Consider the following 288,358-nt stretch of genomic DNA (forward strand, 5'->3'; position numbering starts at 1 on the left):
CGTATGGGTTTTCTCCAGAAATTACACCATGCCATTGGTGATGGCACTCCTCCAATGTCCCCAGCCACCCCAAACTCTTGCTGGTTGCCAGACATGGAAAAGTGAAATATAAATAATTTGAGAAATAGACCAATATATTAAAAATAACGTGAGTCCCTTTATATTTCATCAGCAGCCCAACAAATGATATGCTCCAAAAACTTGCCCAATGAAATAAAATCTTTTATATTTAGAGACTAAGCTAAACAAAGCTTTTGGGAAGACTCCAGTTTAATCAATTATAAACCCAGTCAACCTATGCTTAAATTATGTTAAAGCCTCGTCATTAGCCAACATTTTATTTGGAACTGTTGTCAACATTAATTTCTTTTCACTTTCTCAAATAACTTCCTTTCCCCATCCTTCTATTTTCTTTGGCTTATTATTTAACCCCTCCAAAGAGACAGTTCAAAATCTGATGAAATCCTTAAAAATGATTAAAAATAAAATAAGCTCTCCTGTTTTCCTCCTCAAATTAAATATGCTGCATTTCTTTTCCCATTAATGCTAATTACTGAACAATTCCTGTTTGAACAGGGGCTTTGTTCCTCCTTTCCCTTTTACCCATCTACTTAGTATTTGTATCATTACAATCTGATGCCATGGAAATTACTCTAACATTACAGGCAGAGAATAATGAATCTATTGCTTGAAATGGTGAAGAGAGGAGATAGATTGTAAAAAGGAAAGGTCTCGTTTGAATAATGATACTCCTATGCTGAAAAAAGGGAAAGAGCATGATGATGATATTGAAATTACAGGAAACATGAATATAATTCTATAGATAAATATTAGGCTAAAATGTCCTTTTCAGGCAAGGAGACTTTTAAAAAAAATGTGCGCTTTCAAATGGAAGAGGAAGAGAAAAACAGGCTAAAAAATATTCTTAGTGTCTCAGATACTACAGGGATTGCTGTTTTAGTAAGCTACTTATCTGAAAATGAAATGGTGAGTCACATGGAGTTTAAGTAGAACTACCTATTTTCTGGAATAAGACTAATTAACACAAGTGCACACAAACTTTAAAAATGGGACTTCTTTCCTGTCCCCCAATGATGTCTTCCTTCTTAAACAAATCTGCCCAGACATGATCTGCTTCACATCCCACTTTCCTTGAGTTATGAAGGAAGACAAAAGCCCTATGAATCAAACAGAACACAATGCTGGGTAGGTGGAATTCGATTTATCTTTAGGTTCAAAATGGCCTTTGGCAGTTCAAAGGCCATTTTGAACCTAATGGTTGAGCTGAAAGTGTTTTCCTTTGGAATGAAGTCATGAAAGTGGGGTCCATGGCTTTAAGCCATGGATCAGTTTGTCTCAGCCCACATAATTCAAATATAGCAGAAGGCTTGATTGGTTTGGCTGAGGTGGCTCAGCCAATCAATGGTTGGCAGCAGGAGATATATCTAGCTGCCTCTTTCCTTCAGCAGGCATTTGCTATGATTATCAAGTGGAGCCTTGTTGTGAGCCTAAATGGCTTGTTGCAGCCTGGTTGTGAGTAGGGAAGGCTGGTTGAGGTAACACTGGTCCATTACCCCCCCCCCCCACACACACACATTTAAAACAAAAAAGGAGGGAGAGGGAGGATGGGAAGAGTATGGAGCAGGGGGGTCACTGGGGTAGTTGGGGAGGGGGGGTAGTTGTGAATTTCCTGCATTGTGCAGGGGGTTGGACTAAATGGCCCTAAAGGACCTTTCCAACCCTATGATTCTATGAAGACCGGATGGAGGTAGAAGCTAGCAGAAGGGGGAATCTTGGGTGCAAGGCAAGTGTACTGGCCTTTATTATTTAAAAACGGGGGGATTGGTCGTTTCCTTACCAGGATTGTCTGTTACTGCTCAAAGTTTCCTCAGCACTGGTGGATCAGCCACTTACAGTAGATGGCTTCCTCTGTGTCTGTTTTCATGCTGGCATAATTGTAGGGGTTCTTGAAACTTGCTGCACGGGTGGCTCACAGCAGCATGTCAGTAGCAGCTCCTGTAATTGCAATAGCTGAGGTTGACCTCAGCTGCCAATTTGAAGCTGCCTTGTTGCCACTTGAGTCTGCAGTTTTTCCCACCTTTGGGGAAACACCCAGCTGTTCGCCTCAGCGCTTGGCCTCTTTTCCTCCTCCTCCTGCTTTTTATTAATATATAGAAGTTTTTTATTTAAAAGAAAAGGTAGGATATGACAATAGGAAGTGCATAACAAAGCTTATACAAGCAATAATTGAAATTAATTTGAAACTTATACTAACTTATACAAATAGTACATTTAAAATTAATTTATAACTTAACATTTAAAATTGAGTTAAACTTATAAAAATATAATATAAAGAATTTCAGAAAGATGTAATTTTAGAAATTTTAATATTTTAGAACTGTAAATATGTTTTGATACTTGTAAAGGCCTATGCCCACATACAATAAACTGTCCGTAATAAAAAGAATTTTAATAACAACTTAGTTGTGTAGCAAATCTCCTTCCCTCTTCTTGGTTACTTATACAAAATTTAATATGAACTACTTTACTAATCATTCCCTGTGTTTCATCCTTTTATTTATATACTAAGTTACCTTAATTAATGTTAGTACTGGCATAAGTAATGAAAGAAATCCCTCCATTTCCCCCAAAATTCAGCTATTGGTCTATTATGTACATAAGTAGCTAATTTGGCCATTGAAACACATTCATGAACCTTATCTATCCACTCTGACACTTCAGGAGAGGTATCTGCTTTCCATCTTGCTACATATGGCACACTAGCTGCTGTCGCCATGTAACGAAAGCAGTCTCCCAGCTCTTTTCTAAGACTATTTGGTAAGATGTTTAATGACATGTTTTTTGGATTCAACTCAATTCTTTGTTTGAAAATCTTCTGCATCTCTTCATGTATCTTTATCCAGTATTTTCATGCTTTCTTACAAGTCGACCACATATGGTAAAATGTTGCATCCATGCATTAACATTTCCAACACTGTCCATTATGGCCCTTATTGATTCTCACAATATCTATGGGAGTGATATACCATCTAAAAACATTTTATACCAATTATCTGTTAGTAATTGACAGGTTGGAAATGTTACATCCTTAGTTCATAGATCTTCCCATTGGTTCATTGAAATAGTTTCTCCAAAATTTTCCATCCATTTTATCATACAGGTTTAACTTGTTCCATTTCTGTGCGGTTTTGCAGTAATAGTTTGAAATTTTCCCTAAGAGATGTTTCAGATCTCCAGATATTAATAGTTCAAATTCTGTTTTTTTTTCTTGATCTACAGCCTTGTTTAAGAAATTGTTCTTTTAGCCTTGATACTGTTTGGTGATACATCAGCCATGGAATATTTCTACCTTGATCTGGAATTTCTTGTCAGGTTTTTATATTTCCTTTCTTGTCAATCATTGACTCATAGCTTAACTGATCAATTTTGCTTCTGGTGGTGACTGTGTCATAGTAAGCATTTACTCCCCATCAGTGGGCTCAGTCTGTTTCTACATTGAAACCATGTTTTAAGTAGTCCATCTCTTAGTATGTGAGTCCCGTCCTGTTTTTGGATAGATTTCAGTAATTTCTTAAACCATAGATAATTGTGAATACCTTTTAAAGCTTTCTCTGTCTCCAGTTGGAAGCGTCTGCTACTTGCATTTATAATCCAGTCTGTTATCTAAACTAATGCCGTCACTTGGTGATATAACTTGAAATTCGGTATAGCCAGTCGTTATTTTTTGTCATCCTGTAATACTTTAAATCTTACCCTTGATTTCTTCCTTTTCCATATGAAATCATTTGTTGCTTTCTGGCATTTATTTATAGTCTTTTGGTCTATATGGATTGGAATAATTTGAAATAGAAAATTCAATTTTAGTAATGTATCCATTTTCACAGCAGATATTCTTTCTATCCATGAAATGTTCAATTTATCCCATCTCGGCAAATCTTCTGTAATTTTTGCCTAGACTTTTTGATAATTATCCTTATAAAGATTCTCATTTTGTGCTGATACATATATCCTTAGGTATTTTATCAGCTTTGTAGTAATGGAACACTGCGTTATTTTTCCTATCCCTTTTTGTTCCTCTGCTGTTGTCAAAAATCTTTTGTTTTCTTTTTATTCAGCTTATATCCAGAGAACACATTGTCAAATGCTTTTTCAGCATCTAAAAACATAAATGCAGTTTTTTACCTTCTTGAATATTCAACTGCATTTAGGAAATAGCTGATATCACATACCCTCTTCAGGACAAGTCCTGTTTGGTCTTCATGAATAATTTCTAAAATGCATCTCCTTAGTCTTTCAGCCAATATTGTCGTAAATATCTTCTAGTCTACATTCAGTAGGGAGATGGGTCTATATGATTGTAGTATTAATGAGTCATTTCCATTTTTATATATCAAAGTTATGTTTGCTTCTTGCCACGTCTGTGGTAAAATCCTCCTCCTGCTTTTTAGTGCAGAGAACAGGCTGCTTTTGGGCAGCCTTGAGAGCGTGCAGCTGCTGCCTCTTGGAGCACGGGATTATTGAAGCTGAGGAGGCTTGGACTACACCCACCACTTTGCTCATGTCGTTAAATACATAAACACTAAACAAACAAACAAACAAAAGAAGGGCACTAGAAAGAGGGCCAGTATCACATTCAGTGACAAGGGATGGTAGTGAGGGTTTAATTTGGTGAAGGTTAGAGTGCTGTCTTGCTCTTCTACTGCAGACCAATACAGTTACCGACCTGGAACTAGGATCTGTGAGATCTGAGTCCTATCACTTCCTTCAAATAGCCTTTAGTGGCACTCTTACCTTGGGCTTGATTCTGAGGCTACAGGATGCTGGGTTTAGGCAGATTTAAGTCAGGCAATGTCAAGAACAATATCAGTGTTACCTTACTAATAATAATAATTACCAATTTATGCTAATAAAACTTGACTTGTCAACAGTATTCTTTTGCAGCTATGGACCCAAAACAAGCAGGCCAGAAGTGGGTGGGGGAGCTTGCTAAGCACAAACTGCAAAAGAGGTCTCCAATGCAGCTGTTATCTGGTGAAGGATTGCAGTACTGTGGAGCTGGTGGCACGGACTGAGCTACTGAAAAAGATGTCTCTGCAGCCAAAGGTGTCAGTGGGAGGTATCCAGATGTGCCCCCTTCAAAAAATTCTTAAGAAGGCTGCTCAATTTCCCTCTTCTTCTGTCACTGACAGGTGGGCAGATTTACAGGTGGCTTTGCTTGGTGATACCACAGATGTGGATATAGTCAAGGGTTTGGAGTTGCAGGAGACGGGGTTTCAGTCCAGGGGAGCAGGAGTCATCTGGGTCTAGTTCACACCAAAGAAAGAAGTTGTGTGAAGGCACACATAAGGCATCAGTGGGTGAAGGAATAGGAGCAGACATCCTTGAGAATTTGTTGAGCTGCCTAATCCCAGGCCCATTTCAGCTGATGCTCCCTGGTCTGTTAACAGGCTTGCTTGCTAAGGTGGGGCAGAAGCAGGTTCCATCTAAGCACTTGCCTTATGCAGAGCGTGCTTTGCCTTTGGGTGATCATCTCCTGCCAGCTATGAAGTTGGCAAGGAGAATATGTGGATTTCTTTCCCCTTCTATTTAGGGACCCTGAGGTAACAGAGGATAGTAAAGATGGGGTTAGGGAGCATGAGCACATTTAAAAGCAGCTGGCAGATAGGACGTGAGGTACCTGGTTATCGGGTTGGACCATTTATTTGGGGGTGGTGATGCAAGTGCAATTGGAAAAGGGCCCTACACTAGCAAAATATCAGGACATATTCCACTGGGTCTATGTGGAATATGCCAGGGTCCACATGGCTGTAGTATAATGAGAACTTTTGAATGATGGCAGCACTAGATCTGGAGCTGACAGGGGATAAAGAAAACCAGCAGCACTGGTCTCAATGAATAGGTCCAGTCAGTCTTAGTCTGGCTGTTAGTTAGACAGCAGCCATCTGATTTCAAAAGCTCCAGTTGAAGGACCTGTAGTAGAGGGAGGCAGGTTTGTACAGCAGCCAAAGTTGCCATGTTGGGATTTCAATTCTTCTACAGGTACCAGGCAGCAGTGCTCTTTTTGTCACATGCAACTAGTGTGGAGGAAACCACAGTGGGCATGTACATCCAAAGGATCATGGAGACAGGGGAGACGGGAAGACAAAAGAGAATAGCATAGTCGATGGTTGTGGGTTTTCCGGGCTGTATTGCCGTGGTCTTGACATTGTAGTTCCTGACGTTTCGCCAGCAGCTGTGGCTGGCATCTTCAGAGGTGTAGCACCAAAAGACAGAGATCTCTCAGTGTCACAGTGTGGAAAAGGTGTGGGCAGGTCATTTATATCTACTCAGGAGGGGTGGGGTTGAGCTGAGTCATCCTGTAAGAGTTTCCCAGGGTGTGGAATGCTAATGGCGGGAGGCTTCACTGTATCCTGAGGAGGTTCTTTTGCATATGGATTGGTGCTTGATGTGCTAATCTTCTCTGCAGGGCTATTGTCGGGTGTAGAGTGTTTTGTTAGCCTGGTGTTTTTCAGAACTGGAAACCATGCTCTGTTCATTCTTAAGGTTTCTTCTTTCCTGTTGAAGTTTTGCTTATGCTTGTGAATTTCAATCAAAAACAAAGTGGAGAGAGTAACGGCGTCAAACTGCAAAACAACCAATGTAGCCATCACTTACTAACTAATATATCACTAAAAGATACTCGACACGTTTATATGCAAAATTACAAAATTTACTCATACATCAGATGAATTCTAAATGCTCAGTAAGACAGATTCTGTTTGGACAAACATGTTGGAACATATATCACACCCTCACTTCAATTGGAAAGGAAGCAAAAGGGGGGGGGGGAAACATACAAGCCAATCCCCTAATGTTTGCAGAAACAAAAATACTTATAATAGGGCTGAGAAAGCCTCTACACAATTTCATACAGATGTCAATATACACAATGCACATATATGTTGCTCAAGTCAACAGTCAACAACAAATCAACTGCTAAATTTGAATCGATATTTTCAAATTGTAACTGAACGGGTCAGCTAGCAAGAGGTCCCGTTTCCGGTTTCCCCTTCTTCAGAGCAGTTACAACTGTAAAGAATGTACAATAAATACAAATTAATATAAATTAATTAAACGTCCGATACTGTGCCCTGTTTGTGTTAGGCTATGTTCAGCCACTGCTGATTTTTCAGGTTGTCCAAGTCTGCAGTGTCTTTCATGTTCTTTTATTCTTGTCTGGATGCTATGCTTTGTGGTCCCGATGTACACTTGTCCACAGCTGCAGGGTATACGGTATACTCCTGCAGAGGTGAGGTGGTCTCTACTCTGAAGATGCCAGCCACAGCTGCTGGCGAAACGTCAGGAACTACAATGCCAAGACCACGGCAATACAGCCCAGAAAACCCACAACAACCATCGTTCTCCGGCCGTGAAAGCCTTCGACAATACATCAATAGCATAGTCCTCAAACTTTCTGGGCAAGTCCACTCTGGCTCCAAACTTGGCTGGCAATTTTGCCTTCCTTGTTTATCCTAGCCTGCACAGCCTTCCTGTACTGAGAGATGTCCAGCTTCATTCCTTTTCCCTGATGGGCCACAAGGCACCTCCCAGGTTCAAGAGATGACACTCAGCACCCAGGGTGCTCCTTCACAGTGCACCCAGCCTCATGGTGTGTGATGGCCTCTTCTGGACACCCATCTACCCCATCATCATCATGATGACTCCCATGCTTCAGAGAGCTGTCCTTCTCCTTCCCTTTTCCTTTGTGGAGTGGAGAGTTTTCTTCCATTCATAAGGTAGAAGGCCAAGACTTGTTCAGAAGGGGTTCTTTGGTGGATGAGCAGAAGAAGCTCCACTGCAATTTTGGTGATATTTGGTTGAAAAACAACGACTCCATCCCCCCCCCCCCTCAAAGGCTCCCATAGGAAATAATGGGAAAACTCTTGATCTCCTTCCTTACTTTGTTCAGCAGTCCACAACAGGGAAACAAGCATGGCAAGCAAGTTTTCAGCAGAAAGGCAAAAGATTTTTTTTGTCAATCAGTCACTGTAAGAGCAGGAAAATTAAATAAATGCAAATAGCCAGGGTTTTTTTTATGCCAATGCCAGTCTGGAGTTCTCTTGCTAGGCTGTTACCATTTTAGAAATCAACAGAAAGAGAGGTGCAGTTGTGCAAAGAGAGGTACAGTTGGAAGTCTGCTTGAAACTTAACGAGTATTTAGATTAGATGGAGGACTATATTCTGTGCATACTTGGTGCCATTGTCTTTATAAATGGCTGCCCCAGACCCTTGAAAATAGTGGTCCAGTAGAAAAACTGCACAGATTTGACTCCCAGAAACAAGCAATCATGATATAAAATTCAAAGTTCAAATCAGAAATGGTCATGAAAGTTTTCCCAATGCACACTCCTAACTAGGAATACTGATTTTTACAGCCTTCCCAATACCTGAATCCAAAAGATACTGATTTTTTAAGTGCACAACCCTAGTCTAATTTATGGCATCATCACTAATTCTAAGACATGTCACTTTTTCTTCATGTTATAAACCCCAGTGATCAAAGACTAGACTAACCCCAACTTTGGGCCACTCCATACATTGGACTTATGGCTTCGGAGGTTTTCTTCTGTTCTTACAAATTCAGGAAAGTTTTGGCAGGGATGGTCTCTGGCCAATGCAATGTGTGAAGCACATAAAACTTATGGAATTATTGACAGCACAAGAATCTGTTTTGGTATTAAACCCCATTTCATCAATGAGGGCTGGGATATAGGAAAATGATCGAAGTTTACTCGACACAGAAGTCAAGGGACTAATAAGCTATTGATACTGTTCCGAATTATGTGACAGTCATGTGCTTATTACCATCAGAGCTGTAGCCAGGGCAGAGAGTAAAAGGCTCAAGGTTACTCAGTGAGCATTACCACAGAGTGGGGATTTCAGCCTGAGTCTCTTGGATCCTATTCTGACACTCTCACCACTCCACCATGTTGGCTCTCTTTAAGCTGGTCACACACTCTCGATCTAACCTATTTTACAGGAATGTGAGGATAAAATGGGATCATCCACATGTAAGAAATGCAGAATATTCCTTGCTGAAATAGGCTTGCCAGCCCCCCACCCCCACCCAGGGCAGGGATGCCCTGCCTTCACCTGCTACTCCTCAGCCCTGCTCACTTGGCCAGTGTGGGAAGGCATCAAGAGAGGGGAGAGCTCACATGTTCCTGTGCTCCCCTGTCACACAGTACAATAACATCATTGTGCATGCAACGGAGAAGCTGCGGGTTGCTCCTAGGCCCAATTCATTAAAATTTACCCATTTAGAGGTAATTTCTAATAAATTGTGCTTCAGCACCACCTGCAGCTCCCCCCCCTTGTGCTGGAAAATTGTCATTAGCCAGCATGACAGAGGATCATGGGAGATGAGTACCCCATTGTGCATCAGCCCCCTACATTGGCCCCTGTGGACCAGGCAATCCCTGCTGAAAGGATTGAATACAATTTTGATGTGACAGAAATTAATTACTATTTGAAGAGGAGCAACAAATACAAGCCAAAGATGTAGGAAATCTTGTTGGGAAAAGCGAGCATATGGGATGCTAATACTAACAAGGCCATAGGATTTTATTAGCTGGGGTAGGACTTTAATCTGGATTTCCTCAGACCAAGTTTCTGTTTATTGGCTACCACCATGAACAGCTCAGGGTTAAGCTATTTTTTTTTAAGTATTTCTTTCATTGTGAAAATATCATCCAGCAATTACTGTCACAGCGACATTTGCTGTTCTAAAGTGATTGCATTTCCTTTTTACATTGTTTCTTCTTTCAGATTAAAAACCTTTGGGGAGAGGCTAGGAAATTTTATGGCTGAGGTACGCGAGAAGCAAATTAAAATTCCATAAATATATTTTCTTGTGAAAATTTACACATCCTGTATTCCTCGGGTATCTAATTAGAAGCTGGGAAGAAAATAGCCCCAGAAAGGCTATGCATTTTGTTCAAATAATTTTTTAAAATTGAGCTAAATAATGGTCATTTTATACAGCACACAATGTAATTGTTCTTCTTGTATTGGGGAATAGTTATAAATTTAGTATCCCGGTTGGCCTGGTTGCCATGCAGAGCTCCAAACAATTGAGTAGAGTTCCTGGCCATGTAAATCCACGGTTTACTGACAGCTAGACTGTTATTGTGGCTACTAACTAACCTTCTGCTTGCATTAAAAAAATGAAAATCCCTATGAAAGAATGGGCATTTATCTAAGTGCTGACATTGAAACATTGTAGAAAAACTCTTAGAATAATTTGTATTATGAGTAGAAAATATAATTATTGTAATCAGCCTTGAGTCTGAGGCAATGTTGTTTAAAAATGGAGGAGAAAGCAAGGGGGGGGGGTCCAGACCTGAACAAACGAAAATGAACCTTGATAATAGAACAACCTTGAATTTCACTTCATTTGTCACACTAATGGATGTCAAGATGACCTCAATCAAACATTTTGTTTTCTAGTTTCTAGCAATTGAAAGGCTTCCCTTTAACTCTGAAAAAAGTTATTTAAATCATTTCTTTATAAAATGATCCTAGCAATTATATTACTGTGGAAGGTCAATTCTATTATTGAATAATATTAGATGAAAGACCGGGGCTGGTAGGAAAAGGAGGGAAATTATCATTGTTTCCATATACTTGGTCACAATTTTAAACCAAGATGTGCCCTCCACAACTGATGCAAAGTGCTTGTGTTGTGTACTTGGAGCATGTACACTAGTATAAAAAAGTAAGAAATGGATCATTTGAGTCATCTGAGTCAGGCTCCAATGGACTCCAAAATGTGGTGGTCCCAGATATGGGACAGCAAAATAGAAAAGAAGGTACCACACTTTCTCTTATTTTTACCAGTTATTGTAGGCTTGAGTAGAATTGTCTGTTTGGGATGTATCTCAAAGGAGATATATTGTTTTCTACCAAAAGATGATCCAGTAAAAGACATGGGTCGCTTCCACATGTTCCTTTGGGGGGGGGCTTTCTCTGTCCTGAAGCCGAGTCTTCCCAACCCACTTTCATAACTCACCTTCCATACGCAGCATCCTCATGCGTTTCTTGTGTGTGTTCGTAGCGGAAGGGAAAAAAGTCCGAAAACAGAAAGCACGTTCTTTCTGCACCTTGTCACAAATGACATTGGTGCAGTCCCGCCCAACTTCCTTCTTTTCTTTTTTGAGTGCATGTTTGATTGTGCTATATTGTCCTGTCTTTCAGTTTCTGTAGAAACTGGGCATGCATAGTACTCCATTCTCTGCTGTTGATTTTCCAACGTTTTAAATGCACAAGTGTTTAATAAATATGCGAACAGTAGAGTAGTGCAATCACACAATTTCACATCCTCCTACTATATAAAAGGCAAACCATGTTCCCTAGCACTCACTCCTTATCCCCACGGAGGTGCAGTATGCAGGGATAAGAAGCAAGTGAGGGGCAAAACAATAGCTCAGCACAGGCTGCAGGAAGGCTCAGTGCAGCAGTGAGGCTCTCCCAACATCCCACAGCAGCAGGGGTGGTGCTCCTCGCCATCTCCATGGGATCTTGGGTGGGCTGGGCACAAGCCAAGCAGTGGCTGAGGGATCGGAGGAGGAGGGAGCCCCTGCTCTCTTCCCCATCTCCCTCTTGACTGATGCCGCGGGGAGAGCTTTGGGGGTGAGGGGAAGCACTGCTAGGAGATGTTATATTTTCCAAAACAACAGGCTTTAATGCTAGTTTGAAATAAAATCAGAAATGGCATTCTGTTCCTAGTGTTGTTCCTAAACTGATAATCTGATTGCTGAGTGATCCAGTCTAGCAAGCACTGCATCGTAATAGTGCAAGGACCGTTTAATTTTTTTTTTTTAAAGGGTGGGAGGCCTTATACGATCATGCATGCGAGCCAGACGCTTGTGTGGGAGGGGTAATGGCAAGAGGAGGGGTTGGAGATTTGTGGGAGGGCACTTCAAAAGCACAAAAAAGCCTCCAGATGCATTGATACCTTAGATAATCACACAAAAAAGGCATCAAAAATAAAAACGGAACAAAACAAGTTTCACAAAAAGCGCTCAAAACCTGGGATCATGACAACCTGCTCACACATGGGAGACAATGACATATGTAATAAGTGAGATAACCCGCCAAAGTTCTGTTAGCAGGCCATCTCATTAAGGACATGTGGAAACGACCATGATCTGACCTATCCTTCTTAACAGATTTAAAAATGTTTTGCAACTTTGAGAGTCAATATAAGTAAGGATGTGCACTAAAAAAAAATATTCGATATTTTTCAGATTTGGGTATTGGGGAGGCCATAAATGTATTCCAGATATTCAGGTCTAAAAATACCGGTTTAGTATTTGGATTTGGGCTTTTTCAGGAATCTGAAATTATTAAGCTCCGTTATTCCCTATGGGGAAATTTTTCCAGAGTACTAGAGGGTGTCATGTCTTCATCCCTGCATCCATGTCATTGTTTTAAGTGTTGAATAATTGCTAATACTGTGCCTTGATTTCAGGTTGCAAATGCCCTATCATCACTTTTGTTTCTCTCCCTCTACCAGCCTGAGAACACAGCTGTGTTATCTTTCTTTGAAGTTCACTGAAATGACCTTACACTGTCTGAAATGTTGCCGTTTCTTTTTATGCCTTTTTGTCCTGTCTAGCTAAACTCCAGAAGAAGTTCCCAGACTCCTTCCCGCGCGATTCTGTGGTCTAGGTGGGAGGGGGGAAATGTTTGAGTACTTAGAACTGTATTTTTCCTCAAGTCTCTATTCCTATCAAGGAAGTGTGTACTACTTGGATGCTTTCTTGCCTCTGAGTAAACCTATGGACATATATATGGAAAGAACTGAATTTCTGATTAAAATCATTTAGCCAAGAGCTTGGACTTCTTGTTACAATGGTTACTGGGAACTGTCTGTCATATCCTGTCATCCATAGCCTGACAGAGAGACTGTTTTCCAAGCAAACTATACCAAAATTACAGTGGAACTACTGCTGCCTGTCCATTAAAGACCACTCATGTTTCAAGCTCAAGTGGTCCAATTCCACAAGGCCCTGAACATGGTGATCCTAAGGGAGGGGGGGTCCAGTGTTTTCTCTAGGGCAAAGATAGAAGCTAAGATCCTTAGGCAAACACACAAGAGCAATCACACTGGCCAAAAGCCTCCCAATGCAAAAAGAAACAGCAAAGCCCAACAGGTCCAACATCAAACCAGAATCTGTGCCAAACCAGAGACCCCTGCAAAGATCAACTAAAGCCAGGGACGTTGTTGTAAGCCTAACAAAAAGCACCAGTGTCACTCTCAGGGCCAAGCTACAAGTGACAAATGACACTTGAACGGCAAGTGGATTGAGTGGAGGGCAAGTGAACAGGGAGAAATACACTTGCCGTTCAAGTGTCATTCGTCACTTGTAGCTTGGCCCTCTGAAGCCAGGCAGAACCCAGGACCAATGTGAAAAGCCCTACAGAACCAACATCAAACCAGAGAATTTCAGTACCCAACCTGGTAAGCCAATACCAAGACAGACAGACAGACCTGGAAGAGCTGCCTCCCTTCCCTCTCCCTGCCTGGGAAACCTATTCAGGAATAAAAATATTGGTATATCTGAGACTCCTGGATTTATATTTTTGGACCAGATATACCAAATTGCACACCCCTAAATATAGGGTAGCGCCTCAGAGACAGCAGAGGCAGGCAATGGCAACCTCTGTTAGTCTCTTGCCTTGAAAACCCCATTAGGGGTCACTGTAAGTCAGCTGTGACTTGATGGCACTCTCCACCACCACCACCACCTCAGAGACAGAGCTGTCAACCAGGAAGTCTCCAGGTTCAAATCTTGCTCATGTCAGAATTCATTATGTGGCCTTAGGCAAACCACTATTATCTCCACTTCAGACCCCCATTTACTGGATGATCAGACTGACTGACCCACCATATAGTACTGTAAGTTAGGTTTCCTGAAATAAAGTTTGTGAAATATTCAGAAGGTATAACACCTTGGGAACCTACGTTCTGCTAAGGCAGGAGTTGTGCTCCGGAGAATAAAATCTTGACACTCTTTCTTCTGGAGCAGGAAGAGATCCAACTCTATACATCTACTAGATACCTCTGAAATTTAGTATTTAAGGTTTGTAACTTTGTCTCTGTAAGCTTAACCTGTCAGGAATACTTAGGTTATTACTCTTTTCCAACATGTATTTTCTATTTTCGTGGTTTTCCTATCTTATTTTTGTGTGGGAAGGCTGTCACTGCAGCACTTCGCAGGTGTTTATGTTTTTAGTGCTCCTGTTCAACATACTGGGAGAAAGTACTATGTGTAATCACCATTTTGGCTGAAAATGGCAATACATGTATTTTGCAGCACCTTCTTATGTGTAAACCAATTCCCACAAAAATATGGGTTTCAGAGCATGCATACTGCAAAATATGTGTTACTTTTTCAGATAAAATACCAGTCACGCATAACTAAGATGACCATGTGTAGTGTGATCTCTTGGTGCATGGGAAAAGAGCACCAGAAATGTAATGCCTGAAAGGGGCTCCTCACAAAACAGCGCCTCCTGTTGGACAAAAAAAGTAGTTTGAAAACAATAACCCTTAATATGGAAATTAGTAAATACTATTTAGCAAAAGGTTACAGTGAGTTATGATAGGAGCAGTTAAGATAAACTAAAAACATGTAAACAGAAAAAACTGACTTGTCTTTCTGTTCTAGGATTAATGAATCTTCTCCTTAGTTACCTCAGGCAAACATAAAACCCTAAACCAGTGAATCATAATAAGGGGGAGGAGGTTGCAATCATTTTAAAGTTGTTTGTTTTTTTAAGAAAAAAAACCTGTAGAGTACCACATAAATCAACTCCCTTTTCTGCCTTTTCTTTTCCCCTCCCAAACATTAACTGAAAGGATTGGAAACATTTGTGGTGGTGGGGTTTTTTTTTAATTATCCGCATGTAGGCACTCCTTCCGGGGAGGGTTTCCACCCTTAATTGTCTACTTGGTGCAGGTTGTAAGATTGAAACTTGCTCGGCTGCATCAGCTAGTTCATCCGCTAGGGATTTTGAATCCATTAAAGACGCTGGGTTTTTATTAGAGTATATAGAATGCAGAAGTAAGGAGTCTAGCTCGTAATCAACCAGTGGTAATTCTGATGTTTCAGCTAACTCGTTCTTACTTTGACAAGTTTTTTCCAAACTGATTGGGACAGTCAAACGAGAAGCGTGTTTCTTGTTAGAATTTGCTGCCAGGGTTGGTAGCACCACTAGACTCTCTGGAGACTTTTTTTTAATTATAAGTGCTTTTTCTTTCTGTTTTTTGCCAAATCATGCAGAAGATGCTGGCAGCTGCAAAGATTCAATTATACACAATGCAAAAAATATTTTTTTAAAAATAATGGCACTTGAAAAAAAATTGCCTCTCCAGAAATTGCGTGGAACAATAAATCCGTTAATTAGCTAATTAATATTCAATTGGGGTCAGTGGGCTTAATAGAACATTTTTCTGAGACCCAAGAAATTTTCCAATCACAATGTTAAGTCTGCCCATTTCCATTATCATCTTAGAGCAGGCGGCCCTTATCTCACTGCCAGATGTCTTAGAACAATACAGGACCATTATCATCTCATTGCAGTGGGTGAGAATACTACATTTGGATGTTGCAGGCTGTGAAGTAAAAATGCTTGAGCATTTAGCGTAATTGATATATGGTTTCTGCTATATTGTTTAGGGTTGTTTGTTTGCTCTACTGGTATTTAAAGCAGCGGAGCATCACAAGATTGATTTTCATTGGTTGCTATTGTTTCTTCCTCACAAAGTCAGGGAAAACCTGTCGGTGCTAGATTCTGACCAGTCAAATCAATCCAATGCTCATGACAACTCAGGTGTACTTGACAGTAAAGAATTTGGAGGGGTTTTACGTACCTGTGCTGAGATGTTGGGGCAATAAACTTTCTAGAATTCATTTGGCAGGAGATTAACAATATTTCATTAACCGTGGCCACACTTTGAGATGGAATATTAGACATGGTGGACTTGTTCTAAAAAGTTCTGAATTTTGTAATCTCAAGAGAAATGTGCCTTACTTTGAAGCTCATTATCACAAAGCAAGTGTATGCAAAACACTGGCCTTACAATGAATTTATAATTTGTAATTTATAACAATGAGTTGTAGTCCAGAGCAGGCCATCATCATCTGCTGCTGCTGCTGCTGCAATGTCTGTGCAAGAAGTTCTTACATTCCTGGTTCTTCAGTGTCTTACAGTGCAATCCAAACCAGAATTATACCCTTCTAAGTCAATGGGCTTAGACGGGTGTAGCTGTGCTTGTGGCAGCGCTGTAAGTCACAAGCAAGACTACTGAGGATAAATCAGCATGGCTCCTGCAAAAGGAAGTGCTGCCTCACCAAACTTTTGGGGTTCTTTGATCGGGTATGTAGATAATGGTGACCTGGTAGACATTATATACTTGATCTTTCAAAAGGCTTTTGACAAGGTAGCTCACCAAAGACTTCTGAGTAAGTTTAGGAGTAATTAAATAAGAAGGCGGATCCTCTTATGGATTAAAAATTGATTAGACAACAGGAAGCAAAGAGTAGGAATAAATAGACAGTTTTTGCAATGAAGGGAAGTAAGCAGTGGGGTCCCACTATGGATAGCTCGATGAAAACATCAACCCAGTGTGCCACAGCAGTGAAAAAGGTAAACTCTTTTCAGGGGGTCATTAGGAAACAGACTAAAAATAAAACAGCCAATATTATAATGCCCCTGCATAGATCTATAGTGCATCCTCATTTGGGAATCCCATTCCTCAGTTGGAGCAGGGAATCTCCCACTCACACCTTTCACCGCCCCCCCCCCCACACCATTTACCTGGTCAGCAAGAGGGAAAGCTAGGGAATGGGCTTCCCAGGTGCGCTCCCAAGGCTGGTGTGACAACTTCTGCATGGGCTTCACAACAGGCTGATCCAGGCCCCAAATGGGGCAAATCAGACCCGTTTGGTGCCCAAATCAGCTTGCTGTGAAGTGCGCGTGCTCCTCGCCTTGTGGGATGACATCACTTCCTGGAAGTGACATCATCATACCAGCCCCAGGAGCACGTACATGTGAGGGGCATGCCGAGAGAGAGAAGAAGGTAAGTTCCAGGTCCTCCCCACCCCACCAGGAGGGTAAGGGGATCTGGCAACCCTAGCCTAATTTGAAATACTGTGTGTAGTTCTGGTCACTATATCTCAAAAAGGACATTACAGAGCTGGAAAAAGTACAGATAAAGATTATCACATGGGTGGAGTACCTTTCCTATAAGGAAAAGCTGAAGAGACTGGGACTTTTCAGTTTAGAAAAAAGATGACTAAGAAGGAATATAATAGAGGTTTATAAAATTATGTATAGGGTAGAGAGAGTGGACAGAGAGAACTTTTTTCTCTCCTCCAAATACTGGAATGTGAGGGCATACAATGAAGCTGATGGGCAGTAGATTCAGAATGGACAGAAGGAAATACTTCTTTACCCAATGAGTGATTAAAATGTGGAATTCTCTGCCACAAGTTGTAGTGATGGCCACAGTCATAGAGGGCTTTAAAAGGGGATTCAACACAGTCATGGAGGTTATGTCTATCAGTGACTATTGAACATAGTGACTAAAAGGATCCTCCATATCTAGATGCAATAAACCTCTGAATACCAGTACCGAGAGGCAACATCAGGGAAGGCCTCCTTAGCCTCTATGCTCTGTTGTTGTCATTCCAGTGCAACTGGTTGGCCATTGCATGAGACAGGATGTTAGACCAGATGGACCACTGGGCCGATTCCACACGGCTTACCTGAAGCAGGGACGTTGCGCTACATTGCGGATCATGCCGGGAAAAACGCAAAATATCGTGTTTTCTCTCACGAGTTTTGCGCGACGTCACACAAAACTCGCACAAGAAAATGCGATATTTCGCGTTTTTCCCGGCATGATCCGCAATGTAGCGCAACGTCCCAGCTTCAGGTAAACCGTGTGGAATCGGCCCTGGTCTAATCCAGCAGGGTTCTTTTTATGTTCTTACCATAAAAATGATACACTATTACATGGAGTTTCATGTATCTTTTCACTTTCTGTATCCTCCTGTCTATGCATGTCCTTTAATTATTCTGTTTTCCTTCACAGACTACCAGGAACTTGTGCATAGTCAATGGTCACACATACAAAGATTGAGGGTGTTTTTAAAAAGTCAGCACAATGTGAACGTGCTGTGCTGGTCTACTAGATCTTTATGAGCTATTTGAACAAGAGTGTTCATTATTAATGACAGCAGTATCAAGTGATGATGTGAAATTTGTAGCCTCTATGGAAAAAAGGCCATGAGTTGTCAGAATAGATTTCCCAGGCCTGATCTAGCAGCCAGTGGGAGACTGGAGGGGGTGGGGCATAGGGGGTGGCCATCAGTGATTGCATGACATCACTTCCAAGAACCTCCAGAATTAATTTCATGCCTCTCTAGGAGTCACAACTCTCTGGAAAAACCAGAGAGTTTTTGATAATTCCTAGAGAGGACTGATCACTTTTAGGGACTCAGAAGTGATGTCAGTCCTCTCTAGTAATTGCCAAATACTGTGTTGTTTTACCAGAGAGTTTTTGGCAATTCTTAGAGGTGTGATATCATGTCTGGGATTTCTTGAAAATGACATCCACCATTGCTGATGGAGATTTTAAAAAATTCTTCCTCCTGCTGGCCACTGGAGTCCAAGGCCTGTTGTGGATGGGAGATTTCCTGCCCCCATCAGGCAGCTTTCAACTCGAGGGTAGAGGCCATTCCTGAAGTGGTACAACAAGAAACTGCTGATCAAAAAGATGGTCCCTAAGGCATATAGGTCCCAGGTCATGAAGTGTTTTAAAGCTCCTTGAATTAAGCACATAAAGAAATTGGTAAGCAGTGGAACTGTCTCAAGACTGGTATGATGTTTAACTTGGTCTGTTTCATTAAAAATATGAGACATCACATTCTGTACTAAGTAAAGTTTCTGAATTTTCTTCAAGAGCAACTCCACAAAAACTCAGCTTCTCTTGCAATGTATCTTGATGACTTGCTCATTTGTTTTATGAAAGATTTTAGTATTCTATCATGGAGTCCACAATGGACACTTCTATTTATATTGCCTGAATAGCTGGGTGCTATTGATATGGCTGCAATCCTCAACCTGTTTGTTCTGTGAGCACTTTCATTGGCTTTATAAGATTTGAAACAAAATAAATGGTTATGGATTACAGCCTTTATTCATGTTTTTACACAGATGAGGATCCTGCTTCCATGCAGTTCATTGGTATAGAATAAATTATTTCTGAGTTTCCCCATGGCATGATCTTTGTGTGCAGTATGTTCAAAATAAAGAGGCTTCCTTTCTTTTCTCTCTCCAATTGGCTCTTGAACATGAACCAGCGACTTACACACTGCACGCCACTACCTTTCATGGAAGGCCCATCTACAGACTACTGAAAGCAATAATCAGTGAACCAAAGTGTGCTTCACAGCTAGTCAGAAAAGTGGGGAAAGAGAAAAAGCCTCCACTGAGCCCTGTGTCAAACCTTTCCCATGCAAGCCTTGGATCATGATTTATTGTTCATGTTTTGTTTTTATTGTTTCAGAATTTATTTTGCCATTCTCTGCAAAATCATTGTATTTTAAATTCTAAAAAGAAAAGAAGACTACTGCCTAGTCCAACCCTTAATCTTAAAAGTGGACCCATTCATCTTCACAACCCAAGAATCTGCTGCAAGCAAATCATGACCATTGCTTGTGTGAAGCACAGTGAATACATCTCAAGCAAGCAAACTAAGCAGGAATAATAATAATAACAACAACATTCAATTTATATGCCACCCTTCAGGACAACTTAACACCCACTCAGAGCGGTTTACAAAGTCTGTTATTATTATCCCCACAACAAACACCCTGTGATGTGGGTGGGGCTGAGAGAGCTCCTAGAAGCTGTGACTGACCCAAGGTCACCCAGCTGGCTTCAAGTGGAGGAATAGGGAATCAAACCCGGTTCTCCAGATTAGAGTCCCACACCCTTAACCACTACACCAAACTGGCTCGACACCAAACAAGCTAAAAGAGACTCTCTTTTCCTTGTCCTTCAGTCATTAACCAATGTGATATGAGCAACCTTGGACCTCTGTGTAATCTTCATACATGATATCATACATAAATGCCCCATGCCTGTTTACATACCTATAGAAGGAAAATGTTCCATGTGAAGTAGCTTTAAGATTTCAGAAAGAAAGATCTAGTTATAGGAGATGTGGAATTACTGATTCTGTAGTGGGCCTTGTTGTTTTCCTGCCTGAAAATCAAACCGGGAAGTTGAAAAAAAATAAATAAAAATCCAAAAACTATTATTACAACTTTTGGAGTTCACTGGAGTGTATACAGTTGTTTATAGCATTCCACAAAATTTTATAAAATAGTTGTGATCAGAATTAGATTTTTTTGTTTAGTTGGTAGTAAATCCTCCCGGTTAGTTTAGGAAGGCCATTTAGGTCCAAGCAGTTTGACATAGTCTCCTTAAATCACTGTCATAGCCCCCTGACATGTAATATACTCTTTTGATGATTAGATTGTAAATGAAAAATATAGTCAGCATTAATACAACCAAAAATGAACAGGAACTAACCTTCCTGCCTGCCTACATAACTCCTTTACAAGGCATAATTTTATCTCAGTGTTACAAATGACATGCCAAAAAAATGTTTTTAAAGCACAGAATGATTAGCAATTTCAGGTGCCTACCTTTGATGCTTTACAGCCGTTTTCTCAATAGCGGACTTTCTTTTTATTGGTGTTCTGCATAGTTTAACTTTCAAGTCAAACTCCTAGAAATAGAGGGTTTTGTGCAAAGATTTAATTTTGGAGAGCTTCTGCACTGAGATAATTTATATAGATTAGAATATTCTAGATTTTAGTGGTAGCATATTAACTTTAACATATGGGTTTCATTGTCTCTTGCTTTGATAGCTTTTTAAAAGGATTAAATAAATACAGAGATGAAAACTGTACGAATAATGATTAGGCATGACAACTAAATCCAACCTCCATATTCCAAGGCAGAGTACATTTATCAAACACTGTTAAGCAACAGGAAATAACTGTCTCATCTTCTTGGGCTTGTGAGTATTCTGTTGGCATCTGACTGTTGGTCATTGCTGATGAATGAAAGAATCCTGAACTAGATGGACTCTTCGCCTGATCCAATGTGAGCTGTTTTTATGACTGTCTCTCAGTGAGCAAAAACATGGCTTATCCTAAAGATGTTTTTCCGCTTCTAAAATAAATAATTATCAACATATAGACACAAGGGAAAATATCAAAGAGCCTAAAAAGGGATTGAGAGCAGGACTAACAATTTTGCAGAAACTGAGATCCCGCTGTTTCTATTTATTTACTTTATTCTTTGTTGCCAAAAAGCAGGATGTGTGTGTCTTTAGTAGGACTCAATTTTTTTAAAAGTCAGTCTCTCCCTTGCCAGTTACCAGGCTGTTGTATTTAATTCAGGCAGAGCCTCTGTGCAATTGTTCAGATTAGATGCCAATTGCTACCTCTCTGCTGTAAAGCTCAAGCACCCAAAACCTTAACAAGAAAATGAAAGCTCCCATTTTCACATTTCCATAAATGAAAAGATGTTTAAGTATTGGAAGACACTGAAAGAAATTCTGCAGTTTGAAGATACTTCAACTTAACTGCTAATTGCAGGGGACTAGTGGGCGTAATTTTGGCACTGTATTAGCTCTGCTACTCCATGAATAATTTGCATACAAAATGCTTTATTTTGGCAATCTATTAAAGAGCTATACAGTATTTGTGGCTTATCACATTCACGCAGGAAGCAGGATCCTTGGCCATCTCGTTAAATTCTGTTGATGCATAACAATTTAAAGCATGGCACAAGCTGGTATGACATTTAAAAGATGCCTTCACTTAATTATATTACACAAATATTGGGTTGTTTATCCTTGGGAATAAAGTCTTTTTGAAGTCAAAGCTGGCATGTGTATAAAGGAGTAAATTTTAACTGATCCCTCAAGTGGGCCTCCTAGCTGCAAATTGGGGTGCTTGCATTTTTAAATGATTTGTGATAAGAAGCATTACATTTTTTGAATACAGTCACTAGAGTTTGGGTGTTTATTTTTTCCCTCCCTCTTCTTTTTCTATGAAGGAGAATGTGTTGCTTAACAATAAATCATGTCATGAAAATACAAAGTGTGGAATGTGGAGCAGTGGGGGAGAGATTGAAATTTTACAAACAATGCCTTCATAACAATTACTAGCTGCAAAAGCAAATAATTAAAATGACTTTAAAAAACTTTACTGGAAAAGTAAAATAGTTGTTGAAAGTTAATTCTAGAGTATTTGGGTAGACAGAAAAAGTACAAACAAAAACCTTTCCAAAGTAATGTTGTGCAGTGAAGTAATGAGCCTATAATAGTGAAAATATATGGCACAAGTTGGCCCTCTAAACAATATGCTTGTAGCTGTCACGGACTGCACCTGTTCAGAATCCAATTGTTCTTGGAGATTTGGGGGGATCCTGGGGTGGCTGTGGTTTGGGGAGGAAGGGAGCTTGGCAGGGTATAATGCCATACAGTCCACACTCCAAAACAGTCATTTTCTCGAGGGGATTGATCTCTTGACATCTGGAGAGCAGTTGTAATTAGAGATGGGCACGAACCAAAATACGACCCAAAAAAGACCCACGAAACAGCCTGGTTTGGGGTTCCCGAACCAGGGTTCATGGAAGCTCCTTTTCCGGAACTTCCACGAACTTTATACTGGTTCATTGGGTCTTATTTACAGGAGCAGTTTATATGGCCATTTCCCCAGGGAAATGGCCATTTAAACTGCCCCTTTAAGGGACTTGCAAGGGCAGGTCCCTTTAAACTGCCCAAACCCCAGCCCCCCTACCTCTACCCCCTCACCCCCTGCCCCAGTCTCACACTTACCTTGAGGACTCCTGTGGCCCACGGCATCCTCCCCCTCCTCCTGTGAAGGACGGCAAGGCTGTGTGCAGCCATTTGAGTGGCAGCAAGGCCGTTTTTGGCCTCCTCCAACCCTGCACAGGCCCACAGAGGGACAGAGGCCAAAACCGGCCTTGCCACCCCTCAAATGACGGTGCTGCACTCCTTGCGGGAGGAGAGGGAGGACCCCACGCCACAGGGGAAGGTAAGTGTGGGGCTGGGGCAGGGGTGGGGGGTGGGGGAGTGGGGATGGGGGTGAATATCAAATTCACCTGGGAGGCCAGTAGAATGAGTATTAATTTTTTGGACATTGTGGTATATAGGCAGTGTGACAACCCTTTAGCAGTAAGACCTTTCCGTAAGAACACAGACTGGAACTCATATTTATCCTTCAGTTCCCATCATCCTCAACATTTACGTAACGATATTCCATATGGCCAATTATTGAGGGTCAAACGTAACTCGTCTGACCCACTAGAATGGGAGAAAGAAGCGGACAGCCTTCCGCCACAGGGGGTATCCAGATAACATATTAGAATATGCATACCAACATGCTAGGGACACTCAGAGACAGGATCTTTTTGTCTCCAATAGAAAGGACAGATGAGACAGGTTAATCTAGTCGATGGAATTTACCCCCAAATCCCAGAAAATTAAAAACGCCATCATTAAACACTGGCATTTCTTTAGAGACATTAAGGGGTGTGAGATGTTACCAATGGTTGGCTGGAGGCGAACAAAAAATCTGAGGGACCTTTTAGTTCATTCAGACTTCAGGATGAGGATAGAAGATCAGCACTTACCCAGGGGTCATTTCAAATGCGGGCATTGCCATGTATGTTCTCAGGCAATCACGAGACAGAATATTTTGATCCCAGGGACGAATATAACTGTGCGACTACACCACTTCACTACCTGTCAAACTGAGGGAGCAGTCTATTTAATTGTTTGTCCATGTAATTTACTATACTTGGGCAGTACCACTAGAGCCATAAAGACCCGGGTGATGGAACATATTTCACGTATTAAGAATCGAGTGCTTGATGCTCCACTAGTGGAACACTTCATAAGCAAAGGTCATGGGGAGGATGACTTCCGCTTCATGGTTTTGTTTTCGGGACAAGGCATACCAGAACGCAATCGGAGGAGAGTTCTGTTGCAGAAGGAGTCATTGTGGATCCATAAATTGCATTCTCTTAAGCCCAATGGTCTAAATCTTGAAATGAATTTAGTTTGTTACATTTAGGCAGTTGGTCAGGCTTTGATCTGTATGTTTAAATAATCATTAGGGGCACTTAACATGCCTCGTTAAATTAGTCTCCGGCAGTGAGGGGAGTGTCCCAGCTGCCGCTCAAGACTCCTTGATTGTTTGATTCATTTGACTGTGTCTGTCAGATCTGTGGCTAAATAATAGTTGTATCCAGACTACCTTCTGCAATCAGACAAGAGTCCGTTGTTTTCAAAAGATTTACTGAAAAATGCAACCATTATAGTCCACTGGCCCAGATGCAATATCTGGGCTGGTACACGTGTATTGTTACGAATGAAAGGCAAAGAATACAGTACAAAGTATTAAGACTCAGTAGGCCCAGCCTCCCCCCATAGTTCTCAAAACAATCCCTTTGAAGCTGAGAAAGTGAAAGTTTCCCAGGACTGGAAAAGCTGTAGTCAAAACATTCCTCTTTTGAAAGATAGCTGCTAGGGAACATCTTGGCACCTGTGAAGAAAGCACTCAGAACACTAAAAGAATTAAAATGGAGTCTCTTTGGTTACAACACATAGAGAAGCATTCTGAACCTGACAGTGTCAACTCTTCCTTGTAAAATTTCACTGTGGGATATTGTAAGTATACAATGTATAATTTCAATGTGTCTTTTGTATCACTATATGATGCCAAATTTATGCATGTTTGTATTTCATATATTATGTTTATTGCCAGTAGTGTAACCGCCCTGGAGGAGGTCTATTGACGAAACAACAGGTTGCACTGCTGGCCCTGTTTGTCGGGCTGATTCTTTGAACACTACTTTGATGTTCTGAAGACAATTTCTTTATTCGGCTGAGTAAACTGGAGCCTTTCACCCTTTAAACTATCAGCTGGCAGTCGGCGGGGCGGGGGGATCCCCCCTGCTGCCTTCCAGCTGATAGTTTAAAGGGACCTGCTGCTTGCAAAGCAGGAAAGGGCCCTTTAAACTGGTAAATGCCCTTTCCCTGCCACTGCTAAGCAGCTGGAAAGGGGCATTTAAACCCCACAAACCATGAACTGGGTTGTAACTGGCCCCAGTTCTGTGGCAGTTTGTGGGTTTTGGTCCGTTAAAATCCACGAACCACAAATCTCATGGTTCAGTTTTTTTGGGGTCCGTGCCCATGTATAGTTGTAATTCTGGGAGATCACCAGGCCCCATCTGGAGGTTGGAAACCCTGGTTGTTCAATGAAAGAGCACGGTACATGGATTTGCCACTTTTATAGCCAAAGAAGAACCTCTTTTTGGAAATCCTCAAATACACTTGACAGCCTACATGCTCATTCACATACTGTATTGTATTTGTTCACTGAATGTTTTAGCTCTTGATCATATTGACTTGCACTGTGTAATCCACCTGGAGTCTCAGTGAGAAAGGTGTATAAATACACACACACACACATTTTTACAAACATACATACATAACCCATTCTCATCCCTCTAGTATTGTCCTGGGTCTGTATTTCTACACATGGAAGTTAGGCCATTTAGTTCTACATGGGCCCATGTTAGCTAGGAGAAAGTTGCTGTTATCTATTAACCTAATATAAATAAAATAAAAAATAAGCAAACTGGAGCATGCATAGTACAGTGGAATCCTGTAAAAGCCAATATGCACAACTAAATTGGTATGGCGTGTTGGTGGCAGATGGATACAGAACTCTGCATATAGATGAACATCTGTCTACATTTAACATTTTTTAAAGGACATATTTTTGGAGACCATGTCAATTTGGAGCGCAAAAGAGACTCTGAGAGTCAGGCGAGTTAGCAACAGGCTTGTCATATTTATTAAAAATCTGATTATTATCCAGATTCCAGGCATTCCATCTGGTTCATCTGGCCCAAATGCTGCTGTAAATGAAATTGGTAGGGTAAAATAGTTAGTTCATAATATTTTTTATAATTTTCAAAGTGTTCAAATTTCAAGAATTCGAAGCACTTTTTACAATAATCTGTATATTAATACTATGGGGTAGGCCAGTAATAATATGACCCAGCTCACAGAAGCAAGCTAGAAAGCTGAACTATCATTAAAGCTGTAATCTCTGGTACAGCCTAAGGAGTTTTACAATCAACATGACCCAGCACAAATCAGTTTCTCTGAGGAATGTTCCCAACAGTTCTTCAAGACTCTTCCAAAAAGTTCCACTTGAGTCAGAGGTTTTTGCAATATTGCTTGTGCTATTGCAGGAAGGGGCCTTAAGGATTCCAGGAACAGAACTGTAACTTTAAAAAGTAAGCTTCATGTCATAATCTAAGTGCCTTCTGAAGTTAATGGGAAATTTTAGCACTCTTCGATAATATAGACAATATCCTCATGGGAGAGTCAAGGCGAATAGAGGTATAGTAATTGTTAGTTAAATATATGACAGACTTAAATTTTATTTTCTAAAGGAGATCTTTTTATAACAAATCAGATAGATTTGCAATTTATACCAGCATTTACCAAATATTGTAGAAAACATAACTATTGCATTTCCAATTCATAAAAATTATATACTGATGAAAACTAATCTCTGCACATAGACCACAGATGCAATATTTACCAGTAACAGTAAAGGCGTAGCATACATGTTTTGCCATTCTCAGATTTACATTATGCTTATGTGATTTTAACAGGCTGTTAATTTGTGCATCTTGATGTTGCTAATTTTTCATAACTTTCATCAATCATTTGCAATTTGAATTTACACAAATAAACTCATTGTGTTATTCAAAGCTTTTCGGAGATTTTATAGTAACTGAACATTTTCTGTTCTGTTACTTGGGTCCCACTGCAATGTTGTACATTTTCAGGATTGCGCTTGGATTTATTCTAGTATAAATACATACATAAAAATGTTACATCTAAATAATGTTACACATCTAAATGTGTCAACCATGCAACTTGTTTAAAGATGATATCATAAACTGGAGAAAACAGGATCTGAGAGGTCTACACATAGGTTTTTACAGGAGTAGACAGTGTGCCATCTATGGTACATATCCAGACTCCTACAGTTCATATCAGTTCCAGAGGCACAGTCCAAAGAAATTCTGAACAATCTAGCAAAAGATAACTTTCAATAGGAGAAAAGGTGTGTAGACACACACTATCTGTGTGACACAGAGAGATGGAATATCAGTGCAGAATGAATGTTCACCATGTAACTTGTTGGGAACAAATTACAGTGGCTTGGATCCAAAGCAGGTTCCCACAGACAGAAAACGGGAACAAGAAGCTTATGCAATTGGGACTCGTCTGCATGGTAAAGTGGATATTGGGATCCAGATGGTTAAGCTTCTTGGATGCGTAAGCTTCTTGGATGTGGTCACTTACTGGAGTGCACAGAATGAGATTGCTGTGAGGCCATTTAAAAAACCTACGGATAGGAATTCCTATCTAGCATATCAATCATTTAACCCTAGACACATAGTAAATAATATCCCATATGGCCAATTCCTACGTCTCAAAAGGAATTCCACCAGGGAAGAGGATTTTGCCAGGAGGTGTCAGGATATGAGGACATCCTTTTGGGCAAGGGGCTACCCCCACAAGATAGTAGACCAGGCAGAGAAAAGAACTAGATTAACTTCAAGGGGAAAATTATTTGAGTCTAAACCATCACGTGTGGAGGATAACATTACTTGGGCATTGGAATTTACACCCCTAGCCAAAGAAATAAAAGATATTGTTTACCAACACTGGCAACTGGTGTTGGATATTAGTGGTTGTAATAGGGTGCCCAGAGTAGGCTTCCATCATACAAGAAGTGTCAAAGACATGGTGGTACGTTCGGATCTTGGCACAGAGGAACGTGGCAATGACTTACCGCAAGGGCATTTCCCATGCAGACATTGCAGGATTTGTCCATTAGCTTTAACAGGAAATAACATTCAAGTGGATCAATCTCCGTTGAAAGTGATGCTGAAGCATTTTTCAACTTGTCAAACTAAATCAGTAGTATGTGTTATAGTCTGTACATGTAACAAACTGTATGTGGGAAGCACATGTGCCCGGTCCGTACCCGAATTCTAGAGCACATGTCACACATTAAAAACCGTGTGCCTGATGCCCCACTGGTGGAGCACTTTGCATTACACCATAGAGTTGAAGACCAATTTAGATTCTCTGTTCTCTACATTTCTACACACGGAGGTCAGTTTAACACTCAAAGGGATTTGCTAAGGCATGAGACAGAATGGATTCATCGTTTAGGCTCATTGAAACCTGGGGGTTTGAATCTTGAGAACAATTTGTCTTGTTTTCTGTAATGTAACATGTTTTGTAGAATTGACAGCTGTGGCTGTTGGTCTTAGGAGCTATGTACCATTAATTATTTCAGTTTGGAGTTGCGCGTTAGTACATATTGGGATTGAGGGAGGTTCCCCTAAGACCGTCCCGTAGAGCGTTGAATGCTTGCACATGAATAATTTTGGTCCTATTATGGGTGAATGATTGTAAAGTTAAAAAGATTGAGTTTACAACAGCAAACCTTTATTTGTAAGAATGTCTGTAAGTTACAGTTGGTATAACTATTTTGTCTGTAGAACTTTTTGACTGTATTGGTGGTTATAAGAGCGGCCCCTGAGGAAGTGGTTCTAACGTGAAACAAGCTGAACAATCAAGCCGGCAGCTTGTAGGGCCAGGGGCCCCCTGGTTGGGCTTTCCTTCCTTCCTTGAAATCCACCTGTATAAGGAGACAAAGAAGAATAGAACGTCATCAGTCAATTTCATTTGGCTACTACGCCATACTTACCTGCAGTTTGCTGTTTGGGATTCTCCTCGACGTGTGTCGGGTTTTCATGTTCATCTCAAACTGTATGTGGCCAAATCTCGAGCTCTTAAAGCAAGAATACACGCCAATTGAAGAACTCAGGAAGCTTCAAGGGACTACCTTAAAGGGATGTTGTTGGATGTTACTTATGCTTGAATTCTGTAGTGTAATTCTTGTGAATTATTGTGTAAAGTACACTTTGGCACTGAGCACTTTATAAATTATTGTAATAACACAAGCAATTTCTATTACTTTTGGGTGTAAACTGTGTGTTATTTATAGCTGTAAGTGCTGTTGTTGGGATAGCTGATTTTTTGCACTTTGCATTTGCCTTCGGTTAGTTGTGGTCTTTCAAAACTTGGCAGAAGTCTGATCACAAAAGCACTTGGTGGTGCTCCTGCTGGGCAGAAACCCTGGTGGGCTTCCCTCAGCAGAGACTTGAAAACTACATTGAAGGGTAAGATAGGAGCCCCTGAGGCAGCAGAGATGAGGGGCAGTGCTTGCCAGATGATGAGGGAGCAGCCAGGACATAGACAGGCGTTTCCATCATCTGGAAAGTATTGCCTCTCCCTTTTGCTGTCACCAGGACTCCTGTCTCCTCCCCACTAATGCCATTATCATGGCTCCTCTGGATGAAGCCTGCCTGGGTCTCCACCCCACAGGGGCACTGTTAGGTTGGCTTTTAGGATCAGGCCCCCATGGCACTTTTGAAAGAAGGCAAACTCAGCCTCAAAATGGCCGCAGTAGCAACACCACCACCACCACCACCACAACAACACACATTCAATTAACATACCACCCTTCATCATACTTCAATGAACTGGTGCGATTCCTTCAGGTCTTGGCCCCCTCAGCTACCGGGTTGAAAAATCTCTTGGTGGGTTTAGTTATAATCGTTGTCTGTTTGATTGCACTATGCTGTTGCCTGCAATGTGATATTTCTTTATCGTATTGGTGCCATGTACCTTCTAAACCTGTCCAACAAATGACTCTACAACCTTGCCAACATGCCATCTCTCCTGAAGTCAATATGCTCCAGCAGTACTACACCCTTGCAAAGACAGTCCCTTAAGGTGTAGCACTGAGGTTGAGGTTTCACTGCTGAAAAAGGGGAAATTGTCCTAAGAAATTTAACTTGGCAGATTGACTGCCTCCATTAGCTGACTGCTGCTATCTTGTATATCTTAACTTTATATTGTGCTGCTGTGCTGTCCATTGATTTTAAATTGTTTTTAAGATGTAAGTTTTATTATGAATGTTTTTATCTGATGTAATCTGCCCTGGGCTTGCTCATGCAGGGAGGACGGAATAGAAGTTGAAAGTAAATAAATAAAATAAGGCCCTGATATAAGTCTAATGTGGAGCCTTTAAGTTCAAAAGTAGGTCATGTACACCTGGCCCTGGCAACAATAAGGTAGCTGTCAATCTTCTCATATAAGAGGATATACTGGGTTTAAGGGTAAAATAGCAACATTGAAGTAACTGTTCCTTCTCTCATATTTGAAGATAGTTATGTTGTAACTTTTCTATTGGTTCTCTGTTCCCGCTCTTTTTGTTGCAAAAGGACATAAAAAGTTGCAATGGGAGTTGCTCTTGGCTTCTGTGGTAGGAGACTCTCAGAGCCCGTGCACATTAAATAAAGCCTTCTGGTTTCAAGGAACAGAGTGGCTGTTTCCAGTTTCAGTTCACCAGGGGTAACCCAGTTTGCTCCAAAGAATAGGTTCTCAGAACAAATATCATAAACACCCGTTCCTCATATAAGTCCAAGGCACTACTTGCCCAGAGTAGATGCCAGTCAGGTGGGAGCCTGGAAAATTACCAGACTGTTAGTTAGAGCAGCTGATTGACTGATGCCACTCCATGCCCTGGAGAGAGATGTACAATTTAGGACAATGTCTCCCCAGAAACTCTTATCCCATTCACTCCTGATCTCATTTCCCTGCACCTACTTACCCTAATAAAAGCTATTCTACAAACCTGGTAGCTTTTCACATCTGGTACTCAAAGGGTCATCAAGTACTTTTTCACCTATAATCTACCTCAAAGAGGAACCATCAAACTTCTCCCATTGTCCAACCTTCAGTCAACCCATTAAGCTATTGTTTTGGAGGCAAAGATGTCAGTTTGTCCCAGGCAGCATTTTGCCCTATACTAGACTCCCTAGCCACCATTGAGTGTGTGTGTTCTGGATCCATCCACATGCTCCCAAATTCATTTGGGCTTCTTCTCTTCTTCTCCTCATGAAACATTGGTCATTTTGTGGCTGTCTTCGTGGACCCCAACCTTCCAAACTGGTAACTATCGCCTTCCCCAAAGGTGCTTTGTCCATTCCCCACCACCACCTTGTTACTCAAACAGGTGGTCTCCTTTTGAGTTGGGGGAATTAGCATACAAGAAGCAGCAGCAAGAGGGGATAACTAGGAAGATTCTTCCACTAATGTATACAGGGATCATTCTTCTAGAGAACACTTTAATAAACAGGAGGATGTTCGACAGAAAGGATTTTTATTAAGGAAGCAACAAAACAATAATTTCATAAAATACACTACACACACAGAGCTAACTAGGAAAAAGGAGGTAAATGGAGAGAAGTACAGGACTGGTTAATATTTACCAATCTCAAAGAGGAGGATGTCCATAGAGAAGAGCAGCCTTTAGCAACCAGTGCTTCACAGCAAAAAGAGGGTTGACATGCAGTCTGAGTGTGCATGGGTGGATCCAGAACACACACATGGAACTATGGCAGAGGGGAGCCCAATTATACTGTGGAACATACCTTCAGGCAGAATGGCATCTGCTGCCCAAAAACTGTCTCCGGAGGTGAGACAATAGAACTGGGAAAGGTTTGATTAAACCTTCCTGTGTGTTGTTACCAGAACTGCTCTTTATTATAATGGGGAATTAGCTGTAGCAGTCTGTAACTTAAAATTAAGCGCGGATCATAACCTATGTATACGGAGGTCCCGATCCCAGACACTCTAGTGAAAAAGAGGCAGACTACAAATAAGTTCCAAACACGTGTATTTAGTGTGGCGTAAGCCTAAACTTGCACAAGCATACAAGAGAACATACAAGATCTAAGAAATACAGAGTAGGAAATACAGAGACGTTCGCATTAGCTGGTTCCCAACGATGATAGGGGGAATACTCACTTATCCTGGAGCGAAGCAGAGACACAGCAGCGAGGGTGGCCCAATGCCAGCACTGGGACCACAGACGGACAGCAAGGAAGTCTGGATAGGAATGGCCTAAGCACCGAGTGGTCTGGGAGACCAGCTTAAATACCCCAAAACGTACCCTGGGGCTGGTGCTGTACTTGGTGGTTCTCACAGAATAAAACAAAGGGTCTAATGGGCTACTGGATGGCTTAGATGGGCCACTTTAGTAATCAGATTGAGATAAGTGACACCTCAGGAAGAGGGGACAAAAGAGGGAGGGGGAAATCCGAGTGGGCTGAAAGGATGTTCCAGCGGACAGGGCTTGTCCTGATGTCATCAGCTCTGGAATGCGGAGGTTTCTTTGAGATGCATTCTCTAAGTGCTTGGGATGGTCGGCACTTAGTTCTTCTCCGGGGCGGCTCCTAAGATATGCAGAGCGGGGCGAGGTACTCTCGCTGCGGACATGGTGTGCCCGCTTCGCCGAAATGGCTTCCCAAAGCAGTCTTTTCCTCTAGGTCTTCTGGGTGCCTGAGAACATGGATGCCGGCTGGGCATAGCTGGGGCTGGATAGCAGGCTGCCCGGTAGTGAGGGCAAGCTCGGCGACCGGCCCGCGGGAGGCTCCAGGCGGGAACTGACCAGGGAGCGCCTAGCCAGGCTCGCTGGAGGTTTCCCCGGCAGGCGCCCGGCTGCTAGCAGCGGCTTGGGCCCATATGAGGCAGGCTTCCATGGAGGCAGGGGGAACAATACTTTAAAACACAGTCCAAGGCAAGGAACAGGCACGGTCCATGGCAGATGGCAGTGCAGGCACGGGGCACACTTGTAACACAGTCCAAACACACACTGGGAAGTCCAGATATAGGTCAGGGCAGGGCTTGCCCAGGAAGAGAGTCCTTTGTGCAGTTAACCAAACATGGAGTCAGTAAACTACACAGTCTATAACAGCAGCAAGGCAATTGACACGCAGGCAGGAAACTGACACGTGTATCAGGACACACACACGTGCAAAGCAGTCTTTGTGTAGCAGCAGTGAAACAGTAACGCAGGAAACTTTAACACAGTTCATGGCAGGCCTTAAAGCAGGGGAGGGGGCCTGCTTGGCAACAGTGTTACTAAAAAAGGTGCTTGATGACCTGCAATGGCTGACAGGTGGGGCTTATAAGATCCCTGAATAGCCAAGATTGGGAGAGTATATATGGGATGATTGGCAGGGTGTGGAGGTGATTAATTCAGGAACTCCTGGAAGACCCTATTGTCTTAAGATCTTTGCACATCTCCAGAGGTGTGGGGCTGAAAGCTAGTCTTGCCTCAAGACTTACATGTCAATAATTTTCCAGCTCCCAGCTGGGGTTTGGCAGACATTTCCTGCCTTGCCAGGCAGCATTTCTGTGTTTCAAACATGAGTAGAGGGACTTACGATATAGCCATATTCACAAGCTTCCCTATTAACATGAGGGCAGGTTTGACAGCTAACACCCTGATTTTCTTAGTTACCCTTGTATGTGTGCTGTGTGTGATTTCTGTATGTTTGCCCTTTATTTCTCTTTAATAAAAAAAATTCTAGTTGAACATCTGTCTAGCTTATTTGAATGTTCTCTAAGGGAATAATCCCCATAAACATAGGTGGAGAATCCCAGTTACCTCCTCTCACTTGTCTCCTTAAAGCTAATTCCCCAAACTAATTCAGAGACTGCCTATTTGGTAACATCTGGGACATGTAGAACCTGTTAAGCACAACCCACTTAAAGTCACAGTTCTACCTGGTGAAGAACCTAGTATAATTTATAGTGTGACATGTATGTCTGAATAACAGTTTGACCTCTATTGCAGCAAAGTGGGCTTGGACCTGAATAACAACAGCATGATTTGCAGGATGACACCAATGCCTTTGAAGAGTAGTACAAAAGTAAGCACAAGCTTTAAAAGCTGTGAATCTGACCTTCATGGCAGTCATGTCAAAGTCTTAAGAAGAGCCTCATCCTTAATTTCTGCCCTGGTATATTTTCTTTTAGTCTGCTGATGCTACAGGTCACTTTGTAGTTAGTCAAACATGTAATCACGGTCTACATTAGCAGGATTCTGCCTTTAAAAGCTGCTTATATGATCCATTCACCACATGTATATGTGAAAACTAACCTGTGTGCACGATGAGTGTTTAATATAGGGACAGAAGTCAGGGAACCAGTGTGAACATACTGTTGTCAGCTTGCTCATTCAAATAGCTAGGCCACGTGAACTAGCAAGATCAACCCTTGGGAAGGTTTATCACATAACAGTAGTTCAACAGCCTTATAGCAGGCATACCTCTTTAAATCAGGCATTTCTGTTTTGAGTATTATCTTCCCATTGTCATGATAAGGTGTACTTATTACATTGTTGCCTTGGAAAAGTAGTCAAAAATATTTTTTCTAACACTGTATTTCGTAATATTGAATTTTTTTCCTGCAGTGTGTGATTAGGTTGAAAAGTCAGTACACAGAACCACTCTATGTCATCCCATGGCCATATACTTGTGGTGTGTAAGAGTCAATGGACATTTCAGACTGGTGAAAACTGATGGAGTGAGTGTAAATAATGCAGCGGAATTATGCTGTGCTGATTAGAGAGGCAAAAAAGTTTTATTTGAGGAAGTTACATACTTGATAGTAAAGAGGAGAGAGATCCTTGCTATCTGACTACATCTTGCAGAGAGAGAGAAGAAGTGTGGCAGGAGAGAGAAGCAGCAGGATATTGCCCTGTTTAGCCCAACAGGAGACAAGACAAGGAAATGACCCCCAGGAAACAAAGAGAGGTGCTGCTCTCACTGTCCTAACTAAGTGATCCTTGTTGCCCCCTGCATGGTAGGCTCTTCTTCCTTCTTGCTGCTGCTGTACACCAGACATTGCTATTTCCAACAAAAACAACACCTTTACTCCATATCTTGATTATCTTGCATACCTGTAAGCTCCTCACGAGGAAGGGAGAAGAGGACTCAAGAGCACGGCTGGATCGAGGCGGGGCAGGGGGGGTAGTCTGCCCCTGGCGCCACCAGGGAGGGGGCGCCAGGAACAGCTGCCAGCTGCCGGAGCATGCAGGCTGCAGCATGGGCAGCCTCGCAGCCCCAGCACTGCCTTTCGCCTGCCCCGCAGGACAGGGGGTGGCCGGCTTGCCGCACACCCCGTCCTGTAAGGCAGGCAAAGGGTAGCGCAGCCACCCACGCCATTCGCCTGCCCTGCAGGAGAGGGGGCAGCCGGCCGCCCCATCCTGCGGGGCAGGCGCATGGCATGGGCAGCCTTGCAGCCCCCCACGCTGCCTTTTGCCTGCCCTGCAGGACAGGGGGTGCGTGGCAAGCCAGCCACCCCCTGTCCTGCGGGGCAGGTGAAAGGCAGCGCAGGGGGCTGCAAGGCCGCCTACGCCATTCGCCTGTGGAGAAGCGAATGGCACAGGTGGCTTCCCAGCCCCACATGCTGCCTCCGGCGCCCCGCATGATGACGTCACCAAAATGATCCGGCCCTGCTCAAGAGTCCACTCAGTAATAACACATAAGCACATTGTTTCAAGTCAAGACTCTGTCTCTTTCAACTGTTGCTTTCTCTCAGCTATGTTCGCTCAGTTGACCTGCTCTTTTTAGGAGTTGCATTGATTCCTGACCATTGTTCGTCCTGCTTCGGAGCTCTTCCAAGTCTTGCCCTTGCCTTTCTACTCATGCCTCACATCTATAGCTGAACAACTCCTGCTCCATTTGTATGTACATAAAGTGGTATCAAATTGCAGCCAACTTATGATGACCCCTGCTGAGGTTTTCAAAGCAAGAAACTAAAAGAGGTGGTTTGCCATTGCCTTCCACTACATAGTGACCCTGGGCTTCCTTCGTGGTCTCTCATCCAAGAACTAACCACTGCTGACCCTACTGAGCTTCTGAGATCTGACAAAATCAGGCTAGCCTGGGCCATCCAGATGAGAGCATAATTGTATGCCTTCAAGTCCCCAGGGCATTGGGATTTTCAAAGTACGAGATGAGCAGAGGTGGTCTGCCATTGCCTTCCTCTTCATAGCAACCCGAGTCTTCCTTGGAGGATTTCCCATCCAAGTACTAACCACGGCTGACCCTGCTTAGCTTCCCAGCTCTGAGAGCCTGGGCTAAGCTGGGCTATTCAGGCTGTTCCATTTACTACCATTCAAACTTTATTCAGCATCCCAAGTGCTGTCCTCTTAAATGGAACACAAAGACATATTGGTCTTACAGAGAAAAGCTTTGTAGGCCAATATTCTAGAAATATCTTTGGAATTCAGTGATCACCTCATATTTAGAACATATTATTATGAGTTTCTGTACTTTTTTGCATATCTTCAAGTGTATATTTGTGACTTTAAAACGTAACATGAATAGCCATGTTAGTCCAACTAGGAACTGACATGTTAATATATTTATGATTGGGAAAATAAGCTGAGCACAGATGGAACTATCCTTACAGGCTATCCTTATTGGTATAGGAAATGCTATTCCCCACTATCCCTTTCTGTTTTGCCCCCACCCGAGTTTCCTCAGAATGCTTTGTTTACTGTAAAAGGTACATTTCTGGCTAACAAAAATCCAGCAGAGTGACTTTTCAAGTCAATGGATAGATAAGATCATGGTTTACTTTTCACAGGCACTTTGATGGAATGGGACGAGGAGCATGTGAACTCTTCCAACAGCCTTCTACCTCTCAAAGCAGTGCACAACCACTGTTGGTGTCCATGGGCCACCAAAGAAAAGGCAATAAATCTAAGAAACAGATCAGCAGAACAGGCTAGCAGCTCTGAATCTTTTGACTGGTCATTCATTTTTGCTACTGAGTGCACACATGTGAGTAACATCGTAGGAAAACTTTACAACATATTAATCAGAGATCAAGCTCAACTTGAAAATTAGAAATCTAAGTTTGTACAGTTCATTAAATAAAACTGAATATTTCAAACAATCAGCATATTGCAGTCTACTTAGAAACAGATTTAGCATATTGCTGTTTCTGGTGCAATGCCACATTCATTACTAATTTTCAGTACATTTGGCTGACTTTCTTCAAGTTTCACATGCAGTGCCAGAAGTGTTAGTCCATTCTTCCACAAGGGACTGAACATTGATTCCCATTTAATTGCAACAGTAAACAATCCCATTGCAGTTTAAGGCATGAAAGTACAGTCAGGATGGCAGATGGGACAAAAGAGATTTGTTACCCAACTGGAAGACACTAGTTAAAAGTAATACTGCTGCTTATTATGTGATACAAATGGGATTTATGGAGAAAGTACTAAAGAATGTCTCCAGCTTCCATTTGGATGAATTAACATATCCCATGCACCCATAAGAAAGCAGGCACACTTCAAAGTTGTAATGAACACTATCATTATTGCTTTTGACAATCATTGAAGTATCATTATCTGATCATCCATCTCTCTAAAAAAATTAAGACTAACATATTTCAGTGTTTCACCGGTAAATGATTATAGAACAGAAATCTGGAAGTGAAAGACTCTTGGCTGATTCTCTAGATGGATGCTGCCACCTTCTGGGAGCTAATAATCTGTGTCTTCCAGATATTCAGAAATGGCCATTTCCATGAGTGTCCAAATTAATAACAGGACTTCTGAAATGATGACAATGTCACAGAGTCAGGGATAATAGATTTGTGAAGGGATAAAAATAACAAAGAGAACTTGTTAGACCAACTTCTGCTTATGAAGGAGTAGAAAATCTTTGCAAATTATGCAGAAACCTTTATTTGTCGGGGGGGGGGGAGAGAGACTTTTGTTTGAAGAAAATGTTTAGAGCCCATTTCTAGGTTCAGAAAAGCTGGTATAGTGTAAGAGGAATCATGCAGTCCTAAACAGAACCCCTTTGGCTTACTCTAGGAATTAGGATTTAAATCATAAACTAGAACTAGGGGAGCACAGAGGCAGCAGCAATGCTGGTATCACTGCACCACTACTTTGAATCCCTGCACAGTACAGCTGAGGGACTTCCTGGGCTTGAGGAAAGTGTCGCCCACAGCTCTTTGCATGGCTTCCGTCCATCTTTGGGGGCAGCCTTGATACCTCAGTGCCACTATAAGTCACTAGCAGCACAACCCTCTATCCCCTCAAGGAGTATACGTGCTACAGGTTTTAAATGAATGGTACAGCATAAATTAATACTTATTTGGCTGCACTGGAGTAGAAAGTAGGTTCTTAGAAAGGAGGCATTTTATTAAGCTCCCTTGTGATAACATCTTTAGGAAATGTCACTATGGATATGAAGAGTACATTCATCTGAAATAACAGCAGAAATATTAGTAACAGTAAATAGTAAAAACAAGTTACGTTAGCTGTCCCAAAGTGAGAAAACAGATTTATATTAGGTTACAGTCTGGAATCCCTTCTTAAAGGCAGCAACAAGGTGTAAGTAAGATGTCTTCCTCAATTCTTAGGATTTATTTATCAATACTAATGGAAGGTAGCAGGATATTATTCACCAAGTAATCCATGAAAATAACATTCTGAGAATGGCAAGAAGAATATGAAAGAATGATTAAAAATATGGTCCATATTGGCAAGCAAAATGGATTCTACGAATGAAAAGATTAAGAGGCCACAGTATCAAAATAACTTATCTTTGGTTAATAGTATTCTTGAAATGGAGATTATTAGTAAAAAAAGCATACTGTTCTTAATTTCTATTACAGGGATCCATGAGAGCCATAGCATATTTTTCATGGTACAAGAATGGTTTTCTTGGACTGGATATTTGAGTTATATCTTCTGTTTCCAATTGATCCTGTTTTTACTTTATGAACATCCTTTGGCCATTTCCAGATGGCTTACCTGAAGCCGCTCCATGCCGCAATGTTGTGGATTGTGCCTGGGAAAATGTGAAATATCATGTTTTCTCGCGCGAGAAAACGCGATATTTTGCGTTTCCCCCGGCACGGTCCACAACATTGCGGCATGGAACGGCTTCAGGTAAGCCATCTGGAAACGGCCTTTGTTTCTTCATGACCCATGTTTTACTTTACAAAACAGAGAGGATAAAATGTCACTACTTCATATGCTTGTGAGAGTAAAATGTTATGGTGGTAATCACTGCAGCCATATAACTAAATACCTTAGATAAATTTCATCTCTTTACTTAGGCGTACTTTCAGTTAAACATAATGAAATGCTTCTAGTTTGTTCCCCATACCACACAGCATAACTCACTTGGGAGGATGGCTTATTTTTTTCTGTTCCACTTCCTCATTAGGGCTATCCAGTTTCTAGCTGTAACTCTTGAAAAAAGATAAATTCCAGTTTTGTTAATATTAGAACAGCTGCTTGCTGACCCTTCATTAGGTGGATTCTGGCTCATAGTCCAGGATGGTGGTTAATATTCATTTAAGGGTACTAATGGCAGGAGACAGTTCTTGATAGCTGGGAATCTCTGCTAACTATTTGTAGAAAGACCCAGCAGAGCATGGAGAAGGTAACACCCCTCCTGCTGAGGGAAGGTATAGAGAGATAGTTTTAAAAAATAAGTAATTTCTTATTGGAAAGGAAAGACAGAAAGAAGTGAAGGTTTCTGGTTGGAGTTATATGCTACCAAGAGGTGAAGCTTATGTGTTTTCTCGGGCTCATTAGACTACTATTAAAGCACTTCTTTGCTTCTGGTAGATTCTAATCTTTATATATAAAGTGTCCTGATTGATTCATCAACGCCCAGCCCAAACTCCTAGAAATGTAAAATTTGGGGAGAATGTTCCTTTTGTGATGTAGAGGCTCACTGAGAAGGGATTTTAAGAAATACACCCCCTAAGGGGGTAAAAGGGGGTAAAATGTGTTTTCACATAGGGATACAGCTTCCCTGTGTGGGTGGCAGGCTTCTCCTCCCCCTGCCAACTCAGCCACTCTCCCCTGAGGTCATTTGCACATGTGGCCTGATTGGTCATCACCCCAACATTCTGCAATGGCACCAGACCAGGGCTTTTTTTCTGGGAAAAGATGTGGTGGAACTCAGGACCACACAATGACATCACTTTGGGTCAGCTAGAACAAGGGGGGGGTTAAAATTTAAATCACCCTCAGCTAAAATGGTCACATGGCCAGTGGCCCCGCCCTCTGCCTGAAGATCAGGGGGCAGGGCCACCGGCCATGTGACCATTTTCAAGAGGTGCTGGAACTCCGTTCCACCGCATTCCTGCTGAAAAAAAGCCCTGCACCAGACTATGAGTGAAAGTCTCCACAGGAACATCAAGGAAGGAAAAGGCTGGGACTGGCAGTGAAGAGGACCAGGCAGAGTTGTTCCGGTCAGGCAGGGCCAGCATGCAAGCTCCAAACCCAGGGAAGGGACTGCAGACTCAGTTAAAAGAACAACACTCTTTAGCCGTGTGTAAAAGAGAATAAGGGCTTATCCTGATCTCCAGGCTACCACTAGCTGGTTGCTGACCCAAGGAATTCCATTCCCATTGACCCAAGACAACTCACAGTTGAGCCAAAGAGAGGGATGCTTCCTGTGTATTCATAGCAAAAGTTTATTTAAAGATGCGGTAAAAAGCAGTCATCTTTCCTTGTCCTCATGGGAGATGTTCGGTACAGACAAAGGGAGGAAAGGAGGTTGTAAAATCACACTTGACCAGGAAGATGAGCAATAAAAGGTTCAAATATTCCTCTCTCTGTTGGTGGGAGTGTAGACTACAATTCCTATGATTCATAGCTTTAAAAAGGCAGCACACATTTCTGATAGAGCTAATAAAAGCTTCTAAGCTGTGGCTAACAGCACACTCCCCACCTGGGATCCTGTGGATTCCACCCCCAACATTCAAGGCTAGTGGAGTATTAAGCATATACTACACACTACTTTGTTTATAACTAAGCATATAAGGCATGCTACACTATGTATGTAACTAAGTATATAAGGCACGCTCCACTATGGGAGCATAAATAAGCAAAACAGTGGCATGCAAAGCTTGCCCTTCAGTCTTCAAGGTCTGCCTTTCGTACCAGTGACTGGTCTGGTGAAAATCTTTGGGCCGTCGTGTCTGGCTACACGGATGTCAACTTTGCGGACAAACCCATGCACACTGGGCAGAAGTCGGTCTATGAGTCCCATGGGCCACAAGTTTCTGGGAGCGTCCTTGTCTTTCAGGAGGACAACATCACCTTCTCATAGGTTGGGCTCAGACGTCTCCCACTTGCATCGGCATTGTAGAGTTGGGAGGTACTCTTACTTCCATCTTTTCCAGAAGGTGTTAGCAAGGAGTTGAACTTGCCTCCATTGCTGCTTGAACGTATCCTTAGAGACAAAGTCTCCTTGAGGTGCAGGCCATGCACCTGTCTTCTGCATCAGCAAGCTGGCTGGTGTTAAGATGGTTGGATTCTCAGGCACAGGGATTATGGCAGCTGATGATAAGAGTGGGCAAAGGGTGGAACACCATGTGATGGGTGCTCCTGCCCCCTGAGGTGCTGTTGAGTCCGAGTGTCACAGTCAATAATGAGCCACCTTTTCAACTACAATCATTCACATGGTTTTTTAAATTTTTGTTTCACTTTATTGAAAACATACTTAGCTTAGTTTCATCATCACATTATTCATTTCCCATTAGTTTCAATGGGAAGTGTTCAATTGGGAACCCTCCCTTGCTTTTTTTTGTTACTATCTACCAAATTTCAGACAGAGAGGAGAAAGGGTCCAGTTGTATAGGCAACTACAATATTCTACTGTTGGTAGAAGTATTGAGCATCCCAAGAAAGTTAGTGAAAACAGAATGGCATGTAACCTTAGGCCAGCCATGGTGAACCTATGGCACGCGTGCCACAGCTGGCACACAGAGCCCTCTCTGTGGCCATGCGAGCCAAGTTGCCGATCGCTAGGTCCAGGGCTCATTTGGAGTGGGAACGCCTGGAATGGCGTTCCGGTAGCTTTGAGCAGAGATCACTTGGGTTTTGGCCCTGCCCACATGATTCCTTTTCCTCAAGGCTGCCTCCCTGCTGCCCGTCTCTTTAGCAGCAGGAAGCGGAGGCAGCAGCAAGGCTGCTGGGGCTAGCTTTCTAAAGAAGAGTAAGCTGCTTTGATTTAACTTGCTTTACTTTCAGTCGTGGCTGTTGAGTGAGTGAGAGAGAGAAAGAGAGAGAGTGCTTGCAAGCAGGGCTGCTGGTCTAAAGAAGGGCAAACTGCTTTGATTTAACTTGCTTTACTTTCAGTCGTGGCTCTTGAGTGAGTGAGAGAGTGCTTGCAAGCAGGGCTGCTAGTCTAAAGAAGGGCAAACTGCTTTGATTTAACTTGCTTTACTTTCATTAGTGGCTCCTGAGTGAGTGAGTGAGTGAGTGAGTGAGTGAGTGAGTGAGTGAGTTAGTGAGAGAGAGAGAGAGAGAGAGAGAGAGAGAGAGAGAGAGAGAGAGAGAGAGATGTTAATTAGTTGAGACAACTGTATGAGTTGTTTTTTCTTAACTAAAACCTCAGTATTCAGGTTTAATTGCAGTGCTGTCACTTTGAAATAAATAAGATGGTTTTGTGTTGCAGTTTGGGCACTCAGGCTCAAAAAGGTTCGCCATCACTGCCTTAGGCACTCAAGGCAGCATTACTGAGAAAACAGAGAAGGTACATGACAGCCCCAAGAGAAGCAGGCAAAGTTACACGAAGCAGGCCATTGGTCTCTCAGAGCACTGCAGAAAGCTGAAGGAAGGGGAAACCAAGGCAGGATTACAGATAATAGAAACACTGGCAGCAAGGCAGAGGTACCCTTTACTTTGATATCTCTGCTTTTTTTTTAAAGTACTGAAAAGTGTCACATATATGTTGTTTTAAATTCCCATTAACAAAATAAAATAAAAGTGGATGAAGAGGGCATTGGGGAACATCAGGAAAATTAGCACTGAAAGTTCCAAGCAAGGCTGCCAAAAAGACATAGGGAAACATTTTGCTTTCACCTTCTACAAGATATTAGCAGGGCAAGGATGGGATTTGTTCTCTGTAGTTCATTTAATTCTAAATACTGATAATCTCATTTATATATTTTATTTTGCAAATTACAAGATATACAAAATTTTAAAATAGCAGATGGAGTGACAGCCTCAAGAAAGCAAGGCAAAGGGTTCTTGGGTACTCCAAGACAGGCAATATAGACTGAAAAGTGTCAACGGATGTCTTGCTTGCACTCACAAAAAGACTGGTAGCCAGGTGCACTGAAGAAAGGGCATCAGAAATATAAGACCGTTAACAGTCTAGGCAGAACTAGGCCTTGGAAGCCTCAAGACACTTAAGGCCAGTTTATAAGGGTGCAGAAGTTTGCATTTAGCAAGCTCTGAAGCAGGCAGAGTTAAAGAGGGAACAGGCATTTACCACCCAAAGGTGTCATTTACTGCCTCTGTGACAGTCCCAGCAATGAGATTCTATGAATCTATGGGTAACCACTCTTTTCCAAACAAAATGCTCTGCTTTTGCCAAAGAAGAATATTACAATGGATGGAGGTTACTCCATTTACATCCCATCTTTCTCCAAGGAGCTCAGGGTGGCATGAATGGTTTAGACTCTCTCATTTTTTCCTTACAAGAACCCTGTGAGATGCTTTCAGTTAAGAAAGAATGACTGACCCAGTAAGCTTTGTGGCTAGGTAAAGATTGGATGACAGGCAGATAGATATGCACAGCAACAGTAGCTTACATTTGGTATTACAGATAGAAGCAGACAGATATCTTGCTTGCAGTCCTTGGGCAGGCAAACACACACACACACACACACACAGAGCCAGATAGGGTAAAGATCCATTTTCTTGTAACATGTTATTCTTAAACTATTGTTATTCTTCTGTTTTATAAATACAGTATATTCAATTCCAATGAAAAAGTTTTAAAAAGCAAGCTCATATGGCCCCAGTAGACGGGCAGCAGCAGTAACAGAATGCTGCCCCTTGAGTACTGAAAACAGATTAATTAAGCAGCAGTAACAAAAAGGGCAGAATTGGAACATTGGCTCTGGAGATTGTAAGAGTTCCCCTCCTCCCTTTCCTTACCTCTGTGTAGCCTGAAGGTCAAACTAAACATGCAGGTTTTCAAAGAGCTGGGTTCCCCAGATCCAGCTTAGGTTCCCCACAACCACACAGCAGCTGTGAGGAATGGGGAATAAGGGAGAGCCCAAATGGCCTTGGAGTGCTACGGCAGGGGAAGGAAGAGTTCCTCCCTCCCTCCTCAAGCTGTTTCCCCACATCAAAATAGCAGGGGGGAAGATTTTCTCCCATGTTTTTACTGCTTCACATGCACAGAATATCCACGTGAGGGGAGCTTGAGGGGAGAGGCAGAAGACCTTCCCCCCCCCTGCAGTGGTGTTCTGAGACCATTTTGGCTTTTGTTTATTTTTTAACAGCCATTCCCCAGAGCTGCTGTGTGGTGCGCGAACCAGAGTTGGGTCTGGGGAACCTGGAACCAACTCTTTAAAAATCCTCACATCTAGCTTGACCCTAAGAGGCAGAAGGGTATCTGCATGTGAGATAGGTTGCCCCAACTCAGCCCTTCCCTTGCTGCTGTACGGGATATTTGGCCACCGCTCAAACTGTGCCCCTTATTTCTCTACCTACAACTTGAATCAGAGGTAGGGTCTGAAAAGCCTAGTAAACATACATAAGATTGCACTGATTTCTACCAATTCCCCCCACCTCTGTAGATCCTAATTAGGCTGCTTCTGAGGGTCTACCAACGCACAGGAAAAACATTTCAGAGGGCTCAGTAGGCTGCAACAGAAGGGGTCGTGCTACTGTCCCCTCTTAAAAGAAGGATCTTTAATTTTTCTTGATGGTGTGGTTGGATAAAGGCTATTATCTTGTAATCCTTACAACAAACCTGTATAGTATTTATTTATTTATTTATTTAATCACATTTCTAGACTCCCATCCCCATCAGACGGGCTCAGGGCGGTTTAACAGCAGCTTAAAACAATAAAAACATTATAAAAACATTAAAACATCATATCAAACAATTAAAATTGGCGGGTATAAAATATTAAAATACAGCATTGTCCTGCATGGGTGGTGGAAGGTCTTCAGTGGTATGGCCGGCGAGAGGACAGCCTAGTCCCCACCAAATGCCTGGTGGAACATCTCCGTCTTGCAGGCCCGGCGGAAAGATAACAAATCCTGCCGGGCCCTAGTTTCCTCAGATAGAGAGTTCCACCAGGTCAGAGCCAGAACTGAGAAGGCCCTGGCTCTGGTAGCCGCCAGGCAGACCTCCCTGGGGCCAGGGACCATCAGTAAGTTTTTAGTAGCTGATCGAAGCGACCTCCGGGGAACATATGGGGAGAGGCAGTCCCGAAGGTATATCAGTATACTGTAGTATATCAGTATTATGATCCCCAGAGTGTAAACAGTGGTCTGAGACCGAGAAGCTGAAGCTTACCTAATCTAAGTCTGCCTGTGAGGTCAAAACAGTGATTAGAGTAGATTTGGAGACATTCTGATTTTATTTCTATTTGCCTTTCCAGACGTGCACTAAACTTTTCTATTGTTGACTTGCTGGACATGAAAAATGCGCCAGCACTCAGTATCAATACCATCACAAACAAATCTTGTGCATACTGCCTCCCATACCTCCACCACCCTAGCCAGCTAACTGGGCCAAATAAGATGCGATGGCAGCCACAGGTCCTACCCATGGTAATCAATGCCATTTAAAAAGAAGAATTTAGTTATTTAAAAATGCTGCATGGCTTGTAGAAAAGTGGATCAGACAATCTTGTCCCTAAGGCATGTGTGTGGAGCGGCAAGATTGTCCCCAAGGCATGTGTGTGTGTGGGGTAAGATTGTCTGGTCCCACCATGCCAAGATTGCCTGGTCCAGTCATGCAGGGGGGACAAGACTGCCTGGTCCCCCAATCAGGATTGGGCCTTTGTAATATTTTTAAATGGCTAAATTCTTCTTTAAAATGGCATCAGCAGCCATGGGTCAAACCCGTGGCACCCATAACATCTAGTTTGACCCTCTCTGTAGTCCAATCAGGAATTTCTCATCTATGTGTGGAATGAGAAGCCGGGGGCACTGGTGAAACTTTTGACCATAGTTTGAGATCTTTAAAAAGGAAAAGATCTTTATTCACTAAAATGCTGTCTCAATTCACCAGTGCACAAGGTATTGGAAAACTGTATCAAAACGCTGTAGTATTATAGAACTGGGAAAAAAAGAATATGAGAGACTAAATAAGTTGTCCTTTCCTGGAATGGACGCAAGCCCACTGAAACTCTAAAAAATAAAGGCTGGTCAAGACAGAATTCATTCAATTTGCTCCTTTGTTCCTAGACCCTGGCTTGCACACTTCTGACAGTGTCTGGATCTCTCAACCCTTCCTGTCCCAGCTGGGAGGATTAAACTCTAACCCATCATGAAAGGGATCCTGCATCTTCTTATCACAACAGAGATAAGTACAGCAAGTTAGTTCCAAAGAATCCCAGCATCAGCAGAATAATCTTTAGGATGATTAGCTACTTCATCAATTCACCTTGTCCATTGCCCATTATGGAGAACTTCTGTTTGCTGACCACACTGGTTAGACAACAGTCCCTGAATGCCCTTAACCAGGTCAAGACTACCTACCTCTACCTATCTACCTCTCCATCATGCCAACTCTTTTTCCTGGACCATTATCCTTGCCTTAGGTGTTACTCCGCATCTCTTGCTCACTTTTAAGGCAATGGAACTGAGTGCCTGCCAGAAAAAGAAATACCGTGGGAATAATAATACATGGTGAAAATCATTTTGTACGCCCGATGCAAACAAGACAGCTTGATGGAAAACTCAATTGGTGCGGGGAGTGAGACACCCGTAACATTTGGGAATGAGAAAAACACTTTGGAGAGGGGGATAAAAGCACTTTTGAGTATCTGGGAGAAGAAAACACTATTTAGCATTTTGGTGGAGTATTAAAAAACCCTTGGGGGAAACCACAGTAAAGTTCTTTTTTTAAAAGGCCTGCAAGTCCTAAGGAAAATCTGGAGCACAGACCCAAAGGATGAGAACATGTATGTCCATGAGAGGATAAGGAGGATATTTCTTTGCTAGAAAAATATTTGAATCATTTGATATATGGACACTAGAGAACTGTAGAAAAAGATCTCTGAAACATTCCTAGCAAGAGAATAGTAACAGGTTTCCAGGCCAAAAATCCAGCTCCCAGGCCTATAATCTCTGTTATGGAGGAGAGGCTAACAACAGCTGTGTAAAGCCTGCTGCTTGTTGAATGAGCTTTAATTCCATCTCTGTTTGACTGTAGTAAATTTTACAAGATCTGGAGACCCCCAGAGATATAGAGAAATAAGTTTCTATGAATATATCTTCTATAGCTTAGTTTAATTTTCCTCTCATGTTAACAGGCTTCCAGCAGTCCCGTTCCTAGACCTAAGGCCTCAGTGAACACATCCTCCTCCAAGCCTGGTGACAAAGGCCCTCCCCAAGTAAAGCCAAGAGAGAGATGGAGCAAGGACAGGAATTTGGCAGTTGTTATCCCGCTGAAGCTGATGTCAGTCAACATGGTTCAATTAGTGTTACCACTACCAACTGCCGCCCATCACCATGGCTCACCTGGCCAGCTGGGGAGGGGGAGAGGAAAGTTTGGGAAGCCTGGCTGGCATGCACAGCAGAATGGTGTGTGCGTACTCCTCAGGGCTTCCAATAACATCACTTTTAGTTCAAACAGGAAGCAACGGGTGCTCAGAGGGTATGATTCTTTAGGAATCAGCCCCAAACATAGCAAAAACTCTATATTTTGAGCCAATACCTATAATCCAGTCTTTGTAATGGAATCACATAAAAATGTCTGTTCTCGTTTGTCTAAGCAACAATGCCACATGGTATACATGTATGACAATCAGAAAAAATTGGTTAGACACCACCATAGCTTGGAACAGATTTTCTAGATGCCATCTTTCAAAATGGTTGCCACCAAACTTTAACTATGCCTATTTCAATTCCTGGAACACTTAGAGATGTCATTCTGGTGGCTAAATATGATTTTGGGGTCAAGGAATTCAATTATATGTTCATTAAATTCATAGGGATGTTGGATTTTACACTACAAAGGTTTCATGTTATTTGCTAAATAAAAATTGTAGTAAATACTGAACATATGTGTGAAAGATTTATTATTACAATGAAATAGTAAAGTACACAACATGAAGAATTTTTATTCCAAAAAAGCATATGTTTCGTATATATGAACCCTCCTCATAACCTTTTTACACATAAATTATTAGGGTGGAATGAATACAAGTGTGCCAATAGTTCCTACTTTTTCTTTTCAACTGCAATCCTTTACATTGATCTCCTCATTTACAATACTCTGGACAAGACACATACTTTAAATGACATTCGCTTCTACTAGTTATGCAAGTTGTGCATGCACACTGTACAAGTAGTTTAGAAGATATCAGCTTAAGACATAGTTTAAGCTTGAACTTGATGCTTTATACCATGCAAAGTCTGCTGGTTATAGAGCTTCAGAAGTAAAGCATCCAAAGGAAAGAGTTAAGCATTCCTGAAGACTAAAAAATCATCTTCTCAAACGTCCATTTCTTATTGAGAAAGGGAAGGCAGAAGGTCTGATACGTGTTGGTGTGTGTGCAGTAAATATCAAAGGTACTTCAAAATATCCTGCATACTTTGATTTTGGAAAACATACTGTTGGATTGCTCTCCATCTTATGAAGCTGAAAGAACATGGTGTGTAAGGCTACTTAACATGTAGAACTGAACAGCTTGGGAAGAAAATGAAAAAAGTTGCAGATGTCATTACAAAGGTGAAATTACTAAATTATCAACAATGTAGAGGGAAACAACCATGTGTATTCCAAACTAACTCTACACTAAGTTACCAAAAAAAAAAAAAGCTATCACTGTAGCTGAAAAATGTGTCCGTATAACTAAAGAAAGGGGAGAAAGTATTTCACCTACTGAAATTTGGTTTAATAATATTAAAGAAAATGCATTTTTCACATAGTTATTTGATTCATTAAATATTCAGATAACCGTCCCCCTCCTCCTTTCATGCTGTTGTAAAGATAACTGAGATATAACATTTCTGTTCATTCTGATTTTGATAACTTACTTTTAGATGCCTCTAAAATTAAGTTGGGCTGTACTTGAAGATACCATGTGTGTTACAGTCAGCATTACTGGGATCCTTTTAATCAACTGAACCTGTGTCTTAAAAGAAAATCAATAGCATAATAAACTTTAAGAATATCCCCATCTCATAATTAATATGAATGCTTTCCCTGTCATAGATAAAACCATAGTTTATCAAGCTCTATAGGCAGTTGGCAGATGTTAGGAAAGCTGTGTTCTCTGATTTCTGGTGTCCTAAATGCATCCTCCAGCAGAAAGAAAAACATAACTATCAAAAAGTCAATTGTCATTCTATGTCTTTAGAAAAAAATCCCATTAAAGATAAAGCCAATTTTAATTAGATTAAGTATCCAATTACTGTAATTACATTTTTTAAAGAAATCACATCATGAGGATGACCCTTTTAAAAAGGGTTATGTGAATAATTAGTGTATTCATATTAACCAAAATGTATTGGATAATATTTATACCCAGAAGGCAAAGTACATTACGCACATTTCACCTTTGGGGAAACCTTGTAAATGTTTTGGCAGTAGTATGAATATTTATAGGCAGGAATGTGCTTTAGCAAGATTATGTGAGAAAGCATTTATATGATCACAATTTTTACCCAAGGGTAAAGTATACATAAAATGTAGTGCAGAGATTATGGATATGCAAAATACAATTTAAGCAGGGGTGTTTTATATCTGTTTGTTTAATTAATTGGAGCAGACTATTTTCCTTATTTTATATCAAAATAACCCCAAGCATGCAATAACCCCAAGCATGCCTTTTTACTCAGTGCTCATAACCTCCCCCTAAAAAAGTAGCTAAGGGTCACAGAAGACACAGAGCCCCCCCCCCCCCCCCCAGGTATGGACCAGGCATTCATCAGTTCTGGCAAGGCTGCACAGCCTACAGGCCTGTCACCGGAACTCAACATAATATTGCAGGGCTATTGCCTGAATGGTTATCATGAGCCACTGTGGGTTGCTGTCTGCAAGGCTATCACTGGCTAAGCCTGAAAGTAATTTCAGCTTTTGGTGGAAATGTCACATTGATCTGTAGAAATGAATGAAATGAATGAACTGCGTATCTCCTGGCTCCTATTAAGACAGAAGACAAAAGCAACCCACTTGAGGTAACTCTTACCATTTGAAAGCAATTTTGAAACTTAAATAGATACATTTTTGTTCAGGAAAATATGGCTTAAGTGATTCCCAGTTACTTAAGCAAAAGGCAGGAAGAGTCCATAACAGCTATCATTAGGAATAAGAAAGGCCAAATAAGTGGAGTTTCTCTATGGAAAAGTAATCCTTTCTGTCCATTCTTCTCATATGAGTATCATCATAAAGAACCATCGTTAATTACTCTTGTGTTTCATAATTTTACACAAGTTTCCTTTAATTCAGATCTAACACAGGCATTCTTGTAAACGTACTGTTCTTTCTTCTGGGCAATACAAAGAACAGAAATTAAGATTGCTAGTGGTCCTCTTTCTAACCAGCTTACAGGGCTTGTAAATTACCCAAACCAATTCTTTTTTCATGATCTTTCTCTTAGCCTCCTTTTCCTTTTATGCAAAAAAAAGTGAAAACCAGAAAGCATGGAAGGAAGTGCACCCTGCCACTTTGTCACAGGGCTACTTCCAGCACCCTCTCCAACTGATGGAGAGGCTGGCCTTTCTCTTCTTTATCTTTTGTGGCCAAATGAAAATGCATGAAGGAAATGCATCTTGTGAGACCAAGCTGCATGCCCTCTTGCCTCTCTCTGCAAGTGTGGCAAAAGGGCAAGAGTGTCCCTGGGCCAGCTAGATTGCGAAATAGCAGTTGCCTCTGCTGACACTGCCCATCATAGAAAGGAGTGTGTGTGTGATAAATTTCTATCTGAGTTTAAGATGACCTCCCCTTTTAAAATCCTCCTAAGGTTTTTTTTAAAAATCTTGTATTTGAGTAAATATGGTATCTTTGATTTCATGAAGTACATCTACAGCTGAAACTGGTAAGAAAATTCCGTAAGAATCAGAATTCAGTCATGTTTGAGATAATGAAACAGTTCTATTCTGAAGGAGGACACAGGAAATCGTTTCTGAAGTTCTGCTTATGGTTTTTCTCCTGGGTCAGGATTACATACAAAAGCTTTAGATTCCAGTAATGGTCATGAGTGTTTCCACTTATTTCCTCTTTTTGTCATGTACAAGTTGCAATTGGACTCGGGTGCCTAATGAGGCTACCCTTGAACAATTAGAAGCAATGATGCTTTCAGGCAGGGGAATCATCAGAAAATGGGTACTGCAAGGCAAATGGAGGTTCCACACTGTGGGCACAGGTATAGCCTTCAGCAATGTATATCAACATATTTACTCAAAAGGAAGATAACCCTGAATGTAAGATCTTCCTCACCCTTGGTATACACAGAAAATATTACTAGATATAACTGTAACTTGTATGTGAATGCAAGATGTTTCCCTTTTTTATGGTGTACCTGGGGAAGCAAACAAACCCAGCCTTTCATTTGGGTAAATACAGTAGTTGGAGAGCAAATTCAGGGAACACTTCTAAGTGTTCAAACCATCACAGATTGTTACAACTACATGAATGTTCCTGTTTTCATCTCTGAAACACTGGTAGCTTGGGACAGGGTAAAAGCCGGAACGAGACGGAACAGGCCGGAACGGGCACTAAAGAAATGCCAGTGCCACAAAAAAGAGGGGGATGTGTTAGAGACACTCCAGAACAATATTTTAGAAATGAAAACTCTGGACTGCCCCGCTTTTATTAACCCGTTCCATACCAAAAAGTTCCCGGAACAGCACAAAACAGCCCGGAATGGGCACTAAAGAAAGGCCAGTGCTACAAAAAACAGTGGGAAGTGTTAGACACACTCCAGAACAATATTTTAGAAATGAAAACTCTGGACTGCCCCGCTTTTATTAACCCGTTCCATGCCAAAAAGCTCCCGGAACAACACAAAACAGCCCGGAACGGGCACTAAAGAAATGCCAGTGCCACAAAAAACAGTGGTATGTGTTAGAGACACTCCAGAACAATATTTTAGAAATGAAAACTCTGGACTGGCCCACTTTTATTAACCCTTTCTATGCCAATATGCTCATGGAACAGCACAAAACAGACTGCAGTTTTCTGCAGACTCGGGACTGAAAGCACACCCAGACCGTGTTTTTCGCTTCCCTCCGCCCCAACAATTATCTGTTGGTAGCCTGGGACTTAGCCTCAGGCGAAGAGGAGTTACCTGGCTGGATGCTCCAAGTAACAATCAAAAAAATGTCCAATTTTTTCAGTTATTTATTTGTTTATTTATTTGAAAAAAAATTAAGAGATTTCCGATTAATATATATAATAAACCAAAAAAAGGAATCCACTTTAAGGATTGCTTCCCATAGACCAATTCAGTTAGAGGGTCAAAATGAAGGTGAGTGCAAAAATGATGCGAAGGGTGTGTGTGTTTGTACAGTGAACAGTGGATTAATGTGAACAAAATCAGTGATGCAAAAATTCGTGACAGCTTGGTTGGAAAGCTGCATGAAGTATTGGTATTTGAAGAGGGTTTTGACTAAAGTGTCAGCAGGTGCTTGGAGAGACGGTTCAAGCATACAGGAGGGGACAGCAGAGCTGATTTGAAGAGAAGGAGACTGGGTAAGGTTGCAACCTCCAGATAGAGCTTGGAGTTCTCCTGGAATTACAGCTGATCTCCAGATAAGAGAGATCAACTCCCCTGGAATAGCTGCTTTGGAGGGAGGACTCTATGACATTATATGCCACCGAGGTTCCTTTCCTTCCTAAACCACACCATCCTCTGATATTACCCCTAAATCTGCTGGCACAAGCAGGAGTCAGCAACTGTAAGACTGGGGAGGCTGAGGATGGTGAAGCAGAAAATATCATACTCTAGAATGTAACAGATAAAGGGCTTCTAAGCAAGATCAGGTTTGCCATTATGGCCTCTAGGAGAAAATTTCCTATAGGATGGTGGTCTGGGGTACCACTTGTCTGCACACAACACACACACACGTCAGTGCCCAGGCAGCCAGGAGGGCCAATAAGGCTGGCTAGGCAAGAATCAGCCAGTGGTCTAGTGGTGCAGAAAAGCCTGGTGCTGCAGCTGCTGCCTATCCTCCTCACTTGGCTTGCCTTTGCCTCAGTTGCCCCATCAGTGATCCCTCTTGATCAGAGACACCGGCCACAGATGACCAATGATGAGGCAAGTGAGGCAAAGACGAGCCGAGGGAGACAGGAAGCAATAGTCCTTGGCTTCACTGTGGTGCTGCCTCCTGCTGCTGGCTTGTACTTGGATATTAGCCCATTATCTGTTGGATCTCCTCCAGATGAGGCAGTGTTGATGGAAGAGGGATGGGACCAATGGTGAAGAACCATTTTCCATGGCTTCTTTGGCAACCCTGTCCACCCCCGTTGCCACTGATCCATTTCAGTCTGATTGTTGCCCTCATCATGGCGGGCGGGGGGGGCCCCCCGGCCCGCCGGAGGCAGGGCGGGGGGCGTCGGGGGGAGCGGCGCAGCCGCGACCCCCGGGGGCCTGGCTGTCTTTGTCTTTGTCTTCGTCTTCGTCTTCGTCTTCGTCTTTGTGGTTGCCAACCCTCCTGGAGCTGGAAGGAGATCTCCAGGTACGGCAATCATAATATGGAGGGTCCTCAGTGGGGTGTAATTTGTAACTCTCGGAGTTCTCTAGGTGGGTTGGCATCAATTGTCAGGTAGTACCTATGTGGGGTATAATTCCACATAGGCCAGCCTAAGAAGCCTCCATGTTTCAGAGAATGTTAAAACCTGTCATTTGGAGATCAGTTGTAATTTGTGGGGATCTCCAGGAGGGTTGGCAACCACAGTGTCATCAAGCCAGGCGGCCTTAGCATGGACCTGCCTGCTGCCAGACCTGCCACTGTCTCCCAAAGAACCCCAGGAGCAGCGAAGGCTGAGGGTAAGGGCAGAGGCATGGACCAAGCACAGGAGCGCATGCCTGGCAGCCCACGGCCTTCCCCCTGCTGAGGAAATGTCAGGAGAGCCAGTACAGGATCTGATCTACTCCTCCTGAGTAGCAGAGATGAGCCAGCTTGGAGAAAGAAGCTTAATGAACCCAGCCTCACCTGTAGGAGAAACTCCCTTTATAAGGCCGCAGCTAGCATGGGATTAGGTAGTCACAATTGTGGTATTCTGAACTTGGCTGTTGGTGAGCTCTTCGGTTCTGGCTGCCTGAGCCTTGGTGGGTCACAGTCTTTGATTTTGGAATCTGTTACTTGACCATGGAGTTTGACCTGAGAATCTTTGTTGTTGGCCCTGTTGTCGTCAGAACTTGCCTCCAACCTAGTGAGTTGCTCTCCATTATACTCTTAGATTATGTTGCTGCTGTTTCTGTGGGTTTGTCATGAAAATATGGTTTAGAGCAAGTTATACTAAGTGATACATGTGTATTTTAATGAACTTTGTTTTAGAATTTCATTAGGCTGTCTTGGTTTGGGGCATAAATTGAGCCAAATGTGTAAGTTTGGTTTTCTATAGTGCCTTTAATAAATATGAATCTGCCTTTCGGATCTCTTAGCGTATCTTTACGTTGGAAGGGTAAATATTTTTACTTTACCTTTTCAACATGAATTTTAAATTTCAGGCATGGGAGAGACGGAGCTCTTTCAAAGTGCTATCATTCTCTTCAACACCGACACCACACCCTCCGCTTTTCTCCATTTCTCAGCTTCTTCTGGTGGTAGCTAGGATAATTCACCCCATGAAGTAGGTTCAGGTATTTCTGCTGTTCTTAGTGCAGAGGTAGTCAAGTCAAGTTTATTATTACAGTCTGCGACCAGTACATGTAAAACCATTTGCAAATCAGTTTAAAAGCAGTTGAGACTGGATACCGGGGAAGAACGATGAATAAATATAAGAGTAAAAAAATAAGATCATCATAAATTAGTTGTTTAAGCTGCCTTATGTGATTTGCATTGCTTGTAGACCTGGGCACAGAATCTTGCTACTTGACATGGTGTCTGGTGATTCCGATCAGACAAAAGATAATCAAGTTTGATTTTATTTGAACTCCCAGGGAATCTTTCTACTAATGGACTGATGGTTTCCGCTCTAATTTTACTATGACTTGGGCAGTTGAAGAAGATGTGCTCCATTGAGTCAATTTCTCTTAGGGGATAGGAGCAAAGCCTAAGAGAGTAATGGACAGCTTTAAACTTTCCTTCCAGAACGGCAGAGGGTAGAGTTGAACTTCTAGCTAAAGCAAATGCCCTTCTGGAGTTACTGGATTCAAGAAAGTAAAAATAGGCTGCAGGAGCGGCAATATATTTAGTAGTATCTGAAGAAATAAAACCTGGTGCTCTAAGAAAATGTTTGTCTTTCAATGTCTGTCACTCTCTGCTTAATGAGTGATTTTGCTCGGTCTAACCCCATGACTAGCAAACTTTGAGGGGAAAGACCCAATTTTCCCAGGGATTTCAGAGTCGCCTTTTGCCAATTAGATTGTCTTGGAATAACAGAGGGAGCAGACCTTGCGGGTTTAGACGTCCTGACAGCCATTTGAAAATTGAAAGGATGGTGATTCTGGCCTCTACCCTTAACATTCCTGTTTCCAGTCTAACCCATGAGTTAGGCATGCATTTGGGCACTTGTAATAGAGCTCTAAGGAATTTGGAGTGCACTCTCTCAAGTTGAGAGAAAGAGGAGGATGGCAGCCTCAAGAATGATCCGTATACTAATTGGGCCAATGGTTTGGCTTTAAACAAACTGAGTGCAGCCGGTACATACTGCCCCCCTTGTGATCGATAGAATTTCAGTATACCGTGTGCTGTTTTTTCTCCCACATCAGCAATGAAGCTGCTATGTGTTGTTTTAGTACCTGAGGCTTGCAAAACTACACCCAAATATTTGAAGCTTGTAAGTTGTTCTAACTGATGCCCCTGAAGCTCCCATCGTCTGATCTTTGGATTTTTACCGAAAGCCAGGATCTTAGTTTTTTGGTAATTAGTTAGAAGGTGTTCAGTATCACAGGATTGGGAGAATTTTTTTAGGGCTCGTTTCAGCACTATGGGGGTCCTAGAAAGTAATACAGCATCATCTGCATAGAGCAGTACGTGAATGTGCCTATTTGCTAATTTGGGAGGATGCAATCCAGGGTCATTCAAAAGGTTTACCAAATTGTTGATGTAGAAGATAAACAGAAAGGGGGCTAGAAGGCACACCTGCCTGTAAGTTTGAATGGGGTCAGTCGAATGCCCAATTCGGCTGCACCTTACTCAGGGCAGTTTGCTTGTGCATAGCCCCCAAAACGGACAGCAGTCGCCTATCAATAGAGGAGGCCTGCAGTTTCCTCCAAAGTCTATTTCTAGAGACTGTGTCAAAAGCTGCTTTTAAATCAACAAATGCCAGGTAAAGTGATGCTTGGTCTCCTGTAGCGTATTTCTCTACAAGGTGTTGCATTACTAGGCAGTGATCTATTGTTGACCTGCCAGCTCTAAACCCAGCTTGCTCATCAGCAATTATATCCCCCTGTTCTAGCCAGTCTAAAAATTTCTTCAGCAGATGTTTTGTAGACAACTTGCTTACAATGCTTAGTAAGCTGATTGGTCTATAATTGGATGGATCCTCCTTCTTTCCCTTCTTATGGAAGGGGACTACTATAGCCATTCCCCAATCATTGGGGATGTAGCCGGTTTCATCAATATAAGTAAATAGGGAGGCTAGGAAAGTTTCCCACCAGTCCTTATTTGTTTTTAGTAATTCTGGAGATATTCCATCAAGCCCAGGGGCTTTTGCATTCTTTAACTGGCTAATATAAGCTTTTACCTCTTCGGCATGAACTGGGGGGCATTTGGCCAGATTTTCTGTTGTTAGGGCAGGAGGGGGTTGAATAGGATCATCATACATTTTTTGGAAAAAAGAAGTTCATTTATCTGGGGGGATAGCGGAAGCCAAGGGGGAGGCGGCTGTGGAGGCGCGGTTTGACACTAGTTTCCAGAACACCACTGAGTTTTTGCTCGTAGCTGCTTCAGTTATATTGGCCCACAGTTTTCTGGTATGTTCTTTCTTACAGCGGGCAACCAGTGATTTATACTTCTTTTTTAAAAATGAAAGAGAACGATATGCATCTTGTCTGGTCTTTTCATCAGCTCTCAGTGCTAGCTTATAGGCATAGATTAAAGCATTTTTAGCACAAATACAGCTTTGATCAAACCAAGGTTTAGATGACAAATTGGTCTTGACCAGTTTTCCCTCTCGAGCACCTACCAAAAGTGGCCTTAAGGATTGGACGAGGTCATCATAACTCTTTAAAGGATTTTCAGATTTTGAGGAAACCTTAAAAGCTTGGCTATATAGTTGTAGGTTCTAGTGCAGAGGTATTTTTCCCTGCACTTGTTCCTCTGCAGCAAGTATGCTCTGCGCATTGCTACAGCAGAATTTCCCTACTTTCCTCCCTTTTATTGCAGCCATGAAGCTGACTTTCTGCCCATTTCTTTCCAGACACAGCAGAATGGCTGTGAAGATTTTAGTGTTTTCCACTCTGCCTCTTCTCTTGGTGTTGCTGGGATACAGTTTGCTCTAAGAAGTGGGGGTTTTTCTTAGCTCTGGAGGCAGTTTCCCACCTTTTCCCTTTTGTTTTCCTTCTCACGTCTTGCTTGGCTTCCTCAAGTTGCTGAAAAGTTGATTTTTCTAGCATTGGAAGCTATTTCCCCACCTTTTTCCTAGCTGGCACACCAGAGTGTCTTCTACTCCCACCCCCTTCTCATGTTTGCTGTGAGACAATGAGAGAGAGAATTGTGTTGTACTTGAAAAGGAGATACTTTTGTCTGCAGTTACTTAATTTGTTTGCTTTCTTCTTTTCAGCTGGCTCTCTGGAGAGCTAAAAAGGAGTAGTTTCACTAAGGATTGTTCCTCTCAAGTTGACTGAGACTTCTGAGATAACTTTGAGTAATTGAGAGGGCGGTAGCAGAACAGCTGCAGGTATACCTGGGTGATGCCTCTATCCTGGATCCATTCCAGTCCAGCTTCAGGCCTGGCCATGGTACAGAGACGGCTCTGGTTGCCCTCACAGATGATCTGCGGCGACACCTGGACCGGAGTGGGTCGGCACTGCTGATACTTTTAGATCTTACAGCAGCATTTGACATGGTCAATCATAATCTTCTGACCCATTGCCTTGCCGATGTGGGGATTCGTGGAACAGCCCTGCAATGGCTGAACTCCTTCCTTCACAATCTAGGACAGAGGGTGGCACTCAGGGAACAGATGTCTGCTTACCATTCTTTGGTATGTGGCATCCCTCAGGGGGCGATTCTTTCCCCGATGCTATTTAACATCTATATGTGCCCCCTTGCCCCGTTAGCCCGCAGCTTTGGGCTAGGTTGTCACTGGTATGCGGATGACACTCAGCCCTATCTGCTGATGGATGGTGTTATGACCTTTACTTTCTTTAGGGTAGATTTTTCTTTTAATCTATCCCTTAACCCTCTGGGTAGTCTGCTGCCTCCCGGAATATTTTATTCCAAGATATTTTATTTAAATTTTCCCTTTGGTAACGTTCCTAAGCGTCAGGCTCCTTCGTGGTTCTATGTGGCCCTGAAGATAGGAATGGGATATAGCAATGACAGCTACACTGGGATATAGCAAAACAAAAATAAGCTTTTATTTATTCGAGAAGCGTATCGGTTTCATAAACGTAGTTCTCGGTTCTTAAAGTTACTTCATGTACTCTCATTCACACAGCTGGCCTCTCTTTCCCTGACTGAGTGTCCTTTCACAAACATGCTCAGTTCAGGTTCCACACAGGTTATATTTCTCTCATAAACACTTCAACATATTCAGGCAGCACACAGCTAGCCTGCTTTCTTCTGACTAAAAATTTTCTCTCTACTCTCAGTCTCAAACTGCATTCACTCCACCCACCCTCTCAGTCCTCAACCAATCATATTGTCAGAAACTGGACTTCCTGTTTGGGATCCATGGAGGTCTAACGCAGCTCCACTTGCGGAGCTGACCGGACTGCCGTTTTAACCGGCCGGCGTGGTGAAAATAGCCCGCGGCCGACTGCTCTCAGGCGGGGAGCAGGCAAAGAACGCTCAAGACCCTAGGGTGAGCTAGATCTCGGACGAGGGGGGGCTCTACACAGCGAGTCTCCCCCCGATCCTTGAGGTCCCACCTTGCGACGGGTCGGCTATAATCTCTGCGGCAGTTTTGGGGCCAATTCGGCTGGCATAAGACCTACATACCCAAGCATCGATTGGGGGAAGAAGCTGAGAGGAGAACTTAAAATCGAAACAGCGATTACAACCCGAGAAAAGTGAAGAGAAGGTAAAGATCATTATCTTCTGAGACGGGACAGATTGATAAAAACAGAGAGGAAAAAAAGTAGATTTTTAAACTGCAACAGACTAGTGAAAAGGAGGGGAAGACTCGGCAGGAATCGAATTTAAAAAGAGACTAAGTTTAAAGAAGTTATTAAAGAAATGGGACTATTGTTTTGAATACCTGTGGCTTTGGAGCTGTGAGAAAAAGACACCATCGCGAGATCTGCTGTGGGAAGACGGGAGACAGGAAGTGCGTAATAACAATAGAGTGGCTGGAGAGAAGCGGCCCTTGCTGGAGGGCAGGAAGTAGGGAATCGCCATTTTTGAAAGGGGAAGGGTCGCGGCTTCAGCGGAAGAGGAAGTAGGCCATCTTGGATTACAAAATCATAGAGAAACCATAGAGAAAAGACGCCCGACATTTTGGACTCTTTAAAACTTAATTTCTATAAGAAGACCGGGACATTTAAAATAGAAAAACGTTAAATTTTACGCCACGGAGTTAAGGAAGAGAGCGGATTCGTGGGAGCGAGCTAAAGCAAGCCCCACGATGTCAAAAAAAGAGTGGCAATCGGCAATAGAAAACCTGGATAAAAACCTGGACAAAAAACTTTTAGATATGATTAAAGAACTTAAGGACACGAAATTGGAGCTGATAAAAGAGGTTAAAGAGGTTACACAGACAGTAAAATCGGAGCTGTCAGAAGTGAAAAAAGGTATGGAAACAATACGAAGTGAATTACAAGGAACGCAGCAGAGAGTTAAAACAGTAGAAGACGCGATGGAGAATTTAGCAGACACGCAACAAACAGAGATGAGATTGGTGAAGGGGAGAATGTCAGTTGCAGAAACTAAACATATGGAGAAGCAGCTACGTTTTCGTGGCTTGCCAGAAGTGGAAGGAAAGTCAGCGCAAGAACAGATGACTGAGGTGTTGGCTGAGTACCTGGGGAAGGAGGAGGAGGAAGTTGTGGCTATCCTAGATGTGGCATACCGTGTGAATTCGAGAATAGCAACCCAGAGGAAACTACCAAGAGATGTGATTGTGCAGTTTACAACACGAAATATGAAAGAGAGGATTGTGACAAAACAGTTTCAAGATCCATTGGAGATTGATGGCAAGACGATTATTATAATGAAGGAACTGCCCAGATCAGTGTTACTGGACCGGAAAAAATATAAAGTGCTAATTCAGATTTTGAAGGACATGAAAATCAGGTACAGATGGGAGTTACCGGAAGGAGTGTCCTTTGAGTTTGGAGGGGCCAAAAAACGCATCAGATCTGAGCGAGAGATGGAGCGATTTATTAAGGACAATGAAAAAGACTTACCAACAAGATCATGAGTATGGAGTGTAAAGTATTATCTTGGAATGTAAATGGACTAAACTCACCGAATAAGAGGAAAAATACTTTTCACTGGCTACTAAAACAAAAATGTGACATTGTTTGTTTGCAAGAGACCCATATCAGAAAGCAGGATGTAAAATATTTAAAATCTGGAAAATTGGGCAAAGAATATGTAGCGGCCTCCAACAAGAAAAAAAGAGGAGTGGTGTTGTACATAAAAGAGGAGCTACAGCCAAAATTTGTTATGAGAGATGTGGAAGCTAGATTTGTAGCAGTGGAATGTATTTGGAATTTAAAGAGAGTGTTGGTAGTCGGACTTTATGCACCTAACGGTGCAAAAGAAAGCTTCTTTGAGGATTTAAGGAAGCATTTAGACGATCTTGCATACGACCAGATAATTCTTGCTGGAGACTTCAATGGAGTGACAGACTTGGAACTAGACAAAAAGACTACAACGGCACAAAAGAAAAGAGGACTATTACCAAAGCTTTTTTTTGAGTTGATTCAACAAGAGACTCTTGAAGATGTATGGAGGAGAGAATATCCTAAAAGCAGACAGTTTACTTTTTATTCTGCAAGGCATTCTACATTATCAAGAATTGATATGATCTGGGCCTCAAAAGACTTAGCATTATGGACTAAGGAGGTAGAAATAATGCCTATGGTAGGCTCAGATCACAACCCAATTATGTGGAAATTTGGAAAAAAGAGAAAAAGGAAAGCATGGAGAATAAATGAGGACTTGTTACAGGAAAGAGAGAATATGGAAATACTGAGAAGAGAGACAAAGTTTTTTATACAATACAACGTGAATAAAGAAGTACCAACCAATAAAGTTTGGGATGCTTACAAGGCGGTTGTAAGGGGCATACTAATGGACTTAAATGGTAGAGCAAGAAAGAAGAAAGAGGAGAAAAGACAAGAGATTGAGGAGAAAATAAAAGCCAAAGAAACACAGCTAAAAAAGAGACCAGGGAAAAAGAAGGTATACCAGGAAATTAAAATACTTCAAGAACAGCTAACAGCAATGAGCAATAAAGAATTGGAGTGGAATCTCAAAAGACTGAATCAAAAAGCGTTTGAGGGTGCTAATAAACCTGGGAAGTACCTGGCATGGCAATTGAAGAAGAAAAGGGAAAAGAAGATAATAAATAAAATTTGCGAAGATAACAAAACGTATTTGGAGCAGGCTACCATTAGTAGAGCCTTTTATAAATTTTACGCTAAGCTGTATAATAAAAAAGAAGTAAACAAAGAATCAATAGCGTCATATTTGGAGAAAACCAAACTTCCAGAAATCTCGGAAGCTTGGAGAAATAAGTTGAATAGTGAAGTAACTGACGAGGAAATAAGTAAGGCAATACAATCTGCAAATCTAGGAAAGGCGCCAGGGCCAGATGGACTTACGGCTAAATTCTATAAGACAATGGCTAATGAACTGGCACCATTCCTAAAAGAGGTGATGAATGGGGTTTTAAGGGATCAAAGGATTCCAGAAACTTGGAGTGAAGCGAATATATCATTGATCCCAAAAGAGGGCCAAGACCTGACTAATGTGAAAAATTATAGACCTATATCGCTACTCAACAATGACTACAAAATTTTTGCGAAGATATTGGCGGAGAGATTGAAGGGGTGGCTCTCGGAAGTCATAGAGGAGGAACAAGCAGGCTTTTTGCCAGACAGACAAATAAGAGACAACTTAAGGACAGTGATCAATGCTATTGAATATTATGACAAGCGTTGTGACAAAGAGGTTGGTTTCTTCTTTGTTGACGCTGAAAAAGCGTTTGACAATTTAAACTGGGACTTTATGTTTGCCACTATGGAAAAGCTACAATTGGGAGAAAGATTCATCAGAGCAATTAAGGAAATTTATAGAGACCAGACTGCAGCAATTGTGGTGAATGATGAATTGACCAAGAAATTGACGATAAGTAAAGGAACAAGACAAGGTTGCCCGTTATCTCCATTGTTGTTCATTTTAGTATTGGAGATTCTGATGATACAAATACGTCAAGATGATGAAATTCGTGGAATAAAAATAAAGGACTATTCATACAAGGTCAGAGCATTTGCGGATGACATAATGTTAATTGTAGAGGACCCATTGGAGAACATGCCAAGAGTGATAGATAAGATCAAGGAGTTTGGAGACTTGGCAGGTTTCTTCATTAACAAAAAGAAGTCAAAGATATTATGCAAAAATATGACTAAGCAGAAACAACAATTGTTAATGGAAACAACGGATTGTGAAGTAACAAGTAAAGTGAAATATTTGGGAGTCGAATTAACTGCAAAGAACATAGATCTATTCAAAAACAATTATGAAAAACTATGGACTCAGATAGAGAGAGACTTGATTAAATGGAATAGATTGAATTTGTCATGGTTGGGTAGGATTGCAGCAGTTAAGATGAATGTGTTACCAAGAGTAATGTTTTTGCTACAGACAATACCAATCATCAGAGACTCCAAACAATTTGAAAAATGGCAGAGGAAAATATCAGATTTTGTTTGGGCAGGCAAGAAGCCTCGAGTGAAAGTGAAAGTTTTACAAGATGCAAAGGAAAGAGGCGGAATGCAACTGCCCAATCTGAGACTTTATCATGATGCAATCTGCCTAGTTTGGTTGAAAGAATGGATGACATTAAAGAACAAGAAACTATTAGCCCTAGAGGGATATAAAAAAATATTTGGATGGCACGCATATTTATGGCATGACAAAGTAAAGGTCAACTCGATGTTCCTGCATCACTTTGTTCGGAGAAGTCTATACATAATCTGGAAGAAGTACAGAATTTATCTACAAGAAGGAACCCCTTTGTGGGTGGTTCCATATGAGGTGATAGACCCGAGAGCTGTTGATAATGAACAACAATGTTTAACGTATAAAGAAATAACTAAAACTGAAGCATCCAAACTTAGAATAAAGACACAAGAGGAACTATCACCTAACTACGATTGGTTCCAGTATAGACAGATCAGAGACTTATATAATTCGGACTCTGTAAAGGGAGGTATACGAATAGAGAATTCGGAACTAGAGCAGACCCTTCTTAAAGAAGATAAGAAAAGAATATCCAAGGTATACCAAGTATTGTTGAAGTGGTATACCGAGGATGAGATAGTTAAAACACAAATGGTGAAATGGGCTATAAACTTTAATAAAGAAATAACAATGGAGGCATGGGAATACTTGTGGAAAACTACAATGAAGACAACGACATGTATTAATATCAAAGAGAACATTCATAAAATGATCTATCGTTGGTACATGACACCAAAGAAGATTGCGCTAGGGAATTTGAATACTTCTAATAAATGCTGGAAATGTAAGAAGCATGAGGGCTCCCTCTATCATATGTGGTGGTCGTGTGAGGTAGCCAGGCAGTACTGGGGGGAAATAATAAGAGAAATGAGTGAAATTTTACAATTTCAAATTAATAAGAACCCAGAACTCCTGCTACTGAACTTGGGAATGGAGGGAATTCCAGCCCAACACAGGACGTTGATATTTTATATGACAGCAGCAGCTAGACTTTTGTATGCGCAAAAATGGAAAGTACAAGAAGTGCCAACTATTGAAGATTGGACTTACAAATTGCTGTATATGGCTGAAATGGACAAGATGACAAGAAAATTGAGAGATCTGGACTCAGGGCAGTTCAACACAGACTGGGAGAAGCTGAAACAATACCTGGAGAAGAAATGGGAGGTGGGAGGAAAACTGTGGCAGTTTGAGAACTACTGAAGTATTGAAGTAGAGGGGGGAGACTTTACCGGGGGGAGAAGAGATAAATGTGAATTAATAAGCAGTCAGATTAATAGATTGACATATATATAGATATATATAGGTTAACAAACAGAACATAGAGAAAATAATTAATTATAAGGACTAAATATAAGGAGCGATTAACTAACAATATTTTCTTTTTTTTCTGACAAGATTTGTACCAAACTGAATGTCTGAAGATATAGATGGGTCAAATTGATTGACTACGTGAGGAGAGATATATAGAACTATTATAAAAAGTTAGAATGAGTAATATATATAGAGAATAAGTCAAATTGTTTGACATAAACGAATGTATGATCTATATGGTTTATGATATATAGAAATACCTGAAATTGAAAAATTGAGATAAATTGTTTATCTAAGATAGAAACAAAGGCTTACAGTTTGGGCATATAATGTTAAAAATAGTTAAGGATGTACTGCTTAGAATAATGGAGAATATATATTTGTTTTAGATAGAGGAAGCTAATAAAATTAAGGGAAAGGGGACAAAGGGTTGGAAAGCTGTTGGAAGTCAACAAAAAGGGGGGGGGAAAGGGAGGGGGTTAGAGATGAAAAAATTGGGGAAAATTGAATGTAAATGTGGAAATAATGGATTCTAACCCAATAAAAAATTTTCAAAAAAAAAAAAAAATATTGTCAGAAACTGTTTTAACCTAAGTAACGCCATATTTAATCGTGTAGTGTTTAGACTTCTTTCCCTCCAGGCAACACCTGCAAGGAGCCGATTCCATGAGAAAGGATCCTGTCTTATCTGCTGTTTCGACCTTGGCCAGCTCAGCGCACCTCTGAGAAGTTTTGCTGTATGAACTCGGGGGGGAGGCTGGGCTCCGGGAGTGTGAAATGTAACAACCTTTGCTCTATGATTCATTCCTAGCAACGCTTTGCTCGGCCAGGATCTCTAATCCTGGAATATGCACATCTGGGTTTGAATGCTGTCTTTCACAATAAACCTTTTGAAATCAAAAGACCTTGTCTTCTTGCAGAAGGGAGTGAAACAGACTATCAAGTCTGGAATGCCATAGCCTGACACATATCACTCACTCATCCATCTCCTTCACCCCCCACTCTTCACCTATCTCATCAAGCATTTAAAGATACATGCACACATTTACTTGGAATCATTACAGATGGCCAGTCCGATCTTGCTTTGGATTCCTTGGTCAAGGGTTTTGAGGCTGTGACGGTATGGTTACATCAGAGTCGCCTGAAATTGAATCCCCTGAAGACAGAGGTTCTGTGTCTGGATCATGGGGCAATCGAGCTGGGAACCGGCTCCCAGCTGTTATTGGGGTACAATTGAAACCTTCCCTGATGGTGAGGAGTCTGGGTGTGACCTTGGATGCTACACTTTCAATGGAGGCCCAGGTCATGACTGTTGCCAGGTCTGCCTTTTTTCATCTTCGACAGGGCAGGCAACTGGCGCCCTATCCTTCACCACAGGACCTGGCCACAGTAATCCATGCAACGGTCACCTCCAGGCTAGACTACTGCAACTCACTCTATCCTGGACTGCCCTTGGGTCTGACCCAGAAGTTACAGCTGATCCAGAATGCAGCGGCACGCATCCTTACCGGAACGCCCATCCAAGCGCACATTCATCATGTGCTGTGCCAGCTGCACTGGCTTCCAGTGGAGTTCCAGATCTGGTTCAAGGTGTTAACCTTGGTATTTAAAGCCCTTCATGGACTGGGACCTCCATACCTGCGGGACCGCCTCTTCCATTACATCCCCTGCAGGGTGTTGTGCTCTGCAGACAAGCAACTCCTGGTGGTCCCTGGCCCAAAGGACATCCATCTGGCCTCAACCAGGGCGAGGGCTTTTTCTGCCCTGGCCCTGGCCTGGTGGAATGCTCTCCCGCTGGAGATCTGGGCGCTGTGGGACCTGTTACAGTTTTGCAGGGCTTGTAAAATGGAGATGTTCTGCTGGGCCTTTGGTTGAGTGCCAGCGAGTGTCCTTCTTCTTCCATCTAAGACCACCATTTCTTCCGGAGCTGCCCTCAGCCATCTGCCATGCCTGTATACGGACTCCCAATATTTGTTTAAATAGCCTGCTCCTGGACTATTTTAATTATTTAAAAAAAATATGACTGATTTTATGTTTCTGTGATTTTAATGTATTTTTTAATGTTGTTAGCCACCCTTAGCCCATCTGTGAGGAGGGCAGGGTATTCATCAAATAAATAAATAAATAAATAAAAAAGTTACGGTGAGCTTTTGAGCTGCTTGATGTCTGTGGACAGGACCATTTAGGGGGTGCTCAATAGGTTTTCTCAGTTGCATTTTTTTCAAGAAAGTAATCTGTTTAAAACTATGCCCCTCTTGAGGTCTGTGCCCAAGGCGGCTGCCTAGTTGGTCTAATGTTAGCATTGGCCCTGTCTATAGTTATGGCAAACAGAAATGGGGAAAGGGGACAGCCTTGTCTAGTTCCCCTTGCTATATGGATATCTATTGAATGTACATTGTTAGTCCTAACTGTAGCTTTTGGAGAAAGATAAAGAGCATTAATGGCGGCTGTTGTGGGTTTTCCGGGCTGTATTGCCGTGGTCTTGGCATTGTAGTTCCTGACGTTTCGCCAGCAGCTGTGGCTGGCATCTTCAGAGGTGTAGCACCAAAAGACAGAGATCTCTCAGTGTCACAGTGTGGAAAAGATGTAGGTCATTTGTATCTACTCAGGAGGGGTGGGGTTGAGCTGAGTCATCCTATAAGAGTTTCCCAGGGTGTGGAATGCTAATGGCGGGAGGCTTCACTGTATCCTGAGGAGGTTCTTTTGCATATGGATTGGTACTTTTGATATGCAAAAGAACCTCCGGAACTACAATGCCAAGACCACGGCAATACAGCCCGGAAAACCCACAACAGCCATCGTTCTCCGGCCGTGAAAGCCTTCGACAATACAGCATTAATGGCATTTTAGAATTGGTCGCCAAAACCCATTTTTTGAAGTAAAAGTTTTAGATATGGTATTGCCACTTAATCAAATGCCTTCTCTATATCAAAGGCCAGAAGTAATGCAGGGGTTTTGTATGCTTCACAGAAATTAATTATAGTTAAAGTGTTACGTGTATTGTCTGGTCAAGGTGAATGTCAGGAACGTCAGGAACTACAATGCCAAGACCATGGCAATACAGCCCGGAAAACCCACAACAGCCATCGTTCTCCAGCCGTGAAAGCCTTCGACAATACAAGGTGAATGTAGTTGGTTATTTAAATTTAGACAATGTTTTGGCAAATATGCTTGTAAAGATCTTTTGGTCTTGATTCAGTAAGGGTATTGGTTGAGAAGATTTAGTATTTGTAGTATGGTTGTCCTTTTTTGGAGTAACTACTATTTCAGCCTCTGACCAAGATAGAGGGATGCTACCACCTAACATAACAGAGTTGCATGTGGCAGTTAGTGGAGTCGAAAGTAGGTGAATGTATTTTTTTGTAAAAAATTGGCAGGGAATCCATCCCTGTCTGAAGCTTTGTTATTTTTTTCAAGGATTTGATAGTGACTGTAACATCTTCTGTTGTGACTGGTTGGTCCAGATATTGTTTATGTTCTTGTGAGGTTTTTTTCCAAATTTCCTGTGATGATAAATAATTTAAAATATGATTAGTGTCAGGATTGTCTGATGTACAAATGGTTTGGTAGTATTCAGCAAATACATCGGCTAATTTTACAGAATTAGTTTGAGTTTTTCCTGGGTGCCTTTAATAGCTTGTATAGAATGTGAGGAGGTTTTTTCCTCTAATTTTCATGCAAGCAAGTTTATAGATTGGGTGGCCTTTTTTGTGTTCATCTTCTAGTTTTCTTATTCTAGATATCATTTCATTTCTAATGTTTTCTTTTTGCTCTTCATGACAGGAGGCAACGGAGATTAATTTCCCTCTAAGTACCACTTCCATAGCATCCTACACGTGGATTTGAGGAATGCCACATAGTTTGTTTCTATTGTTTAATTTCTAAAGAGACTTCAGAAGAAATTTATTTGTTAAATAAAAGTGATTTATTTAGTTTCCAATTTGTTTGATGCCATTTATTCTCAGTGTACATTCTGTCCAAGCATAGTCTGTCCACAACTTGCCACCAATCCTTGATGTAAGAGTTTGACTAATTAATTTAGGAGATAAGAATAAGTCATTTAAATACGTAATTTAGAAGATAAGAATATGTAATCAATCCCTGTGTACATATTGTGGATAGAAGAGAAGTATGTATAGTCTGTTACCAGTGGGTTTTGAAGATGTCACTAGATCAATAGATAAAGCCTAAGAGCCATTAATTGATCTTAGCAGCTTAGTAACTGTATTGTTAATTTTAATTGCTTTGACACGATAGGCATTAAAATTTAAAAGGTCATTCAGAGAGGAGTGATACAAATGTTTACTGCTGACACATTGATTTACCCATGCTGAACGAAAGCAGAATTGAAAGCCAAGAGAATCAAGTGTACTCTGCATGAAGACAGCTCGTCAGGTTGTTTTGATCTACAAGCAGCTCTCCACACTGAAAGCAGTGAAAGCAGCTTTCTCAGCAATCATGCTTTGTGGTATTATCCAATACAATTTTTAAAGTTTGTATATGTACACTCACACATTATGCAATGCATTTATATTTTGTATCACTTTCATATTTATCAAAATACTTAATTTCACAGGTCAAGGGATGGTGTCATGGAAATATAAATAATAATAATGACTGTGCTTATATACCGCTCTTCTACACATATTAGTGCCTCACTCAGAGCAGTGAACAAGTTAGTGTTATTCTTATCCCCACAATGGAGCTGGGTCTGAGAGGAGTGGCTGACCCAAGGCCACCTACTGAGCTCATGTCAGTAGTGGGATTCAAACCAGTAGACTGCTGATTATGGTTTAGAACACATACTTCGTGAAACATATGCATTCTAAATAACGCTGTATGAACATCACTGTAGTTCTTTTTCTAGTATGGTGTATAACTGGTGCTTTATCTTTGACAGCCAATTAAAAATAGTGAACAGTAACAGATACATGTTCTGTAATTGTTAGCAGAGACCAAGGATGATCTGGTCATGTAACTTTTCTTGTCATTTTTACTATCCATATCTCTTATCTTGCAGCTGGGCATAGTGGTACTTTTAGCTAGGTAGAATGTCACATGATTGGAAACAGTAAAAAAGAATTAAATTATGATTGGTTTGATATTTATCTTTGTTATCATATGAAAAGATCTTAGATTTCTGCATAAGATAATATATAAAAATGGTAATCCAAATAGCAGATCAGGGTTTTGGCCAAAAGAAATCTCATGAAGATCTAGGCAGGAAACTTACCCTTGTAATGTGTGCTACGGTAACTTGAATGCATTTCATCGTTAATCTGACTGAGTTAGATTTCATTAAGAAATATTAGGAAACTTAATTCTTGTTGTGTTCATCTGTTCTATTTTTCTGTTTTATTTAAATAACATTTATATTTTGATACCTCACGTAATGAAAACGACTAGCGTTTGTTAATGAAAGAAGCCATTAAACTCTTAGGAGGAGTCTGTCTCCTGGTTGGGAGAGTGCAACAAAAACATACATCCTGTTTATTTTGTACTGAAAAGCAGTTTCTCTAAAACAGAGAAACGTGTTTTCAGTTCTCACTTGAAGGTTTCAAGCTGCTCAGGATTTAAGATAAAACCTTCAACCCATCTCTACTGAGTATTTAATACTTTTTAGTTAATGTTTAAAAGTTATGTTTAATATTTATGCCTAATATGATTATAGAAGCAATACTGTTTGAATTATCTATAAACTTCTTTGAGTTGGATTGTTAGTAAAATTACAATTTTATGAAATTTTTACCATTTTATAACATTACTACTTTGTACCAAAAAAGTTTTGCATGTAGAAGAGGTTGCCAAAAATCCCCATGCCCATGCCCATGCCCATGCCCATGCCCATGCCCATGCCCATGCCCATGCCCATGCCCATGCCCATGCCCATGCCCATGACGAAGACGAAGACGAAGACGAAGACGAAGACGAAGACGAAGACGAAGACGAAGACGAAGACGAAGACGAAGACGAAGACGAAGACGAAGACGAAGACGAAGACAACGACAACGACAGCCGGGCCCCCCGGGGGTCGCGGCTGCGCCGCTCCCCCCCGACGCCCCCCGCCCCGCCTCCGGCGGGCCGGGCCCCCCCCGGGGGTCGCGGCTGCGCCGCTCCCCCCCGACGCCCCCCGCCCCGCCTCCGGCGGGCTGGGCCCCCCGGGGGTCGCGGCTGCGCCGCTCCCCCCCGACGCCCCCCGCCCCGCCTCCGGCGGGCCGGGCCCCCCCCCCCGGGGGTCGCGGCTGCGCCGCTCCCCCCCGACGCCCCCCGCCCCGCCTCCGGCGGGCCGGGGGGCCCCCCCGGGGGTCGCGGCTGCGCCGCTCCCCCCCGACGCCCCCCGCCCCGCCTCCGGCACTAAGAAGTACAGGAAAACAAACAAGGATGCAGTTTCCAAATAAGAGGATCAGTGTAGGGCATTCATCAGGGCAACAAATGATCTTAGGGCCAAGCTACAAGTGACGAATGACACTTGAACAGCAAGTGGATTGAGTGGAGCGCAAGTGAACAGGGAGAGATTCACTTGCCGTTCAAGTGCCATTCATCACTTGTAGCTTCGCCCTCAGTCTGCCATGATGAGGGCAACAATCAGACTGAAATGGATCATCTTTATGACGTGGCAATGGGGGTGGACAGGGTTGCCAAAGAAGCCATGGAAAATGGTTCTTCACCATTGGTCCCATCCCTCTTCCATCAACACTGCCTCATCTGGAGGAGATCCAACAGATAATGGGCTAATATGCAAGTACAAGCCAGCAGCAGGAGGCAGCACCACAGTGAAGCCAAGGACTATTGCTGCCTGTCTCCCTCGGCTCGTCTTTGCCTCACTTGCCTCATCATTGGTCGTCTGTGTCTCTGATCAAGAGGGATCACTGATGGGGCAACTGAGGCAAAGGCAAGCCAAGTGAGGAGGATAGGCAGCAGCTGCAGCACCAGGCTTTTCTGCACCACTAGACCACTGGCTGATTCTTGCCTAGCCAGCCTTATTGGCCCTCCTGGCTGCCTGGGCACTGACGTGTGTGTGTGTTGTGTGCAGACAAGTGGTACCCCAGACCACCATCCCATAGGAAATTTTCTCCTAGAGGCCATAATGGCAAACCTGATCTTGCTTAGAAGCCCTTTATCTGTTACATTCTAGAGTATGATATTTGCTGCTTCACCATCCTCAGCCTCCCCAGTCTTACAGTTGCTGACTCCTGCTTGTGCCAGCAGATTTAGGGGTAATATCAGAGGATTGTGTGGTTTAGGGAGGAAGGGAACCCTTAAAGTGGATTCCTTTTTTTGGTTTATTATATATATTAATAGGACATCTCTTAATTTTTTTTTCAAATAAATAAACAAATAAATAACTGAAAAAATAGGACATATTTTTTTATTGTTACTTGGAGCATCCAGCCAGGTAACTCCTCTTCGCCTGAGGCTAAGTCCCAGGCTACCAACAGATAATTGTTGGGGTGGAGGGAAGCGAAAAACATGGTCTTGGTGTGCTTTCAGTCCCGAGTCTGCAGAAAACTGCAGTCTGTTTTGTGCTGTTCCATGAGCATATTGGCATAAAAAGGGTTAATTGAAGGGTGCCAGTCCAGAGTTTTCATTTCTAAAATATTGTTCTGGAGTGTCTCTAACACATCCCAGTGTTTTTTGTAGCACTGGCGTTTCTTTAGTGCCCGTTCCGGGCTGTTTTGTGCTGTTCCGGGAACTTTTTGGCATGGAATGGGTTAATAAAAGCGGGGCAGTCCAGAGTTTTCATTTCTAAAATATTGTTCTGGAGTGTCTCTAACACACACCCCTCTTTTTTGTGGCACTGGCATTTCTTTAGTGCCCGTTCCAGGCTGTTTTGTGCTGTTCCGGAAGCTTTTTGGCATGGAACGGGTTAATTGAAGGGTGCCAGTCCAGAGTTTTCATTTCTAAAATATTGTTCTGGAGTGTCTCTAACACATCCCACTGTTTTTGTGGCACTGGCATTTCTTTAGTGCCCGTTCCGGCCTGTTCCGTCTCGTTCCGGCTTTTACCCTGTCCCTGGTAGCTCAGTTAGGTAACCTAAGTTTATCCTCTCACCTTGCTGCTTCTCCATATACATCAGCAGTGAGGGTCAAAATGGTACCCAAGAGAAGCAAGAAGCATCTTCAGTTGCTGCATCTACAGGGTATAACTCGCCTGTTTCAAATGAGAGTCATGTGTAGTGGTTAGTGTTGGACTAGCATCAGGAGACACAGCTTCAAATCTCGGCTCTGCCATGGATGCTTGCTGGGTGACTGGATCAGTCACACACTCTCAACCTAATCTACCTCACAGGCTGCTGTGAGAATAAAATGAACGAGGGGAGAATGTTGTAACCCACTCTGGGTCCCCGCTGGGGAGAAAGGCAAAATATAAATGAAGTAAATTAATAATAAATCAATAAAAAGTTTACAGCCTTCGTAGTCTTCTTGCAATGCAAAGAAGCTACATAGGAGGACATGACAGAGGCAAAATGAATTGAGCCGTCCCTACAGCGACGGCAATGCCCGCTTTTACTTTTAGCCCTCCCCCGCACCCGTCCTCCTTCCTCTGCCTCCACTTGAACGCAGCTAGGCGCTTCTCAGACCTCCCATCCCTCTTCCCTCTCAGTTTCGTATTTCGTATTGTGCCTTCCTCTACAGCAAAGAGCATGCGCCCAACCATCGTGCATGCTCAGTGGTAACTCTCTCCTGAACTGTAGCGTAAACTGTAAAAAAACTGTTTGAGAAATAAGAGGATGTGACGTTTCGTCTAGAATGGTTGATTTCCGACTGAGCGGTGGTGGACTAGCCGCTGAACATGGCGTACGCAACGTTTTGGAAGGTGGCAGCCGCCTCCTGCCTCATCCTGTGTGTTTCGCTGCTGCTGCCCAAGCTGTTCCTCTCGCGGGGTTGGTTTCGGCAACAAGAGTTTGGCACCACCGCCCTTCCGCCCACCACGACGGAGGGTAAGAGGCTGCTTGTCACTCAGTGGGCCACCAAGCGGCGCCCCCCTCCGTCCCTTCCACCAGTTATATTTTCAGTGTGCGGCGGAAACTGGAGGGCGAGAAGGTGGTTGTTGGCGGTTGAACATGAGCTTTAGAGAGATCAGCTGTCTGCCCCTGCTCCTTCCAGAGGCGTTTAGCGGGTATCAGGAGGGCCTGTGACAGCTCCTGCTATATAAGGAGTCTGCTAGTCTACCGGTTCTTAAGAAGCTGCGAGATGCAGTGGCGTAGCGTGGTCTACAGCCTCCCCCCCCCCCCCCGGCCGCAGGAGGTGGCTTTCCTCCCCCGCTGCGCGATCAAAGCATGCACGTGCGCTCCAGCCCCCCCCCCCAATGATGTCAGTTCAGTGATATCATTGCATGCGCACCCCCTCCACCTTGGTCTTCCCACTTGCCTCCCCACCACCTTCCATGCCGGGGCACCTGGCAGCGCCAGCAAAGTGGTGGGAAGGCGAGTGGCGAGGTGGCCCACCTTCGTTCTTGCCTCCCCACTTCCCTGCCTGTTGGGACGCCCGGCAGCGCTGGCAAAGGGGCGGGAAGGCAAGCAGCAAGGCGGCCCACCTTCCCTCTAGCCTCCCTGCTTCTCCGCCTTTCAGGGTGCCCGGTAGCGCCAGCAAAGGGGTGGGAAAGTGAGCAGTGAGGCGGCCCACCTTCTCTCTTGCCTCTCCCTTCCCCGCCTGTCGGGGCACCTGGAAGTGCTGGCAAGGCAAGGGGAGAGGCAGCCTGCTTCCCCGCTCGCCTCCACACCGCTTTCTGCGCTGCCAGGGCACCCAGCAGCACCAGCAAAGGGGCGGGAAGGCGAGCAGCAAGGCAGTCCACTTCCCTGCTCACCTCCCCAATGCCTTCCACGCCACCAGTGCCCGGCAGCACAAACAACAGAACGGGAAGGTGAGCAGCAAGGCGGCCCACCTCCCTGCTTGCTTCCCCTCCTGTCAGGGCACCTGACAGCTCTGGCAAGGCAAGTGGCAAGGCAGCACGCTTCCCTGCTTGCCTCCCCACCACCTTCCATGCCGCCGGGGTGCCCGGCAGTGCTGGCGAAAGGGCGGGAAGGCGAGCAGCAAGGTGGACCACCTCCCCACTTGCCTCCCCACTTTCTTGCCTGTTGGGACACCCGGCAGCACCGGCGAAGGGGCAGGAAAGCGAGCAGTGAGGCAGCCCGCTTCCCTGCTCACCTCCCTAACAGCTTCCACGCCGCCGGGGCGCCTGGCAGCGCCAGGAAAAGGGCAGGAAGGCGAGCGGCAAGGTGGCCCGCCTCCCCTCTTGCCTCCCCGATTCCCCGCCTGTCGGGGCACTTGGCAGCGCTGGCAAGGCAAACCGCAAGGCAGCCCGCTTCCCTGCTCACCTCCCCACTACTTTTCGTGCCGCGGGGGGGGGGGGGGGAGCTGGCAGTGCTGGTGAAAGGGTGGGAAGGTGAGCGGAGAGGCGGCCCACCTCCCCGCTTACCTCCCCACTTTCTCGCCTCTTGGGACACCCGGCAGTGCCGGTGAAGGGGCGGGAAGGCGAGCAGCAAGGCAGCCCGCTTCCCTGCTCACCTCCCTAATGGCTTCCACACCACTGGGGTTCCCAGCAGCGCCAGCAAAGGGGCAGGAAGGCGAGCAGCGAGGCGGCCCACCTCCCTGCTTGCACTTGGCAGCGCTGGGAAGGGAGAGGCAGCCTGCTTCTCTGCTCGCCTCCCCACTGCCTTTTGCGCAGCCAGGTGGAAAGGCGAGCGGAGAGGCGTCCCACCTCCCCACTTACCTCCCTGCTTTCTCGCCTGACAGGACACCCGTTAGCGATGGCAAAGGGGCAGGAAGGCGAGCGGCGAGGCAGCCCGCTTCGTCTCCCCACCCCCTTCCTCGCCAGTCGGGACACCTGGCAGTGCGACCAAAGGGGCGGGCAGGCGGCAGCCACAAAGGGGCGCTCCTGGGGGCGCCATGCCCCCCCCCACACGCTACACCTATGGCGAGATGCTGTTTATTTATGGTGCTTATGTACACGTGGTACCCTACATTTTATACGAATTTATAGTTGCATACGTTTTTGGAAACAAAATTTCTAGTTTTTCTCTTGTGTGTGTTTGTGTTTGTTGTACCACAACTAACCGTTCTGATTTTGAAGTATTACAGAACTGCACAGGGTGTTGGGTGTTGACTGGGCTGACATGCATGGTTGATCAGCTAGGTTTTAAGAAATCTGGGTCATTATTGCTTCTGGTTTTTAAAAGGTGCTTTAACTTTTGAAAGGTTTTTCCGTTCTTCTTGGAGATGGGCTTGGTTAGGATTAAGGCACTTCAGTGAATATTAAAAATCATCTTACGACTTTTCAGAGTGCTGAATTAGTCTCTGCAGTCTTCTGTGTGTCTTTGCTACAAATGTTACGCTCAAGTAGCCTGCATACGTGAGCATGGGAATGGAAGTGTAAGCCTGTACAGTTACTGCTGTCTAAACCTACTAGAGTAACTAATAGAATTACATTGTTAGTATCTTATAGTTATGTTCGCTATAATTGATATTTTGTCACCACCAACAAGATCTTACTAGTTTGAGATAAAATTGTACTTTTTTGTAAATGTCTTATGATTAATGTACTTCTTGCTCTAATTCCGGGAATGCCATTTAGTAGTAATCTAACAAATTAACATGACAATCTTGTTTTATTTATGCTTCAGTGTCTAAATTACACAATTTTACTTTTTAGCAACACTTTTGTATGTCAGTTGCATTAAACATCTTTAACATACCATCAGAAAAGCAACAAAATAATACCATAGTATTGCAACCATCACAGTTACATTTGTTTTATATTATATTAATTTTTAATTTTATTATGTTTGGTAAGTTCTTGAACATTGAACATCACAGTTCCATCACAGTTGTCATGTTCAATTTTATATGCTCTTTAAAACTCCCGTGTTAATAATTGTTTTGCTTATCCTTCATTGCTTTGGATATTTTATATGAAATAAACAATAATTTAAATTAAATAACTTTTACTGTTACTGCTTCATGTGTGTTCTTGGTTTTTTTTAAAAAATGGGCAGTCAGTTGATATTTGCATCAACCGTCACAACCGTAAGCTTAGTTTTAGTCTTTCCACTAATGGATGACTGTAATTGTACATGACAATGAATAATTTCTTGTGTATAGCCAGCACCATCCCTGTAGTTGATATACATTTAATTTCAGTATTTGTACAATTTTTTGCCTTCTGTATTTCACCCTGATTCTGCAAACATAGCCATATATTTAGGATACAAAGTGCTTACATTACTTGCTTCATTCATCCTCACCACATCTTTACTACTCTTTTCATCTTTTAACCAATGTAACTTCAGTTGCATTAATATAAACAGTGAGTGGTAGAGCAGCATTTTGGATTTAATATGGGAAATACCTCTGCTTCAAGTGTATTTGCATATTCCCTGAATCTTCAGATTACTGCAAGAACTGTGCCTTTCCCCAGTAAACTGCAGCAAGGGTTTGTACTAAGCAGAGGTATACAGTTGGCGCATTGCCTGTCTGGATCTTTTGCTGCTACTGACTTTAGTGGCAAAATCTAATTCAGTCTTAATCTGAACACCTCAATATCTAGCTGTCAAAATTTCTAATCAGTTGTCCATCTTTTACACACAGTGGCACCTGTTTATAGAAGTCAGTGGTCTTAGAAGAGTAACTTTCAGATGTCACTCTTAGAAGAAGAGATGCAATAACCTGGCCACACCCTTTATCATTTGCCATGAATTTTGAATACCTTCATTTTCTTTTTCAGGACAGTTTGGAGAGGGGGGCTTTGTTACAATAACTTCCACCACAGGGAATGTGTTCTCTATGTTTTAAAAGATCAAAAATGAGTCACAGAAGAGTTGAATAAATAAGTTTGCTTTAAAAATTCAGCCTATTTATTGGATTTGAGTCCAGTGGCACCTTAATACCTTGAAAATCTTGTTGGTCTCTAAGGCGTCAATGGACTCAAATCCTGCTGTTCTACTGCAACCCAACATGGCTACTTGCCTGAAACTGCCTATTTATTGTATTTTGTTTCATTTCTCTTGAACCGAACATCTGTCTAAGAGTTCATCCACCACTATTCTTTTAATCCCCACTGGAAGTGATGTGGTACATTTGTTGCCTCAGCAACCACTTGGTACAATGTTTTTCTTACTATATTATTGAAAATCTCTAGTAAAAAGTCTGTATCTTGTGTAGTGCATTTTAATAATTCAATAACATAGACCTCACATGGTTTTAGAGAATGATGTAGATAAGGAAAGATTGAGAACTGTTTTGGGATCAAGACTTGCTTCTGTGTTTTTGAAGACACAAATATACATCAGTCTGCAGGAAGGTTAGGAGAGAAATCCTATTTTATAAATTGACTACATGATTACCAGATTCATTTATTTTTAATCACAGATCAAGCCCATATGTGTACCAGCTATGCTATGTAAATAGCACCTCCCCCAAATGGTCCTTAACCTTCAAATACCTGTCCTGCCTAACGTGAGTGCTATGCTTCTCTTACACTCCTGCAGGATAACACCAGTTTTCATGCACTTAGCTCAACTCTGCTGAGTCAGCCACAGTGCTGAAGGTTCTTTTTAGAATTCTAATGAGAACAAGATCTCTCTCTCTCTCACACACACACACACAGAGAAAGATTTATGAATCAAACTGGTTTATTGAGCTCAATAGCAAACTATCTAACAGCAAGTAATCAAGTAAAAGCATACAAAATATATTACACCATGCTTGGGAAACAGTGGCCACTTCATTGGTAGAGAGCACATCTAGACTCCTCTCAGATGGTGAGGGTGAAGCTAGCACTCACAGCTATGCCTAGCTTTGCTCCTGTTGCAGTTGGAGAGCCTCAAAATGAGCCTGATTTCTCGGAATGACATTTTTCTCTCTGGGTGCCTCTTTCCCTGGATTCCTCGGAGCTTCCATTGGCTAGATGGTCCCCTTTTAAAGAAAAATGTTTCTTATTAATTTCAACTATTATTTCCATACACATTCTTGTTACGTGCACTGTCACATGTACACATGAAACAAAGGCTTAAGCAAAATTTTAGCAATCCCTGAACACTTCTGTCTCATCGTCTCCCAGATTATATTTGCATGTTGCTTCAAGCAGCATTTCTTTTCTAAACAGGTCTGTAAGCTATTCCTGACCCCCATTTTCTAATCCATCCAAGAGACCTTCATTGACACTTAACACTTTGGTCAGTTTAATCATACATATCTTTAATTTCTCTTTTTTTCACTTTCAGATACTCAGTCTTTCAGCAACTGACTCTTGTCTAGTTCTTAACTGCAACTTAGCAAATCCCCTTTATAACACTGGAAATCTTTTTATAACACTGGAAATCTTTTTTCTCAGCTGCAGTGTTTGAGCTTTTAATTTGTTAGCTAAGTTCTGACTTGGGCTAGGGTCCATGAGCTTTTAAAAATTTCAGTGTTCCCATTACAACTGTATCTACAGGAATGTATACAAGGACCTAGCATATTTGGCCATCAGATTAAGAATGTCTGAAATGTTGATCCTGCATTGGACATTGACTCCTAAAGTCTTCAACAATATATCATTTAGACCCAGGGCTCATTTGGAAGGGGAACGCACCGGAATGGCGTTCCAGAACATCTGAAAAGAGGTCACGTGAGTTTTCACCCCGCCCACATGATTCCTTCCCCACTGCCCGTGTCTTTAGCAGCAGGCAGAGGCAGCAGCAGCTGCAGCACCACCCCCACCCCATCACCATCTCCTGGATTCCCTGGTTGGAACCCGGGGTGGGTGCAGCTGTGCGGGGGGGGGCAGCCACGTGGCCCATCCTCCAGGCCTTCAAGCGGTGGGCTCTGCAGAGGAGGGTAAGCTGCTTTGAGTTCATTCTGCTTCATTCATTTTTTTTATATTTATCCAAATTTAATATAAGAAATGATAAAACCATACTGTACAAACAAGAAAGGGATTAAAACTAAGCCATAAAAGACATTATCAAAACCACTCTTGGCAAATTGTTAAAAACCCAAGAATTACAATAAATGAGCATTTTAACTTTGTCGCGTGGGGGGAATTACTTCTTTGGCATTTAAAACATCTAAAATTGGTTTCCAGATCTCATCGTATTCAAATAAAGGGACTGCCATATGCAAGTTCCCAAAAAACGGATTATGCATAATCCTACCCATCAGATATTGCTCCCAAATTTTCTGATACCATTTTTTTAGCAATGGGCCTTTGAGGGATTTCCAATTCCCAGCAATGACCAGACAAGCAGAGGCAACTAATATTGAGACAAGAGTTCTGGTATTCTTACCTAACACAGAGTTGGGCCAAAAATCCAATAGAAGAAATTCTGGGGAGTATGGCAATGAAAGACCCATCATGTTGAATATCTCTTTGTGAACCACTCTCCAAAATTCCTGAACATAGTGGCATTCCCACCACATATGTAGGGTCGTGCCTTCCTGCTTGCAAGATCTCCAACACAGAGGGCTCAACAACCTGTTCATCTGATTCAATTTATGTGGTGTTAAATACCAACTGGACAGTAGCTTGTAAAATTGGAGTTTAATATTCCAGCAACTAGATTTGTTGGAAGGGGAATTCCATATATGTTTCCAATCGGATTCTGAGATAACCCGTTTTAAAGAATCAGACCATTTTTTTTGGTATGGCAGAGGGTCTTTATGTGACACCCTTAATAATAATTTGTAAAGGGTTGAAATCCTACCTTGTTTACCATCTTCCCCGTTCGAAATAATTTCCTCAAAAGGAGTTAGGGGCCGAAGCAAATCCTTGGACCTGATCAGCTTGGTGAACAGGTGTTTCAGCTGAAGATATCTAAACCAAGATATCCCAATTCTGAACCTTTCTTCTACTATTCTGCTTCATTCATGACTCTTGAATGAGAGAGAGAGGGGGACAGAGGGAGTGCAAGCCGGGCTGCTGGGGCTGGTTCTCCAAAGGAGGGTAAGCTGCTTTGAATTCATTCTGCTTTATTTTCATTCATAACTCATGAGTGAGTGAGTGAGTGAGTGCAAGCCATTTGTGACTTGTGAGTGAAAGTGAATGAGTGACCGAGTGCAAGTGGGGGTGCTGGGGCTGGCTTTCCAGAGGAGGGTAAGCTGCTTTGAGTTCATTCTGCTTTATTTTCAGGAAATACTTGGAGATTTTTGGGGAAAGGGGCCTGAGGGGTGGGTGTGGCCTTCTGACACACTTCCAGCAATGGCAGGGGGTGTGGCATATGCTAATGAGATATGCTAATGAGTTCCTGCAGTTCTTTTTCTACGAAATAACCCCTGTTTAGGCCCATCAGAATATCAGTCCATTTCTGACATCCACAGAGATGCCTCTGGGTTCCTTTTGCACCAAAAGATATGCAATCACACACTGTAGTTTTATCCTGCTTTTCTGTTAAGCTATTTGTTCCGTGATACACATCATCTTGAACAGCCTTTTCTTCTTCAATAAACTACATTTTTTAACTTCTTAGAAATCCTTGGATACTGTCACAAACCAGTTTCTTCTATAAAGTTCTCTTGATATGACTAAATTCTGACAGAACAGAATGTACTTCTGTGCAGTAATTCAAATTGTCCACTTTACGATGTATATTATCACCCCCTAGGTAGGTTTATTATTGTTTGTTATTATTATTTATTAAATTTATAATCTGTACTTCCTGCAAGCGTCTCAGAGTGTATGACAACATATATAAATACAATCAAGTAAAATCACAGTTAAAAACATAACATTCAGCAGCATCTAACTCAAGATGTGTCAGTGGAAGACCAGGTAAGGATATCAACCCCCCTCAATAGGAGACCAGCAAGGGGCCCGCCCTTGTCCCAACCTCAGCCATATGCCTGGCGGAACATCTCTATCTTAAGGAGGCAAATCTCGCTAAACCCTAGTATCAATAGGCAGAGAGTTTCACCAGATTGGTGCCAGAAGTGAAAAGGCCCTGGTCCTGGTCGAGGCCAGGTGGGCATCCTTGGGGCCAGGGACCACCAGCAGCTGTTTCTTGGCCAAGCGGAGTGCCCTTCAGGGAACATATGAGGAGAGACGGTTCCACAGATATGCTGGTCCCAATCTGCTAAGGGCATTATAGGTTAACACCAACACCTTGAACCTGATATAGAACTCCACTGGGAGCCAGTGCAGCTGGCACAGAACTGGTGTTATATGAGCCCTATGTGGTGTTTCCATAAGGACACACACAGCCACATTCTGGACCAGTTGTAATGTCAGGACCAGGACCAAGGAAAGCCCTGCATAGAGCGAGTTACAGTGGTCTAATCTGGAGGTGACTGTTGCCTGCATCACTGTCATTAGGTCATGGGTTGAAAGGTAAGGGGCTAGCTGCCTGGCCTGGCACAGATAGAAAAAGGCAGACCTAGCAGCCACTTAGACCTGGGCCTTCATCAACGAGGCATCCTGGATCACCCCCAGATTTCTAACAATCAGAATGGGAACAAGTGGCACCCCGTTGAAGGTTGGGAGCCAGATTTCCAAACAACAACCCACAACCCACAACCCAAGTGCAGGACCTGTATCTTCATGGGATTCAATTTCAATCAACTCTGTTTCAGCCTCTGAGTCACGGCCTCAAAAGTGGTAGCCAAGGCATCAGGAGTGGAACCAGGTCATTTGCCCATCAACAGATACAACAGGGTGTCGTCTACATGCTGATGACACCCTAGTCTGAAACCATACCAGCTGGGCGAGGAGATGCATATAGATGATGAATAACACTGGGAAGATTATTGCTCCCTGCAGGACACAGCATACTGTGCTGGAATGCAGGTGGGGAGTCTGCCTCAAGCTTCTCTAAGTGTCCGGAGTATAACCAAGCCGACCAGGGAGCAAGCAGGGAGCATAGTCCAGGGAGCTGAATTCAAAGGGCAGAGCCAAGACAGCAGTCAGAGCAGAGCTGGGTCGCAGTAGAACCGGGCAGGTCTGTGCGCAGGTGCGTCTGCAATGAGGGTAAGGGCATCCCGGCTTAAGCGCAATCACCTCCAGGGCAGTGCTGCATCCTGTTAAGCCTCAAGGTTTGAGTGCCTGAAGCCTTGCACTTCGTCTCCTTTCCTGTGCAGCAAGACGCTGCCGCACCCTACGCTGCCTTTCAGGCCCAGGGGAGCTTGGTGGGGATATTGCCCTGGTCTCAACTGCTGTTGCAGGTAGGGGAAGAGCCTCTGTCTCTGAGTCTGCCCTGGATTCCTCAGCCTACTCTGGCAAGGGTTCCTGCTGTTCGCCTCCCTGCTGGTCTTCCAAGCGGCTGACTCTGGAGGGGCTTGGCATACTCTCTCCCCTGTCATCCTCCCTGAGGTCTTCATCCTCTGAGGACTCAGAGCCCACGACGCATACCAATGGGTGGCGGGTTGACAATTTCTCCCCCAGTGCCACCCTCTGTCCCCAACTGTGGAGAAAAGAGACAAGCCACTGCAAAGCAAACTCTCAAAGCCTCACGTTGGTGAGGCGGTGAGTCAACAGATCATAGTAAACTTTATTGAACACTGCTGTAAGATCTAGTAGCACAAGCAACGCCAACCCACTGCGATCCAGGTGCCTACGAACCTTGTCTGTGAAGACAACCAGTGTCATCTCCATCCCATAGCTGGACTGTAATGGGCCCAGGACAGAGGCATCTTTCAGGAAAACCTGTAGCTGCTCTGCCACCACCCACTCATTCACCTTACCCAGTTTGAAACTGGGTGGTAACTGGCTGGGTCGGTGGAGTTCAAAAATGGTTTCTTCAGGAGAGGCCTCACCATGGCTTCCTTCAATGCTCCAGGAAAAACTGGAGCTCAAGGACAGATTGCCAATGGCATTCAAAGGGACCCGTAGCCCATCTGTGCTGGCCTTCACCAGTCATGATGGGCAGGGGTCCAGAGGACACGTGGTAGGCCTCACCCTCTGCAGGATCCTGTCAACCTCATCCCAGGAGAGTGGACTGAAATGATTCAATGCCAGCCCAGAAGATGGCCAGGGGGGCTCCAGTTAATGCACTGTATCAGCCATGGCCAGCAGATTACGGTGAAGAGACAAGATATTACCTGCAAAATAGCTCCCAAAAGTCTCACAGATAATACTCGAATTTGTAATTTGGCTATCTCCCTTGGAGAGGGAGACCAAGGACTGAACCACTCTAAACAGTTTTGCTGGGAGTGAGCTTGCGGATGCAATGAAAGCAAAGAAGAAATCCTTCTTCACCACCTTCACTGCAACCTCGTAGGCTTTTATAAACGTCCTATAAGATGTTCTTGCCTTTTCATTCCAACAACACTGCCACATTTGCTCAAGCAGTTTCAACTTCTACTTCATCCATTGTAGTTCCTCCGTATACCAAGAAGCTCGCCTGGTGCGGAGGCGGAGAGGGTGATGGGGGGTGATATCCTCGATGGCTTCAGAGAGACGGATATGCCAGTCCTCCCCCAGCTCATCCAACAAACCACCAGGGGGCATTGGATCCCACAGAGCATTCTGGAATCTAATTGGATCCATCAGTCTCTGTGAGAGAGCATAAATAAGTACATCCCACATGCATGTACTGAGAAGATTGGCCATTTCTTTCCAGAATGGAATGATGGCAAGTTTATTCAAGTAGTTTTATAGAAAATGTCACCAAGATGTGAGAGAGAAATTGTTACAAGTCTTGTAGTTATTTTTAATTATGAAAAGATGATAATACTACAGAATATTTTCCATTGGAAATTAAACATGTTGATTGTATCTATTCACTCTATGGAGACACCTGTGTGGTGGTGGAATGTGCTCTCTAGTCATAGCTGACTTATGGTGACTCCTGGCACAGTTTTCATGGCAAGAGACTTAACAGAGGTGATTTGCCATTGCCTGCTTCCGGAAGACACCTGTAAAAAATGAGAAATCATGAGAACATTACCAGAAAAAATCATAGTTCTTGTAAAGATGATCAGGAAAACTCTTGGGAGTGGTTGAGAAAGTTGCCATATTGACTTGGCTGCTGTGTCTCTGTGTTGACATTTCTGTAAAAGCAGGTGGTTACAGTAATCTACAATTTGTAGTTGAGAGCCAAATAAGTGATACATTCACACAAGGCAGAACTCTGCCCAGTCAGGTTCATTAGTTGTGTTTGGGAAAGGTGTTCCCTCTGCCAAGGAAGCAAATTGTTTAATTTTTTTTTAAAAAGAATGGTCTTTGGAAACTGCAGAGTTCCAGAACATCAAATGAAACTCCTGCTATTTTTATGGTTCTTCCTCCATTGATGCTGATGTCATTGATACTTATGGCATACAACAAATTTCCAACTGTTAAGCTTTTGTGTAATTATTATAATCAACAAGTAAAAAACATAATTATGTGAACATCTTACTAAGATTTATTTTCACAGACTAGAAACAAATCTTAAGCTAGAGATACCTGTTTCCGAATAGATCATTTAACTTTGATTTTTAGGAAAGACAAGCCGGCTTTCACCAACAATGCAACATCAAGTGTCTCCAGAAATCAGGCCACCAGCTACCAGTTTTCCAAGGTCTCATCTAGCGGAAGCAGTTGCCAAGGCCAAGGGAGGTGGAGGAGGCATTGGTGGCGGAGGAGGTGGTAGTAGTGGCAGTGGAAGAGGTCTTGTGGGACAAGTCATACCAATATATGGATTTGGAATCCTTTTATACATTCTGTACATTCTTTTTAAGGTAAGAGTATACACTTTAGCATTACAATAATAGCTGCATCAAGATGATCTCTCGAAAATGTTTTAAATCTTGAAATAGCTTTATAGAAGTCATTATGATAAAGGTTGTTTTTATTTCCATCTTACTGAAAATGGGACAGAATTGAACGATTTGGCAACAGATTAGTGTTTTTCTTCTTTTTTCTATAGCAGCAACAGTAGTTGTAGGTCATGGAACCAAGCATGACCTGCAATTACTAAACATACAAATGGAAGGCTGAGAGTTTGTGGCAAATTCTGATACTATGAGGTCAGACTTTGAATAGCAAGAAAATCATTTTTGTTGCCACACAAAAGAAAGCCACTGAGCAGATATTGATAAGAGAGATTTCAAGAGCTGTACTCATCTTAAAGCGAGTATTCTGTTCCCAAAGGTAGGGAGTATACCATGAACAAAATACTAGTTTCTATGTAGTGTCACTTGTCCACGGCAAATCTTGACAGCTGTTTGTTACTTGAACACAACTGGTAAAGTTTTTCAAGCTTCTCATTTTTCACATTATTTAGCTTTTCTCTCTTCAACCTCTTGATGCCTTTTTGAGACCCCTTTACCACGATTGCCACAATTGTAATCATTTTCAATTAATAGCTTTCTTCTAAGGGGAAAATCACAACAGCTGAACGGAAGTGTCCCCCTTCGGCACCTGGCACTGTGAACAGGAAAATCAGTAAGTATGATTTCCAAGCTTGTTTAAACTGAGCCCAGAAATTAGTTTTCTTTTGGGGAATAAATCCTGAATCTTAATAGATGAGGCTGTGTGAGCACGATGGTGGAGGTGGGGGTGTTGTTGATTATGATCATGGTAGATTATAATAATAAAATCAAGCAGCAAAGGTATATACCAGCCAAAAGAACTATAGTCATTACAGTATTACCTAAACAGAAATTCAGTCATCAGATGGTAAAGTACATGGAGGGAAAGTGAAAGGTGTGGATATAGTTTGCCCTTGATGTCACTGAATGGCCTTAATTTCATTAAGATGTGGTTCTGAATGTTTTACGTGCACAGTAGAATCATGTGAATCTTCACAGAATCGGGTCTCAGATGGCAAAGTACTGAGGGCAAGAGTTGCCTTTTTCAAAATATTTGCATCTTGCCTTCCAAAATAATTCACGTTACCAGTTCAAGCGTGTGAAAGAGATCATTGTTAGTTCAACCTACTGGAATCCTAACTGCATAGTTGTGTGTAGGCGATTCTTTAATTTCTGCATCTGTTTTAACTAGATAATGCCCTGGAAAATAGCAGGTTGCTAAACTTGGAGAAACTTGGAGAGACAAAAAGACAATATGGTGTATTAGATAATGTGTTGGACTAGAATCTTGGCAACTCTGGAACAAATGTTCACTCTTCCATAAAGCTTACTAGGTGACCACTCTCTTTCATCTTAACCTATCCCACTGGGTTATTGTAAGCAAAATATAGGAGGATCTGAATGTATGCCATGCTGAAGAGTACAATAATTTTTTTTTAATGATATAGACGCAGTAGCATGCTGGATTAAACCAGTGGTTCATCTAGTTCAGCATACTGTTTCATAAAGCAAACAACCAGTTGCTATGGAGATCCAAACAAACAGAGCACAGAGGTTAAGGCCTCCCCCTGATGCTGCCTCCTAGCACTGATATCCAGAGGTTTGCTGTCCCTGTTTATGGAGGTTCCATTTAGGCACCATAGCTATTAGCCATTTATAGACTCCTCCATGAATCTATAACTTCCTTTTAAAGCCAAATAGATTGCAAGTTTGCACTATTCCTTGTCCTTCTATATCCAGCCAATTTGTGTTTCATCATGGGTAGTTAATGAAATGCATTAACCCTTGAGCCCTTTGTTAGTTGTTATTCACAGCATTATTCACAGGAGTCCGTTTGGTGTAGTAGCTAAGGGCAGTAGGACTCTAATCTGGAGAACCAGGTTTGATTCCCCACTCCTCCACTTGAAGCCAGCTGGGTGACCTTGGGTCAGTCACAGCTCTTCTGGAGCTCTTTCAGCCCCACCCACCTCACAGGTTGATTGTCATGTGGATAATAATAACAAATTTGGTAAGTGCTCTGAGTGGACATTAAGTTCTTCTGAAGGGCAGTATATAAATCAAATGTTATTTTTGAATGCTATTAATCATATGCATGGTGGTTGACTGAGTTCAGTAGGGATTTCTCCCAAGTAGGTACGAATAAGACTGCGTACTTAATACTCTTGGCTACAAAGATTCGTAACTTGACTTTTGTACTGAAGATGGTGGAGATTGTTAGGCTGGGTTATGTGCTACATTGCAGCCACTATTGTCTTAGGCATTCACAATCAGCAAGTCATTCTGCCAGTGGCTCCATTTGAGTATTTGCGTGCATTCTGAAGACTTTCCCTGGCCTTAGGGAAGTCTTTTTTTCTTTCTTTCATTCAGTGTGGAAAAAAGAAAATGTTATTCCCATTAGTTCTGTTGTGTTTGCTACCAAAGGGCTCATATAACCACTTCTTGTAGTTCCACTTCCATTAGTGTGCATTCAGTTACTGCTGTTGTTTTTGGAGCTACTACTGATGCCCTTTGGGACTGTATTTGTGTTGCAGCTGATTATGAGCTAGCCCAACTCCAAGATAAGCTGAGACAGACTGAAGAAGCTATGGAAAAATTAATTAATAGAGTGGGACCCAACTGTGAAAGGTATGTATTTACATCAGAAGTTGAATGGGTTTTAATTGATAAAAACAAGCAAAAAGAATTTTTCAAAGAAAAAGTATGTGTTTATAGTCATCAAAGTGTAAATCCCTTGAAGATGTCAAACAGTAACTGTTTCTTTTATAGCTAGTAGCTACTTTTTCATCACTGCCTCTGCTCTTTTATTTTAATGTTTTCTAGATTTATGTTTAAATGAAAACATTAAATTTCTATTAAAGGGAGTCTATAGACATGCTTTTTAATAGGTGTTTATGCTAGTTTGTAGGTCTACATGAGGCAGAAATCAGAAAAAAAGACTATGATATGTAACAGAGTAATACGTCTTTGAAGCTATATAAAATATTGTTATAAAAATCCAACAGAAAACCTCATATTTATATTTCATGGTACTCATTTTGTCCCCACCAAGTGGGTGCATGGAACAGAGACTCTGCTTTAAGTGGTGCATCGAGGACATTGTTCTACAAATATTTTAAATAAAAGTAAAATATTTTTAAAGTACATATATCCCAGCTTATGAAAGTACAAATAACTGAGAAATTGTTCTGCATGCCACGTAATTAAGCTACTGGTATGTACTTTGTTTGTCTGATTCATCCTTTCTAGCCCAAATATTAGAAATATCTGTAAACACTATGGTTGTTGTGGGTTTTCCGGGCTGGTGTATTGTCGAAAGCCTTCGACAATACATCTGTAAACACTATCTATAAACACTCTTAAGAATTTCAGGTGCTCTTTTCCCTATACTATGATGAACTCAATTTATTTGCTCACCTTCAAGTAAAATTTTATTAACATTTCACCTTTCACTTATATTCAAATCTAAACTATAGGTCATAAGGCTGTTCTTTTCCCATCATGATCTATTTATATGAATGATTTGCATCACTGTCTTGTAAAACAATTTGAGCATGTTTACAACTCCCATTGAAACCACTTACTTCAAAGTAAGAGGATTTAGGATTTCTCTTTTAGCTAAACCTGTACAAGACACTAAGGCCTTAACTAGGCAAGACACTAGTTCTGTTATTGGCTCTTCCTAGCCTTTTTAAAGGCAAACATTGTTTGTTTGTTTGTTTGTTTGTTAATTATATTTATATACCTGCCTTTCTCCCAGTCATCCTTGGACCCAATGTATGATGTAAACACTACTTATAACTCAGTCCAGTACAAAATAAACAATGCAATAAATCTTACATAAAGTGCAAATGCAAGATGCATATACAATTCTTACAAAGTGCAACCATACAATGAAAAGTTCCTTCCACAATATTGCAATTCCAAAATATATATGAGGAACACTTAAGAGAAGAGAGTAGGAAGTGTCCTTCTACTACCCTACTGGGGTGGGGCACAGTCCTCAGAGCCTCTGCAGGATGGTTTTTAATCCTCTGTTTTTCTCAATAAGAATTGACGAGGCAACACTGTAGAGGAGGGCCACCAACATTGGTGTAGACAGGGTCCAAAAGCTGCTGAGAACCACTCAACAGGCACTAGCAATCCTGTTTTGCAGGGCTTTATCAAGAGTGTTCAAATTCAGCCAATTTGCCCTAAAATATACAATCCTTGTATGTATTATGATTAGACATGGGCACGATCCAAAAAAAAATACCGATCAAGCTGTTCGTGGATCCACACTGGTGACGAGTTCAGATCACCGATTCACTCCGATCAAGTCCCGTTTCCGATCTGGGATCTGGGATCGGAGGGCCCCCCCACACACACACTTAGAGCAGATGGGGGGGAAAGTTTTTAACCCAGCGACGAGCCGCCTCCCCTCAGTGAGGGGATGTTTTCTCACACACACACATGCACACACTTAGAGTGGGGGGGGGAGTTTTTAACCCTGCGACGAGCTACCTCCCCTCAGGGAGGGGACGTTTTCTCTCACACACATGCACGCACTTAGAGCAGAGGGAGGGAAAGTTTTTAACCCGGCGTTTTCTCACACACGCACACACACGCACTTAGAGCAGAGGGGGGAAAGTTTTTAACCCAGCAACGAGCCGCCTCCCCTCAGTGAGGGGACGTTTTCTCACACACACACATGCACGCACTTAGAGCGGGGGGGGGGAGTTTTTAACCCTGCGACGAGCCGCCTCCCCTCAGGGAGGGGACGTTTTCTCTCACACACATGCATGCACTTAGAGCAGAGGGGGGGAAGTTTTTAACCCGGCGTTTTCTCACACATACACATGCATGCACTTAGAGCAGAGGGGGAAAAGTTTTTAACCCGGCGTTTTCTCACACACACACACATGCACGCACTTAGAGCAGAGGGGGGAAAAGTCCCTGCCTCCAAATAGAGAGAGAGAGAGACACCCCGTCAACAAGTTTCAGTCAGCTTTTTAAAAAAAGCAGGGATAGAATCCTCCATCCCACCCAATTTTAAAAGCAAGCAGCCAGTCTTCCAAAAGCATATTTTAAACAGGAAGAAAGTAAAACTGGGATCCACATGGATCCTCGTGGATCCTACGGTTTTTTAAATAGGAAAAACACAAATGAAACATCAAATCACATACCAACTTCTTGCAAAAAGCAGGCACTGGGCTGAGAAGCCAGGAGGAGGAGAGAGATATCTCTTTTCAGTTAACTCTTTCAGCACTGAACAAACTCAGGAGAGGAGTGCAAAACAGCTTGATAGCTGCTTTCAAAGCAAGGGGTTTTTGAAAGAGTTAACACTGAGAAGAGCTTTTCCTCACTAGGGGAAATATTATCAAGTTTCAAACAGAGCTCAGGCATTCCCCTGCCTCCGTTGCCAGGGGAACAGATTGTTGGCACCTAAATGTCTAGCTTCCCGGTCCTATCACGATCTCCCCGGAGTCCCGACTGCTGAATCGTTTGCCGTGGAAGACAACGATCCACCAGGTCATGATTGGGAGATAGCCATTATCGTGGAGTATTTTTTATTGTAATTCAGATCGTGCCCATCTCTAATTATGATTATCATACTGCCAATTAATACTGATATTAAATACTCACATGTCTGGTGTTCCAGTGTATTCCTTTCTCCACAATCAACATCTACAACATCGGTAGTGAGGGAGGACACTCCCTTATCTTTTATAATAAACCCTGCCGATTACCTCATTTAACCGCATGCATTTTAAAGGTACATTGCTGGGGATGAACATCCTTCAAAGAAAACAAGAGAGATCTAATGATTGATTTAAGCCTCTGGGACAATATTGTGGAAGGAACTTTTCATTGTATGGTTGCACTTTGTAAGAATTGTATATACATCTTGGATTTGCACTTTATATAAGATTTATTGCATTGTTTATGTTGTACTGGATTGAGTTGTAAGTAGTGTTTACACCATACATTGAAATTGCTTATTTGCACAGTGCATTTTAAATACCTGAATTCTTACCACAGGAGTTTTGTGTTCTTATCATCCTGGTTGGTACTCAACGGCATCCCTCCTTTTAGTAATCCTTGGACCCAAGGCAGATAACAGTATCAAAACAATATTTTTGATAGAACTAAAATAAACATTAAAACACTATTTAAAATACATTAAAAACCTAACTAAAAATAGTCTATGTCCCATGGGCGGGCAATTCCCTCTCTGTAGGTTCAAGCTGCCCCGAAAGTCTCTTACAGCCTTTCTGGAAAGCCAGGAAGGTAGGAGATCCCCTGACCCAGGAGGCTGTTCTAGAGGCTTGGGACAGCCATTGAAGAAATCCAAGCCTGGACTATGGCTGAAGGTGCTTGAGACAGTGGAGTACTGGTAACAGACTGTGCTGGAAAGAATGTGGTCCTTCAGGTATGTGGGTCTCAGGTCAGGAAAGGATTTAGAAGTGACCACCAACACCTTGAATTAGACAGAAACTAATCAGCAGCCAGTGTAGGGAACTCAGAACAGGAGTGACACATCCCATCAGCTAGCCCATGATCACAAATAGGCTGCCACATTTCATACTAACTACAATTTCCACATCTACTTCAAGGGCAGCATCATTTGGAGGATCCCACAGTAATCTAGCTTTATGGTTACCAAAGCATGGATCAGCATTGTCAGACCAGACATTTGAAAACAGGGAGCCTAGAGTAGCTAGAAAAAGGCTCCCCCCTGCACTGTCATGGATATCTGTTTCTCCAACAGGAGACCAGGTTCCAGCAAGACTCTAAAGCTTTTATAAATCTTTCAGTGAAAGTTGGACGCTACCAATGGGAGGAAGACAATCCTATTTTAAGCAGTGGCCCTTCCAGCCAGCATCACCTCTGTCTTGCCTGTATTCAATTTCAGCTTGTTCTCCTCAGTCACTTGACTGCTGCATTCTGACATAGGGCTAGGACAGAGACAGCAGCAGTCATCAGCTCATTCAGAGTAATATATAGTCACAGAGAAACTGATGGGGAACAGAGGAAAGCTCCTGCTGTATCTTCCTGCTGCTGCTGGTTTCCCACCTTTTCTTACTGATGAGACTAGGGCAGTGGTGCCTCCTCCTCTGCCTCTTGATGGCCACCGCAACTGCATTTGCCTGCCTTCTCTTGTGTGCGGCAGGTGTAGGGAGAGGGAATGAAGGAGAAGGCAGCAGCAGCAAGTGGAGTCTCTTCCTCCCATTCTCTACCACTTGTCCACCTTCTGTCCCTGGTGATGGCTGGGAAAGGGAGGAGGATCTTCTGGTTGTCTTGTTGCATACTGGATTTCTTTTGTGGCTCGCTCTAGCTTTCACTGCCACCCATCTTCTTTATCCTCCCCTCCCCACAGATCATTTAAACTCGTCCTGCAGCTTCCTTCTGCCCCGCCAATGCTGACTTTCTTCCCCTTGGTCTCCCACCACCAAATCACCTGCTGTGCTTCCTCCTTCCCTTTTCTTCCCAATTGCCTCTCCCATTACTGCCTTGCCTACTTTCTCGCAGTGGTGCCAATGCCTCCTCAACTTAGTCAGCACTGGCACCTCTGCCACCTTCCTTACTACCTCCTCTCTTCACTACCACTGTTACAGTCACCGCTTCCTTTGCTTGTGGTGGCAATGGTTGTTCCATCTCCTGTATGACTGACCCAAGGTCACCTAGCCAGCTTCTGTAGCAGAGTGGGGATTTGGACCTGGGTTCTAGTTAGACACTTTTACTACTGCACCAAACTGGCTCTCAGCTTTCCCTCCTTCCCTTCCTCTGGCAGCCTTTTTCTGAGAAAAGTCTGGCCATGTTGCAAAAATAGTGTGATAGCAAGTTGCTCAGGTGAGTTGTGTGGTGGCTACTGCTGGGCCTAGCTAATTTGTGCAAGATGAGTAGGGGCTGCTGCTGGGCCCAGGCAAGTTGTGTAGCATCAAGTCGTAGCCACTGCTGCACCTGGGTGAGCCTCACAACCTGCATAGTAGCATGTTGCTCACTGGTTGCTGTTGGCCCTGATGAGTCCTTGCTCCAGGGCAGGACAGAGTAGAGCAGGGATGGAATGGGAAGCCAAAAGAGACCTGGAAAGGGCTGACCTCCCACCTTTTATTAACAGAAACCAAGGTTGTAATGCTGACATTGTTGCCTAGTTCCCACCATAATGGTCACTGAGATCTCAAAAGGCTTCTATTTCTTAAAGGTACAAGTGCTCCTTCTATTATTTTGGGGTGGTTTTTTTTTAAGATTTCAGTTTGTTTGTTTTTTGCAAAACTAAAGTTTTCAGGAAGAAATTCAGATCTCTGCAAACCTGAAGAAATATCAAAAGAATTAAAGAAAAAGAATTTAAATAGAGCAGTGAAATTTTGCACGTGGGTTCCACACAGCTGTCCCTGGGTTCCATTGAAGTATGAATGGGGATGTTTGACTGTCTTTGTGTGCTGGTGTGTATCTCTATCTCCTGCAATGCCTTCTCTTGCTGGCTAAGCCCTCCCACACATGTATCTGGGCCAGCAGGAGAATGGAGTGTGTGTGTGGAAATGGCATTGCGTGTTGCATTGGTGTCATGTCTAGGCAAAAATAAATAAACTTTCCAGAGCATCGATGGTTGTTGTGGGTTTTCCGGGCTGTATTGCCGTGGTCTTGGCATTGTAGTTCCTGACGTTTCGCCAGCAGCTGTGGCTGGCATCTTCAGAGGTGTAGCACCAAAAGACAGAGATCTCTCAGTGTCACAATGTGAAAAAGATGTTGGCAGGTCATTTATATCTACTCAGGAGGGATGGGGTTGAGCTGAGTCATCCTGTAAGAGTTTCCCAGGGTGTGGAATGCTAATGGCGGGAGGCTTCACTGTATCCTGAGGAGGTTCTTTTGCATATGGATTGGTGCTTGATGTGCTAATCTTCTCTGCAGGGCTATTGTCGGGTATAGAGTGTTTTGTTAGCCTGGTGTTTTTCAGAACTGGAAACCATGCTCTGTTCATTCTTAAGGTTTCTTCTTTCCTGTTGAAGTTTTGCTTATGCTTGTGAATTTCAGTGGCTTCCCTGTGCAGTCTGACAAAGTAGTTGGAAGTGTTGTCCAGTATTTTGGTGTCCTGGAATAAGATACTGTGCCCTGTTTGAGTTAGGCTATGTTCAGCCACTGCTGATTTTTCAGGTTGTCCAAGTCTGCAGCGTCTTTCATGTTCTTTTATTCTTGTCTGGATGCTACGCTTTGGGGTCCCGATGTAAACTTGTCCACAGCTGCAGGGTATACGGTATACTCCTGCAGAGGTGAAGGGGTCTCTACTGTCTTTTGCTGATCGTAGCATCTGTTGTATTTTTCGGGTGGGTCTGAATACTGCTTGAAGGTTATGCTTTTTCATAAGCTTTCCCATCTGATCAGTAATTACTTTGATATATGGCAAAAACACTTTTCCTGTAGGAGACGGTTTTTCCTTGGTTGTTTGGTTCATCCTGGGTTTGATTGCTCTTCTGATTTCATTTCTGGAGTAGCCATTTTCCTGAAGTGCGTGGTTTAGATGATTAATTTCCTCATTGAGAAAGTGCGGCTCACATATCCGTCTTGCACGATCCACTAATGTTTTCATTATGCCTCTTTTCTGTCGGGGGTGGTGATTGGAGTTTTTGTGTAAGTACCAATCAGTGTGAGTTGGTTTCCTGTAGACCTTGTGACCTAACTGAAAGTTTGCTTTGCGGATGACCAAGGTATTCAGAAATGGGAGTTTTCCCTCGATTTCTTTCTCCATTGTGAATTGTATGTTCTGGTGGATGTTGTTGAGATGATTCAAAAACCTCATCAACCTCATTTGTGGGGTGCTGATTCTAGAGCTGTTTTTTCAAAATGTTCCATGTAGAACATTTTGAAATGTTCTACATCGGGAAAACCTCGTCTTACATCAAAGATTCAGCAGATTTCATCAACAAAATCAGTTCTCTGAAACTCAGTCCACAAGACATACTTGTCAGTTTTGATGTTGTATCCCTGTTTACCAAGGTTCCAGTAAAAGACACTATTGCACTTATTAATCAGATTTTCCCAGAGGATGTAACAGCCTTATTCCATCATTGTCTGACAACCAGTTACTTCCAATGGGATAACGAATTCTATGAACAGGTAGATGGGGTGGCCATGGGGAGCCCTCTCAGCCCAGTTATAGCAAACTTCTACATGGAACATTTTGAAAAAACAGCTCTAGAATCAGCACCCCACAAACCTAGTGTATGGTTCTGGTTCAGATGGGAAAGCTTATGAAAAAGCATAACCTTCAAGCAGTATTCAGACCCACCCGAAAAATACAACAGATGCTACGATCAGCAAAAGACAGTAGAGACCCCCTCACCTCTGCAGGAGTATACCGTATACCCTGCAGCTGTGGACAAGTTTACATCGGGACCACAAAGCGTAGCATCCAGACAAGAATAAAAGAACATGAAAGACGCTGCAGACTTGGACAACCTGAAAAATCAGCAGTGGCTGAACATAGCCTAACTCAAACAGGGCACAGTATCTTATTCCAGGACACCAAAATACTGGACAACACTTCCAACTACTTTGTCAGACTGCACAGGGAAGCCATTGAAATTCACAAGCATAAGCAAAACTTCAACAGGAAAGAAGAAACCTTAAGAATGAACAGAGCATGGTTTCCAGTTCTGAAAAACACCAGGCTAACAAAACACTCTATACCCGACAATAGCCCTGCAGAGAAGATTAGCACATCAAGCACCAATCCATATGCAAAAGAACCTCCTCAGGATACAGTGAAGCCTCCCGCCATTAGCATTCCACACCCTGGGAAACTCTTACAGGATGACTCAGCTCAACCCCACCCCTCCTGAGTAGATATAAATGACCTGCCAACATCTTTTCCACACTGTGACACTGAGAGATCTCTGTCTTTTGGTGCTACACCTCTGAAGATGCCAGCCACAGCTGCTGGCGAAATGTCAGGAACTACAATGCCAAGACCACGGCAATACAGCCCGGAAAACCCACAACAACCATTGCTCTCTGGCCGTGAAAGCCTTCGACAATACATTTTCCAGAGCATCAGCTGGAAAAAAATGGGTGTTAATGAAAGGGGATGCTACCAACCCCAATCGGGGGTGCCAATTTGCTCTCAGAATATAAATATAGTTGGATGATATTTTAGAAACACAAATTTAGGCATATAATACTATGAGCTAGGTCAGGCTTTTTTAATCCCTCAGAATAGCTCTGTTGGAAAAGTATCGAGGGGTTACTGAATCTGACAGTAAGTGCCTCAATATTCCATAAAATACAGCATCTGCCATAATAAACTAAAATAGCCTTTTCTTTTTTTAGTAACGGAGAATGCCAAAAAGAACATTTTTTGCACCTTATTTATTTTCTGCATAGAATTGTGTTGAGAGGTGCTGAGCCTCACAAACATCCTGGCCATTCCACCTCCCATGCCATATAGCAGCTAGTATTAAGATGAATGCTACCTAGTTGAAATAGCCTTTTTGCAGCTCCCTTGTTTTGCCAAGGAGCAAATAGTTCTTTTGAAGACAATAAACACACAAGTATGGAAGGAAAGCAGATTTATTAAATTTTTCCAGTAAGGTTCAGGAAAGAAATGAATCAATGCAAAAACAACAGAAAAAAAATACACAACACAGCGTATGCTTACGCCCCTATACTGCTATCAGGGACCCCTGGAGACAACAACAGGTAGACCCCTGGTTCTGGCTGGTTGCGCAGCACTGCTCTGCAGTTCAGCCTAAGCTGAGGTTCAACGGAGGAGGGGGTTTCTAAGACTTATATGGATACTAAGTTACATAGTTACACCTGGTACTTGTTTACTCCTGTCTTCAACGAGAGAGAGAATATATGAAAGGCCAACTGATAAGCAGTACATCTGGCAAGCATCCATGATGAAGAGTGTTACTATACTCCCTAAAACCCTCATACCAGGTGCTAATGTAAACACCTCACTCCTAAATGCAATAGCATGACACTATGTTTAGACAAAACGACATTAGAGTGAAAAACAAGATCTTTAAAAGAAAGACACTTTACAACGGCAGAAAGGAATATTCAGCCCCGGTCTGCAACTGGGCACAAGATGGAAGGACTGTGGCACACCACTCACTCCTCAAGATCACAATCTTCTACCAAAGGTGCCACTGCATCCCTATACACTTTTGCAAGCATAAATGACTTTAGTTTTTGGTGGATAATTTCATCTACTTCAGAACTTCCTATTCCTACAAAGCTGAGTAACTTGACTATTTTAAGAATGTCTACACAGTTTAGAGGGGGAAGAGTTTGAACCTCAGTTGCATACCTCAGCTGTTGGGACAGAGTTCAGGAGGGCAACCATTGTAAACAAGAAGTTGGATTTCTTTTTACAAAAACTCCATGAGATCAGAACCAGAGAGGCTTTCTTTGTTTCACATCTGTCTGCTGGCGTCTTTTAATGTGAAAGAAAATTACATAAGTGGTTCTATTGCTTTCTTTCTGTGATATTTAATCAGCATGGGACAAAGTGATGATAAAAATTATGAGTCACTTGATCCTTTTCAATAGATGAAAATACGTAAAAGGTCACTCATCCCATTTATTTTCCAGCCACTAATGCCTTTGGGTCTATTTTATAATAAAAACGATGTGTAATTATTATCACAAAGTGTTAAGAGTTTCTTTTACTGTGTGCAATAAAATTAATCACTAAAGGAAGGATTCAGTTGAAGATTTGGCACATTATTTCAAATCAGTTTATGCAATTCAGCCACTTGTCACCGTTGGCTTCCTACTTGTCTCTCCCTTTCTCTGCCCTCACATAAACTGGACTTTGTCAGTGAACCATTGCTTTAGAAGTTAGATTTCTTCTTGAACGCTGGAATCAACATAGTTTAGCCAAAGGGAATGCTTAAGGATTTGGTTAATTTATTACTTCATATATAATCCACTTTTATTACAATGACTCAAAATGAGAGACTGCTGATCTTTTATCTTATATTTACATATCCTATATTTTATGTTTATTATAAGGATTCTGCTTGTATCTGTTATCTATCTCCTATTTTTTTAGTATTATCTAAGTGTAAAAGCTAAAGTTAAATAAATTCCTAGTTTTACATTTCTATTTCACTGAACTTTACAAGTTCTGTTTCACTAAACTTCCTGTACGTATTTCAATGATTGTTGCATCAAGATTATAACTGAAAGATTCAGGTATATTATACCAAAGCATTGCACATGCTGCTCCTTCAGCACTGATGCCACACTAGAAACATCATGAGATGGAGTCTCTAATGACTTATTAGATTTGTACATAATTAACAACATTTATATAAAATTATAGAGCTTGAGGCCATTGCTCACTATCAATTCCAGTTGCCAAGAATGATTGAGCAGTCTTCTTGCATATGAACTTATCTGACCACTACACTCATCATCAGAAGCCCTGACTTTGGTGCCCTGCTATCTGAGACTAGACATGTGGCAGCCCAAGAGAGGACCCTTTTGGTCATGGCACCAAAACTGTGGAATTCCCTCCTCAGGGCGATTTGTCTGTCCACCATCAGTGTTTTCTGCCAGCCGGTGAAGATTTTCTCATTTTATCTGGCATTCCCTCCTTCCTGTGTATGAGTGTTTAAGTGTTGTTTTTAATTGTGTTTATACTATGTATTTCAAATGCTTGTTTTCATGTTTTTGAACACTTTGGGAACCCTAGGCTGGGTGGAAATACGGCAAAAAATAAATAAAAATGTATTTATTTAACTTATGGCATTGTTCATGGAAATGTCCTTGATATTGACTGTACTAATCTCACACTGTGTAATCCTTCTTGAGTCTCAGTGAGAAAGGCAGACTATACATGAAATAAATAAATAAATAAATAAATAAATAAATAAATAAATAAATGAAAGCCATTGCCCTTGTGCCTCATTGAACTAGCCAGCTAAATTCTTGGATGGAGATATCCTTAGAGGGAGAGATGTCTCTCCACCCAGATCCACTAGTTTTTGCACACCAGTGGCGTTGGATTTGGACTCATATATTCATTTGACTCTTCCATGCAAGCTGGCAGTGAGGAACTTTCATCCCAAGTTATGCTTTATAATGTGTTTTAGAGTTGTCTTGATTATCTTCTCATTATTCTTACAAAGTTCATTGAATCATCCAAGAAACTTTATGACCCAGGAAGAATTTAAAACTGATCACCAGCATGTGATGCTTTAACTGCCCCAGACTTTCTGTGTTTAAAAGCTGGTTTAAATCCTGAAATTCAGACCAACGTTCAGGGAAATTAACTTTTATATTCTCTTTGGGCAAGAATCTGAAATGGGTAAGCTGGAACAGTTTATCTGTCCTATCAAAGCAGCTTTTAAAAATCTGGCCAAAAATCTAGCACCCAAACAGTTCCTATAAATTAGCTTATGCATCACTTTCGCCTCCCATTGTTTTTTTACTTACCCAGTCATTTAACCTACCTGATTCAGGTCGCAAGGGAAAAAACCACTTGTTCTTCAAATGTGGAGTGACGTGTTTATAATGTAGAGCTTCACACTATTATTATTATTATTTATTATTATTTATTACATTTATAACTCGCCCTTCCCGCAAGTGGGCTCAGGGCGAGGTACAACAGATTATAAAAATATAATACAAATATTAAAACCATAAAACAACAATTCTAAAACAGTGGTTTCTTGGGAGGCATAGGTACTGTAGTGCAAGAAGGGCCCTTTTCACACTGCTTACCTGCTCCCAGGATGTTGTGAAATATCGCGCAAAAACCGCAGAAGATAGCATCTTCTCGCGAGAGTCTTGTGCGATGTCGTGCAAAACTTGTGAGAAGACACTATCTTCCGCAGGTTTTGCCCGATATTTCACAACGTCCTGGGAGCAGGTAAGCAGTGTGAAAAGGGCCAAGGTGTATGAAGTTATTATCATTGCTGCACATCAAGAGTTCTGCTTCCCTTGTGTTTCCTTCCTTTGAGTATAGTGCTTGCAATGGTTCAACATAGCCCATGCCTTGTTTTCTTTTGATCTGTCCCCCTCCCCACCCTCACTCAGGAAGATGGCCACAGTATGTACTGGAGAGTCCCAGCACACTCAAAGGTTTGTATGGTTGTGTGTAGCTTCACAAGTACATTCTTCTTTCTTCTAAAATGCATTCACTCACAAACATCAGCAGGTTTGACTTGTGCTCTTTGATGCCTGTTCCATAGCAGTGCCCAAAATGCCACTACTGACCAAGAGAAAAGACTGCTTCAGCAACTCCGGGAAATTACAAAGGTCATGAAAGAAGGCAAACTCATAGATGGTATCTCCCCAGAGAAAGAAGCTGAAGAGGCAGCATACATGCAGGACTGGGAAGGTAAGGGAGACTCAGTTGTCTGAAAAAATAATTTTTTTAGGGGATGATTTTTTAGAGGAGCTTGTCACAAGAAAGCCTGAGGAACTGCAATCATATAGTTGTCTCAGGATCTTCTATTGTAGATTGCTGCAGCATGTTTTATGATTTGTTGGGTTGCTTTTCAAAACTGTGAGGAGGGCACAAGAATATCATCTGAGCTGTAGATTAGATTAAGGGTAGGTTCTCTTGCGTACATGTGTTTGTGGGACAATCATTTCCGTTTGTACACTGCTCAAGGGTCTGTCTTGAGACCAAACTGCATTGGCCCCTTGATCCATGCTCTACAATTCATCCCACCAAAGCAGTGGCGTGGCTATTCCCTTAGCAAGCCTGCTGCTTATACATTGCCCCATTCAAGTAGGAGTGTTACCCAAATAGTTGGTCTTTTCATTAGTTGAGGGAATTAGCTTAAAGGGGATAAGTGAAAGGGGGTAACTGGGATTCTCCACCTATGTTTACAGGGATTATTCCCTTAAGAGAACTCTCAAAATGAACCAGCAGATGTTCAGCCATATTTCTCTTATTAAAGAGAAATAAAAGGGCAAACATACAGAAAACCACACACAGCACACATATGAGGCTAACTAAGAGAAAACTGGAAGGAAAGGAGGACAAAGCAATAGTTATGAGTCTCAAAGATAGGGTCTGCAGCAGCAGCAAAATGACCAGCATTTCAGGGAGAGAAGGCCAAAATGGATTTGGAGGTGCATAGATGGATCTGGAACACATACACAGCAGGTGGCTAGGAAGTCCAGATATAGGGCAAAATTATCCCTGGAGCAAACTGATGTTTTTGCCTCCAAAACAATAACTTTTTTTTTTAATTTTATTGGTGAGCATAATTTCAAACAATATTTCAATTAAACCTTATCTAATTAAATCTAACCTAACCCCCACCCTTTCCCCCCCTCCTTCTTGACTTCCAACAGCTTTCCAACCCTCTACCCCCTTTATTACTTAACATATCCTATATTAATCAATCAAGCATCCCTACATAACAATCCTTACTCTAAGCCCTAATTACTCCATAATCTATACATACTATATTAGTTTTACTGATATTTCTTCGCAAGATTAATAACATACTTATCAAATTAATTTTACTAATACTTCTTCCCATAATTAATAGCATGCTTCTCATATCTTATACTTAACCATAATTCAAACTTAATGATAGTTAAGTTAACATTCTAACTTAATAACATTTATTACTCTTAATAATTTCCTCTTCCCTTACTATACGTATGCTATATTACTTTTTCTAATATATCAATCCCACTTCTAAGTATCAGTTATAAATTCTACCCCTCCTGATATAGTGATCCTTTGTGCTTTTTACATTTCCAGCACTTGTCTGACATATTAGCATTCCCCAGCGCAATTTTTTTTTTGGTGTTAAGTACCATCTGTATATCATCTTATACACATTTTCTTTAATATTCATGCAAGTTGTAATCTTAATTGTATTCTTCCACAAGTGCTCCCAGGACTCCATCATTATTTCTTTATGAAAGTTTGTTGCCCACTTCACCATCTGTACTTTCACTGTTTCATCCTCAGTGTACCATTTTAGAAGTATCTTATAGATCTTTGAAATTTGTTTCTTGCCTTCTTGTAGCATTACTTCTTCCAATTCTGAGTTTTCCATTCTTATTCCTCCTCTTGAACAGTCCGATTTGTAAAGATCTCTGATCTGTCTGTATTGAAACCAATTATAACAAGGAGACAATTCTTCTTCTGATTTTATTTTTAACGTTAACTGTTGTATTTGTGTTATCACCTTGGAAGTTAAACATTGCTGTTCATTATCGACAGCTCTCGGGTCTATTACTTCATACGGGACCACCCAAGAGGGGATTTGATCTTCCAGGTACATCTTATATTTCTTCCAGATTGTGAAGAGGCTTTTAATACAGTGATGCAGAAACAGAGAGTCCGCTTTTATTTTATCATACCATAGGTATGCATACCATCCAAATATTTTCTTATAGCCTTCCAGTGCCAGAAGTTTGCGATTTTTCAACGTTATCCAATCCTTTATCCATGTCAAACAAATTGCTTCTTAATACAAGCTTAGGTTGGGCAGTTGCAAGCCACCTCTTTCTTTCGCATCCTGTAACACTTTCATTTTAACACGTGGTTTCTTGCCTGCCCACACAAAATTCGAAATTTTTCTTTGCCATTTTTCAAATTGTTTAGAGTCTCGGATAATTGGAATCATTTGTAACAGAAACATCACATGAGGTAACACATTCATTTTTATTTTTAGCAATTCTGCCCAACTTGTTCCATTTTATCAAGTCTCTCTCTATTTGTATCCACAGCTTCTCATAATTGTTCTTAAATAAGTCTATATTTTTTGCAGTTAATTCAATTCCCAAATATTTTACTTTGTTTGTTACCTCGCAGTCCGTTAATTCCATCAATTCTTGTTGTTTCTGTTTAGTCATATTTTTACATAGTATCTTCAACTTCTTTTTGTTTACGAAAAAACCGGCCAAGTCTCCAAATTCCTTTATCTTCTTTATTACCTTTGGCATATTGTCGATTGGATCCTCTACAATCAACATTATATCATCTGCAAATGCTCTGACCTTGTAGGTAAACTCTCTTATCTTTATACCTCGAATTGTATCGTCCTCTCGTAGCCTCCAAAACAGTAACTTAATGGGTTTTCTGGAGGTGAATAATGAGTTGGGTCTCCCTGAGGTATATAGGTGTAAATAGTGCTTGATGACACTCAAAGTACCAGATGGGAAAAACTACCAGGTTTGCTGAATAGTATTAGGGGAGATGAGTCAAGAGTTTCCCGGGAGCCTCATTGTCCTAAGTTTTCCATCTCTTCAGGGCCTGGAGGGGGTCTTTTGCCAGCCAGCCACTCTATCCCTCCCTTTAAAATATTTTTACAGGCTCTTACTTGGCTGGCATCCATTTTGTTTTATTTCAGGCCTGAGGGAGTTTATGATTTTATATCTATAAACTGCACCTCAGCAGAAGATGGGGTCTGACTGCTAACAATTTTACATCTCTGATTGGCAGCATGATTCAACTCCATTGCAAGGTTTTTGATCCTGAGTTAAAGGATATCTTAGTCAGCTTTGTTAATATATATTTACAAGTGGGGAACCCACAAGGACTTGCAGAGGGGAGAATCTCATTTTCCCCTGTATCCCCACTATTTCCTCTTTACTTTCCCTGACAGCCCCCGTAGCCTTTCCTCTTTTCCTGATTCCTTTTCTTCCTGACACCCACTAGCCAATCTAATTTTATCTCTCCCCTGTCTTTAGCTTCTCTCCTTCTGGCAGCCTCAGCCCAGGAAAACTATGACTCATTTGCATGTTGCTAGCCACTGGGCCAAGCCCAGTTGCACAAAAAGGGTAACCCTCAAGGACTTTTTGGGGAGGCACCTCATTCCCCTCTATATCTACTTTCCCATGCTATTTCCGCTTTCCTGGTAACCCTCATATCCTGTTTTCCTTGCCTCCTTCTTTCATTAACCAAACTACTTTTAATTGCCTCTCCCATCTTCAGCTGCATTTATTATTTCATTTATACCCCACCTTTCTCCCCAGTGGGGATCTACAGCAGCTTATGTAATTCTCCTCTCCTCTATATTATCCTCACAAGAGCCCTGTGAGATAAGTTAGACTGTTAGCATGATAAGTTAGACTGGCATGACTGACCCAAGGTCACCCAGTGAAGTTGCATGGCAGAGTGGGGATTTGAACCTGGGTTTTCCAGATCCTAGTCCTAAACTATAACTACAGCACACTGGTTTCCATGGATGGGCTGGTGTGAGTAATCCAAGTTGCTTGGTAGGACAAAGCCAGTGGATGCTGGTAGCCCTGTCTCCAATGTATCCTTCCTCAAAGGCCCAAACAGCCCCAGAGAGGGCCCACCCCCTGCCCTTTACTGACAGAAGATAAGGCTTGAATGATAGCTATACTGTTGTGGCTGCCTAGCAACCACCACTGAGGGCATTTGTTTCTTAAAGCTACAGGTGCTCTTCTATTATTTTGGGAAAGAATTAACCCCCACCCCATTTTTTTAGATATCTGATTTTTTGCAAACTCGGGTATTTTCGAGGTTTGTAGAAAGATCTATCTCATCTGTTCATAGCTTCAGTCTCTAGATTTAAGTATCCACAAATTTGGCCAATGTTGATAATTAGAAACATTGGTTTATTTACTTAATCTATATCCCACCTTTACCCCTATCAGTGCTGATAAACTGTTTATTTCTGCACCATTCCCATGTGGATTTAAAGGAATAAGAATGTATTTTAAAGTTACATTATAACTCAGGGCAAAAGGTCCAGCTATGATACAAGAAAATATTGATGAAATTTTACTGACAAGGTATCTTCTAACTGTATTCTGAAATACATTTTCTTTCAAGTAAGTAGCACTAAAATAAATGGCACAAGTCTTTGAGTTCAGGATTCAGATATTCTATTATTCTAAGTTGCAAATTAATAGCAATTTTTATTAATAAGATGTTTGAGTTCTTGTTCCATCTAAGACACATTTTATGTCCCAAGGTTATCCAGAAGAGACCTATCCTGTCTATGATAATTCTGATTGCTTAAAGCACAGACGGGACACTGTGCTTTTGGAGTACCCTGACCCAAGACAACCTTCTGCTGAAGAGCTAGCTGAGAGAATGGAGTTTGTGGATGATGAAGATTGTGCATGTAGTGAAACGCTTTTGTCTGCTCTTGCCACAGTGAATGATAAGCTTGTGTCAAGACAAGAGGAGAACCACCAAACCACATTCACTGATCACTGTCAGGCAGGACAGAACTTTGAAAAATGCCACTGTTGTCACTATGAAGAGGATGACCCTGCTGTTATAGCAGAGAATGCAACATTCTCCTTTGAAAGCTGCAGTGAAACAGAAGAGCTGGCCCAAGAAGAGCTGCTAGTGGATTCTGACCTTGAAAACACAGCACCCAAAGACCAAAATGATGCAACTCCTGACAAAATTGGCATGCTGAGAAAGCGAACCACAAGGGGACTTGAGGTGTTGGGAAAGTAAGGATTGTGCAGTCACATCACTTCTGCAGACGTTCATCATTGCTTGCAGAAAAAAGCTTATCTTCTGCATTGTGTTCCAGCAGCCACCAGGGCTTTGCAACTCCTGCTTACTTGCAATTGGTGATACTCTTTGCATGCTAGCTAGCACAGGGTTAATAGTACCGCTGCCTTGCTTGCTGTAGCCTCTCCAGGAATTAACACTGTAATTACCCAACTGCTTCCAGACATCCTTCCTTTTAGCTTGCCATGTTCTGGGCTGAAGCATAACTTCACTGCATCCTTCATTGTTCTATAAAGTCAAAACAGTAAGAATTTTCCCACTAAAGTTCTAGCTGTTTGGCAAATATGTTAATATTCAAAGAGCAGAATGGCTAGGCAGGATGAAGTGGCCCGGATGTCACCCACCAAGTTTCATGGCAATGTATGAATCTGAAACTGGATCTCCCAGTCCCAGTCCAACACTCTTCCCCTTACACCACGCTGACTCTTGAAAGCTTCTTTGAGAAAAAAAATACTATTCCAACATTCACTTTCATGCAACAGTCTTTTTTTGCGTATAGACAAAATATTTCCCTATAAATTAGATGAGCGACTATCTCCTTTTCTACTGAAATTCACAAATTCATCAGGATACCTCATTCTGTAGATTATTAATGCACAGTTAGGGGGAATTAGCCTATCCATTTCACCTGGTTCATGGTCCAGAATCTGGATTATGATTCACAGCTTGTACCACACAATTTTATAACTTTACAACAAATACTTTCAAAATTCACTTTGGCATGTGAATGCTCAGGTGTCAGACATTCCCCCCCCGTCAACAATTAATTGAATATGGCAGAGAACAAAGGAGCTGACAACAACCAGTAGTTGCTATTTGACACATTGGTTAGAAGCATCTGCAGGAAACCACATCAAGAAGCTGATTCTGCAGCACACAGCACAACCCCAGGGGAAGCCCCAGGGAGGGAACTTCAAGGGTAATGTGACAAGGAAAGGTGCAAGATAAAACAGCTATCATTAAAAGTATTATAACTGTAAAGTATAACTAATTTTATATTATTAGTCTTCTCTGACACTCAAACCACATGCTACAGTTAAGTACAGTTTTTCTCAAATTCTTTTTTTTCTTTTTATTAACCGTAGACGTAGGCTGTACTCTCTGGAGTGGAAGATGGCCTGTGTGTGTGATTGTGTTTCTTGATGCTTTTCCCACCCACAGCTTTTCAGTTGGGTACAAATTGGGTTCCAATTGTACAAACGGGAACAACTTGAACAGGATAAGTTGCCCCAACAGCATTCTGCAGCATTCCTCACACCCTCAAAAGCTGCTGCTGAAGGTTGGGGGCCCTCCAAAACAGGGAGGGAAGTGTGACCGGGCTGCAGTGGAAAGGGGGGGAATTACCAGAAAGGGGGGAATTACCAGAATTACCCTTTCACACATACACACTTGCATGGGTCATTGCTCCTTTCTTTTTCTTCTTAATTACTGTTTCACGACCAAAAGTTATAAACAGCCAAATTGCTCCTTTCATGAAGGTATTTTTACAAGAGAGAGGATGGACAATTTCTGCTGCCTTTGTTGCTGAGGCTCCTCATACCGTATGAAGGGGTTTTATTTATCAGTTACAATTGTTGTAATTAATTTGCTGTCTTTTTCCTGCTATAAAAATTCTGCTTGAAAAGAGACACATCAGCAATGATAAAGACTAATTTCTCCTTTGTTAGTCCTTTACTATGTAACATAGTAACCATATAATGCTTTAATACATCGTACAGATGTAAGTGTCCCCTTCTTTTTCCAGTGGATAGCAGGGGAAGGTCTGGAGGCAGTTCTTAAGCTGATTTTTCAGGTTAATTCAAAATGTGGGAGTACTTCAGAGTGGTGACTGATTGCAACAATTCTCATGTTTCCAGCCAGAAATGGAGGGAGAAATGTTTCCTCTAAAACATTACTGTTTTTATTCTAACTGGTAAGAATACGTTACATTTGAAATGTGGTGCTGGAGGAGAGTTTAATGGATATGGACTACCAAAAAGACAAGTTGGTTCTAGATCAAATCAAGCCTGACTGCTCCCTAAGCCGAAATGACAAAAATGAGGCTATTGTACTTTGATCACATCATGAGAAGACAAGACTCTGGAAAAGGCAATAATGCTAGGGAAACTTGAAAGTAGTAAGAAAAGAGGAAGACTCAACATGAGATGGCTTGAATGAATAAAGGAAGTCACATCCTCCAGTCTGAGAGACCTGAGCAAGGCTGTCAGTGATAGGATGTTTGAAGATCATTAATTCATTGTCTCGCCATAAATCAGAAGCAACTTAATAGCATATAACACACACAACAAGAAAGGAAATAGTAGCACTGTATGTGTATTAAAGTAATCTCTGTAGCTTCTGCTACCATGATGGAACCCAACTTGTGGAAACTAAAACCTTCATGCTAGGTCTGATTGATCTACAGGAACTTTTCTATTTATCAGTTTCTATTCCAGGAATGTGTGTGTTGGGTTACTTTCAATCTTCAGGCTTTCAGCAAAACCTGCCTTTGTGAAATGTTCACTGGTTCAGCACCATTTTATGGCCCATATTGGAATTTGCCATATCCTACTTTGAAATTTAATTACAAAGGTAAAGGATAATAGTAGAGGAAATATTGTATTTTCTCTGAATATTTATTGCTACCATATTTATTTTATGTGAGTAAAACCTTTGTACATGTGTTTTATTTGTACTTGTGTTTGTTGTTTGTGACATAATAGAAGGCTGGAATGAACTACAGTTTGTTTTTAGGACTGATGTGCAACATGGGTAGAAAATTAGCATAAGAATTTTTTAGCAGAATTAAGGTATAATGATAAACATTCCTATGTTGAATTTCTGCCTGTCATACTACTGTCACAAATTCAGGAACCTTGCCAGAAAGAAGCAATATTGAAGTGTAGAATGTGTTTTCTTCCACAAATATGGATTGGATCACAGTGCTTTTTATGGATACAAGTGAGAGGAGGGCCCCTTTTAAGCTTTGGAAGGACTGCAGCAATGGGGAAAATTGGACAAAATCAGCTGGTAGTATCCAACCTTAAAGCTGGTAGTATCCAACCCTAAAGCCTTTTGTTGCTGCTCCTTTTCCACAATGGGCTACAATCAACTGTATATTTCCTATAAAAATCTGGCAGAGCCTATACCTATGAAAACCAAGTAAATTCTGTATAACAAAGATCCCACTTCTTGCAATTGTCCCTTTTGAGTTTTATTACTTTCCTGTTTTGCTTTGTAGCATAATCATGAACACTTTTGCCTCTCTATGTATTATTTTTTTTCTTTTCATGATTGTAATCTTATAATTGTGATAATAAAGAATTAACACATTTTTTTTTTGCAACGAGAGAAGCAATATCTGAAGTCTCTGCCCCCAAAGGAGCAAGAACTGATTAAGAATCCTTTCAGGAATACCTGATGGGTATTCAGGAATTAAATAAATAGGCTAAGAAGTGAAAGCTGCTTTGAAACAACAGCATAGGGAAAGAAGAAAATATAAAGGAGCAGTAGCACCAGGAAAGCCATAGTAGTACTTTGTACGTTCACATATAGACTACTGGTGCTGTGTTTGCACTTCCAAGTGGAACTAAATCATTGCCGATCAGATTGAGAAAACAGCAACAGAACATATGCTGGGAGCAATGAGTTGATGACAATGCCACTGTGACTTTGTGTAGAAAATATCTGTTCTAGAATACACAGCTAGTATGGAAGCAATCATTGTTAGAAAAGTGCATTATTTTAGGGTGCATGGTAAATAAGAAAGCAAGGAAGAACGGAAAATTTACAATTATTTGAAACAAATTCAAGTTTAATTGTTTTTCTACACAGATTTTCTGTATTGACACATACTGTAATCTCTACAACAGACACAATGTAATTATGTGAAAATACCAAATTAGTTATTACACATACTGATAAATAAATACATTTGCTTTAGAATACCAAAGAGTTTTTTTAAAAAATTGACTTCATAAAAGCACATTTTCCCAGATTTATCTAAAACTCCATATAGTTTGAAACAAACAAAAGAACGCCTGGCTGCTCAAACAGGACAAGACAGTCTTGTGCAAATTGACATAACACATTCTAAGCATTATGCAAAAATATGACTGCTTAAAAATTTGTTCAGTCCTAATTATTTCTAGACTACTTCTCCCACCCCTTTAACCCAAACTTAGTTTACAATAAATTGAGAGAAATCATTACAGGAACATTGTCAAATTCTACTTGAATTGTCATTGGTTTGTTTGTTTGTTTTTACGAAAGGCACAGTGATTAATTAGAAAATGTTAGCCATGGGAGAAAGGGCTGCTAGCAAACTTCATTTAACTAGCACCTGCTTTTTTCTGTTATCTGCAGTTTAATGTAAGCTGGACTTAAAAACAAAGTACATTTTTGCTGAGACAGTAAAATATTGCAGATGTTCTGTGTTTCAGTCTACAAGTAAGTGTATTTTGTATAGTTCAGAGACTGCTTGGTGAGCAATATGATGTATTCCTTAGGATAACTGACCACAATAATGCTACCATGCCAGTCTGGCTCCTAAATTATATTTTGAAGGGGGAAAAGTCCCTGGACCAATGCAAGATAGGACTTTTAAGTATATATCCTGCTGTTGTTTGTTTAACTCATACAATCGATTTTTCTCCTCAGTATCTTCAATAGTTGTATTCAGTAATCAGGAATATAAAGCACTGATTCCAAAACTTCCAGTGGTTTTTTATCACAAACTCACTGGCAATCAATGTCCTGAGCATTGAGAGAATAGGAGTTTAGCCATTAAATATTTTTAGAAAACAATGGACATTTTAAATTGTCAATGATATGAGGAAAGGAATATTGGCTTTATCAACTGTTTGGTTACTTTCAAAGTAGAAGTCTCTTTTTTACCTCTTACCTTTGGGGTTTACTCTGCACTGGGTAGATGTTAGGGGTTATGCTAGGAGGAAGAATATTAGTAGAGGTTGGAGACAAGGATCCAAGCATTTTGCCTGCTCTTAGTTGCCAGCCCAAAAGTGTTTTCATAATTAGCTCTGCTGAGCCTCTTTAAAATCAGAGCAAGGTGAGGCTCTGAAGTGGGAGGGGTGGTGGTTCTTGACAGACATAACCAATATGCTCACTAAGGGCAAATTAGCATGCACATTTGTGGTATCTGGTGGCAGATAAAAAAATGAAACCTTACATGCTGTAGTTCTCCCATAATTCCTATCTTTCATGCCACCCATGCTGGAGGTACTTTTTCTTGGGATAACTTCCAAAATGTGTCCCCTGACTAAATGAGCTGCTAACAGCCACAGGAGTAGAAAACAACATGGCTGCAATCCTATGCAGAGCTGAGTGTTCTTAAGACCATTTCATTGGGTCAGACTGAAAGAGTAGGCAAACATTTTCATCTGCTCATCCACAAAAACATGAATATTAGCAGTATATCAACTGGTTCCACTTGCTGATTGAAAGCACTGGATGAAAATGAGGAGACCCCAAAGGGAAGAGGCTGGACCAGAGCAACACCTGAACGAGAGCTGAGTGCAATGGCCTGTCCTCTCATTTGGGCACGTGGCTTCTCCTTAACAGGCCAAAGACCAGTGTGCCAACTTTGCAAGGGAGACAGAGCATGAGACTACCAGGGGGTTACAAGCCTGTTGGGCTTCAACAGGCATGGCTAAAGCATGATCCTTTAAAAAGTAAAGGCTAATGAGCAGAAAAGGTAGCAAAAAGGGAGGATAGTGGAGGGAAAGGCGAAAGTGTGAGAGCACAGAGAAGATAATGGAGACTGCCCTGAACGAAGGCTAGCTGGAGCACAGCTGCCAGAGGATTAAAGAGGCAGAGAGGTCATATAAGAAGAATCCAAGGGAACTGAAAAGGTGGAAAAAAGAAAAGTCCAGGAGGAATCTGCCCAGGCCACAAAAGCTTCTTAACCTGCCATAGGTCTCAACCCTGAAAAGCTGGATTATGCAATACTATTCTGTTGTTAATGGCAAAGACGATCCTTGGAAGCTTAATTTTATAGTGCCTGGTATGTATCCTCTAGGGAAGAGAAGGATGGAGGCAGGTTTCTCTTGTCCGCCAGAGCAAGTGCATACACAAACAGGAGATTAGGTGATAAAACTATTCTTCTGCTTCAGATTGGGAATGGAGGGACAGGGACAGAGATCTCTAAAATCACCTCCCCTATAGAGATGACCAAATAACGGCTTCAAGATTAGACCGCAACACTGCGTGGGTACCTCTTATCAGAGGCAGGTAGGGGCTGATATTTCACAGCCTTACCTGGCTTGAAGCCACTGACAACAAGTCCAGACAGAAGTCGGCTGGGGAGTTCTGTAAAGAGACTCCTATTCGGATGCCATGTTGGACCAGAAAACATTTAAACATGCAATCCTTCCTTCCAAAACAGCAGCTTCACAAGATACACTTACAGTTTTGTCATGTCTTCTTTTGCAGTTTGTGGATATGCTTCATAAGCTTTTAAAATAATCAGAATCCATCAGTGTTACATTTTTAAATCTAGAGAAATATGTAAAGGCCTATAAAAATGGCTCTGGCTCCAACAATTTAAACATCTGTGTTAAATTTATTTTATACCTTCAGAGTTGGAAATCATCATCACCATCCTAGATATGTTGATTTTAGCCTTTAGGCTTGTCAGTGAACCAAAACTCAAGTGGTGTTAGAAGTTGTACTACTGAACTTGGTACATTGTCACTGGTGCTTTAAAAATATTCTCTTTTAGAGAATCTCCCCAAGAAATATTAAACATTGTGTGAATTTAAAGAAACTTGGTATTCAAAGCAGTGGAAAAGAGCAAGAGTAGCACCTATAAAACTGAGAAATTTAGTAGCAGATACCTGAGATACCTGGTATCTGAAGAAGTGAGTTGTGACTCTCAAAAGCTCATACCCTACCACTAATTTTGTTAGTCTTATAAGTGCTACTGGACTCTTGCTCTTTTCCACTGCTACAGTCTAACACAGCTACCCATATTGGTATTCAAAATTAGGGATGAATCATTTGTTTGTCAAATGCTTGGCTTTTGGTTTTGTTTGCTTTTAATTTTTATGCAATTCAAGATTTTACTCTTGGCAGAAGTTGTAGTTGTTGCATAACTATTAATAATACAACAATGAATAAAATGTCCATGACTAAGGCACATTAATCAGCTGGCCAAACTGTACAGTGGCATTTGTTTTGTAGAATACATTTATTATAATGGCATAGGATCTGTGAAAGTGTAAAAAGTATATATTTGTTTTCTGCCAGTTCAGAATTTTTTGAAGGTGTTAAGGATTATTTTAGAGCAGACTATGTCAATTTGTCTGCTGTAAACCTTTGCATATGTGACTTAGAATCCCTGTGTTGCAAGAGATTTTTAGAGGCCTTCTAGAACACACTCTATTCAGGTGGGATTCTGGCCAGGCTTTTTAGGTCACACTGTCACTCTGACAGTAATGATAGAATATACCCAATGCTTGTACAGGAGGTTGGTATTGGGAAATCAGCTTGCCACCATTACTGCTTCTTACTGAGTTATCTGTGATTAGGTGTCAAGAAACCTCAGAATATCCTGGAATACAGTTTGAAAGCTACTAAGATCCCTAGTAGAAAGAACACTTCCCACACTGAAGCTGCTTTTTAAGGAGAAAAGATGATGAGTTACATGCATTTGCATGTAGAATCTATTTTGGCCCAAAGATTTATTATACATTGCATAGACTACAAATTGTACCAGAAAAGTTACAGACCTATGCCATATGCATATATGCAGTGGCGGCACTTACAAAATATTGCTTCTGATCATTATGCAGAAAACAAACAAAAGGTGGTTGTTGTGGATTTTCCGGGCTGTATCACCGTGGTCTCAGCATTGTCGTTCCTGACATTTCGCCAGCAGCTGTGACTGGCATCTTCAGAGATCTCTGTCTTTCGGTGCTACACCTCTGAAGATGCCAGTCACAGCTGCTGACGAAACATCAGGAACTACAATGCCGAGACCACGGTGATACAGCCCGGAAAATCCACAACCATCGTTCTCCGGCCATCAAAGCCTTCAACAATATATTAAACAAACAAAAATTGAGCAGGGGGAGATCAAATGAAACAGAATCTAGAAGTAGAGAGGGAAATCTAAAAGTAGTGCTTGATGAAAAAAACAATTATTCCAGCACAGCAAAAACCATAGAACATTGTCATATATTCAGGGCTCATTTTGAGGGGGAACGCACCGGAACACAGTTCCGGCAGTTCCCCAAAGAGGTCACATGTCAGGTCCCCCCCCACCTGACACTCAGCCATTTTGGGCTCATTTCAGCCAGGATTGGGTCCAAAACAGCCAGGATAGGTGATGTCAGGGGTGTGTGGCACATGCTATGCTAATGAATTATGCTGATGAGTTCCTCCAGCTCTTTTTCTACTAAATGGCCCCTGCATATATTGATGTTTATTATCACCCAGTCCTTCAGCTATATACAGTTGATGACTTCAGAGTGGCACTATCTGCACCTAAGTTCAGGTTATTACAAAAACTTCTGTTTGACAAAAATGAGAGGATCGAGAATCTAGCAATCTGGTCATAATTGCTGAATCTGAACAAGCTTGCAAACTTTTCATAAGTTAAATTGGTGTGCATTTTGCTAACTATTTGGAAGTGTTGTGTGCATGAGTGTGATTTTGTGACCTTGTGGTTAGTATTTACTTCCTCTTTATTATTTGAGATGGAATGTTTTGAATACACTTCCCAAACTTACTCTATAAAACCGGAAGTATCTGTCCATACATTGATCTATCTATTCTTCCATACTGAAAGAAGGCATTGCAAGCATAATTTAAAAAAATGTTTAGTGTTCTCAGACACAGGAAGGATGAAGTAATATGAGAACCAAGCTGCTCAGAGTAGGATTTTAGCACAGGAAGCTAGCCACACCATCATGGAATGAAGAAATTAATTGAACAATGCAATGGGCAATAGAAATCTAGTACATCTAGCTGATACTAGAAATGTGCAGTCAGATGGAAACTGCTCAAAACCTGAACTGAGTACATTACGTTGTAGCACTAAACTGAATCTTAATTCAAATTCTTAATGGTAACTGGAGAAAATTGTTGATATTCAGCTTTCTGATAATTTGCTGACATTGTTTCAGTTTGACAAAGCAGTGGAGTGAATCAGAATGACTTAGATTCAAGAAGCCTCTCTATTTGAGGAACCTTCCTGACAAGGCAGTAAGACTTCTTACAGTGAAAGGGAGTCTTTTAATCCTACCCATAGTACTGACAGGCACACAGACCAACCAACAAAGTGTATGGTTTGTGCGGGATTGTGCTGATAGTTTCTATGCATAGTGTTTCCATCAGTCATGTTTGGACTGCTTTCTAGATCTCATATAAACCTCAAAGCAGCTCCACTATTTCCTTGTCCATGTCTGTTTTATTGCTCTGCACTTTTGAGTGCAAGAAAAGTATTTCTACTTTCAAACACCCACTGCGTTTTTCAGTTGAGGGGAGGGGGAGGACCTCAGCTGATGGGAGGGGGATGCCCCTCTTCCTCAGCTGAAAAAAGCAGTGGGCCATGCCAGAAAAGTGTTGCTGCTTTCAAATGCTGGCAGTTTTCAGCTGATGGGGGATCCCCCTCACATCAGCTGAAAAGCAGCCAGCATTTGAAAGGGGGAAACTGGAAGTGCACACCTCTATTCTGCAGACCTTCTGCTGCTCCCGAAGTGACATTTTCATGAACCAAACGAATCAGTTTGCAAACCAGGGCAAGTTTGTGCTTTACGCTTCATGAAACGCGACAAACCACAAACTGCACGGTTCGGATTTTTCCTAGTTTGTGCTCATCTCTACTTGCTATACAAGTAAATAGGGACATTTCTATCAATTTAGAAGATCATTTGAGTAAGCGGGCACAATCATTGAGAAGTATAATTTGAACCAGATCTCTGGTGGGTAGGTATGTATAAAATAACAGTTGATTCTCAACAGAGTGATAGCTAAGAATGAAGGAAGAGATAATGAAGAAAAAGAAAAGACAGAGGGAGAGATTGGAGGATGTGTAAAGTTTAGAAAATTCCTTTTGAGGCATAATTCTAGAGGAATTGCTGTTATTCTGTTGCAGCAACTATATGTAGAAATCTTTGATTCTTAAAAATTAGAATTTTTTTCCTCATAGACTTTTATAGACAAATGTCCATGATGCCTGGCATACTTGTTTAAGGTGTCACAAAGCTTCTGTTTATTCTTTCTGAGTTGTGCCTAAGGATGGTTAAACAATTTTGGAAAGAATAATATCAATGATTCTTGTGTGAAATGAGTAGACAGGATTTAGAGAGAAGTGAAAAATACCAAGAATATTGGAAAGGGGGGATGTTAAAAGTGTAAACTAATAAAGACAATCTGAAATACCAGGAAAGAAAGGGAATATACCAGAATATAACCGAGGAGGATTAAATGCATTTGCAATTAAAAAACAGAAACATGCTCCCAATTTCTTTATATGTTCCATATGAGCAATGGCATCTGTTATCCTTTGCTTACAAGATGGTTCTTTGAGATTGCAATGCTATGCATTCTTACCAAGGAATAAGTCTCACTGAACAAACTGGGTATAAACTTCCAAATAAGATCACATAGGATTGGCCTGAAGGATACTTCATGCACAAGAAGTCTCTCAAATATGTTTTTACTTTGTCAAACTGAAGCTGTTTTTATGGTTTTACTTTGTCAAACTAAAGTTATTGTTCTACCATGCTCCCAGCTTGACGTTCACCTCTCTACTCTGGAGGTGGTTGAAACAAGACTTAATCCAGTGGTCCCAAGGTTGAATCTGTGCAAGAAAACCAGACTACAATAAGGATTCTAGAAAAAAAATAAGCATGAAGTTACAGCATAAACTTTATTAATGACAACTCTTGGAACAATATAGGAGGGACAGAAATGGAATATAATTTCTAATGTGATCTACTAAGCCTGGTTTAATTTATTTGCTTTTCATTTCCATTTTTATTCTGCAGGAAGGACACAGCTATGTATACCCTAATCTTTCATTTCTTTGACATTTACACAACAGTCACCATGACATTTCTGCTGCTGGAATAATGCCTCCTCTAAGAAGAAAGCTGTGCAAAGATAAGAGATTGTCATGAACAGAAAAAGTATAGAAGCTTTTATAAGCTCACATCTACTCTTTTCATTCCAGTTCATCTGCATAGCTCAAAGAACTTTGCTTTTAGACCTTTGAAGAGTTTGGATAGGGTAAGAAGAGAAGGCCAAGTATTGGGCAGGATATTTCTACCTCCGCCGACCCATGTTTCCTAGTAAAGTGATCTCATTGTTCCTGGAGGCAGTAATACTTTCATTTCTCATTGTTCTGTGCTGAGCATACCTGGTTCAAGAAACAGAAGCAATGCAGGAAAAGAAGCAATTCTGGCAGTGAAATGGACAAAAATTGATCTAGCATCTTCTCAGACCCCTGATGTTTATGCTAAACAAGAAATACTAGGATTGCTGAATAGAGCTCAAAATAATGGATTGTGCATACTTATTCACATACTCACACAAATCATTATTGACTACTAGTACTAGGAAAGGAAAGTGGACAGACTTGGCTCCGTTTACCAGTGACATTCAAATCATTTTTTTATTTCTATCTCTGTGGTGATATGACAGCATCCCATATTAAGAATCCCTGTTAAGAATCTTCTCATGCTCAGATAAAGTCCTGTCTGATAATTCAAAGTCTCCATCTGGGTCTGGGTTAGTACTTAGTAGTGAGTCTTTTCTTGAAACTGTTATCTTGCTTGGTAGATAAAATGCCTCTGGGGCTATGTGGTTCTGTGCCCTCATCCAAAAAAGAGATGTGTGATGCCTCTGTAGTCATGGATTTCTGCTATTCCCCCTCAGAATTAAAAACATGCTGGAGTTCCAGGGGGCTAAGTGAGACTAGATTTTTTACAACTAGCATGACTATAAGTCTTGCTGCATACTGTCATCTGTTCTACAGCTTATTGTGGTGGGAACACTTTGAGATATGGTTGCTTTAGAGCCTGGTCACATTAAAACTTCATCTTAATCTGGAAATTATGACAACTTTGTATGGTCTGTGATTTGGTCACTATGTGTAGTCCTGTACATATTTAGCATATTCAATATGTATTAAATTTTCTGACTTTTAAATTTCTGTATTTATATGCTTGTTGTTTTTTTAAAAAAATGTTTGATAGGAACATTCTGAAAAGTGAACAAAATTTGATGTAGTGGTGTTATCAACTTCTAGCTGAATTATAAAAATACATTCAAATTGAGACGATCTAATGACTTCAGTAGAAGTCTCAGTCAGGTGCATTAAGCATTGTAGCCACCATGCAGCCCAATCTTGTTTAGTCAGAATCAAATCCTATTCTGTTTTTAGAATATCATTCTGTTATTTGCACAGGTTATGTATTTTACATAAAGCCACTGTAAGCATTATACTATACTATGAAGCAAAAACTCAAAAGGCCACCTGCCTGTGCACACTTTCTAAAAACACCTGGCTGGCACCAGGAAAGGTGTTGGCAGGTGCTATGGTGCTCATGGGCACCATGCTGGGGACCCCTGGACTATTTGATACTTACAGTGTCTGCACATGGAAAGATGGTTGGACATTCTAATGATTTTAATGCCATCCATTTATTGTCCAAGAAAATTGTTCTTTCCAAATTGCTGCACATAGTTGTCGTATCTTTATTTAAGATTTGCATTTGCATGATCAGAATGCTGTACTTCCTCCAAATAGTGCGCTGATTGCCAACTGTGATTGCTCTGAGCAATACTGATTTTATTGTAACATCAACATGTGCTTTTTATTAAAAGTAAACTCTGGTTCACAAACATGATTACTTTTCATATGTTACAGGAGGCAAAATAATGCTAAAAGGAGAGCCAATTTGGTGTTGTGGTTAAGAGCAACAGGACTCTAATCTGGAGAGCCGGGTTTGATTCCCCACTCCTCCACTTGAAGCCAGCTGGGTGACCTTGGGTAAGTCACAGCTCTTCAGAGTTCTCTCAGCCCCACCCACCTCACAGGGAGATTGTTGTGGGGATAATAATAACATACTTTGTAAACTGCTCAGAGTGGGTGTTAAGTTGCCCTGAAGGACAGTATATAAATTGAATGTTATTATTATGGTTATTATTATGAATCTAGAGCCCAGAACTTGGGTCAAATGCCAGGGCTTCACCCTGCACTATGTGAAATTAATAACTGCACATTTATGCACATATAGAACAACCTTCCCTTACAAATGGAAAACCATAACCACCCCCTACCTACATGGTTTAGAGTTAAGCGTTCTCAGAAATCCAATAAATAAATAAATAAATAAATTTTCAGGAAAGCTGCCCTGTTCCCTCCTCTGAGAACTTGAGTACAAAGTGCTATAATCATCCAACTGACTCGATTTCTTAAATAGTTTGTACAAATACCTTTACAGTTGTACAAGAACTTTAACTCTACCAATCAAGTGTATTGAAGAGTCTAGAAATTATTTTATTGAACATTTGTTTCCTTTGAGATTTACTTATGAGTAGCAATGACAACATATACTTTTTCCTTAAGCACCATAATTTATTATTCATTTGAAAACTCATCTCTGTTGATTCCTGGGACTGCAGGAACTATATGAGTCAGTGGGCTACACAGAGGACAAGAAGGGGGAAAATTTCATCCTTCTGTCTCTTGTGTCAGGACTAGACATGGGCACGAACAGCATTACGAATGGAAAAAACCCACAAACAGCCCGTTCGTCTGTTCACGAACAAGCCGTTGGTGAGGCTCCATTCTAAACGAACAAGTGGTCGTTGCAAACCTCATTGGTTACCTTCGTAGGCCGTTCGTCAAGCCAGACAGTCTGGGGCCTTTCAGTCAATTCCCCTGGCAACGGCAGGAACTGAACTCTGTCTGAAATCCTTCTGGCTTTCCTTCTGGCTTTAACCCTCCAAAGTACTTCCAGCAGAGAGTCCTGTTTTTGCCACTGTGAAGAGAAAATGACAGCAAAGGGGGGGACCCATGGATCATGCCTTTCCCAGGGTGCAATCTCTCTGAAACTTGAGGAGTCTTCAGAGGACAGTGAGGACTATGTCCCCTGCAAATTTGGTGGGTATTGGACATTGGGAAGATCAGTTTGTAACCCCTCAAAATAGCTTCCACCAGAGAGTCCCATTTTTGCCACTGTGAAGAGAAAATGACGACAAAGGGGGGACCCATGGATCACAACTTTCCTGGAGTGCAATCTCTCTGAAACTTGAGGAGTCTTCAGAGGACAGCGAGGACTATGTCCCTTGCAAATTTGGTGGGTATTGGACATTGGGAAGGTCAGTTTGTGGGGTATTTAAAGGGCCCTGCCCCTTGCACATGGCAGGAAAGGGCCCTTTAAACTATCAGATGGCAGGCGGTAGGGGGGAATTACCCCTGCCACCTGCTAGTTTAAAGGGATCTTTAAGGGGCTATGAACAACAAACAACTAACATATTTGTGAACAGGGTCATGTTCATTACTGTTCGTTGTTCGCGGATGGCAATGAACAGCTTGTTCGGGGTTTTTTTCCGTTCGTGCCCATGTCTAGTCAGGATGGAGACTTTCACCATGGAAAAACCAGGAAGGTAATTCTCTCCTCCCCCCCCCCCCACACAGCAGCCCACCAGCCTGTATGGTCCCACCAACTCACATAGTCCCACAACCACTGTCAGCACCTTCTGCTGATGGATTGCTGAATTCAGCCGAGGAGGTAAACTGGTAATTTACCTTGGCTGCCTCTAGAAAATTATTTTTCCTGGTTCTTAGGCAGTATAATAGAAATATCACAATATTTTGTTTTAACTCTTCTCTCCCATCCCAAATTAAACTTGAGTGGCATCCCTAAGCCTTTAAAGCCTATATTTATTTGGTACTAAAATACTGACTTTTTTTAAAAAATGGTGACCAATAAAGAATCTTTTTCTTCATTTTTTAAAATAATGATGAAAAGGAACTTCTTCTTATTTTAAATATCGGACAAATTTACATTCAAGTTTATTTTTTTTCTATTACGATGTTGGAAAGCACAGCTAGTAAGTGTTCATTGAAGCTCTCTTTCTCTCTAAAAGCCATTAACAAAACACCAACAATCCATATACAAGCATGTAGGTCCACTGAAATTGCAGGGGGATAAAAGTATGGAATGGGACGGATTCATGGTTACATGAAATTGCAAAATTAAAATGGTACAAGCCGTCTTCTTATCCAGATTTCCCTCCAGTTAAGGAAATCTGCAAGCCAAGTAAATTTGGTACCATTTCTTATTATATCATATTTACTAATACAAAGATGCTGTGAAGGTTTTTTTTTTTTAAAGGTCTTGTTCAGCAGTGACTCTTCTCTTTGCCTGGTATTCTAAAGCTCTTCCATAGAATTCTGTGTAATTTATACATCACACCTTTCCCTTTGCTTAACTTGACACAAGTATACTCAAGCATCTTTTCCTATCTTTATAGCCTGCCACAGTACAAAAACCAGACATCACTTTACTGCTTATGCTTAGTAAATGATCATTCTTTTAGATTTCTCCACAGCTAGGAAACACCACTTCTTTATTTTATGGTAATGGAACAACTAATTTGTTTTGCCTTGGGCGATTTCAAAGTTAAGTTTAGAGAACAAAACTGATATGCTGCCTACATGGAGAGTCACTCTCTGTGTTCTGGGTTGACATAAGAAGATTTACAAACATATATTTGAGTGCAGATCTGCAGAACTGGCTACACTTAAGTATTGCCAAAGACACAATGCATACAACTCAAAGTGATCCCTATAATCCTTATACTATGCACTTTGGATGAAGGTAACCCCAGCCTTCTCTTGATGTAGCCAGGAATACGTATCCTTCTATAACATATGGAACCACTGTGTGATGCTATCTTCCACACACTATCACATTGCATGTACCACTTTACTGCCCACAATTAGCTCTGAGTCAGGACCAAAATTAATCAACTATTCTTTCAGAACAGAATTATCACTCACTTGGTATGTTTAAGCTTAAAAGGCAGGGATGTGAGATAAACAGATCTTATAATTTGAAAACAATTCTGTTTTCAAAAACCCAGAAAAATCCCTTTTATACACTACCTCCAAAGCAGAAAAAATTGCCTCCCTAACTGGCACTTTTACACTGCAATAAATGCTCAACTACTTTCTATGAAAAATATTGTAAGTTTGGCATTATCCGAGTCTATACTAAAAAGGGCAAGAAAACTTAGTTGTTAGAAAATGTTACAATAGTTCCATTCTTTTTAAACAACTGGTCTAAAGAGTCTGTAATGTCCTGAGGCCTTTAGTCAAATGATTAAATCAACATACAGATTTGCCATATCCTGAGTCAGAACCTGGTCCATCTTCTGCCCAATGCTATCTATTCTGATCAGCAGCAGCTCCCCAGGATCACAGCCAGGGAAAAAAATTTCTCAACTTTGCTGTCTCATATTTTCTAACTAAAGAGCTGAAACCAGAGATCTTCTACACACAAAATGGATACTGTACTACAGTACAGTAAAATCTTTCTTAATTGAATTGCTACATTGATGAAATATATAATTTATAGCTTCTATATAGTCATTTTGAAGGAATGGGTTTTTCACTCTTAAAAATAATATTGAGTTTGCATTCAAAACAGATTTAAATTAAAGCAGATCAATAAAATGACAGCTTGGACGATTAGTGACTTGTGCAACATTAATTTGTGCTTCCTCTCCCACCCATCCCTCATTCAGAACTAAAAATTCATCAGTCCCCTCTCAACATAAAGAATATTACAAATCAAGTTCACTTGGCATTGAGACTAAATGCTACTTTTGTCAGTGTTTCTAAAGTGCATCTTTCTCATGGTCTTGATTCTAAAGTGGGTGATGTGAAGCTCTGGATGTATTTAATGCCATCTTGAGGTCTGTTTACAGCCTCTGAATACTTCTTAAATCTAAAAAAATGATTTGTGTTGCAGTAGCTTTCGGGGATTTAGAAAAACGACACACCACCCCCAATGGCATTTTTGCTTAAGCCACGGTAGAGTACATCATGGCACATCTTCACAGCAGAACTGAGGACATAAGGTAGGACTTCTATTTACAGATCGCTGATGCCACTTGCAGAAAAATAGAGAATAGACAGAAAAAATATTTTCTGAAAAGTTCTGAATTTTAAAATATTTTTTCCCCATCAAGAGGGTTGGTCCTTCAAAAGCAAATTTTATCTGCTCCATTAAAGTATGAAACCAATGATGACACCACATTACATTTTGGAACTTTTGTTGTCATCTTCTTCAGGCAGTACAAGGTTTGGCTGCAGTTAGACTCAGATATAACCTATTCACTCACAAGCCAACTTGCTGTCAAAACTGGACAGAGCAATAGCAAAGGCTTGAAGTGCACACATTGGGTAGTTATAGTCCATGGTGAAAATATCCTCAGCTACACGGCCAAACTGCATCACTATGTAGTCAGCTGAAATAAAAGCAAAGTAACACAGAAAAATCAATATAACTTCTAAACCATGCAGTATTCTATGTGGTACAACATAAATTAATTGGAAGTGGGAAAAACTTTTCCTCTCTGGAACACACAAAGCAGCCTTATACAGAGTCATACCACCCATTCACCTGTCATGATCAATATTTCCCACTCTGACTAAAGGCAATCCTCCTGAGTCTTAGGCAGAGGTATTTCACATCACCTGCTACATGATCCTTTAACTAGAGATGCTGGTAAGTGAATCTGGCACCTTCAGCATGCAAAGCAAATGTTCTACCACTGAGTCACAGCCCCTTGCCATCTTTGAATAATAGGAATTTAGGCTGGAAGACAGTTTTCTTCTCAGAGGTGAAAGTGGTAATGTTAGACTATCTCTATACGCAAGAGCCCCCACAAAAAAGGCAGTGTCTGGAAACAGGAAGTGCTTCAGAGAGACAGATGAGATGAACAGAAAAGTAAAAGACATATACAATAATGAAGAAGAGACAGGGCGAGTCACCCCCAAACTCCCAAATCTGCTACTCTGAGGGAACAGTTATAGCAGTCTTCTAGTACTCCTTACCAGAACAATGCTTTGCTTCACTGCATAATAATAAAAAATAATTTAACCTGCAAGCTAAATCTTGAAACAAAGGAAGATTGCAGCAACCTTTCTGTGATGAGGAGAGTACTTCCTTAGCAAGTATCTCTGAATGCCTGGGAGCTCCTTGGCCAGACTGAAGACTATCTATTGAAGCATACTACAGTATGTAAAGTATCATTCTTCCCCTATCAATGGGCTACATAGCACAGTATGATAGAGGCATTGTTGCCTGTGATGTGCATACTTGTCCACATCATTTTTATTCACGTATCTTTGTCAAGCCACTAAAATATTTGGCAAAACCTGCTAGACACAGAAAACAAATATATTTACTATGTGAAATCATATAATCATATAACCATTTCTCTTAAAAACTAACAATGATCTAGATTAGACATAGGCACGAACAGAAAAAAATAACATAGTGTTTGTTGTTCATTGTCATCCATGAACACTGATGAACATGATCCTGTTCATGAACATATTCGTTGTTCATTGGGGCCAGCAGACTCTCCTCCAGCCATCAAGATCCCTACTGCACCACTCCCAGAAACCCTACCTGAGCAGGCAGCAGGAAAGGTACCAATAATAAATAATGCTTGGCCCTAGAGCCTGGCAGCAGCCCTGGAACCTGAAGGGGTAGATCCCTACTGCACCACTCCCAGAAACCCTACCTGAGCAGGCAGCAGAAACGGTACCAGTAATAAATAATAGCTTGGCCCAGAACCTGGCAGCAGCCCTGGAACCTGAAGGGGTAGATCCATATCCCACCACACACAAAGAAAATTCAAGCTCCAATGCACTCACCCTGTCTCTCTAACAGCAGCTGTCTCTCCCTGAAAACCAGACCTGGGAGCTCCCCTCCCCCCTGGTCTTTTCCTCTTGCAACAAATTTGGCGCTCCAGTCCACACTTGGAAGGAAGACCTGCCTATCAAGCTAAATTGGGCTTAGGTTGGGGTTTCCAGGGCAACAGCAGGAGTTCAGACAGAGTTCAGACAATCCCTGCCTCCGGTTGCCAAGGGAATTGATTGCAGGTGCCAGACTGTTTGGCTTGACAAAAAGCAATGAACAGCAATGAATGAGGCTTGCAATGACCACCTGTTTGTTTAGAATGGGGCCTCATGAACAGCTTGTTCATGAACAGCAGATTGGGCTGTTCGTGGCTTTTTTCGTTCGTATTGCTGTTCGTGCCCATCTCTAATCTAGATCTTCATAATCTTTCATCATGTCTCTTCTTGCATCCACTGACAAGTCCATAGCACATTTTTAAAAAAAAAATCCAATTGTAAAAATGAATGCCCAAACATAAATATAGGTACACATGTAATTGAACAGTAAATGTCTTTATTATTGCAGAGTTTAGATTAGTTGAGTCAGAGTAGACACATTCTTGTTGCAGACCTCCGCTTCGATTTTAAGGCCTCTTTCCTCTTGCATCCCTTTTTGTCTGTTGCAGAGGCTGTGTGCTGCTGTGGACTATGTGTGTTAGCATTAAGCATTTTTCAGCCCATTGAAACTCATTGGTCTTGTGTGAGAAGGTGCCTAATTCCAGAGGGAAGTTCTTCACACTGGAGGACTGTCTCCACCACAGAAAAAAGGAGTGTCAAGGGGAAACAGCTTAGGATCCACTCTCTTATCATTGAATGTCCTGAAGTTTCTATAATCTGGTGCTCAGTCACTGATTTGACAAATGATTCTGTCCAGGGTAGCCCTATTCTTCAGAATAAGAGGGCAGATGTGGTTCCCCACATAAATGCCTCCCAGACCCCTGAGATTAAGAAAAATCCCACATACATTCCCTCCATATAGCTGTTGCCAGAGAAGCTGAAGACTGGATACTGAGTCCTTCACTTACAGGTAACCTGAACTAAGCATAGATAGGGGCGATGTGTAACCCCACCCCCTTCACAAAAGCTCAAGGACCTTAGGCCCACTTCAGATTTTTCTAAATTACTGTATTGAACATGAATTCTGATGTGAGTGAACCAAATTATATGTCTCTTTCATCTGAAACCATTAATATGAATATTAAGATGTAGTACAAATGAGCCCATCTTTAACTAATTTAGCAAGAGAGGCCACACTTACGATCATTATCATGAATAATTTGGAAGTTTTTCACTGAGGCCTGCGTTACACGACCATGGAAATTTAAAACATATGATTGGGTGTCATCATTCCAGACTGGGGTTTTGTTGTGCAGCTCAATGACGCTCTCTGTGTTTTTGTTCTGCCATCTTGCAAGGAGTGTTTCATGTTCCTGTAAGAACCAAGGACACAAGCTTTAATTCAGTAAAGAGTGACTCTCCATGCTATGTATATATTACATGGAAGTGTTTCCCTCATGACAAAGAAAAACAGAAAGGGCAGGGGGGACAACCCAACAAAAGACGGTTGAGACAAAAACTGTATAAACTGTTGCTGTAAACAGTACAAAACAATAAGGAACTGATAACAATTTAATCAAATAATAAATGATACAAAAATGTAGTTAAAAATAGTAAATGTGTTGTTCAATATATTAGTACCATACCATTGTATATAAAAATGAAGTTTCCAAATATACAGGTATTATTGTACACATCACCATATGTATGGAATTACCTTAAAGCACCGTTCACAAACATACTACACTTTTACTGTTTTTAATTACATTTTTGCATTATTTATTATTTGATTAAATTTTTTACAGATTCCTTAGATTCTCCCTCATGCTATTCCTATATTAAAAACCCTCATAAAATGTAACCCCAAGTCCAAAGTGAACCTAAAACACAAATGGGAAGGATTAAGACCTGCATTTAATAACAGGAGAGTCACAGACATTCAAAATTACATTCAGAATCTCACCACAAATTCTGAATAATAATAACAATAACAATAGCATAAAAACAAAGATACAATATAACCAACAGTCTGACCAACAGCTTCATTAAAATTTAATACAGTGTTATATGAAATCCTGATTTGAATTCACTCTGTGTTCATGCACCACTTGCTTTTGGAGGGCATTTCCTCTCTCCCTCCCAAATTAAATATCAGCTGCAAGAAAAATTGAAACGAGTATAACACATGACATTTAATATAACACGGTATTTCCAATAAAAATTTAGCATTGCCTCTTCCTATAGACAAAATGTCAGAAGTATGTCTCTTTCAACAGAAGACTTGCTTCTCCATACAATTCTCATCCCCCTTGTCTTACAGCCTAATTAATTACTTCCTATTCTCTCTATGACTTTCATAGAACATTCTCTATGACTTTCATAGAACATTCAAGAGAAATATTAAGTACTACTTTTCACTTTGCAGGCAAAGCCACTGTTCATTATCTTTAAGGGCACGGCTTCCGGGTACCAGGTGGCATAATCCACCAGGACGAGGAGGAACCGACACCCCCGGGCGGTCCTCGGCAAGGGGCCCACGAAATCCATGGCCACTCGTTCGAAGGGCATCTGGATCACGGGTAGGGGTGCCAACGGGGCTCGAGGAGGCGGGCAACCAGACGTCCGCTGGCAGATTTCGCAGGTCCGGCAGTGGGTCTTCACGTCCTGAGACACCGAGGGCCAGAAGAACCGGGCTAGCACTCGGGATAAGGTGTTGGCGGGGCCATGGTGTCCGGCCCAGCTGTGGTCGTGGGAGTGGATCAGGACGTCCTGGCGATAATCTTGGGGGACCAGGAGCTGTCGGAACTTGCCGCCCCTAACTGTCGTGATGCGGCACCACACGCCCCCTTCCTGGATCACCCGCAGCACTCTTCCTGCCCACCTGGCATCCCTCATGACTCCCTCACTCACCGCCACCGTATCCCGGAAGCCTCCATGTGTGGGGTCGTCTGCTTGACGTGTGACGAAGCCGGGGTCCATGGACCAGTCTGCAGGGTTTGGCCCTGGGTCAGGGTGGGAGGCTGAGGCATTCCCACCCGCAGTGGCGTCCATCAGTAGAACCTGCTCCAGGCCCTGGGCCACTTGCAGATGTCGATGAAAGCTAGGGGCGTCGCGCCTGAGGAGGACCAGGTACGGTAGGGCTCGGACGTGGGCTAACTCCACCTCCCAGGTTTGTCCCTGGCACGTCAGGGGCACCCACACCATGGGGTAGGTCTCCGAGTGGCCGTGGAAACACGCCACCGACGTCAAGCAGACGACGGGCTGGTTCTGGGGCAGCAAACGGGTGCGGATCATTGACACCGAGCTGCCACTGTCCAAGAAGGTGGATAGGCGTCGGCCTGCCACCTCGACCAGTATCAGCAGCGGGGATGGCCACGGGGGCCGGGCTATCATGGGGTACGCCTCTTCCCAGCCAGCGTCACACTCCATGAGTGGGCAGTCGCGGATAAAATGGCCGCGCTGGCCGCACTTGAAGCACGGGCCTCGGTCTTCTGGGTCCCGCGGGTTCTTCGGGGCTGCAACGGGACTGGGTCCCGGCGGGGGGCGGCCCCAGGTCCCCTCTCTGCCAGAGGTCATCGTGGTTGACCGGGAGGGGCCCTGGCGGGGGCCGGATACATCCCTGGCCCCGAAGCGCGCTCTCCCCGGCCGCAGAGTCTCAGGGGAGCGGGGAACTGGTCCTCCGGCTTGCGCCCCCGGTGCCGGTTCCCAGGGTGCTTCACGCGGGTCTGCAGCCACGGTGAAGTTCTCGAGGAGGGCCGTGGCCTCCTTCAAACTCTCAGGATGGCTGCATGCCACCCATTGGCATGCCTTGGGGGGGAGGATGTTGAGCAGCTGCTCCAGGACCACCTGGTCCACGATTTTCTTTTCCCCCACCAGTAGGCGGCGTCTTGTAGTGCGTTGACCAGGGTCCTCGGCCGCTCAGTCTTCTTGTAGGTGATGGACTGGAACTTCTGGCGGTAGGAGTCCGGCGTCACTTCATATCGATCTAAGATGGCGGCCTTCAGCAGCTGGTAATCGGTGCTCTCCTCCTTTGGGAGGGCCCTCAGGGCTGCCTGAGCTTCGCTGGTTAGGTAAGGCCCGAGGATGAACGCCCACTGGTCCCGCGGCCACTGGGCGGCCTCCGCCGTGCGCTCGAATGCCTCCAAGTAGGCGTCAATCTTGTCTGTCTCCCCCAACTTGGTCAGTTGGAAGGGGGCCCCTCGAAGGGGTCCTAGGGCCAGTGTGGCCGGACTGGACCCCAGAGCCTGGGCTTACCCTTGGAGTAGCAAGGCCTGGGACTCCTGTTGCTGCGCCGACATGTCCTGCAGAAGCCGCACCTGTTGTTCTGCCATCCACTGCCCCAGCTGGCCCAAGTCCACCGGTTGCAGGGCTGGGTGCTGCCCGGCGCCGCCCGGTGCTCCAGCGGCCGCCTGATCCATCACAGCTCCTGCTGCTAACACCGAGCTCAGCTCGGGGGTGGGGGAATGGAAGGTCGCTGGGCGGAGATAGCTGCGGGGCCTCGTCCACCCTGGTGGAGTTGGTAGGTGGGGCCTTGGGCGCCTCACTGCAGGATCCGTGCCCGCATCCTCCACCACAATGTTGCGCTGCGAGGTGCCCCCTGGCGGTAGCGACGACGGGTCCGGGTGGGGTGGCCCCAGCGTGTCCGTTCTGGGCACCTTGGCAGGGCAGGCGGGTCCCTGATGGCGGAGGCTCCTTCGCAGGCTGCCTCAGACTCACGGGCGGCCCTTATCTGAACTGGGGGGACCGGTCGGCACTTGGCTCCACCCAGGCCAGCTGCGCCTTAGCTCTCAGGGCAGCCTGGCCTCCTTCAGCAACGTCAGCCACAACCTCCTCCTCGGCAGCCTGGCAACCTCCTCCTCGGCCTGCCTCCGGAGCCTCCTTAAATCCTTTTCCCCCTTCAGCTCCACCCCCTCTCCCAAGTGCTTCCACCCAACGTCATCCCCACCACCTGGGCCACCTGCGGCCACACCCACTGTGCCCACCTCCCCCTGGCCCATTGGGGGGTTGCTTGCAGGGTCGCCCCACCTCCCTCTTCTCTACTGGCCTATTGCCCTCCTCCCCTGTGGCAGACAGCCACCCCGGCCACTGCCGGCGCTGCCTGGAAGACCCGGCCATCTCCTGGGCGGCCCTCCCATCCCAAGCGGGCCGGCCCCTTTTTCCGCCCTGCAACCCCTGGCTGCTGCCTGGGCCATCCTGGTGCGCCGGCGTCTGGCGGCCCAATGCGGCCCTGCCTGGCCCACCACGGCCTTACCCCGTGTCGGGGTTCCTTCGCTGCCGCCGCCGCCGCCACCCGCCACCGCCACCGCCGCCGCGCGGCCGGCCTTGCTCCTTGGCATCTTCTCCCGCCGCCGAGCGCCCTGCTTTCCGACGCTCCCGGTGGTGACGCGGTGGTGGCTGGCAGGTCCATGAGGGTGCCCCGGCTCTCTGCTGCTGCCACGGTCTTCAGCTCCCCTGTGGCCCCCGTTGCCGGGTGAGTGGGGCCGGGGTCTTCATTGAGGGAGGGGCGGGGAACACAGCAGTCCGAGGCCACTGCGCCAGGCCTCGGACATCATAATTTGACAGTAACACTATAGCAATCTTAAAAAAATATAACTGGGGCTTTGTCTGTAAAGTGAAAAGCTTCTCGACCATGACCACGACCACCACCTCTCAATATGAAAAGGTAATTTAGCAATTGATTCATGAACGTGTGGGCAGCTCTAGAGAATAGGACAGAAGCAGAACAAAGATTTAAAGGGAAAGAGAAACGTCAGTAGTTTTTTTTACTCCACCCTGGAAGTAGTCTAGCAGTGCAACTGCATTTTATTTTAAAAACATTACAAAAAATCAGGACTGAAATTAGGAAACAAGAAGAAAACTACTTGAATGCAATGTATTGCGAACAACATCTGATCCTCTATTAAAACTGAGTGAACAAAACTGCAATTCAAGACTAAATGGCTCATAGGGGAGTGACCACGATGTGGCTGTAGAACCCACAACTTAATCTTGATTAGATCACTTCACCAAACTTATTGTAGCTGAATTAATGTTATTGAGTCTACCAGATATACAGAGTAAGCCTAAACAGATTTATGCCATTTTAAGCCCATTGACCTCAGTGGGCTTAGAAACACAGCTCTTTAGGATTACACTGATAGTGACTTACATTGCGTGGTCTGATGGAAACCCTTTCATGGTCCATATTCATTCCTGGTATGATGACACTCATTTTACGAGGACCTTTAAATCCCAAAACATTTGTCTCCTGTTTTTAAAGAAATAGAAAAAACACTCTTAATACTGCATTAATTAAATCAGGAAGTAAATCTACAAATACTTTTCTTAACCCACTACAGAATTAGCCTATGTGCAGGAATGTGCAGGAATTAGGTGCAGGAATATTAAGACTCAGAAAATCATCTGAAAGCACAATTACAATAATGCTTAGAAATGTGGGCAACGATTCAATACACAATTTGACAGACAGACAGAACCTTTATTGGCATAACCGTAACAGTGTCAAAAACAGGCAACAAAAAAACAGTGAGTCTGAGTGGGGAAACAGTTAATTATTAAACATTCTACACACACTTCTCCTCTTGTATACACGGTAAAGGAAGTTTGCCACCATTTCAGTGACTTCGACTTTGGTTGAGGCTAAAAAAACTCATTATCTTACTCTCAACAGATTTGCCCTCTAGTGATTGCAGTAGGTAAATCCAAATAAAATGCACGTAAATCATCATGAAATCTGCACAATAAAAGTACATGGGCAGTATCTTCAATTTCCAACATCCCACAGGGGCATAAACTTTCTCCAAAAGGGATTTTTTTGAATCTCCCAAATAGTACAGCAGAAGGGAGCACGTTAAACGGGCCAACATAAATGCCCTTCGAATACAGGGGTTGATTAAAGAGGAACAATACTCTGCCGGCGCATCACTAAAGAGAATCCCCCATTGAACAGGAGAGCAATGTCCCGAAGCACAGTTTCTAAGGTCTTGCATCTCCATGTCAATTAGCCTCTGTTTAATTCTAACAAAAGTATTCTTCTCAGATAAATGGTACAGATCATCTATGTTGAGCCCCGTCAATGTGATTTTTCTTTCGATATGGTTCAACCAGTCACACGAGTTAGACTCACGTAGCATATGTATTAGGAGACTGTTAGGCCCACTTCGAAAAGGTAGGTGAAGCCAAAATTTGACGGTTGAGATCCATGCCTTTGTAACCAAATGTTTTTGATTTGTCTCGGGGAAAATTGCCGCATAAGGTATGCAAGCTGGAAGCCCCAAGATTTTTCTAAGAAATTTAGATTGGACTCTTTCGATCACTTCATTAAAAGCAGAGATCCAAATAGGAGTGCTATATAGTAGTTTAGTGCATATTTTATAGTTAAACACTTTGAGGACAGCTGGTATAAATTGATTTCCTTTCGTATAAAAGAAGCGAGAGATTGCAAGTTCACTGCTGTTCACTGCTCTTACCACTTCCTTAATATGGGTTGCCCAATTTCCATTGTAGTGGAAATGGATTCCAAGATATCTGAAGCTCTTCACCTGTTCAATGGAGTTACCTTGTACAGTCCAATTAAAGGGCCTCCAGCTTCGACTAAACACAATAATTTTGGACTTTTCGAAATTTAAGGAGAGCTTGTTCTTATCACAATAATTTAAGAAGCGAGTCAGCATCTTTTTCACCCCGACTTTTGAGAGTGAAAGGAGTAACAGGATCGTTAGCATACAACAATACTGGGATGTGTCTCCTTTCCATTGACAGAGCTCATAAAGGGTGCCACGTCATTCAGAAAAAGATTAAACAGTAAAGGGGCCAGAATACAGCCTTGTTTGACACCCAGTGTAATTGCAATCTTGAAAGTTAGATCTCCTTCTTTCGAACATCTGATCTGGCAGGTGGTTTCAGAGTAAAGTTTTTGTATCAGGTACAGCAAACGCCTATCGATCCCCATTAGGGTCAGTTTATTCCACATAATATCCCTAGGCACTGAGTCAAATAGGCCGTATATAGTTTGGAGCCCTTCCATTTTCTATAGTTATTTATTAGGTGACTAAGAACAACACAGTGTGATCCAGGGTTGACTTACCCTGGCAAAAGCCCATTTTTAGACCAGCCAGGATTTGCTGGTCTAAAATCCAAGCTTTGAGCTTGTTAGCCAGGTAGTTTCACATAAAGCTTCCCTGTGATGGATAGGAGACTAATTGGTCTATAATTATTGGGAAGCTGAGGATCACCTTTTTAAAAAATGGGCACGATAACAGTGTTCTTCCATTCTTTAGGAATTACTCCTGACCTATCTATAGCTGAAAACAAGGCAGCCAGAAAGAGGGCCCACCACTGTGGAAAAGCCTTAATAGCCTCAGGAGGGATAGCATCAGGCCCCAGTGCTTTACCCAGTCTAAGTGCTGCAATTAGAGATTCGGTCTCCTCGGTCGACACTGGCTGCCATAGTGGACAATCCTCCAGATGGAGATCAAATTCCTCTTTAGGACTGCACCTATTTTCCTGAAAAACCTGTGAAAAATATTTGTGCCAGCAATCGGCTGTGATTGGATTGTTTGCTAAACTCTTTCTTCCCACAGAGTCGACTATCAGGGACCAGAATTTCCTTGAGTCATTGCTAAATGTGGCCTGAAGGAAGGGTTCCCAACTTTTGAGCAAGAAATTTTTCTGCTTGTCCTTATAGAGTTGGTGTAGAGCCTTTCTGGATTCAAAATACTCCAAAGGGAGATGCTCTAGATTTAATTCCCTATAGCAATGGTAAACGTCGCGTACGCGGCTTTTCATCATCTGGAATTCACTGTCAAACCACCCCTGCATAGTGGAATCCCTGCTGCCCCCTTGCTGTTTTGCATATGACATCATGATCCTGGCAAGGTCATTGACCAGGTTGTCATATAGCGGAATCCACTCTGATGGAGTGGCCTCTAATGTACTCATAAACTGGTCTAAGGTGTTAGGGTCGAGTAGATTAGCAGTCATTTCTGCTGCCCTCTGTGACCACTTGACCCTGGGGAGCTTAGATAATGTGCTACCACCATTCTCGCTCATGCGTACGCTCCCAAGAGCAATATCAGAACTGTCTAACACCAGGGTCAACGGGAAGTGATCACTTTTAGTGCTATCTGATATTGAAAAGGCTTTCATCATATTGCTCAGGGCCGGTGAGATTAACATGTAATCCACCACACTGCAACCCCATTCAGGATGACAAGATTAAACCTTAAACAAAATTGGGCCAGATAAACACCAGCCTCATTAACTGTTTGATCTTTAGAGAGTCTAGGTTCAAAGAAGCGGGTGAGTATATCAGTCTCAAAATCCAGCCCCAGCTTCCCAGCTATCTCTGCATTGTTCTGACCCACCCTAGCATTGAAATCACCGGCAATCAATAAATCTGCCCCTGGGTAACTCTGCTCCACTTCCTCTAAGTACTTAAAGAGGATCTCCCAATGAGAAGACAAGGCATCCCTATCTGCACAAGGAGGTAGATAAATGTTAATTACTATTAAGGCTTTCCCTGCACTCTTCAACATACCAGCCTGAGCTAGGTGTCCACAATCTCCAAGGGGGCAGAACTCCCAATTCAGGTTATTACACCAAAGTATGGCCAAACCTGCTTGGGGACGGCCAAATCTCTTAGTTTTAAAAGCACATAAAGAGTGAACCCTAAATCCCTCCAAGGAAATTTCATCACAGGCCCAGGTTTCTTGGAGTAAAATCACATCAAACCTTGTAAGGAAGTTTTTAAGGGAGGGATCAGTAGACTTATTCTTCCAGCCAGCAATATTCCAAGAGATGATGTTAAAATTAGGGGATGCTGGCTGGATACTCAGTCATTCAGTTTTCACTATTTGATTAAGTGTCTCATTCTCGCCATGGAACACACTACCATTTCTCCAAAGTTTACACTCTAGTTCCCTATGAGGACCTCTGGACTCTCTGATCACTGACTCAGCCTCCACAGGACACTGTTGTGTTCTTGCCGGCACAATATCCTGGACTGCTTGTGGAGATGTTGGAATATCAGAGGGGGGAATACACAATTTGTTCTATGTGTTACAGTAAGTCTTGTTGACACTAATACCGCTGCTGCAATTACTACTAATTTGAACACTCTGAAGTCGTATACATATGGGTTTGGCTGGAAAAGCATCTCTTGCCTAGGGTCACCTACTGAGATGGTAGAGATGAGCTGGGGGTGTGCATTTGTATATCTCCAAGCCAAATTTAAACCTGAAATCAGCTGTCTTGTGTTGGCTCAGGGATATTGGAAATGACACAAAATGCTCCCAAAATTCTGGGGGTAAGGAAAATTTATGTTCTGGACTTTGGGGAGTGTTTCTGTTTCAGCTAGGAACAGGAAACAGAGAAGAAGCTAGCCCCAGCTGTTAGGTGGCATCTCTCACCCCTTTTAAATTTTAAAGAGCTATTTAACGGACTATTGTTTTCACATAGAAAATAATAGTCCTTTAAAATTTACAGGACTATTAAAATGTACAGTTCTTTAAAATTTAAAATTAACTGCTGATTCTGAAAAACTGGCCATTATTTCCTTGGCAGGGGTAGACCTTGGTCTTTTAAAATTTAAACGTGAAAGGAAGGACCAAACCGACCACAGACTTACCTGCCTGGAATTGGCCCTTTTGGTGGCTCTGGTGGCCACATCGTAATCTTCCTCTGGGATAAAGTCCCCACTGCCAACATGGAGGACTGGGGAGGGGAGCATGTGCGAGCTAAAAGAACCATCTCTCTAAAGATTATTCTTGCAAGGTTTTAATTGCTTTATTGCTTTTTATCATTTTCTTTGCAATATCATTTGTATTAAAGCCAGATTTGGCTGGGCTTTATATATAGCAGCAATATATATATTGCCGCTATTATACTGTTCGTTTATCTTATTATAATATTTTATTCTAGTTAAATTAATTGCTGTTTTCAGTTATTATTTTATTGTTTATTTTATTCCTTTTTTAGCTGCCCAGAGTGCTTTATAAACAGAAGGGTGGGATATAAATCTTATAAATAAATCACCAAATCTGTACAGTTGCATGGGCTTACTTACATTGAAAGAGGTTAAACATGTAAATTTTACTCCATGTGCTGATTATAAATTGAGCAAATAGAATTCCATGTATACGGTTAAGAGATCAACAAGGGAATTTACTCCTCCCAGCTAATAGGGCTAATAGTTATATTTCACACAACCTATCTGAAATGTCTGTTCCCAGGCACATACAAGATGACTGCAGTTCTGACAATGACCATTAGGTGCAGCTGCAGATTTATTAATGACCAGCTCCACTTTTCCATTGAGATCACAACGGTTAAAAGGCATTCAGGATCTTGTTCTTTTTCTTAATTAAGTAAAGCAGGGGCGGTGGAAAGCACAGGGCTATGAGTGACTATGTGTTCTGGGCCAGTTTCAAAGCAACCATTCACTTATAATGGATTACTTTTTAACCTTACCTATAGATGCACATACACAAAAATCTGTTATGCAACTTGTCTGCAGATGATCCTCTGAGCTGGATCCCAATGCTGGACACATGACACATTCCAACAACAAGTAATTCACATGCATCCCAAGGAATAATCCCCAAAGCCACCCACTAGTCCATCAGAGATATATTCCCTAAGTACTCTTACCATATATCAGTTGTTATTTTTGTTGTGGATTTCCAATGCTGAAATATGGTGGGGTTTGAAGATTTTTTTAAAAAAATATTAATCATTCATGTGTCAATTTCTTATTTTCTTCTGTAAATAAATGAGGACACATCATTCTCCTCACCAACTATCCTTACAACAACCCTGTGAAGCAGGTTAGTCAGAATGCGTGTAATGGTCCAAGCCTCAAGGTCACACAGCAAGCTTCCATGGCAAATTTGATCCTAGTCCAACACTCTAACCTGTACACCATACTGGCTCTATACATAATAAATGTATTTTTAAAATTTTGTTAATTTCATCATATATCAACTTACAAAAATATTTTTTCTCCTTAATTTTTGTTTTATATTTGCATTTTTGTTTTTTCCCTCGTTTGCTATGTTTTGTTAGTGTATGGTTATATGTATTTTGTACATTTTTTTTAAAAAAAAAATCATTTTGCTCAAACACTCTTTAAACTGTGCAGACTGTGCCGTTAGGGGTACCTGATTGCCTCTTAATTTCTGCTTCCAGGCCTTTACTGATCTATATTGGTTTCAAAGAGTGCTATCATAAAGATGCTACTTAAAACATGAAGTTGAACTCTATGTAGGGCTTACTTTGAGACATGGATTAGCCCTGGCAGTATTTCAAATAAACAGCTGAACCTAGGAACATATGAAAGAAGTCTTTGATAAAATTGATAAAATACCGAGTGCCTTTCCTTCATCACATACGTTCAGCAAAGTCTTCTGAATTTTAGATTAATGTCAACACAGCATCCAAGGCAGAGAATGTGATTTAAAAGTCGTTTCAGATCACCCTATCAAACATCCCTTATTTCACAAATTAAAGGTTGATCAGTGGTTTTCTCTAGTCATGTGATTCTACAAGTCTGAAATCAGCTGTCAAATTAACGCTAGCTTCTCCCTTTGCTTGTGCAATCCAAACGTGGGTAAGTAACTCAGCACACAGTGAAATCAGTAGTTTGCCTGCTTAATCTAGGCCAAGTGAATGGGCATATAATCTGCATGAGTTAAGAGCATGCAGTGTGGTGATCCGTTCATTTCAGCATGTCATCATTTTTGGGCAAAGGAAATCCAGAATCTGAACACAAAACGGTCATGTGAGGATAAAGAAATCTTAGAAATATTCCATGAACCATGATGCCACACTGTGCACTGTACTACAGTTTCATGACTCATCCCAAGAACCCAATTTATCATTAACAAATTAATGCAGATGTTATTTCCCTATGCCCAGAATGAATGAATGGCCACATTTACTCTGCTTTTTCATTACTACTCAGTGCCTTTGATCTGACGAATTGGACTCTGTATTCTGCTAAAATGGTAGTCCAGCTAACCAATGATTTACCTATAGAAACAGAACCTTGCTTTTGTACAATTTATTTACCCATGCTTCATTTAAATATTCTTTTTTAAAAGACTTTGTAGAATCTACGTCTCATTGAACAACTGTGGCCTTCTAACCATAGATGGTACACATTTTTTCTTGGTGGACCATGAGATCACTTTGGAAACAATAAAAGAAAATGATGAAAGCTTTTAGCAATGATGGATGCTAAATTAAAGTGCAACTGGATGCAGCTGAACTCCTTCTGAACCCTGATGCAGCAGAACTGAACATACAGGGCAGGCAAGACAGAACAGCAAAGTGGTAATAGCCTACATATACTCTGTCTCTCAGACATTTGTCAAACATGGCACTGCTATTCTGGTTCAATTCAGCAGTTTCTTTTAATGACAAACATCACAAACCACACCTGCTTTCTAGTATTCCCCATTTATAGCAGTACAAGAAGAATATTAAAAAGCAGGTATGGATTGTGATATGTGTCATTGCTAAAAACCTTTATTTTATTTCATTGTTTCCAAAGTGATCTCATGGTCCACTAAAAGAAAATGTGGACCAACTATAGCCAGAGGACAACAGCTGTTTGAAAGAGCAAGCAATCCACAATAGTTTAGGAATTGCTATTTTAAATAAATTGTTATACTGATTTATATGTTAGTCCCTTAATTTTTTAAAAAGTTTTCTATAACAACATTCGATTTAAATACTGCTGACTTAACATCCACTCAGAGCAGTTTACAAAGTATGTTATTATTATCCCCACAACAATCACTCTATGAGGTGGGTGGGGCTGAGAGAGCCCCTAGAAGCTGTGACTGACCCAAGGTCACCCACTGTTTTTAATCACTACACCAAACTAGCTCTCTAGTTTCCATCACAATGAATATTTGATTTTTCAGATTTAAATCTCTGTGATATTCTCAAATGAAGGACTTTATTTTCTATGTATTGAAATAAGGAAGAATACAGTTTCCTTTTCATGAGTCTCTTGCAATAGTTCAAACAATTAGAAAAACAGAGTTAGAAAGATCATAAAGGTCATCTAGTTGAGTCTTCTGTGCAAATAAAGAATAGTTTGTGAACAACAAACTATTATACCACATAAACCAGATTACAGATCCTAAGGCTATCTGAAAGGCAAGGAATACCCTTACCCAAAACAAACTCACACAATATAAAGCTAATTTTTCTCATCTGCCACAGGCTTCAATAGCTGTTGAAATGCCACCCACCCTCAAGAGAATATCTGAACTGCCAAGACCTGATGGCTTGAAAAAATAAAGAGTCTGGTGGCTTTAACATATGCCTTTGGTTACACTGGTTGTCACAGTATTTCCAGTGAGCCAGTAACTGTCAGGAGGGCAATCTTAAGCAAACTGTTCATCATGTACATTATATCATTGCAATCACAAGCAGGAATTGCACATATGAATGTTCCCCAATTAGTAAACACTTCCTATAGTCCAAAATGGAACAGTCCAAGAATTACCTTTACCATGTGATAGGTTCTGTCCGAGGCCCGACACGCCGGCCTCGGACTCCCCCCACCCCCACCCCCCCGACGACGCAGAGCCCACCTACCGGGCGGGAGAGGCCAAGGACGAGGCCCCACCGGTGGAAGAAGGCCCCAGCGGCTGCGCCACCGCTGCGCCGCCGCCCGCCGCCGCACCGGAGGAGAGGAGCCCGAGCGGCCACGACAGCGGGAGCACTCGGAAGCGGCGGCCGGCGCGGTCAGCGCTCTGGCGGCGACGGCCCCGTCCGGGCCGCGGGGAAGGCCGCAGCGAGCGGGGCGAGGCCGCGCTGGGCTGCCAAACGCCGGCGCAGGCGCCCTCGGCCGAGCGGGATGGCGGCCGGGGCCAGCAGGGGGGAGGGAGGAGCAAGCCAGCCTGTGATTGGAGGGCGGCCCGGGGAAGGGCCAGATCGCCCCGTCAGGGGCCTAGCCCACCGTCCATCACAGGGCAGGAGGGAGGAGGGCAAGAGGCATTGGGGGAGAGCGGGGCAGCCCGGCTAGCAGCCCACCAACGGGGTAGAGGGAGGTGGGCCCAATGGGCTGGGATGCAGGTGGCACAGGTGTTGGGATTGATGGTGGGTGGAAGCACTCGGGGGTGAGGGTGGAGCTGGAGTGGGGAAAGTATTTAAGGAGGCTCTGGAGGCAGGCCGAGGAGGAAGGTACTGGAAGAGACATAGCAGGTGCCCGGCATCCTAAGGCGAGCACCCTGCCATTTGTCAGCCGGCTGCCCTGAAGGTTAAGGCGCAGCCGGCCGGGTGGAGCCGCGTGCTGACCGGCCCGCCGGTCAGACAAGGGCCGCCCTAGTCTGAGGCCGCCTGTGAAAAAGCCTCCACGCTTCCTTGGGGACCCGCCCAGCCGCTCCCGGCTACCAGCACGGACCCGCCGGGACCGCCCCACCCAGACCCGCCGCCAGGGGGCATGCCACAGCCTGACAGGTTCCTTCTGCAGAGATTTAAAAAAACCCAAAGAAAAAATCCAAAAAGTGCTTAATGGAGATCAATGTAACGCAATTCACTTGACAGAGCCTTCAATTAGTGTCCTCTCTACTCACCTACTCTTTTTCCAGACTAATACTGATGCAACAATTGAACCACACATCATAGAGCCAACATCCTGTACAGCAGTGGCTCCAGAGACAACTATGCCACACAATATACAACACATAAACTAACTTCTTCAGCTTAGGAGGCTGGGTCCTCTCAATCAAGCTGGTTAGGGGCTGGAAACCTCCATCCCCACATGTACCTGTTTCCTCCCTCTGTGCATATTGGCTGGGGAGGGTCCAGTCCCCCAACCTAAACTCAGGCAATATGAGCAGCCTCAAAATTTGCAGAGGGAGTGAAAGTTGAGAAGGAATTCTGAGTGCAGTACTAACTACACAAAAGGCAGTGACAGAGTTACTACTGACTCATAAATAGAGATGGGCACGATCCAAAAAAAAATACCGATCAAGGCGTTTGTGGATCCGGGCTGCCGCCGAACCCAGGTCACCAATTCTAACCGATCAAGTCCCGTTTCCGATCCGGAATCGGGGAGGCCAAAGCGGGAGGTGCCCCGCTGTTTCCAGCGATATAGGAATGGTGGTTGGTGGCAGTGGCCGCCAGGCCCGGCGGGCACGGGGAGGTGGCGATGAGCCGCCTCACCTCAGGGAGGGAGGGGACGTTCACACACACACACACACACACACACACACACACACACACACACACACACTTAGAGCAGAGGGGGGAAGTTTTTAACCTGGCAATGAGCCGCCTCCCCTCAGAGAGGGGACATTCACACCAGGGATGGATCTACGGTTGCCAGCTCCCAGGGCAACCGTAGTCAGGCTCTTGCGTGCGCACGTTCCTGGGTTGCCCCCCCCTCGCCCACGCAGGAAGCTGGCTGTCCCGGTGCGCTGCGGAGCTGGCAGCAGCGCGAGTGGCTCGGAGGCTGCCCGCGCCACTCACCTGCCCCGCAAGACAAGGGGCATCCGGATTGCCCGCGCGTCCCTTGTCCTGGGGAAAGGCGAACGGTGCGGGTGGCCTCCCAGCCACCCATGCTGCCTTTTGCCTTTCCCAGGACAAGGGGCGGCTGGCTTGCCCACACGCCCCTTGTCCTGGGGAAAGACGAATGGTGCAGGCGGCCTCCCAGCCACCCGCGCTGCCTTTTGCCTTTCCCCAGGACAAGGGGTGGCTGGCTTGCCCACGCGCCCCTTGTCCTGTGGAAAGACGAACGGTGCAGGCGGCCTCCCAGCCACCTGCACTGCCTTTTGCTTTTCCTGCAAGCCAGCCCCCCCTTGTCCTGTGGGAAAGGAAAAAGGCAGCGCAGGTGGCTGGGAGGCCACCCGCGCCATTCAACTTTCCCCAGGTGCGGTCCTGGGGCTTGCAACTGCGCCTGGCGCCCCCTCTTTGGTGGCGCTGGGGGCAGACTACCCCCCTGCCCCCCGGAGATCCGGCCCTGATTCACACACACACTTAGAGCAGAGGGGGGGATCTATCCCTGCCTCTCCAAATAGAGAGAGACACCCTGTCAACATGTTTCAGCCAGCTTTTTAAAAAAAGCAGGGACAGAATCCTCCGTTCCTCCCCACTTGATTTTAAAAGCAAGCAGCCAGTCTTCAAAAAGCATATTTTAAACACACACACAGAACCATGAATGAGGTTTTCCCAAAAAATACAGTGTTTTAAAAGCAAGTTAAAAACAGAGAGTGACAGACAGAAAAACACCCATTCTTCCTACAAAACCCCGTTTTTTTAAAAAGCAAAAAACCTTTGTGCCCATGGCTTCAGAACACCCCCTTCCTCCCCTGGGTTGCTGCTCCGTGGTTGGAAGGAAGCCTGCTAATCAAGGGAAACTGGGCTTCCATTCGGTTTTCTAGGGTGACAGAAGGAGGGCAAACACAGCTCAGGCATTCCCCTGGCTCCGTTGCTAGGGGAATAGATTATTGGCGCCTGCGTGTCTGGCTCTCCGATTAGATCACGATGGCCCCCCCGATCAAGCCCCCTCCCCCCGAACGCTGGATCGGTCACTGTGGACGGAACCGATTAGCTGAGTCATGATGGCGCAAACGCCATTATCGGGGTTTTTTTCACATCGTGATTCCGATCGTGCCCATCTCTACTCATAAAGTTGTTGCAAGATAACTATGCTCTATATGCTAGCTTATTTATTTTTTTATAGAAATATTTCTTTACATAGCAAACTTACATACTTACATAGCAAATGGCAGCTAGCTCCTGGCGCAAATTACTTGTTTCTAAACTCAGTGTTGTTTTCATTGGATTTACTCCACTATCGTAAACTGTAAACTTAGTACCCATAAGGTTTGATCTATCAGAGGGGAAAAAACAATACATTAGTTCATTGCCCAATACAGATTGTGCTAACTTTGTCCATTACTATCACTGAATCTCAACAACTCACAAATAATAAAAAGTCCACTGTATTTTATTATTTATTTATTTAATTTAAAAAAATTCCACTTAAAAACGGTCCCCAAGGCAGCAAACATTAAACATTAAAAACATTTAAACCATTAAACAACATTTAAAATGTGTATGTCTGTAACATTTCTCAGTATAACACTGCGAGACAAGTTGGGCTGAGAGATGGGTAGAATAGTGGAAAAAGAATTTGAACCCAGGTTTTACGAAGCCACATCCACCAATCTACCCATTACACCACACTGGCTCCTGTACCCCTCCTTGATCTCTACGTTTCCAAAGCTCTTTAGAAGAAGGAATAATGTCCTCATATTACCACTGTTTAACTATCCTCACTTATATAAACAAAAGGATAGTAGGAGAAGATTAACAAATAATTAATCTCAATTAATCCCTAAAACTTCTCCAAAAGTATTTGCACCATATAAAGGGGCAGCTGAGTGATATCAGGAAATCATTTGTGTTCACATACAGGCAGATGAAGAACAATTATTGCTTAATATGTAAATTTCTGTAAATTGGAAGTTTCTTTAAGAGCACAAACATGAGTTAGATAAAATGACTTCCTTCCACTAAGTACAGGAAGGCTTATTCTGTCAAAGAAAGATTCCTCATAGAGCTGAAACTAGGTCTATGATACCACTAGGTGAAAAGCATGATTTTACCATTCCAAAATGCTCATTTTATTTTATCAGATGCCTTCTTGTCATACTCTTTAAATACCTATATATTTACCTCAGTTTCCCAATGAAACTTTCTCCTCCTCGTGACAGGTCTGTTGGGTCTATAGAGATGAGGTAATTTGAGGTTTTACTCTTCTTTCGCTTTCTTCCAGCTAACAAGAATACCTAAGAAATAGAGAAAATGTCACATTCTAGGTAGACAGTGACAATTCCATTAGAAAAAGAATGCCAATGCTAATTTTTTGTGGTTTAAAGTTATCCACAAAAATGTAGAAGTTCAGCAAGAGAGTTCACAAAAATGGGTTAAAAATAAACAGAGGAAACAAAGTATTTCTTTTTTCGGTCAATTATTTATTATTTAAATAATTAAACCTGACACACACTGTTAAATGTTTAATTCCATCTTGAACTGTTTCTTTCAACTGAAATGAAAACAGATGCCAGTTCAGGTCACAAAGGCAGGCAGCCCAATTCCTAACCATTGACAGGCACCTAAAATGGCATCTCCTAAAGACAGAGAATCAACTAAAGCCACTTAAATGTTATATTTAATTAATCAAAACATTAATTTGGTCAACAAACACCAAACCAAAAAACCACAAGCCTTGACTGCAAGTTGAATGTAATAATTATCTGTTGCATGCATTACTGATGTTATTCATATTGCTATTTGTTAGAAAGCACTACACTTACATGTATTTTATTTAGTTTTGAATTTTAACTAGAGATGTGCATGAACTGAAATACGAACAAAAATTCATCACAAACCAGGCTGGTTCATGGCTCACGAGCAAGCGGTTCGTCACAGCCTGTTTCTGACGAACCACCACGAACTTTAGGGTGGTTCGTTTGGTTCATTTTTTGGTTTGTTACTGCAGACAGCCTGGTGCCAATCAATCAGTTTCCTAGGCAATGGGGTTTTGAGCTTTCTGCAGACCTTATGCTGACCCAGAAATGACCTTCTGCTGACCCAGAAGTGGTGATTTGCTGGCCCAGAAGTGCTGTTTTCATGAACCAAAATGAACCAGTTCGTGAACTGGGGCAGGTTCTTGAAAGTTCATGGTTCGTGAAATGTGATGAACTACGAACCGCATGGTTCGGTTTTTTCTGGTTTGTGCCCATCTCTAATTTTAACCTGCCATTCAACCATAAACTGGACACCTAAAATGGGTTACAAGAGTTCACCTTGACAGTCTAAAATACAAGTTCAAAACGACAACAATCACAACAAGCAACCCTTCATTCAATTTATTCATTGAATGTTGTTCAAGATTGGAGTAATAAGCACATGACTTTGCTTTATACTTGGTCAATGAAAATCAGTACTGTCTACTCAGACTGGTAACAGCTCTCCAGGCCTCAGGTGAAGAGGTCTTTTACATCATTCATTACCTGATCTTTAACTGGAGATACCAAATATTGAACCTGGAAACTTCTGCATGCCAAGCACATGCTCTACCACTAAATCCTGGCCCCTCTCCTTAGACTAAGCATCAAAAAACTTTCTAGTAAAATACAGTTAATAAAACAAGTTCCTTTGTTAATAATATGCCTTATGGTACCTTAGCAAAGGAAGATTGGAAATTTAAATCAGTCATTGCTTCTGCTTGCAAAAGACAATGTAAGCTCAGATTTTGGTACTAATATCTTAGAAACATGGAGGATGGAAAGCCCAAGAGATAAGCACAGTTAATTCCCAGTTCTATACTTCTGTAATTGTTTTGTTCTGCTATCTCAGAGGGAATCAGCAAAATGTGGTTTGTGACCTTTTTACCATCCTCCCTTTCCAAGTGGAGGTAGTAAGTAGGGTACATTCCACGATCCATTCCCTTCTTGTCTCTTGTGATTCGGCATTTGACAGTAACACCCTGAGGAGCAGGTCTCACAGCAAATTCCTCCAGGTCATCAACATCTATTATAGGGTTGTTTGTTGAAGGGCTGGGCCCTGCAGCTGTTTCCTAGAAGAGAAAGAAATGCTACCATGTACAACAGGAGATTAAAATAATTTTGAAGTTCAAAATGGTCTCTATGAAGTCCATGAGCTTTGGAGGATGTAATTGTTTAGGACTGCACTATCAGATTACAGACAATATAATATCTGTCCACTGGGAAAATAGAATTCTGGGAAGCGTTAGGGACACAGTGATCATCAGTGCTAAGCAGAATGTGGCTGCACTGAGAGCAGTGGCACAAAGTCTTTGCCAGTTTGGTGTAATGGTTAAGTTTGGTGTAGTAGTTAAGAGAGTGGGACTCTAATCTGGAGAACCGGGTTTGATTCCCCACTTCTCCCCTTGAAGCCAGCTGGATGACGTTGGGTGATGGGTCAGTCACAGCTTCTAGGAGCTCTCTCAGCCTGAAGGGTGGTATATAATTTGATTATTACTATTATTTATTTATTTATTGCATTTCTAGACCGCCCTCCCCATCAGACGGGCTCAGGGCGGTGTAACAACATACAATTTGTAACATATGGTTTAAAAACAATAAAAATATTATACATAAACATTAAAACACCATTCCACATACAATAGTGGAATATTACTATTACTATTACTAGGCTGCAATACTAAAAACACTTTCCTGGGAGCACACCTAACTGAATAAAATGGGACTTTCTTTTGAGTAGACCTGCTTAGGCTTGGTCCCTACATGACTTTTTCTTTTTTTTTCTTGGATAATTAAAAAATCTTTGGAGGCTACATACTCCTTTTTGCAAGGGCAAGTTGGAGGAGACTTTTATAGAGTTCTTTAAAAAACAGGAAACACCAGCAATGCCACTCTAATTCCACACCCGCAACAGTGCTTTGATACTTTGTGGTTTTTAATTTTTTCCCCATTTTAGCAGTTTTATTTAGAACAAAGAGCTAAATCTAGGCTAATGTAGGGAATAAATATAAGGGCTACCGTTTACCTCCACAGGAAAGCCATCTCCACTCCACCCTCACATCTGTGGGAGAAAGGATATCACACTACTGATGCTACAACTGAAGCCACTGCTAAGATTAAAAAGCCCTCTTGGCTGTATAATAAGAGTGAGAAAACTAACTATGTTTTCAATTTACAGAAAATCAGATTTAAGCTGGATATCAGTAAATGCTTCCTTGATGTAAAATTAACTGGGCAATCCATTGGGAAGCCTTAAACTTTTAGGGATTCTGGTGAGCCAAATGGCCCTTGAGGTTTCTTTTCACCATGATTTGGTCCATTATGCCAGATTCTTCACCTTGTTTGATTTCTTGCTTGTGGCAGAACCTGGTCGGGTGTTACTGTTTAACTGGGAGGAACTTGAACTGTCCTCATCCTCCTCATCCTCCTCTTCATCAAAATTCATGCTGCTTGAAATACCTGAAAAAGACACATTTACAGAAAATATGACTACTATATAAAATGGTTTGCTGTGACAATTCTTAATTTGAGTAACAACTTGTTGTTATCTCTATTTATTTTATTTATTTCAAATTTGTATTCCGCCCTCCCCACAAGCAGGCTCAGGGCGGATACCAACATATTAAAAATACAATTAAAATACAATAAAAAATTCATATTCATTAAAAACACATTTAAAACAAGATGGTGGACAGCCTTCACAGGGAGGGTTTTATACACCTCTTTTTTCCAGGCCAGCGGAGGCCAGCCTCAGCCATATGCCTGGTGGAACAACTCTGTCTTGCAGGCCCGGCAAAAAGTCCGGCCGAGCCCTGATTTCAGCAGACAGAGCATTCCACGAGGTGGGAGCCAGGACTGAAAAGGCCCTGGCTTCTAGTCGAGGCTAGGCAGGCCTCCTTGGGGCCAGGGACCACCAACAGCTGTTTGTCGCCTGATCAGAGTGTCCTCTGGGGAATATATGGGGAGAGACGGTCCCGTAGATACACTGGTCCCAGTCTGCACAGGGCCTTATAGGTCAATACCAGAACCTTGAATCTGATCCGGTACTCCACTGGCAACCAATGCAGCTCGCGTAAGAATGGTGTTATATGCACCTTATTTGACACTCTCATAATAACACACGCCGCTGCATTTTGTACCAGCTGTAATCTCCGGGTCAGGCTCAAAGGCAGCCCTGCGTAGAGTGAGTTACAGTAATCTAGCCTAGAGATGACCATTGCTTGTATCACTGTAGTTAAGTCATGGGTTGACAGGTAAGGGACAAGTTGCCTGGTCTGCCGCAGATGGAAAAAAGAGGACCTGACAACCACTGTGACCTGTGCCTCCATTTTCAGGGAGGCATCCAAGTTCACCCCCAGGCTCTTAACCCTTGGAACTAGCACTAATGGTGCCCCAACGAGGGCCAGGAGCCGGAGTCCCGAACCTAATCCCCCATAGCTCAAGTACAGGACCTCCGTCTTCGTCGGGTTCAGTTTCAGCCGACTCTGCTTCAACCAACCAGTCATGGTTGCAAAAGCATGTTCCAGGACATTTGGGGTTCAGCCGGGCCATCCATCCATCAACAGATACAACTGGGTGTCATCTGCATATTGATGACACCCAAGTCCGAAACTTCGCACCAACTGGGCAAGGGGGCGCATATAGATGTTAAACAATAAAGGGGAGAGTATTGCTCCCTGCGCGACCCCGCACACCAACGGGTGGCGGGATGACAATTTCTCCCCAAGCGCCACCCTCTGTCCCCGACCATGGAGAAAAGAGACAAGCCACTGTAAGGCAGTCCCTCGTATCCCCACATCGGCGAGGCGGTGAGTCAGAAGATCATAATCGACTGTATCGAATGCTGCCGACGGATCCAATAATATCAGCAGCGCCGAGCCGCCTCAATCCAGATGTCTATGAAGATTGTCTGTGAGGGCGACCAGCAATGTCTCTGTCCCATGTCCCAGACGGAACCCGGACTGGAAGGGGTCTAGGGCTGAGACATCCTTCAGGAAGCCCTGCAGCTGTTCCACCACCGCCTGCTCAATCACCTTTCCCAGAAACGAGAGGTTTGAAACCAGGCGGTAATTGACCAGGTCAGTGAGGTCCAGCGATGGTTTCTTTAAAAGAGGCCTCACCACAGCTTCCTTTAATGGCCCAGGAAAAACCCCAGAGCCTAAGGATAGGTTAACAATGGCCTCCAACGAGGACTGCAGCCCCTCAGCACTGGCCTTTACCAGCCACGATGGGCATGGGTCCAAGGGACATGTGGTGGGTCTAACTGATCGCAGGGTCCTGTCAATTTCCTCCCCAGAGAGTGGGCTGAAATGATCGAATATTGGCCCCGAAGACGGCCAAGGGGTCTCCAGCTCATTCACTGAATCAACTGTGGCTGGCAAGTCACGGCGGAGAGACAAGATTTTATCAGCAAAAAAGCTCCCAAAAGCCTCACAGCTAATATCTGAATTCAAAATTTGATGGCCTCCCTCTGGCAAGGAGACCAATGACCGAACCACATTAAACAATTTTGCCGGGCGTGAGCTAGCTGACGTGATGGAGACTGCATAAAACTCTTTCTTCACAGCCTTCACCGCCACCTCGTCTATCACTCATCTATCACTCTTCTATCTCCATTATTTTTTAGATTTCAGAGACTAGATGGAAGATGGAAACTGCATTTATGCCCGGCTGAGGTATTTGGAAGCTTACTGCCATTAGGCAAAAGTCTGACATTCCTAGATTATTGGTCCAAACCAGTATAGTGGTTCTTAAAATCACAACAAACTGTAGTGTTTCCACCCTATATTTCATCTTTAAAATAGATGCAGATAATGAAAAATTGGTCAATTTCCTAAACATTTATCTTTTTTTTTTGGTTGCCCTAAGTTAATGTTCAGACATTGTTCTAATACCTGAGAATTACATGTATTATGTTTGTTTGTTGATTTGTTTTACATTGTTTGAAAGTTGAAATGTTAACTGTTATTCAATTATATAAACTAAATAATTTTTTTTTTAAAAAATGGTCCATTTCTCCCCCCTTCCAACATTTCTACAAATAGCCACACACACACACAGCCACACACACAAACACACATACACACAGATTCTGGGGACACAACCCAGAATAGTACTCATTGCTGGCTGCGCAAAATTTATGACATCTTGACATCTCAGAATTATTGCATCCTACAACAATCATCCTAGTGATTGTTGTAGGATGCTTTAATCATCCTAGTAAAGCTGCTACATTTAATGTCGCTAAAGTGACCTTAAGAGTACTGATACCACTAATGAAGAACAGTGACTCCTGACTCTGAGAGTTGTTGGGAAAGGAGTATGCTTCGAAAGAGGGGAGGAAAGGACAGCCAGAGAAGTGCCCTCTGAGACAGAGCTGCGGATGGGGAAGAAAGGACATAATGAGCCAGTGTCTGCCCATTCCCTTCTCTTTTGACCATCAGTGATGGAAGCAGAGGACTGCAACAAGCAGCAGAGCCAGGTGCACCTGGGGGAATAAGTATGAGGGAGGAAGGGAGGAAGAATGTTTTTAGCTCATTTAATGGAGATTTCAATCCTTTACTAGGATGATTAAAGCAGCCTACATCCCCATTTGACCCTTCCTTTGTCCCTTTGGCAGGAAGGAAGATTTAGCAAAAGATTCCTAAACAGATCCTCAGGACTTAAGCTACTGCAGATGATGCTAGCTGCATGAAGCCCAGTAGCTGGAGGATGTATAGTATAGCAAAAGTCCCTTGGAGTCTGGTGGGCTCTGAATAATAAGGAAGCAAGCCAACAACTCCATACACCACAGCATTTCAGCAGTCCCTGGAGAAACATTCCTGCATTTCAGGGATTAATAAACTCCACATTTGGTTTCTTGAGGACCTGAGAAGCTTTTTATTACCCCCCCCCCCCTTGCAATAAAGAGCTAGGACAGCACTTCACATTAAGACAATGTTTTTCTGTAACTGCTTTTGTTTGTTACCAAAATATTACTGTCACAGGCAAATGATGCCATGTAGCCAAGATGGGCTTGTAAGGATAAAGCAGGACAATGAAAATTAAGGCAAGATATGGTTTTATAGACAAGTTTTATAAAGCTTTAAAATAAGGACCACACATTTAATAAGCCTTACCAATCAGCATCCCCCCTACCCCCAATGCCTTAAACTGGCTGCACCTTTAGCAAACCTCTTCACAAAAGTATTAGAAGGTGACTGTTCCCACCACAATGCAAACTCCACAGGGATAGCCTTAGCAATACTGCCATTCTTTTGATGGCAACCTGCTTATTACTGTTTTTGGATGGGTTGGTAGGAAAACGGGAAACCAGAGGGATCAGTAATAGGTCAGGTAAAAGACAGTGTGGTTGTCATGGAGGGAACACTGATATGATGCAGGGTTGCAGCTTCATATGTTATAATAAATAATTACTTTGTGTTTTGTGTGTTCTGAATGGGCTAATCAGGGGCAAGAGGCTACTGTCGGGACAAGAGGCAGTTGTCAGGACAGAATATGGGGAAACAGAATGGTTTCCAATTGGCAGGGGTGTCAGACAAGGATGCATCTTATCTCCCTACCTGTTCAACCTCTATGCAGAGTAGATCATAAGGAAAGCTGGATTAGATCCAGAAGAAGGTGGAGTGAAAATTGGTGGGAGGAATATTAACAATTGACAATATCTGTGGGATATGCAGATGACACCACATTATTAGCAGAAAATAGTGAAGACTTGAAATGACTACTGATGAAGGTTAAATTAGAAAGCACCAAAGCAGAATTACAGCTGAACATCAAGAAGACAAAAGTAATGACTACTGAGGAATTACACAATTTTAAAGTTGACAATGAAGAAACTGAAGTTGTTAAAAATTTTCTATTCTTTGGCTCAATTATTAACCAACAGGGAGACTGCAATGAAGAAATCAGAGGTAGACCTAAAACGAGATGGCTTGACTCAATAAAAGAAGCCACGTCCTCAGTTTGCAGGATCTGAGCAAGTCTGTTAAAGATAGGACGTTTTGGAGGTCTTTCATTCATAGGGTTGCCATAGGTCAGAGGTGACTTGATGGTATATAACGTACACACACACACAATCAGGAGCAAGTACTTTCTGTTGTAATGACTGTTAATCCTTCATAGCCAACTCTGCATACTTCTGCTTCTTTTGCAAACTAGATACAGTGGTGTGTGGGCTTCACAGGATTCATACAAAGGGCTTTCATAGCTGGCTTTAAGATCACAAACCTGACTGGCTTTCAGTCTTAGGATGGAAACAATTTCTGTTCAAATCTCCTTGCTTCCTGCAGCCAGCTCTCCTTTTAGCTAACAATGCTGGTGCTGACAATGGGAGGTAGGTTTTGGTGTGCCTTTGAAGTCTACACTTTGAGTTGGTTTGGAAGGAGTAGCTGATGTGTTTAGCACTAAGAAAGCAGAGGGGATGAGTGAGACCCACGAGGATGCGAAACATCAAGCCCAGCCCACTTCAAGTGAATACCTTAGTGCTATTGAGGAAGTCTTATAACACCCAGTGAGGTGAAGAATAAGATTCTGAGCTTTTCTGCCTTGGTTGTAGTGGGTGGGGGTGGGAGAGGTTCAAATAAAGTTTTTTCTTCACATGGTCCATGCTGCTGCACTTTTAACATGTCTTTAGAAAGTCTGTGACTGAATAAAACAGACTTTCTGGCTGCTCTAGGGAGAACTAACACACATCTGCTAATATTAGGCTCATTGTTCACAGCTGCGACTATAATTATTATTACAGTATTGATTACTTGTGACTATCAAACAATTTCAGCAGAATTGGTTCAAATCAGGGCCAAACCACTCATAGGTTTTTTCTACCACATGTCTCCATTATCCCCTTCTGAGGCTTTTAAATTTCCATCAAACAAATTTGGAAGGAGCACTAGAATGGCTGTATATTGTGAACTTCAATATAGTTGGTAGTTGGCTATCAAAAGCTTTATCTGGAAGTCATATAAACCTTGCTGCGACAGTAACATTCCTAGATTCTCAGTCAACTGAAACATTTACTTTTCTGATGTTGTGACATTCCTAGATTCTCAGTCAACTGAAACATTTACTTTTCTGATGTTTTTGAATCTTCTAGGACATGATATACTTGACTAGCATCAAGAGGGACCATATATTGAAACCTCAGTCCTTCATAAGACATGGCATAAGTCACTGATGTTAAGACAAGTCCTACAGCAGTTTTCATATAACATTTTCACACAAACTGCCACTGCAGGCCCTAAGTATGTCAATTCTAACATGATTACCTAAGAAAAATCATAGTAAAAAGAAGCAAGCATTTATGTCCTCTCATATTTCAAAAATAAATTTAGTGTACTAAAGAGACAACACACCAAGATTTGAATTTTTAAAAATAACCTACATTAAACTACAGAAAATCTGATGTATCTTGCCAAAATCATTCCAGTGATATGTTATTTAAGAACTAAGTAGAGGACCATCAAGTATAAAAGATGAGAGCGCATGAAAGATTAACAGTGCCATTCCCCAACTCTACTCTAATTCCCACTTGTCACCCTTCCATCCATCACCAAGGCCTTTGCCAGGACAAAGCAAGGGATATGGCCAGGCCTGCTTTCCTAAATCTTGCCCTGTGGCCTGTTTCTTCAGATAAACAATGAGCTTCAAGGGTCCTGAGGAGAGGTAACAGAAGGTCCTCCCATTTCTCAAATCTTTTGTGAGTGTGGAGAGGAGAAAAAGAGTAGAAGAGTCACTATCACTGCTGTGCAACTTTGGAGGTGGCTTCATTGAAAGAAAGTAAGCAATTGTTCACCCACTCCCCCCACAGGGTATCTATTGGCAGTAACTCAATAGTGGCTAAGTCTGACCCCTGCTCTTGCCACCTTTATAGGTTGAATCCAAACTAGTACTTTCATTGGCATGGAAGGAAGACTTCTGGGGATTCCTCCTCCAGGTTTTCAAGAGGCACAGTGGGCTGCAGCAAGAAGAGGGATACAGGGAAAATCTGTTGTTGAGTACAGCTACTCTTTAAGAGTTCTCAGGATCTAATCAAAGGTCTGGAGTGGAACCCGTTTGCCTCCTTCTTGTGTTCTAGATTACAGTCATTTATTTTGTCCCACAGAATTCTATTAGAAGCCACTGAGAGAGAGTCCTCATTGCATAAACCTGCTCTGGGTTCTGTTTCTGGATCGTTATGACTGGGGAAGACAATGGAAACCACCCCGTAACAAAAGTCTGCCAAGAAAATGTCGTGATACGACATCCCCCCTTGGGTCAGTAACAACTCGGTGCTCGCACAGGGGACTACCGTTACCTTTATGAATAGGCCTCTAGTTAAAAGCCATATTAGAGATAAGTTGTAATCACACAAATCTGAACAAATAGCCAAAAGCATCACCAGGTTTCCACAGATCCTTACCTTTTTTCTGCATTGTTACTCTAAGGTCCTGTTTGCTTTGTTGCTGATTGCTAGGTAGTGCATCACCTTCGTCCTCATTTTGGCAAGCCTCTCCAACAGTCAGAATCTGAACCTGGCTCCCTACTTCCTGTACATCATCCTGAAAAGCAGCTGGACCATCAATTCCTATCAAGTAGTCAGAGTAAAGAATCATGTCAGTGTCAAATAATATAAAAAATTAGCAGGTCATGTATTCTTCAGCCAAAGCAGCTAAGTCACACCTGTTAGCAATTTTCAATTATATTTTGATAAGTAAAAGAGCGTTCAAGTAAAGGGTGCAATTCAGTCACAATGGCCTGTGATTTGGGAGTGCACTGTCCTCAAGGACACCGGATTTCATTGATTCTGCAGCTCGACAATGGCAAAAGCAATCACTGCCACAATGGCCATTCTTCAAACATTGCAGCAGCATTGTAGCCAAGAGTTATTACCACCACCTGACTCCCAAGACAGCCTGGGTAGGAGGCAGACAGGGATAAGAAGTTCCCCCCCCCACACGCATGGATGAAGGCAGTCCAGTAATTCCTGCAGTTGGTTTAGCATTATGCTGCAATTTTCTATGCCCTTTGAGGTAGCCAGTACACTTCCCACACTATGCATACTGAACACCTATATAGTTGCTTGATCAATGCAAGAAGCACTTCTGTATTATTTAAGGAGGCAAAGGGGGCTTTATAGGGCATATGCACTAATATTCATTTTTATGAGTATGAGGATCAGCCCAAAGTCCTTCACATACAACAGTCTATTTATAAATCACCTGAAATGTATATATCTTGTCTTATGTTTCAAAAATACTGCACCCAACTTAATGTAAAGAAGACATTCACAGTGAGCCTATTTATCATAAATTGATTCAATATGCCCATCAGCCTGACATTTGGCACAGAAAATCTATCTAGACTTGTATAATTTAGTCCACATTTCAGAAATATGTTATGTATCTAACTGGTTTGGTGAAAATGTACTGCATTATGAGGTTTCAGACTTCTGCTACAAACATTAACAGGGAAATGATCAGTGCATGATCAATGAAGTAAGCCCTTTCTGTGGATTATTTACTCCAAGGAAAAATGGCTGCTGCCTGTTAAACCAAAAAGTGGAGAAGATAGCTTCAGCTGCAGTAACAGCTGTATGATGAGGGGGGATCCTAAGAGAGATGGGTAGACTGAGTGTGGGAAAATACTTTTCAGGGGATACTTTTTCTGGGATAAATGGTTTTCGGGAAGGGGGGAATGAATGGAATTTCTGCATTATAATGACAGGACTCTGAAAGACGAATACAGCTGCTTCCACTGTACAGTTAAGACTTCAAAGATTTTGTCGCATTGGATATAGCACCCATTGTTCTCATTTCTGTGATATTTATTACATTCAAAAGCCTAGTGTATGCAGTACAGTTACATCTGCCATTAACATTCTAAAGCATTGGTTAAAACCCTGCATAATCTCCATTCCTTCTGAAAACTTGGCACAACAGGGTTACCAAGAAACACTGGACTGCTTTGAATTAAGAAGAATGAAAGTTTTAGTAGTAAAAGATAGCATCATCGATTATTTTTTAAAATCTTTTATTTAGAACTGACAAAAAAGACATTGGAAAGACTTGCACCCAATCCAAATTAATCTCCTCTGTCTATCTCCACACTGGAAAACTAAAGAGAAAGTTTTGAATTCCTTGATTATATAATTTTTTCCAGTGACAATAATGCTTGACTATATTTATCATGCTTTATCCCACTCTTCCTCCAAGAAGTTCAGGCTGGGATACAGGGTTCTCCATTTCCCAATTTATTCTCATAACAATTCTCTGAGGTGATCAGGCTGAGACTGATTGGCTCAAGAGTCATTCAGTGAGCTTCATGCCAGCATTGGATTTAAACCTGGGCCTTCGTCAATGTTAGTTTGACACTAACCACAATATTACACTGTCTGAGAGCCAAACTACATGAGACGAATTACACGCATATGATACGTGTCTGCACTTATGAGAGTTTCCCCATTGCTTTCCTGTTCACTCACACACTGTGGCCACATTACACTCGAACCCATGCTCGGATTGGCACGTTTCTTCCGCATTCCTCCCAGATGAGAGATGGTATCCCATGATGCACCTTCTCTTTGTGCACATTCAAACCTTCCTCTGCAGCTTTTCAGAGAGGGAGACTTGTTTACTCAATTGGACAAATTGGCAGAAAAAACACAGAGTTTCCGGGGGGAGGGGCTGAAAACAGGTTCAACACCTCTGCTGAGATCTTGCAGCTCAGCCCGCCAGGAAGGGGGGCATCTATGCAAAGGGGGGTGGGCAATTCCCACTTCAGAAGCCACAGCAGCATTTCTTGCTGTCAGCCAGAATCAACTCTTTCCTGCCTGTTTGTCCCAAGCCACATCCAGTCTCCATTGTCATCTATGAGAAAAACTATGGGGGCTATCCAAGGGGATGGGGGTATTTTGCAAAATAAAGCTACAAAATTTTCATGGGACCTACTACTAACTGTCCTCTTAAGACCCCCCCCCCCAAGTTTCAGGGAAATTGGACCTTGGGGAGCCATTTCAGCCCCCTCCCCAAGAAGGTGCCATCAGCCACCCCATTTTTTACTATTGTGGAGATAAAATGACAGCAACTGGGGAAACCCATTGATCGTGCCTTTGCTGGGGTTCAATCTCCCAGAAACTCAGGGAGTCTTTAGAGGACAGTGAGGAGTAGGTCTCCTGCAAATTTGGTGGATTTTGGACCTTGAGGAGGACATTTTAGAGCACCCCAAACAGGCGCCATTAGCCACCCCATTTTTTTACTATTGTGGAGAGAAAATGACATCAACTGGGGAAACGCATCGATCATGCCTTTCCTGGGGTTCAATCTCCTTGAAACTTAAGAGGTCTTCGGAAAACAGTGAGGAGTAGGTCTCCTGCAAATTTGGAGGATTTTGGACTTTGGAGAAGTCATTTTAGAGCCCTCCAAAGTAGGTACCATCAGCCACCCTGTTTTTTACTATTGTGGAGAAAAATGACAGCAACTGAGGAAACCCATTGATCATGCCTTTCCTGGGGTTCAATCTCTCTGAAACTTGGGGTGGGGTTAGAGGACAGTGAGGAGTAGGTCTCCTGCAAATGTGGAGGATTTTGCTTGCAAAATGCCACCCCAGCACCCGAGATAGCTTCCCCAGTTTTCCCCACAGGGAATAATGGAGATTGGAGGTGGTTGGGGGCTGGGCCCATAAAGTGCCCCTCCAAAGTCCAATCTTCATGAAACTTGGGAAGTCTTTAGAGAACAGCAAGTAGGACCCCAGAAAATTTGATAAAATTCAGTCCTAAAATGCACCCCTAACCCCCTGGAAAGCCACGAATCACATTTCCCATTGGAAATAATGGCCAAATTTGACTCAATTTGCTCTTCATTGCCAAGCTAAACTGCAGAAAAAGTAACCCCCACCCTATCCCTTTCAGGTTCATGTATCAGGCATATTTCCGAACTTTTGCTCAGATGCTCAATCATATGGCCACAATCTTTCTTCCCACCTCCTCCTTATTCCAACCTAAGGCACTGCATGGAGAGGAAAAGGAAGAAGTTACAGGGGAGGAGGGTGCAGGAAGGAGGAGTAGGAAGGTGGTAGTGTCAACTAGAAAATGGGAGAATTTAAAACATGTCATATTAAAAGCAAAACAGTTTGAGTGTAAGCCGGATCTGAGGGCAAAAAGAGGGGACAGGGAAGCAGAAGCTGCCCAAAATTGACACTCTGCAATGACAACTCACTGGTTATGACCATGGACACTTGCAACCGCAACTACACTTGTTCCCCAACATGTGCATGAACTAGGGCTACAGGACATGTGTTCACCTGGGGTAAACTGGGCACAAGCATGTAGGAGCAGACATGATTCTAGACACTCGCATAGCCACGTGTAACTCGTCTCATGTAGTCTGGCTCTCAGGTATTAGATAGCCTTTGCAGTTAATTGTGCTGTTGGTGTTGCATATGTTGCAGTATTCTCCCGCTTCACTGAACGAAGTTTAAATTCTTCCTCCAACTCAAGAATTGTTCCTTCATTTTAAGTGTTTGTTTTTTGTCAAGAAGCCATTTAAGTTGAAGGATGGATCCTTAGGCTGGAGGAAGGCTCCTTGGAGGATAGTTGGACTCACCCTAGATTTGCCCATTGTCCATTGCCTCTTTTTAGCACTCTACTTTGGGGAGGAATGGATTGTGCAAAAAGTTTGTACTTCATCCTTATGTAAGACATATCAATCAATATCTATCAATGCTAACTATTTAATCACTTGCAAGTTCAAAGAAAGTATGTCTCTGAAGATCATACTGAAGATACTGAAGATGAACAACAGGGATCCTTCAGAAGTATTGTGCTAGATGCTGCTGAAAACAGAATTCTAGACTATAGAGCCTTTTTGTTATTTGTCCTTAATATAGAAAAATGTAAACTTATAATTGTAGAAATGACCACAGTTTACTTAGTTACAATCATAGAAAGGCACTCAAGATACTTAATTTCCATTGCTTTTGTACATTTTAAGTGGTTTAAAAGGTTTTCTCGTTGTCTGTATTTTGTCATTCCCTGTTCTTTCCTACTTTATATGCTAAGAACTTAGTGTATAGATGGAAACAGAACTTAATTCAGAATCACAATCACTACAGTCAAATTCCTCATAAACCAAAAGGCAATTTACAATACAATCGTAAGCAAAGTTCAGACTAAGCACATTGATTTCAATTGGCTTAGACTAGAGTAACTCTGCTTAGGATTGCATTGTTAATATGTTATCTTACACCCATGAATAACTATATTTGAAAAATACAATTTGTACATTTAATCAGCCATCTAGCAAGAACGTCATTATAATCACACAGTTGAGATATGATAATGTTTGTGCTTACAAATTATTGCAAGTATCAGTTTCCAGCCTACAAAAATAGATGCTTTAAAAATAAATAAGAAATTGGGATTGCTATTAAATGAACTTTATAAGAATGACCCTACTTTAAAGCTAATGATAGTGTTATGCACTCCACAAAAGGAGAACTGCTATTTATTGGCCTATAGAACATGGGGACAGCAATCATCCTCCAGAAGCAATTAGCAACATCTAGCTGCCAGTCACTTCTTTCATTTTCTAAAAGTACAGCTTCATTAAGATTAATATTTTCTTGGTGCTCATCTTGCTTGCATTTATCTGATCACAGCTTTACCATCATGAAGCCTTTCAGAAAAGCATTACATATCTAAGGCCCTGTATTCAGTTATTTCAACAGTGACTTTGAGTACTGCTCATGTGTAATTCAATTACCTTTAGTGCTGAATTAGCTTACTATTCACAAAATCTAGTCTTACTTTTAGCACAAAGGGAACAGCCGTACTATGAAATGGGAGTTTTCCATCCACAAAATGACTAAAAAATATTCTAAAACTTGTTGCTTTGGAATGCAGTAAATTGCTTTTAGTCCACTGGGTTCAAGCTAACAGTAACTATAGGACAAAACAAATCCTGTAATTTCTATGCAAAATTTCAGCCAAGACAATTCTGCTGATTCCAGAATTCACACTGCTATGCATTCCCATACTGCCTGTAAATTAATCCCCAAGCAAAAAGCAAAAGCAAACTTGTGGCAATATAGCTAGTCCTACAATGTTCCAGGCAAATGTTGTGAGGGACAATCATAACACAATAGTGCCAATTCATATACATGCAGATGTTGAGTTGTACCTTACAAACTACTAGTGTAAGAAGCTCATGGTAGTGAATTTTCTTCCAGTAGCCCACTGTGTCGCAAAGATGTTGCTAGGGATCAGGAGACCCTTGTAAATAATGCTATGTGACACAGAGGAGCTGCAGCAAGGAGGAAGAATTTAGTGAAATTGCACGATTTTGAATATAGTAGCAATGGAAACTCTTCACTGGTGCAACAGGAAGAGGAAGATTTTGATCCCTTCCCGCTCTTCAGAGCAATTCTCTGAGCAGCAAGGCATTCTGTCTACAAAGTTACTCTGAACCTTAACATCTGATTTTGGCAATCACAGGATACTGCCTGAAGAAAGGGAAGGCGGGATGGATCTGCCTCCACAATCCCTTTCTGCTCACAGATTGTAGGATCCAGCTCATAATGCTTGCAATTGACATGACTCCAGAGGTAATTTTAAACAATATTTCCATGGAAACCATACCATATGCTCTGTCTCTAAGCCATGGGCTTTTAATTTCTACAGGACCCAATCCAATATATTGCACATGGAGTAGTTGGAAATGCATATACACAATCATTTTAATAAAGCTAAAGTTCCACCATCATGTGGGAAAGAGGGATTCCATAGGAAGGAATCCAGCTAATGCAACTTTCCCCAGTATACTATATATTAGTTCTATTTTTAAAAAACATGTACATGGAGTAATGTCTGTTAGAATGGAGAGAAAAACTGTATTCGTACATGACCAGTTTTCACTCAGGAAGAGACTGTTTCCAGCAGGGAAGAGCTTTTACCACCTGTTCCCCCCCCCCCCGCCCGCTCAACTTAAAAGGGGAAGCTGCCTCCTAGAAGAAAGTGCCTGGGGAGAGAGAGACAGTCGCCATCAAAAGAAAAGCTTGTATCATTTGCTCTGCTGCGCTCCTTGCCCCTATTTGATGGTTTGTTGTTGTTATTATTTCTCATATTGTAAACTGCTTTGTGTCTACACAGAGTGGAGAAAAGCACATTAAAAGTACTCCAATAGAGAGAGAAAGAGGGATGGATGGAACAAATATGTAATTCAGTCAGGGATGCACGCACAAGATCCTTCTCCTGTGCACATGTAGCTCCTAGCTGGTTCTGTATGACAGTGCTTCAACATCATAAATTGTCAAACACCATATAAATGCTGTTCCCAATGCTAAACATAAAAATAAAAGACTAAGGGGAAACATTTGGGAAAATGGTAAATGTTTATTCTGTACATGCACACATTTGCATATTCTTTCCATCTTCTCCTGAAGTTACAATATAACATTTTAAAAATCAGAAATATTAAAAAAGGTTATCAGACTGATCTGTAGCTCTGATGCATGGCTTAGGTGGACAAGGCAGCAATGAGTTCCTGGAAACTCCCCCTCCACTGAAGTGCCCAAAACAAGGCTTACATGGGACCATACTCCCAACACTCATCATCACTGCCCCTCTCCATGGAGGAAATTCCAGCTCTGAAACAATATAGAAACTCTAAAAATATTAACATTCAAGCTAAAATCACTCTGTATCAGCTATTTGTCACCAAATCTAAATAACTGTACATCTGATAAACTTCTGGATCTACTTTTACCATCTAAAACAATTTATTTGTATATTTTAATTTGTTCTCAGTTTATCAGATTATTTTAAAGGTTCTAACCTGTTTCACGTTGTATGAGTTAGCCACCTAACACATAAATATATAAATGTAAATACAAATGATAAATAAAAAAACAGTATGAATACTGTACTAAAATTAATTTAGTACCAGCAAAAATAAAATAAACATTCTAAGTAGTTGGTTGTTGTGGGTTTTCCGGGCTGTATTGCCGTGGTCTTGGCATTGTAGTTCCTGACGTTTCGCCAGCAGCTGTGGCTGGCATCTTCAGAGGTGTAGCACCAAAAGACAGAGACATCTCTGTCTTTTGGTGCTACACCTCTGAAGATGCCAGCCACAGCTGCTGGCGAAACGTCAGGAACTACAATGCCAAGACCACGGCAATACAGCCCGGAAAACCCACAACAACCATCGTTCTCCGGCCATGAAAGCCTTCGACAATACATTCTAAGTAGTTGTTTTCCTAACCTACATAAGCAACATTGTGCATTTAATATTTTAAAAAGCAAATTTCTAGTTGACTGTTAATTTTTTAAGTTAATATTTTAATAATATAAATTGGCATGCAGATGTTTGCCTTTGAATGAAACATTTTTAATATAAACATACCGTTGAATTCTAAAAAAGACTTTCAATTTAGTTATGCTTAACTAAACTCTGCACACATACACACACACTAAGTCCGTTTTTTCAAAAATGCTAATTAATTAGGTCTAGATTTAATGAATTGGGACAAGAGCCATTTTGACACAGATCTACCATTGCATGAAAATAATCTCACTGGAGAGCACCTGTACCATTTGGCTCTGTCCCAACAGATTTGTAACAGGGGCCTTTCAGGACTGAGATACACAAAAATCATTCAGTGGGCATTTTGTATAGCCTGTTGTATACAGAGAGAGCTAAAATGAATAGCCTTTTCAAATTCACAAATCAAATGGGTGCTTGTTTTCTTAGCCAACTGCAATGTAATCTCATTTGTCAGCATAAATTAGACAACCAATATTTCCAGGTAATCAGTTTTTTGATAGCACAAGTAATTCTGATACAGGATATCTGTCTTATTTATTTAACTTCATTTATATCCTGCCTTCTTCCCAGTGGGGACCCAAAGCAATTTATATCCTTCTCCTCTCCTCCAGTTTGTCCTCACAACCCTGAGGCAGGTTACTGTGCTGACAGTACATGACTGGCCCAAGGTCTCCCAGTAAGTTCCATGGCAGATTGGGGAATCACACTTGGGTCACCCAGATCCTAGATCATCATTCTAGCTACTACATCACACTGGCTCTTGGAGCATGATAGAGATGGCACTTGGTGGATCTGCCTGTCCACATGATTTTTTTTTTTTTTTTACTAATTCAGTCCTTTTAAACACAAGCCATAGACCAAAGTATTAGTGGGATCAGCATGGATTGAAACAAAAGTCAAGCAGCATGGGTATTTCCTACCTTGGATGTTCCATGCACAACAAATAATTTGGAACAACCAATGCGGTCATAATAGACATTGGATAAAAAAGTGTTCCTTATTTATTTGTTTGTTTGTTTATAGCCCACCTTTCTCACCAAGACTCAAGGCAGATTAGGATAGTTCGGGTTTGTGGAAAGCTAAGACAGTTGGAGTTTTCCCAACCTTTTCAGATGGGCCATTCTATAAGTTGGGGGCCACCACAGAGAATGCACTTATATGAGCAGCTGTCAATTTTGCCCATTTGCAGGTCACTATTTACAAAAGGCCCTGTTCAGATGAGTCAAGCTGCCATGGTGGAACATAAGGAGAGAGATAATCCCACAGATATGAGGGGCCAAGGCCATGAAAGAGTTTGTATGAGAGAGCCAAAACCTTGAATCAAGCTCTATAATTGATGGGTAGCCAATAGATTGACTGCAGAATGGGAATAATATGCAAGTTCCACCTAGCTCCTGATAATAATTTAGCTGTGGCATTTTGTACCATCTGGAGTCTCTGAATTGACTTTGAGGGGAGGCCTATGTACAGTGCATTACTGTAGTCTAGTCTCAATGTTACTGCAACATGAATCAATAATATAGGTGATAATACTGTACCCTGTGAAAGCCTGCAAGTTAATTGTCATATCTTGGATCATCAGCACCAACACGCTTCCATTCCATGAGGAATGATTTAAAACAGTTCAATGCTCATCCCCAGATACCTGCTTCTGCCACCAAATGCCTAAATATGATGGCATGGTCTGCTGTATCAAAGGCTGCAGATAGGTCCAGGAGCAGTATCAATGAAGCATGGTCCTTGTCTACATTTGGGTGGAGGCCATCAACCAGAGCTACTAGAGCCATTTCTGTCCCATAGCCTGGCCTGAAACAAGACTGAAATGGATCCAAAGCCCAAGAATGATCTAAAAATACCTGAAATTGGTCAGCTACTACTCTCTCAATCAATTTGCCTAAAAGGGGCATATTAGAGACCGGGTGATAATTGGCAGCAACATGAAAATTGGATTATTTTTAATATTTAATATTCATTTTGAGTGTGATTTGAGTTCAAATGATAAATTATCAATTGAATCCAGCAATTTTTTTTTCAGTAGTGACATTTCCCAAGCACAATACCTCTTCCATGCACACAGCCCATTTATACAGGATTGCACTGCACACAGAAGGTCCTTTATTCTGCCTTTCATGCACACAGAAAAAGGAGTCCTATGTGGATTTCCAGATTGCATCTGCAAATTATTTCTTCATGCACAATATGAGTACATGCAGAAACAGGTTCCAAGCTAGTTCAGCTGTACAGTCTTATGCCCCTGCAAGACTATCCCCAAGCCCCCTTTACTGCAACAACAAGTAATAAAAGGTTTCCTTGGTCTTTACTAGAGGCCAGTGGGACAGGAAAGGATTTTCTTACAGAGGTAATAAATGCATCAATCCATGGCTCAGTTCAGAATGTTGAGAATGCGTAGCTTAATTTAACTAACCATTTTAATTGTCTAAATTAGGCAAGTACACTAACTTTGGTGAATTAGGATCTGTCAAGCCAGAATCTGAAGCTGGTTTATTAACCACAGTTACTCATAACTATGGTTTCATGTTATGTACAAATGTGCTAATCTGGTTTAATTCTGGCTTGTTTCCTGCCAACGTTCCCTGCCCACTCCAACTATAGAGAGGAGCAGCAAGAGCAGCTCAAACCACTCTGCTTTTATTACTTCTGAAAGCAGTTCTCCCTCCTCATATTCAGCTATCTTCATTCTTAAAGGTACATTAGTACTGTGACGCTCCATCTTTCATGCAGCAACACAATCAAAAGCAGCTTTGTTCATTTTACAACCCAAAGCAGGGAGGCAGCAGGGCAGCACTTGGAAGGGTGCTGCTGTCCCACTGTGTCATTGCTACCCAGCTGCTCCATGGTAGCCTATGGAGGCACAGATTGTGCAGCATTCCTGATCCAGCAGGCATGGCAGGACAAATGAAATGGCACAAGCACATGTCTGGAAAGTGTGTCCCCCCTTCTCCATCTCCTATGCCATTGAAAGAAGGATCTGGGGAGTGTGTCACCCTCCACACATCCTGCCTTTCCACCAATGGAATGCAAGGGAAGCTCCAGTGGCAGAAGTAGAACAAGGTTGACAATTGTGAGATGGAACTTGGTAGGGTGGTGATATTTTGGAACTTTTGCAGGAGTATATGATTCATTTTAATTGGGATTTCTTCTTATTTGGTAATGTCAGAAGGGTTAATGTCAGAAGCATTCAATTTCATTGAAAAAGGGCCATGAATTTATGGCCCAACAATAATGGTGGCCAGTAGGAAGCTATTGATACAGCAAAGCTTTCCCACCGTCAAGCACCACAATGTAGGCTGGGTTAGCAACTGTGTCTTTTTTAGGAGAGAGAGAAAAGCCATTTCCATGCAGGTTATCTGCCCCAAGTTCAATGATTTTGGGAGGCAGGTTTTTTTCCTGTTTTCCCACAGCATAGTGGTACATTTGTGCATCTCCTAGGGATCTCCTGGGTTGTCTCCGATCTTTCTCAAATCCGATTTGCTCTGAAGTTTTGGGAAAGATCATATTAAAACCTGGATGGCTATTGTGTGGGTGGGAAAATTTGGATTTTTCATTCCACATGGCATCCAGAGCCAGTTTGGTGTAGTGGTTAAGAGTGCGGGACTCTAATCTGGAGAGCCGGGTTTGATTCCCCACTCCTCCACTTGAAGCCAGCTGGGTGACCTTGGGCTAGTCACAGTTCTCTGGAGCTCTCTCAGCCCCACCCACCTCACAGGGTGTTTTGTTGTGGGGATAATAATGACATACTTTGTAAACTGCTCTGAGTGGGCATTAAGTTGTCCTGAAGGGCGGTATATAAATCGAATGTTGTTGTTGTTGTTGTTATTATTTATCCATTTTCCCTAACCCTACAGCAGCCATTTCCTTCCCCTGCCTCTGAGCAGCTTTTTATTTATTAACTTGTTTTTAAAATGGCATTAGAATATCATTATAGAGATATAAAATTATGCCAATATGTGAAGCAGGTTCTCTGAATTCCCAACTTTCATTTATAGAAAGAGTAAGTCTGTAGCCCCTTCCATTGCAGAGATAAAAGGAGAAAGACATATCTTAGGAATGGAAGGGGCTAGAAACTTTTTTTTAAAAAAATGAAAGCTGGGAATTCAGATAACATATTGGTGTAACATTATACTGATATAAAGATATCATAGTGCCAGTTGCGTGATGCTGAATCAGCCAGGCCCAGTTGCAGGGTAGGGAACCTGCAACAACTTACTGGAGGTACGTCAATGTCCCCGTATCTCCTTTCCCACACTCCTTCTTTTCCTCCTCCTGGTAGCCCCCAAATGCTACCTTTCTCTACTTCCTGCTCTCTTTCAAACCCACTGAACAGATTACTTTTTATCTCCCCCCCATCTTTACCTATATTTATTATTTATTTACTTCATTTATATACACAATGGGGACCCAAAGCAGTTTCTTCAGAACAACTCTGAGAGGTTGGTTAGGCTGAGAGTGTGTGATGGGATCAAAGTCATCCAGTGAGCTTCCACAGCAGTGAGTGATTCAAACTTGGGTCTCCCACATGCTACTCTGAAACTCTAACCACTACACTACACTGGCTGCGGGGGGGGGGGGGGCTGTTGAAGAGTAGCAAGCAGCCAGGCCTGGGTGTCATGCAAGTCATGTTTATTAAGTCATCTGGTAGTTGCCTCTGGGCCTGGCCCAATGTCCTTCCCCCACCAAAGGCCCAAACAGCCCTGGAAAGGGCCCAGCTCCCTTCTTCTGCCTTTAGTGGCAGAAATCAAGCCTGAAATACTGGCAAAACTATTACGGTTGCTAGGTACAGCCACTGAGGGCATCAGGTTAAATCTACAGGCCCTCCTTTTATCATTTTGGTTTTTTTTCTCTCCCCTTCCCCATGTATTTTTTTTTTTTTAAGATTTCACATTTTTCTGCAAACTTGGGGTATTTTTCAGGTGTCTTTATTCTGCCTTGTTTATTCATGGCTTCAGTCTTCAGATTTAATTATCCTCACATCAGGCCCACTTGGCTATTAGTATATTTAAAGAATTCCAGCATAAACTGTAGATACATACAACATATTTTCAAGGGTAAGTTTATTATCTGAATATGAATAATTCTGTCTATAATTAATACACTATCATTTGTATGATTATAATGGTACTTACTATCAAGAGTTCAGTGTTTTCAGAGTTACAAAGTTTAACACGATAATCAGATATGCTTCTAGTTGTACTCAAAGACTGTTTTTGTCTAAATAATATATTTAGGTTATGTACTACAAAATTTGTGTTTTATATTTTTACCTCTCAGATGCTAAAGTAACATAGTCGCATATTTTGTAGACTATATTATAATATATATAGCGCAGTATTATGTATGTTACAATTTTACTTAATGCTTTTCAATTCCATGAATGTGCCGAACAGTAGTTTTATATGCTAAATTATAAATGATTAATTTTATGTTGTTTAATGCAGTCAAATAAAAAATATATACAAACATCTTATTTCAAAATCAGCAACATGCAGCTAACCTTTATTTTTCCCTTTTTTCTCCTTCCTCGTGTTGCCAGTTTGACAGCCTCCTGTAGCTGCCTTGGATTTTTTAGCTGATTTTGGAGCTTGTGAGTCTGCTACCACTTTTACATCTTCTTGTTCAGCATCCTGTACTGCTTGAGAGATTCAAGATAGCCCAACCCCCCCAAAAAAAGAAAGAACAAAGAAAACAACAGAGAGAGATAAGAAAGAGAAGAAATCAGAAATCTATGAAGCCACAAAGAAGCAAGCAAGCAAAGTAGAAAGTAAGGCACATGTTTTAGATAGTATAGCACAAAGAAAACTGTATAGGACAAAAAGCTGCAGGTTCAAATGCATATATATAAACAGACTGACATGCTGATTTTGATGTTCTGATCTTCATACAACCAAGCTAGTGGTTAAATATACAACAGTGTTTTCTGTTTGGCTTTCTGAATCTATGAACCAGCCTGACTGGTTTTACTCAGCTATATCCCAGCGCAGATAATTGAATCTGTATTTGATCCCCTGTGACATTCTCAGTTGGGAGTTCAGTTCTAGATTTCACTCCAAATAATCAACTTTATCTAAAAAGTATTAACATTCTAGAAATATTCCTACCAGTGTGTGGAGAGACATTGCAAAGAACATTGCCCAAACTGCAAGCAGCACCACTTACCTGAAAGTCAGTTTATTTATTGGCAGGCATACCAGTAACCTTTTTAAGCAGCAAACTGAAGTTCTTTTTTCCTCGTTCTTTTTTCCCCAAATTATGTTTATTGTTTTCAAAATCACCAACAATACAAATTACTTTTACAAGAATAGGTATCTATAAACAATTATTACATTCAGTATGTTTTCAGCAAACTGAAGTTCTTACCCACAAGTAAATTCACTGGAAAGTACTGCACCATCTTGCCTCCTGAAATGGCAAACCTATCTGCAAGTAAATTGTTTGATTGCGCCTGATCATCTCTTGTCATGTATTGCTCTTTATCCCCACACAGGTGCACTGAGGGGCCTGCGGGTGTGCCTGTGCCAGGATAAAAGGTGAGTCATTGGCACAGCCTAGCAACCTGGCAGGGCCGCTATGGGGCCTTGGGAGGTCCATGCCAGGCCTCCATGCTGGCTGCAACAGGCGTCTAAGGGGCTGCGGAGGTAGCAGGAAGGTGTGGCACCACGGCCCAGCATGCAGCCTTGCAAGGGCTGCGCCAGTGCATCTGCTGCAGAGGCAGCAGGAAGACTGAGCCGAAGAGGCAGGGCTCCCCACGGCCACTTCAGGGCCCATTGTATTTCTTCTTACAATGGGCTCTGTTGCTAGTTATGTTATATAATCCTTTTTTACTTTCTATATCCCCTCTTACTATTATTCTGTTTTTCAAAATAAAAATACATTGTAAAAAAATGCCCCCCAAAGGGCATCTTTTTATAGAAATGAGATTCATATGACAAGAAGACAAGCAAAGAACTGGTATATTTTCAAGTTCATTTAATTATCTTTAGATAGTTCCAATGGTAACAAGAACTATTTGATAGCTATAAAAGTTTAAGAAACTAAAAGGACTTCCTCTGTGAGTTCTTGCAAGATTATACACCCTCCAGGTTGCTAAGAAACATATATAGAAATATATATTGGACAGGACCATAAAGAGATTTGATGGGAGGCATGATGGAGGACATCCTGAACAGCCCGTTATTGGCCTTGCTGCAGAGTCCTTCAGAAAGATCACTCTTGGTGCTGAGCAACATCTTGTCAAAACTGGTAGTGGTCTTACAGTCCATCAGTGAAGGGGGCAGGGGCTGGGCACCTCTTGGCACAGTAAGTGCAGGTGAAGATAAACAAGGCCAGCAGATATAGCTGACTTAGTTTGGAACCAGTGTGGATCTGTCCACCAAAGGCAACCACAGCTAGGTTGCATAGTACAGCTCACCCCATTAAACATGTCAGTACATTTAATATTATTAAGTAGATTAGCTATTTAATAAACTAGTTAAATCCATGCTGTTGTCTCCTGTCTTTATTTGGGGTGATGATGGGGCAACAATCCAATTTAGGTCATGCAACTCCAGAGTCAGACAATGTCTAGATTGAATTGTAGGGAAACTAATCAAACCAATCAATACTATAATATTGTGGTGGTCTGTCTCATACTCAGAGATCATCATCATCACCACCATCATCAATCTTTTCTAAATCACACTTGATAATCTGGAAGCCCTTTCTCATATTGTGCAGCTGTATGAAGTTCACTGGGATTATACAGATTTTCTAGAAAGCACTCTGCATGAGCTCATCCTAGCGATGAGCCTTCAGGAGTCCTAAAATGTAACTATGGATTAATAAGCATGTATTGGTTATTTTGCTTATTTAAAAAAAAAATGCAAATACTTTTTATCATTGTCGGCAATTTTCCTATTATATCAGCAATTTCTATATCTAACTAGCATTAGCCTGAAGTTAAAATAAAACCCTATTACTATCAACTGCAGCTTGAGAGATTAGTTACAAAGAGGTGGAACATTGTTCAGTGGTAGTCAAAGCCCAATTTTAATGAAAATATGTGACATTGTCAAATAAAAGATTTTAAAAAATCAACATGAATTCATGCTGTAGGACTCAGAGGTCCATATTTTGGTTGCTATCTATATCATCAGTAATGGAGGTATTAAACACAATAAAAGCAGCAAAATCAGGTTTTCAAAAAACTGTATTAGTGCCCTGTAATTATGAAAGAATAAACTGTGACCATTTAGAACAGAATAAAAAATATTGCTTAAAATTAATTCCACCCCATGACAGAAAGTCACATTTAATCCAAAATAACATGAACAAAAAAAGCATTATTTTCCCACCTCTAACCATCCATTACTCAGAGTCCAATGGAAACTAAGGACTAGTAGTGATTGTTTGGATCTATTCCAGTCTGATTTCAGGTCTGGCTATGGGACAGAACCAGCCTTAATTGCCCTGGTATATGACCTGCACTGGGAGATTAATGGAGGGAATACATCCTGTTGATTCTTGGAACCTCTTAGTAGCTTTCTATACCTTCTATAGTGGCTTTCTATAGTGGCTTTCTACATCCTTCTGGACTAGAGGCATCATTCTGTAGTTGTTTCAGTTCTATCTGGAAGGTAGCATTCAGAGGATGGTGGTGCTTGGGGACTGCAGGTCCACCCTTGAACTGTGACTGACAGGGTCTTGCAAGGTTTCATCCTGTCCCACATGCTTTTCAACATCTACATAAAAACACTGGAAAGTTCATCTGGAGATTTGAGCTGGGTTGTCTTTAATATGTAAATGATACTCAGCTCTATCTCATACTTCCAGAGAATCCCAGGGAGGCTGTGGAAACCGTGGCCTGGTACCTGGAGGCAATTTTGGGATGGATAAGAGCTAATAAACTGAAACTTAATCCCAACAGAATGAAGGAGCTAATGGTGGGAGGACCGATTCACCCAAGAACTGAGCTGCTCTGGATGGGATTATATTCCTCCTCAAGGAGAAAGTTAATAGCTTGGGGGTGCTGTTGGACCCAGGACTCCTGCTGAAAAGCAGGTGGCAGCAGTGGCCAGGAGTGCCTTTCACTAGCTTTGACTGGTGAGCCACCTGTGGCCTTTCCTGGGCAAAAAAGATCTTGCCACAGTGATGCATGCCTTGGTAACATCTGGATTAGACTGCTACAGTCTAAATGAATGAGTGAGTGAGTGAGTGAGTGAGTGAGTGAGTGAGTGAGTGAGTGAGTGAGTGAGTGAGTGAGTGACAGATGGGTGGACAGACAGACAGAGAGAGAGAGAGAGAGATTGATTTTTTCTTGTTCAACTTACACTAACTCCCAATTTGCTTCTAAGCTCAAATTAAGGTGCTGGTATTGACCTTGAAGCCCCATAAGGTTTGGGGCCAGCATACCTGAAGGACTGCCTACTCCCATATGAACCCATCTGACCATCTTTGAAAGCTCTGATTGTTTCAGATGTCCCCATCTGAATTTGGATGGATGGCAACCTGAGAAAGGGCCTTCTTGGTTGTGGGGCCAAAATTATGGAATTTCTTCCCCAAGTAGATTTGTATGTTGTCTTCTATTATTGTCTTCTCCCAGTAAATGAAGACTTATTTGTTTTGTCTGGCATTCTGTCACTGATAATCAATGATCTTCCTGTTCATGTGTTCATGTGTTTTGTTTTAAATGTTTTTGTTTTTTAAATATGTGCTGTTACAGTGCAATCCTAAACAGTTACTCCAGTCTAAGCTCATTGTTCTCCACCTTGGGGACCCTAAGCTAGTTTAAAACATTTTAAATAAATATATAGTATACTACCAATTTCTTTTATAGGCAAGCAACCACACAACCTCCTCATATGCTACACGCATTAACAATAATATGTGGAAACAGTATAAACACAGCTGCACACAGATACAATTGCACTTATGATAGCTGGGAACAGCACAGTGACAGTTTTATTGTGGAAATGGCTTGCAGCTGTCTCCATGAATAGCCCAGTTTGCAAGTATGTTTTCTCCCATGAGCACAGTGAAGCCTAACTGTGAACTAGCCCTAATGGGTTTGAAAAACCTATTCAGTTACTTGCTTGATATCACTACAGTGAATTTTCTACCTCATTTAAATGCTTATTTTTAAAACAAAAAAATCTATTGTGAGATATTCAAGACAACAGAGAAGTACATATTGATAGCCAGATTCTTATGCATCTGTTTAGAATAAGTAACACAACGGAATACTTCCTAACTGGTGTTCCTGATTGCAAGGTATAGTTATATTTGATACTCATATAGCATTTAAATGTAAAATTTCTTCCTTCACAAAAAAAAAGGGGAGGTGGGGGGAGTACTTGATTACTCTGGACTGACAGCTAGGCACCTACATAATAATTTCTGCTGGTGAGCATAAACACCACTGTGGCAAGTAGTTGATTTTGCTGAAAGAGTTCTAACTGAGTTTCTGCAAGATGCAGAGGAATGTTTTTGCTATCTCAAAAGTTAATCTTCAATATATTACTCAGGGAAACAAAGTATAGGAGCAGAGGCAAGAAAATAGATTTGCAGTCATGTAAAAAGATGATATGGGGCAAATTAAGACTCCAGACCCAAATTTTGGGACTCCGTCACTTGTTTATTAGACATGTAGCATTCTGAAATCAGGAGTAACAGTTCCATGAAGATGACAATTTTTGAAATGAGTAATACATCCAAAAATAGGGAACGCATTGGAATCTCATCAACAATCTCCATTCATGAGTTACTGGGGAATCTGGGAATATACTGTAGCCTGTTCCCAGGAAAGGTTGAAGGAGCTCGATATCTTTAGTCTGGAGAGGAAATGGCTGAGAGGTGATATGATAACCATTTTCAAGTACGTGAAGGGCTGACACATACAGGATGGCGCCGAGTTGTTTTCTGCTGTCCCAGTAGGTTGGACCAGAACCAATGGGTTGAAATTAAATTAAAAGGCCAAACATTAGGAAGAACTTCCTGACAGAGTTGTCCCTCAGTGGAACAGGCTTCTTTAGGAAATGGTGGGCTCTCCTTCTTTGGAGGTTTTTAAGCAGAGGCTAGATGGCCATCTGACAGCAATGCTTATTCTGTGAACATAGGCAGATTATGAGTGGGAGGGCAGGAAGGGTTATATCAGTGCTTAGTTCTTGTGGCCCCTTCTTACATGTGCAGGGTAAGGTTGATCGCAACCTTGGGGTCAGGTAGCAATTTTCCCCAAGGCCAGTTTGGCTAGGGATCCTGATGGAGTTTTGCCTTCTTCTGGGCATGGAGTAAGGTTTACTGTGTGTGTATGGGAGGGAGGTATTTTGGAATTTCCTGCATTTTGCAGAGGGTTGGACTAGATGACCCTAGAGGTACCTTCCAACCCTGTGATTCTATGAAAATAAAAGACAGGATAGTTCTTCCTATATTATGTTGGGCTATACTGATTTGTGGAGGTATAACCACTTTGGAGGATACAGTTCCACTAAGCATGAATTCCATTAACAAAACAATAGTGAAGTACTGAATCTAATGATCCTTCTCAGAAGATAAGTCAAAATGCCTATGAGCTTATTCATTCTGATTTTTTCTCTCTATAAATGTTTGTCATGTAACAGAAGTTCTTCCTTGGGAAAACCAAGATATGCAAATAAGGTATCTGTCTTTTGTATTGAACAGTTTTCTGATACATGACAATTCCAGGTTGCTTACTTTGATATGCTATTGTGTTTTGGTGGTATATGTGTGTGGAAATTTTCTTGTGCCACAAACTTATCCCTCATGTTAGTCAACCTCTGTGTAAAGCCTTTAGGAGAACTCATTCATAGCTATGGAATTGGATGCCACCAATATGCAGACAATACCCAGATCTATATCTCATTACCCAAATCCCCTGGTGATGCAGTAGAGGTACTGAGTCATTGCATAAAAGCTGTTGTCAATTGGCTGAAAGCAAACAAATTGACATGACAAGATGGAAGTGATGCTAGTTGGAAAAGCAGACATCTTGAAGGACATTGTGCTTTCAACCTTTGATGAGGTTCTGTTGACCCTGGCTGACTCTGTTAAGAGTCTAGGGTTATCCTAAACCCAGCACTGCTGATAGAGAAGCAAGGAAATGCAGTTGCAAAGAAGGTCTTCTCCCAACTCAGACTTGCCTGGAAGATGGGACCATACCTTGACACAGCAGATCTAGCCACCTGGATTTATATGACTGTAACATTGAGACTAGACTACTGTAATGCATTTTACATAAGTCTCCCCTCAAAGTCAATTTGGAGACTCCAGATGGTGCAGAACACTGCAGCTCATTTATTCTAAGGAGCTAGAGCATGTGTATCACTCCTATACTGCAGTCACTCCATTGGCTTCCCATCAATTACTGGGCTCAATTCAAGGTTCTGACTATCACATTCAAAGCCCTTCATGGCCTAGAATCCTCATATTTGTGCAACCGCTTTCCCCCCTGTTTCACCATGGCAACATTGCTCATCTGAACAGGTCCTTCTGCAGATACTATCCTGCAGTTGGGCAAAATCAGCAGCTGACCACACACCCACTTTCTTTGTGGCAGACCCCTCTCCCTTATGTAACGGCTTGCTTGAGGAGGTCAGGAAAACTCCTGCTCTCTTGGCTTTCCACGAACTATGCAAAACTGAATTATTCAAGAGGGCAGTCTACCCCGATTATAGGGCTGCTTCACAGGAAATAGGTCAGAGAGATGCCTTGATAGGGACAGGGACTATAGAGTATGCCATTTGGTATTGTCTACTAATGTAGATACGTACCTACTAGGGAGTTTCCACATTGCTAAACATGCCATGTAAACTAGTTATGCATTGTTTCAGAATGATTTCATCTCTGTGCTTGGCTTTATACTTGTTTTCAAATTTTCTGCTACCACTGTATGTTGCTCATTACTGTATTTTGCTCAGTGAATGTCCTAGCTGTTGATTATATTGTATTTCACTTGCACTATAATATGCCTTGGATCTCAGCAAGAAAGAACTAGAAAGAAAGAAAGAAAGAAAGAAAGAAAGAAAGAAAGAAAGAAAGAAAGAAAGAAAGAAAGAAAGAAAGAAAGAAAGAAAGAAAGAAAGAAAGAAAGAAAGAAAGAAAGAAAGAAAGAAAGAAATGGTTTTGTATAGCAAATAATTAGCCTGAGATACAGATACTGATCAATTGTTCTTTCTCAAAATGGTTACAAAATAGCCCTATTTATCATGTTATCCACATTAGGCAGAACTCAAAAAGCAGAAGGAAAGGTAGCTTCTTTTTATCTGGCAGGTAATATAAAACATTGTGATTCACTTGATAATACCTGTAAGTTATAAGGGAATCAGAACCAAACATTCTTATCCCACAGTACTGATAAAATCTTAGGTTTGTTTGTCATTTGTCATGTTATCTTTGCATTTATATTCTTGGCACTTGTGTACTTTAATCATTTATGGAAAAAAGTACTCAGTCTTTCTTCTATAACGTTAGTTTTCACACCATGAAGTAGATTAAACATGGAGCTTCATATAGACAAAGTACATGATGCTACTGAGTGACACTGTATGCTAATTAAATCTAGCTAATCAAAAGGCATGCCACAGCAGAAGGGTACTTGGTGTGTCTCCTAGATATGGCATAGGACAACAGAAATGGCAGGTCTCTAGAGTAGTAAAGCCAAGGGCTGAACCAGCTTATAAGCAGTTTTTAAACTAAGTTGTGCCCTAACTTGCATAGTCCGGGCAAGCCTGATCTCATCAGAACTTGGAAACTAAGCAGGGTCAGCCTTGGTTAGTAATTGGATGGGAGATCTCCAAAGAAGACCAAGGTTGCTATGCAGAGGAGGTAATGACAAACCACTTTATTAGTCTCTGGCCTTGAAAACCCCAGAAAGGGTTGCCATAAGTTGGCTATGACTTCACAACACATTCCACCACCACTATATGTTCTATGAGAAAGATTTATCCAGAACGATAAATCCATCTAGCTATTTGTTCAAGTGCAGATGTACTTTTGAGGTGCAGGAAGGTAAAATAAAAAGTTTAAAAAATGAATTAATACTCCACATCTCAGGATATGGTTGTCACATAATTTCTTTCAACAAAACTTTTGTTCACACAATATGTATGCTCACAACATGCATGAAGATTACACAAAGATAATGGATTTCTTTCACTCATTTAACATACAATTAATTCTTTATTAATCTATTATTTTAATTATGGGATCATTAACTTGATATGTTATAATGAAATGTGGGGCCTAGAGGCCATATGTTCATTACAATTTTCCCCGTTTGTTAGGTTTTCTGCTCCTGGGGCTGTTTTTGTATTTGCTTAATGCATGCGCTTAATGGAACATTTTTTTCTTACAGGATTAGTCCTTCTCTTTCTGCCTATAACTCCAGGAAAGATCAGGGCTCAGGATGGGCTTTGCTCATCCTGGAGGGAAAGTGGTAATTAATTTTGAACAAGGGGGAATGGATCTGTGAGATAAAACTGTGTTCTGTTAAGTATCTTACATTCCTTTGGGAAGATCTCAGGATAAAAGATACATTAAAAATCAAATACAAAAACTACTAATATTAACACAGTTTTAAAAAGAGATCTAGCTAACCTAGGCTGAATCCACATTACCTCCGCGCGTCCCGGTGTTGCACTAAATGTTCGCTAAACACCCGGAAGTATAGCGTCTTTCAAGCGCGATTTCTGAATCTCGCTAGAAATACGCTACACTTTCGGGTGTTTAGCGAACATTCAGTGCAACACTGGGACGCGCGGAGGTAATGTGGATTCAGCCCTAGTAAATATATCATGGACGTCTTGCCTTGAAAGGTATCTGGAGATTTGAATTCAGGATAAAAGATACGTTAAAAAAATCAAATATGAAAACTACTAATATTAATAGAGTTTTAAAAAGAAATCTAGCTAACCTAGTAAAAATATCATGGATGTCTTGCCTTGAAAGGTATCTGAGGATTTGATTTCAGGAAGATTTGAGTAAGACAGTGGAATATTATAAGGAACTTTTCTTAGAATTGGAAACTCAATCAAAGTGCTAGAAAATTCTTCCCCTATCCTGGCTGGGAAAGATAGCCACAATTAAAATGTTTGTATTTCTGATAACATTATATTCTTATTTATAAACTAGCTTGATACCCATGCTTCGCTACGGTATTTAACTACTTTAAATCCAGTTCACATCAAGGTTCACATTGAAATGGCCCCTAGAAAGGTTGTGCACCATCTCCCCATGAACATTTAAAAACTCAGTTGCCATACTGACTTTTATATAAAATCCTTATTCAGGAGTCTTGCGCCGTCTTTCTTCAACTGTCTGCAGTTTCCTTTACCTGTTTTTTTACCTCAGAACACAGAGTTTCACATCTGACCACTCAAAGAGAGGGTGGAGGGTGGGAGCCTGCCAGCCACACAGGAAAGCCAGGCCACACAGGGAGAATGGCAACCTAGTGAACTTTTAGGGGAAGACTGGGAGGTGCATTTTACCTCAGGACACATTCAGTGACTCCCAATAGCAACTGCATACTGTTTAGAATGTTGGAGTGATGATGACCAATCAGGCTTCATATGCAAATGACCTTGAAAGGTTGGCCCAATCAGGCAAGAGTGTCCGAGTTCGCAGTTGGTGGGCGGGGGGGGGGGAGCAGACAGCAGCTTGCCAGCCACACAGAGAAGCTGTATCCCTATGGGAAAACACATTTTACCCCTTTTTACCCCCTTAGGGGATGAATTTCTTAAAATCTCTTCTTAGTTGGTATTTTCATTATGAAAGGAATGCTCTCCCCAAATTTCATGTTTCTAGGTCCAGTGGTTTGGGCTGGTCAATGATGAGTCAGTCAGGATGCTTGTCTTTAAATATATGGATATTCTGATGACAGTTAGTTCTGAGCTACCAAATAACTGGCAAAAGCGGATCCTTCAGTTTGTATGCTGAAATACCCCCCTCCCCCTGAGTTTCTGCAAAATCCTCTACCAGAAAACTCTTAAGAGTGAATTGGGTTCCCCCAGTATAAAGTTGTATCACTAAGATGTGAAGTTAAACACTATATTAAAATGGTTTAAACAAGAAAAGAATCAAAAAGCTGTCAAAAATGTGATTAATAGAAAACTGTCTACTTTAGTCTGGTTTTCAGTTTTTCAATTTGAAATCAACATCAAGTCCAGGATTTTTATCATTGATGTCTATCTTTTATAATGAGGAGGAGGTAGCAGGCCACAGTTTTCTAGGAGACATTCAATTTTGGAAAGATGCAAATCTGTCCTCATCTGAGAGTCTAATAAACTAGAGGAGGTGCTACTTTCTGATCCAACTGAATTAAGAATGGGGAGGACTGTTTCATTTTATCCAGATCAGACATATTATTGGCTCACTGATGAAAAACATGGACAATGTTGGCAAAAATTCTCGCCTGACCCCATAAAGGTGACCAGCTAATCCTGCCCTGCAACAGGGTGTGGAGGGTGGGCTGAACACGAGGCACTGACTGGGAGTGTTGATGGGCGGAGCATGCTCAAACATGCTTAGCTCCCCCCAGATGCCTGAAATGCCCAGGAAGGAGGGAGGCTGACCCTTCTCCTTCCAGGGCAGCAAAATATGGCACCCAGCCTAGACGGCCGTTGATCACAGCCAGGATTGCCGCATTTGGTTGACATGTGTCTTCTTTGTCTTACGATAAAGGAGCATTTTTAGTTTTTGCCTAGAAGTTTATTACTGAAAAGAGAAGAAAATGCAATGCAATGCAAGAAAAATTCGCAAATAATAAATAACTTTAGAAAGATAGTCAAAGAGTTACTTCCTTAGTAGCTCTGCCAATCTTAAATGCACCCCACCCCCATCCAGTGGGAGATGAAAAATCAAAATGCTCTTTGATGAAATACTGAAATAAATTAAGAGGAAGATGAAACATAAGGAAATCATACTGCAATTTGAAAATAGTTAAATATTCAAATATCTTAATGTTGGGTACTTTCAAAGCTGTTTATTTTTAAATCAGTTTTTCTAAACTAAAATTACAGTTAACTTATTCTTGAAAGCACATTGATAAGATACTTTTATCAATATATTGAAGTCAATTGGCATAATAGGAATGATGCTTACATACCATGATAAATGGTGCTGCTGTTGCTGTTGAGGTAAGATTCCACCAATGGTGCTTGTTCTTCTGACTGTTTCATTCTGCGTGTTCTTGTGCGACTGTCCACATTGGACTGAACCATCAGTGGCTCCTGACGCTTTTTTTTCTGTTTCTGTTCTAGCAATGCTCGCTAGGAAAAACACAAAAAAGAGCTCCACATCAGATTAAATGCATAGTAGTACAGAACCCTGTGGGTTTAAGAATTTTCTGGGTATTTCAGCAAGTATTAAGTCAGACAATATTAAGTCTGACATCCAGTGTAACTTTGCAACAATCCTTTCTTTTGCTATTATTTTCTGAAGTGAGACACAGAGGTAATGTATTATAGACAGCATCCTGAAAATACAGAAAGCAGGAAACACCTAAAATGTTAAGGGTCAAGAAGATTGACACCTCCACTGACTGCCAAATTTCTGAAAGTCTTTGCTTTCTAAGGAAGGCCTAACAATCTAATGGTGTAACAATCTAATAAAATTGGTCTCATGTAGAGATTTTGGACCTATCTCATTAATTCATTCAGATGTTTAGCCCATCTTCCCTGCAAGCAGGCTCAGGGTGGGTTACAACAACAATAGTCAATACATAATAAATACAATATAAAATACAATGATATATACGAGTTCAGTTTTTCCTTCAGAGGTACAAAGGAAGCATTCTGGAAAATAGCAAGATTTGAGTCCTGTAGCACGTTGAAGACAAACAAATTAAGCTTTTGAGAGTCAAAGCACCCTTCTCCAGAGCTTTGACTCTCAAAAGCTTATACCTTGAAGATCTTGTTGGCCTTCAAAGTGTTACTGGCCCCCAAACTTGCTGTTCTACTGCAGACCAACATGGTTACCCACCTGAAAGTATCATTCTGGAAAATACATATGATTGCCCATATTCACCCACATCAGACCATGACTTGGATCCAGTTTGATATTTTCATGGATAGAAAGTGTTTTGGCCACAAAGTTCAACTTGCTCACCTCCCCCTCCTGCTGCAGACCCAAATACCCTGCAATCTCATGTAAGTCATTAGAAGTGTAATCGTATGCAGAACTACTCCAGTCTAGCTCATTGAAACTGATGGGTTTAAACTTGAATAACTCTGCATAGGATTGCATTTAAAAGGTTTGCTCACAAGTATGCATCAAAACCTGATCTACAGAATTCAGCATCAATCTGATCTATACTGAGAAAATATTAATTGAACCCCAAAGTAAGATAAATGAGAAAAGTTGGTTTCCAACTCAAATTCAACAGTTTATTTTAAGTCAAAACAAAATTATTGTCGAAGGCTTTCATGGCCGGAGAACGATGGTTGTTGTGGGTTTTCCGGGCTGTATTGCCGTGGTCTTGGCATTGTAGTTCCTGACGTTTCGCCAGCAGCTGTGGCTGGCATCTTCAGAGGTGTAGCATCAAAAGACAGAGAACTCTCAGTGTCACAGTGTGGAAAATATGTTGGCAGGTCATTTGTAGGCACCCCTCCTGAGTAGATACAAATGACCTGCCAACATCTTTTCCACACTGTGACACTGAGAGATCTCTGTCTTTTGGTGCTACACCTCTGAAGATACCAGCCACAGCTGCTGGCGAAACGTCAGGAACTACAATGCCAAGACCACGGCAATACAGCCCGGAAAACCCACAACAACCAAAACAAAATTAGATACTAAAAACAGCTTTGCACAAAAGTTATGTACACTAAACACTGAAGAAACAGTTTTCAGTTCTCAGTTACTAAGTACATGTTATTGCCACATGGGAGAGAATAGATTTTCCAACAGTATGGATCTTCTCCTTCCAGTTGTTTGCATGTTTATATTATGACAGAATGTAATACATATTTATGAAATCTCTCTCAGCTTAAGCCACTTTGAATGACAAGAGACACATGGCCAGATTAAATATTTCTGTGCAATACTGATCATATTACCATTCTGTGTCGATTAATTTCCTCAGTATCTCTAACTTTCCTTTTCTCCTTGTATAATGGAAAGAAAAGAATAGCATGGTCTCATGATGGCATCATATTTCCATATACTATTCATATTGCTAGCTGGTATAGAACTCTGAGCACTGCAGTCACTTTGAATTGGTCGAATTTTGAGCACTGCAGTCACTTTAAATTAGCGGGACTACTACAGGTCATAAAACTTTTTCCTTCAGTACCATATATAGGCACTGCAAGCACTTTCAACTGACTGAGTTAATATAGTGTATTACTTAATTGCTGCTATTGAAGAAGTTACCTGTATTTTATTGCTCATTTTGTACTGCTGTAATTAATTGGAAATTATATTTATTGCTGTAACCTGGTTGTTTTAAATTGGAGGAGGTGGGGGTGAATGGGCTTTGTGGAAATTTGATTACATTCTAGGCTGGGAGCACCCAATATAGTTCTGTGGTGTGCCTTGTTAGACATCAATTCGGATTGTTGTGAGGGAGTGGAATAGGAATTGTGAGGGGAATGGACATGGCAGATGAGACTGGTGGAGGCCGGGATCCCAGTACTTCGGGGACGAGGTAGATATGGCAATGGGATGCGGTTTTGGAATGGAAGGTCATGGAGATACAGAATGGCTCAGTGCCCTTCCAACCGGCATCCCATCTTGAGGCATGCTGGTAGTGGGGCTAGGATAATGAAGAACCTCCCTCTGGCACTGATGTTGTGTAATGCCAGGTCCATCAATAATAAAAACCAGCACGTTACAGGATTATTTTACTGTGAATAATATGAACCTGATATGTGTGGCCAAGACCTGCGTGAAGGATGGCAAAATAGTTGCCTTAAAAGTGCTGACGACATCCCAGGTTTTTCGGTCCTTCATCAGTCCTGGATGGATGGTCAACGGGAGGGGTGGCGATACTCATTTGAGAGTCTTTCTCTTTCGGGCTATTCCCCACTCCAAAGATTGCTGATATTGATTGTGTAGGCCTGGTGTGGGATGCTGAGGAGAGTTTAGCTATCTGTCTGGTGTACCAACCACCTAGTGCACCAGCAACTACCCTGCAGAGCCTGTTGGAGGTAGTGTTGGGATGAGCCTTTGAGTACTCGAGCCTTTTAGTCCTGGGGGACTTCAATGCCCATGTTGATGCTGCTGCTTCCTCTCAGGCTGCAGATCAGGTGTCTTCCATGGCTGCACTGGAACTCTCCCAATTTGTTTCAGCTCCCATGCACCAAGCGGGCCACATGGTAGATCTGATCTTTGGGCTAGGGATTCATGTGGATCTTGACAAAATTGAAGCAGTGCCACGGTCAGACCATTTCATCTTGAAGGCTAATGGATCCAACTGGTTTCCTGAATGCTAATGGGGATCCGATGCCTTCTGGTGGTTCGTTAGATGAGCTGGTGGAGGACTGGCATGTCCGTCTCTCTAAAGCCATCAACGAAATTGCTCCCTGTTGCCCTTTCTGTTCCTGCACCAAGCTAGCTCCATGGTATACAAAGGAGCTATGATGGATGAAACAGGCACTGAGATGACTGGAACAAGTGTGGTGGCAATGCCAGGACAAGGGGACAAGATTATCTTATAGAGCATTTATGGAAGCCTATGAGGTGGCATGAAGGTGGCGAAGGAGTTCTACGCTGCCTCCATAGTGTCTGCAAGCTCACGCCCAGCAAAATTATTCAATGTAGCTCGGTCACTGGTCTCTCTATCTCAGGGAGACCATCACATTAAGAATTTGGACATTAACTGTGAGGCTTTTTGGAGCTTCTTTGAGGATAAAATCTTGTAGCTCCATTGTGATTTATCAGCCATAGTTGATACAGTGAGGGAACTGGAACTCCCTTGGCCATCTTCTGGTTCAATCTCAGATCAGCTCACTCTCCCAGGATGAGTTTGATAGGATCCTACAACTGATGAGGCCTACCATGTGCTCCCTGGACCCCTGCCCTTCATGGCAAGTAAAAGCCAGTGTGAATGGGTTGAGGACTCCTCTGGAGGCTATTGCCAACTCATCTCTGAGCTCTGGAGTTTTTCCGAGAGCACTTAAGGAAGCAGTGGTAAGACCACTTCTGAAAAAGCCTTCTTTGAACTCCACTGACCCATCCAGTTACCGCCCAGTTTCGAACCTCCTGTTTCTGGGAAAGGTGGTTGATTGGGTAGTGGTGGAACAGCTGCAGACTTTCCTGAAGGTTCCTCTGCCCTGGACCCATTTCAGTCCGGCTTCCGCCCAGGCCATGAGACGGAGATGGTGCTGGTCACCCTCACAGACAATCTTCGTAGACAACTGGACCAAGGTGGGTCAGTGCTGCTGATGCTCTTATATCTCTTGGCAGCGTTTAACACAGTTGATTATGAATTGTTGACCCACTGCCCAATGTGGGGATATGAGGGACGGCCTTACAGTGGCTTGTCTCCTTTCTCCACGGTCAGGGACAAAGGGTGGCACTTGGGGAGAAGTTATTAGCATGCCACCTGTTGGTGTGTGGTATCCCAAAGGGGGCAATTCTCTCCCCTCTGTTATTCAATCTTTATAAGCACCGCCTCGCCCAGTTGGTATGAAGTTTTAGACTGGGTCGCCATCAGTACACTGATGATACCCAGTTATACCTGTTGATGGACAGCTGGCCTGACTTGGCCCCAGAGGTATTAATTAGAGCTGTGGAGGCTGTACTGTGATGGGTGAAGCAGAGTTGACTAAAGATGAATCCTACAAAGACGGAGGTCCTGCACTTGGGTCATGAGTCATTGGGTCTGGGAATCTGGCTCTCGACCTTTGATGGGGCACCACTTGGGCCCATACCAGCAGTCAGGAGCCTTGGAGTGATGCTGGATACCTCCCTATCAATGGAGACCCAGGTCATGTCAGTTGCCCAGTCTGCCTTTTTCCACCTTCAGCAGGTCAGGCAGCTTGCCCCCTACCTTTCAACCCATGACCCATGCAATGGCACCTCCAGATTGGACTACTGTAACTCGCTGTATGCTGGGTTCCCCTTGGGTCTGACCTGGAAATAGCAGCGGGTCCAGAATGCTGATGCACGTGTCCTAGTTGGAAGTCCATATAGGGAACATATTACCCCCATCTTGCAGCAGCTACACTGGCTCCCCATGGAGTTCTGAGTCAGATTCAAGGTTCTTGTTTTGACCTATAATGCCCTGAGCGGACTGGGACCAGCATACTTGCGGGACTGCCTCTTGCCATACATACCCCTGAGAGCACTTAGATCTATGGATAAACAATTACTGGTAGTCCCTGGTTTCAGGGAGGCTCAATTGGCCTCAACTAGAGCAAAGGCTTTTTTTGGTCCTGGCTCCAACCTGATGGAACTCTCTGTCTGTTGACATGCAGGCCTGCCAGGCTCTGCTATCCTTTCAGTGGGCCTGTAAGAGGGAGATGTTCCGCCAGGCATATGGTTGTGGCCACTTCTACGTTATCTGGTGAGTAGAGATAGGCACAAATCGAAATATGAACCAAAATTAAGTACGAACCAGGCCAGTTTGTGGTTCGCGAAGCACAGTTCATCAGATGCCATTTCTGACGAACCGCCATGAACTTTAGGCTGGTTCGTTTTGGGTACATCACTGCAGACAGCCTGGTACCAATCAATCAGTTTCCTAGGCAACAAGGGATGGACTTCCTGCAGACCTTCTGCTGAACTGGAAGTGAACTTCTGCTGGCCCAGAAGTTACCTTCTGCTGACCTGGAAGGGATGGTTTTCTGACCTAGATGTGACGTTTTCACGAACAAGGGGCAGGTTCGTGAAAGTTCATGGTTCATGAAATCTGATGAACCATGAACCACATGGTTCGGGGGGTTTTCGGTTCATGCCTATCTCTACTGGTGAGCCTCCCTTCCCAGTCTCTTGTTGGGAAGTGGTTAAAATGTCATCATGATCCCCATATGAGGGGGCTGAAATTTCATCATGAGCCCTATCTGAGTGTAACTGAGCATAATGCTACCCCTCCTTCCCCTCCCCTCTCTTTCCCCATGTCTTATAGGCAAGAGAGTATAAATGATAAGGACTACCATCTTGGGGATTGAAATTTGTTAAATTTTATGATTATATGTTTGTTATTGTGATTTGAAATTGTATTTGATGTTTGATGTAACCCGCCCCGAGCCCACTTGTGGGGAGAGTGAGATAGAAGTCAAATAAATGATGATGATATTAAGTAAAACTATTCCCTACTGTAAACAAGCAAGATTCAAAAGAAAGTTGATATGAGAATGTGGCTTAGTTGAAGCAAAGCAAAGTAAAAACAAAGCAAAAACAATCAATAAAAGCTGTTTGTCTCCAATGGGAGAAAAACATATAAATAGGTATTCTGGACAATAAAAATGCTCTCACATCTCCCTAGACACTCAGAAAATGCAATACTTGTTTGCAGTCTAAATTTTACAATGTGCCCAAATTTGCTTTGAAGCATTCATATCTCCTTAGTGGCTATCATTATTATGGAAAATCTGTTCTGGGGAGGACTACAGCACACACATGTACATGTTAGTGGTGGGAAGGGATATAGTGACACAAGGATGGATAAATTTGGATTAAGTCTTTTCACAATCTTTTCAGGCTTCCATTTGTAATCCTTCTATCAGTAGAAGGAGACATTCTTATCATGAAGAAATCTCATTAAGCAAACTGTATTTAGCAAAAAATAAATCCATAATGGGATATAAATGCTTAAATAAATAAATTGCAACAAATACGTTACAAACTCACCTGTCTGTCAAGCTTCTGTTGTCGTAGATTGCTGCTCTCATCATCTAAAACACTGCCAATATTAAAAACAAAATACCAATTTATTATTTGGGTAATTGCAGAAAAGCAACTTGCAGCTACTTATATATGAGTGCAATCCTAAACAGAGTTACTCTGTTTAGAGTAACTCTCTAAAGTTTAAACCTCAACTCTATAAAGTTTAAACCTAAACTCTCTAGAGTTTAAACCTATTGAAATCAAGGGGCTTACACTGAAGTAACTCTGTTTAGGATTACACTGTATATTATTTAACAGGAATTGCAACAAAAGTCCACAAATTATTTCTTGTATTAATCAGCCATTATTTGTAGCCATCACCAAACCTGCCACCAACCCTGCCTCTTGAGTGCTCAGAGAAAGAATTTGAAGAAGGCATCAACATTTCACTTTGTATCACCAAAGCCTGGCACAGATTAGCCTCTTCCTTCTCCTAGGAAGGGGATTTAGGGAAATTAATGTGTCAGAGGACTTGAGGGAAGAAGAAGGGGTTCTATCTCTGTTACACAATGCAAACTGAAAGACTCCTTCCACCTCTGAGTTCTGCAATGCATATTCAAGGAATGAAGAAGGTTCTTCAACATGCTTGAAGTCCAGGGAAATCTGGTTGCAAGAAAGGAATAGTCCTACTGGAGCCCTATATGCGGACATATACTCAGCAAAATTTGAACCAAAAGTTAAAATCAATACATAGCAACAGGGTTGCCAGCTCCAGGTTGGGAAATTCCTGGAGATTTGGAGTGGAGCCTGGGAAGGGTGGAATTTAGGGAGGGGAGGAACCTCACCTAAGTACAATGCCATAGAGTCCACCTTCCAAGGCAGCCCATTTTCTTCGGGGGAAAAGATCTCTATCACCTGGAGATAAGTAGTAATTCTGGGAAATCTCCAGCTACCATCTGGAGGTTGGGAACTCTACATAACAACAATATTCATTTTAAAATGCATCTTTTAAGGGAGGAGGGACAAGCTTGGCATTTGTTATTTTATTTTGGTTTTAACTGGATTTTTTTATTATTGAAAAAAACATTAAAATATACAAAAAGTGTTACCTGTATATAAAAAACACATGCATATAAATGACTGGTTCCCATTACAAAACTAATTGTTTATACAGTCTCACAGTCCTCAATTCTTATTTAAAAACTAAATCTAAGAATTTTTGTCCAAATAACACATCTATAACAGTTGTTCTATATAAAATATAACATTTCCACCCTAGCACTATAAGATGGGTTAAGATGATGCCAATATAATATAAAGAGTGGCCAGATTCTCACATAGTTTTCAGCCAACCAAATTTTCCATGACTACATATATTCCTAAATTGTAATTTTGTTCATTATTATGACAAGCCAGGCCTTCTGTAACCATCATTGCATTGCTGGAATCTTTTGCTGCTTCCAGCATTCTGTCTAGCTGCAATGGTCAGATGTTTTATCAAAATCACATATTCTTAGTTAATTTGGGGAGGATTCTCAACCAATAGATAGATGGCCTACAATGCTTCCAATTTCTTTATGTATCATTATCCAGTATCTTTAAACTGACTTACTCCCCCACCACAAATGAAAAGAGTCCCTCTGGTTTCCCCACACTTCCAACATAACTGAGTACCCTGAAATTCTAGCTAGTCTAATTGGGGTAAAATACCAACAAATATACCTTTGATAACAATTTTAGCTATTATTGTAAGCTGCCTTGAATCATATGGAAAGATGGGTATGTTTGTTTGAATAATAAATAAATAAATACAATTATATTCTGCCATTTTTCTCTGGCAAACCCAGAAAGTGGCTTGTAATAGCATGATCTGGACAATACCCTTCCCGAGATATGATGGGGTCATGCTCTCCCATCCTGTCAGTTGTATGTAGTAGTCACACCTGCCCCTACTAATGATCCTAAAGTTCAACAGTTATATGTCAAAAAATTCAGAAATGGACCACATGATTTGGGCTGGTACACATTATATTTTTCACGTGTACATCCTGTTCAAACTTTATGCCTATGTGTGTATGTTCATGGATGTTAGAAGCAGCAGATGATGCAGGCAGGCATGATCTTGCTGCTCCATCATCCCTAGGGAAAAGGAAGCGACAAAGCTTGCTGCAGATTTGGACCAGCACTGTTCCCTCCACACACACCCTTAACACCTAGCAGAAGAGAATGGAGCATGGCTCTTTCTAGTTTTGCCAGCACCTGTGGGTCTTAGAGGAAAATAATAAATAATAATATAATAATAACATTTGATTTATATACCACCCTTCAGGATGACTTAACACCCACTCAGAGTGGTTTACAAAGTATGTCATTATTATCGCCACAACAAAACACCCTGTGAGGTGGGTGGGGCTGAGAGAGCTCCTAGAAGCTGTGACTAACCCAAGGTTACCCAGCTGGCTTCAAGCGGAGGAGTGGGGAATCAAACCCGGTTCTCCAGTTTAGAGTCCCTTGTCTCTTAACCACTACACCAAACTGGAATGCAAATGAGTTGCAGCTATCTTCATCTGCTAGGAGAGACACACCTCCCAGCGGTTGGATGCAGTAGAGTAGAAATTTTTCACATTATTACAAGCCCTGTTTCTACTCCAGGACGCTTCCCAATTGAAATGGGAAATTGCTCCTACAATGTCACAGTTGCCAGCTCCAAGTTGGGAAATTCCTGGAGATCTGGGGGGTGAAACCTGGAGAAACCTGGAGAAAGTGGGGTTTGGGAAGGGAAAGGACCTTGGCATGGCATAATTCCATAGTTAGTCCCCCCAAAGTAGCCATTTTCTCCAGGTGAACTGATCTCTGTGGCCTGGAGACCAGTTGTAATTCCGGGAGATCTCCAGCCACTACCTGGAGGCTGGCAACCCTAACGTCACACTATTTAGTGAATCAGCCATGCTTCCACTAGATTTGGAATTAAATATAGTATATGTCAAGAGCCAAGTGGACTCTGATTCTCCTAACTATTCTGACAAATTTAATTTCTTTTACCTATCCTCTTATCAACTGCTAATAAATTTGCTTTTCTAAATCCATTTTCACAAGTGATCTTCATTAGTTTAAGCATATACTCTGAAATGGCTTCTCTCCACATTCTATCCCACGCTGACAATATTAAATAATTGTATATGTTATGCAAAAATGAAAGCAACCCACAATGCATTCTTAGGTGGCAAGAAATAGATTTCACACACATGTGCATGTAAAACAAGGCCAACATTGCACTTCATTTACCACCCTGCATTCTTAAATACTGCTCAGACTGCTATTCAAGATGCACAGCAGCAAGATTATTATTTTTTATACTCAAGGCCCCAACAAGCACTGAATATGATGCCCTTTATGCTTAGACCCAAGAATAAATGGCTGCATCCTGACCCACCCTGAGCCTGCTTGCAGAGGGGTGGGATATAAATCCAACATATAAATAAATAATTAAAAATAAAATATCCTTAGGGCACTAACATTTCATACTTGCAAGGACTGCCAGGAAAATTATGATGTCACTCCATTTCCATTTTGCACATACTGAATATTCATGCATAAACATTACTTCTGCTTACAAAAGAGTACCCAAGAACTCTAGAACATTGGTTCCCAACCTTTTTGGTATGGTGCCCTAGAAGTCCAAATTTATTTTGTATGGTGACCCATCTAGAGCTTTCTTTAGTTTTTTAGCACCCTAGGCAAACTATTCCAGCATTCCATTTTCTATAGTGGCCAACCAGGTATTTTTGAGAAATCAACAACGGGCACAGCTGCCCCCAAAATGAACCTCAAGCAAGTGCCATTCTGAAGTAAATAGCCTTTACATGTAGAGGTTACATTTGGCCACCTAACCTTCTCCAATACTCTCTAGTCTCTCCTAAAATGCTAAGAAACTCTCTCTAGTAACAATCGGGGCACATTTTATTTTATTCTTTATCAATAAACATGCAATGCAGTGAAGAAGAAATACCAAAGTACAGGTCCAAAATACAGGTCAAAGCATACCCTCAAATTAAGCACTGAACTTCCGTTCTTCACAGAACCACTTCACACATTGGCTGCTTCCACACACATTGGATAATCCACTTTCAATACTCTTTAGTGAACATTTGAAACTGCTTTTCCATGTGTGGAACAAAAAATCCACTTCCAAAGGATTGCGAAAGTGCATTGAAAGTGCATTATTCAACATGTGTGGAAATGGCCATTATGATTTTCCTAAAGAAAATTCCTAAAGAGATTTTATTCTTCATAGGAAAATGTCTGTATCTATCATTTGTAGTCAAATGTCATGTTTTGCTTATTGAGATAGCACAGTTGGTTGCATTCATCCTACATGATATCATATGTTTTTTTCTTACAAAGGAGAAATGTTAGTGCAAGTAAATCACATTAAAATGGCCTAATTTTCAATCGCAGTATACTGCAAGGGGTTTAGTGTGGTACAAACTGTGAATGCACTCCTAGTTCCCATCTAAACTTACTAGACAGATATTGTTCTTTTACCACTGGGTAAGAACCACCATGCGAGAGAGGGTAGATGTTACTCCTGTTTGCTCAAAACTGCTTAACACGGACATTATACCACCTTTAACAAACTTCAAAGTGATTGAAGGGAAGCCTTTTATCAGTTCCAGCATTGTGAAAAGAGGGAAGATTTTACACACACATTACTGATTGTATGAGTAGGGAAATTGTGGGTATGGAAGTAGTTGAGCATGTGCCATGGTCAGACCACTCGGTTTTGAAGGCCCGGCTGGATATCCCGCCCCCCCTGCAAGGGAGGTGAGCTTATTTATGCTTGCCTGAGGAGACTCATGGATCCTATTGGTTTCCAGAATGCTCTGCGGGATCCAATATCCCTGGCGGTTCGTTAGATGAGCTGGTGGAAGACTGGCAAGTCTGTCTCTCCGAAGCCATCGATGAAATCGCCCCCCCCCGTCACCCTCTTCGATCCCGCACCAGACTGGTTCCCTGGTACACTGAGGAGCTATGACGGATGAAGCAGGAACTAAGACGGCTTGAGCGAGTGTGGTGACAATCTCGCGATGAAGAAGCAAGAACATCTTATGGGATGTTTATGAACGCTTATGAGAAGGCGGTGAAAGCTATGAAGAAGGATTTCTATGCAGCTTCCATTGCATCAGTTAGCGCACGCCCAGCAAAATTATTTAATGTGGTTCAGTCTTTGGTCTCCCTGTCGGGGGGAGACTCTCAAATTTTAAATTCAAATATTAACTGTGAGGCTTTTGCGAGCTTTTTTGATGACAAAATCTTGTCTCTCCACCATGACTTGCCAGCCACAATTTATACAGTATGTGAACTAGAGGCCCCTTGGCCATCTACTGGGGCGATATTAGATCAATTCAACCCACTCTCTGGAGATGAGATTGACAGGACCTACCACGTGTTCCTTAGACCTGTACGCGTCATGGCTGGTGAAGGCCAGTGTAGATGGGCTACAGACTGCCTTGGAGGCCATTGTCAACATGTCCTTGAACTCTGGGGTCTTTCCTGGAGCATTGAAGGAAGCTGTGATTAGGCCTCTACTGAAGAAACCATCATTGGACCCCAATGACCCGGTCAACTACCGCCAAGTTTCGAATCTTCCGTTTCTGGGTAAGGTGATTGAGCGGGCAGTGGTGGAGCAGCTACAGGGTTTCCTGAATGATTCCTCATCCCTAGATCCTTTCCAGTCTGGTTTCTGCCCAGGTCACAGGACAGAGACATTGCTGGTCACCCTCACTGACGATCTCTGCAGGCAACTGGATCCTGGCAGATCGGTGCTGCTGATATTGCTGGATTTGTCAGCAGCATTCGACACGGTCGATCATGATCTATTGACCCACCACCTTGTCGATGTGGTGTATGAGGGACTGCCTTACAGTGGCTCATCTCTTTTCTACATGGTCAGGGACAGAGGGTGGCACTTGGGGAGAAATTGTCATCCCGCCACCCATTGTTGTGCAGTGTCCCTCAGGCGGCGATACTCTCCCCACTATTGTTTAATGTTTATATGTGCCCCTTCACCCAGTTGATGCGGAGTTTCGGACTTGGGTGTCAATATGCCAATGTTGTTCCTGCTGAATAAAGAGCTGTTGAACTACGTGGTGTCTGAGCCCACTATTTAACAGCAACCTCTCTAAAATTCCAAGTACACATTTATGAAAGCTTATATAGATAGATAACACCACATAAATACAGAAGCTTATAAACTACTGTATGATGTGAAAACAATTAAGGTGAGGACTTTTCTTCTGCCTCACTGTCAGAATGGGTGCATCTTCTCCTGTGCCCAGGCTGGTGGCCGAGGCACAGGAGGGGGCAGTGCAGCTCCAATGGCTGCTCTGATGGCCACTCAGGCCAGCACGTCTCCTCTCTGTGCCTAGACTGGCAGTCGAAGCCCAGGAGGGGCCAGTGTGATTCAGTTGGCTACTCCAGCAGTGGCCCGTGCTCGGGCGTCTTCTCCCTTCCCTCTGGCTGAGTCTGTGGACATAGACTCCATCTCTGGGCTCTCATGGCTAGGCCCTTGCTTCACCTTATTTCACTCCCTATGACTTGTATTTGCCATCACATCTCCACCTATTCTCCATTTCTGTTACGCTTCCCAGTTGCCCGCCATCTTCTGGGGGTTTGTCCCCTTGCCTGCCCATCAGCAGGAAGTTGCAAACCCCCTGGCAATTGCCTGCCACTATGAAGCAACCTGGGAAAGCATGCACTGGAACCGCTCCTGGCAGGGTGTGACAACATCACTTCCTGAAGTGATGGCATTGTACTGGCCGGAGTGGAGGTCCCCTACTTTCTGCCTGTATGCCAAAACATCCTCTCTAAGTCAAGTTATGAGTGTGGTGATTTGGGTGTGATGCTTGTGGAACACAGAGTCTAGGATAGGGAGAGAGTTCAGATGAGATACCATAGATAAGATGGGATACCATAGATGGAAGTGAAGATCGGATACCATAGATTCTGCTCCCAGAGCAGCCAATTTCAAGAGAACTGATCTCTGCCATTCATAGATCAATTGTAAGTACAGGAGAACTCCAGGCCCCAGCTGGAGGTTGGCAACCCTACCCGTAAAGCCTATCGTGTTGACTTCAGCCTTTGGCTTATCCTAGAATCCTCATACGAGTAACAGCCCTAAATACATGCTACCATAACATTCTTCTCCTGTCCCTCTGATGTTTTCCCCCATTTTCTGTTTTTGATTATATGTGCCTCAAGGGCAGGAGGTTGCTTAATTTTGTCTGAGAAAGCCTGTGTTACTTTGCTGCTGTGGAGACTACAACAACAACAACATCTTGTGGCAGTGAGTTCCATAAGTTAATTACATGTTGTGTTAATAAATACTTTCTTTGGTCTGGTCTGAACTACTTCTAATCAGTTTTATTGGGTGGTCTGAAATTCTAATATTATGAAAAAGGGAGAAATTTGTATCTCCAAAATGTCAATAGTGTTATACATTTTTTTCATAGATGCCAGTTTGCCATTATGCAAAGGGTCCCATTTTTCTGGTTTCAGTCTACTTCTTGCATGCTTCAAGCTGAGAGCTGTGATGGGAGAGTTTCATGGATAACTCCACCTGATACTGCATTTTAAATTGTAAAAAGTACACCACTTCTGCCTTTTCTTGTGAATATGGTTAAGCTGACATGTCAGGGTATCCTGTCCTTCCTCCAGTCTCTCCTCCTCCATTTTACCCTCTCAACAACCCTGTGAGGCAGGTAGCTGAGAGGAATGATTGGCCTGAAGTCACCCTGTAAGCTTTATGGCACAATGCAATTTTCCATGCAATTTAGCAGAATTTCCTTCCCAGTTTCCCCTGTCCAACTGGGGAATTAATTCAACCTTTGTCAGGAATCCCTTCTAAAGAAACATATTGTAGCACATGTTAATGATTAAAATACACAAGCAACTAAACAAATTCTAAGTTTATTCACATTATGAAGGTTTAGCAAATCTTTCAGAATTATTTTAACATTTTCAAACTTGAAGTTAGTATTTCAGCATGTAAGTACATAATTACAGATTGTACCTCTGTATTTTACTTTGTTTCATCTAGTAATGTATAGTAGGAACTAAGGCACAGCCATCAACTTACTTTGTACCTAATAAAATCAGGGGGTTCTATTGAGTATTATCTCCAACTATGCTAATTTTAAAATTTTGCAGACCTAAATTTATACTGATGTGAAAGTGAAGGCAAGGCATATATTATGATCTTCACCTGGACTCTGCTTTAAATAATTCATTGTGGCAGATGTGACCACATGGTGGGTTACAGAGAAATGGACAAATTGTGAAATGATTATGCAATTCAAGTCATCAAAACGGCACTGAAGTAGGAAAGGCAAAATTGCCCACAGCTTGCAGAGGCATACTACTATTCTTCCACTAATAAGTTAGTAGCACTCCTTTTCATTTCCTTTGTGATGTGCAAAGGCAGAAGACTATATGTTGCCCACCACTGGCTCAGGAGCAAGCAACTGAATTGACCTCCCCATTATGTTGCAAGGACTGGAGGCATGCAAGTGTCGGGATAAACATGAAGCACCACACACCTGGTATGGAAAAAGCAAATTCAAGAAAAAAAAGAATACTTCCTGACATCATTCCCAGCGTGAAAACAAATGTTCTGGAACATGCACACTGAGCGCATGGTAAGTTTGTGTGCCCTCCCCCATGACCTCTCCCATTTCCAGGTTTGGATCCTGGGGGACCTGGCAACCCTAGTTACTACAGCTGGGAAGTATTTCTATGCTTGGCTGATACAAAGTATCTTTCTACAAGGCTCAGACTTGGAAACAATAATCAGAGATGCATTAACACAACAGTTTTTTATAGGAACACCACCCAAACCTTGCCTGTCTAAACAATAAAGTCACTATTGGACTCACCATCCATTCCAGGATACCCCCTATCCCTTCTCCCTCCAAAACGCAACCACTCATTTTTCAGTTGGTAGTTGGAAGTTAAACCAGGGCTTTTCCCCTCCAAGATTCCATTCAGCATTTTAAATCTGATTAGCTCAAGCTAAATTGGGAAGAAAAAGAGGGCAGAATCTTTTCCTGTCTGCCACACCTCCTAAGTAAGCATTATCACAGCCATTCCATTGATATATCATATTCCTGCCCTACTTGGAGGCAAAAATTGTCAGGCAAATGGCAGCCAGAACTGGCACAAAGCAGAACACGTCAGGCAAAAAGGTAGGAGCATGGGTAATAGTCTGAGATGTGAAACTTCATGGTAGAACATAAGTATCCTTCATAAATATATTATACAACCTCCTCAATGGATGAGTTCTTAGATAAATTTTCTCAGAATATTTATTTATTTAAAACATTTGTATGCTGCCTTTCCATCCATAGAGGATCCTCAAGGTGGTAAACAAAAACATTAAAATATTCCAACGTTAAAACACTGTTTAAAATGAAATATATATACTGTCCAAAGTCTGAGGCTCAGCCCCTGGACTTACCAGGAAGAGGGGATGGGAGACAGTTAGGGAACAACTACCCAGCACTCCAACAGACACCCAGGGCCAGCGTGGACCAACAATAGAAGGGGGGAAAGAGGCACCCCGGGCACAGGAGGGCAGAGCAGCTCCCAAGCCCCAGAGGGTCAGGCATGGCAGGTGGAAGCCAGCTAGCCTCACCCTCCGGTGGAAGGCCAGGGGGCTGGGCAGGGAGAGTAAGGAGGACCATCAGGAGGGAAATAGACCTGAGGGAGAAGGTACAGGGAGCAGGGGCAGCCAGGCAGCCAGCAACCTTACCGGCAGGGGAGGAAAAGCAGCAGCAAAGGCAGCTCAGGACCACAGCAAGCTAGAGGGGATTAGCCAGGACCAAGAGAAGCTGGGAGCCAAGCAACCCCAGGTGTGGTGACCTGAGGAACTCAACAGGGAAAGCTTGGCATCCAGCCAGGAAAGCACAGCTGTGGTTGAGCAGCCAGCAGAAAAAACCCAGGTGTGGCTGCTTGAGAAAGAGGGCCGTGGCTAGAGTGCAGAGGGGTGTGTGGCTGGCAGGTGGAGCTGGGAATAGGGGAAAGGATATAAGGAGAATCCACCCACAGGGCATGGTGGGTTGTAGGCGGCGGCGGCGGCGGCGGCGGCGGCGGCGGCGGCGGCGGCGGCGGCGGCGGCGGCATGAAGAGGAAAAGAAAGAGGAGTAAGACAGACAGCTGGATGGAGATGGCTGTCATAGAAGGCAGCAGAGACTATGTCAGGTTGAATAAACCTGTGAGTAGGGTGTGAGGGTGAGGTATACCCCCCCCTCCTTCCACAGAGTGGGATCCCTCATATTCCCTGAAGGTCCTTTAAGGCTGAAGTCAGGCATGCCGGCATCTCACAGGGCGGCACCCATGGCAGAACCTGACACACAACACAGCCAAGGACGGAGGTATTTATTGGGGGAATTCTAAACAAAACAAAAAAGCATTCACCTGCTGCTGAAACACAACAATAGAGGGAGACAGACAAATCTTCTCTCTGGGAAGGGGGATTCTAAAGTTTTGGCTCCATGCTTGAGAAGGCCCTTACTAGAGTTGCCACCCATCAAGGCTTGGAATGAAGGGGTGGCATCTGAAACAGGGCCTCTGAAGATGACCAGATAGGTAGGTTCATAAGGAAGTAGGTGGTCCTTAAGTTATGCTGGCCTCAAGCCATACAGCACATTGAACTGAGCCCAGAACCAAATTATTATATATTATAATATATTCCAAATATAAATGGAACAAGACCTGAGTGATGTGGTCCTTATGACTCACTCTAAGCAACATTCTGGTAGCAGCATTATGCACCAACTGTAGGTTCAGTACAGTCTTCAAAGGCAGCCCCATTTAAAGTGCACTGCAATAATCTAGTCTAGATGTTACCAGGGCATGCACCACAGTGGCAAGATCTTTCCCACCCAGATGAAGCTGGTGAAAAGCACTGCTATTTGTTTATTCAACAAGACACCCGGGTCAAACAGCATCCACAATCTAAGAATCTTTAGGGAGAGTGCAACTGCATCCAGAACTGGAGATATCCCAATTCCAGGATCAAGCCTTTCCCTCACCAGCAGCATCTCTGTTTTTGTCAGGATCAAGTTTCACCTTATTAGCCCTCATCCATCCCAAAACTGCTTCCTGGCACCTGTTCACAGTTTCTGCAGCCTCCCTGGAATCTGTTGGAAATGCAAGACAAAGCTGAGCATCCTCTGCATATTGGTGACAACTCAGCCCAAATCACCAGATGACTTCTCCCAGTGACTTTATCTAGATATTGAAAAGCATGGGACAAGACAGAACCTTGCAGGATGCCAGAAGACAGAGGCCAAGGGGAAGAACAGCAGTCCTTCAGCACCACTAAGGTAAGACCAACCTCCTCCCCGCAGAATAGTGCCTCCCAGTCACAACCCTGAAAGGAAATCCAGAAGGATACTGTAACCAATAGTGTCAAAAGTCACCAAGAGGTACAGGAGAATTAACAGGGTCACACTAATTAAGTGAAGGTACCACTTGAACAGGCAGTATCCCTAAATGTAGTTTCTCCATCTTTGTTTTAATAAATCTCTAATTGGCCTATTTTGTAGAAGGAAAACCTCTGTAGCTATTTAGAGGTTTAATTTTTATTCTGAATATTTACACCTGTTCTACTTTGGGGGGGAAACAGGTTTAGAAGTGGTTGGAGCACCTTTCCTACGAGGAAAGGCTGGAGAATCTGGTACTTTTTAGAACGGAAGAAGAAAGGCTAAAGGGGAACATAACAGAGGTTTCCAAAGTTACGCATGGGGTGGAGAAAGTGATTAGAGGGAGCTTTTTCTCCCTCTCCTATAATATTCAAGGGCACCAAATAAAGTTGATAGGCAACAGGTACAGGATAGACAAAAGGAAACACTTCTTGACTCAATGAGTGGAATTCACTGCCAATGAATGTAGTGAAGGCCAGTTTGGTGTAGTGGTTAAGAGTAGCAGGACTCTAATCTGGAGGACCATGTTTGATTCACCACTCCTCTGCTTGAGGCCAGCTCAGTGATCTTGGGTCAGTCACAGCTTCTCAGAGCTCTCTCAGCCCCACCCACCTCACAGGGTGATTGTCATGAGAATAATAACAACACACTTTGTAAACTGCTCTGAGAGGGTGTTAAGTTGTCCTGAAGGGTAGTATTTAAATTAAATGTTATTATTATTTATAATTGTAGATGGTTTTAAATGGGGGTTAGACAGATTCACAGAGGATAGATCCTCAATGGCTACTAGCCATGGTTAGTAAGGGGAATCTCCATATGCAGATGTGGTAAACCTCTGATACTCAGTGCTGGGAGCAACATCTTGTCTTGTCTCTGTTACCCTATTTGTCAGCTCTGCAGGGCAATCAGTTGGCCATAATGTGAAACACAATGTTGGACTAGATGAACAACAGGTCTAATCCAGCAGGACTCTTGTTATGTTCTCAGAAAGCTCCTCATCTTGGGCTTCATCAACTAGCAAGAGTTACAAAGCAACTCAATCCTTAGCTTATCATCATAGTAAAGTGCTTCACTCCAATGTGATTTTTATTGTGATGGCTTTATTCCAAAATACTAACTGCAGACCTGCCAGGACTGCATTGCTATATGGTGTATGAATTCTAACCTACAATTTGCATTATGAGGAAATCCCTCTGTGCCAGGAGTGCAGTATCATTAAATGATTTCTGCTGCAATGGATAGATTCTCCCTGTACAAGGAAAACAGTGATCATATGGGAGGAAGATAAAAACAGGAGGGCATAGAACAATTGATAGTACCTAGAAAGGGGACCACTATCATAATCTCTTAAACTGCAGCATTGAACCCCCTACACCAATAACACAGCAGTTGCATTTTGAGACAAGAACTTGGCATGTACTATAAGAAGTTAGCAAGGTGGAGCCAGAGGGGGTTACGAGAGAATTCTCAGAGTAAACATGTACACTGGGCTGGATACAAACTCCCATAAATGGAAAGAGTTCATATATCGTAGATCTTCCATGCCTTCTTTATGCAGCAGTTCCCTGCATAATCACTGCTGAAGGTATGAAGGGCCCTGAACAATATGCCATATGGCATGAGGGAATCATATAAAATTGTTTCACCTCACCTGTTTGCTTTATTCAGACAGCATGCTCCATTCATTCAAATGGCAGGAGTAATTTTATATGATACCTTTTTTCTTGCTGTAACTCCTACCCCATGCCACACAGCATATTGTTCATGACTCAGAAAGGAGCTCTGACCCCCTGGCAGCAACTTTATAAGAGATGCAGGCGGCTGCTGTGGGAACAGGAAAGAGCAGTGGCCCCATTTCTTCTTCTTACAGTTTCACCATTTTAAAAAGGACATGCAATAGAATTGCAATCCTAGCTGATAGCTGCAGCCCTGTACAATATCTGCTCAAAGGTAGAAAGCTCACTAGTAGAAAGCACAAACTGCTGAAGGGATAGAGCAAGATTTGGGTCCAGTAGCACCTGGATCTGAATCTTGCTCTTCTACTACAGACTAACACAGCTACCTACATGAAACTATCTTAAGGTTCATGGTTCGTCACATTTCATGAACCATGAACCACAAACTTTCACGAACCTGCCTCGGTTTGCAAACCGGTTCATTTGGTTCGTGAAAACATCACTTCCAGGTCAGCAAATTGTCACTTCCAAGTCAGCAGAAGGTCATTTCCAGGTAAACAGAAGGTCACTTCTGGGTCAGCAGATGGTCTGCAGAAAGCCCAACCCCATTGCCCAGGAAACTGATTGATTGGCACCAGGCTGTCTGCAGTGACGAACCAAAAAATGAACCAAATGAACCGGCCTAAAGTTCGTAGCAGTTTGTCAGAAATGGGCTCTGACTAACTGCCAGTTCGCAAACCACGAACCAGTCCAGTTTGTGCTGAACTTTGGTTCGTATTTTGGTTTGTGCCCATCTCTACATATTAACTATGTAGACTAGGAATAAAATAATATGGCTTTAAAGAGCATGCTGGTCCTCATTGTAAGGAAGCTTGACTAGAAAACTATTAGGAATTTTTTTTCCTTCTCCATCATGATTAAGATCTGGAAATGACACAAGGTGAAAAGTGTTAAAGTCTCTACTCTCAACACTGCTGTTCCAGTCCAATTGAGCCCTTTTAAGTAAAAACTAAAATGCTATGGATTCTGATCTGAGCTATTCCATGTCTCATCAGGTTTGGTCCAAAATAGCAGTACATTTAATGCTAGTCTTCCCTATTTATTACATCTTGATAAAACACTATCATTTATACACAGAGTGTCAGTTTATTCCGTTCAGGTCTACAAAAAAACCTTTAAAAACAAATTGAGTGAGCTGACAGCAATTTCATTAATTTGCCACTTGAAATACCAAATGCAGAGCTTCTTCCTTGAATAATTATTCTGTTTTATAAATACCAAAGTCATTCTCAATATGAATTTGGAATTCTAGTATTTGCTAATTGGGATTAATATTTAGAATATTTAGTTTTGCGTCAGATACAGCACAGTAAGAGTTTCTCCTCTTTTAGCACTTCTAATATTTCTATTTGAACAGGCAACAATTTTGGCCCTTAACAACACTCCATTGAAGGAACTATGAAACAAGCAGAACTAAAATGTCACTGTGTTGCCTTGTCTTCACATTCCTTGCAAACACATCCATGTAAGTAGGCCTGCTTTCAAATTTGGTCCCAACTTCACACTAGGATTGCATATGGAAGAAAATATTCTCTGATCTGAAAAGCTGCTGACTTCTGTTTTAAATTAGCAAGAAGTAATGAAAACTTGAGTATGATGCAATCTAAGATCACTTTATTGAGGAGAATAACACTCACACAATCACGATATTGTCAGACATTTAACAACAGTACTAAATACTAGACAACTCAAGTCAAATTGCAAATGTTCCAATGCTCCCACTCACTGTGCAATATACATAACTCAAGAGGAAGAAGGCAAGAAGCCTAAGTAGAACAGCAGAGGCTTATCTAAGCAGGTTCCAAACAGATTCAGATCTTCAGACAGGGGTTCTATGATGTCTAGGTAGCCAGTAATCCAAAGGTAGTTCAAAGGGAAGAATAGCAGAGATCTGTTAAGTACTTCCATAATGGAAACCTTCCTAGCTACACACACCAGAGCAATTTGCAGCCATTCAGACATACACTCTGCAAGGGTCCAAGACAGTACCCCAATCAGGAACCCAAATAGAGGTCAAATAGGAGTGATACCAACAAAAATACAGAGTTAAGACTAGATTCTGAATTCAGTTATAGGCTTGGGGCTTGAATTAAAAAAAATAAGATTATTTTTCTGGACTTGGAAGAAAATCCAGTGAGCTAGCCAATGAGTACCTTGATTGTTAGTGGACAAGAAGCAGGAAATTCCCAGTTTCAGAGAACAGTTCCAAAAAAAAAGGGAGGAGGGAGTTTCCAAACAGAGAGAAGGTATCTTGGAAGCAGTTTTAATTACCTCACTGAGTAGGCATTTTGGGAGGAAATTGTAACTGACTGCTATTAGGCCAGTATGAATGGGATGAGGTACAAAGGAGAGGTTGGTTTCTTTCAGGAGGTTGCCTATTTCCTGGTGAGTGTAATGAGATTAAGGTGGATATATACTTCTCCGCTGGTCTTCAGTATATCTCATGGAAATGGCCTAAAAAACTTTTCAGGACTGGCAAAGAGCTGATCTTGGTGCCAATGGAAGAGAAAGTGGAAGGTCAACAACATGAAGACTTGATTGCAACATTTTCTAATCTCAATGCAAAAATCCAAAGTACTGACACACATGAATATTTCTCTATGACTGTGTAGAAAATAACAGGTTACAATTAAAATCTTATACACTTAGATCATGAATTGATTTCATATGTCAAGAAATGAAAGTGCTACTAATGGGTAATAATGGATTATTCCTAAAAGAACATTTGAGTGCTCATCCATTGTTAAATTGTTCAAACTATATCTTCTATTATTGTCTCCACATCAGTCTTTTGAGCTAATATTTGAACAGATTCTCTTCAGATACTATTCTGCTTGCATGGCTGATATTAGAGAACTCAACAATAAGGTAAAAAAAACAACAGGAGTGCTTAGAAGGAAAACTGTCCACTCTTTTCCAGCTCCCTCACAATGTAAAATTCAAAATACCCAAAACCAGACATGGGAACTTTTGGGACTGGCTAATGTAAAGGTGGGGGAAAAACATACCAGTTTAGTATAAATGGAATGCCTTCCAGCACAAGCATAATCAGATCTTCCCATAAATCTAAGAAAAAACTACAGGGACAGGCAACTCTCACACTTCTACCCATTTGAAAGCTAGCATTTGGGTTGTTCTAGATGATGCCAATAGGGAAAGATATTTTACTGTCATATTTCTGTGGGTCCAGTCCCAGGCAGCTGAAACTGATTATAGTTCAAATGGTTACACTCATCTGGAAACAGTAAGTGTCAATAAAGCCGCATCTGATGAAGAGAACTGTGGTTCTCGAAAGCTTATGCTACAGTAAAGTTGGTTAGTCTTAAAGGTGCTACTGGACTCTTTTCGATTTTGCTACTACAGACTAACACGGCTAACTCCTCTGGATCTAAAGCCATATCGAGACTGAAACTTCATGGTCTTTGCATCTGGATTGTGGAGATTCCTTTGCATAAATGGCAGGAAAGGGAAGTGAATTGGTCCTTGAAGGGCCAAGAAATAAAAGCTTGTCTTGATCTGGATTCATTTTTCCATGAAAATTTTGAATTTTGAACAGTATAGATTTTCCCTGCCCCCTCAAACTGGATACTCTGGAGGGGAGAGAGAACATTAATTGTATAGTGAACCCAACTTTTTCTCAAAATATTGCAAGGAGTAGGACAGCATCATTTACTTATTCACTAAAACAGCAAAGATACAACAAATGTTCTAGCTTTACCCGACCTACTTAAAATAATCAAAGTAGAATGGAAGTACTGTAAGAACTAGAGCAATGACACAACACATTTGCAAAGTGATACGTCACTTGCTTTTATTAAGGGGTTTTTTTTAAGTCCTTTTTAGAATACAGCTTCAAGAGGAAGATCTGTTACTATTTAATAGTAGATTAAGACTGGACAGCTACACAAACCTTATCTTTGTAATTTATTTTTACTACTGGCATAGAGGAAATAATTTTTTCATACAATGTTAATTCATTTATTTTGCACCCTATGGGATCTTTTCAACATTATTTCTGATGTGAAGTTTATAGGCTTCTCCTAAATAGAACAGAAAATTGTTTATTTCAAGAAGTCATTTCCCCCCTGTTCATCTTTAGAGCAAAGCTTAATTTGTACTCATGAGAATTCAGCCCAGGAATTTCTCTTCAGTACCAGAGGTGATACTTGGAATATGTTAAACTATAATAAAAAGGGACCACTGGACATGATCAGAGTTCCTTTTTCTCACCTCTAAAAAATTTAATATACCTATGTGTGGCACCTATTAAATAAACATGACTGTTGTCTCACTTTCTGTCAAATTTGAAATATAAACAGAATCTTGAATTCCAGTTTCTAAAAGAATGCCTGTCGAGCACTTCTGCAGTACACTGTTTTTACTTTCCTCTTACACAAGCTCAGGATGTTTTCATACATGAATTCTAAATCAGCTTTGTTTGAAATCTGCTCCAGAGAAAGAATAAACTGAGAGCTAAACTACAAAAGATGAATTACACGAGGACACGCACGTGAAGGAAGTCGCAATGTTAGCTGGGAAGCTGAGTTTTAAAAGACAGATCGGAAAGCTCTGACAATTTCCCCTCTCTATAGAGCAGCAAAGTCTGTTCCTCAGAGGGTTTGTTTATTTTCTCTTCACCTCCTAGAAGGGGAGATGAAACTGACAGGGCCTTCAGGAGGTGAAGAGAAAATTAACAAACCCTCTTGAGGAGCGATCTTTGTTGGCTCTGTAGCGAGAGGAAATTGATAAAGCCTCCTGATCTGTCTTTTAAAACTCAATCTTCCCGGCTAACATTGCGATTCCCTTCATGTGTGCATCCTTGTGTAATTTGTCTCTTATAGTTTAGCTCTGAAATACTGACAAAGTAGAACACTGGATGGGTCACGGATTTGGGTTTTCTTCTAAATTCTCACATTCAAACATAATTTAAAAAGATGAGGCTAAAATTTTTAGTGTTACACTGTTGATAATTTTTATCTAAAAAAGCAGTTACATAGGAGTGGGAATAGATTCGTATCAGGGCCACAGTATTGGGCAAAGAGCATTAACTCTTCCCCAGACACCATGTTGTTCTCTTGACTGAACCCATGTATTTCTTGGCTGCACTTACTTCCAGTAAGGAAAGAAGACAAGACAGGGTATCATATATACCAATATCCAAGTGGCCCTGATCTAAGGATTCTTAAATTCAGAGAAGTGCCTGTAGCTTTAACCAGACACTTCCAGTGGCAGTTGCTAGACAACCATTAGCCAGTATTCCAGGCTTAGTTTCTGCCAGTAAATGGTAGAATGAGGAGCTGCTTTGGCTTTTAAGGGGGACTCATTGGGCCTAGGCCCAGAAGCAACCATACAACAACATGACTTGCATGGCTCACTCGGGCCTGGCTTCTTGCTACTGTTTAACAGCAGCCTGTGCAGTGCAGTGGTTAGAGTTTCAGAGCAGGATCTGGAAGACCCAGGTTTGAATCACCATTCTGCTGTGGAAGCTCACTGGGTGACTTTGATCCAGTCAGACACACTCAGCCTAACCTCCCTCTCAGGGTTGTTGTGAGGATAATATGGAAACAATATCCCCTTCCGCACGCTATTTCCTCTTCCCACATCCTGGTAACCTCCATAAGCTCATCTTTTCCCTACATCTTTCTCTCCTTCAAACCCACTAAACACCTTATCTTTTATTTGCTCTCTATTTTCATCTATATTTCTTAATTTACTTCATTTATATACTGCCTTTCTCCACAATGGAAACCTGAAGCAGCTTACATCTCCACTGTTTTCATGACCAAAGTCATAAACAGCAAGCCATCGTCTACTAAAAGGGAAACCTAGAGTTTACTGCCAGTTACAACGTGATTTTACTACAGCTGCCAAAAATGTAGCCATACTCAAAGTTACTTGTTTATCTTCATCTCTTAATAGCGAAGAAGATTTAGCTTCAAGAGAAATAAAATCCTGCTTAAACAAAGGGAGAATAAGCTTAGCTCTCCAATCTAAAAATTCAGAACACTACAAAAGAATATGATCTATAGTATCAATTCAATTAGAACCACATCCACAGAATATGGAATGCCAAAAAACCTTCCCAACAACACTGCCAATAGCAAGGCGTTCAAACATGCAAACAAAAATGCCCTTCTGTATTTTGGGAGGGTTAACTCAAACAAATAATTTGGCATTTTCATCAGAGGAGGGATGTCAATTGAAACAGAAGAGCATACTCTGCAAGCTCTAACCAAAATGCTATTATAATCAAGATCTCTCAAATGTCGTTTGATTATCATAGTTTCTATCATATCATGGGTGATGTTCAGACATGATAATTTATATTCTAAATATTTATCCCAATACTCGTATGATGTAATCCAAGGAGAACTGGTTCTAAGTTTGATTTCAAAATCCTAATTTTTAAATTAAATGCTCTCTACCAAGCCTTTCCTTCATAAGACATCTCCCCAATCTTGGCTCTCAAAGCTATTTTTAACACATAACTTAGAGTTCCCAAGATAATTGTGAAGGAACCTTAATAACAGTCTATCAATGTTATCTGTTGCCACACTGATCCATACTTCTACAGCATACAGCAATTGCTCAGAAACTTTAGCACTGAATGCTTTAACTGCTGCAGGAACATATTCCTGAGGAGTAATATAATCTTGAAATAGCCTTTCCAGGTACTCATGGCTGATCTTACAAACGAATTCAAATGTACCTTCCAATAAAGATTTGCTTGAAATATAACTCCTAGATACTTAAATTGCTCTGTTTGCTCCATACACCACCCTGCTCCTGCTCACTTATATTTCCTCATCTGTCACTTTTTGTTAAAAGAAGAACTTATAAACATGAATAGTTAGGCCCTCTTTCGAGCAAGCTCCAAGAAGGAGCTTATAAGTTTATACAAGCTTACCACAGATCTTGAAAGGAAGACTGTGTTATCCATGTACAGAAGACACAGCAATTTAACATGAGCTAGATATAGGGTTGCCAGCCTCTAGGTGGTGGCTGGAGAGCTCCTGGAATAATAATAACAACAACAACAACAACAACAACAGTAATAATATCCCGCCATCCCCGCAAGCAGGCTCAGGGTGGGTCACAACAATAAATAAAATATACAGAGATAAAATCACAATAATTTAACACAGCCTTCTAATAAAACACCTGCTCACAGTATAAAAACCATATTGCATCTGACAGAGGTGGAGGTGCGACTTAACCATGCACGGTCGCTCATATATGGGGGGCAGATGGTCAATCGAGCCTCCCTGGGGCCAGGGACCACCAGTAGGTGCTTACCAGCTGATCTCAGCACCCTCCGGGGAGTATGCAGGAAGAGACAGTCCCTCAGGTATGCTGGTCCCAGTCCATTTAGGGCTTTATAAGTTAATACCAAAACCTTGAACCTGATCCGGAACTCCACAGGAAGCCAGTGTAGCTGCTGTAGCACTGGAGTTACATGTGTCCTGAAAGGCACACCCATCAGGACACAGGCAGCAGCGTTCTGGACTCACTATAATTTCCGGGTCAGACCCAAGGGAAGCCCTGCGTAGAACGAGTTACAGTAGTCTAATCTGGAGATGACCGTTGCATGGATCACTGTTTCCAGGTCATGGGTCGAGAGATAGGGAGCAAGCTGTCTGGCCTGCTGAAGATGGAAAAAAGCAGACTGAGCAACTGCCGCAACCTGGGCCTCCATACAGGGGCGGTGCCAGGGTTTTTGGTGCTAGTGGCCGGCTGGCCGCCCCCCCCCCCCCGCGCACACTGGCCTGCGTGATGACATCGCGTGTGCCCCGCCGGCCCGATTGCTGCAGCAGGTGGCTTGGACGGTGCACGGGTGGCCTCCGAGCTCTCCCGCTCGGTTGCCTTCGCCACCGCAGACGCCTGCCCGCGGCTGCTGCGGCCAGCCAGGGGCATGTGCTGGCGGTGGCGGCAGCGCAGGAGGGATAGGAGGCTGCAGCTCTGTGGCATGCGCTCCCACCCCCCACGCCTCCTCCGGTGCTTCCTCCGGCACCCCGCGCCTGAGGCCACCGCCTACCTGGCCTCAATGGGCGCGCCGGCCCTGCCTCCATAAAGAGGAGTCCAGCATCCCACCAAGACTTCTGACTGGCGAAACGGGCACAAGTGGTGCCCCATCGAAAGCCGGAAGCTGGACCCCCCCCCTCCAACGTCCCACGGTCCAAGTATAAGATCTCCGTCTTCATGGGATTCAACTTCTGTCTGCTCTGCTTCACCCAACCAGACACGGCATCCAAAGCTCTAATTAGGGCTTCTGGAGCCGAGCCAGGCCAGCCATCCAACAACAGATACAATTGGGTGTCATCAGCGTACTGGTGACAGTCCAGTCCGAAACACTGTACCAGCTGGGCAAGAGGGTGCATATACAGATTGAACAACAATTGCCCCCTGAGAGACGCCACATACCAATGGTTGGTGTGCAGACACCCTCTCCCCTAGCACCACACTCTGTCTCCAACCGTGGAGAAGAGACAAGCCACTTTAAGGCAGGTGCGGGGGCAGAGAGGGCAACGAGGAGTGATTTCATTGATGGCTTCAGAGAGACGGCCATGCCAGTCCTCTACCAGCTCATCAAATGAACCACCAGGGGGCATCGGATCCCACAGAGCATTCTGGAACCCAATTGGATCCATTAGTCTCCATGGGTGAGCATAAATTCGCTCGCTGCCTATGCAGGGGGGAGCTGGTATTTCCAGATGAGCCTTCAGGACAAAGTGGTCTGACCACAGCATCAAGGTTCACCTGAATCCCCATTCCAAAGATCAAATCCAGCGTGTGGCCCGCATTTTGTGGGGGGGCTGAAAAAAATTGGGAAAGTCCCAGTGCTGCCATGGAAGACACTAGGTCTGCAGCTTGCGAGGAGGCAGCATCATTGACATGGATGTTGAAGTCACCCAGGAACAACAGCCTAGGGTGTTCCAAGCCCCATCCCGCCACCACCTCCAATAAGCTCGGTAGGGTAGCTGCTGGTGCACTAGGCAGTTGGTACACCATGCAGATAGCCAAATTTTCCTCAGCCTTCCCACGTCAGTCCAACACAATCAATACCAGTGATCTCTGGTGTGGGGAGTGGCCTGAAGGAGAAAGACTCCGAAATAAGAATAGCCACTGCACCCCACCCCGACCATCCGTCTGGGACTCTTGAAGGACTGAGAAACTTGGGGGAGCTAACTCTTTCAAGGCAACTGTTTCACCACCCCTCACCCAGGTCTCAGTAATGCACACCAGGTCCACATTTTCTGCCACAAAACAATCCTGCAGCGTTTAGGTCTTGTTATTAATGGACCTGGCGTCACACAACAGCAGTGCTGGAGGGAGGTGATTCATTTTCCTAGCCCCGCAACCAGCATGCCTCAGGATGGGATGCAGGTTGGAAGGACACTGAGCCCCACCATGTCTCTGTAGCCTTTTGTTCCTGGCCTGCATGCTACCACCATACCGCCCCGACCCCCAGAGCACTGGTATCCCCAGCTCCCCTCTGGTCTACTCCCTCATAACCCCTTCACAACCTCCACCCCATATCGTTGCCCACAACAATACAACACAACTGACCCAGCTGCTCTTAGGTAACCTCGATATAAAATTTCAATTCAATCATAACACAACCCCCACCCCCTCTAAAATTGGGTGCACCTCCACTTATTTAAGGGGCCATACATTTGCCTAATTCCAGCCTCAGAAGGCTAGGTCCACCCCAATATAATTTCAACTGACCCGAGAAAATCCCAAAGAGCTTCACAAACTTCGGCCACCAAACAACCTCACAGCCCCTCCACCAATTCCAGGAGTAACCCCCTAAGTCCAGCTCTGGGCCACTTAACACAGCAAGGCAATTCAATTCCATGTTCAACGGCCCACCAAAGCCCAGCAATTTTGTTGGGCTTCTGGCAGTCTTTCCGACCACCCAGTTGCCTCCAGGTCACAGCCGAGGTCATCTGACTTCCCAGTTAAGGGGCAGACCCAACGGCCTCGCAGGGCTTCCAACAGTCTTTCAGTCCACCAAGCTGCTTCCAGGCCAGGCCAAGATCTTCCAGCATCCCAAATGGGAAGCAGACAAGATACAGGAAAAGCACCCTACCCATCACATAAACCTAGCACTGGCCCTGATTGTTTGCCCCAGCCCTTTCTCCTACTACCTACAACTCTGGTGGTTCGGGTAACATCCCCCTCCATTCCACCCCAGCTCCAGCTCCAGCTCCAGCTCCAGCTCCAGCTCCAGCTCCAGCTCCAACTCCTTGAATCGCTGGCTCCACTGGCCTCTTCGTTTTTAGCCTGGCACTCAGCTCAGTTCGGCTGAGTGGCACAGCTTAACTTCAGAGTGTTAATTACTCAGCATCAGGCACGACTCAGTTGCTTGAGTTCAGGCTCGGCTGCCTAGCCTCACCAAACTGCCCAGTTCCACTCAGCCGCCCAGCTCCTCTCAACCATTCACTCAGCTCCACTCCTCTCAGCTCAGCCCCTCACCGCCCCCTCACTGTTGGGCTCAGCTCTTCGGGGCTTGTTGGCTTTGCTCATTCAGGGCTCATCGGCTCTGCTCATTCAAGCTTGGCTTCCTCGTCGCCTACTCACTGTCAGGCTTTGATTTTCGCAGCTCATCTTTCCGGGGCTTGTCAAGCTCAACTCCTCGGGCCTTCCGGGACTTGGCACTCAGCCTGCTGTTGATTTAACACAGGCAAAATTACAGACAAAACCAGGGCTGTGAAGTGAAAACTCAATGAATACACATTAAGAACACTCAAATTATCAAAAATATAGTTATAATGTGTATATACAAAATAATCCAAGTACTGAAGTAATCAAGATGTGAGTATTACAACAACCATCCCAGTAAATACATCACAAAAGTGCTCACTGGCACATAACAGTAAAGGGGGGGGTGCACGCAGGCACCTCCTAAGAATTATACAACCTAAAGGCAGCAACACTCAATTACAAATATACAAGAGTGTACACTGGCACTACCATTCAATTAGGCTGCCATGGAATGGTTTACAAGGGATACTGTCCACAGCAAAAACATTTAAAGGGCAAAAATGTCCAATAACATCAAGCTGCAATTGGAGAAAAGAGGCTGTGAAGAGCTGAAGGGATCCAACGCCAAGTCAGCAAATTCAGCCACCTCATCAGCCACAGGAGGGATTTGCCAGCATACGTAGTATTAGCCCGTTTCGTGAATGGATCACTTCTTCAGCAGGCACATGTAGTTAGATCCATGTGGAACAGTTTCGCATACTCTCTCAGTGAAGCCGCCAATTAATCATAGTAGATCTACCCCTGTTGATTTAACACAGACCAGATGTAGCTTTCTTACACAGTCCTCACTTTGCTTGATTAAATTAGCATCCAAATAAAGTCTCCTCGGCTTTAGCTGCCTTTCTCTGTCTCGGCCCGGCCACCAGCTGTTTCTCAGGTTAGTTTCTCCCTCCTCTCCAGCTGTTTCATAAAGCAAATGAAGCAGAGGTAGTGAAAATACAATGGTGCAGCTTGCCAAGTTAAAAGTTCTTAAGTTGTAGGCAACCAGTGGCAGGAAATGTTGTTTAAAAAACTGTTTAAAAGTTGTTTAAAAGCTGACTTCCAGCTGGGGATCATGGAGGTCTGAAGCAGCTCAGGGAGCTGGGCTGTCCAAGTTGCTGTTTGTCTGGGCTGGTGGGGTACAAGATCGCCCGCGGCCCCCTGCTTTCAGGTGCAGAGCAGGCAAGAACGCTTGAGACCCAGAGAGTGAGTAGATCTTGGCTGAGGGGGAGTTCTGAATAAAGGACTCCCTTTCAGCCTTGAGGTCCCGCTCTAAGACGGGTGGCTATAATCTCTGCAGCAGCTTTGGAGTCATTGAATTGGCATAGGACCACCGTACCCAAGCTTCAGTAACACCAATGAACTAATTTGAACATCAGAAACAGTGATTACAACCCAGAAAAGAGCCGAAAAGGTAAAGATCAATATCTCTTCTATGATGCTAGATTTGGACTGGAAAAATAAAGTAAAAGTGGAAATCAGGCTTTGAAATTGAGTAAAGAGCTAATTAAGTTCACTCCGGAAAGGAAATAACGTGAAAATAAGACTTTTTAAAGCTATTAGAGGAGAAAAGAGACTATTGTTTATATACTTGCGGTTTTGAGAGATAACGAACTGTGGGACCGGAGGAAGTATCGCGATAAGGTAGCTATGAGACGGGAGAAGGAACAGGAAGTCCATCAGAAACCATCGAGCTAAGGCGACAGAGGGACCGCTGAGAGGAGAAGGAAGTAGAAAATCGCCATTTTGGAAGAGGGAAAGGGCATGACTTCAATGTAAAAGGAAGTGCTCCATTTTGAAGAAGGGAAAGGGCAAGACTTCAACCTTAAAACCATAGAGAAAAGACGCCCGACATTTTGGATGATATAAAGCGCATCACAGGGGGAAAAAATCGAATTTTAACTGATTAAAATAGCGGAAATAAAATATTTAAATCACGGATTTGAGGAAGAGAGCAGACTCGTGGGAGCGGAGTAAATCAAGCCCCACGATGTCGAAAAAAGACTGGCAATCAGCATTTGATAACTTGGATAAAAAGATGGTGGAAGGTAATACAGAGTTAAAAGAAACTATGCAAGAGATGTTGAAAGATCTTAAGGAAACAATTAAATCGGAGGTGGCTGAACTGGCGAAGAATATGGAAGATGTTAAGAAGGAATTACAAACGACGCAGCAAAACGTTAAAGAAGTTGAAGAAAAAACAGAAAAATTGGCTACCTCTCTCAAAGTGGAAACTTCAGTGCTAAGCGACAGAATGGCTGTGATGGAGTGTAAATACATGGACAGACAACTTCGTTTTAGAGGCGTCCTGGAGTAGGAAGGAAAAACCGCCCAAGAACAGATTTTGGAGATTCTGACAGGATTCTTGAATAAAACACTGGAGGAGATTGCAAGCAACGTGGATGTGGCATACAGAACTAACTCAACATATGCAGCTCAAAAAAATCTACCCAGAGATATGATTGTGCAGTTTATTACAAAGAGAATGAAAGAAGAAATTCTTAGCAGGCATTTCCAAAATCCACTGGTAATGGATGGGGAAAAGGTGAGAATAATGAAAGAGCTACCCAAGAGAGTTTTGATGGAAAGGAAAAAATGCAGAGAACTTACCCAGGTTCTGAAGGAGTTAAATATAAGATACAGATGGGAGATACCAGAAGGTGTGAGCTTTGAATTTAAATCAACTAGAAGAACCATCAGATCACGACATGAGATGGAGATGTTCTTTTTTGACAATGAAAAAGACTTACCAAAGAGACCCAGAACATAATCATGGAGTGCAAAGTAATTTCATGGAATGTAAACGGACTAAATTCACCTTCCAAACGCAAGGCTATTTTTCATTGGCTATCCAAACAACAATGCAGTGTAACTTGTTTACAAGAGACCCATGTTAAAAAACAAGATCTAAAGTATTTAAAATATAGTAAATTGGGTAGAGAATTTGTGACTGCAACTAAACAAAAGAAAAGAGGAGTTGTTTTGTATGTTAAAGAAGAGTTACAACCTAAATTGATATTTAATGATTTGGAAGTCAGATATGTGGCGGTTTGGAACTTTCAAAAAATATTGATAGTGGGAATCTATGCACCAAATGGGGCCAAGGACAATTTTTTTAAAGAACTGATTAATCAACTAGATCAAGTGACATATGCTCAAATAATTTTGGCGGGCAATTTTAATGGAGTAGCAAATTTGCAAGCAGACAAAAAAACAAAGGGAATACAAAAGAAAAGGGGACTATTGCCAAAATCGTTTTTTGAAATACAAAATCAGGAGAATTTAGAAGACGTTTGGAGAAGAAGCAACCCTAAGACCAAGCAATATACTTTCTATTCTGCAAGACACTCATCGCTATCGAGAATAGATATGATCTGGGCCTCAAAAAACTTAACAATATGGACTAAGGAGGTTGAAATAATGCCTAAAGTGAGCTCAGATCACAACCCAATTATGTGGAGATTTGGAAAATGCGTGAAAAAGTACAGGTGGAGAATGAATGAAGACTTATTAACGCATCAGAGCAACTTAGACGTGTTACAGAAAGAAACCAGATTTTTTATACAATATAACTTAGACAAATCGGTACCAACACCTAAGGTATGGGATACTTATAAAGCTGTCATGAGAGGCATTCTAATGGACTTAAATGCAAGAGACAAGAAAAGAAAGGAGGAAAAACGGAAAGAAATTCAAGAAAAAATAAAAGTCAAAGAGATGCAATTAAAGAAAAGACCAGGAAAAAAGAAATTACATCAGGAGATGCGGATGTTACAAGAGCAAATAAGAGCTATGGAGAACAAAGAATTGGAGTGGGAATTGTATTGTAGAAGACCCAATTCAAAACATGCCAAGATTGTTGGATAAGATAAAAGAATTTGGAGATTTGGCTGGATTTTATGTTAATAAAAGAAAATCTAAGCTATTGTGCAAGAATATGGTGAAACAAAGACAAGAAGAGTTAATGGAAATTACCAACTGCGAGGTAACACATAAAGTAAAATATTTAGGAATAGAACTTACTGCTAAAAATATTGACTTATTCAAGAACAATTATGAAAAGCTATAGCAACAAATAGACAGAGACTTAATCAAATGGAATAAGTTGAATTTGTCATGGCTGGGAAGAATAGCAGCAATTAAAATGAATGTACTACCACAGATCATGTTTTTATTGCAAACAATACCAACAATAAGAGACAATAAACAATTTGATAAGTGGCAAAGGAAAATATCGGACTTTGTATGGGCAGGGAAGAAGCCTCGAGTGAAGATGAAAGTGTTATGTGATGCCAAAGAAAGAGGGGGACTACAATTACCAAATATAAGACTATACCATGAAGCAATATGTTTGGTGTGGCTCAGGGAATGGATGTCGTTAAAGAATCTTAAACTTTTAACACTTGAAGGATACAAGAAACTCTTTGGTTGGCATGTGTACTTATGGTATGATAAAATTAAAGCAGACTCTATGTTTCTGCATCATTATATTAGACGAAGCCTCTACACGGTCTGGCAAAAATATAAAAAATATTTGGATGAGGGTATCCCGACGTGGGTGGTGCCACTGGAAGTTATTGACCCGAGAACAATTTACAACAGAGAGGAATGTTTGTCATATAAGGAGGTGTTGAAAATGGAGCAAAATATGATTAAACTTAAAACAGGAGAAGAATTATCCTCTCACAATGGATGGTTCCAATACAGACAGATTAAAGACTTATATGACAAGGATCGTTTAAAATCGTGATTTAAATAGAAAAACTCTGAATTGGAAGAAAATATACTACAAGAAGGCAAGAAAAAGATTTCTAAAGTCTATAAGATTTTGTTAAAATGGTATACAGAAGATGAAACTGTTAAAGTCCAGATGGTGAAGTGGGCCATAAATTGTAATAGAGACATAACAATGGAGGCATGGGAATACTTGTGGAAAAATACATTGAAGATATCGACTTGTACCAATATTAAAGAAAATGTTTATAGGATGATATATAGATGGTACCTAACGCCGAAGAAAATAGCATATGGGAACAACAAAATGTCAGACAAGTGTTGGAAATGTAAAAACCATGAAGGTTCATTATATCATATGTGGTGGACCTGTGAGGTAGCAAAGCAGTTCTGGGGAGATATTGCAGAAGTTATGACTGAAATTTTACAAATCCCAATAAATAAGAACCCAGAACTGTTGTTGCTAAATCTGAAATTAGAAGAGATTCCCAGGCAACAAAGAACTTTGTTATTCTATATGACAACAGCGGCAAGAATTTTATATGCTCAGAAGTGGAAGACGCAAGAAGTACCAACTATTGAAAATTGGATACAAAAATTGCTGTACATGGCAGAAATTGATAAAATGATGAGAAAGTTGAGAGAACAGAATCCAGAAGAATTTCTTAATGACTGGGGTAAACTAAAACAGTATTTGAAAAAGAAGTGGGACGTAAAGGGACAATTATGGTTGTTAGATAACTATTAATTTTGCAGAAAGGAGGAGATACTGATATTTACAAGAGAAGAGAGGAGATAAGTTAGAAACATAATGTAACTGATAGTTTGATGTTAGGTTTTGTTTAATCTAATATATATTATCTATTTTACTAGTGTGTTAAGATAGTTAAGAATAGAAAAGGGGATATAAGTAGTAGATTTAGACAGCGGGTTGGAAAACTGTTGGAAGTCTTAGATTAAGGGGGGAGGGAAAAGGATGGGAGAATATGGAAGTGAGGGTTTTAATTGAAAATCTGTAATATTAATTTTACTCACCCAATAAAAAAAATTTTAATAAAAAAATAAATAAAAAGTTGTTTAAAAGCTGACTAAAATAAAAAATTCAAAGAGAGAGTGGCAGAAACTCGCAAGCCTGCTCCCACTTGCACCGCCATCTTGGATGATCTCCAGGCCATAGAGAGCAGTTCCCCTGGAGAAAATGGTTGCTCAGGAGGATGGATTCTATGGCATTATCCCCTGCTGAGGTCTCTCCCATCCCCAAACCTCACCGTCTTCAGAGTCTACCCCCCCAAATCTCCAGGAATTTCCTCACCTGGAGCTAGCAACCCTAGCTAGGTAAAGCATTCATCTTTGGAAATATGGGAGCTTAAATCATTGATATACAAACAACAATGGAGCAAGGATACATCCTTGCTTCACTCCTTTATTCAATGCTATAGCACCAGATAGACCACATCTTACCTGAGGTGGAGGCCAATCATATAGTAGCTGGATCAAAAATAAAAGCCCTTGTTAATAGACAATTTCTTTAGCTTGTTCCATAATCTCTGCCTAGACACTGAGACAATGGCAGCTCTGAGGTCTATAAAGGCCACAGCCAGTATGCTATCTTTTGAATTGGGATATTTATCTACAATGAACTGAAGAGTATGACAATGATCAATGGCACTAAAGCCTCTATGGAATCCAGCTTGCTCTCATCCCAAAATAGCTTTATTCTGTATCCATAATAGTTCCGTGTAAAACAGGGAAGCATTTAACTTGCCCACCACTGACAACAGACTTATAGGGCAATTGTTACATGGATCTGTTGGATCACCTTTTTTGTAAATAAGAATTATTATTGCATGTTGCCAAGAGGTAAGCAGAATCTGCACAAAAATAGGAGCCAATATATTGGCCCACCAGTCAGCATTTACTTTAAATAAATCCAGACGCACCAGAGATTACAACTGGTTCAGAATGCAGTGCCGTGTGTTCTGATTGGGATTCTGTTCCAGTCACACATTACACCTGTCCTGCGCCAGCAGCACTGGCTTCCAGTGGTGTTCCAGGTTGGGTTCAAGGTTCTGGTTTTAACCTTTAAGGTCCTTAGCGGGCTGGGAATGGCATACCAATGGGACTGTCTCTCACCCTATATTCCCTGGAGGAGGAGGCAGGTAGGTCACCCAGCCAGCCTCTTACCAGTAGGGAGGAGATATGTGCCCCCGTCTCTGTATTCATCAGATCACTGGCCACCTTGCCCCACAGACCCTGATATTTGAGAAATGGGGTGCAATATGTACGCTGCATTAAGATTCTTTTAATATAATATTTATTTGACCTGCTACCAGTGTTTTATAGTTGTATTATTTTATTATGTTGTTTATTTGCTCTGAGCCTACTTGCAGGGAGAGTGGACTATAAATCAAATCAAATAAATAAAAATAAATTAATAACTGAGTTACACCATTCTAAGTCTCTTGTCTGCAGCGGACTTACAAGTATATAACTGCTTTCCACTTTTCTATTTAACTAGAGATTCCAAGGCCTGAATCTGGGACCTTTTGCATACAAAGCAGATGCTTACCACTTAACCATGGCCCGTCCTCTACTCTTTAAGCCTACAATATGAAATTTAGGGGGGAAATCATAACATTTTTTATGCCATATCCATTCTATAATGCATGGCTAGAGAAGATGCATGTGAATTGTATTTTTGTGTGTATGTGCCATCAAGTAGCAGCTGACTTATGAGAAACCCATAGGGTTTTCAAGGCAAGAGACACTCAGAGGCGGTTTTGCCATTGTCTGCCTCCGCAAAGCAACTCTGGCCTTTCTGGGTGGTCTTCTATTCAAATACCAACCAGGGCCAACCTTGCTTGGCTTCCAAGATCTGATGAGACGGGGCTACCTGGATCAGGGCATGTGAACTATATAATACAAGGATAATGAAGATTCTCTTCCTTTGCAATGTGTGAAAAGATCTTCTGAATAAAAGTGACTGGGAAGGAGAAGCTTTATAATCTTTAGCAAGCATGGAGCAAGGTAGAGAAAGACTGAGGCATGATATCAAGCCACTAATTGACGCTTAGTACTTTTACTGAAATAATTGTATGTAATTTTTGTTAGATTTTGGAATAGATTCATCAAAGATTATTTGTAATATTACCAGTTATAATCACACTGTTCCTTACACTGGGCAACTATTTCTAAAAGTTATGTTTATTTTTCAAAATTATACTGCTTATGTAGCCAAAATAAGATTTCCTGCTATTCATAATTGAAATCTGTAGCTTAATTCTTTGGCTATGCTTTGCAAATAATTACACGACTGCTTATTGCCACATTTCTTCATTTATACAGCAAAGACATGCATGGCATAATGGCCTAACGTAACAGTTTATGTCTAGTAAGGTTCTCCTGTTTAACAGAAATCTAAATCCCTGTTAACAATTTGAACTTAAATCAATTCAGTTTCACTGTACTCAACAGGGCAAGTACCCAGTTGAGACTAGAGATGGGCACGAAAAGAAAAAAAACCCAAACATGATGTTGTTGTTGGTTGCCATCCTCAAATGGGACTCACGAACAACCACGAACACAGCCCTGTTCATGAACATGATCATGGTTGGCTGTTCGTGGGGGCAAGCAGGCTCTCCACCAGCCATCATCCAAGTTTGTTCAAGAAAGATCCCTACTGCACCATTCCCAGAAACTTGACCTGAGCAGGCTCCAGGAAAGGTACCAATAATAAATAATAGCTTGGCCCCAGAGCCTGGCAGCAGCCCTGGAACTTGAATGGGTAGATCCCTACCGCACCACTCACAGAAACCTTACCTGAGCAGGCAGCAGGAAAGGTCTACAGAAGATGAGCAAGATTTGATTCCAATAGCACCTTAAAGATCAGAAAATGTTTCCGGGGTTTATGCTTTTGAGAGTCAAGCTCTGAAGAAGTACTTGGAAACATTTTCTTCGGCTTTATGATGCTACTGGATTCTAACTTTGCTCATTAACTCGTAATTGGCTCATGAGTTAATTGAATGCCTTCATTGTGACTGCAGAACAGGAGGAAGCAGGGCAGTCATCATGGTTTTCCTATGACTTGAATATTGGAGTGTTCACAGTTCTGACACATTTTTTATAAGCAAAACATAAATTGACATTGGAAACTACTGCTCCAAGTACTAGATTTCAGCAACCCAGTGTTCTGCCCTTGTTCTGAGAGAATCCTGATTGTATAAGAGTTCACACTATCAGTAGCTTTCCACCAGTGCTATGCTATTGCTATGTCAGGGGACATTTTTCTGCCATTGTAGCACTGTACTCTTCAGCCCAAATGCTTTTCATATCAATCCAATGGACATGATTTTACAACAAAATTGCTGTTTTATTCACTACTATGTACAAATTGCTGAAATAGAAAGGAATGTTATCATACCTCCAACTCAAACAAAGAGCTGCACAATTGCTGAGGTTTGGTATGTCTGCACTGTTTTGTCATAAATATATGTGCAAGATACTTGATAAACTCTTTTCTCACTTTAAAATATATATATTCTTCAAAATCCTCACACACATTTAGCATAGATATAATACATGATACCCAATGGAATTCTAATTCTCTGTCATGGAAAAATAGCACAACCTAGCACATTTGTGGCATGTTCAAGTGACTTTTATAACAGTCAACTTCCTACATTGTGGCAAGCCTGAGCTGTAAAGTAAATAATAAATCCTGGATTGATGATCATTTCTGTACCCTAGTATAATGACAGTGGACCCCCTCAGACAAAAGCCTTTCACACTCCTTGAAAACCAAGGAGGTAAAGGCTGGAAGTCTGCCACATACTACCTGTCTAGCCTCCACTACAGCAGGCAGAGAGCCCTGACCCACATCCTTACAAGGTCCTCCCTCTCCTCTTTCAGAAGCTTCACTAGACAGGCGCCACTTCCCTCTACGTACCTCTCCTCACCCAGCTACAGCCCAAGGTTACTTTCCTTATATATATGCTACCATCATTTAAACTAGTTTTGTGTTTGTGTGTGTTATTTTTCCCCCTCAGCCAACAATTTCAAGCAACTCAAGGTTAAACAAAATGAAAATAAACTTTACTTACAAGAAGGAACATAGGAGTAAACAGATGTTAAACTAATAAACAAATTTGAATTAAACAGAATGTTTCAAAGTATCAGAACAGGTTTGTAATCAACTCTCTCTCTCTCTGTTACCTTCCCTCAGCAGAATCAAAATTCTTCTCCCCAGGAGCTCCCAAGAACCTTCTTTTCCCTCCAATGGACTCTAATTCTTATTGGCCCAGCATTCTTCCCATTCCCAATGGCTTCCATTGTCAGGTCCCCTCACTCTCTGGGTGGGAGGCTGGATGCCTGGCACTTACCATTGTGGAAGTCTGCGCGTGCTCCAGGGCTGCACTTCCGGGAGTGAAGTAATCACACAGGGCTTTGTGCGGCCCCTGGGAGTGCTCTTGCACTCCACAGCAGGCCAATTTTGGCCTGTTTGGGCCTGAATCAGGCCTATTTGGGGCCTAAATTGGCCTGCTGTGAAGCACAGGAGTGTTCCATTCCCCCCCCCCCGCCCAGCAGAGCTTTTGCACTCCGCAGAGGACCAAATCAAGTCCATTTGAGGCTGAACTTGGCCTAATGCAGTGCGTGGGAGTGCTACTGGAGTGGTGAAACAGGCCCTGGAATGCTCCTGTGCTTCGCAGTGGGCCAATTTTGGTCCCAAACAGGCCTAATTCAGTCCACTGTGGCCCAAAGGGCCCCAAAAAAGCCCAATGTGGAGCACAGGTATGCACCACTCCTCCTGGGAGCGTGACCCGGGAGGCGTGTTCCCCTGCCTTCCCCCCCAGCAGCCAGGGAAGCAGGGGCAGGGAGTGTAGGGTGGAAGCAGGGAATCCCCTGTCGCCAGCAGGTGACTGGCAACCCTACTCTCAGAAGAAGTGGAGCTAGAGCTAGTTTCATGAGAAATTAAATAAATGCTGAAGAAATAAATTAATTTCAACAGATAAATCAATACATCATGTGATATCTTGGTCATTCTTTTTTATCAAAAGTTATACATTACACATAAAGAAAGCTAGATTGTGTATTTGACATCAAAAAATTTCTAGCAGAAACATCCTTCCCAAAGATAGCAGAAATACTTAAAACTTCTCTTCACCAAAGCAAAACAAGACTGTGACATTACATTCCTAGATAAAAATTACAAAACTGTAAAAGATTACCTACCTGTACAATTGTAAAAGAGATTGGTCTCATCTTTTTAGATGCAAGCTGACATTCTATTTAAAAATGTAAATGGATGACTACAGAACGTTAAAGGCTGAATTGTTGATCCACTGGATTATTGGGTTTTGATTACTTCCTTAACACATTATGCATAATAATTTCAGATCACAACTAAGCTGATGATTGCATACATTGCACTTCTTCTCCTTGTTTTCTAAATCTCTGAAGTAACATATGAACATATAGAAATATCTGAAGCTGTCTTTATCTAATTAGGGCTAAACCAGCGATGACATGCAGTTAAATGTAATATTTTCTGCAAGATTTTAAAAGTAGCCTTGAATTGCTGCAATTATAAGTGGTGTGGTGGAGGCAGTTCACTCTTTCCACACTCAGGGCTGGATCGACGTGGGGGGCAAGGGGGGTAATCTGCTCTTGGTGCCGCTAAAGAGGGGGCACCGGGCGCAGCTGCCAACCCTGGGGGCGTGCAGGCGGCAGGAAAGGGGGCGCGCTTGCCGCACACCCCCTGTCCTGCAGGGCAGGTGAAAGGCAGTGCAGGTGGCTGAGAGGCCACCCACGCCATTCGCCTGCCCCGCACGACAGGGGGCACGCAGCAAGACGGCCACCCCCTGTCCTGCAGGGCAGGTGAATGGTGTGGGTGGCCTCCCAGCCACTCAAGCTGCCACCGCCTTCTCCGCAGCACGCCAGGACAGCCGGCTTGCCACGGGGCGGCATGCGCCACCCTGTGCGATGATGTCACGGAAGTGACGCAACGCCGGGAGCATGTGTACACTGCGCGCACACGCAAGTGGCCAGTCTTCGGTTGCCCTGGGTGCCAGCAACTGTAGATCCAGCCCTGTCCACACTGGCTTTATTTTCACTTAGAATTGTTCCCAAACTCTTTCTCTGACTGCATGAGAAAGCAGCTTTGAATAGAAAAATGAACAAGACAAATAGTAATAAGCAAGTCAATTTTCTGCACTTAAACTCACAATCTCCAGTTTAAAAAAAAAAACTTGGGAGAAAGTTAGTCATGATGGTGTATCAATTCTAATCCAGACTCATGCCTTGAAATTAAATTCACACATACCACTCTCTCTGTTAGTATGAAAAACAGAAAAAGAGGTTCCACCACCTCTTTTCCCAGAAAAAAGCCCTGCCAAAACCAGCACCAAAACATCAACAAAGGCTCTTAACTTATAGAATTCCTTTTTAACCATTTGCCCTCCAATTCTTTCATCTTGTCTTATATCTCTATTTAATACTTCAACAAGAATAAACAAAAGAGGTAATAGTGGGCAACCATGTCTTGTACCTCTTTGTGTTCCATATGGTTTACTCAGCTCTCCATTTATAACCATTTGTGCTGTCTGAAATGTATAAATCGATTTAACCCTTCATAGTTTTCTCCAAAATCCATATTTACCAAGACTTTAAACAAAAATTTCCAGTTTAAATTGTCAAAAAGATCAACACAACTTGTTTTTCATTATGTTTTTTCATTATGTTTTTCCAAATATTCCAAAATATCCAATACTGTTCTCACACTGTCCCTCAACGGTCTTTTTGGTAAAAATCCACTTTGAATAAAATCCTGAAGAATTATTTTAAGTCTTCCAGCTAGTATCATTGTAAACGTAATCGTTATTTAATAGCAATACTGGCCTATAATTTCTTGTCAATGTCAGGTCTTGTCCATCTTTTGGTATTAATGTTATGTTAGATTCTTTCCATGTCTCTGGCATCTTTCCTCCCTCTAAGTGTTGTAGGAATGCTTCCTCAAAAAAATTATAATGGCTACCTGGGACACTATCTGGCCCTGGTGCCTTTCCTGGTTTAATGTTTTTTATAGCATCTACCGCTTCTCGTATATAGGTCCATTCAAAATTTGTCTTTGGTGTTCTGTAATCCTGGGTGAACTCTGCTTTCTAATATATTGTTATTTTTTCCATTGATATATCACAACTTCTATATAACTGATGAAACACTGTTTGTATAGCCACCATATATGTTAATACATTATCTCCTTTTCCTTTCTCTCCTTTCTCAGTTTATATGCCAACCATTTCCTTGGTTTATTTGCAAATTCAAAAGTTCTTTGTTGTTGCTGTAAAATCTTAATTTGTTAAGAAATATTTATACTTCCTGGAAATATACTTCCTCTTCTTTACTTTTTAGCTCATCCAAAATATTCAATTTTTCTCCTGATTCTTTCTCTTAAGTTGAGCATTATGTTGTATTAAATAACTTGTAATAAAGGCTTTACTTACAACCCAAATCACTCTCATATCCGTGCCTTTATTTAAATTGATTTTTTAAAAATTCTTTTAGTTTACTTTTACAGTCAACAGGTATTTCATTTTGTAACAATACTGCATTTATTTTCCATCTAAAAGTACCCACTTTCCTGTTATAAATCATAGTCACAGGGTTACGGTCTAAAAAAGTCTTAGGTAGAATCTCAAATGTAGAGATCTTGGTGGTTAAGTCTCTTGCAGTGTAATCCTAAACAGAGTCTCTCCAGTCTAAACCCATTGACATAAATGGGCTTAGACTGGTGTAACTCTGCTTAGGATTGCACTGTTGATGTCAGAATCGTATCTATTCTTGAAAAGGATCTATGCCTGTCTGAAAAAAATATATATAATCTTTTGCATCACCATTTTATTGTCTCCACAGATCCACCAATCCCAGATTATCCTTCAGATAAAAAAAATCTTTGGTAGTTTACCCTGGAGCAATTTAATATGTTTCTTAGAGCTTCTATTTGGGGGGAGGGGTGATCACTCCATTCCAATTCCCCATTGAACACCAACTTTCATAAGATAGCCTTGTTAAAGAGTCTATAGGTTTTTTAATAAAATCCAGTTTTATCTTCATTTGGGGCATAAATTCGCACCACCATAGTCTTAATACCGATGACTTCCGGTTTGGGATCCATGGAGGTCTAATGCAGCTCTAAGAGCTGAGCTGTCCGTGCCGCTGTTTGGAAGGCTGGAGAAGCGCCGTCAGCCCGCAGCCACCTGTTCTCAGGCGGAGAACAGGCAAGTACGCATTCTAACCTGAGGGCACATTGATCTCGGGCGAGGGGGGGGGTTCTGCGCAATGAACTCTCACCCGCCCTTGAGGTCCCACCCGAAGACAGGTGTGCTAAGATCTCTGCAGCGGCTCTGGAGTCATTCTTTTTGGCATAAGACCTACATGCCCAAGCCTCAGTAAAGCAGCAAGGGGAATTGATGTGATTTGATAACAGAAGCAGCAATTACAACCCAGGAAAACGTCTAAGAAGGTAAAGATTGCTATCTCTCAAAACGGGACAGTTTAATACAAGAAACAAAATACTAAGGAGGATTTAAAAACTGTAACAGATTTATTACTAAAAGGGGAAGTTCCGGCAAGGAAAATTTTTAAAAAGAGACATTGTAAAGTGAAGTTAGCATGGAAAGTTGATTATTGTTTACATACCTGTGGCGGAGGAGAGATAGCGGACTGTGGGAAAGTTCTATCATCGCGAGAGTTGCTGTGAACTGTAAAGGAACAGGAAGTACGTCAAGATCATAGAAAGCTTTGAGAGAAGCGGCTCTTTGTGGACTCCGGAAGTAGAAGATCGCCATTTTTCAGAAGGGCAAACTGGCTTCAGTGGAAACGGAAGTAGGCCATCTTGGAAAAGGTATGGGTGAGTGCTTCATATAAAACCATAGAGAAAAAACGCCCGACATTTTGGACAGTGTAAAACGGCTCTGGACCAGATTTAATTTATTTGGAACTTTTAAAAATAGTAGAAAATATTAGATAAGCGCCACGGATTTGAGGAAGAGGGCGGACTCGTGGGAGCAGAGCAAAGCTAGCCCCACAATGTCGAAGAAGGAGTGGCAGGCGGCGATTGCAGAAGGAAATAAAGAGCTTTAGGAAATGAAACAAGAGATGGCAAGAGAGTTTAAAGATTTTAAAGAGACACTTAAGTCGGAGATGGCAGAATTGACAAAAGGTGTGGATAAAATACAAAACGATTTGCAAGCTACACAGCAGACAGTGAACGCAGTAGAAAATATGGTTGAATCTCTAGTGGACGCGCAGAAAACCGAGATGAGTGCAATGAGAGGGAGAATCGCCGTCGCAGAAAGTAAACAAATGGAAAAGCAACTTAGATTTCGTTCGATCCCGGAAATGGAGGAAAAAACAGCCCGGGAGCAGATTACAGAAATTTTGGCAGCTTACCTGGGGAAGGAAGAAGAGGAATTTGCAGCTCTTCTAGATGTGGTATACAGAATTAACTCAAGATTTACGGCTCAGAGGAAGCTACCAAGGGATATGATTGTGCAATTTACAACAAGAACTACAAGAGAGCAAATTGTGACTAAACAATTCCAAGATCCATTAGAAATTGACGGTAAAGTGGTGAGAATTATGAAGGAAATACCCAGAGCGGTTTTGTTGGATCGGAAAAAATACAGAGAGCTGGTCCAGATGTTAAAGGACTTGAAAATTAGATACAGATGGGAAATACCGGAAGGACTGGCCTTTGAGTTTGGGGGAGAAAGGAAATTCATCAGATCTGGTCATGAGATGGAAGTGTTTATTAGGGAAAATGAAAAAGACTTACCAAAACACACGAGAATTTGATCATGGAGTGTAAAATTATATCCTGGAATGTAAATGGACTAAATTCACCTTGTAAGCGAAAGATTGTCTTCCACTGGCTATTAAAGCAAAAAAGTAACATGGTGTGCTTGCAGGAAACGCATATTAAAAAGCAAGATAGAAAATATTTGAAATGTGCAAAATTAGGAAATGAGTTTGTAGCTGCTTCAAAAAAGAAGAAAAGGGGAGTTGTGTTGTATATAAAGGAAGAGCTGCAACCTAAATTAGTGCTAAGCGATGTGGAAGCTAGATATTTAGCAGTGGAAATAATTTGAAATTCAAAGAAGTTATTGGTGATTGGAATATAGGCGCCCAATGGTGCAAAAGAAAATTTCTTTATAGACTTGGGGAAACATTTAGATGAGTTGTCTTATGACCAGATAATTTTAGCAGGAGATTTCAATGGAGTTACCAATATAGAAGAAGATAAGAAGTCTACAACTGTGAAAAAGAAAAGAGGAATATTGCCAAAGTCGTTCTTTGCACTAAAGGAACAATAGATTCTAGAGGATGTATGGAGAAGACAGAATCCCAAAAATAGACAATATACGTTTTATTCTGCAAGACATTCTACTTTATCGAGAATTGATATGATCTGGGCTTCCAAAGAACTGGTACCGTGGGCTAGAGATGTGGAAATAATGCCTAAGGTAAGCTCAGATCATAATCCAATCATGTGGAGATTTGGCAAAAATAATAAAAGAAGAGGATGGAGAATAAATGAAGACCTACTACACTCGGTAGAGAATGTTGAGTTGCTGCGGAGAGAGACCAAGTTCTTTGTACAAAGTAATCTGAATAAAGAGGTGTCGACTAATAAGGTTTGGGACACATATAAAGCTGTGATTAGAGGTATACTGATGGACTTGAACGCAAGAGCTAGGAAGAAAAAAGAGGAGAAAAGACTAGAAATTATGGAAAAAATAAAAGCCAAAGAGGTACAACTTAAGAAAAGACCAGGGAAAAAGAAAATATACCAGGACATTAGAATATTGCAAGAACAGTTGGCGGCAATGAACAAAGAAATAAAATGGAACCTAAAGAGAATGAATCAGAAGTCGTTTGAAGGGGCAAATAAACCTGGGAAATACCTGGCGTGGCAATTAAAAAAAAGGAAGGAGAAGAAAACTATAAGTAGAATTCGGGAAGATGACAAAATATTTATGGACCAAGCTGCCATCAGTAGAGCCTTTTTTAAATTCTATGCCAAACTGTATCAAAAAAAAGAGGTGAATAAAGAATTCATATTTGGAATATTTGGATAAGATGAAACTTCCGGCAATTTCTGAAGAATGGAAAGAGAAATTAAATGGGGAAGTGACAGAGGAAAAAATAAAAGAAGCAATACAGTCAACGAAATTAGGGAAGGCCCCGGGACCAGATGGACTAACGGCAAAATTTTACAAAGTGATGGCCAATGAATTAGTACCCTTTTTAAAAGAAGTGTTGAATGGAGCTATGCAGGGTCAAAGGATTCCTGAGACGCGGAATGAAGCCAATATTTCATTGATTCTGAAAGAGGGGCAAGACGTGACCAATGTTAAAAATTATAGACCAATTTCGTTATTGAACAATGACTATAAAATTTTTGCAAAGGTATTGGCAGAAAGGATAAAAGGATGGTTGTCGGAATTCATCGCAGAAGAACAGGCTGGGTTTTTACCCAATAGACAAATTAAGGATAACTTAAGGACAGTAATAAATGCTATTGAGTATTATGACAAACACTGTGACAAGGAAGTTGGTTTTTTCTTCGTAGACGCTGAAAAAGCATTTGACAATTTGAACTGGGACTTTATGTTTGCCACTATGGAAAAGCTGCAATTGGGAGAAAAGTTCATACAAGCGGTTAAAGAAATCTATAAGGACCAATGTGCAGCGATTGTAGTGAATGATGACTTCACAAAAAGACTGAAAATAAGTAAAGGTACGAGACAAGGTTGCCCTCTATCTCCATTGTTGTTTATTTTAATTTTGGAAATGTTGATGATTCAGATACGGGAGGACGATGCAATTCGAGGTATAAAAATAAAGGAATTTGCCTACAAGGTCAGGGCATTTGCGGATGATATAATGTTAATAGTAGAGGATCCAATTGATAATATGTCAAAAGTAATAAAGAAAATAAAAGAATTTGGAGATCTGGCTGGTTTCTATGTAAATAAAAAGAAATCGAAGATATTATGTAAAAACATGACTAAACAGAAGCAACAAGAGCTGATGGAGATTACAGACTGTGAGGTAACAAAGTAAAATATCTTGGTATCGAATTAACTGCCAAAAACATAGACTTATTCAAGAATAACTATGAGAAACTGTGGATACAAATAGAGAGAGATTTGATAAAATGGAATAAATTGAACTTATCATGGTTGGGAAGAATAGCGGCAGTAAAGATGAATGTTTTACCGCGAGTGATGTTCTTGTTGCAAACAATTCCAATCATTCGAGACTCCAAACAATTTGACAAATGGCAAAGGAAAATTTCTGACTTTGTGTGAGCAGGTAAAAAACCACGTGTAAAAATGAAAGTGTTGCAGGATGCGAAGGAGAGAGGTGGTTTACAACTGCCCAACATAAGACTATATTATGAAGCAATATGTTTGACATGGTTAAAGGATTGGATAACGTTGAAAAATCGTAAGTCGCTGGCCTTGGAAGGACATAAAAAAATATTTGGGTGGCACGCGTATTTGTGGTATGATAAAATAAAAGCGGACTCCATGTTTTTGCATCATTATATTAGGAGAAGCCTTTTTACCATTTGGAAGAAGTATAAGATTCACATGAAAGATGGAATTCCTTCATGGGTAGTTCCGTATGAAGTAATAGATCCAAGAACTGTTGACAGTGAACAGCAATGTCTAACCTACAAGGAGATAATACAGATACAACACTCAGTACTTAAAATAAAAACAGAAGAAGAATTGTCTCCTAGTTATGGATGGTTTCAATATAGACAGATCAGAGATCTTTATAATTCGGACTGCCTAAAGGGAGGAATAAGGATGGAAAACTCGGAACTAGAGGAAGTAATTTTACAAGAAGGTAGGAAAGAAATTTCTAAGATTTATAAAATATGGCAAAGCAAACTGAAAGTTTGCTTTGCGGATGACCAAGGTATCCAGGAATGGGAGTTTTCCCACAGGACCACATCGGGAAAACCTCATCTTACATCAAAGATTCAGCAGATTTCATCAACAAAATCAGTTCTCTGAAACTCAGTCCACAAGACATACTTGTCAGTTTTGATGTTGTATCCCTGTTTACCAAGGTTCCAGTAAAAGACACTATTGCACTTATTAATCAGATTTTCCCAGAGGATGTAACAGCCTTATTCCACCATTGTCTGACAACCAGTTACTTCCAATGGGACAACGAATTCTATGAACAGATGGATGGGGTGGCCATGGGGAGCCCACTCAGCCCAGTTATAGCAAACTTCTACATGGAACATTTTGAAAAAACAGCTCTAGAATCAGCACCCCACAAACCTAGTGTATGGTTCCGGTTTGTGGATGATACATTTATCATTTGGAGCCATGGGGTTGAAGAATTGATGGGGTTTTTGAATCATCTCAACAACATCCACCTGAACATACAATTCACAATGGAGAAAGAAATCGAGGAAAAACTCCCATTCCTGGATACCTTGGTCATCCGCAAAGCAAACTTTCAGTTAGGTCACAGGGTCTACAGGAAACCAACTCACACTGATCGGTACTTACACAAAAACTCCAATCACCACCCCCGACAGAAAAGAGGCATAATGAAAACATTAGTGGATCGTGCAAGACGGATATGTGAGCCGCACTTTCTCAATGAGGAAATTAATCATCTAAACCACGCACTTCAGGCAAATGGCTACTCCAGAAATGAAATCCAAAGAGCAATCAAACCCAGGATGAATCAAACAACCAAGGAAAAACAGTCTCCTACAGGAAAAGTGTTTTTGCCATATATCAAAGGAATTACTGATCAGATGGGAAAGCTAATGAAAAAGCATAACCTTCAAGCAGTATTCAGACCCACCCGAAAAATACAACAGATGCTACGATCAGCAAAAGACAGTAGAGACCCCCTAACCTCTGCAGGAGTATACCGTATACCCTGCAGCTGTGGACAAGTTTACATCGGGACCACAAAGCGTAGCATCCAGACAAGAATAAAAGAACATGAAAGACACTGCAGACTTGGACAACCTGAAAAATCAGCAGTGGCTGAACATAGCCTAACTCAAACAGGGCACAGTATCTTATTCCAGGACACCAAAATACTGGACAACACTTCCAACTACTTTGTCAGACTGCACAGGGAAGCCATTGAAATTCACAAGCATAAGCAAAACTTCAACAGGAAAGAAGAAACCTTAAGAATGAACAGAGCATGGTTTCCAGTTCTGAAAAACACCAGGCTAACAAAACATTCTATCCCCGACAATAGCCCTGCAGAGAAGATTAGCACATCAAGTACCAATCCATATGCAAAAGAACCTCCTCAGGATACAGTGAAGCCTCCCGCCATTAGCATTCCACACCCTGGGAAACTCTTACAGGATGACTCAGCTCAACCCCACCCCTCCTGAGTAGATACAAATGACCTACATCTTTTCCACACTGTGACACTGAGAGATCTCTGTCTTTTGGTGCTACACCTCTGAAGATGCCAGCCACAGCTGCTGGCAAAACGTCAGGAACTACAATGCCAAGACCACGGCAATACAGCCCGGAAAACCCACAACAGCCATCATTCTCCGGCCGTGAAAGCCTTCGACAATACATTTATAAAATACTTTTAAAATGGTATACCGAAGATGAGACTGTAAAAGTCCAGATGGTGAAACGGGCAATAAATTTTCATAAAGAAATAACAATGGAAGCATGGGAGCATTTGTGGAAGAATATGCTGAAAATTTCAACATGTACTAATATTAAAGAGAATGTCTACAAAATGATATATAGATGGTACTTGACGCCAAAGAAAATTGCGCTTGGAAATACAAATATGTCAGATAAATGTTGGAAATGTAAAAAGCACGAAGGCTCGCTATATCATATGTGGTGGACTTGTGAGATAGCTAAGCAATACTGGGGAGATATAATTGAAGTAATAAATGAGATTCTACAAATTCAAATAAACAAGAACCCAGAACTGTTGCTACTGAACTTGGGAATGGAAAGTGTTCCAACGCAGCATAGGACATTGCTATTTTATATGACAACAGCAGCAAGACTTTTGTACGCGCAGAAATGGAAAGTGCAAGAAGTACCAACTGTAGAAGATTGGATTTACAAATTGCTGTACATGGCAGAGATGGATAAAATGACAAGAAAGCTGAAAGACCTTGATCCAGGACAATACACTGCAGACTGGGGGAAGCTGAAACAGTACTTAGAAAAAAAAATGGGATGTGAAAGGAGAACTGTGGCAGTTTGAGAATTACTAAAATGTGATATTGTAAATGAAAGAGAGAAGTGACTTTACCATTAAGGGGGAATTTAACTATTAGAATCTAAGCTAGTTTTATGTTAAAGAAAATTTTAGATAGAATAATTAAATATGAGTTAAAGGGATATATATAAGTCAGTATTACGTGTAAGGGAATTTTATTTAGAATATGTAGTTAATCAATGAGAAGTATAATATATATTGTAATGGATTTTTATAGAATACTGTATAATACAGTATATATTATAATTTGAATATGCTTAGAATAAGAGTTATGATATATATTAGAGAAGAATATTAATGAAATTAAGTTGAGTAATAAGAGGGATTAGGGGTTGGAAAGCTGCTGGAAGTCGATAAGGGAGGGGGGAGGAAAGGGTGGGGGTCAGAACTAATTAATTAGGGGATTGAATGTATGTATACATTTTTTTAATTTGGGCTCACCAATAAAAAATTTTATAAAAAAAAAACCATAGTCTTAATACCATATAAATCAATCTCTACACTGACATACCTTCCATGATTATCACTCAGTACCAAATTAGGTTTTAAATGCAGTATAATATGCAAAACAACACCATTCTTCTTTTTAATGTCTGCTAAAATAAATTCTTCACCCAGTACTTTATAAACCAAATATTTTATATTCCTTTTTCTGATGTGAGCTTCTTGTAAACAAATAATGTCCTGTTTTAGATTTGTCAAATAACAAAATACTCCTTTCCTTTTTTGAGGGGCATTTGCTCCATTAATATTCCATGTTAAACCTTTATAATCCATATTGAAATCAAAATGTAAAATTTGACTAGTCCTGTCTCCCTCCCCCCCCCCCGTCCCAAAGTTCAGGCTAAAATAGTGTAAGTGCTTATGTTTTAAAAAGGGAAAGACAGTGGCAGAGATCAAAAAGGAACAAGAAGGGACAACTATCATTAAGGCTTTATTTCTTTGACATGAACAGCACACAGAAGACTAAAGATCCACTTTCAAGGAAAAATTAAGATGAAACATTATCATCTTTGCAACATAACAAACACATAACCATCTACAAAATCTTAGCATCAGTGAACATGCTGCTGGAATAGTGGCCCAGCTGTTATTTCTTTTCCCACCAAAGGCCATCTTTCAATACATCTTCAGAATCTCAAAGTGGATGGGAGTTCTTTGTTCTGGGCCAAAGTATTGAACAAAAGAAAATATTCTCCAGAAGCTCAAGTGAGTGTTGATATATAGTCTTAGATAGTCCATGGTAACTTTTACCTTCCTTGTTAATAAGAATATTTATTTGTCCTCCAGGAAAAAACTCAAGGTGCCATGCGTGAGATTCTGAGGTAGTCTCTCAACCAGGCACTGACAAAATCTGTACCATGGCAGTGTCTTGTGACTCAGACCTTCACCAACATTTATTTTACACTTTTATTAGTAGCTTTTCAACTAGAACTGTTCTGAAACTTAAAAAAAGACTAATATTTCCCTTCTCCACCAAGCATGTTACAGTCTTTGCTTATTTTTATATGATGCTGACAACTAATTTATCCTCCTTGCATTTGGAATCCATCTTCTTCCTGTGGCAGATAAGCTGAAATGATTCTACTGTTTCACATAAAATAGTGCAACAGCAGAGGAAAAGAGCTTTCTCTAAGACTCTGTGCAAACAGATATATGTTATTAAAATACTATATATAAAACAAAGATTTTTGAAACCTATTATTCAGTCCTGAAAACATATTTGAAAACATGCACAAAGCAGTAGAAGAGACTAAACACAACTATTTCAAATAGATAAAAAGCACAGGGTAACATTCACCCAAGATCCCGTGTGTGTGTGTGTGCACATGCATGCATGCGTGCATGCATGCACGCACACATGAGCACCATCAAATCACAACTGACTTATGGCAAACCCAGCAAGGAGTTTTCAAGGAAAGTGAAGAGAAGAGGTGGTTTGCCACTGCCTTTCTTTGCCTCTGCAGAGTGACCTCAGCCTTTCTTGGAGGGCCCTCTTCCAAGTGCTGACCAGGGCTGACCCAGCTTAGCTTCTGAGATCTGAAAGATCAGGCTATATACCAAGTCACCTTCTCACCAAGAACTATACAGCATATTTAAAAAAGAAATGCTCATTCTGTTTCTATCACTTCAAAACCTATTGTGTGTGATAAAAGTTCTATGACCCAACTCAAAATTGTCTTTAAAAAAACTAAAAGCGTATACTTCCAAAATTCCTTTTTTCTAAAAAAGGTGAGATAAAATGTAAGTAAAAATGCTTTTTAAATGAATACTCAGTTCACTTTATTTATAACTCTTAATTATCAGCAGTCTGCTTTTCTGCCTCTCTATCAGCATTCTGTAAACAAGCAAAGGCTGCTTTGTGCAAATTGTGCTTTCAGGAATTAACCCTTTTGTCTCTTGTACCAGATTTCTGTTGTTTGCCACCATTGTGTTAAAAGAACCCAAATAATATTAAAGTATATTCAGAAGGTGCCTCCTCTACCAACCTCTATCTAGTATCATTGACAAATTTACTAACAGAAAAAATCTTAACCTAAATTATATGTTTCTTCCATAACCAAAGTGTTCAAATACATTTTAAAATCTCATTTGAGAATAAATCACAGTCTTCTAAAGTGAGGACAAGGCAAAAATAAACACAATGTTCTTTAACCTGTTCTGTCATCACAATTATGTATCCATCAAAACTGTATCCCAAACTTTTATACATTCTTACTATAGCTGGATTCCTGACAAAAACAAGGATCTATTGAACCTCAGTCCTGCTCGACCTAAGCTACCCAGCATTCACAATGCAATCTAATTTGTCATCTTATTACTTGCTCTGCTTCATCATCAAGCAGAGATGCACAAGAGAATCCAGCTCAATCTGACAAGGGCTGTTCCCAACACTTGTGACGTACACACTTCCCCAGAAAGAAAACTAGCAGAGGTTTCAGTAGCTTATGGCAACCAAGGAGCCAATGACAGACAACAGCAGTCGGTGCTGCCATGGCAATCCCTGCTTTCTCCATAGCAGCTAAGCAGCAGGATCTGGAAGAGCAGTTAACATTGATTGCCAAATGGCTGCGTGGTCCACAACGTGTCTATTCTATAGGGAATGATGGGTAGAAGAGACTTAGGGCAAGGGGAAGGGAGGGGTTGAGGTACCTTATGCAACAGCCTAAATTGCATCCTTTCCTAAAGCAATTTATTCATCACTGTCTTGGTTTTTAAAAAAATTAAATGGAAGATGTAAAATTCCAGCTGTTTATCTCTGAGCAAAGCATTCTAATTCTCCACCTTCCTTTTTCATTTGTTAATGTCAAGGTCTCCTCATTCAATAAAGGCTTTTTCACACAAAACAAAATTTCCAGTGGGTTGATCCTTGCTCTCAGTTGTTTGCAATGTGAGCTGAAGGTGTTAAATCTTGTCCTGTATCTGGAGTTCAGGTCCACGCAGCAGTATCTTCTTAGGAATGCTTCACACAAGACTAATTCTAAAACTCAAGTCACTTCTTTTTAGCCATGAAAACTGTGTACAATTTGTCACATACAATGGATATACAATTTTCATTTTGTTATGGATAGATTTGGCAAGAAGCCACTGTTAATGGATTTTCTATTCATACAGCTGAAAGCCACATCAGACATAGATGCATTCATTTCTTTTAGCGTATTGTGCCCAGGTTTCATGAAATTTTCTGTACAGAAGTAACTTTAAGTGCAGAAGTTAATTTTGTATGAAACAATCCCTGCAGAGCAGCACTAAGCACCAGGAGGAGCTCAGCAACTGACAACAGAGACCAAGGATCTTGCATTCACCTCAAGACTGCCCCCTAAAATGCTTACTTCTCAACAGCTGCAAGTGCTCCACGTGTATCAGATAAGCTTACAAACTGGACAATTTACAAAATAAAGAAATGAAGAGTGGTTGTAACATTATCAGAGATGTGAAAACAGCACAAGAAATTAGCAATATAACAGCAAAATGTCCAGAATGGAACTGAAGTCAAAACACTTGTATCAGTGGATAATGACAGTTGTCAGACCTCATCCTACCTATCACAGCATACATTCACTCTAAGTTAATAACGACAGGGAAACTAAGGCAATAACAGATTGAAAAAGGAATCCCACTGTAGGATCTGAATGACTTACAAGAACCATTCTGAAATCTCCCCCCTCCAGTAATAAAAATAACCTGCGCTTCAGTCTGAAAACCAAAGGATTTTCCTGACACTCCCCAAAGCAAGGTACAGAGTACACAGTTGCCTTCAAGCAGCTGTCTTTTAAAAAAAAATTATGCATGTTTTAAAGGATTGCATTTTTAAAATCCAACATTAACCGTGCAATCTGAAGAACATTTTCCAGCGAATAGCCCCAACTGAATAGACCGTCGTAGGAGTCTGAGTAAACCTGCTTAAGGTTGCTCACTAAAGCCATGCAAAACACTCAAATGAGTAAATGGGTCTAAGTCTGCCTCCTTCATGAACCGTCTTCCCCAAATCCGTGGGTTTCTTCTAAGAAACCTTTTCTTCTCCGCATCTCCACAACCTGAACACAAATAGGCAAAAATAAAGTATGCTCTCGCTACATCAGTCCCCAAAACTTTCCAGGCAAGCAGCCCATCTTCAGCGCCTCCTTCTACTTAGCCTTACTTGCCCCACTGGAAGCCCCACAGATGAGGAGGCGCACCCCGACGTTGCTCAGTCTGGCGCCGCCTGGCATACCTGTAAGGGATCCAGTCCGCCTGGTGCTTTGAAGTCATCGCTCGCCCGGGGAGCTAGCAGCTGCGGCAGAGGGAGCCCCGACGGCCACAGTGAGAGGAAACGAAGGGGCCGCTGAGCCCCTGGTCACAGCCCCCCACCCACCAGGGCAGCATCCTTTATCCGGCCTGAGAAGCGGCGGCGGCGGCGGCAAGAACATGGGGAGGGCTTATCCGACTAATGCTGCTAACGGCGGCGACAGCGGCGGAGGCATCTTCCCTGGGAGAGGGTCACGCAGCAGCATGAAGGGAGGAGGGAGCCGGAGGTGCTCCCCGCCGCTGCCCCTTCAAGCTGCAGTAGGGCGGCAGGCAGGGAACGTGTCTCGAAGCCGGCACGCGAATCAGCTCCCGCCAAAGAAGGGGAGAAGGAGGAGGGCGCCGCCGCTGTTGCCCCAAGCCTGTTTCTTTGCTTTCTTTCTCAGCCCCGCGCCTCAGCCAATCAGGATCAGCTCGGCTTGTTGTATACAACCGAGCAAAAGTGACGCCGTTGCCTCAGTAGCGGCCAGGCGCGGTCACTCCGCTGCGTTGCTTTAGGCGGCACACTCTGGGGCCTCTCGCTCAACCGCTGCCCGGCCCAGCCTCTCGCCCTTCGACGGCCAATCTCCGCAGCTCTCCCGCCCTCGGCCCCTCCCCGGCCGTCAGCTTGGCCGTGAATGATTCGTGCATCCGGCACGTTCACTCCTGCCAGTGTGCCCAAGCGTGCTTCTCAGCAAAATGTGCAGCGCTCGGTGCTCTTGCGGGCTTCCAAGGGAGGAAACTCGTCAGGAAATAAAAATGGAGGGAAGCAGGGAACATCTGTGTCCCAATCAGCTCCTTATGGGGATGGTTGGAATAGCTCATAGAGGCAGCGTGGGTTCAAGCATTTTATGTAACAAGGGCTAACTTGTAAGGCATTAAAGACTCGCCGCTTTTCCTGTGACAGATTTCAAGGTGGGCCATCCTCCACCACAGTTTCTGGCCGGTGGAAAAAATGTTAGTCGTTATGTTTGCATCCATGTTGGTCACAACAAAACCAAGTATCTGGTGGCAAAGACAATGGATTTGATGTACCACATGGCACAAATGTCCAGTTTATTTAAGGATCTTGGTTGATTTGTCTGCTTCCTCTAGAACAGTGAACTTCTCACTCAACTTCTCCATGTAGTAATGCTTCATTTCTAAAATAAGAGATGTTGGGTCAGTTCCAACCACAACACAGTCTATAGAAAAAGATGTATTTTCAGTGTAGAGCTCAGCCTTTGAATTTGAAAAGCAGTGATGGCCTGCTTGAAGATGTCAAGAAAGTGCCCACTCTCCTGGTTTCCCACAAACTATGCAAATAAGGGCTTTTGATTCAGTCACTGTAAGGAAATGGTTAATAGAGATGATTTGGTAAGGGAATAGGGCCTGTAGACTATACTACTGTATACTCTCTGATGCTGTACGTATGCTCCAGTTGGATAGTTTCTGCATTGTTAATGTGTCATGCTAAATTGTTTACACTTTGTTTCAGATCCGTAATAGATAACTGCATAATTTCAAATTTCTGCAACCCATATCCTAGTTTATTGTTTACTGAATGTCCCAGCCATGGATCATATTGACTTACACTGTGTAATCCACCTTGAGTCTCAGTGACATAGATGAACTATAAATACAATGAATGAGCGAACGAACGGATGACTGAATGAACGAACGAATTAATGAATGAATGAAATATATAGAAAAATATAGAGAAAACAGAATACTTTTCATCTGTTCCGAGCATGCTTTCTTTTATCATCCTGTAGATATTATGTATTAGAACAGGGTCCACAACCTTCTGATACAGGATGGTGGGTACAAACACAAAATGGTTGCCACAGGAAACAGAGCCAACCACCAAATGAATGTTGTAGGGATAGAGCCACACACACACACCAAGGAAGGCCAAGTGCAGGAGAGAACAGGGATAATTTTAAAAATACAATGAGATAGAATAAAACAAACACAGTAGTAGCAGCTACCAATGAAATAATGCTATGTGAGAAGCAAACCAGCTATGTGAGGCTGGTTGACATGGACAAAGCGCCATGCTGCACTAGATGTGTACAAATCCCCTGAGCCAGATGGGGAGCACCCAACAGTGCTTAAAGAACTTTCAAAAGAGCATACAGACTCTCTGACAATCATCTTCCAAGCCTCTAGGAGGCTAGTAATGTGCCAGAAGACGGAAGGAGGGCAAATGTCATCCCAGTCTTCAAGAGAGAGGAAAAGATGATCCAGGGAATTACAGGCCAGTCAGCCTGACCTCTGTCCCAGGGAAGATACTGGAGCAGATCTGAAAGGCATCAATCTGCAAGCAGCTGACAGATAACACAGTGATTCCAGAAAGTCAGCAAGGATTTGTCCCCAACAGGTCCTGCCAGACCAACGTCATCTCCTTCCATGACCAAGTAACAGCCTTACTGGATCGTGGGAATGCTGTGGATGTAGTTTATCTGGATTTCAGTAAAGCTTTTGACAAAGTTCATCATGATGTTTTGATGGGTAAACTGGAAAACTGTGGCCTGGACTCTAGGATGGTTAGATAGATAGAGAACTAGCTGGATAACTGCACCCAAAGAGTAGTTGTCAATGGCATCATATCTGATTGGAGGGAGGTGTCCAGCGGAGTGTCACAGAACTTGGTTCTGGGTCCAGTGCTTTTTGCTATTTTTATAAATGGTTTGGATGATGGTTTGAAGGGATTACTCATTAAATTGGCAAATGACGCCAAACTGGGAGGAGTAGCAAACAGCCTTGAAGATAAGAGATAGAAATCAGCAAGATCTGAACACACTGGAAAAGTGGGCAGATGTGAATAAGATGTGATTTAACATGGAAAAGTGCCACGTTCTGTACTGGGTAACAAAAATGAAAGCAAGCATACTGGATGAGGGATACACTTCTGGGCAGCAGTGTGTGGGAACAAAATCATGGGATACGGGTGAAGCTAAATATGAGCAGTCGGTATAATGCAGCCACAAAAAAGGCAAATGCATTCTTGGCATAATGAAGGCATAAAATCCAAAACACAGGATGTCATTGTCCCACTATATACCGTATTGGTCAGGCCCCACCTTGAGTATTGTGTGCAGTTCTGGAGGCCTCATTCCAAAAAGGATGTGGACAAATGAACTGGTATCAAAGGGAGCAACCCAGATGATCAAGGGCTTGGAGACGCCTTGTACAATAAAAGACTGAGGGACCTGGGAATGTTCAGTTTGGAGAAGAGGAGGTTGAGGGAAGATATGATCACTCTCTTTAAGTATTTAAAAGGCTGTCACTTAAGAGGAGGGGAAGGAGCTGTTCCTATTGGCGTTGACAGGACTCAAAACAATGGGTTTAAACTACTGGAGTGAAGGTGCAGGCTGGAATTAGGGAAAACTTCGTGTTAAGAGTCATCCAGCAGTGGAATCAGCAGCCTAGGGATGTGGTAGGTTCCCTGTCATTGGCAGTCTTCAAAGAGTGGCTGGACAAATACTTGTCAGGGATGCTTTAGGTTGTTCTAGCATCAGTCAGAGGGTTGGACTAGATGGTCTGTAAGACCCATTCCAACTCTATGATTCTGTGATTCTGTTATTCTATTTTAATTTGCATAGCCAATCAGATCACCTGTGGCCAATCAGAAGCCTTGTTCACCTCACCTGTCCTATCCAATTTCAAAAAACACTTGGTGACTGCCAAGAAAGTTGTTGGTGGGTGCCATTGCACCCTCGGGCACCACATTGGGAACTCCTGTATTAGAGTAAGGGACAGCTATGGTAGATCTGTGAGACAAAGCATGCCCTTTAAAGATGTTTGTTGACAACTTCCTGACAAATGCCTGATTCACAGGGCTTAACTACATTGTTAATTTTTAATTTTAATGTTAATTTTAAATTATGTTCTTTCTTTAGTAACAGGATTGCTTTAATTAAGGAGGGAATGTGAGGAAAACTCTCCTCCCCTGTCATTTCTCACTGTAAGAAGCAAAAATCTTAACAGATATCCATATCTGTAATCAAACATACTTCCTGAATTTATAAATACCATTTATATTCAAAGGCTTTTGAGTAGTCTGCTATGAATTTCTCACTTTATGGTGATTCTGCCACACAAAATATTAGTATGCACACTCAAGGAATTCTTTAACTAATTACATCAGAAACTATGAGTTTTGTAGGTATACAAGCTGGTCTATGGGCATCCTTCCCAGACGTGGCTGTGACACTGTCACATATACACTGATAGGCTCTAAACCAGCAGAAACAGACCAAGAACATGATCTTGAGATGTTAGTGGATTGCTCAATGAAAATGTTGACCCAGTGTGCAGCTGCTGTGAAACAGGCAAGTTTCGTGCTGGCCAGGCCACAATTGAAAAAGGAACACAAAATAAAACTGCCACCATCACTGCCCTTATACAAAACTATTGTGAGGTCTACACTTGGAATACTGTGTACAGTTCTGGTCATCACTTCTGAAAAAGGATATTGTAGAGTTTTGAAATGGTGCAGAAAAGAACAACCAAATGATGAGGTGCCAAGCAACTGCCCTCTGAGGATCGATTAAAACTCTTAGGGCTGTTTAGCTTAGAAAAAAAGGTGAGTAAGGGGAGATATGATAGAGATCTATAAAATTATGGATGGTGTGGACAGTATTTCTTCATACTATGCATAGTTCAGTTCTGGAATCTGCTGTCACAGGATGTGATGGCTATCAATTGGGAAGGCTATAAAATAGGAGTGGACAAATTTATGGAGGATGGGGCTATCAATGGCTGCTAATCATGATGGATATCCACTCCCTCCAGAGGCAGCATTCCTCTTTATATCAATTTCTGAGGAGCATGGAGGGAGGATGCTGTTGCAGTCATTCTGCTTGTAGGCTTCCTAGAGGCAGCTGATCAGCCACTGTGTGAACAGAGCATGAACAGGGTTAGATGAGCCTTTGGTCTGATTCCATGTGGTTCTTCTTAAGAGGAGTGGGCAGGTCCAATTGTTCAGGGGGCAGGGGTTCAGTGCCATCACTATCATGGTGCAAAGATAAAAAAACTCTCCAAACATAGGGATGATTCCCTGTTTACTTTCATTGCAGCTCTGAATACAGAGGCATTCATTGTAGCAATGTAGCCTCTGTGCTTCTCAGTTATGACTACCAGTGGGCTTTTTGTTAGGTTTTTAAAAACCAGTAATAGGTATTAATACAAAAAATGAGTTGAAAATATACACGGAAATTGCTGTTTTGGCTTGTTAAAGCAGCTTCCAGAATGGCAGAACAAATTTGACAAACAAAGCTGTAACGAGATTATCCAACCTCCTGCCAAAAAGTTTGTGTGTTTCATTTCCATTCTTACCATGCTGTGCATGCAGGGTGGGCGGCATCTTGTTTTCCTTAATGGCAAGTCTGTTTGCACTCAACATGCAACTGATTGGATCCAAAGGGGAGAGATTGAGCCCTTATTGTTAACTTTGTTGGTGGGAAGAAGATGTGCGTGGCGCTCATGAGTGCATTTTTGTCAGCACTTCCTGGGCAATGGCATTGGCATTGAGTGGCTCATAGAGATCAAATTGCAAGTTTGTTTTGCACTGGGGAGGGGAGCTCCAACATTGCCATTCCTTGCTGTGCATTTTTACACACAATGCAAAGAAAGGCCAGCAAATTCCACACAGACGTGCACACATGGGTTTGAGAAGGGAGGATCTCCTTCAGCCTCTGAGTCCCACAGAGACTCATGTTATGCAGATTAGGGTGAAAATTGGAAAGAAAATTGGAAAGTATAGTATAGAACCATTAAACTTGTAAAGAAAAAGCAAGTATTGAAGGAGAACTGCACTGAGGAGGTCCCAGGCATGTGGAGCTGGCATGGTCCTTCCCTTAGGTGTTATGGTGCCAGGGCCACTACTGTAACTAATGAAGTACTCCAAAAATAGTGGGTTGAGAAGCACCAGGAGGAATTTTATCTTGCCCACAAAGTGTTCTGGCTTTGGGGGATTTTCTGATTAAAACTGTTAACCCAGCGTTACGTGATAGGGAGACAGCAGGCATGATTGCACATTCGCACATGCATGCACACCCAAGTCTTTCCAGATCAGTATTCCATGTGTAAGGACCAATCTGGTCAGATATTTTTTCTTTCTGCTTGTCCTCCTGTGATTTCTCCTTTTTCCTTTTCATTCAATTTTGTGTTAACGGTTTTAGTCGGAAAGGAAGACTGGCAGCCAGCAACTTGCCCAGTCTTCCAGTGATGGGGAAAGGGCCATCCTTCCTCTACTTCCCCTTGAAGGAAAAACCAACATCTAGCTCTCCCTTTCTGTGTGCTTTTAGACACATTGCAAGATCAGGCCAGCAGCCAATGTGTCGATTATGGGTCCAGCAGCTGCAAAGCAGATTAGAGTGAGTTTGCCCCTCATTGTGGAAACAAAACTACAAGGCACAGGGAAACCTGGCATAATAGCAGGACTCAAAGTGATAATTTATTGCCTTTGGCACCATCATGAAGAAAATTTGTTTTTTATTTTACTGCACTGTGCTGATTGGCAATGGAACACTTTCCTGCTTGCGTGCCATGCTGGCATACCATGCCAGTGCTGCTTTACCAGTAAGTTTCCCACCACTGTGTGCACTCACCAACACTCGCCTTCATTGGCATCCGTTGTTGTGTCTGTTTTATGTGGTTGAGGAGAAACTCATTGGATCAATGGGTTCTTGGATGATGCAGTTTTTGGTTAAGTGTGAATAGAGCCATGTTCCCCCAACTCCTCCCCCCCCCATGTAAAGAGCAGTGTGTGCATGCATGTGCGTGCACTGCCTGCCCTGCACAACACTCACCTTGCTCATCTTCCCCAAACATTCTTCGAGGAACACCATTGTTTTATACTCTTAGACAGGGTAGGTTGATGGTTTAGAGGAAGGACTGTGTTCTGTGCCATTTTTTTGGCGTCATTGCCCCAGAGCCTCGTTTCCACACACACACCCTTGAAAAGAATGGTGTGCATTTGCACATGCAGTCAATGCACACAACAGGTCAAAACTCATGAAAACAAAAACCCACAAATGGATCAGATCTGAGTGGGCACCATTCCAGCTGGAACAAACCAGTAATGGAATGGAAATATTCTGGAAGCCCTTGGAACAGAAAATGATGGTGCCCACCCCTAGTAGATACAGTTGTTTTAACTATAAAGACGATATATGGATTTACCTACTACCAATTTTTTAAAGTCAAAAACCCTACTGGTGGTGGAGGGGGGTGGTAGGTGCAAAGGGAAAGTAAGGAGGAAATGGTGGGTGGGGAGGTGCAGAAATCCAAACCTTCCCATCTACACTGTCACCAAACCTGCTCTGAGAGTACAAAATGGTTATATCAAGTACAAGATGATTATATCAAGTATAAAATGATTATATTAAAGCAGGTTTGAGAAATTACTCAGTGGAGCCAGGGAAAATCTACAAGGTGGCTGATTGTGCAAAGATTTCCGGTGGAAGTCCCCCTCTCCTGTTGAGGAGTATGGAGCAAAACCTTCATGTGGAAACTATCAGAGAGGGTGAGCTGCTGCAGTTGCTGCTATTGCAATACAATGGAAGCTTTCCCCAAGGATTCAGCAGCCGGCCAGCAACGCTGACCTCTGGCATCCATGCTGATAAAGCCTGCATGTCCCCCAAGATTTATAAATTATAGCCATAATGCCACTAGAAAACTATTTTCTTCTGAATATTGTGCAGCAGCAGATTAACATAAATGCCTGCATCGCACTGACTGTTTTAACCTTGCCTCTTTCGGAGAATTACTTGAGGCATTTAGAGATGGAGGCTCTCAGGATTTGTGATTATATCAGAGGAATGTGAAGTATCAAAGCCTACTTGATGAATGCATATACAAACATTAAAATTGTCTCTATGAACCTTTGAGGTATTTGAATTGGTAGAAGTGTTTGCATTGTTTTAAAAGCAGGAGACTGTTTTGTTTACGAAAATAAAAGTAATGTGCAGAACAAGTGGCTTTCCAAACTGAGAATCTGTGGCATCTCTCAGCTAGAGGGGCTTGCAGCACAGTTTTTACACTAGCAGGAACAAAATTCAAAAGTGTTCCTAGAGCAAGGTAGATGATGGGAGAGGGAGAGACAGACACTATAGCGCCTTCTTCTTACTGGCATTTTTGGTTTTACACACTGATCCCATTTTTTACTATCCTTTATTCTTGCTACTATTTTCTTTTCTGATCCTTGCTTTTAAGGCCTCATTATGTCTCATGCCAGCAGATTCATGATTAATCATCACTGAATTTCTTTCTTTTTTTCTTTTTACTAAATACAGCTGAGCTTACTAAAGTTGCTGATTTGGTTAGAGGAGCAGGGATTTGGGACATTTAATCTTCTCTTCCTCGAGTTATTTGTTCCATGCAGGAAATAGACTTCTGTGCTTCTTGTATGTATTTGCTATATTGACTGTGTGCTTACTATTTACCCATATCTTTTCATTGTCTGTCAGCATTTCTATCCGTTCCTGCTCTGTCAGGCTCAGCACCCTTTCTCAAGTGTTGCCTTCGCAATGGACATCCTACATTTGGAAAAGTCTTTGTTTCCTTTCAAGTACTAATATCTGTTTCTGTACTAAGCCTTCACAAAATATAATGATTTCTTACAGATTTTTTTGTTGATATACCATGACATTTATATTTTAATCCACTTCCACAAAATCACCAAATACTCCTGACAGTACAACACATCTAAGTATCAAACTCTAGTCTATAGTGCTACTAGAAATAGAAATGCGTGTCATTAAGAGCTGGGCTAAATGTTCTCATAAAAATCATAGCAAGCAAACACAAAAGTCTGTGAAAGCAATAAATGAACAGCTAAAAGTAAAGTCTGGATTGTCTCCTGGATATTGAAAGCTCGGGAGATGGGCATTTTCTCCTGCCTTTAACCTTCTGCATCTCTATCCCCTCCCTCCTTATATCTTACAGAGCTGGCTTGAGAGAATAGCCCAGACTAGCCTAAGGTTCTCAAAGGTAGGAAAGTAAGCAGGGCCTGCTATGGTTAGTACGTGAATGAGAGACCCCCAGGGAAGACATGGGTTGCTGTGCAGAGGAAGGTAATGGTAAACCACCTCTGTTCATCTATTTATTTATTTATTTATTCTCTTTATAGTCTGCTGTTCTCACTGAAACTCGAGGTAAATTGCCCAGTGTAGGTCAATACAATAAATGGCTGGGACATTCGGTAAACATCCTATAGAGAAAGAATACAATATGAGGGGTTACCGTGAGTCATTTGTGACTTGACAGTACTTAATTATTAACGATTATTAGGCTATGGTGAGGAAGCTGCCCCCCTCATACTGTGGAGAGGCAAGGAGCCACTGCCTCCCTTCCTTGCCCCCTTCCCCCACTGCACTGCACTGCACAGAGGCACTGAATGCCCTGTTCACCCCCCACACTGGGAGCAGGACCTTCCAGGGCACCTGCCAGGGCTACCACTTGCTGCAACAGATCCTGATGCTACAAGCATGCAAGGTGGAGTGGCAACCTTCACCTCTTGAACCCCAGATACGCCCAGTGGATGGGCTTGTCTAGATCCCTTAGCCCTTTAACTGTGATCAAAATGCTGACTTTTCCCCTTGCTTATTTCTAATAAATAAGGCAGGCATTCTGAGTTTTTCTCTGCTTTTCTCCACTGGATTCACATTCTCATAACCTGTAGTAAGACTCATCCTTCCCATGCTCATCTCCACATTATTGTGGTCTTCTATATCAGAGGACTTACAGGTATAGATTCTTGTGATAAGCTTCCCAGCACGAATAAAATATAGTGGTGGTGGTGAGAGTTTCTCTTCTGCTCTGAATTTCTTGTTTTATGAGCAGACACATGCAGACCCTCCTTAAAGCTTAGCAGCAGTAGCTAAGCTTGCCAACCTCCAGGTGGAACCTGGCATTCTCCTTGAATTAAAGCTGATCTTTAGAGACATCCATTTCCCTGGTTAAAATGACAGTTCTGGAGGGTGGACTCTACGGCATCATATCCCTGCTGAGCTCCCTTCCCAAACTCATACTCCCCAGGCTCAGACCCCAAATCTTCAGAAATTTCCCAACCTGGAGTTGGCAATCCTAAATACAATCTTAAGTTCAGTAGTGGGTTTTACTGAAAGCTGCATCAAACACCCTGAGCATACTGCTTCAGTAGGAGTCTCACACTCTATAAAGAGAGTCAGTCGCTAATATCTGACTCTTGCAAATTTCTCAGACAGATTTCACATGAGCTTTTATGGGACTGCATGAAGAAAAACTGAAGGGCAACAGGTGGTGTAGGCAGAAGGGGATTTGGCCGTACCTGGAAGGGTATGATAGCATTTAAAGAAGAAAGAACAATTTATGAATAGTGATAATGTTTAATCGAAGCAGGCAAAGAGTGGTGATTAAGGTGCTTTAAATCTATGTAAAAATTTGGCCTTGTTGCAAACTTTTATTTTCACATTGATGGAAAATGGCTGATGCAAGGTAAGACAATGGTATGAGTATAACATAAGTGTACGGCAACAATTTCAGCTATGTAAGCCAGTTTAATTCCCAAGTTTAGTTTATGTTGTTTAATGTGCTTATGCCTACTAGGTTATTGTTTCTGAAACAAATTATATTTTGATCATTCTTGATAACTAAGGAGGACATCATTCATTTCTGCTGTACTGATGGAAAACAATGTTTTTAATATTTCAATTTCCAGTTCTTGAAAATTGCCTTTTTTCAAACACTGTGTCAATTAGGATGCTAATTGGTTGCCTGAATTCTTCATTCTAATGTGTCATCCATGTAAAGTAAACTGTCCTAATTTTGTGTTTGATATGATGAACAATACAACATAGCTTTATCTAATTGTTCAAAACATCTACACTTGTTAAAACCCTTCTGGCTGTCAGCATAGAGACACTAATGAACTTTAAAGCATTAGAAAACAATCTATGCAGTCAGAATAATTTAAATAGGATTTAATGTAAAGAACTGATACAGGTTTCCTTTAATTACAAATTAAATAGTGTAGTCTTTTAATATAGGATTACTATGATATAGTATACTGAAATCATGAGGCAGTTATTTACATCCCATGTATCACGCAGAGACAGGTGGATTGGTCAAAAGAGTTCAATTACACTCTCAGAATAATCTGCCAGTTAAACCTGCATATCAATCCCCTTCTTTTTGCAGTGCAGGAGAATTCACCTCAAAAGGATTCACCTCCTTTGAGCTTTTTATGGTTGGAAGACTTGGTGGATTCTGGATTTCTTTCAGTGACAGGTGGGTGAAACCCACATCCTCATCTGGTTTGCCCCTTTCAGAGTACATGTGACATCTATAAACCCATCTATTCAATCCTTGGGATGAAGCCACCCAGCACCTCCTTGTACCACAAGCAATGCAGATGGCCCAGTATGAAGTGTGTGTGTGTGTGTGTGTGTGTGTGTGTGTGTGTGTGTGTGTGTGTGTGTATGTACGCGCGCACGCAAGAATGCTCCTTACTACTAGGAGACAACATGCTCCTGCATTGCCACTCTGCACTGGAAGATGGGTCAAACTACTGGCAAAGCCACTTTCCTGTCCTGCTTCTCTTGACCCCCTGTCAATTATGAAATCCAAACTGGACTTCAACTCAGAGATTGTAGGAAGTTTCACATTAGCCATATAAAACAAGTGGATCGCCTCTAGCTGAGCTGCCATCTTGTGGAGGAACCATTCGAGACCTGCCATGGTCCCAAACCATCTAATGCCATCTACCACCTAAATGGACACTTGTGGTTGGTCCAGACTCCAGGATGTACATCACTTATGTAACATGCTATACCACGACAAGTAGCTCAGACTTATTGGAGGCCCGTTCACGTAAGCAGTGTGAAGAGGTGGATGTCAACATGACTAAAATGTTGAACTTGAATTTCATCGAACCTTTCTGCAGCTCATGGCAGAGTCCAATAGCCTTGCCCAAACAAGATGGCTCCATCTGCTTTTGTGCCTACTATTAGGAGGTGAACTGCATTGCCCATTTCAATGCTTATCACATGCCCAGGGCTGACATCTGTCAGGCTTCAGTATGGGCGCAGCTGCACAGGGTGCTGGTGGGCCTGAACTATGGCTCCCAGGCGTGGACAGGGACAGCACAGGTTCTGGCTCTGTGGAAGGAGGGGAGGTATACATCACCCTTGCTCTCTCTCTACCACTCGCAGGCCTGCTCAACCTATCAAGCTCCCTTCCGCCTCTGCTTCTTGCCTCCAACCCTCATCCTTGTCCTTGTCCTCATCCTCGTCCTTGTCCTCACCCTTGCCCTCGCCCTCCTTGTCCTCGTCCTCATCCTCGTCCTCGTCCTCATCACCCTCTCTCTCCCCCTCCCTGCTCGCATACCCTTCTAAACTCTCCACTCCTTCACCACTCTCCACCTCTCTACCACCACTCATACACAACCCACCCCTACCCTGTGGGTGGACTTCCCTTATATCCCTTCACCCCTTTCCTGGCTCCACATGTCAGCCACACCCCCAGCCACGGCTCAGGCTGTCCTAGGCAGCCACACCTGGGATTGCTCTGCTGGCTGCCGGGCTTTCTTTGCTGATTGCCTCAGGCAGTCCCACTTGTGGTTGCCTTGTTCCCAGCCTCACCTGGTCCTTGCTAATCCCTTCTAGCCTGCTTGCAGGTTGGGGCATGGCCCTGTGCTGCCTTTGCTGCCTTTCCTCCCCTGCTGGTAAGGTTGCTGGTTGGCTGGCTGATAGCTATCTATCCTTGTTTTCTGTGCCTTCTCCCTCTGGTCTGGTCCCCTCCTGGCTGTCCTCACTCTCCCTGCCTGGGCTCCTACCCTCCCACCGGAGGGTAGGGCTAGCTGGCTTCCCCCTGCCCCATCTGACCCTCTGCGGCTTGGATGCTTCTTCCCCCCCCCTCTGTTGCCCACACGATCGGGACCTGGGTGTCTTTTGGGGCAGATGGGTAGCTGTCTTCCGGCTGCCTCCTGTCCCCTCCTCCTGGTAAGTCCGGGGGCTGCACCTTAGACCCCAGACAACATCCTTCTCAACCAGCTTGAGGCCACATGATACCTCATGGCCCTAGACCTTGATAAAGGTTTCTAGTATGTACTGATGTGAGCCAGTGACAAGGACAATGCAACATTCACCACTATCCAAGGGCTTTTTCAATTTCATGTGATTCCCTTAGTATTACACAGAGCAGCTGCCACATTTCAGTGACTAGCTGATAAGGTCTTGGGGCATTGCCAAACCTTCACCTTAGCACACCTAGACATTATCATCATCTTCAGCCTCAATTCCTCTTCAAACATCTACAAAAGATACTAAGGGCACTGAATAAGGCAGGGCTGAAAGTTAACCCAACTAAGAGCCACATTGGGTTCCACAACCATTGCCTCCACTACATTGCCAACTTAAACTGCTCCTGGAGAAGATAGCATCATTGGAACAAAGTGAACCCCTACAAAACAAGAAGCAGCTGTGATAATTTCTAGGCCTTGTAGGATATTATAGCTGCTTCATTCCACATGTTGCCAGTCAAGCCAGCCCTGTTTCCAACTATATCTACAAGAATTAGCCCAACTGAGTTATTTGGACCCTGCAGAGGTTAGTAGCATTACACCAACTGGAATGGCCCCATCCCTGAGGGGGAAAGTGGCAATGGCTTCCCAGAAGCCAATGGATATACCAGCTGCAGTCCACAGCCAGCAGGTGATGAAAGGTAGCCTTGGTGAGTTCTGGGGACTTCACCTGAGGCAGTGTTTGTTTGTTTGTTTGTTTGTTTGTTTGTTTGTTTGTTTGTTTGTTTGTTTGTTTGTTTGTTTGTTTGTTTGTTTTAAATTTCTATTCCGCCCTCCCCATGAGCAGGCTCAGGGCGGATAACAACATATTAAAATACAATAAAAATTCATCTACATTAAAACATTAAAACAACAGTGTATTAATACACATTTAAAACAGGATGGTGGACAGTAGCTCAGCAACAGCCGCTCAGCTGGGCCTATACCATACCCAGGGATGGCCCAAAGTCATCCTAACAGGCCAGGAAGGCAGCAAGGGCAATTCAGGGCCCAGAGGAGCCTGAATGTGCTTTTGAGGCATCGTGTGGGTAGGATGAGGTGGGCACCCATAGAAGTTAGGTGGGAAGCAGACCTGAGGGTGGGAGCAGAACAGGTCAGCCATCCCCATTGGTTCTGGCCTTTTGTGTAGCTTCTGTCACCCTGAGAGACCAGGGCCAAGCTGAGACCAGGGTTCCTTTTTAAAGGGGATCGGGCAGGCTGAGGGGAATGGAGAGCAAGCTTGCCTCACTGATAGCACATGGGTCTTATGGAGAGAAGGATAAAAGGGTGCAGATAACTCCTTCCCTTCTCAAATCTGAGGCCAGCTGGCCCTGAGATAGAAGCAACTACAGAGGCAAAAGAGTGCTCAGTCCAGTCTCCTCCATGTCTTGCCACCAGACAGGGGTGACAGGCAGCCATAAGCCCATAGGCAGTTCAAAATATGCAAGGATCAGCTTAATTGTGGGCAAAAAACAGAAGGACACTTGTAAATGTGCTTGTATTGGATATCTGAATCCATCGACGGTCATACAGGATGATTTATAACCTTATTTCTTCTTTTCTGTGCTTTAGAACATATGTATGATTTGGATTTAGGTCATGGAATCAGCAGATGTGATGTTATTCAGGCTTTCTTTCTCCATGTCCTGTTTTTTCACTGCATTTGGCAACCTATCACAGGGTCTTATAGTAGATAAAACTGGTCTGTGTAGGCATATTTCAGAGCTATTGAACTCTGAATAATTAACATGGGCTGAGGTGGAAGGTGGAGGAGATCGCCTTCAACCCCTCACCCTCATTGATGCGAGTTAATGAGACTTTTACAGTGTGAGAACCACTCTTTTCTTATCTTTAATCTGTTTCCACGTTCTATGTCTTCTGTATACCAACAATGATCATGTGGGTGTGCATTTTTTATGTCAAAATGAAGTGATCGATGACTTAAGGTCCTGATAGGATTGCAATATTGTATTGACATTTTGAAAATATTTGTACAATAAGCAGTAAGTCTCCTGAAAAATTGAATTTTGCTTAGAATGTACAGTAATTTGACTGATGGGTACAATGTGGTAGGCCTTGACATATTGTTGGGTGCTTCACTAAATTTATTTTTGAATGATTAAAACAATGCATCCCATTTTATTGCTGGATTCACTGCATTACTGATTTGGCTCATTACAATCAAAGAATTATATACAGTTATACTAGCAACTTGTTGAAAGAAGAAGCAATTATGTACAACAGTAAGCAGCCTTTTAAAACTATTTAAACGAAAGTAATCCAATACAACTGAAAACATAGGCAACATTCACCTTCCCAAGCTTTTAATTTCTCCCTTTTCTATTTCCTGTAGAAGCTGAATTAATAAAATCACTAACTGGAAATCTGAAATAATTTTGACTAGGTGCTCTTGGGTCTGCCACATAACTGTGTCAGATAGGTATCTATATGTTCTTCCTAATATATGTTGTATTTTATATAGTTATAACTACCTTTCACGTTTGAAAGGCGGAAAGACTCAAGGTTACTAGCAAATGAAGTAGAAAATTCCAGTTGGTCACAGCAGGACAGTAAAGGTGCCTTGCTGTTTCTCCTTCTGTTGTCAGAGTAGGTTGGCTACTAATAGATTCTGGGTGGGGATGAGAGGAGCTGAGTGGCAGTGCCACGGCCCAGCAAGCCCCTAGAGTTGGCCTATGTTGTTGTCACTCTTTTTTCATCAATAACTGAGCTGAACAGATAGTTAGGGCTCTATTGTTATGAGTTTAAGGGGAACCCAGACTGCTAAAAAGGAGGCAAAGAAGAAGCTCTTAGTCTTGCATTGGTCACATGTGGGATCCCAGCACTTGAAAATGAGTGCTGGAAAAGCTATATGGATCCATAAACGGCTCTTGGATTTCAGAAATAGTGAAGGGTTTTGTAGGAAGTTGCATCAAGGTGTGGTCATAATAAGTTTGGATCCTCTGGATCCTCTGAAGGATTTCCATCTACACAGTATGACTTGCTTGCTGCTGCAGTTCTAAATGCTCTCCCCAACCCCTGAAATGTTGCTCTTGTGGGGACAGGAGGCAAGGAAGCCATGAATCACAGGCAGATAATCTATTGTCTAGTCCAGCTGAAAATTAGGGATATAAATTTTACTTAAAGCAACCACTTAAACTATCAACATTTTATCATTTTAACTTTTGAAAAGGGAAATAAATTCCTGTTCGTTTAAAAGCAGGGGGTTGGAACCAGAATTGCCCATGCACAAGTGGAAGGCATTTTTGCTGGTATGGGAAGAGGGTGTTCCATGGTTTTTGTAGCTTTCCTCTCTGAGGTAAGGTTTCACACACTATTCCCTTATGGCCCCCAACACTCAGGAGTTGCTTTTTAGAGGCTCAGGCAGCTGAAGGTGAAGTGGGAGAGTGGAAAAAATCCATTCCATGGACAGAGCTCCACTCACAGTTCAAATTCTTATTTAAGTAGTCAGTGTTCAATGTGAACCAGTGAAACTTGGATTCATGTTCTACCTGTATGACTTACTCCCAGGTTTCCTCTGTTAAAGCATGAGTAAGGGTTGTTGCAATAATAAATGAAAAATGTAAACCCCCTCAGCCTTCTCAAGAGGGTGGACTAAAATTTAAAAATAATGATATTATTTCATTGTTTAGGACTCTGTTGAGATGGGGTTCTAGTATTCCTAAAATTTCAATGGTCAGAATTTAAAAGTTCTTACAGTAAATGGCAAATCTTCCTTGCAATTCCATGCCATTATGATATTGGTCTTGGCATTCTGCTGTAACTTGGATTATATGGGCCAATCCCTTACAACCCAAGATACTACAATACCACCTTCAGATTATATGCAGACAATAAACGATAAATGTGCATAAAATGTAGGAGATTCAGAGGGGTGTATGTATATGTAATAAGAAACTGAATGAAAATAACATAGGAAAATGTAAGAAGAGCTGGAGGTTTCTTTGAAGTTTTCACATCATAGTAAAGAAGACTCCCTCCCTTTAGTTTAAATGTAATAATTTTAAAGAACAGACCTTCTTTTGAGGCCCTTCTTGGGTAACTCTGCCTTCAGAGGATAGGTGAGCAGTGGCTATTGGACAGAGAGATTTTCTGTGGTGGTTCTTTGGTGTTGAAATTCTACTCCAGTTATTATTATGTAGACACTATGCTAGGTGAATTTCATTCACTTAAGCTTTTATGGGCGGAGCTGTGGCTCCTTGGCAGAATATCTGATTTTACATCTGCTTTGAAAGTACCGGTTTCAATACCTAGCATCTCCGATTAAAGGGACAGAGTGGCAAGTGATATGGGGGACCTGTGTCTGAGACTCTGGAGAGCCACTGCCGGTCAGAGTCAACAGTACTGACCTTGATAGGCAAATAAGTATAAGGTGGGTTCATGTGTTCAATAGCAATTAATTTTGATGGCTTTGTGTTGCTATTTAAAATTGAAGTTAGGTGAGGTAGAATTGTTTCGATGTAATTAATTCATTACAGTGCACATTAGGCTTCTGGTAGAGTATCTTCTGCATCTGCCCCAGGCACATGGGACTGTGTCTGTTTCCCAGAAGCCCTCCTGTTTCTAAGGAAATAGACAAGATCTCATAGGCTTACACCTTGCCTTGTATACATTGTTTCTCACTGTCCTCTCTCTAGTGCCTGCTATCATTGCCATACTTTTACAATGTCAGGACTGCTGTGTGAGCTGAAATGCAATAAGTGTCTGAACGCAGTACTAGAAAACAAAGCTGAAAAGGAGGCTGCCTGTGCACTCCAGCTCTCCAGGCATGGAGTGATTCTTTTTTATGCCTTCCAGCAGGTCGGCCAATCTCACTTCCACAAGAGGTTCAAAGAACAATAAGACCCATCCTTTTCACTGATCTCTAAAGGAAATAAACCACTAAAGGAAATGAAGGTTAAAAAAAAACAAAGAAGGAAAGAAGGAAAAGGCAAAGCCAACAGCAAAAACACTGCAATGTTTTTATTAAAAACATAATTAGCTAAATCCATGCTTAAATGAGATATTGATAATGATAGAAGTGAGGGAGCATAGAAACAAATCAATATACTACATGTAAACTTTTAATGAAAGTAATTTTATTAGCTTTCTTTAAAATTCAGAATAATAAAGTTATCCCTAAAAAACACCACACCATCCTTCAGGACAATGGACAGTGTACAGGAAAGTGCTGTACCTTGTACTGGAAAATTATAAACTGTTGAGTTGTATCCAACAGTTGTTTACTGCTGGAAGAAGAGCAGCTCTGCAGGCAGAGGAAGAGGGCAATGTGATCTCCAACACCATGCCAGGAACTGGTGGGGATGCTCTTCAACCCCAGGGCAACATTCCATGATGAGCAGGGATGCAGTGAGAGAGGGGAGGTAGAAAAGACAAGTTCCATGAATGGAACTTTGCTTGCAGTTCATAAGCTGAACAAAGAAATGGTGCTGGCACAAAAATGTGAGTTTGCACCGGGACTTTGGTAGCACCCACCACAGTCTTGTTTATAGAATCACCTAGCCTATCGCTTTTCTCTGAGTGGTTGTTATGAACCCCTCTGACCTACTCAGGGACACCAAGTCAGAATTTCCAGAGGGCAGGAGTCTAAGGGCCAAACTACAAGTGACGAATGACACTTGAATGGCAAGTGTATTCCTCCCTGTTCACTTGCCCTCCACTTGCTCTCCACTCTATCCACTTGCCATTCAAGTGTCATTCATCACTTGTAGCTTGGCCCTAAGGAGCCAAGGTCAGTGACTGTGGTGGGCCAGAGGGACCAGGAAAGGCCCAGCACTGCAGGGGCAACTACAGATGCCTCATCAGTGCCAGAGGACACCCTGTCAGAGCCAATGAAGGACATCTCAATATCAACCCCTAAGACCATCACCAGTCTTCTCTTAGGCAGGATTCAAACCTGGGCCTCTAGTTCCCCAGGATCCTGTCCCAGTCTGCAGGAATGCCAGTGGCAGAAGGCCCAGGCCAATGTGGCCCAGAGGCAAAGTGCCAGACTGTCTGCATGCAGCCCCATGGAAGACCTTGAACAATGCATTGGGGATGGTTCCTTGCAGGATCCTAGCCACTGTGCTGAGTAGCCTCAAGAACTACAAAACCTGCCACCAGTGCAGGTGGGGCCATTGCCCTCCCAGGCCACTTAAACTAAGATTTGGGAAGACAGCCTTTGTTAGATCAACCAGTTCACAAGATGACAACCTTGAGTGCTAGATCCAGCTCCACACCTGCAGAGTGAGTCCTGGCTCACAAGGAGACCTACAGACTCAGAGGCCAGAACAGAGAGAGCATGCAAACACACACACATCCCCTTCCATTACCATTTAAAGTAATATTTGTACGTAGGTGCGTGGGATCTGGATAGCTTGCAGGCAGTTGAGTGAACCTCTCCAGGCCTCCCATTCCTTTCTTTGGTTGGAGGGAAGAGGCTCATCCCAGTCTTTGGTACCTAACGAGAGAGTGCATAGGAGGTGTTTTCCTTGGATGGTCACTGGCGCAGCAAACCCCAAGGGATCAAACAAGCTGTTCACTGCTGACAGGACTCCTTGTCATGTGAACGGTTTCTCTTGGGCTGGTGCTCGGAAGATGAAGGTGTCTCTCTTTAGGTCCCAACTCAGTCCAAGGCCGTGTTGGAGGAGGGGAGAGTCGCCACCCAAGTCTAGGTCCTGTAGTCCTTTGGCATGGTCTTCTGGAGCAAATGCTTCCAACACCTTCGTGCTGTTAGATGCAATTTTGTGCAGCCTAAGATTAGCTGCAGCCAGCTTTTGTATTGTGTTCTCTTTAGCAGGTCCATGGCTTCTTCTGGAGTGGGTAAGGACTTCAGTCCATCGTCCACATAGAAGTCCCGTTCCACGAATTGCCTTGCGTCCAGGCCGTACTTCCCTTCTCCTATGCGTGCAGTTTGATGCAACCCATAGTTGGCAATTGCTGGGGACGGTCCATTGCCGAACACGTGGACTCGCATGCGATACTCAGTAATCTTCTGGCTATGTTGCTCATCACTGAACCATAAGAAGCACAGGTAGTTGCGGTGACCATCTCTGATGAGGAAGGAATAGAACATCTGTTGGATGTCCACCATGACGGCTATGGCTTCCTTCCTAAAGCGGATGAGTACAACAAGTAGGCTGTTGGTCAGGTCCGGTCCAGTTAGGAGGGCCTTGTTCAACGAGAATCCTTGAAATTGGGCACTGGAGTCGAAGACCACTCTGATCCGGCTGGACTTTGGGGGATGGTATACCCCGAAGAATGGCAGGTACCAGCATTCCTCTCCCTCTCGCAGTGGAGGTGCAAGTTCTGCATGCTTATTTTGCAGCATCTTGTCCATAAATTCCACAAAGTGGGCCTTCATCTCAGGCTTCCTTGCCAGGGTTCTGCGCAAGGTGTTGAGTCGAGATAGGGCTTGTTCGCGGTTGTTGGGCAATCGCTGTCTAGGTGTGCGGAAAGGGAGTGGAGCAATCCAACTTCCAGAGTCGTCTTGCTGAAGTTCCTTTTCCATTAGTTGTAGGAATTGCTTGTCTTCCATAGATGGGGCGAGCATGTTATCATCTTTGGTTGTTCGGAACACTGTAGTTCCAAAGCCATAGTCCTCTTCCATTAGTGTGAAGTGTTCTGGACATGGCATCAAGTGTGAGGCTCGTCCATTGTCCATAATGGTTGTGGCGAAGACGCTCATCTGGTTTGGCATCTGTAAGCGATCTACACACACGTTCCCCACTATGACCCATCCTAGGTCGTACCTCTGGGCATGTGGGGTGCCAGGTGGCCCAAAGATTACCTCATAGCAAACTAGCAGATCGGAGATGTCTATCCCTAGCAGAAGCAAGATTTGTGCATCTGGATCCAGGGCAGGAAGGTGATCTGCTATTGGTTGTAGGTGAGAATGGTGGAGCGCTATGTCTGGCATTGGAATCTGGTCACGGTCATCTGGTATGGCGTCGCATTCCAACAGTAGAGGTAGAGAGAACTGGATACTGCCATCGAGATATTCAATTTGGAACCCGACGGCTCTCCTCCCCGCCGTGCGCTGGACCCCAGCGCACGTTCTGAGGGTGTATGGCAGTTCATCCCCTGATATGTTGAAGAGCTCAAAGAATGTTGGGTCAACCAGGGACCGGGTACTGTGGCTATCTAGGATGGCATACATCTTTTTTTTTTTACTTTTTTTTTTTTAATATCTAACATACAACTACTACATACATACATACCCTACAAAACAGTAACTACAAAAGACTACAATAGCACAAGGGATAGGAAAGAGGAGAGAAAAAAGAGAGAGGGAGGGAGGGGTGGAAAAAAGGGGAAGGTTCCCTACAAACACTAAACACTAAACACTACATTTCTGTTTTCCCTTCATACTGCCATTATTCAAAAGTTAAAGCTTTATATTATATTGATGGAGTGGTTGACCTTACTAAATGCAAATTACAATTTAATTTCAAGTTAAATTTTTCTTCCCCTCCTGGGTCCCGGACGGAGTTCTCTCTGTGCAACTGCAGCCGCAGTGCTCGTTTCCTCCCCCTCCCCCTCAGACTTCTCCTTTTCGTCTTGCTTGGTGCACTGGAATTCTGGGTTCCTGTCCTCAAAATCCCTTAGTTGATCTTCTGATAATATCTTAAAGGCTTGATCTTTATGGGTGAACCAGATTCCTTCCGGAAATAACCATTTGTACTTTATTCCGCGTTCTCTCAGAAGAGCTGCGAACTTTTTATACTTAAAACGTCTTTTCCGGACTAGAAATGGGATGTCTTTCAATATCTTAATTTTGTTGCCCAAGAAGTCCAAATCCGCATTGTATGAATTGTATAGGATAGTGTCCCGGATCCTCTTAGATGAAAAATCGATGATGATCTCGCGCGGCAACTGACGCTTCATTGCATACTTTGAAGTAGCCCGACGGGCTTCCAAAATGGTGCTTTTAACTTCTTCTTTAGTTGCCCTCACGGGTGTAGCCAATACTTCCGAGACAAGACCCCGTAAGTCCTCGTTTTCCTCCTCTTTCACATTCTGGAGGCGCAAAATTGTCTGTGTTCGTTCCACTTGTAGCCCGATCAACTGATTCTCCACCAGTTTAAGCTCTTTATTCGTAGCCTTCACGAGTGACGCACTTTCCCGAGCAGACTTCTCTGCCCCCCCCCGCTGCTTCCTTGATGGTTTTCACTTCGCTCTCAATTAAGCCCACCCTTTGATCTGTTTCATTCAGCTTGTCAACAAAGGGTTTTATAGCTTCACCAACCGCCCTCCGTACAATTTCCTCCAGCGATTCTCCCTTTAAGGCAGCCGAAACTGACTTGCCAAGGGCAGGACTTTGTTTTTTTGTTGCCATTTGGGGGGGGGGGCGCCAACCAAATTTTGAGACTCAGCAAAGGGGAAGAGTGAGCCTTCTTAGCTTCAGATCTCACCTCTCCTTCACGTACGCTTGTAATAACAGAAGGAATTCGCTTACTTGTAGGCTCTCGCCTAGTTCTGCTCTTTGCCGTTTCTCATGGCCCGGCAGCACTCGAGGCGCCACGCACGTCCGCCGGCCTCCGTAGGGACAAACGGGCAATTAACCCCCCGCATTGATTCCGGGGGGCTCTTCCCGCAGCGTCCCGGACCCAGCCTCCCTCACTGGGAGTTTTGGGGGCTAATCTTCGCAGATCAGCCACCCGGACAGGGTGCTCGGCCGCTTCCTCTCGAGCCAGCGAAGAGGAGCGTCCGACATGGCGGAGAAAACGAAACCGAATCCTAGGATGGCATACATCTTGATGGCTTGTTCGGGTTGGCCAGCAGGAAAGACTTTGGTGAGACATATCTGATGGCAGGACTGGTTGTTGCTCCCAACGCCGCACACTTGAGTGCAGTGGGCCGAAACAGGCTTCCCCCCTCGGGAGGCAGGGTTGTCAGGCACAACTGGTTGTGTTAGCGTGGCATCCGTGCACATGGCAGTCGAATGTGTGTCACTGCTGCACTTGTAGCACTTGATGTCGGCCTTGCGAAAGGTCAATGCAATGGATGTAACTGGGTTCCAGTCTGGGAGAGCAGGAGCCAGAGGAGTGAGCTGAGGCTCTGTGGATTCGACTGGGATGACAGGAGCCAGTGGCTGAGGTGCTGCTGGTGAGGCTGGAGTGGCAGGAACCAGTGGAGTACACAGGGGGTCTGCAGGTACAGTCGAAATCCAGACAGGCAAAGAAGGCACAGGCTGAGTCGACTCCGCTGGAGAATGCCAGGGTGCTGCTGGTGAGGCTGGAGTGGCAGGAACCGGTGGAGTACACAGGGGGTCTGCAGGTACAGTCGAAATCCAGACAGGCAAAGAAGGCACAGGCTGAGTCGACTCCGCTGGAGAATGCCAGGGTGCTGCTGGTGAGGCTGGAGTGGCAGGAACCGGTGGAGCACACAGGGGCTCTGCAGGTGCAGCCGAAATGCAGACAGCCGAGGAAGGCACATGATGAGTCGAGTCTTCTGGTTTGAGTTCTGGAGCAGTGGAGTTGAGCACTGGTGTGGCGAAGTCCAGTGTGGAGGCACTATGTTCCTCTACGTAGGACAGTACCTGTTGAGTTGGATCCAGCTCCTCCAGCTCTGGTAGACTGAGGTTTGAATCTGAACCTCGGAGGCCATCTTGTAGGGCCTTCGCCTTGGCATGTAACTCTGCTCTTCTGCTTCTTTTCGGAGTGTCCATAGCTGAACTTACCTGTTGGCAGCTTCCTTCCGTAGCTGAGCTTCCCTGTTGGCAGCTTCCTTCATTAGTTCTTCTTCCTTCTTGGCGAATTCAGCCCTCTTGGTTGCCGCAGCAGCTTCTTCCTTTGCTTTGGCTACCTCCAAGGCGAGCAAGGAGGCTGTAGACCGGTGAGAACCACTGCTACATTTTGAGGCTGATTTGCTGTGCTTGGACGATGAAGTTGTGGAAGGAGGATAGCCTAAAAGTTTTCGCACCGTGAACATCAATGTTCCTTTCTGTGGTGGAAGTTTGGGTTCAGCTTCATTGTTGCCATTGCAGGGCATAGTGGGTGCATTGGCAGGATCAGTGATATCCCTTTCGCCCACCGGATTTCCCACAGGAGTTTCCATTGTGGCAAAAAAAATTTTTTTGAAGCTGCAGTACTACTTCAGACCACTAGGGTGGCGCTGTTGCGGTGGCACTGTTGTAGTAGTGCAAGCACGTGACTTCTGTATAGCTTGAACAGAATTGTTGACTGCACTTCCGAGGTTGGCCACCGGGGGCGCAGTGAGTGAGCTTTATAAGAATTCAGTTGTAGTTGCTCTAAGTGACCACTAGAGGTGTGGGTGTGCTCCTTAGCCGTGCCTATTCTTCTTATGGTGAACGCCTTTGCAGGTTCCCCTAGGCAGCTTAGCAAGTCAGGGATCTGTGTTGAGGAGCTGTTTGCGCCAGCAACTTTTCCCAGCTTAGGGCTGGGTTCTGGAGATGCTTTCAAACATGTGCGCTCTTCAGAGTTTGAATCCCTTTGCGTGCTCAGCAATTGGGGTTGTGGAGAAAGCATACTGGGTTACAAGAGCAGGCTGGCATGAAGCAGCTTAGAACAATACGTTAGCAGTTAAAGCTGTTTTGCAATTCAAAGGCATGAGGTACTTTTGAAGAGGCGTGAGGGAGCTGATCCATACCGGGGCTCTCCTCCAAGTTAAGTTAAGAAGCATTTAAATCAGAAACGACAGGCTTGTAAGGCATGAAACATTTTCTTTGCAATAAGGCATGCAAACTTTCTTATTTAACTTGCATAGAATCTCCTTCTCCAGTTAGCGGAGGTGAGCTCGCAGGCTGATTAGTCGAATTAGCAACTGAAAGGCTCCAGTAGAAGTATTTACAGGACAAAGGAGAAGCGTTATGCAGCCAGGAGGAGAGAGAGCTAAGATTTTGCTGTCTTTCCCGTCTTCATGCAGACATGCACACATGTAATTTTTGATCTTTGCAGGAGCAAAACATTGTGATCTTTCAAGGATGCAAGATGAACCGTTTCATGAATTTACTATTCTGGAAGCAGCTGAGAAGAACCGCTGGCTTCCAGGTAGCTCAACGTGCAACCTCTTTCAACCCAGATTTAAAGGAATCCTTAGTTACAGTTAAAGCCAGTGAACGACACATGGTTCAATCAGAAGCAAGATACATCTTTATTGGTCCAGATTTATTCGTAGACTAGCGGTAAATTCATGAGGGGGTAAGATGCCGAACAAAGGGAGGAAGAGGGCCATCAACTTTTAACACCTTCACAGGAAGCCTACAATAAACTTCTATATTGGAGGGGGGGACTACAATTCCCATGAGTACCAATTGTTAAAGGGACAGCACATAGTTCTGACTACCCAGATACTGAGGCTTTCTAAGCTGCGGTTACAGTACAATATGTATATGGAGTATATATGCCTAGACCCAAATCTCGTGAATATTTCCTCTCAAAATATTTTCACTATAAGGACTTCAAAAACCGACATCTTCACAATGGCTGATTGCCAAAGAGAACAGACCTTGCTTAGGGAGATCCTAATTCTGCTGGTCTCCTGCTGCCATTACAAATTTTGCATGATGAGACACCATGCCACATTCTACAGAATGGAAGTAAGGTATGCTACCTATAGTCCTTTTCAGTAATAATCTTGTGGTGTAGTGTACCATAATGAATTGTTCCATTTAAAAATTAGACATCTTTTTGTCCACAGTACATGAAAGAACAACGAGACATCACTGTTCTGAGGAATGGGGATAGAGAGAAATTTGTTTACCTATACTGATGTTAAAAAGTAATTTTAAGAATGTAGCATATTAACTATTCAAAGACAAGATTGCACTCATATTTTGAGGGATGGACTATTAAGAATATGGTTTCAATGTAGAAATAGATTAAGTCTGCCAAGTTCACCACTGATATTCCCAATCAACGCATTGTGTGACATTACTATAAGAAATAAAACTGTTTATATAAATTATGAATACACAACAGACAAACAAGGAAAAATAAAAACATAGCAAGAAATTCATGCTGAAGGGGGGGAAATCCCATGGTTGCTGTATTACTGGTGTCCAAATTAAAAGATCAACTAGTTAAAGAAGGAGGCTGGTTAAGAGAGAAAATGGCTTTTGAACAACTAATCACTGGAGATTCAAAACACCTCTTAGGAAGAGTATATAACATTCTATTGCAATACAATACACAATCAGAGAAAGTAAAAAATGCATGACAAAATGGATGCAAAGCTATGGCAAAAAATATATGTATGAGGCAGTAGGAAAATGTATGGAAAATATATGGACTAAAGAAATCAAATTTATAGCATGCCAAATATTAAGCGAGAATTAGTATAAAATGTTCTTTAGATGGTATATTACTCCAAAGGACGTTGCAAAAGCTAATAAGGATTACAATGGAAAGTGCTGGAAATACCAAAATTGAATGCAACATATTATCATATATCGTGGACATGCAAGAAAGGAGGGAATTATTGGATTGAAATACATGAAGAAATGCAAAAGATGATAAAGTTCAAATTTGTGATGAACCCCAAAAACATGTTATTAAATATTTTACCAAGTAATATTACAAAAATGTATCATGATTCGTGAATTATTTAAATATATGGTGACTGCGGCAAAATGGAAGGCAGAATGATGACTAGATCTGACAGAATGGAAAACAAGCTAAATGAATATGCATCAATGGCAAAGTTAACATCTTTTATACTTATTATGCCAATCCAAGAATTCCAGGAAAAATGGAAACTATTTTTATATTATGTAAGCTGAAAATTAAGAATAATTAAGAACAGCTATTATAAAATAGACAGATGGAAAGATATTTAAATAGAAGTATGAAATTAGGAATATATATAGGCAAGTTCTATATAAGTATATGATTTAATTAATGACAATTTGATTCAATTTATAGTAGTTTATTCATTTTGTTTCTCTCTTATAGGATTTAGATGTTCTCTTTAGATTCATATAGGATCCAGATGATTACTGATAAGTGAAATAGTGGATGATTGTAGAAATATGATTTGGATGACTATATGATGCAGTTATGTTTTTTATGTATAACTTTGAGTTTATTATCTGAAATAAAAATATTTTTTTAAAAAAGAACATAGCATATTGGTACTATCTCAGTTTTGTATTTGATCATGTTCTTGATACCTGAAAGTTCACAATTCTTGCCTTCTTTCCCCGGTCTGTTACTTATGATTCTATTCATTCCCTCATGGTGGGAAAGCCCGGAACTGATGTAGTACCTTCCATTAGAAACTTTAAATTTTGCTACTTTCAGGGTGGGGGGTTGTTTCTCATTATATTCACTGTGCTGCGTCTGCAGTTCTGTTACCTATGTCCACTTCTGATTCCATGTAATGTTTTCAAATAGTCAGCAATCAGTTGTAATAAAATAGCTGTATTTATTAGAGTACAACAAATAACCAGCTCAACCTTGTTTCTCTCAAGAGCTAGTTATAAAACTTGAACCTTTCCCTTCTAGAGACCCTCCAGAAGTTAGCCTTAATAATATACTACAAACATATACTACAGCTGAAGGAAGTATAATAGATATGCATCATTTCCTATGGACAACTAATTTCATTTGTTCTGTGGACAGAAAGGTGTTGTAGGCTTTTGAAAATCTACAACATGTCACTACAAAATCTTGAAACACCTGTGAGCTAATACAGTCATGGGATGATTGTACACAACATGGATAATTGTTCCTCATGATGCAAGTATCAGCTTCTTAAAAGCCCTATATTCTTTGTCCGTTTCTGCAAAACAGTCATGACATGAAAGGTACTTCAGATTCCCCAGGTGAACAGCTTGTATGGTAACCTCAAGCCTCTGGTATATGGAGAGTTACATCAGCTATTTCTTCTCACAATCAACACTTGTCCCTTCACTGAATCCATGCCACTTCTCACAGCTTCTATTTGGCTGAAATGTCCCTATATTGTCGGCTGTCCAACTCTACCTTCATAGAATCATAGGACTGGAAGGTATCTCCGTGGTCATCTAGTCCAACCCCCTGTACAATGCAGGAAATTCACAACTGCCTCTCCCCATCACCAAACACACCCTCAGTGACCCCTGCTCCATGTCCAGAAGATGGCAAAGCACCATCGGGATCCCTAGCCAAACTGGCCTGGGGAAAATTGCTTCCTAGTGGCGATCGGCATCATCCTGGGTGTGTAAGAAGGGGTCACGAGAACTAAGCACTGATATAATTCTAAATTCTGTTTGCTAAGTATTCATTTCCCCCCTATTAGGCTGCCATTTTTATTGATGACTGGGGTTATTTAATGGTATATTGATTAATTAGTTTTATTGGTATAATTAATTCCTGACAGTTGCCTTGGAAGTTACAGCTGAGAAGCAGGATTTTTTTAAAAAATCTTTTAAATAAATAATACATGGCTTATCTCTAGTCTTACTGTTTCCTCAGTTCAGTGAGGGATATCTATGAACACTAGCAACCACTTGCTTCCAAGTTGTTGATAAAAAAACACCTTTGTTCTTCAGCTCATAAATCTTTGAGGTAGTCTCATGTTTAGACCTTGAAGTATTCTAGCATGCAGGGAGTTATTGAGGGAAGGGGGAAGGGGGGATGATCGGTGTGTACAAATTCTTTCCACTCACCTATGGTAAGAGCCTATAAGAAGTATCTGGTAAACAGACTATCTCCCTAAAATTTAAGAAATAATCCACAATGATCACATAGTTGTTTGCCCAGGTCAACAAAACCACCCCAGTTTTTGCCTGTCTCTGGAACAGCATGCTGGAGCAGTGTTTCTTTGGAATGGCAGTCTTTCCTGGACTGACACATTTCTCCATGAATGCCTTTAATTGCTCATTCACTCCCTGCCAGTAAATGGATTCCCTGGCCCATTGTAAGCATCCTTGAGTTCCCCAATAAGATGAGCATGTTTTGTGCATGATTTCTGTTTATTGAGCTTCTGATCCCATTCTATACACACATTTCACCTCTTATCTGTGCTATTCCTTTGCAGACATTGTCTTTTATTTCTAGCCAGTAATGTCTCTAAAAAAGAATGCTTCCTTGTACTATTCCCTGCTGAATCCGACTTTTTAAAATCTGATGTGGATAAATACTGTGCCCATATACCATATTGGTGGTTTCTACTTCATCTTCTGTTGGCCCGTCTGTATGGCAGGTGGGTTTTGGCTTAGGTTTTCTACTAATGCTGGATCCCTGCTCAGACAACTGTTGATCTGTGTATCGCACTTTTGCCGACATATCATCATGTAATGAAGACATTTTCATGCTTTCAGTAACGTCTTTGCCCATATATGCTCATCTGCATATCTGCTGGGATACATCAAGATGGGTAGCCATGTTTTTCTGTAGCAGTGGAAAAGAGCAAGAGTCCAGTAGCACTAGCACCTATAAGACTAACAAAATTAGTGATAGGGTATGAGCTTTTGTGAGCCACAGCTCACTTCTTCAGATACCTATCTCATGAAAGCTCATACCCTACCACAAATTTTGTTAGTCTTATGGGTGCTACTGGACTCTTGCTCTTTTCCACTGCATATCTGTTGTGTGCCCAGATATGTGCTGATGTCATTTTTTCATTTCAGCAAGTATTGTAAGGAGTTGTATTTGCTATGCTTGCAAATACAACTGTTTACCCTTTTCACAGCACTGATGCCCTTTTCATGACATATTAGTGGTTCTTTTGGGTTGTAGTACTTGAAAACACTGGCATTTGCAATAATTTTATTTAGCTTTTGGAAAGTTTTATTATGATGCTGTACCTCCTCATAGTTCCCTCCACTCTCGCCAAGCCTGGAACGTTTTGCTTTCAACTACAGTATCTGGTCCTATACCTGGAGTCAGAATTTTACTCCAAATGCACTTTTAATGTGTTCCAAACCACTTGGGATTGTGCAGCAGTTTACATCCTTGTTTGCCATGATATCACATGAATGTTCTCTTTGCTGTGGATTTCTCTTTGGGATTATTGGCTTCCTTTGCCAGATGTGCTTCCTTTGGATGCATTGGACCTTTGTCAGACATGCAAGGATAGCCTCTGCTTTTACCAGCAGAGGGCCAAACTAGACATGATGGCATCCTTGTGACAACCTCAAGGACACCACCACCATTTTAGTCATTTTAAAATGCTATGAAGACCTGATCCTGGTTGGGCCTGCAGTGTGGTGAGCTGATGCATTCCCCCCCACACACACACATACACTTTCTGCAGCTGTTCTGGAGAAACGAGAACTACACTGCAGGCCTGATCAGGAGCAGACCCAAATGGCATTGGTAGTGACTTTAAAATGGCAGCAGTGTCCTCTTGATGGCCATGAGGACACCATCACATCTAGTTTGGTTTTAGTCTACCTTCTTGCCTTCCCATTCTTGAAAGATGTGCATTTCACAGTGTGTATGTGTTTGGAACACTTGCTACTTAGCTTAGGCATCTTAGTTTCATTTCTGTATGCTTGATATTAGTTTTGAATGCTTAGGTTTACTAATTATCCAGGCAACTGCTTATATTATTCCCTACAATAAACCTTGTTTCTGATTTAGCTCTATTCAGGTTCTCAGTAGAGCTTCCAGGCTTGTACAGGACTTTTAACCACCTTTTAACTGCTTGTGTGATTCACTACCCTAATTGGGGGTGCTGCAGCTCCATTAACATATGAGAGAGAGATGGTGGAAGAAATATTTATGATCAAGTTAGGAGCTATCCACATGTGTAACTTATTCTTGCTTTTCTTAGAGCCAAGCTACAAGTGACGAATTACGCTTGCCTAGCAAGTGAACAGCCTCACATGTATTCCTCCCTGTTTATTTGCCATTCACTTGCACTCCAGTGGAGATCAAGTGAATGGCAAATGAACAGGGAGGAATACACGTGAGTCTGTTCACTTGCCAGGCAAGTGTAATTCGTCACTTGTAGCTTGGCTCTTAGTCCACTAGAATCAGAATCACGTTGAGAACAGAGATCTGCATATCTTCCCTCCCTCCTCATTTTTCCAATTACTACATCAATTTATTTTCTTACAAACATACCTTTAAAAAATCAGGATTTTTTTGGCAAGATTGCTGTTGCCATCAGTGGTGTCACAGTACCAACTCCCTTTTCTTTTTCTTTTCTTGTTGTGCATGTGCCAAAAGAGGGGCTTAGCATCTACATGTGTGAGGATCGCCATATTGTTCCTGTGGTAAAATGCCCTTTATTCAAAGGTCCATCCCAGTATTTGAATGTTTGAAGCTGTACACTGGTTTTAAAAGGCTTTCCTGTCTACAAACAGAAAGCAACCAGGGAGGATTCAATTGCTCCCTCATCTGGTCAATTGCTTTCAGGCACCTAGTTCTTACTGTTTAGACATGTAAATGTCTCTAGCAGGATGAGAACAATGAAACAGGCCAATGAGGCCATTCTGCAATAGTTCCTGACAGAACTGAAAATGATAAAAATACCCCATTAAAAATCAAATTACCACAAAAAATAAACATAGAAAGGGCGTGCTACATATGAAGGCACGGTCATATCTTATAGAGTGATCTATCACTACAAGGGAGCCTTCTTAAAAAATAATAATAATAAATCAAAGTGTTGCCTATACAAGGGGAAGAGGAGGAGGAAGGTTCGGGCATATCAAGAGAGCCAATCACAAAGGCCAAGAGTGAAGGATGAGTGACCAGAAAGACGAATAAGCACTCCTGTGCCTTCTTAGGGCAGAGAAAGAAAAAAGTTTCAATTACCACATGCACATGGGAAGAGCAAAGATGGCTCCTGTGCCTTCTCATAGCAATACAGAGATGTATTGCTATCAGGCAAGTGTTTTTTTAAAAAAAATACTTGAAAATTTGCTGACATGAGATAAAAAATCCTCACTACTGAGGTGGGGCAAAGAGACCACAAGATGGAGTTGTTCCACACTCATGAACCAGTCAGCAGAAGGTGGGCAAGACGTGGGAGGAACCAACAAAAGTGCAGGAAACATTACACACATGAAAAAACATGACTCTAAGTCAATTGCTAGAAAAAGAGTGGAGAAAAAGTGGTCTCAAAAGAACCAGGGGGAAAAAAACAGGAAAATGTGAGGCAAAAACTAATGGCTCCAGTGAATGTTTGGAAGACAGTGGATAAATAGATAAAGCAAAGTAGTGTGGGGCCACTACTGATGCAATAACGCTGTGCAGAAAAAAAACCCTGCTTAATCTGGATTTGGGCCACATTCACTTTGATACATGTTTAGAATACAGGTATTCTCCTGACCACACACAGTAAGAAAATGTTTACCAGTCCATAGTTTGAACTGCTAAAAGGGGCAACAAACAGGGCAATTCTAAACAGAGTTACACCCTTCTAAACCCATTGACTCTCTGGTCTCTCTCTGGATTTCCTACTTTGAGTTTGCTTTTCCTTACCAATTTTAATGCATGTTAACAACTGTTTCATTTCTTCTAATGAAAATGTTATGTTCATTAAATATATGGGTAAAATGTTGAAATACATTTTTATTCCTCAGTTGCAGGGTTGTATTCAATCCTCCGCTCAATGTGGACTCAGCAGCTTACAATATTCCCTCATCCCCGCAACACACAACTGAAAACCAAAAATATTTAACCCCAAGTTAATGACAAATCTACCTTCTATTATCAACAAACTAACATACAGGTCGAGAGGGGGCAGAGCAGGTAGTAGCAACTCTGCCCTTCATGGCAAGAGTTTCTCCCCCAAGCAATCCAGCAATCACTTCCACTGTTGGATTTTCCTATCCTGTGCCATGTTTGATTTACTACCTATAGAATATCTTCTCATTCATTGTCACTCTCCATATTATACTATGTACTTTTGCTATTTTCTGCAAAACGATTAAATTTGTCACCATTGTGGCATTTCTCCTATAGGCTGTGAATATATTATCTTCCCCAGTACTGTGTAGTGTGCCTCTTTGTTTTGTGTGGTTCCGTGAACTGTATAGACAAATTCTACAATCTGTCTTTCTAGAGGTTTAATGCTGTCTTTGGATAACACAGCTGCCCTGTGAAATCTGCAAGCTTTTTGCTGCAGTCACCAGCTTCCCTGAGCAATCTCTCCAGTACTCTCATGTCCTGGATTCCACACACTATCTAGTCCCTTATCAATTAATCTTTAATATCTTCAAAATTGCCACTGGCTGCTGGCAATTTTAAATTGGTGCATTACTCATCAATTGCTTCTCCTGTTACTTGATCTTGGGTGAAAAATATATTTCCACTGTTTCATTCATTCTGGGGTTGCTGCCCATTAAAACAGCCTGTAATTGTAGCCAGGCTATGCTGTGTGGGGGAATGTTTTCACACAATGCCTCACTTATCTCTCTCTTTCTCCAATTAAGTACAAAACCCGTCTCATTTCCACAGCCTCCTCTTTATCTGCCATTGCAATACCCACATTCATATTGAACTGCTCTTTCCAAGTCTCCCATCTGTGAGCTAAATTCTAATCTTCCACATTTAATATCCCTGGTAGTTTCAGGCCCTTCTTTCCCCCTCCATTCCCCCTGCCTAAGGTTGCTATTCACTGTTCAGTATTCTTTCTTAATATGGCTCCAAACTAAGACACTTTCTCTGAGATGGCCACTCCAGGTTATATTGTTGATACCCCCATTGCATCCCAGTGATTTCCATGTTGTTTTTCCATCTTCTTAAAAGATCTGATTTGTGATGACTTTTCAAAAATGTAAAATGCAGGTGCAGTATCAAACTGTCCTGTCTTGAAAGAGGTATTAAAGTTTCTCTGAGTTAAATTTTCTCCCCTTTCTTCTCTTTCCTACTTAAGTAATTACTGCTCTTCTTTTTTGACATTCATAATTCAGTTGCTTTTTAATATATCTTGTTTGGTATGGGGAGGTTTTAGCCACTTCCTCAGCGTATGGTCTCCCTCTGCCATCTGAGCTCAGAGAAAGTGTCACTGTTAAGCAGCTCCTCCCAGACATTAGCAACTCCACATTTTGGGCTGCCTGGGCCTTCCAGCAACTTCTCCCCATATTACATGTATATATTCAAGTACACATGCACAAACATACCTCTGCCCCATAGGAGAGAATGAAGCATGGACTTTTGCACTCCTTATCAACACTAGAAGGGCTTGAAGTAGTACAGAAAGGTGCTACTCTGCCCCTTCCAACATCTCTCTGGAAGAAATATAGGACATCTCTTCAAAGACCCCTGTGACACTGCATTGCATCTCGATGCCCAGGAAATGGACAAGCTCTCATTTCCTGAGAGAAGTGACACCAAAAGAGGCTATGGAATGTGACACTTATGTGTTCTTTTTGGCCTAGTGCTGCTAGTCCTATTTGCACACAGCGACCCAAAGCAGACCAGGGCCAAGTGAAGGCAGGACACCAAGCAGATATTGCACCAAGCAATATTGGCAGGACACCAAGCAGATATTGCACCAAGCAATATTGGAGCTGTTGATCCCACAAGAGCCAGAGCTGAACTGATTCTATTTATAGAAGTGAGTGTCTGCAGCTGTCTGCAGCTGTGTCTGCAGCTTTCTGATTGTCCGTCGCTTTCAGGATGATGGGTGGAGCTTAATCCTTGTTCAATTCCAGCTACTTGTAAAAGCTCCCACCAGAAGTTGGCAACAAACTGTACTCCTCGATCCGATATTATTTTGGAAAGAAAAGAATGCAGCCTTACAATGTGTTTCATGAACAAGCTGGTGAGCTTTTTTGCGGTAGGCACTGTCGTACAAGGAATAAAGTGAGCTTGTTTGGAGAACAGATCTACCACCACTAATATACACGTACAACCTTTGGAGGGGGGTAGGTCTGTGATAAAATCTGTAGAAATGACTTCCCAGGGCCGGGAGGGGGTTTCCAGTGGTTGTAGAAGTCCTGGGGGTTTGTCTCTTCTGGGTTTTGCCATTATGCAAGTCGGGCAGGAAGCTACATATTGTGAGACATCTTTTCTAATATTGGGCCACCAGAATTGCCTTTGCACTAGGTGCAGGGTTTTTAAGTAACCGAAATGGCCTGCAGTTTTGGCGTCGTGGCATTGTTGTAAGACTTCTTTTCTTAAGCTAGACGGGATGTAAAGTTTGTCTCCTTTAAACCACTCTCCACTTGCCGTTTGTGTCATTTTTCCTGTGGGCGCTTCCTCCCCCTCCTTTTCCACTTGGTTTTTCACTTTTCCTTTCCACCCCTCGAGGCTTTTCTGTTTCCTCATTTGTTCTTTGGTTGCCTGGCTACGCGTAGTCATCACCCCTCCTAATTGGCTAGGGGAGAACACAGTGCTGATAGTCTCCTCTTGCTCTAATGTTGGGGCATGCACGAAAGAGCATCCGCTAGGAAATTGGACTTGCCGGGCAGAAAGTTTAAAGTGAAATCAAACTTTGAAAAGAATTCGGCCCACTGAAGTTGTTTAGCATTAAGGCGCCGAGGAGTGCACAGCGCTCCCAGGTTTTTATGGTCAGTCCACACCTGGAAGGGGTGGCAGGATCCCTCCAACCAGTGGCGCCAAGTGGTGAGAGCTACTTTTACTGCTAACGCTTCCTTCTCCCACACATTCCAATTCCTTTCTGCTTCTGTAAACTTTCTGGACAAGTAAGCACATGGCCTTATTTTATTATCTTCCCCCTTCTGCATGAGGACCCCCCCCCCCCCAATGGCTGAATCACTGGCATCCACTTGCACTATAAAGGGTCGATTCTCATCGGGGTGCTGTAGGACTGGCTCTGTAGTGAATTGGTCCTTCAATTTTTTAAATGCTAGCTGACAGTCTGGCCCCCACCTTAGCTTCGCCAACGGCTTAGTGGCTTGATCTCCCTTCCCATTTGTTTTCAGCAAATCAGTTAGAGGGAGAGCAATCTGAGCGAAACCCTCTATAAACGGCCTGTAGAAATTTGCAAAACCCAGGAAGGACTGCAACTGCTTCCGCGTTGAGGGTGCCTGCCAGTCTTGTACTGCTTTAATCTTAGCGGGATCCATTTTTAGCCCTTGCCCCAAGACACGATAGCCCAGATAGTCCAATTCCTCCTTATGGAATTCACATTTAGACAATTTGATTGGCAGTTTGTGGCACATAAGGGTTGCCAACACTTTCCTTACCAATTTTACATGAGATTCTTTATTTTCTGAATAAATTAACACGTCATCAAGGTAAACAACTATTCCTTTGTAGAGAAATTCATGCAAAACTTCATTGATCATCGTCATGTAAACCGCAGGGGGCCCTTTTAAGCTAAAAGGCATTACGAGATATTCATATTGGCCTAAGGAGGTGTTGAACGCGGTTTTCCATTCATCCCCTTCCCTTATTCTGATGTGAAAATAGGCATCTTTGAGATCTAATTTTGAAAAGATCTTACCCTGCACCACCATGCTGAGCAGGTCTTGAATCAAAGGGATGGGGTAGGCATTGGACATAGACACCGCATTAATGCCTCGAAAATCTGTGCAAAGTCTGAGTCCCCCATCCTTCTTCTTCATGAACAACACCGGGGCGGCATGCGGGGAGCTGGTGGGGCGAATAAAGCCTCTTTCCAAGTTCTTATCTATAAACTTTCTGAGTTCTTGCCGTTCGGCTGGGCTCATGGAGTATAACTTTCCTTTGGGGAGCTTTTCACCCGGAACCAGTTCTATGGCGCAGTCTGTGTTGCAATGGGGAGGTAATCCATCCACCTCCTCCTCACTAAATGCTCGGGCCATATCTCGGTACTCCGGTGGAATTAGATCAAGCTCCTCTGTCGTAAGGAGAGCAACCTCCAAATTCGCCGGGGCTTCCTCGCCCCATTCAGACCTCCAGTGATGCTTTTGACAATATTCTCGGTCAAAGACTACCATCCCCTTCTCCCAGTTGATGTAGGGGTTGTGATCCCACAGCCATCTACTGCCTAGGATGAGTGGGTACTTGGCCACTTGACTGACCACGTAGGGGCGATTCTCCCAGTGCTTACCCATCCCGGTAGGTACTAACTTGGTTTCCAGTACGGCCGGGTTCATGTTAGAGCCATCCATTTGCTCGAAGTCTATGGGGGGCTCTAGGGCATGGGTTTCCAACCCTAACCCATTTACAAGTGCCGGAGCAATAATGTCTCTTGAGCACCCAGAGTCTATCAAGGCTTGTACTCGTACATGCGTACCCCTCTTTGGATTAACTAATTTTACAGGGATGAATAATATGGCCCCTCTTTCTCTCACCTCCTCCGGGGTGGTTGTCTCCTTGATCTGCCGTTGGGCCTCCTCACGACAGATCCCCCTCGTTTCCCGGCTGCCCAAAGCCGTTTTCATGATCCTGGGTCTGGGCTTCAAACTCCATTAACACCTCCTCAGCCTCTAATCCAGTATCGGGACATCCTCTCTTGGGTTGTCCTCGACCTCTTCCGGTCTGTGGTGCAGGGACGGGTCGAGTCAGTGGAAGCTGGGGGTTCTGCACTCAATGAGGGCATTGCGCGGCAAAATGTCCACTACTCCCGCAGTGTAGACATAGCCCCTGTCTCCATCGAGTCTCCCTGGCTCCTCTTACGATAGGAGAACCCCATCCTCTTCCCGGGGTTGGAGGGATCCGACGAGATCCAGTGGCTTGCTGCTGCTCTACCAGGCGGACTACATGGGTGTGGTTCTCCACTTCACAAGACAGTTATTCTGGAAGCAGCTGGGAAAGACGCTGGCTTCCAGATAGTTCAACCCGCTGCCTTTCTCAACCCAGATCGTAAAAGGGATCCTTACTCACAGTTTTAGCCAGTGAATGCAGCATGGTTCAAACATAAGCAAGATACATCTTTATTGGTCCAGATTTGTTGTAGACAAGCGGTAAATTCGTTATAACTGTCGCATCCTTGCTTGAGGAGCAGCGTCCCAAACAAAGGGAGGAAGAGGACAATCAAGTTTTTAACACCTTCACAGGAAGCCTACAATAAACTTCTATATTGAAGGGGGACTACAATTCCCATGAGTACCAATTGTTAAAGGGACAGTACATAGTTCTGACTACACAGATACTGAGGCTTTCTAAGCTGTGGTTACAGTACACTCCCCGCCTGGGATCCTATGGATTCCACCCCAACATGCAAGCTAGTGGAGTAACCTAACAGGTCTAAGCATATATGTCATGCTACACTATTCTCATATCTAGGCAATAAAGGCTAAATATAGCATATAAGCAACAAATGGCATGCAAAGCTTGAGCTTCAGTCTTCAAGATCAGTCTTCCGAACAAGCAGGATCACTTCGGTGACTGGTCTGGTGAAAATCTTCGGGCCGTCGTGTCTGGCTACACGAATGTCAATCTTGCGGACCAACCCGTCCGCGCTGGGTAGAACTCGATCTATAAGTCCCATGGGCCACGAGTTCCTAGGAGCGTCCTTGTCTTTCAGGAGGACAACATCACCTTCTCGTAGGTTGGGCTCAGACTTCTCCCACTTGCGTCGGCATTGCAGAGTTGGGAGGTACTCTTGCTTCCATCGCTTCCAAAAGGTGTTAGCGAGGAGTTGAACTTGCCTCCATTGCTGCTTGAACATATCCTTAGAGATGAAGTCTCTCTGAGGTGCAGGCCAGGCGCCTGTCTTCTGTGTCAGCAAGGTGGCTGGTGTTAAGATGGTAGGGTTCTCAGGATCAGAAGATACTGGAACTAAAGGTCTGGCATTGATGATAGCAGACACCTCTGCCAGGAGGGTGGCCAAGGTCTCATGAGTGAGAGAAGGTTTTCCTGCTAGCATAGAGTCCAATATTCTGCGCGCAATGCCAATCATGCGCTCCCACACTCCTCCCATATGAGAGGCATGGGGAGGGTTGAAGATCCATTTACAATTCTGCTCGCTCAGGTAGCTGCTGAGGGTTGGGTCCAGATCTGTGCTTCCATTGATTCCTAGCTCCTTGCAGGCACCAACGAAGTTCGTGCCACGGTCAGACCTCAGTAGCTTGACAGGTCCCCGTATGGCAAGGAATCTTCTGAGGGCATTTATGAAGCTGGAAGCATCCATGGACTCAATCACTTCGATATGTACGGCTCGGATGCTCAGGCATGTGAATAGCACTGCCCATCTCTTGCTGTTGGCTTGTCCTCCCCTGGTCTTGCGTGTCACTACATTCCAGGGGCCAAATACGTCAAGTCCAACGTTAGTGAAAGGGGGCTCAGTGCTGAGTCGATCCGGTGGCAGGTCGGCCATCTTCTGCTGCTGATGGGGACCTTTGAGCTTCCGGCATTGTATGCAGGTCTGTAGAACTGCAGCGATGCATCTTTTCGCTCCCACAATCCATAGGCCCGCTGCTCTGATGGCTCCTTCTGTGAAGTGACGTCCTTGATGATGACCCCCCTCGTGGTGGTGGCGCACCAAGAGAACAGTCACATGATGTCGAGCTGGAAGGATGATAGGGTTCGCTACTGTTGAGCCTACATCAGCTGCCTTCAGACGCCCTCCTACCCGAAGTAAGCCATCATCATCGAGGTAGGGGTTCAGCTTAAGTAGCGGACTGTTCTTGGGTGTAGGCAACCCTTTCTTGGAGTTTTCAAGTTCTTCTACATAGAACTCGTGTTGTACACTCTGGAAAATCAGGAGCTCTGCCCTGCGTCGTACTTCTGACGAGGTTGGCTCTGTATTCCGGTGGCGAGCAAAGTGGATGAGGCGTGCCATCCCTAGAACAAGTGGCTTCCATTTGGAGAATCGTTCAAATCTCTTTGCTTCTAGATGGCGGTCGGTCTCGATGCCCACTTTCATGCAGGTGACTTGAGGCCGAACTTCCTTGTCCTGGTCTGGGTCTAGGAGCTCGTAGTGTTCCTCCTCGTGCTGTACTGGATTGACCGAGTGCAGGAGGAAGTCAGGTCCTTTCAGCCAGGAGGACTCAGCCAGCTGTGAGGCAGGGATAGACCGTGTTGCGTGGTCTGCCGGATTCTGATCCGTAGGGACATGTCGCCACTGGTTAGGGCACGTGGATCGTCGAATACGCTCTACTCGGTTGCTGACATACACATAGAACCGACGACTTTGATTGTGTATGTATCCGAGGACTACTTTGCTGTCTGTGTAAAAGGTGGTGGCATCAAAGGTAAGGTCCATCTCTCTCTCTATTATCTCTGCAAGCTCCACAGCAAGCACAGCACCACATAGTTCCAGACGCGGGATGGTGTGTCCCTGTAGCGGGGCTAACTTAGCTTTCCCCAGGATGAAGCCCGCATAGACTTGGTTCTCCCCGCCAACGACCTGCAGATATGCTACGGCTGCAATCGCTTTCGTGGATGCGTCTGAGAAGACGTGTAGCTCCCTGTGGGAGGCGGCGACAGGTGAGACTGGTACGTAGGTGCGTGGGATCTGGACGGCTTGCAGGCAGTTGAGTGAACCTCTCCAGGCCTCCCATTCCTGTCTTTGGTCGGGGGGAAGAGGCTCATCCCAGTCTTGGGTGCCCAAGGAGAGAGTGCGTAGGAGGTGTTTTCCTTGGATGGTCACAGGTGCAGCAAACCCCAAGGGATCAAACAAGCTGTTCACTGCTGACAGGACTCCTCGTCGTGTGAACTGTTTCTCTTGGGCTGGTGCTCGGAAGATGAAGGTGTCCTTCTTCAGGTCCCAACTCAGTCCAAGGCTGCGTTGGAGGAGGGGAGTGTCGCCACCCAAGTCTAGGTCCTGAAGTCCTTTGGCATGGTCTTCTGGAGCAAATGCTTCCAACACCTTCGTGCTGTTGGATGCAATTTTGTGCAGCCTAAGATTGGCTGCAACCAGCATTTGTTGTGTTCTCTTTAGCAGGTCCACGGCTTCTCCTGGAGTGGGTAAGGACTTCAGTCCATCGTCCACATAGAAGTCCCGTTCCACGAATTGCCTTGCGTCCAGGCCGTACTTCCCTTCTCCTATGCGTGCAGTTTGATGCAACCCATAGTTGGCAATTGCTGGGGACGGTCCATTGCCGAACACGTGGACTCGCATGCGATACTCGGTAATCTTCTGGCTATGCAGTTCATCACTGAACCATAAGAAGCGTAGATAGTTGCGGTGATCATCTCTGACGAGGAAGGAATAGAACATCTGCTGGATGTCCGCCATGACGGCTACGGCTTCCTTTCTAAAGTGGATGAGTACACCAAGTAGGCTGTTGGTTAGGTCCGGTCCAGTTAGGAGGGCCTTGTTCAACGAGAATCCTTGAAACTGGGCACTGGAATCGAAGACCACCCTGATCTGGCCGGGCTTTTGGGGGTGGTATACCCCGAAGAGTGGCAGGTACCAGCATTCTTCTCCTTCTCGCAGTGGAGGTGCAAGTTCTGCATGCTTGTTCTGCAGCATCTTGTCCATAAATTCCACAAAGTGGGCCTTCATCTCAGGCTTCCTTGCCAGGGTTCTGCGCAAGGTGTTGAGTCGAGATAGGGCTTGTTCACGGTTGTTGGGCAATCGCTGCCTAGGTGTGCGGAAAGGGAGTGGAGCAATCCAACTTCCAGAGTCATCTTGCTAAAGTTCCTTTTCCATTAGTTGTAGGAATTGCTTGTCTTCCATGGATGGGGCGAGCATGTTATCATCTTTGGTTGTTCGGAACACTGTAGTTCCAAGGCCGTAGTCCTCTTCCGTTAGTGTGAAGTGGTCTGGACATGGCTTCAAGTGTGAGGCTCGTCCATTATCCATAATGGTTGTGGCGAAGACGCTCATCTGGTTTGGCATCTGTAAGCGATCTACACACACGTTCCCCACTATGACCCATCCTAGGTCATACCTCTGGGCATGTGGGGTGCCAGGAGGTCCAACAATCACCTCGTGGCAAACTAGCAGATCGGTAGCATCTATCCCTAGCAGAAGCAAGATCTGTGCATCTGGATCCAGGGCAGGAAGGTGCTCTGCTATTGATTGTAGGTGCGGATGATGGAGCGCTACGTCTGGTGTCGGAATCTGGTCGCGATCATCTGGTATGGCATCGCATTCCAACAGTGGAGGTAGAGAGAACTGGATACTGCCATCGAGAGATTCAATTTGGAACCCGGCGGCTCTCCTCCCCGCCGTGCGCTGGACCCCAGCACACGTTCTGAGGGTGTATGGCAGTTCATCCCCTGATATGTTGAAGAGCTCAAAGAATATTGGGTCGACCAGGGACCGGGTACTGTGGCTATCTAGGATGACGTACATCTTGATGGCCTGTTCAGGTTGGCCAGCAGGAAAGACTTTGGCGAGACATATCTGATGGCAGGACCGGTTGTTGCTTCCAATGCCGGACACTTGAGTGCAGTGGGCTGAAACAGGCTTCTCTCCTTGGGAGGCAGGGTTGTCCGACACAACTGTCTGTGTTGGTGTGGCATCTGTGTGCATGGCAGTTGCATGTGTGTCGCTGCCGCGCTCGCAGCATTTTATATAAGTCTTGCAATCAGTTGAGGCATGTTCTCGAGACTGGCAACAACGGGAGCACATCTTGAGCTCTGAAATCGTGAGCTTCCTCACTGTCAGTGGCAGTTTCCTGAAAGTTGAGCACCTGTTCGCAGAGTGTCCCTCCATGTGGAGTGGACAGAAATACGTAGGCCGTGCCGTCGACTTCTGTGCTGATGGCTGCGCTGGCGACTTCGATGTTGAAGGTTTACTTACGGTGGCTTCGCCAGGCGTCGTGGAGACCCCTGTTTTTAGCACCGAAGCAGTTGTCTTGGCTCTGGAGTCCCGTAGAGGCTTGTGCCTGGTATCCCATGAAGGCACAGTCCTGATGTCCCGAGAATGAGTCTTCTCATCACGAGGCTCATTGGGGTGCGCATAATATCCGCATTGGGAATCATTACGTGTCTCCGCCAGTGAGGCGATGAAACTCACGAGGTTTGAGAAAGGAGGGTATGCTCCACGATGTACTTTTTTGTAGGAGCTCACCGTGTCACCCCACTTATCTTGAAGCGGGCGTGGCAGTTTCTCTATGATGCTCCTCTGTGTGTAGTACTGATCGAGGCAAGCTAACCCTGGTAGTGCTGGATTCTTCTTAGCAGCCTGCAACTCAGTAAGAAGATCAGCCAAGTCCCAAAGTTTACGTGGTTCATTGTAGGGTATTATGGGGAACTTGTTCAGGCGCCTCATGAGCTCCGATGAGTCGCCATAACGTTTGTCGAGCCGGTCCCACGCTAGCGGCAAGGCTGTTTCGGGTTCCTCAACATTAGCTGCATGAATGCGGTCCACCTGGGCTGCAGACTCAGGTCCCAGCCATGCAGCTAGAAGTGTGAGTTCTTCATTTGCCTGTAATCCCATGTCTTTAGTAGCATTGCGGAACTTTGATTTCCAGAGCAAGTAGTCCTCTGGGTGATCTGAAAACTTCTGCATGCCTCTTTCAGCAAGGTCCCGCTTTGTCCACCGATGTGCATACACAGGCATAAGAACAGGAGCGGTGAGCTTTGAGGCTGGGCCGCCAGGAGCAGATGGTTGAGGCAACATGGGTGCAGCAATAGCAGTTGGAGCCCGGGGCGAAACGTCTGGATCCAGGGTGTCCAGAGGCTCCACAAGCCTGAGCGAGGTCTGGACTGGCATGGAAGGTACAGGCTGGGTAGGCTCCACTGGTTTGAATTCCGGAGCAGCGGGGTCAAGCGCTAGTGCGGCGAGGCCTTTTGTGAAGGCACTTTGTTCTTCTACATAGGTCAGTACCCGTAGAGTTGGATTCAGCTCCTCCAGCTGTGGCAGGTTGTGATCTGAATCCGAATCCTGGAAGCCGTCCTCTAGGGCCTTCGCCTTGGCACGTAACTCCGCTGCTTCTGCTTCCTTTTGGAGTGTCCGTAGCTGAACATCCCTGTCGGTAGCTTCCTTCCGTAGTTGAGCATCCCTGATGGCAGCTTCCTTCCGTAGCTGAGCTTCCCTGTTGGCAGCTTCCTTCATCAGTTCTTCTTCCTTCTTGGCAAATTCAGCCCTCTTGGTTGCCGCAGCAGCTTCTGCCTTTGCTTTGGCCACCTCCAAGGCAAACAAGGAGGTATTAGATCGATGAGAACAGCTACTGCGTTTTGAGGATGACTTACTGTGCTTGGACGATGAAGAAGTGGAGGACGGATGTCTGGACTTGCATGAAGAACCGGCTTTAGAACGTGGTTCACCACTGGCAGAATCAAGAAGTTTGTCAGTCTCCTCCTTGATGCGTCTATCCAAATTACGCATGGCGTCATCAACAAGCTTTTCCTGTGTGTCGTGCACCTCTTGAAGGTGTCGCTGTTCAGCCAATGCTTCCTCTGTGTCCAGCTGATCCAAGATGTCACGCACGCGTTCCATATGAGCCGTCCAGTGCACAAACTCGCTAGTCAGAAGTGTTCTCAGATCGTCTACATCAGCTGCTTTATCCAGTTTTCCCAGACACTCTTGTATCCGTAGCCAGTGCTTTTCAGACTCCTTGAGCCTCTCTGCTTTCTTGGCAGATAACAAATCTCGCATCTTGCGAGTCAGTGTTCTTTTCCGTGGTGGACGTTTGGACTCAGCTTCATCATTGCCATTGGAGGGAGTAGTGGGTGTGTTGGCAGGATCTATGATATCCTCTTCACCTGCCGGATGTCCCACAGGAGTTTCCATTTTGGCAAAAAAAAGTTTTTTTTTAAAAAAAAATTTTTTTTTTGAAGCTGCAGTACTACTTCAGACCACTAGGGTGGCGCTGTTGCAGCGGCACTGTTGTGGTAGCGCAAGCACGTGACTTCTGTATGGCTTGAACAGAATTGTTGTCTGCACTTCCTAGGTTGGCCACTGGGATGCAGTGATAAAGCGGCAGTACTACTTCAGCCCACTAGGGTGGCGCTGTTGCGGTGGCACTGTTGTAGTAGTGCAAGCACGTGACTTCTGTATGGCTTGAACAGAATTGTTGGCTGCACTTCCTAGGTTGGCCACCGGGGGCGCAGTGAGTGAGCTTTATAAGGATTCAGTTGTAGTTGCTCTAAGTGACCACTAGGGGTGTGGGTGTGCTCCTTAGCTGTGCCTACTCTTCTTATGCTAAATGCTTTTCAGGTTCCCCTTGTTAGCTGTGCGGATCAGAATTCTGTGTTGAGGAGTTGTTTGCGCTCAGCAACTTTTCCCAGCTTAGTGCTGGATTCTGGAGATGCTTTCAAACGCGTGTGCTCCTCAGAGTATGAATTCCTTTGTGTGCTCAGCGTCTGGGGTTGTGGCGAAAGCGTTCTGGATTACAAGAGCAGGCTGGCGTGAAGCATAGCCCTGAGCAATATTGCTGTTTTGCGATTCAAGGGCATGAGGTATATTCAAAGCGGTGTGAGAGAGGTGATCCGTACTGGAGCTCTCCTCCACTTTGAGTTAAGAAGCATTCAAATCACAAGCAACAGGTTGAAGGCATGAGACATTTCCTCTGCTTGAGAATAAAGCATGCAGGCGGCTGAAACATTCTTATTTTTAAGTTGCTGGTCTCCTTCTCCGGCTAGTGAAGGTGGGCTCCCAGGCTGATCAGTCAATTAGCAACTGAAAGGCGCCAGTATCAGCATTTACAGGACAAAGGGAACCTTTGCAGCCAGGAGAAGAGGGAGCTGATTTTGTTTTGTTTCCCATCTTCATGCACATGCACACATGTTATTTTTTATCTTTGCAAGAGCAAACATGCTGTAGTTATGAAGGAGCAGAACATGCTTCTTACTGAAATTACTTTGTGAAGGATCAAGACGAGTCTTTTAACGAATTTACTATTCTGGAAGCAGCTGGGAAAGATGCTGGCTTCCAGATAGTTCAACGCGCTGCCTTTCTCAACCCAGATCGTAAAAGGGATCCTTACTCACAGTTTTAGCCAGTGAATGCAGCATGGTTCAAACATAAGCAAGATACATCTTTATTGGTCCAGATTTGTTGTAGACAAGCGGTAAATTCGTTATAACTGTCGCATCCTTGCTTGAGGAGCAGCGTCCCAAACAAAGGGAGGAAGAGGACAATCAAGTTTTTAACACCTTCACAGGAAGCCTACAATAAACTTCTATATTGAAGGGGGACTACAATTCCCATGAGTACCAATTGTTAAAGGGACAGTACATAGTTCTGACTACACAGATACTGAGGCTTTCTAAGCTGTGGTTACAGTACAACAGTTGAATCCAGCCCAGGAGCATTGGTGGATCATCTTGCCTGATCTAAGAGTTTAGGATTCATTCCATTATGAAACAGTTCGACTTTCATGGCTTCTTTATAAGGGGGGCACTTTGCGGCCAACTGTCGGAACTTAGTTGCGTACTCTCTTACCGATTGAAACCCTTGTCGAATGGTTCGGAGTTCGATGTGGGCCCTCTCACCCTCCAGCGAGTCTTCATATTGGGCTCTCAGTGCTGCTATGAAGGCTTGTAAGCTTCCCAACTCCGGGGCTCCCATATCATAGTTACATACCATTCTGCCGCTATGCCTTCCAGGCGGGACGCTAGATGCATGACTCGACTTTCCTCATTCGGGAAGAGGTGGCCCCATTGATTGAAAAACTGCAAGGCTTGTACCATGAAGAATCCCAGTTTACACTGTTCCCCATCAAACGTAGCTTCCAGCTTTATCCAGCCCATGGGTAGCTCTGTTCCACCAGCGGCTAATGCTTCGAAAAGTTGGGCTGGTTGACGGGGCAGCAACTGGGGCGCAAGGCCTCTAGCTCGTGGCGGAGCGGGCTGTGGTGGTTGAAACGGTGCCCCCACTCGAGGTGCAGGTCTCATCAGCACCCTCTGAGGGCCTGGTTGTGGCCGGTGAGGGGCTTGTGGACAGACGTATTGCCCCACTCCTCCAGGTGGTGGTGGAGCCCTTGGCCATGGCAGGCGAGGTGCCGGAAAGGGTCCCGGAAACATGCGAGGTGCTGGCACAGCCGGTGCAGTGGGGCCCGGTCCCACTGGAGCAGCTGGTGCTATCGGACCTCCTCCCGCCGGCACCACTAGGCCCGCAGGCGGAACCACAGGGACTACTGGCCTGGCTGGAGCTGCTGGTGCTGGGCCTCCTGGAGCAGTGGGAGCGGCTGGGACTGGTGGAGGTGGCAGCGGAATTGGCGCCCTTGGGGCGGGCTGCGCAGGCGGCGGGACAGGGGCTGGCGGAGCCAGTAGGGCTAGGAGCGGGCAAGGGGCCGCTGGGGCGGGGGCCATTGGGGCTGGCCTTGTAGGTTGTGCCAGTCCGGTTGCGCCATCGGGACCCTGAAGGCCCATTGCCCCCGCAGCAGCATCTCCCATCGATCCCTGGACCATCAGACCAATGAGATAGGTGGCCTGCGCCAGATCCTTTCGCATTGCTTCCATTTGTGCTTCCAAAGCTCGGTAGCGATCTTCTTCTTCTTGGCCATTCAGGTCTTCCTCAGCATCCCCTCCAGCCGTCTGCAACAAACCTTCCTCCCAGGCTCTCTGTGCACGGTTGGCTCGCTGTATCTCCTCCACCGGAAAGCCTGCTACCTGGGGGCCGGGGGCCACGGAGGTCTCCGATGCTGACGGACCAGGCATCTCCGAAGCACTCACAACCCAGCCTTTGACGATCCCACTCACAGCGAGCATTTCATATTGCAGCAGCTAGGCCTGGTCTTGCAGGGCGTTCTAACGTTCCTCACTCACCGGGACCCCCGCGTCACTATCCCAGGTTCCAACTGAACCCACATCGGCATAGTCCCAGCTCATCAACTCCATCCGGGGTGCGGTCCAATCCTGGAAACTACCCCCTTCACCCCACGGGGAACACTCCACTAAGCAACCCGCAGCCTCATCCCAGCGATACTGGGGAAGGGTGCTTATTCTGGCAGCTCCCACAGAAAATGTAGACGACGTCTGGCCAGTTTCCCAAACCGGACCTTCAGTGGTCCCCAGGCTTTCTGACACTGGGGCTAAACTCGAGTCAGTCATAGAGCGAGAAAACATCATTCCACAACGTTTCTCTTGGCTATCCCGGGGTCGCGGACCCCACTGCCAGGGCGTAGGCACAGATGTCCCAGAGAGGAAGCCTTGTCCTGTGCTGACTCTAGGCCATGCTCCTTCTCGGCTCGCTCTCGCCTGCGCGGTCCCACCATCAGGCAGCGTTGATGGCCCTGCACCCTCCGTTCCAGGGTCAGACGGGTCTGTCGGAGTAGCTCCGGTATCCATCCTTCCTGGGTGAGGTGTCGGAGTAACGGGGATTCTCAACAAAATGTCAGACTACGGAATCCCAGTTATCTAGAGTTCGTCTCCCCCCCTCTTGCAAGAAGCACAAGGTTTCTTGTTTCCAAAAGTTTTATTGAAAGACTATGCTCAGGATACAGGTGTCCATAATCCAAAGGCTGGTGAGGCCCTTGGCTGAACGAAAGCTTTGTTGAGAATGGCATGTAAAAGGAAAGTTACAGCACTTCAAACACCCATTCCCAGCCTCCCCCCTAGTCCTGTCTGCAAAGGCATGAGAAGACGGGAACATCAAGGTCGTTGGCTGCACTGAATAGATAAGGCTCTTCATTCTCATGGATATGAGTGGCCTGGTCAACACCTGGGCCTGGAGGGAGGAAAACTCGACAACTACTGATTATAACACAAGTTAATATGGCATTACTCTGGCTAGAGAATTGACATCCTGACATGGCCTAGAGTCTGCAGGGATGTCCAACTGGATCTTGTTCCACATCCTGCAAAGCATTATGGTGGATCTGGGTTCCAGATATCTTGTGGTCAGCAGTGGAGCCTCAGGCAGGTAGTCACACACTCTGCCATCTGAGCTGTGCTTTTGTCCAGGCTTTCCATCTTTTCTGCTCTTGAAGATGATTGTGGGATCCCTGGAAATAAGTTGCTCTCCTTTGTGGGTCACTCAGCAATCCCAGTTTCTGAAGCTGGCTCCAGCTTCTGACCCTCCCGGGCTTCTGATCCTATAGCCACACCTGACTGTGAAAGCTCCTAAGGATCAGATTGTCCAGGTTTACGCCAGGATAACCCTTGGGGGTTATCATGGTTTTGTTCTCCATGGGATCTGCCACAATAGTGTCTTCATTCTAAGATGAGGAATCATAAGGCCCAATCCTGACCACCTACTGAGAGGCCTGATTGTTCACTGCCACTCAGTAGAGCTGCTGGGGGAGGGGGGAAATAAGCATCATTCCAACACCACAACATCACTTCTGGTTCAACCCTGAAAACAACATCATTGCATCAGGGTGATGCTCTAGGATGCTCTGTTGTAAAGTTTTGAAGGGAGTCCTAGAACATTGCCCGGAATGTTTGTTCAGATGCTACTGCTAACTCCATTAGCAGTGTCCTGTGAGACTTCATGTTTAGAGCTTTAAAACCAAATTTGTATTTCAAACTCTATTTGTGATACACCAACATGCTGCTTCCTTGGATCTCATCTTGCAGAGTAATAAATCATCTTAATAGCCTTTGGGTTTAAAGACAGTTACGAAGTGTGGCTGGGAAGGTTTGGTACCTTTAAAAAAATTATTGCTGTCTCCTGTTCAAGGAGTACTTCTGCAAAGTCAGATCAAATGTGTGCAAAGAGGCCACATTATGTTTTCACTTGTGAAAATGCTATGCTAGCATTACTGCAACAAGATGACAAGTTGTCCTCATGTTTCTGAGACTCCATTTTAAGCATCTGCACAAGACAAATGGCTTAACGTCATTATCCACATTACTCATGATGTAGATAGTAAACCTTTGCTTGTGGATGAGATGACTGGACTCCAGATTCATGGTCTTAGAACTTCACAATAGCTCTAGCGCAAAACTCTATAGGGCTCCAAATTACACATTTGGCTCTATGGGCACAGGGACTTTAACATAAGGGAGTATCCTGCATTGAGATGGGCACAATCCGCATTACGATCGAAAAAACCCCATGATAATGGCGATCGCTCGATTGTGACCCAGTGGATCATTATCGTCCACGGCCAACGATCCAGCAATCGGGAGGGGCCTGGATCGGGGCGATCGAGCTTGGATCAGGGATCCAGACACTCAGGTGCCAGCAATCTATTCCCCTGGCAATGGAGAATGCCTGAGCTCTGTTTGCCCTCCTTCTGTCGCCCTGGAAACCCGAATGGAAGCCCAGCTTTCCTTGATCAGCAGGGCTTCCTTCCAACCACGGAGCAGCAAAGCAGTCACCAGTTGGGAGAAGACACCCAGGGGAGGGAGGGGGGAGGGGTATTCTGTAGCCATGGGCACTCCAATCTCATCCCTGCAAACCCTGATAGGCAGCTCTGACGGCCAAACACAAACACAGATGCCGCCGGCATCACCCACCGTTCCTGTATCGCTGGGAACAGCAGGGCGCCCCTCCGCTTTTGCCTCCACGATCCACAATCCACGATCCACGGATCGGGAACGGGAGATGCTCAGTGTGGGTCGTTAAATCGGGATCATCGCCAGCGCCAATCCACGATCAGCTTGATCGTTGATTTTTTTTGGATTGTGCCCATCTCTAATCCTGCATGTATGGAATTTTACACATCTGCTCTAAACCAAGGCAAGGAATCCATACACCTGGAACTGCTCAGTAGTTTAGTTTAGCTTAAAGAGCACTACATTTGAACTGGAGAAACCTGAGTACAAATTCCTGATTGGACATAAGCATGACTGGAAGACTTCACTTTCCACCTCGGTGTCCTGTCAACAAAGTAAGAATTTGAAATAAATCATTGTACTCTGCATACCAACAGACAAACAGTAAACAGAAACAACTAATTTAAATCTGTAGTTTGGATTGAAATGAATGGTATAAATTAAGATCATGACATCAGGCAAAGTCATTCTCTGTTAAATAGTTTCAGATATAAATGTCATAACTTCTACCTTTCATATGGTAATTTTCTGATACTAACATGATTCTGCAGACTTACCTACACTAGAGGGATGACATTTGTTGATTAGAGCCTGACTAGGTGAGATAGTAACTGTGCCCCACACTTTGCAATAATGGAAGTCCCTATTGTGTTCCATCTATTCTGAAATAAGCTCAGTCCTGTTACAGTCATGCAGAAAAAGCTCTTGCTTGTACACATGGAAGTTCACTTTTTAAGCTCCATGAAGTAGTACATTTGTAGGCTCCTTGTAGCAGAGGTGGAGTGGCGGCAGCCAACAGCACACAACTGGGCCTGGTCAGCAGCACCATGCAATTGAAGCTGAAGATTTGGGGTGGGGGAAGATAGAGGTAGGTTGGCTGGGGAGTGGGAGAGAGAAAAGGAGGCAGGAAAGGAGATCTACTTATGAGAACTTTCAAGAAAGAGAAAGAGGAAAGTATGGGGGGAGGGAAAATGAGATGCTTTCCAGCAAGTCTTTGCAGATTCCCCACTTACATGTTTATATCATCTTGATTTTAAAGGTCTTTTATTACATATAATTATGAGCTGGATACATAATTCTTTTGCTGGGGTTTAGTTGTTTCTGTTAAAGTATCCAGTCAACAATTTACTAATTGAGGAAGGGTCAGGAAGTAACAGCAGTATTATCAAATTATGCTGTATCACAACTAGACATGGGCACGAACGGAATTACGGTCTGAAAATTGCCCCAATTTTGGCGTTTGTGCCATCAGGACCGGGCTGATCGGTTCCGTTCACGGCTCCAGGTTCAGTGCTTGGGTGGGGTGCTCTATCGGGTCTCAATCGGATCAATCGGTTTACTTTCGGGATTGCAGTCTGCAGACAGTCTGGCACCAGCCATCTGTTCCCAAGGGAATAGAGCCCTGTGGAAACGGAGCCTAGGGAATGCCGGAGCTGTTTGCCCTCCTTCTGTCGCCCTGGAAACGCGAATGGAAGCCCAGATTTCCTTGATCAGCTGGGCTTCCTTCCAACCACAGAGCAGCCAGAAAAGCACGCGCCCGTCTCGTCCATTTGGGAGAAGAGAGGGGAGGGCGGGGGAAGGGGGTGTTCTTCTGTAGCCATGGGCACTCAAATCTCATCCCTGCAAAGCCTGAGAGGAAGCTCTTACGGCCAAACACAGCCCTCCTGCGTAGCAGACCCAGGCTTTATAAATAGCCATGTGCTGTGCAACAAAGTTTCACTTTCCGCTTGCGGGTGGAGTGGGACAGAGGCGAGCTCTCGCTTGCCGCTTTTGGAGAGAGAAAGCGCAAGAGAGAGAGAGAGAGGGGGAACTTTAGCTTTGGGCTTCAGCGGATAGGGAATTAGGGAATAGGGAGCTATCTCCTCTGGTTCCAGGGCTGCCGCCTAGCTCTGGGGCCAAGCTCGGTGGGCACCTCGGCTGAGGGCTCAGGTCTGGGGGGGGGAGTGTTGCAGCTGGGGTTGGGCTCTATTCCTATTCTCTCTCTCTGCTTCCAGGGCTGCCATCTAGCTCTGGGGCCAAGCTCAGTGGGCACCTCCTTGGCTGAGGGCTCACACAGTATTACACACTCTAGTGCCTGGTCACTCTGGTCTGGGGGAGTGTTGGTGGTGGGGCGCCCTCCTGATTCCCGATTCCCGATTCTGTATCAGAAATGGGACTTGATCGGTGAGGTTCGGGTACCGGGGTTTGGCGCCGCCATGGAATCACGATCAGCTAAATCGGGATTATTTTTTGGATCGTGCCCATGTCTAATCACAACAGCAAGTTCCACAAAAACAAAGTGCATTTTTTGAGCACCATGAGAATGGAATCTCTCTTATTTGAGCCTCTGCTATCTATGCCCTAATTTAGACAGGCAGATGCCAATCTGTTGCACGGCAGAGTAGCAAGTGCACGCTTTTCCTTTCTGCCATTTATATGACCATATGGTGGTGCTGGAAAGTGCTGTCAATTTGTAACCAACTTATGGCAATCACTGATGGGGTTATGAAGCTACTTTATACTGATTCAGACCATTGGTCCATCTTGTACAATAATGCCTATTCCAGCTAGGGCCTGTGACTCCCAACTATTCAAAGACATTTTTAGCAGGAGATTCTAAGAACTGAACCAGAAATAATATGAAAACACAGCATTCTACCATTTTGTTGGGCCTTCCATTCAGAGGTGCCCCATGATTAGATTACATGATTATTCCAATTCAAAAAGGGGCAGGGGAAGACTATGAAAACTAGGCCTTTATGTGGAAGATTCACATCACATGCTACTGCAGGTATGTGGTAGAGGACAACAAATGTTGTGCAAAAGAATCTATCAGCCAAATAACTTTAGGAACCAAGGATATCTCCTGAGTTTCTATATTCTATATTCACAGTATTCTTGGCCTTGTGAATTTACAGTTCTATATAAACATCTGGTTATACAACTACTTTGTATTCTGCCCCACCCCATCCATTTGGATAACTGAAGTTTATAAAGTTTATAAATAATAAAATCCCATGTCTCAGTTTATAATCTTCATGTAACTACAGTGGATATTGTTCAAGCAGTGATGCAGCATTGTTCCATTTTGTCATATTTCCATGTGGTATCTAAGGGTGTCAGTATGGTAACTTCTCTGAATAAAAATGGCACAATATGGTATCACTTCTTGATTATTGTCTAGCATATATTGAAATGAATAG

The 288,358-nt window shown here is 42.7% G+C and overlaps 2 protein-coding genes across 3 annotated transcripts; one reads left to right on the top strand and one right to left on the bottom strand.

The window, feature by feature from the left end:
* The first annotated feature begins 73,527 nt into the window (after positions 1–73,527).
* On the top strand, positions 73,528–109,663 carry RIC3 (RIC3 acetylcholine receptor chaperone). Of its 2 annotated transcripts, XM_054971477.1 has the most exons (7): positions 73,528–73,692; positions 85,140–85,378; positions 86,006–86,084; positions 87,982–88,075; positions 100,478–100,522; positions 100,633–100,781; positions 105,361–109,663. In XM_054971477.1, the coding sequence occupies exons 1-7, from the start codon at positions 73,545–73,547 to the stop codon at positions 105,855–105,857; spliced, it is 1,251 nt and encodes a 416-aa protein (XP_054827452.1). In that variant the 5' UTR covers positions 73,528–73,544; the 3' UTR covers positions 105,858–109,663. The 2 variants fall into 2 exon arrangements, with proteins under 2 accessions (XP_054827452.1, XP_054827453.1); XM_054971478.1 differs by lacking the exon at positions 100,478–100,522.
* A 13,589-nt stretch (positions 109,664–123,252) lies between these two features.
* TUB (TUB bipartite transcription factor) lies at positions 123,253–235,112 on the bottom strand. Its single transcript, XM_054972076.1, has 12 exons — positions 235,024–235,112; positions 185,534–185,585; positions 178,845–179,007; positions 167,247–167,381; positions 153,838–154,002; positions 146,776–146,897; positions 145,319–145,510; positions 143,605–143,717; positions 142,642–142,756; positions 131,054–131,152; positions 126,107–126,278; positions 123,253–123,407 (listed from the first exon to the last, which is right to left on the bottom strand). The coding sequence occupies exons 1-12, from the start codon at positions 235,059–235,061 to the stop codon at positions 123,274–123,276; spliced, it is 1,500 nt and encodes a 499-aa protein (XP_054828051.1). The 5' UTR covers positions 235,062–235,112; the 3' UTR covers positions 123,253–123,273.
* Between the last annotated feature and the right edge of the window lie 53,246 nt (positions 235,113–288,358).

Source organism: Eublepharis macularius, chromosome 2 (assembly GCF_028583425.1).
Source record: "Eublepharis macularius isolate TG4126 chromosome 2, MPM_Emac_v1.0, whole genome shotgun sequence".
In the NCBI taxonomy this organism is placed as follows: domain Eukaryota; kingdom Metazoa; phylum Chordata; class Lepidosauria; order Squamata; family Eublepharidae; genus Eublepharis; species Eublepharis macularius.

Bases quoted from the DNA above. Each gene is read 5' to 3' on its own strand.
- RIC3 (XM_054971477.1), top strand. From the start codon at position 73,545: ATGGCGTACGCAACGTTTTGGAAGGTGGCAGCCGCCTCCTGCCTCATC. The intron at 86,085-87,981 runs GTAAGTATGATT...TTTGTGTTGCAG, and splicing joins CACTGTGAACAGGAAAATCA to CTGATTATGAGCTAGCCCAA. The intron at 88,076-100,477 runs GTATGTATTTAC...ACCCTCACTCAG, and splicing joins GTGGGACCCAACTGTGAAAG to GAAGATGGCCACAGTATGTA.
- TUB (XM_054972076.1), bottom strand. From the start codon at position 235,061: ATGACTTCAAAGCACCAGGCGGACTGGATCCCTTACAG. The intron at 145,511-146,775 runs GTGAAGAATCTG...TTTCTCTTCTAG, and splicing joins CAAGCAAGAAATCAAACAAG to GAAACAGCTGCAGGGCCCAG. The intron at 131,153-142,641 runs GTAAGTATGTAA...CTTTAAAAACAG, and splicing joins AGCTAGCTGCCATTTGCTAT to GAGACAAATGTTTTGGGATT.